This window comes from Heloderma suspectum, chromosome 13 (genome assembly GCF_057233095.1).
Source record: "Heloderma suspectum isolate Gila_16-S chromosome 13, 16-S_ref, whole genome shotgun sequence".
Taxonomy (NCBI): Eukaryota; Metazoa; Chordata; class Lepidosauria; order Squamata; family Helodermatidae; genus Heloderma; species Heloderma suspectum.
In genome coordinates this window covers 25,324,125-25,612,482 of record NC_139470.1, presented here as the reverse complement: position 1 = coordinate 25,612,482, position 288,358 = coordinate 25,324,125, and the positions used below count along the sequence as shown (strand labels likewise).

Here is a 288,358-nt window from a genome sequence, read left to right as displayed (position 1 = left end):
TCAGATTTCTGCAGCAGTTATTTCTACAACAAAAAATTGGTCCCGAAGTGGATGATGAATTCAGTGATACATCAGCCGTCTCCCAACCTGGTGCCCAACAGAGGTGTCGGACTGCAACTCCCACCATCCCCAGCCAGCATGGCCAATGGCCATGCTGGCTGGGGATGGTGGGAGTTGCAGTCCGACACCTCTGGAGGGCACCAGGTTGAGGGAAGGCTGTGATACAGCACAGTAAACTCGACAATTTGGTCAAGATGGCCAGTCTAGTTCCACGCCCTCCTCAGTTCTTTGCACTTTATGAACTCCACAGTCAGGAGGAGGATCCGTTGGGCGGATTCCTCCTGCGCTTTAGAGCGTGTGCCATAATGGGCCATGTGGGTAACAGGAAGAACAAAGCCAGCAGGCCTTGGATTGTTCCCGTACGTGGCCAGAACACAAGGGAGTAGCCGAGCAGGGGCCAGAGCCTCCATGCCCAGCTCCGGGCCATGACGAGTAACCGCCCAGTGTCCATGTTCACCTGGAGAACGTCAGCGTGAGGAACGAGGGCCGCAGGCTAGCGAGAAGGTAACATCCAACACAGCAGCGCGCCTGCTCCCCCGATTACCGCGCAAGCCTTGAGCGGCCCTGATTGCACTAACTGGATCGTGTCGAGAGGTCAAGGAAGGGATGCAGCCCTGTCCACTGGGACAGAGGCCCCGCTTTGGTGGATACAGCCGCCACCGTGGCTCCTGCTTATTCCCAAGAGGATGCTCGCCAGTCTGTCGCAAGCAGCACTTGCAAAGTGGGGGTGGGGGTGGGTGCATAGCAAAAAAAAAAAAAAGCCCCCGTGTTTCTGTACTTGCACGCTCCATGCTGCGAGTGCAACACCACCACCCCGCACCCGTGAAGAATTCCCTCTCGCAGGGGTCAACAGCATGCGCTGTCTTTCGGTCTTCCTACCCGAGATGCCAAAGGCATATTTGGTTCCTTTCCCTTTGGCTACTGGGGTGCAATGGAGACAAGAGTTAAGCTCAGCCCACATGGGGGCGGCAGCAGACACCCCCAGAATCCCAGCTGCCCGCCCCCTCAGGCTGGCGCAGCCTGGCCACAACGGCCATCAAGACCAACGCGGGGTGCAGGCCAGGGGAGGTGGCCTGGAATGTGCCGCCATCAGCTTTACAGGTAAGTGTCCTCGCTCTCCCGGGAGCTGAGGCTCTCCTTGGACTGGTGGAGGAGAGAGGGCTCCAGCAAAGCCTGCGACCCGTTTTCTTCAGGGATGGGCCCGTTGGCCAGGCTGCCCTTCCCTTGGTCCTCTTTCTTGACCCCCTTGGGCAGTTTGCTCTTGCGGCCCTTGGGCGAGAGGGTGGTGCCCGGGGGCAGAATGATGGAGGGAGAGGGCTCCAAGGCCTTGCGGGAGCACGGCTCGGCGTCGCAGATGGCCTTGGCGCCATGGAAGCGGGGAGGGGACTTGCACTGCAGCTCCCCGCGGGTCTCCTTCCATTTCTTCAGCTGCATCAGGTGTTCCCGCTCGATGTGACGCTCTGTCACCTGCAGCTCTATGATCTGGAGTCAGAGCAAAAAGAACAGATCCAGGACACACACACCAGCAAGGACCAATGCTAGCAGGGAGTCGAGAGTGACAAGGTCCCCCATCTCCCCAAGCTTAAGGGCGTCTTCTTCTCTGCCCCCTTCCCACCACTGCCCCAAATCTCCACCGGGTGCAGCTTCTTAAGCAAAGACGTGACGACACATCCTCACTCACACTGTCACTTCCATCTGAGAAACCCTGAACACGCACCGGCTCCCGAGCGCCACTCAGCTGTTACTCCGAGCCACGTGGAAACAATGCTGTCAAGTGGGCACGGGCCCACACAGAACAGCCTTGCCCCCAAGATCCCCGCCAGCTCAATTTCCAACCTGCGCATGACCAGTGCAACCTGCGCATGATCAGCGCAAAGCTCTGGAGAGAGATTCTAGGCATGTTCAGATGAAGACATTTAAAACACCTCTCCCGGCCGGATCGGGAGCCCTGCTTTCTTGGGGAGCAGTCACGAGGAAGGTAAGCACTTTTAGCTGATTGCACTTAGAACCTCCCTTCAGACTTTCGCGCATTGGGTACAGCCAATGTGCAATGGGGCCAGCATGCTCTGGGGCAGTGTTCACAGCACGAGTAGGCAAGCCCTGGCCTGCAGGGGTTCTTAACCTGCCCTGCAGAAGCCCTCCATGGGCCTTTCCCAGGACCAGCACTAGCGCCTACGGACTCAGGGGAACTGAGGCAGCCATCAGTGCGTAGAGCCACACCAGCGACAGCAGCCATTTCGTTCCCATCAGGGTTACCTATTTACAGTCAAGCAGAGAGAGGAAACTGGTGGAACAGGGGACCCCTCCACCGCCCCTCCATTTTACCTCTTGTACAAGGAAAGTCTCCTGCATGATCTTGGGGCTCAGCGCCCTCAGCCGCTCCATTGTCTCATACTGCCCTTGGCAGGACTTGAGCTTCTCGGAAGAACCCAGGGTGTGTTTCAGCAGCACCAGGCCCACTCGGAAGATAACCTTGACGCCTGGAAAAGCAGAGTCGACCGCCGATGATTCCCCAGGGGGTGGGAGGGCCGTCAGGAGGCAGGATGAAGAGTCAGCTTGGCCACTCCCCACCCCCAGAATACTTGATGTAGAACAGTCTGAGGGCGCGCAGCGCTATTATGCAGGGAAAGCCGAGTAGATCTTGGCTTGGCAGCTGCCCATCCATGCACTGGCCTCGAATTGCTCAAAGCTCCCCCCCAAAGGAAAAGCGGGACACAAGCCAATCAACCACTTCACGCACAACCCACGTGCATGCGCTCAGCAAACGGGTCTCTCCCTTCCCATCCCTGTCGAAGTGAAAGCAAAACGTGGATTGGCATTTAAGAACCAGTGTGGTGGAGTGGAAGGAGAGAGTGTTAGACTTCGGACAGAAGGGCACGAGCTTGGCTACACAGCCTATAGGGCAGGGATGGGGGAACCTTTGGCCCATGCGCAGAGGCTCTCCATCCAGCCTGGCACTTTCTTCCCCTGGCCCTGGCACAGCCCCCTATGCAACAGAGGGAAAAGCGCTTACCTCTGATCAGAGGGATCTTTTTCAGTGCTTAGTAGGGGAAAGCACGCACCTCTGATCAGCGATAAAAGCATTTCCCTGCAGAGCAGAGGGCACGCAGCCGGGGAGGAAGCTGCTGAGTGATTCAGTCCTGCTTCCTGCTGAGGCTTGTCGTACAAAGGCCCATCCCTGCTTCCTTCTGTGCGGACACTCAGAAGACTGTCCTGCTTACTTATGAGTAGACATGCCACTTATGCTTACTTCTGAATAGACATAAATTGGTAACAATGGGACTGGGGGGGGAGGATTTTAGGTCATACCCACTTTCACCTGGGCCCCTGCTTGCCACTGGAAGGCATTTGAACACTCTTCTAAAATAGAATCCAGCTCTCAGGCCCAAAAAGGTTGCCAACCCTTCTGCTATAGGGTGATCTTAGACCAGTCACTCTGTCTGGCCTGCCTCACAGAGTAGTTGTGAGGATAAAATGAAATATGTGTGCAGTCCTCTGCTAATAAGAGCAATGTACCAATTACAGATGTAATCTGGAAATTAAAGATCTTGCACTCCTGGATAAAGGGTGCTTCCAGATGAGGTTTTTATCCTACAATCGCCCTGACTCCTTCACTGACTTTTACAGGGTGGTCCAGATGTCATCTTTCATTTGTCACTCTCCTATATTTTTCTGCCTATTCTTCTGTCTTTTTGCTTATTGGGAAAAAAATTGTTCAGGAAGAAAAGACAGAATAGTAGGGCTGTGCATGGACCCCCCAATCTGACTTGGAGGCTGCTTTGGGGCTTCCGAGGCAGACCTGATTCGGCTCAGGCTGATGGGGGGAGCAACTCGCTTCGGCCTACGAAGCCAAAGCTGGATTCAGACATCCGAACCCTGCTTCGCCCCTGCCAACAGGCCGCCCAGCCCCCAGTTCCTAACCTGGGCCCTTGTTCCATGTGGAGGGGGGCCGCCACCGGGGAGCCGCTGCCGGGGGAACTGCCACCAGCTCCTAGGCCCTCTGCCTGTGTGCCAGCAGCTGCCTTGTTCCAGGGAATGGGGGGAGCCGCTATAAAAGTGGCTCCCCCCACCCCCGGAACAACAAGACAGCTGCCAGGTAAGGAGCTGGGCGGCGGCAGTGGTGGCTGGGCTTCCGGATCGTGCCGAAGCACACGAGAGCACTTTGGAGCGACCTGATTCGCTTCAGGCTGCTTCGTGCCCCCTGTGCCTCACTTCAGAGAGGCCTGAAGCGCCCCGCTTCAACTCGAAGCTCGGGCTTCGGGCTGAAGTGGTGCACAGCCCTGCAGAAGAAGTGCATAATGCCTTTTGACTGCGGGCACTAGGAGCTCTCTGTCTGGAAGCACCCAAAGGTGCAGGCATGCCAACTGCCCGCAGGTGGCAGCATTTCCACATGAATCAGCACCTCGCGCCATGAGTGGAGAAAGGGAGGCCCCGAGCATGAGCAACATTGTGCCATTCGCACCACAACTCCGAGGGACACTCATGTTTGCATGACCTGCTCGGCAGAGTGAGAGCTGTGGGCCAAGGAGAGAAGCACCCGAGACCTCAAAAACAGAAAGGCCAAAGGGAACTCATGCAGTAGCTACTCCATTTGCCTTGTCCGTGAGCCAGCAAGGGTGACTTATGGCAGCCCTCCCCAGCCTGATGCCCTCCAGGTGTTTTGGACCAACTCCCATAAACCCCTGCTAGCACGACCGATAGTCAGGAATGCTGGGAGTGGTTGTCCAAAGCATTTGGAGGGTAGCCAAGGTAGGAAAGGTTGAGCTGAAGCAACATAGAGGAATGCTCGCAGGGGATCATGGGAGCAAGCATGCACACTGCCTCCTGAGCTATGCTCAGGGTGAGAGGTGGCACCCTGGAAAGTGTCTGCCTTGTGGCATTTGTTCTAAGGGGAGGAGAGATGGGCCTGCCCAGCCAGGAGGCCAGCTGAAGCCCCTGCCTCAGGTTGCACGTTCGGAGGGAACGCGTGGCCTCTCTCATGGTGCCTGCCTCCCAGAAAAGAAAACCACAGAGCTTCTACACCCTGGATAAGAGAGTCAGGCCCTGCCTTCACACATACTTCCCACTGCACAAGGCTTCTGGGATGGAAAGCCCTCCTCAGAGACCCCTGAAGGAGGATCTCATGTCCCAAAGGAACTGTGGTGGTCCTCGCAGAATGGTTTCCTCAAGGTTTCACTCCGACAAGCTTAAAGAGCCCGGTGCAGGGACACAGGGTGACACTCGGTCACAGCACACCCCCTTTTCCTTCCCCCATATTACCCTCAACCAACCAGGCTGTAAAGGAGCTCAGAACCCCAAGAAACCCACAGCCTGAGACACCACTGCATATAAACAAAGGGACTCTGAGAGGAGAATTGTCCTGAGAGCAGCAGCCTCGGATGGAAGCATGCGAGGGAGCCAAGAACCCCCAGGGCACGGTCTGAAGGCACATGAGGCAGCCACCTTGCTGAAGCTAAGCAGGTCCAGGTCTGGTCAGTGCTTGGAGGGGGGACCTCCTGGGAACCACATGTCACCACCTTGAGTTCCACGATGGAAGAAAGTGGGACATAAACGTAATAAAATAAATAAATACTAGAACTACGGCAAGGGATACATAAAGCCATCAGCACGACGGGCGTGTTATCAAGAAGCCTGAGGCTGAAAGCCCCTTTGGCGGGATGAAACGTTTCCTTGAAGAGCCAGAGGCACAAGGACAAGCTCTCAAGAGCTTACCCCAGCCCGAGGCAGCCAGCATGCGCACGCACCCCCACCCAGGAGATGCCACTTAGCAACGGCAACTTGGGCTGGCCAGGAGGGGGCCCGGCTGGTACCTTCACAGAAAAACATGTCCCAGACCCGCAGCACAGAGCTCCAGGGCAAGGTCCTGGAGAACGCGCACATGAACCACTCCGTCATGTACAGGATGGGTTCGATCTTCTGCTTGCTCAGATGCTTGTGAGCCATGGGAGAGACCCGGCGCAGCAGAGAGAAGAGGATCTCCCCGTCGAGCTGGATGGCCTCCTGTATGGAGAGAGGGAAAGAGCACGGCCCTGGCTGGGAGCGCAGAGGAAGGGAGAGGCGGGGGATGTCTTGGTCACCTGCCCCCTTTCGGGACATTTATTCTGCTCTCTCTCTAGGCCAGGGGTGGGGAGCTCCAGGCCTGGAGGCCAAATCCAGCCCTCCTGGGGTTCCCTAGAAGGCAGTATTCTCTTCCCTGGCCCCACCCCCTCACCCCCAAACACTAATCGCTTGGTGGTTTCCTGGCCCCACCCCCTCACCCCCAAACACTAATCGCTTGGTGGTTTCCTGGCATTTCCGCATTCCGCCCCCCCCCCTTCTAAAAAGTTGAAATGCCACTCCTAAATCTTAATTACTGGCAGTATGAGCTTTAAGCAACACTACACTGGTATTTTCTGTATTTTGTCCCCGTCCCTTTTGTCTGTGCCCCCCCAACTGGAATGTGGCCCCCAAGAGCGTCCCCGAACTTGAATTTGGCCCTTGGGCTGAAAGAGGTTCCCCACCCCTGCTCTAGGCAGTTTCCTTTTCAGTCCTGTGGTCACATCACAGGGTGGCAACCGAACTTCTGTATAGCCCATCCTAAAGGGAAGGGAGAAGGCTGCAGGACAACGTTCTTGAGTTCCCGTCACTCACCAGCTTCTCGCTGTAGTAGCCAGGAAGGTACTTCTCACAGATCTGCACAAGGCACCAGAAAGCTTGCTGATGGGGGAAGGAAAAAAACAAAGAAGGTGTCACTCTACAGCACAGAGCGGATCCGTGCAGCTTTCCCCATCTATGCTGTTTGTGAGGGGAAACGCTGCCTGGGGTGGAATTCTCCCTTCCGCGCAACACTTCAGGGAACGGCTTCATAAAGGCCATGTCCTTCCACGTAGGCAGAAACACGGGGAAGGTCCCTAGTGTACACACACTGGGAAGCGGCAGCCCTTGGCACAGAGCAGCTACATGCGCCACTTCCGCTACTGCGACCACCCCGGAGCAGAAATAGGCAAGGATAAACTGCTTCGACTTTGCTTCGTACATATCCGTTTGGGCCGAAGTCGTTTAACGTGCCCCTGCTGCAACCATTCAAGAAGCTGCTTCCCCCACCCCCTCCCAGGCGCCAATCAAATTCAGTGCCCCTTTCAGCCATTTTAAATACGGCATGCGTGTTTAAAAACCCACAAAAAAGCCAAGAAATCCGCTCATGGAGCTCCCCAGTCATGTGTGGTTCAGCCCTTAGATGCCAAGGGAAAATCAGCCCCGTGGCCTTAGTGCAACTTTTCCCAAACTGGAGGATGCCACGATGGGGAAGGCTGCCCTCGTGGCTACGACTGACGTCCCTTGTGGCCTCCTTGATAAGGTCAAAGAGGGTCAACACCACCTCCAGAAACCCACTGTGAGGAAGGCTCAAGTCTCCCCTACCCTGCAAAAAAAGCCCCCCCCCCCATGTAACAGCAGGATAAGACACAGCCTACCTCGGCAGGCATGTGCATCAGCAGCACAGCAGCAATCGGAGCCTGGGCCTGGCAGTAGCCCTCCTCTGGCCGATAGAGCGTGTAGGCCTTCAGGACCCGGAACAAATCCTGCTGCCTGCAGAAAGAAGCACAGCCCACAGAATGAAGGGGAGGACTGAGGGAACACAGGGGGAGAAGGAGTCCTGCCACCCACAGGTGGAGTTCAGGCCCTAGAACTGTATGCATGGCTAGGAGAGCTGGTGCATGCAGTGGCCGCGAGAGACCATGCTGCTACTTCAGAAGTCCTGGGTTCAAATCCTACCTCTATGAACCCAGGAGGTAGGCAACTTGTGGCCCTCCAAATGTTTCGGCCTACAACTGCTGTCAGCCCTAGCCAACACAGCCGATGATGAGGGATGATGGGAGTTGTAGGCTAAGATGCCTGGAGGGCCACAAGTTGTCCACCCCTGCCTTAGGCAAACCCACCGCTTCAGCACCACCCCAAGTCCAGTATCAGGATGATGCAGGCGTGCCTCACAGGGTTGTTTTAAAGACTGCTGCCACTGAAAGCACCCTGAATACTTGACACAGCTATTGATATCTTTCACATTTTTACAGCAAGCTGCAAGGTGACCTAGCCAAATGAACCACGCATGCGAACATGGATGCACCCTACTTCCACGCCCCACGAAGGATGTGTGCAGTGCACACAGACGCACGTGAAGAAATGTAACCTGGCTCAGCAACGCCCGCTGTTATTAGGCAGTGCCAAGCTCATCTCTAGGGCTGCAGGGCTGCCATGGGAGCACAGGAAGGGTACAAAATCCAGCTTCCCGAGAAACCTCAATTGCTTTAAAAGCAAACACAAGTACTGAAGAGTTGCTGAGGGGTGTTCTGTTTGGGTGCTGCTTATTTCTTTCACTGTTGTTTATGTTATGTTTTAATTAAGATTTTGTTGCAATCTGTGCTTTGTTATGGTTAGCCGCCTTGAGTGCCATTTTGGGCGGAAAGCCGAGGTATGAATTTAATAAATTAACGAAGTATTTTAGTTTTCTTGTAAGCCGCCTTGAACTATATGAGGAATGGCAGGGCATAAGTATTTTAAATAAATGAATAAAAACAGACTGATGGTAGCAGGTGATCCCACCCATCTTTCGAAAGGGAAGAACCGCCTGTATATTTGTCCCCAAGCAGTGCTGTCTTCCCTGCTCCAGGCAATGTCTTTTCCCATCCCAAACTTGACTGTTATGTCAGACATGCCCAGAGCTGCCACCAGGCATGGCTAGGCAGCTAAGGCAACTTCAGGAGCTGGCAGGGGGCTTCCCTTTCTTCCCTGCCCCTTTGGAGGTCTGCCTTCCCTAGCCCCTGCCAGCTGGCCACGCAGACAAGGGATGTGAGCGGCACAGGGATTTCAGATGCCAATGATGCAATGCTAGGCAAGCCGTAACAAACACCTAAGGGAAAGCACTGAAGCTGGCCCGGCACTGTGGCCGCCAAACTGCAAGAGGGGGTTATTGCGCTGCCTCCGCAAACGAGGATCAGTTGACACGTGAGTTCAGGAAACACCTGGCGATTCCACAGCACTGCACAGAGAAAGAGAGAGGGTAGAGCAGCGACATCCGGCTTACCCGTGGCCCCCACGAGAAACAAACATTTCGTGGAATGGGAATTGCCTATGGAGATCCCGCTCAATCACATCCAGCCACTTGGGGTCTCCTGATGCCACGTCCAGCTCCTGTGGATCAGACAGAGTAGCCACTCCAGGGGTTGCAAGAGTCCAACAGAGAATTAAAAAAAAAAACTCAGCAGGGCAGTCTCGTGCCAAGTACCACAGCCATCCACTCTTCTTTGGAAGGGCCATTACCAACATGCACCGAAGGGGATGCCCACAAATCCTTGAGCAGAGCACATTCGACGACTACCCCACAAGAGTAAAATATGCAAAACTAAGACAGAGTCTCAAATGAGAGGGTGGTGTTGACACAGTGTGTTAAAGAAGATCCAAACTCACTCCATAACCAGAGAGGAGCAACCATGCAGCAAATTTGACACTGGAGCGGTTGCAACAGAATATCCCCAAACTGGAGGAAGATACTAGTTTTTGGAGAGAGTGTACCTCGGGGGTGGGCAACTTGTGGCCCTCCAGATGTTTCAGCCTACACCTCGCATCACCCCACACCAGTGGAGGCTGGAGGTGCCAATGTCAGTGGGCGGTGAATCCGCCCTGGGCTTCAGTCAGAAGCAGTGAGAAGGCTAAAGGAGCACTCCAAGGTCACCACCAGCCTCCACTGCCCCACACCACTGGCTATGCTTTCTAGGGCTGTTGAGAGTTGTCAGCCAAAACATCTGGAGGGCCAAGGATATGCCTGATCTTGTCTGATCTCAGAAGCTAAGCAGAGTCAGCCCGGTGAGTACTTGGATGGGCGACCGCCTGGGAATCAGGCTTCCTGCATTGAGCAGGGGTTGGACTCGATGGTCTTGTAGACCCCTTCCAACCCTATGATTTTATGTCTACGTCTAAAAGCTGCCCACTGCTGGTGTACATGATTGGCTCATAGGAAGCTGCCTTATACTGGGTCAGACTATTTGTCCATCTAACCCTGGCTTGTCTGTTCTGGCTGGCGGCAGCTCTCTGGGGTCTCGAGTAGAGACCTTCCCCTTCCCCCTCTCCCAAACCACTTTAACTGGAGATGTCAGGGATTGAACCTGGGCCCCTGTGTCTGCAAAGCATCTACCCTACGACTGAATTATGGTCCCGCACATATCAGCTATTTAGAAGAAGGACCGACAGATTCCCAAAGATGCCATGACACTCCGTAGCTACCTACTATCAGATCAGGCATGGAAGGGGTGATTCATGGACTCAGGTGCCTTGGGAACTACAGGTCTCTGACCGTACGGCTAGGGCCATATGAGCCACAAACGTCTGCTTCTACTAGGCGCTTTCTACTAGCAAAGGAGAGAAAGGAGGAGCGGGAGCAGGGCAGGAAGGAGCCCGAGAGGGAGAAGGGGAAAGTTCTGTGGCACCTGCCCAGAGATAAAGGTCTGGCTCACACGATCACAGGGGGAGCCATGCACTATGAGTTGTTCTCCCCACCCCCGGCATTTGCTTAATGTGGGTTGCTGCGTCGTCCGAACCCAGGACACGGCATGGTGGGGAAGAGTTCTAACCCATCCCACAACCCCTACTATAAGCCATGGGTTGTGGGGTGGGGTGGACGCTACCCTTGCCACGCCTTGCACAGGGTTTGCACAATACAGCAACCCATGATGCAGCACAAGTAATTAAGCAAATGCCGGGCATGCGCAGGGGCAACAACCCACACTGCATGGCTTCCCCTACAGATTGTGTAAACCTGGCCAAAGAATGGAAGGGGTAAAGGAAAAGGTGAGGGTTCAACAAATGAGTGTGGGGCTAGGGAGGGTCAAATAGCACATCAGCTGTGTGCAAGGTGCCACCAACACCAAGGAGACCCACACTTGTGTTACCCACACTAAAGCGTTACCCAGCTGGCACCAGAAACTGAAGTGCAACATCCATGGAATTAGTTATATTTTAGCACAGAGCGGGAGGCACCCTTGTGGTGGACTTTGCCCTAAAAGACCAAGAAAACTGCCTTGTAGGATCGGACCAAAGGGCAAACCAGGCTGTTAAATGTTAAAGGATGCGAACATTTAAACATGAAATGTTAAATCCATCAGCCAGAGAAAGAGAAGCAATAGCAAGGCGCTCGATTCCCGCTCCCTGCCAGAAGGAGCACTTGGACCCAGGTTGCCCTGGGACTGGAGAGCAGAAGGGAAGCACCCCCTGGCTTCTGCCGTCAGCCAGGAGACCAAGGGCCACTCGAAGGTTGCACCCCTCCAGCTGACAGCTGCCCTGGCTCTGCAGAAGCAGTCCGGCCCCAGCCATTGGCCTAAAGAAAAAGAGCCTCATTCAGGCAAGAACACCAGCAAAGGAAGATCCGCCTGGTCCAAAGCATGTTCCAACGCCTGCTTATAGCTCACCGTCTTGTTCTGACCTTGAAAAACTGATCTCCCTCCTCTTTCTTTTCCCTCCACTTCCCTTCCCTTCCATCTGCACCCCTTCCATCTTTTCATTTTAGTGTATGAGGGCCTGTCTCTCTTTTTATTGATGTGAGCCGCTTGGGGAGGCAATAATGGTCTGAAAAGCGGGATAAAAATGCAGCAAATAAATAATGAACGTTAAGTGCAGCGTCGCATTTAATGTGCACTTAAAAATAAAAATGCAAACAGCAGCTTTAGAAGACCACTTTTTGACCGCACTGCAGCTTGCCTGCCAAGAGCCCGACTACTACCACCCACCCCACACACGCACAAGGGTTGCTAACTGCATTTTAAAGTACACATTCAATGCAAAGATGCATTTAACATCACATCTGCTTTGGGCCCATGGGGCCGCTGCTCCCATCCTGCTCCCCACAGTAACCAACTAGATCCCACTGGGAAGATCACAAGCAGGCCAGGAAGGTGACAGCTTCCTCCATTCAGCCCCAGAATCTATGATGCAGAATCTGTTATAAATGCCACACACCCATTATGTTTAAGCATCATGGACCTCTCCTTCATGAATGGTTAAAGCCATCTAAGCCAGGGCGGGGTAGGGGGGAAGTAGACCAGATCTACCAGTAGACCTCTGTGCGGTTTGCAATAGATGGGCCAGGTTTTCTGACTCTGATCTTGGGCTAATCGCTCCTCTCTCTCAGCATTCCTCGTCTGAAAAAATAGGGGTATTTGACTGGCTCTTTGTGCAGCCCTGCTTGTGACTGGAATTCGTTGTGGGAGAATCCCTGATCTGCAGAACTCAAGTGTAGGTTTGCCTCTGAACGTACAGTGTATGTTCACAGGGCTGCTGTCGGCCATTTATTTTTTTATTTACATCCTGCTTTTCGACTGGTCCTCAAAGTGGCTTATGGTATTTAGAAAACACAACAGATACAAGAACCACATGCTCAAAACCAAAACTGAACAAGACAACCAGCTCCAGTTCAGCAGGAGCCAGCATGTTCCTTCCCACAGGGCCAATTTTGTCAGTTGATATCATTTGGCCCTATTGGGGGGGAGCAGGGCACAGTCCAACTGGAACAAGCCTGCCCCCCTCGCTCCTTCTTCACAATCAATGCCGCTGCTGCCTGCACCTCAGTCTCTGCTATTTTGCTCCAACTAGTGGACCTTAGGGCTGTAATAAAAAAAACACACAGTGCAGATCCCAGAAGCCTGAAGCCTGCTCAACCCTGATTTACACTATTGGCCGTCGCCACATCATGTTGTAGCAAGCTCCTTCCGTCGTGTGAAGCAGCGCGTCCTTTGATCTGTCCTGAACTTGCTGCCGATTGGCTTTTGTGAGCAGCCTCCCATTCTAGGACTGGGCAAAAAAAAGGTTCCCCCTCTGTCCCTCTCCCCACCCCAAAGTGTCTTACATCAAACTTTCCAGCATTCTGCTCCAATTTGACTTTGCCTCCAGAGAGGTACTGCCATGCTCGACCCCGAAGAGACGGTGGGATCCCCTTCTGGCATCTCAGCCGGATCTGAAAAGGCAAAGAAGCCACCACTGCAATGCAGCTTAGCTGCACACCTAGAACACATGAGGAACACGCTCAGTCAAATAAAGAAAGCAGTGTGAAGGATGCCAGCGGTTGAATAAGGGAAGCCAGACTCCTTTCCCTTACTTCTTCGTCCTCTTTCTTCCCTTAAGCTCATTCGGAAAATGTACAAATGCACAGAAAATATAATAAATGTTCATAAAATACATAAGCTACAAAACAAAGCACACTTCCTTGCAATCAACCTAATAAGAACCTGAGAATTTGTCAAAAGATGAAGCCATTAGCAGCACCACTTAGGGCGCAATCCTATGCAGGTTTAGACAGACAAAAGTCCTACAGCCAGCTGCTGGCTGGGAAATCCTGAGAGTTGTAGGACTTTTGTCTGTCTAAACCTGCATAGGATTGCACCCTTATTGAATCACAGAGAGAAATTGATATGTGATCAGTCAAGGGGTCTCCCTGGAACACAAGCAACCTGAGAGTCTGCAATAGGCCTCAGATAAGCATCTTAAACAGAACCCACATTTTATTTAGCCACTCATTTTTGCCAGTGTTAGCAGAAGCTACCCTAGCAGCTGTTTGAAGGGAGAGAATAGGAGTGCATAGATTTACAGGTGGAACAAGCTGAAATGTTTGACATAGGTTGCATTTGAAAGTCACACTAAACCCTGGTATAGTGAAATGTGAATAAGCCTAGCATGTAGGCTAGTATACCCCCCTCACTTCCTCTGGCATGGCTGTGAAGAGTTGAGAAGTTTCTGCTTCCCCTTCCAATTAACTAAAGCCTGCCATCTTGTCTGAAGCTAGCTAACCGTGGTTAATCTGTTGTCAGTTTCATACCAAGCCAATTTCGAACTGTGGTTTACCCAGCTGGTTTGTTTAAACTAACCATACTTAAGATTAGCCACAGTTTGTTGAGTTCAGACAATACAGCAAGCTGTGGTTAATCAAAAGTGGATGTGAAAGCTTCCAAATGCCTCCCAGCAGCAGAGCAGGAGCTTGCGAGTCTGGGGGTGGGTTGGGGTGAGAGGCAGGTGAAGCTAGACTTGTTCACATCCCACTAAATGAGGGGTGTATGTGACCCTAGGCTGCTCCCTGTGCGGCCCCTGAAACCAGCAGGACCCCACTCGCTGATCAGCTGGACTTCAGGAGAAAAAAACATATTCCCTGGCTTCCAAGATCACAGTTTTCCTACTGCTAGTAGCAGCAGAGAAACCACAATCTCAGTGGCGATTGCTGCGGAATGGGAGAGCCACTGACGGCTGCATCCTCCATGAATTTTGTCTAATCCCATTTAAAGCCCTCCAAGTTGGCAGCCATCATTACATCTTGCGGCAGCAAATTCCATAGTTTAACCATGAGCTATGTGTAGTACTTTCTTTTATCTGTGCTGAATCCACCACCACTCACCTTCACTGATTACCCCAGGTCATAGCATTATGAGAAAAACTTCTCTCTATCCACTTTCTCCGCACCGTGCATCATTTTATACACTTCTATCGCCTTATATGCCCTCTTACTTGCCTTTTTTCTAAGCTGAAAATCCTCAAATGGAAAAGTTTCCATGTGAGAGAAAGCCAAGCTGATTAAGACTTGTCAGAACTTGATCATTCATCTAAGTAGGATTGGAGAAGTATCTGAAATAACGAATTGCCTGGATGTGGATCATGGCTTCAGTTGTTTAACCTTTTCATGCATATAAAATTCAATGTCATTTTATTAGCTGTGTATTGTAATTATGTTATTACACTAGCATTAATATAGTTTTTTTTTTAAAAAAATAAAGAAATTATACCATCCATCTTGTATATCAGGCTTCCCTAACCTGGTGCCCTCCAGTTGTTTTCAACTTCAACTCCCATCAGCCCCATCCAGCATGGTGAATGGTCAGGAATGCTGGGAGTTGTGGTCCACAACACCTGGAGAGCACTAGGTTGGGGAAGACTGCTGTAGATAATTTGATGGAAAGGCAGGACATGACAATTATAAATAAAATAATCAGTTTTAAAACTAGTACAACCTTTTTCAGAGCTGACCTCTAGAAGGCAAGAAATGGCGGAGTAGTATTAAAAAAAGAGCCAACATGTACACACTCCCTTGCTCTTTCTCAGAGAAATTACATTCCTTGAGCTATTAGAAATAAAATCTTGATTCTACCCTTGATTTGTTGGGGATTTTCCTCAGATAGGCAGCCTCTCTAGAACCCAGAAAATCACCTTATCTGCTGTCTGCTAGAAGGAGAAACATGTCTATCTTTTGCAGGCAATTGTCTCAGTCAAGCAGACGAAGGTTATAACTGAAAAGAGGGAAAACTCCTGGACCAAGGAAGCATACTCTTAGCACCCACCTGACTGCTTAAAGCAGCCTTGTTACATACTTCTCGTAATCCTCCTATGCTATGGGACTACAGTGGGTCCAAGCAGCTGTTTGAAAAAGTTGTAAAAAATTTTTTTTAAGTAAACCTTGGGCCATTTCATACTCCACATACCCAGCAATTATGGGGTCAGTTGCCCTGTAGTGTTTCATCTCCTGCGCCCCTTTCAATGTTTTCAAAAATTATGTTTTAACTTAATAAGCTATCAGGGGTCCAATTTATCACTAGTGAAATTAATGGGAAAGCAAAACTATTTATTTGATTCGATTTGTACCCCACCTTTCTACCAAGAAGAATGACACTCAAGGCACTACCAAACACACTAGTCAGAGTCTGTTCTATCCCCATCAACTTCTCAAAATAGGGTAGGAAAGTTTCAGCTGCTTGCCGGTGTCATAAATTCCATTTATGTAGCTGTACCGCTTCTGTCTTTGTAAAAAAAATGTGTGTAAAAAGAGAAGCATGCAAGTTTGTTTTACTACATGGAGTTAATTCTCCTCCAAGCTGGCTTTATCTTGACACAGGAGTTAACACTCTCATAGTGCAAGGTTGCATCACTGATTTCTTATTGGTAATGTTCTTCTGGGGGAAAAAATCCTATTAGGCTATTGGGATACACTGGAGCCCTTTCATTATTTCCTACAAAGCCAAGGCATTTGTGGGGTTCTGCTTTGCTTTCTCTTCTGCTGTGGGGTATAATTTGCATGTTAGACCAGGGATGGACAGAAAATAGATCTCCAGATGTTTTAAACTTCAACTTCCAGCATTCCTGACCACTGGCCATGCTAGCAGGGGCTTTTAGGGGCTGAAGTCCAAAACATCTGGAAATCTACCTTCTGCCCATACCTGTGCTAGACTATGTTTTTAGACTATGATACCAGTAGAACCTATTTCTTCTTTTTTAATTGGAGTCATTCTGAAATCAAATCATAATATTTATTTCCAGCTAGGACTTTCAAAGGGGTCTGGTGTACCCCAATAGCGGACTGATTATGTAAAAAATACAATACAATAAAATAGTGGTTTAGGGCTAAGGGACGCAGGTATTTGCACTTTACTTCTAAAGCTTCCTAGAGGGTCTTTTCTTACTTTGGCCACTGCCAGATACATCCAGGTCACTTGCAGGACCAAACTAGCAGAAGGGTGCCTTCAGGTGCCTCACAGCCACAGACTAGAGCTTTCCCCCAAGCAAATGTAACGGGGTCCTTTCAGAATGCAAGGGAAGGTGCTCCAGTGGAGCAAGGCATGCTGGAGTAAGGACAGGATGGGAAACCAATCCAGCCTGAGGCTGCATTCATGGGAAGGCGCCAGAAATGGCTGGAAAAGCTAAAGAGAAATGTGACGGTCTGAAGCAGGCTGAGGAGTCAGCAGTCTAGGCAGGGCCTAGGTTCTACAGTCCACATCAAGGAGAGCCCGCAGCAGATGGCTCTCTCTACCTCCCTGCCCCTTCCTCTGGGAAAAGGCAGGTTTCACTGCTAATGCCAAAGGCGGTTTTGGAGTCAAACCCCTGCTTCCTGCCAGGCAACACTCTCCCTTCATAATCTGTATGCATGCATGCGTGTGTGTGTGTCTCTCTCTATGTGGGCACAGAGGAAGCCAGGGACGCCGCACACTCCAAGGAACGGACGGCCTCGGCCTGCAGGGAATGAGAGTCAGCCGCTGGCAGTTCTCTGGCATCGGGGCCGGGAGGGAGCACCTCAGCCCCCCAGTTTCGGCCCACCCTGGAAGGATAGATAGCCTGAAAGGCAGGCCACAGAGCTGACTGGCTCCCCACAAGGCTGGCAGGCTGATGGAACACGCACTAGCCGAGCTCACCGCCAGCGCTTTGCTCTCGAAGCGGAAGGCTTGTTTTGGGAAGCGCCTGGTGCAGCCTCAGAAACTGACATGGGAAGTGGGCAGGAGCTCAGCGGCGAGGCCTCGCAACCTTCTTGGCTCCACACCCATGCCTAGGATTTAAGCAGGATTAGGCACAATTGACTCAAGTTGCAGAGTCTGGCTGCCTGTTACTGCTGAATAGAAGTTACACAGGCAGAAAAATAGAGAGCGGGGAGAATATTTTGGAATAGGATACACAAACCCTCTTTATATAGCCTTTCTAAGTGTCCCCAACAAGTGTCCCCTAAGTGTTCCTGGTGAACATCCCTATGCAACTTGTACTCTACCTTCTCCCCTCCCAAATTTGAGACAGGAAAGGTGGGGGGTGGGAGAGATCTGTGTACATGGCAGACCTGTACTGCAAGTTAAGGAATATGGCGTCTGTTTCAAAATTCAATAGCTCAGACAAATACTAAAGCAACATGGCTTGTTTTGCTTTTAAAATGAGTTGCTAGTCCTCATGGTTTCAAGGAAAAGAATAGAAACCAAGGAAGTTTCCAGATGGGCCTTCTGCACCCTGCAGAACAGGAGTGGGAAGGCTGCGCCCTTCCAGACATTGTTGGACTATAACACCCATCAGCCCCAGCCAGCAGGGCCTATCCTCAGGGATGAAGGGAATTGGAAACCAACAACATCTGGAGGGCACCAGGTTCCCCACCCCTCCTGTAGAAGCTACTGGCTTGTACCCTACACATATGGGCGAGGCATATCAGGTGCGTGTGTGCAAGCCGACACACTTTGGCGATCTGGTTGGTTCCACTTGCCGAATATTTGTTTTCTAGCTACATACACTTTTTGGGTATGGTTTTTATCCTGTACACTGCCTTGAGAGGATTTTGCCCTTAAAGGCAGCCTAAAAATAATTTTACATAAATAAATACACTTCCCCAACTTGGATCTTCCCAGAAACAAGGGCTCTACACCCCACAGCACTTCAATCTCTTTTGGACAGTCTCAGAACTGATTAGTCTCTTACATGTAAATGTAACTCAACTTTATTGGATGTTTCTGCAGGTGGGATTCTCTGTCCCCCTCCCCATTGTTTCTCCACTGAGTGGCGCCAGGGGCTTTGCAAAAGCGGGTGCGTACATGCCAGAAAGATTATAGCTACATCTGCAATCACAAACACTACCGTGCCCTGGCTCCCAGGTGGGGCTCTCCGTACCAAGCTCTGAGCTATTACTGTGCTTAAATGGGGCTTCTGCAGCAGGGAGCTCCCAGCCAATTACACCCCGGAGCAGAAAAACAGCTGCGTAGGCCTGTGTGCCCAAAGCCCTGAGAATGCTCAAAACACTGACTGAGCAATGCTATCTGGCTTGGCGACTTCAGAGGCAGGAAGGAAACGGAGACAGGAGGAGCTCAACTGGATGCAGCTTGCCGACGGCTCTGAACCAAGCTCCAGTGGATTAGAAGGCAGATGGATTCTGGATCCAGCTCTGAAAAGTGGGGGGAGGAGGGAACAGGACCCAAATGCACAACAGAACAAGGACACTGGGGATTTCTGGGTACAGAAGCAGTGTAACCACGAAGCCTGTACGTTTAAGCGACCCTAGTATTGTGAGGCTGAGGCCAGGAATGAAGTGCGCTCTCCAAAAACAGGAAAATCTTAGTCTAGCCACAGTTATTCTTGCCATATTTGATCTTGCTTTATTATTTACTGTTTTTAGGCTGGACCATAAGAGAGACTGGAGGACCTACAAAGAATCTTATGGCCATGCTCCTTTGTCAAAGTGTCTTGAACCTTTGCAGGTCGCTGCATGTCTATGCATTTCTTGTGAGGTTGATCTGCCACTAGAGAGAGCTTTATTATTGTGTACAGCTTTACTTGATCAGGAGTAAGCAGACTGACCAAAAACCTGTGCTATGTACCAAATGTCACTGGCATGAACACAGTGGCTCAGTCCATATGCAATGCTAAACCGTGATTTGGAGTTCACATGAGCCAGCCTCAGGTTCTTGCTCTCCAATGCAGACGAAGCCTTTTCTGTTCTCTCAGGAAGTTTAGGTTTGTGTTTTCAGTATTTACGATCTACTACTTCAGTCCCTGTGAGGTGTGGTTTTAAGTCTTGTACCTGATGGTGGTTTTACTTCCTCTATTTGTATTCTATTTTATGCTGTGATGGTATGTCTATTGATTTTATGCCGCATTGGATTTTATTGTTTTAATGTTATTTTATTTTATCTTCATTATTTTATTACTTTAAACTGAACTGTACAACACCTAGGAAAATCTATTTTATGGGGCATTTTAACAAATATAATAAAATCCAAGATTGCAGACTATAGTTTGTAAGGCAAGCACAAACGATGTTTTGTTGGTTCAGACAGCAAACTATGGCTTGCATTAAACAGGAACTAACTGAATATGAGCGCATTAAGGGTGGGGGGGTGGGGGAGTTTGTTACCCTGCAGTATGCCTCCATTTGAGGAACAAGAATGTTATGTCTGAACAAACCCAGTAGGTCTTAGACAGTGTCTTCCCATCCCCCTCTTACATATGGCAATAATATGGTCCTACCTGACAGGGGTGTTTAAAGAACTGAGATAACCAAAAAGTAATATATAAATACTAAATACTATCAGTACAGATCCTGCATGGAGAGAGGTGCAAGTGACTGATCTTGACAGAGATGGCAGATTTTTGCATGCATACACAGAATTAGAGGGTGGCCCGAATCCAGAGCCTGTTATCTTGGGATAAATCAACAGTGTAAACAGGACCCATAAGAAACAAAAGGACAGCCTGGATTCCCAGCCTGGGTATACAAGAGAGGCTGATTCAGAATAATCAGTGTTGCTGAGCAGTCGGACTGGATTCCTTTCCAAGTCTCGGCCACAGACACAACAGTTTGCGGCAAGGTCTGTGGGGTGGCCAAGGGAGAGCAAAGCCAAGAGGGCGTTGTGGATGCAGGCAGTCAGGCGAATGCAACGCAAGTGCTGAACCCACATCCTGAGGAGCAACAGGAAGCCTGCTGGAGACGGGAGCAGTCAAGGTTGCCACACCCACTGAACTACTCAGGCTGCTTTAAAACAAAAAGCATAGCAGATTGTGGCAGGGCAAAATGCCCCTCTGATGCATCTTTATTACAGGCATATGCAGTGAAGAACCTTAAGCAAGAGGTCGGAAATGCATAATTATCTGCATTGCTGGTAGGACCTGACCACCCAGTAACTTGGATCGCTCAGCCCCAACCAGGAAAGCATAGTCAAATACGGTACACCGATTTTACTTCACTATTATGATTTATTCCTACTGCAATTTTTTTTTAAGCTGTGGAACATTATGGCAAGGACTGGGATGACAGAGCAAAGGGTCAGCAGGAACAGTGCCATGCAGTGGTTCTGGAGCAATCGGCCCCTGTGCAGCCATCCAGCCACTGGACAGAGTGGATTTTAAAACAAAAAACATTTGCACAGCACTTGCAAGTGTTCAAGGCTCATCACGTGCATTAGTATGAGGCTGAGAGAACGCAGTTTGCCTAAGGCCATCTCTTGAGCTCTCGGCGAGGCGAGATTCAAATTGGTGACTCCTTGACCCATAGCTCAGTCTGTTAGCCACTATGCTCCACCAGCTGTTCTTGATTTTTTTAAAAATAAAGGTGGATTTTGTTTTTAAAACCTTGCAAATGGACCTGGCTTTGCACAGGTTGGAGCAGCCCTGACTTTAATACAGCCTTCAAGCAAACTCACGCAGTTGTTAGAGTTGCACACACAATGCCTGCCTGGCTGAGTGAAGCCATGTCCGCTGGCCCCCTTAGGCAGAGCCCCTGCCATGGTGCCCCGCTACAGCCCCTAAGGGAGGGGCCTATCCACTCTATTCCCCTAAGGAGGGGCTGCCCAACAGTAGAGGGGAGGGAGAAGCCATATAACTCTCGGCCTACTAATCTCCCCGGCTTCAAACTTTATGGCCTGCAGATCTATGCACTGGTTAGGGAAGTCTGCTCCAATGAAAATGTTACTGCAGGTTTCAACCACACAGACACATTTAAATTAATCAAAATTAATTAATTCATTTCAAAAAACAAAATAACCTCAAGCTGCACACCCCTAGTACACATGCCAAGTTTCAGGTGACTACGTTTCACTTTGTGTTATGGCACTGACAGACACACATCCTCTTTTATTATAGACACATTTCAGTTATATTAAATATTGCTTTTTAAAAGTAACTTAGTTTAAAACGAAATCAGATCACTCATTAAATCCTACTCCTCTTAAAAACCTGGCATGTGATCCAACACTGAATTAGAGCTCGCTTTTTCTACATAAAAGAAAAGACAAGTAAAAATAGGAGACTTCTGAGGCAATCGTAAAATAATATAACAGATCGTGTCTTGTACCCACGTTGTGAGTATTTATGACAGTCTTTCTCAACCTGGTGCCTTCCAGATATGTTGAACTACAACTCCCATCATTCCAGCCACACAAACACTGGCCATTTTGGCTGGAGATGATGGGAGTACTAATCCAACATATCTGGAGGGCACCACGTCAGGGAAGGCTGATGTAAACATGGGCATTTGCTTTTTAGTATGTCTTGTTGGATGTAAGTGGGGTTTCTCTGGCTTTTTAAAAGCTCATGCACTAGAACAGAGGTTCTCAACCTTTCACTCTGTCAAAGAACCTGGGTCTCACCATGATAGAAACAAAAAGCCCACTTTTTTCCAAGAAGGACATTTATATGTTTACAGGCATTCTGTTATTATATTTAACATTTATTGTAAGCTTTAAGGGCACTACAAAAGAGAGCTTCGGCTATGGGGTGGTATAAAAATGAAATAAAGCAGTAGTATTGCTGGAAGTAAATTTTATTACTATGGCTTTAAAACACAAACAAAAATAATAATTCTGTTAGTAGCTGAAAATTGTAATACTGTTAAGTATAAATTTTACTGCTATGGTAACGCTAAAACACAAAGATAATAAATAAAAAATTGCAGTAGTGTGTTATTGGGAATAAATGTTATTGCTATGACTAAAGCACAAACAATCAATAATCCCATTAGTAGTTAAAAAGGTCACTACTAGCGTGACAAAGGGTCAGATAGATAATCCGTGGCTGGCAGGGTCAGCAGAAGCCTGCATGTCACACTTGCATGTGGAAATGGGGGCGGAGGGAAAGCGAGTTCTTAGTAATTGTTATGAATACCCTGTGTCCCACCTAGACAGCTTCTGTGTCCCGCCAGTTGAGAACCACTACACTGGAGCCCTTCAGCAGAAGAGGCTACGTAACCCCAACATCTCCCAGGCACTGCCTGCCCTCCAACACACCAGCCCTGGCATTCCCCTGCCCCAGGGCATCATGTAACACACAACAAAGCTGAATAATCATGCAAGAAATCTTGCACAGAAACAATGTCCATACAGACAGAGAGAAGAGTGACATCAATGCACTCTGCACCCACAAGCTTTAGGAGTGAGAAGGTGAACAGCGGAGGGCAGCAGTGGCTGCCAGACCCTTCACCGGTGGCTCACCTTTTTGTGTTTCTTCGCCATCCACTTGTCCCAGTTGTTGAGCATATCCAGCCACTTGGATTCCCTCTGCCTCAGCACCTCCAGGGGCACCTCCTCCAGCCTAGGAAGGAGAAGAGAACAGGCCAATCTAGCTGACTGAAGATAGTCATTCCCCATCTGAAACAAGCATTGTTCTAGGGATAAGCTAAACCAGCCATCTCTAGCCTGGCCCCCTCCAGATATTGCTGGACTATAGCTCTATCAGCCACAGCCAGCACAGATAACAGTAAGGATGATGGGGGTTGTACTCCAAAACATCTGGAGAACGCCCGGTTGGGGAAGGCTGGGCTATACTCTTTCCTGTTTTTCCTTAGGCTGACGCTGGCAGGCAGCAGGTTCCTGATACGCTTCCCAGGCAATCAGAATAGATTCTCTCGCCAAAGGACTGATTTAATCAGCACCTAATTTACTGATTTCAGGGGACACAGGAAGGAGATCCGGAAAGAGACCCAGATGGTATATACCTAATGCCCACCCAAATGTCACAGACTACTACCAGGGTCTCCAGCGTGGTGTCCATGGTGGCCAGTGTGGCCAAAGAACCTCTCTTGGTGTCTGCCAGGCTCCCTGCCCTTCCTGATGTTTATTTTATTTAAGTTTTTTTAATTAAGAAAAAGTGTTTTCACTGGGAGGCTGGCATGCTGCAAAGCAAAGTGCTGCCCTGCAGCACCATCGTTATGTGGGTTCAAAAGAGCGGTTTTGTGTTTCAGAGCTCAGACGCCACCTCTGCCTTGTACTTAGGCTCTTGGGCAAGTCCCTTTTCTTTTAGTGGTGCACCCCACCAGCTTGGGAAGGACTGGCAGAGGGAAGGCACAACGGAGGGATGTCGGCAGGAAGGCAGACAAGACGGTTGAGGGCTGGCTTGTGAGGTGAGAAAGTGGACTAAGAGGCAGGGAAAAGATCCAGAATAGGCGAGAGGTGAGAAGCAAAGGCCTGAGGGGAAGATGCATGTAAGAGACAGAGGACTGAAGGAAAGAGGGAACTGCAGGAAACAGTTAATTGGTTCTATTAATAGAAGCCTTTCACATTTCCTCCCCAATTTATTTATTTATTATAATACTTTTATACCGCTTGATATATTAAAACCCCTAAGTGGTTCACAGCAGAATACAAGGTAACAAGATAAAAATAAATACTTAAATATCAAACAGTTAAAAACATTACAGAACCATAACCAATAAAACAGCGCAGTAGCAGAGTCCCTTACAGGCCATGGAAAGCCTGTGTGAACAAGTGTGTTTTCAAGAGGTGTTTAAAGTAGATGCTATTTCTACCTCTCGAACTTCATGATGGGAGAGTATTTCCCCATCCCCAAAGGAGAATCATCTCACAGAGACCAAGCGAACAGCCTGATTTCTGCTTCTCCCAACTTCCTCGATAGCTCATTTAATCTCTATCCTCTCATTACTTAAGGGAACCTAGAACAGGGGAAGGCAGAAGGCATATACTATACAACCACCTTCTGGCAGACCATCTAGTGTTTGCTCATCACTGGGATCCTGGAAAAGATGGACTTTGCTCTAATCCAGCAATGTACTTATGTTCCTGAGCAAGGATGCAACCCCAGGAAACATTAACAAAGATGACATAAACAGAGTACACACTCTTGTTTTGCACAGTTAAACACCCATTTGTGGACCATGGGGTTCCTAATAAAAATGGTAGACCATACAAGACTGGAGTCAGGTGCTATCTGGCTAACAGTAGGGTACATGGATTTCCGAGCAGTCCCTCAGCCAGGTACTGATTAAACCGGACTCTTCTTAGCTTCAGAGATCTCTCTCTCTCTCTCTCTCTCTCTCTCTCTCTCTCACACACACACACACACACACACACACACACAAACCAAGTATCTTCAGACCATACTCTGCTGTCTCCACAGCTCCTATGCTGTTGTCACAGATCAACCATCCTCTGCTGGCTGATCTATGAATCACTCTCTGCCAATATGCAGATCAGGAAGTTGCATGCTGTGAGTGAAGCAGCAATGTTCTGCTAAATATTAGGGCATACCCACCCTAATGACTTAACTGTCTTAATTGTAATCCCTCTCCCCAGGGAATCCTACTCAAATTCCCCGCCTACTCAAAACCACAATTCCCAAGATACCTTGGGGAAGCCATAACTTTTAAAGTGGTATAAAGCCAACCTTAGCCATGATTCTAAGAGTGGGGTTGGAGTTCCTTAGATTTTCAGCCTGTCCCACTTTCCCTTGGTGCAAACATAGTGCTGTTATGACACCCTGCATCATACGCTGAAATACGTTTGAGCTTCAGCCATTTCCACTGATGCTACTTGGTGCAGCCTGGGTGGGGCTCCCCACACATGAGCAAGGCCATGGTTAAAAGCAAGTTCCCAGGCTCAGTAAGCACAACTAGTTTATATACGCCCTCTGCAGATCAGCTCCAAGCAAAGTTTTCGGAAGCTGGGCCAGGGGATCAGGAGACCAAAAAGAAGGAGGAAGGAAGCAGACAGAACTAACTGGCCTGCCTCAGAGCTAAGCCAGCAGAGAAAGTGGGAACAGGCGGAAGTGTACATTTATGGAATCGATAGCACTGAGAAGCCAAAGCCACAGTCCACTTCCTCTCCTCCTGGCTTCTCATAAATGCAGAATGGCAGCAGAAGGGAGAAGCCAGCACAGGCTACATTCATGGAGCATCCTCGTGCTTTGAAACAATCCACAGGATGGCCAGGGGAAGAAGCTAGCCCTCTCCTGACAGTTCACTTGTTTCCTTTAAGCCAGGGGTGCAGAACGTATGTCCCGGGGCCAAATCTGGCCTTCCTAGAGTCCCAAGCTGGAACTCCAGTGTTCCCTAGGTGGCTACACCCCCTTTCCCGGACCACTGTCTGGTGGTTTCCCGGCTTCTGCAGAGTCCCCCCCCGCCCCCCGCTATTCTCAAAGGTTCAACTGCTTCTCCTAAGGCTTAATCACCAGCAGTAAGAACTTTAAGCTATACTACACTGGGATTTCTAATATTTTGGCCCCACCCACCACTGGAATGCAGCCCCCAAGAGCTTCTCTGAAATGGAATTCAGCCCTCAGGCTGAAAGAGGTTTAACACCCTGCTTTAAGCAGGGTAAAGTAACTCTACACCCAAACTATACCTGAGTCCAGGTTGTATGAGCTCAGATTTCACATGCAGCCCATTTCTTCAAGTTTACAAGGGCTACCACATTAAAAGCAGGAGGATTGGGGTAAGGACGACGTCACACAGCTCCCTTTGGGCCTTGAGTCTCACTTTTCCCAAAAGGCATGACAAGATGCGGTGGTTGGCACAGGTCCTGCCAATGGCACATGGGTGTGGGGGAGAGATTCAACGCACAGCATGGCTGGGCAGGAGGGAGGAGATGACCTCTCACTCCTTATCACCAGTCACAGAGCCCTTCTGGGAGAAAAGCAGGTGAGGCAAAGCAATTGAGGGCAAGTGAGCGACGGAGTACAGATGTGGGAAGAATTCAGCTCCCCCTCCCTATCATTAGATTTAACTCACTCTCCACCCCCACTCGCCTGGTTTACAGGGAATCACAGCAACCTGATGTTGACACACAAGTCTCCTGTCATAACATCTAATTTGGCCCTAAATCATCTCGAAAAGTAGACTTCAAAACATCCTCTCTAGAACTGGAGATTTTTCCATGACACAGTTCAAATCCAGATGTCATCCCATGTGGCAGCAGCCAAGCCTTGCCTGCAAACACTGCAGGGGAGTTTGGCATGCAAAATGGTCGTCCCTTGCCAGAATGGCAAGAATCTATCTTGAATCTATATTAGAGCTGGCTAGAATAGTGGACATCTGCCAGCACAACCCAGTGCCCTCCAGATGTGTTGGCCTACAACTCCCACATGCCCCAGCCAGCCATTTGCCAACCAGGCGCCTCTGGGAAGCCCACAAGTACGAAGGGTGTTTGTCTATTTCCTGAAACTTTAAAATAAAGCTTCGTTCTAGCAAAAAAGGAGACCTAAGCATCTACAGCAGCCTTCCCCAACCTGGCGCCCTCCAGATGTGTGACTAAAACTCCCATTAGGCCATGCTGGCTGGGGTGACGGGAGTTGTTACCCTGGAGGGCTCCAGGTTGGGGAAGTCTTTTAGGATAACTCTCAACAAACACTCAATAGGCATACAAAGCTTCCCCCACCATCACAAAGCTGTTTGTTGGGGCCAGCATTCCCCAACCTGGTGCCCTCCAGATATGCCAATGGCCCTGCTACTTGGGGACAATGGGAGTTATAGCCCAACACATCTGGAGGCACCAGATTGGGGGAAGGCTGCTCTAAATCTTTTGAGTCACACCTGTACCCCACTTGTTATAGACAACGTGCATTTTTAGACCTGTCTCACTCCAGCAATGGGTCAAAGTAGGTAACAAAGCCATAAACCAAGGATCCCCTGGGCAGAGATTGTGCTGCTGCATAGGGAGCAGGAGGGGAGGGAGAGAACCAGCTCTATGCCTGGCTTATGCCACATGCAAGTCTGATTTGGGCACTGTTGGGGTGGTGTGTGTGTGTGTGTGTGTGTGTGTGTCTAGCTTTAATGTACTCCAGCACATGCTGAGCTAAGCATGAATTAAATGGGCAGAATTCTTTGCAGGCAGCTGCCAGGGGAAGAATCAAGCGTTCTCCATAGAGAACTACATTTCGTTGAAATTTTAGTTTCCCTCATCCTTGCCCCCACTCATGTGTCTGGGCAACTGGGGGCCAGGAGCACAATTCAGCCCTCCACATAACCCCTCAACACAAACCTCCTGATGCCATCATGTACCTCTGTGGGAAAAGGTTCCTGGGTGAGCAGACGCTAGAAAAGGGCTCTTTAATCCCCCTCTTCTTCTCCTCTGCAGAGAACAGAAGCTTTGGTTTGGCAAAGTTCCTCCACTTACGAGGGGCCCCAGCTGCAACCCCACAACCCAAGGTCAACAGCAACAGAGGGTCTCTTCTGCACCTCAGCTACTCACTCCCATTTGCCTGCATGTTGGGGTATGCACAGAAGTGAGGCACCAGGGTGCGTGCGTGGGTGGGCAGGGTGGCACGCATGCAGGCATGCTGCCAAAGTCTCTGTTGCCTTTTTCAGTGGAAAGGAGGGGGTGTAAAGAGCCCTTCGCTTAAGTCCATGCATGAGCCTGTGCAGCTGGCACTTCAGCCTTTGCCCATCATTAGAAGCCACCACTGACAAAGGCCGTGCACAATGAATTATGAAGCAGAATGCCCAAAACAAGATACCTACTCATAGTGTTCACAATTACTAGATGACTTATTCTTTGCAAAAAACCCGAAGAGCCCCAGAAGTATCAAGGGACTGAACACCCAAAGCCCAACATGACCTTCCCCAAACTGGTGCCCTCCAGATGTTTTGGATTTTAAAAAGGGAGGGTCTTTTTGATGGTGGCACCTCTTCCCCCGTCCCCGATTATGGAATGCAGACCTCTCCCCAGTGAGGTCTGGCTGGCTCCAATATTGTCATCTTTTTGGTGTTGGATTAAGACTTTCCACTACTCTCATGCATCTGATGGCACAGGATGGGGCTTTTTAATTTAGTTGTTTTATGAGGTTCTGGTATTTTATTGTTAATTGTTTTTAGCTGTTTTAAATTGGTTTAAACTTTTGTATGTTTCAATCCTTGTTGTTAAGATGCCTTGAGACCTTTTTCCGAGAAAGGTGTTAAATAAATGTAATAAACATTACTATTATTATTAACTCCCACAAGCCCCTGGCAACATGGCCAATGGGCAGGAATGCTGGGAGTTATAGTCCAAAACATCTGAAGGGCACCAGGATGGGGAAGGCTGGTTTAATGTGAGCTCTTAAAGTGCTATATCCCAAGGTTTCTAGGAAGATTCTAAAGCAGCCTTCCCTAGCCTGGTGCCCTCCAGATGCACTGGGAGTTTAGTGCAACACATCTGGAGGGTAACAGGTCCAGGACGGCAGTTTACAGATTCTCCCAGCTCCTTCTTCTGAGCAAGTAGTAGCAGGCTAGAACTAGAAGCCACTCTACACCAGTGGAAGCACTGGAACTATGGAACTGTTTCCAGGTATTTGGGGATGAGACTGGAGGACAGTCTGCAGAGGAAGAATTACAGGGGAACCTGCATGAGAGCGAGCAAGAGGCTGAAGGTCAGTCAAGCAGAGGCGATGAAACCCAGGCCTACAACAACAAGAAGAGAACAGGAGTAGTAGTGGGAGACTCCTTGCTGCATGGGATCGAGACCCAAGTATGTTGCGAAGACCCATGGACTCGCCAGGTATGCTGCCTCCCAGGAGGATGGATTAGAGACATGACTGAAGGTTTGCCTACACTCATAAAGCCCACTGACAGGTATCCCTTTCTTCTCATCCATGTGGGAACAAAAGATACCGCCAAGCAGAGCTACGAAGAAATCACGTCAGACTTTGCAGCTTTGGGAAGTAAACTCAAGAACTTTGGGGCCCAGATAGTTTTCTCATCCACCCTTCCAGTAGTTAGAAGAGGGATAGAAAGGGAAAGAAAAATACTCCAGGTGAATGACTAGTCAGGAAGGCTAAAGCTGAGAACGAGCTGAGGTTAGAGAGGGATGCTAAAAGCAACATAAAGGCTTTCTTCAGGTATGTACATAGTAAAAGACAGGGGAAAGAAATGGTGGTTCAACTATGAAATAAGGATGGCAAAATGGTAACAGATGACAAGGAAAAGGTAGAAGGGTTCCATTCCTACTTTGGCTCAGTCTTCTCCCAAAAGAGGGTTTATGGCCCCCCTGGCAAAGGCGAAGTACAGGTTGAAGGGGCAGGACTGCAGCTTGAGATCAACAGGCATATGGTCAAGGAACACCTAATTACTTTGAATGAGTTCAAATCTCCAGGGCCAGATGAACTGCATCCTAGGAACTGACAGAAGAACTCTCGGAACTACTGTCTATTATCTTTGAGCAATCATGGAGGACGGGTGAAGTGCCAGATGATTGGAGGAGGGCTAATGTTGTCCCTATCTTCAAAAAGGGCAAAAAGGAGGAAACTGGGAACTACAGAACAGTCAGTCTGACATCAACCCCTGGGAAAATTCTGGAGCAGATGATAAAGCAATCAGTCTGTAAGCACCTTGAAAACAATGCAGTGATTACTCAAAGCCAACATGGATTTGTCAAGAACAAATCCTGCCAGACTAATCTGATCTCATTTTTTGATCAGGTAACCTCCCTTGTGGACTGTGGGAATGCTGTGGACATAATATACCTCGACTTCAGCAAAGCTCTCGACAAAGTGCCCCATGATAGCCTGATGAGCAAACTAGCTCAAAGTGGGCTAGATTAAGCAACTATCAGGTGGATCCACAGTTGGCTACAGAATCGGACTCAAAGAGTGCTTATCAATGGGATCTTCTCAAACTGGGGAGAGGTAATGAGTGGGGTACCACAGGGCTCAGTCCCGGGCCCAGTGCTCTTCAATATTTTTATTAATGACTTGGAGGAGGTGGTGCAGGAAAGGTTATCAAATTTGCAGATGACACAAAATTGTGTGGGATAGCTAATACCTTGGAAGACAGAAACAAAATTCAAAGTGATCTTGATAGACTGGAGCACTGTGCAGAAAACAGAATGACATTTAATAGGGATAAATGCCAAGTTCTGCACTTAGGAAAAAGAAACCAAATGCACAGTTACAAGATGGGGGATATGTGGCTCAACACTACAAGCGAGAAGGATCTTGGAACTGCTGTAGATCACAAGCTGAATATGAGCCAACAATGTGAAGTGGCTGCAAAAAAGGCAAATGCTATTTTGGGCTGCATTCATAGAAGCATAGCTTCCAAACCCCGGGAAGTACTAGATCCCCTCTACTCAGCACTGGTTAGGCCTCATCTGGAGTACTGTGTCCTGTTCTGGGCACCACACTTTAAGAAGGATGCGGACAAGCTGGAGAGGGTTCAGAGGAGGGCAACAAAGGTGATCAGGGGACTGGAAACAAAGCCCTATGAGGAGAGACTGAAAGAACTGGACATGTTTAGCCTTGAGAAGGCTGAGGGGAGATAGGATAGCGCTCTTCAAGTCCTTGAAAGGTTGTCCCAGAGAGGAAGGCCAGGATCTCTTCTCCATCATCCCAGAATGCAGGACACGGAATCATGGGCTCAAGTGACAGGAAGCCAGATTCCAGCTGAACATCAGGAGGAACTTCCTGACTGTTAGAGCAATACGACAGTGGAACCCATGACCTAGGGAGGTGGTGGGCTCTCCCACACTGGAGGCATTCAAGATGAGGCTGGACAGCCATCTGTCAAGGATGCTCTGACTTGGGTTCCTGCATTGAGCAGGGGGTTGGACTCGATGGTCTTGTAGGCCCCTTCCAACCCTACTATTCTGTGATTCTATGAAGCTCCGGAGCCTACATCAGCTGCCTTCTCAGAGTAAACTGAACGAGTGTTTCAGTGCATTTACCTCTGAATCTCTTGGCTGAGGCTGAAGGGTCAAGCCCAGTATATATACCGGGGGGGGGGGGGGGGCTGAAATCTTTAATCCAAGACCACAGTTACATGTTCGGAATGGGATCAACTGCTTGAGGCTCCCAATTCTGCCTGAAGAGGTCTTTGTCTGCCACCATGAACAGGCTAGACAACTCATCTGGAGTTCAGGGGATGCTGGACAAGGTCCCTTTTGTTTTCATACTGGGGTTGGATGGAAAAAGGCTGTGATGCAGAACTCCACAAAGCATCCTGAAATCGGCAGGCACATCTTTCCAGTGGCTTTCTGGCTGTCACTCTTCCGATGAGATTACAGTAACCCTGACTGCTCCCAGTCTCTGGAACCCCCTGCCAAGGGTGCTAGCTCCATCTTTGCTGTCCCTCTGCCAGGAAGCAAAGCTGTTCTTGTTCAGACATGCTTGGGCTTTTAAGCTGACACTGAAGTAGGTTTGATGGGTGCCATTCATTTCTTTTCTACTGATGCGTTTTAATTGATTTGCTTCTGTTTTAATTCTAATCATGTATTTTATCTTGTATTTTACTGTTATCAGCCACCTTGAGCACTATTTGTCATGGAAGGCGGGATGTAACATTTAATAAATAAACAGCACGTGGCAAGACTGAGTCTATGCACATTTCTCAGGTTAAAGTATGCCAACCCTACCAAAAACAGCTGCCAGAACACGTCTCCTTGCCTGTAGTGGTAGACCTACAGCTAACCCAGTTAACATAGCCTTTAACCACCACTCATCTCACTAGAAGGAGAGCTAGTGCAGTGGCGATGAGACAGAGTCAAGAAGCAGCAAAGTCACCATTTCACTTCTTGCCTCTGTCAACAACTGGCTTCGGTCAAGCCATCATTCTCTCAGCCTCAATGCACACACAGTCACCACTGCAATACAGGAATAATAGCGATCTACCTTATGAAGGAGCTGCAGTAAGGATTACTGACAATGCATGAAGTACTTCAAATGCTTAAGGAAGGGGTGGGCAACTTATCACCCTGCAAACTTTGTTGGACTGAAACCCCCATCATCCCTCCCCCATTGGCTATGCTCATGCTGGCTAGAGCTGATGGGAGTTGCAGTCCAACAACATCTGGAGGGCCACCAGTTGCCCACTGACTTAAGATATTACAACAACTGGAAAAAGGACACAGTCTGACATGGGTTGCCTGTGATTGCAGTAAGAGGTATTTAATCCCCCATCTTCACCAATGGGGCGGCTAATCCCGTAATCCACCACAGTAGCATTCCCGTGGATTTGTGATAAAGGTAAATGGGATGTCAAGGGGCAAAGGGCTTTCTCCACTACTCATGTCAAGATTTGTCAGTTTTAACTTTCTTGATGGTAAGGAACCATACATTCCTCATTTTCTCTCCTCGACCCCACCTACCCTAGATAATCATACTGGATCAAAAGCTGGGGCTAACCACCATCTGTTGGGCTCACGCGTCTCTTTCACTTGCAGTACATTGTTCGTCGTATGTGGCAGGCTGAGAAATAATGCCAACTCTCTCTGAAGAGATCTGGAGCCAATAGTAGTATCTTCTCCAGAGAGTAGATTCAACCACCTCATCAACCATGGTTAAGTGGTACAACAGCATCAACCTTAACCATGGTAAACACCAGCCAGGCTTGCCCCTTAACCCTGGATTTGAAACCAACATTTAACAGTTATGTCTACGCCATTCCACAGTCACCAAAACCAACAAGCCAACTGCCTGGTCTCCAAGCAAGGTAACTCAACTGTGCTTGTCTAACCTTCCTGAGAACTTTAAGCTCACATATGTTGGTTTAATAATACACTCCTCATTAAGTTGGAGACACACAGCCTAGCAAAACTGGCCCCATTCCTGGCTTGATTACCGGTTCCGGGCCAGGGCGGCAGCCAAAAACAGATAGCCAAAAATCTGTGGATGTGGCAGAAGTTCTAGGAGCCGGAAGCCAAGCCAAGTTGCACACAGAGCAGTGTCTTCATAAGTCATCCTCTTGCAATGAGGCTGCATCTAACAGAACCTGCACAGCACAACTTGTTGCCAAAAAAGGAGACACAAGTCTGGAAACAAGCAATGCTGCCAAACCAGACCGGGATATATAAATGGGGAAGCCAGGAGAATGCATTCCACAGATTTCTAGCAGTCAGCCAGCTCTTTGTGCAAAGGGTGGGACTGGCCTCACAAGTCCAGGACACAACTTTCCATCAGTAGTTCAGAGTTTAAGGGCCAGCAATTTGGAGGAATTCCTGGAAAATCCAGCAGCTCTAACTGAAACTGAAGCTAAGCTGTAAACAAGGTAGCTTTCATCCTGCTAAACTCCTTCCCAGTTGAAAACTGTCTCGAGGTTTACAGCTCTTGAAAACCCAGGCTTCAGTTTCTGTTAAACCTGCTGGATATCCATCCATTTGCTGGCCCTTGGACTTCTGATGGAAAATTGACATGAGACCCTCCCTCCCCAGAAAAAGAACCCAGCTACATTCAAAATCAAGTCCAAATAGAGGAGCCTTACAACACACTTCCAAAAAGATGCTCAGGCTTCAGCTTTAGCAAGCCTCCAAGGAAAGTAGCAGCCATGCGGATCATTCATTTATTTAAAATATTTTACACCTCACTGCCCCATGTGCTTGAGGCTGCTTGAAACAAAAACACACATTAAAACCATTCTGGAACACCCACACACTGCAGCAGCAATTTTTTGAAAGACCAAAATCAGCACTAGTTATGTCATTCCACACAGCCTAAATTAACCAAAAGCCTGGAAAAACAAATCGGTCTCACCATGTTTGCTTAAGGCCAGGAAGGTGGTACCAATACAAGCTGTAATACCGAGGGCATGCAAGCATCTCCCAGGCACAACTGCTACCCATGTTTTTCCCATAAAGGGATATATGAAGCCAGATCTTGGCCATGGCCATGCTGGCTGGGGATGGTGAAAGTTGTAGTCCAACCCATCTGGAGGGCACCAAGTTAGGGGAGGCTGCCCCATTCAATTCAGGCATTAGCTTCACTTTACAGAGCAGGGGAGACCATTTCTAATCTGTCTTGAAGGGGTTGAAAGAGTAATGTCCAAGCAGACTCTACTGGGTGAAGGAGTTTATTTAAGTTTTTATCCCACCCTTCTTCCAAGAATCTCAAGACTCCCTCCTTTTTAATCATCCACTCTGTAAAGAAGGCTAGGCAGAGAGTGCACACACGCACACCAGCAACCTTTGTGGCTGAGTGGAGATTTGAACCCAGGTCTCTCTAGTCTAAATCTGACTGCTCTAGCCACTACAACACACAGGGTCTCTCCAAAGTGATTCTGAATCAGTGTGTGTGAATATGAACCATGTGTGCAGGCTACACATGGGTGCCATGATGGACTGAGAATGCCAAGTCAGAGCCCACCTCTCTCCACGCCCCAAGCCTTGCCTGGACCAAGTAGCCACTTCCAACCAACCAACCAACCAACCAAACCAACCAACCAACCAACGAAAGTAGTCTTAAGGAAGGTGGGGGCTCCCAAGAACCACCAAAAACCAACTTCCACCAGAATTTGTAGGCAACACCAAAATCAGACACACACACACACACACACACCTCCACACCCCTCTGGCCCAAGGCACGTTGCCGCCTGAAGTGAGTACCTGCCACCGCTGCCCCACTCCCCCCCCCCCGATCCGCTTGGCAACTAGCTAGCCCAGCTGCACCCGCCCACCCACTTTTGGGGGCACGTGCATACGCACGCCTACCTCACCACCACTCCCTACCATCAGCTGCTTCCAGCTTGTGCAGCAGCCATAGGGCTCCTAGGTCAGCTGAAGTATCACAAGAGTTCAGGGACTTATCGCAGGCACTCCGCAATTGCCACACAAGATGGAAGCAGCTGACAGCAGGAGTAGTGGCAAGGCGGGTGCATGAGCTGAAAAAAGTGGGTGGGCATGGCCAGCGGGCAGGCGGGAGGCGCACAAGTGAGTGGCCACTTCTTCCAGCCACCTGCATGGTTGGCCAGCAGGACCAAGAAGCGGCGGGCCCTTTGGAGAGGGACAGCAGTGCAATTTGCCACTCTTCCCATATTCTGCCACTTGACGTGCTTGCATCTGCCTGCTTCATGGTAGGGCCAGCCATGCACACATGCTTCAAACAGCTACAGACGCTCCCAGCAACTTGCTGTTCCTCCTACAGGAGGGAGACACTGGCAGGAGGCAGATAAAAGCTGCTTCCCCAACTATACTCAAGCCAAGTGCACAGCAATGCACAGAAATCCTACACTAGGATAGAAAACCACTTCTGCAATAGCCCAAAGTTGGCAGCACTTGCCGGAAATGGAACAGCAAGATCCTGGAGCTTCTGACAGCTGTTGCAGATGCATCAGCAGATTCATTCCTCACCTAAACCAGGAGATCCCCATTCTATTCCTCTTTGCTTGGCTGGTGACTATCATTCTCCTGGCCAAATGCCCGTTCCAGATGGTGGGAAGTGCCAAGGAGCGACGGCAATGGATTTTCCCAGTTTTCAAGACTCAGCTGAAACCATATGCGCAGCCCCAGCTTTTGCTGATGGGATGGGCCAGCTCAATTTTCACTGTGCCATCAAACACCAATGAATAAAGACAAAATCTGTCCAAGGACTTCTGTAGAGGTTATTCAGGGGTAAGAGCTTGATTTCTTCAAGTTCTCTTGAACATCTTTTGCGCACACCTATGTGGGCAGAAATCAAGGTACGGTCCACCTGGAACTAGCTAGCTAGCTAAACTCATCAGGAAAGGTATATACCCAGGCTGTGTGTACTTAAAAAACAGAATTGTACATGAAGGTAATGCAAAATCTAACAACCAAAGTTAAATTTTGCTAATTGGTCAAGCTTTACAAGATCTGCACAATTTTGTGGTGAAGCAGTGATTGGCAGAGCTGCCTTGATGCAACAGAAAGGCAATGCAGGCAGCACAGTCTCTAGCAGCCATTGGTTCAGCTTTTCTGTTCTAAGGAGGTCTGGCTGTCCTGCTCTTACCATAGTGAAGTGGGGATGCAGAAAGGGCAAGGAAAGGAGATGTAGAAGCAGTGCAGGCCAAGAAAAGCAGAAGCCTGAGAGACAGTGTAGGAAAGGAAGGCTGTGAAAAGAAATGGTCAGAATGAAGGCAAAGGGAGAAGGCTAGAGCAACGAGTAAGAGAAGGAAAAGTGTGGGGGGCGGGGGAGAGAGGAAAGTTCTACATAGTCAGCTTAAGAGGTGAGAAATCACATTTGAAGTCAGGCGAGTCTTTGGCTGAAGGCCTCTGAGTGGCCCAGGAAGGCCACTGCCTATTCTTGGACAACAGCACTACAAAGTCTAGAGCACTCTTGGCCAGTAGCCTAATAATCCAGTTCCTACTAGCCAATCACTCTCAACCACAGCCATCGCAGAAAATGTGAAAAAAACTTCAAGCTTTTTTACTTTGCAAGCTGGCCGACTGCCACATTTAAAATGGACTTTGCTTTTCACAGCTGCAGTGCTTGATTCCGTTATTTTTTAAGTGTTGCAACAAAGCCCATGCTGGCATTCCAGAGTAGGAGTCAAAGAGAAAAAATGGTCAAGTCCCAAATATTATAGGGATGCTATAATTTACCTCTTGGACTATGACTGGGAAGATCTGGTTGAAATCCGCATTCAGCCATGAAGCTCAATGGGTGACCTTGGGTCAGTCACCAACTCTCGGCCTAATCTACCTTTTACAAAGTTGTTGTAAGGATAAAATGGGGGCAGGGGGAGGACCTTGTATGCTGCCTTGAACTCCTCGGAGGAGAGGTAAAATATAAATGTTATTTAAAAAGATAAACCTATGGCAATTACAAAAGCCAAATTATCAAGAAGATCAAGGCCTCTTTGATATTGTTCTAAGAAATGAAGTCTTTCAAAGTCTAATCAACGAAACATCGAATTATAAGATACCCAGTCCTATGCAGAAGCAAACAAGACATCATAGCCTTGTTCACTCTCTCATATCCCTTTCCAGAAGAGGAAAAAAACACACATACATGCCAACAAATGGTTGGCCAACATACATAAATAACCATGAATTGAAAGAATATGAGAGGTGTTTCAGCCTCGTGAACATCTGATGTCACCTTATTCCAAATCTGAATTTTGGCTCATCCAGCTCCACATTGGCCCTGTTCAGACATAACGTTAAGCCATGATGGTTAAGTGTTTTGTGCTAACTATGGTGGCTTAGCATGCTGTGTGTAAAGCATTTTTCCTAACCATGGTGGCTACATAATCACAGTTTAACCATGCTCACTAACCACACTCTGCAGCAGGGTTAGCAGCCCTAACGGTGGCCTGGCATGATGTCTGACAGGCTCCCGTGGTTATCCGAGCACTGCCACAGAGCTCCGCGGCAAGAGCAGCCAAAAATGGCCCTGCCACTCCCGCCACCACATGAGATCTCCATGGTTGAAATCTGCCTAGCAACACACAACATGGCAGCCAAGAGCCAGCCTCCTCGCTTTCCGTCCCTGCCCACAGTACATCTCCATCCCCACCCATACTAGGCAATTGGAGAAGTGTGTGGGGAACAAAGATGCTTTTGATCCCACACCGCTGTTATCAGCACAGCAACCTTGAGTGCCTCACACTCCCAGGCACAAGCACCTGTGTCTGCTGCAATAAGGGAAAACATCCCCACCCAAGATGGCTGCCTGTGGCTGCTGCGGCACCAAGCCCCAAGATGAACACCTGTGGCTGCTTGCTCCGCTGAGGCCGCTGGGATGTGTGGCAGCCCGTCCGGAGGCCTGCAGTGTTTTGTTGGACTGAAGGTAGTTAGGGAGTGTTTAGGCTAACCACGCTGCAGGCTGTTGTTCTGGTGGTGGGAGCATGCAGCATGGTTAGTGGTAACCACCATGCACCATGGTTAGCCTAACTACCCTTCCCCGCATTATCTCTAAACAGGGCCACTGTCTACTCTTACTCAGGCGGTAGCTCAGGTAGACTGTTTTAACTGGAAACTGCACCTCGAGACCTTCCATGTGCAAAGCACGAGGTACTAGTACTACACAAGCTTTGCTTTCCCCTTAGCCTTCGCGAGGCTTAACAGGTATGGCCACCCTATCAACAGGGCTTCTCCAACATATGAACCAGAGACCGTTCGAGGCCTAAATCACTTTCCTTAACCCAAAGGTCAAGCAGTAATTAGTCTCTAGAATCGTAACCATTTACACCAGCCTTCCCCAACCTGGTGCCATTGGCCTGACGGCAGGGAATTATGGAAACTGTAATCCAACACATCTAGAGAGTACCAGATTTTTTTTGGGGGGGCACTGATAAGCTTGATAACTGGCACCTCAGAACAGGATGCTGAGATCTAAGAATACAATTACCCTAGCCTTTTTCCATAAGCCAAGGCACATCTTCCTTTGTCAGCCTTTTCAGTTGTCAGCGTCTCTTCCTAAGAGAGCAATCCTGTGGGCCCTAGACAGAGTCTGGAGGGCCATAGGATAGCTCAGATTCCTGGATCCAAGGTCAGAGTCAGCACTCTGACCTTAGACTCAGGAGTCCGAGCTCCCCTTCCCCCCAGCACAGCTGCCTCTCTCAGGTCACAAAGGCGACCTCAGAGGGAAGAGAAAGGGAGCGTGCCGGTGGGCAGGGAGGGCTTAAACCATATCCCCAGCCTCCTCCCCGCCTCGATGCCTCATCTAGATGGGCGAAAATGCCCATCTGGCAAAATTACAGAACAGGAGGGATGTGGAGGCGAAGCTCACCTCCGCTGTGCTTCCTGCTCTGCTTTGGATAGTTGTATTCCCAAGTTCAGAGGCTTACGGCCATCCCCATAGGATTGCTCCCTAAGTTAAGCTCAAACTTTGCTACAACCTCCAATTCAAGCCTTTGCCCATCGTCCTCATTCTGACAACTTACCCTTGCACTCCTCATGTCCTATTGGCCCCACCTTCTCAGGCTCCTGCTTTCCTAGGCCCATGCTTCCCTTAACTCCCCCCCCCCCCGCCATTTCTCATGGCCTAAGATTTTGCACGGGGGGTGGGGCAGGAGAAACAGATATTAATGCCTTGATGTCCCACTAATTATGTCCTGGCTTTACTACAATGCTTTATAGCTTGGTTTTACATACTGATCTTTATTCTACTTTTTGAGCTGTCAGACTAGCAGTATAAAAGAAAATTGATTTAAAAAAAAAGACCAGTTACACAGCTTACTTCATTGGATGACAGATCATGGTTGGAAATCAGAGTTGTGTTCCCAGCTTTACCACCGAGAGTGTCTGTGCTCACCTTTGCACCAATACCCTAGTTCTACCCCCAGCCCTGTTCAGCATTATTTAAAGAGCCAGATGACATTTTAATGTGGAATGAGAGAGGCCTTGTTTTGACCTAATTTTAAAGTTTGACCAGTTTTCATTTTATAAATGCCACTCACTGTGAGACAAAGACATTTTCTCTACGCTTTTTAAAAAGATAATGAAGAGCTCAAGAAAGTCCTTTAAATGGGCACTGATTGATAGAAGATACATGCTTAAGAGAGCATTGATAGCTGGTGGCTATTAGCTACTGAGCACACAATGCTTGCTTGGGTGGGGACTGGAGAAACACTGTTTGGAAGTTGGAATATAGCCAGCAAAGGTAAGAAATGCATGCAAGAGGAGTGGGGAGAAAAACTAAAGGCCAACACTGGGTACTCAACCGCTCCTCCCTGTCAAGGAAGGAGGACAGCTCAATGAAAGGAGGTTTGCTGTGTGTAGTCCACTTGGGTCTCCAAGTATTGCAAAAGTATCGCTTAATTTACGAAATATATAGCAAACAGCCTAGCAAAGAACATTGATTGTCCCCTCCCCCAAGCATACATCCGGGTTACAGATGAGTTCACTGGCATTTTTCATGGAAAAATGCCAAAGAGACATGCATTAAGAATACTTTCAATGTACCTCTCAAAAGTTCTTAATTCATTCTCCTGTTCAAACTTCCAGCTGCTGAGGTCTTCCACAACTTTCCCCAGGCACCTATCCAAGCAGGATGCATTTGGTTTCTGTCACAACTGCATCTGTTCTTCCCTAATCTTTTGTTTTTCTTGCTCTCTAGTCCCTTTGTCACTATCTTTCCTGGCAACAAGATTCTTTGGACCAAAACAATATTTGAAGTGCAGCAGAACCAGTCATCTGGAACAAGCATTGAACCCCTTCCGGCACACAGACAGGATGTTACAGATTGTGGATTCTATGCTTTTAAAATATAAATATATAGGAAGCTTTGATTCACAGTGGCCAAAACTGTGCAACAACAAGGATCTGTTGCCATTTGTGTAAGTTATGCAAATTAAGCTAATGGGCAATGTCTTGTTTGCAATTCTGCTTGCTGTGGAAGAGGCACCACTGAAAATCTTGACTATGTGCTCAATAGGTAATAGCCACCAGCCATCAATGTTCTTTTAAGCATGCGTCTTCTAGCCATCCATGGCCATATAAAAAGGAACACATTTAGCTATTAGTTTAAAAGGAAGATCTGACTTGGGGAAGCTCCTGCGACTTTTGTGATTTCACCCAGTATTTCCAGACACATTTTAAGGCATATATTTGCAGTCATAATACACAGAAACTTGGACTCATTATTAAATGGGAGGTGAGATTTTTGGGAAGCTGAGATCTAGGAAACTCTTGCACAATCATGCCACACACCACCTTGGATATGGATTTGGTTAGGAAAATAATCACACAGCCTTCAGGATTTCAATTGGAACTAAATTTCAGTTGCTGACCCTCTTTTCATTGCCAGGGCTCAAGCTTCAGAATGGAGCACTAGTCAAGTATCCCTCTGGGCACATGTGAAGTGCATGTCCTCTCAGTATTGTGTAGCCACAGGCCAGAACATGAAACAGGGATTAATTGAAGACAGTGCTACCAAGGAGCTCAGGTTTGTCAACAGCCACTTGCCTGCTCACCTGAGGCAGTAAGAGCTGGTCACCAGACAAATGAGCTTATGTGGAAGAGAGCTGGTTGCTGGGTTTTATTCTGTTTCCTTTCAGGGTAACAAGGAACTTACACCAGTACGTGTGGGTCAAAAGAGAGCTTATTAAACATTTGTAAGCCAATCACAGTTGCAAATCAGTAACATTTGTGGAATCATTCACAAGGCTGAGACAGCTCAAATCTCAGTCGCTCTTTTTACCAAGTTGGCAATTTCACTTGTAATTGTTATGCCAGTAGCCTAGGAATGTTGAGAGATGAAAGACTGCCACAGAGAGAGAAAAAACACAGTCTCTAATTAAACTCCAATAACTGCCACAGAATCATGAAAGTAAGCTGACTTCTTCTAGCCCTCGCAGCTGTGAAGAGAGACTCTGACCACCTGGGCCACATGATAAATGCTTCAAAAGCATTTCAGAAGTTACCAGAGGCCAAGGGTAAGATGGAAGGCAACATCTGCACAGCATTTTCTTTTGTGCCTTTTGAATGGAACTTTAACCCCACCCTCAGCTGCCAGAATAAGGCAGAACATAATGGCAGCTCTGAAATGCAAATTGTGATTGCATTATTTGAGGTTTAGGACTGACTTTTAGACAAATGTTAGGAGTGAAAGATCCTCAGACACACATCCTGTGACTAAAAATATATTTCCTTATTTTAATATTTCCTAGGCTTTTAATCTCCCAGGGGCACTTTCTTCTGCACTGAAATTAGAGGCACCCTTTACATGCTCAAGAGGATCCATACTGGCTTTCCTGATCACTTCCCAGAACATGGGCTGGCATCCTTCTTGCTATCTTGCCATTGCCCAGTTGACACTGCCTCCATGTCTCCTGCCTTCCTTCCTCTTTCCCCAGTCAGTCAGGGCTCAGGGATGGAGAGAGACTCTCTCAGCAATGACAATGCTTCTGGGATTCTTCTTTGCCTGTCAGCAGTAGTGCTGACTGCATCAGATAATCTGGACGCATCCTAATCCCTTCCCTCAGGGCAATGTCAGTGCTCATACATTGGCAGGGGAAGGAATCAACATTGCATGGAACCTCCCTGCTCCAAGAGACAGAGAGTGGTGGATAAATCCAACATGGTGTGCCCCAACAATATCCAGTTTGAGACTCAGTGCACTGCTTTATGGCTTAGAGCTGCAAAGACAACAAGGATGAGTTTCCCAAGTCTCCTTTCCTTGTTGCAAACTTGTTTGGGTAGTCTTTCTGCAACAACATAGCCTGTCAGCAAGGGAGACTCCTGCCCTCATTCATATGGCAAAGCAGCAAGAGGGAGCAACCCTGGAACCAACAGGCTAGACAAGTGGTTGCTTACTTTCTCCTTGGCTCGCACTTATCTCCTCTGCTACATATTCTAGATACTCGTCCTGCATGTTACAAGCTCTCTTGGTCTGAAAAGGCCTTCCACAGATAGCTATGCTCACTCTGTCTACACCCTCCACACCACCAACAGCCCTCTAAGCCTAAATCTCAACAGTTTGCTATCTGCAGGTGCCAAATATTAACTCCTAGCCTCCATGAATTCAATCAGAAATACCATCTCTCCAACTCCTCTTGTGCAAAATGGCAGCAACACTATTCTCAGACCTTTCAATGGAGCCTATTTAACAGACTCAGCATATTATTTTCTTCCTATGTACACCAGATTTATTCCCAATACTTGGAGCAACTGCATTAAGTCAACAAGGCCTCATAAACAGTCCCTTGCAAACAATGTTCCTAGGGAAACTGACCTCCAGCTCATGGAGCACATTCCAAGTTACCCCCTCAGTCCATGACAAAACCCAACAAGTCTGATGTGATCCTCGGGGTATTTATTCATTTATTTATTGCATTTATACCCCGCCTTGGCCCACCACCTGAATAGCTCCCCCACTCTTCTTCTGGATGGAACACCTAAGGAAGCCTGAGGTCAGGTAAGAATTCTCACTTTGCACATTTATTTATTATCTTGCAAATCCTATAAAGAGGGGCACTGAGGGTACCTTGCCCAAGTTACCCCAAATTTCTGGAGTCAGAACTACTCATGCTCTGCGTAAACTGAATGAACTCTTTACAATGCACCCCTGGATCCTCCAGAACACACAGTGATTCCTTAGCCAGATGCAAAGGGGTCCCCAGTGCAGAAAGGGTATGAAATATGAAACACACTGAGACACAAAACCATTTTCTTGCTCTTTTCTATGCTTTGGCAACTATGCTTTTAAAGTCCTGAATGCTGTATTTCAGAGCTAAATCTGGATGTCATGCTGACACAAATAGGTATCTTCCAACTGAAAATAAGCATCCTGATGTCTTTCATCAAGGAAGGTAGCACCAGAGTTTTTCGTTGCTAGGAAAATACAAACCTCTCTCTAGCTCACATCCACTGAGACTCTTCTGTGGAACACCAGGAGGCACAGCATGGACAGTGCAAGCACCTTTTAATATCCAATAGGCCACTAGTGAGGGCTCAGGAAAGGAGAGATGAACATCACATTTTCTCCTTTCTGACCCCACCCTTAATGTCTACATGTTCATCAGATTCTGAACCTAGTCCTGTATTTTGCAGGGTCTGTGCTCCCTCACATGAATAGCCACAATATAGAAATGCTAATCTAAACTTATTAAAACAACAAGCACTGTGTATTTAAGCAGCAAGGCTACCCGCTCTCTCCCCCAGGCAGTGCCTCACCCATTTTGTGAAGCTCTTGTTATTTTTAATCCACCCACTAGCATTCTGTTTGTCTGAAGGCTGTCCCCTCCCTCCCTCCCAGGGCTGTGAATAATTTGTTAATTTCACTTCCCCATTTGGATAGCAAAAGTGAAATGGACACAAGTAAGGTTTTTGTAGGGTTGAGGGGACTCCTTTAGAGTCAAGACCTACTTTTCATCTCAGCCTTCAACATGGGATTCACATTTAATTTCACATCTTTATTCTTCTCTTCCTCTGTTCTTCCACTAATTCCCTAGCTAGAACTTTCACACTGTCTACTGATGTGGATGAGTCCAACAGCAGTCTTTTATTAGATTCTTCATCCCACACTGGAACACAGCTATTTTCTCATCTCAAATCTGCTTCTCCCCTGAAAAGTGGCATTTTAAAAAAATGAAAAAGAAACCAGTTGCATGACCGCTGAGGGGGGATGCTTTCGTACAAAGCTTTGATGCTGCTGTTGTCCCTGTTTCATTCACAGAAGTTTAGCGGGAAGGGGGTTAGACGTCATCTTCGACTCTTAACTCTCTTGTGTTCTCACACCACTTCTGATTTTTTTTCCTTAACACAGAAAAGCCATGCCTGCTGATCAGTAGCACTAGGTGCCCTCTGTCTGGAAGCACCCCCAATCCACTTGAGGTCTATTTGCATCCATATATAACTCACAGCTCACCAGTGGTTTAGGGCAGGGCTACAGAACTGTGGCCTTCCAGATTTTGCTGGACTACAACTCCTAATACCCCTGGCCATGGGCCAAGTTGGCTGGTGGGGCTGATGAGAAATGAAATCCAACAACATCTGGAGGACCACAGGTTCCCCACCCCAGTTTAGGGCCTGTAGTTAAAATAAGCAGTTCTCCCATCCTAGGAGGAAGGGGAAGATGCACAACAACATTTCTCTCCCCTCCACAGCAAGGTCAGAACTCACAAGCATTGGATACAGAGGCTATTCACTTGGTTGTCTGTGGTAAAAATCAGCTCCACATGTTCAAACAGGGAAGTGTTTGTGAAGTGGAAGAGAGAAGTCTTCACCCACACCCAGCTTCAAGCCATCAATATGCCACAAATTGCTAATAGCCATATGCATAGACAAGTGGGCTAGTAATTTGTGGATCTAGTCACAAGGCTAGATTGTATTTTAATTGTTGAGGGGCTTGAAAGAAAGACTGCTCTGTCGGAAAGTTCTTGATCAAGACAATTTTTTCCAGGATCTCATGGGCAATGCTTGTGAACCACCCAGACAGCTTTGGTAAAGAAACATAATAAATACATGTTTCCAAAGTTATTGGCTGGGGTGGGCCAGGCACTGGACTCTAGCAACTCACCACCTCTCCAGTGATCTGCTGTCAGCTGGACAGGTAGACATACATTCATCTGATCTATGTTAGAACACAATACACATCCCGTTTGTCAGCTGAGTATTAATGATTTCCCAGGCACACTCGCCCACCCCTGAGCATCACAGGTTGATTGTCCCTCTTCCCCTACTTCCGCGTAAGAGGACATCATGTTCTTCACTACCAAAAGATACCCAGGCTAGAGAAACATTTCCTCCAGGATCCGTTGCCCCAATTCAGACTAGGAAGGGAGGAAATGGGGAACAGATTCCAAGAAATACAAAGTAAAACACAGTTGTCATGTCTGTGATGCAGCATACAAAGTGCTTTGCAATAATTGTCTGTGGGGTAGGTTAGCTTCTGAGAGATAGATACTTATCCAAGACAAACAGCCAGTGAGTTTCATACTCTAGCAGGTATTTGAATCTATCTTCTAGGCCTTGCACCAGACTTGCCAGGCCTCCTGACTGGAAAACTGCTTAAGGAAGGCCCAAAGGATGGAACAAAGTAAAAGAGCAGAGGACACGTCCCAGGGCAGGCACAGAGGTTCCCATTCAAGGAGCATATCTAGGAACTAAGAACATCCTACCAGAGGGGTAACTGCTCCAAAGCACGCAAAGCCAAGAATATCTCAAGAAAGAGGTCATTGTGATTTCAAGAGACCCCACAGCAGGCCAATAGTGTCTTGCTCTCCCTCTCCCCCACCCACTAGAGAATGGGATCAAGGTACCCCAGAGAAGGGGGGATTTGACAGTCGAGATCCACACCCCAACCTACAATTGTCCTTAAAGGCCCCCTCCTCACTATGCTTCCTTCAGTCAAAGTCCCTCTTAGCTCCAGAACAGGGACATTTCCCACACTGCCAGCTACCAAGCTACTGCAACTCTCATCTCATCCAGGATCAGAAATTGGGTTTTTTCCTGGTCACCGCAGTCCCTCTGGAGTCTGTGATAGAAATATCCCCAGACTGGGCTTGCTGCCTCCTCCTTCTACCCTTCAGATGTTTTGAAGCCCCGAGAAGGTCCTAACGCCTTTAAGAAGAAAAGTTTGCCAGCTGCAGCTCCTCACATCATGCTACTGCAGCTGAACTGGAGAAAATTTTACTTTCTACGCTCATTATTACAAAGTATTAAGGAGCTGTTTTAGGGGCCTGAAACCCAGAATCCCAAATTCACATCCTCTTTATTTCAGGGCTTAGTGCTCAGCCCCCCAAATCCCTTTCCAGAGTCAGGACTCAGTAAGGAGAGCATGCAAAGTAAGGAAATGAGAGTGCATCTGAGCATACAAAGAGTGTCTATCCCTTTACACACACCCTGTGGAAAAGGTTAAGCAACAGGGCTTCTGGCAGGCAGGCAGGCTAGAACACAACTGCAACGCCAATGCCTTCTGCCATGCTTAAACAAAATGGCCCCAAATAAAATGCAGAAGAGTGCCCCTGCCCATAGTAAGAGTGCCCTCACACCTGGGCTTGCAGAAATGTGCAGCCTTTTGCTGCTTCCCTTCCAAGACAATCCCTCACCCACCCCTTCCACCTAGGGCTGTCGCCCTCAGACACACGGAGGTCCAAGTGCCCAAAGCAAGAGCACACCCACCCATACTAAGAGTACCCACTCCCAGAGCTGGTGTTACAGAGCCTTACAGCCACACCTGCCTGGACCCACATGCCCACCATTCCCAGAAATCGGGCAGCCTCCCCCCCCCCCGCCAGAAACCAAGAGTGCCCCTGCCCGTGGCAACAGTACCTACCCACTCTCCGACACGGGGTTATAGAGGCTTACAGCCACTCCTGCCCGGGCCCACCCCCCAGCCCCGCAGAAACGAGGTGGCCCAACCCCCCCCACAGAAACCAAGCATGCCCCTGCCCATGGTAAAAGCACCCACCCACTCCCCGACACGGGGTTACAGACCTTTGCAGCCACTCCTGCCCGGGCCACAAGCCAGTCCCCCCAGAAACGAGGCGGCCCAAGCCCCCCCCAGAAACCAAGAGTGCCCCTGCCCATGGTAAAAGCACCCACCCACTCCCCGACACAGAGTTACAGACCTTACAGCCACTCCTGCCCGGGGCCACAAGCCAGCCCTCCCCCCAGAAACGAGGCGGCCCAAGCCCCCCCGAAAACAAGAGTGCCCCTGCCCATGGTAAAAGCACCCACCCACTCCCCGACACGGGGTTACAGACCTTACAGCCACTCCTGCCCGGGCCACAAGCCAGCCCTCCCCCCAGAAACGAGGCGCCCCCCCCGAAACCAAGCGTGCCCCCGCGCGCAGCAAGAGCGCCGCCCGAGCCCGTCACTCACGGCGCCCCCTGCCCGGCCGCGTCGCCGCCGTCAGCCACCAGGAAGCCGAACTTGTCGACGCGCCGCTCGCCGTCGCTGCCGAGGCTGCCGCCGCCCAGCGAGCTCCGCGAGTCCGCCTCGCCCGCCGCCGCCGCGTCGTCGTCGTCCTCGGCCAGCGGGGCGCGCGGCGCCGAGCCCATCCCGTTGGCGCGGGCGCCGCCGGAGGCCGCCGGCCCTTCCCCGCCGCCGCCGCCGCCGCCCGCGCCGCGGCGCTTGGCCATGGCCGGCCCGCTCAGCGGCGCCGGCGGCCCCGCGAGGGAAGCGGCGCCGCCGCCATCGCCGCCCGCGAAGGCTCCCCTCAGGCGCCGCTCCGGCCAGGCCGCCTCCGCCACGCCCATTGGCTGCGCCGCCGCCCCCGGGGCCCGCCCCTGCGCCGCGGCCATTGGCTCTCGTCGCCGGAGTGGCGCGCGCCGCCCTCGCCTCCGACTCCGGAGCGGCCGGGGCCCTGGAGGGAGGAAGGGAGCCGAGCGGAGCGGCCGCAACGTCGTTGGCCGCCCGGGCTGTCAATCCAGCGCCGCGCGCCCGCCCTCTCCTTAACCTGCCGGCGCGGGCCGTCAATCCAGCGCCGCGCGCCCGCCTTCTCCTTCACCTGCCGGCGCGCTCGGCCAATCACGCATTCCTATTCCTCCTCCTCCTCCTCCCGCCCCCTCCCACAAACTCCCCTTTGGGGCGCCTTCAATTCAGTTTCAATTCCTCCCCAGCTGACAAACTTTGGAGGCGGGTCGCTTATTTTGCAATAGGGGGAGGAGGAGGAGATTTTCCAGCGCTACAGCTCCAGAACACCTGCAGTTCAGATGAAGCGGCATTTATTCATTGCATTTGAACTTATCTCCTACAGCTGCCAATTTCGTGTGGATATTTATTTACTTATTTATTTATTTAGATACATAGGCTGCTTCCATTAACTTGTACATTTCAAATAAAAATGTCAGACCCTGCTTTTTCCCTCTTCTTTCAAAGGGGGATGTGATGATGATGTTGCAGGGATATGTTTTATGATATGTTCTTCCTTTTTTCTTCTTTTTTTCTTTTCTTGTGCGGCCCCCCGCCCCCTTTTCTTGTTGTTTGCTATTGTTACGTTTGCAAATTAAAAATTTGAAAATGTGTGGCGTCTTAGTAGAGCTGCCCGTGTTTGGGTGCGGGTGGGGGGGAGGATGAGATGCACGGGGGATTCAAACGGCCCTCCCGCGAACTGATATGGGAAATTCTACTGCGCAAGGCACATTACAATGAATGGGACCTCTGCATAATCTAGCCAAATGGCACTTCGTTTTCCTCCCAGCTCAAGCTAGCTAGAGACCTTCTGCTATAATAACCCTAATTTATGTATTCAAGGGTTAAGCGTAGCACAAATATAGGCTATTTTAGTTGTTTAGAGCACAATCTTATGCATGTTTAGACAGACGAAAGTCCTACAACTCCCAGCATGCTGGCTGTGGAATGCTGGGAGTTGCAGGACTTTTGTCTGTCTAAGCATGCATAAGATTGTGCTCTAAACAATTGTAGGATTGTGCCCTTAGATAGCTTAATAAATGAGCATGAGCTTTCACGGGCTACAACCCACTTCATCAGATGCTGTAAGTGGAACTGGAGGTTTTGAGTCTGAAAATGGACACAAATCAGACATCAAGCATAAGAACATCAATAAATCTATCAGTGAACACTTTAGCGTCTCTGGGTGGCGGACCTACGGGTGGCAGTTCTAAAGAAACTGAAAATCAGGCTTGCTTGGAATGTGAGATTGTAGAACAGGATCTAATAAAGAAGTTCGTGTTAATCAGGGAGTCAATAAGGTGCATGATTTCTATGCACATTATAAAGACTCTTAAGGTGCAATCCTATCCATGTTTAGGCAGAAAAAAAGCCCGACAACTCCTGACAAAAAGCATTCCCCAGCTGGCTGGGAAATGCTGGGAGTTGCAAGACTTTTTTTCCTGTCTAAACATGCATAGGGTTGCACCCTCAGTGCACCTTATAGTTTGTAACGGTTACTTTAAGATAATGGAATGCTTCCTGCAGATCTCCTTGTTTAACTGTCTTTTCAGACTCAAATCCTCCAGTTCCACTTACAACATCCGATGAAGTGGCTTATAACCCATCTATTAAACTATCTGAACAACTAAAGCAGTCTATATTTGCGCTACACTTAACCCTTGAATTTGTAAACAGAAGGCTACAATTATTATACTATAATAATCATGTATGTCGTTAGGGCTGCCAGCTTTTCTTGTTTTGCTTTTAGGCACCCCCAGTGGCATCCCTCAGGATTCCATCTTGTCCCCCTGCAAATGTGTGTGTGTGTGTGTGTGTGTGTGTGTGTGAAAGAGTGAGAGAGAAATCGTGAGGACAGATTGTCCAGAGTTTTGGCAGGGTTGGTGGCACTAGCATGCTGCCGACACCCAGCTCTACCTCTCTTTTCCAACTAAATCCAAGTAAGCTGCTCTAGTTCTAAATCAGTTTCTGATGTGTATAGTAGACTGGATGAGGGCAAACACACAGATACTTAATCCAGACAAGATAGAGGTGCTTCTGGTTAGTTAAAAGGCAGATCAGAGAACAGGGATTCGGCTTGTGCTGGGTGGGGTTATATTCCCCCTTATAACTCAGGTTTGTACCTTGGACATATTCCTGGAGTCAGCCCTGACTCTAGATGCTCAGGTTTTGGCAGTGGCCAGGAGTGCATTTGCGCAGCTGAGGCAAGTGCATCTGTTCTTAGAGATGTGTGATGTGGCCACAGTTCATGCATGCCTTCGTTGCCTCTTGTTTGGACTACTCTATGCGCTCTATGTGTGACTGCCTTTGAAAAGTGTTTGGGAACTTCAGAATGCTGCAGCCGGACTGTTGATCAGGGCTGGTTACAGGGAGCACATGACTCCCTTGTTACAACAGCTTCAATAGGTCTGCTTCTGGGCACAATTCAAAGTGCTGGTTATGACCTATAAAGTCCTATAAGGGTTGGGACCAGGCTACCTGAAAGCCCGCCTTCTCCCATACAAGCCTGCCTGGGTTTTAAGATCTTAAGGGAAGGCCCTTCTCTCAGTCCTGCTGCCATCAGAGACCCATTTGGGGGGACATAAGACAGGGCCTTCTTCATGGCCACATTCAGGCTCTGAAATTCCCTGCCAAGGGAGGCTAAGTTTTATGGTTTGGCTGATTGCTCAAAGTTGTTTTTAGATATATGTTGTTTTTGTGTATACTGTCTGTGTGTTTTTTATATTTTAAATTTTGCATATTGTACTTTTAATGTTTTAACCTTTGTAAACCACCCAGAAAGCATTTATTTATTTATTGCATTTATACCCCGCCTTTCTCCCTCCAGCAAGGAACTCAAGGCGGCTTACATTATCCTCCTCCTCACCGTTGTATCCTCACAACAACAACCCTGTGAGGTAGGTTGGGCTGAGAGTCTGTGACTGGCCCAAAGTCACCCAGTGAGCTTCCATGGCCAAGTGGGGACTAGAACCCGGATCTCCCGGCTCCCAGTCCGTCACTCTCACCACTACACTACACTGGCATCGGCTATGGGGTGGTATAGAAATGTAAATAATAATAATAATAATAATAATAATAATAATAATAATAATAATAAAGTTGGCTCCCTCTTTGCTGTTCTTTTGCCAGCAGGCAAATATGCTTTTATTCAGGCAGATCTGTGGCATGTAAACTGGTCTACTGCTGAAGGTGGTTTTAATTGGCCAGGTCCTATTTATTTCATTTATTGTTGAGTTTTAAATTTGTTTTTGTTTTATTTTAATTAAGCATTTGTTTTTCAATCTGTATTTTATTACTGTTAGCCACCTTGAGTGCCATTTTTGGTGGACATGCAGGATATCAATCAAACAAATAAATAAATGTGCCAACTGGATGATAAGCAGAAATTCTGTAGGAGAAGCTTTTCCCCTACATGCTCCTCTCCCCATCCTTCTTGGGGGAAAGAGGCCATCCAACTTTTCAAAAGACATGCTGGGAACTGCTGCCCCCTTCTGACCAGCTGGAGCTCCAGGGGCCAGAGAGCTTTGAATATATTGTTACGCGTGTCGAATTTCCCTGAGCAGTGAGAAGTTTACAGGTGTTGCAGTGCTTAACCAGGTTTGATATTCTCTGGATGAAGAGATAAATGGAGCCTCATGGCATTTCTGTAATGGGGGGGGGGGATTTTTACAAATAAACAAGTTGGGTATAGGCGGACGCTCCAACAGACATCCAAATCCATTGTCCTTGTATCAGATCTCCAGAGAGAGGTGCCTCTGCATCCCCAGGTGCTTTCAGCTTACCAAAGCTCAAAGCTCATTCTCTGCTTCTTTCTCCAAATCTGGTGTTTCCAGACACTTTTATCATGCCATCGCCCTGCCTCATTCACTGAATTTTATTTGGGGTGTGCCTGTTCCCAAACATCACTGTCTTCCATTCAGAACCCTCCCGTGTTTTCCCACTGTTTCATCTTTTTTCTTTCCATGAAAAATCTATTACGGAAGAATAGACAGAATAGCTGCCCAGTGCCTTTAATGGTTAGCACTAGGAACCCTCCTGGAAGTACCCTCTGTCTCCAAACTGCACTTTCAATTTTTTTTCTCCATCTCTCTACCTCTTTCTCTCTCACACACACACGCACGCACGCACGGGCACACACAGGTCTTGTTTACATCATCCTTAGCTGGGGGTGGCAAAGGTATTCTTTTTGCCAAAATGGATCTCATCCTGCACTTTTTTATTAGCTGGGATGCTGATATCATCTGCCAACTCCCTTCAGAATCCCCTGTTCCCTCTGAGTTTAGCTGTAATCTTCACAATGGGGCTGTTCGCACAACACGCTAACCCACACTCAGTGGTTGAATGTGGGTTGTTGAACTGTGGGTTGTTTGTTGAACCATGGGTTACTGTGTTGTCCAAACCCAGGACATTTTCCCCACCCTGAACAACTCAGCAACAAATCATGGGTTCTCAAGGTGGCTTGCTTGAGAAAAATAGGCCACACTGCATGGTTAACAAGCCACCCTGTGGAAAAAGTCCAGGGTTCAGACAACACGCTAACCCACGGTTCAAGAAACAACCCACGGTTCAGTAACAACCGACATTCAACCACTGAGTGTGGGTTAGCATGTTGCAAAAACCCAGTCAGTAGCTGGGGTCAGGCGGGTGGGGAGATGAATTTTCCCAGCAACAATATCTTGTTCCTTGTTGTAATGCAAAGTATTTTGGGGTGGCTTGGTCTCCAATGGGGAATTGACCCATTAGCTTTACAACAGACCTGCTCCTGGTGGAGATGAAAACTGCTAGAACTGTGTTGTTGATCTGGATCAATGCAGCTGCCTGTGATGTCAGACTGTCCTTGGGGTTGTGGCTATGGGGACGGTCATGATGAGTGCCTGCACTTCAAAATGTAACACTGCACGACTGCTCTCACCATCCAAGAGGTATCCCCAGCTATTTCCTAATAGATCTATATTAGAGCAATACCTAATATGGATCTATTTGCATTAGGCCTACTCAAAGGTTGCAAAGGATTTATTTATTTATTTATTTATTTATTTAATTTAAAATATTTCTTGGCTGCCTTTCAGGGCAGAAGCCCTCCCAAGGTGGCTTACAACAATAAAATACATAAAAACAATTAAAATATTAAAAGTGATAAAATATAAAAACAATTGCAAGTTTTTGAGCTCTCTAGATCTCTTTGTTGGGCAAGATGTTACAAACAGCAGGCTGGAGGAGGGGAGGGGAGAGGAAAAAAGAAAAACAAGTTCTATTAACAAAGCTGGGTATAGTGTCGTGTTCTCTGGACTCTATTCCTTATCTGGCTCAGAAGAAGACTCAAAGGGAGAGGAGACGACATCACACCATGAGCCATTGTCTGCTAATCCTTCCAGGCCAGAGGACATGGCTTTACTGGACTCCTCAGACTGGGAAGGCACTGCCCAATGCAGTTCTCACAAGCCAGGGGTGGCAGAACTGGGCAACAACCCTTTAAGAAAGAAAAACAAGTCCTTGGGGTGGGAAGGTCCAAACCAGCCAGCTTCCATCAATAGGCCTCTGCATGTTGCTGAGACAACAGTTCTCCTCAAGTACATTCCAGCCAGCCTCTGCCACAGTGATCTGACCAAGGTTTTATTGTCTTTATTTCATTTATTTCCATTTCAGAAAACCTCAGTTTTGGCAGCTTCAGGATTTCTGGGGGAAGCTTAACTTCCTCCCAGTAACCCTGACTGGGATTGCTGTTCTGGCCCTGCCAATAAAGCATCGGAACAGCAATCTTTCCCCTGCAGCCCACCTGATCAGCTGGGCTGAGGGGAACAGTGGGTGGGGCACTTGCAGGCTAGTGGGCTGCACAGGGCTGCACAGGGCCTGTGGGTCACAAGTTGTGCACCCCTGGTGTTTAGAACTGCAGCCTAAATATAATGTGTTGCTTTGCCCTGCGAAGTGCCATTCACACATGCCAATCATTGCTTGATGCTGCAGCCATCTCTCTTGATGAACATGCATGTGTGAACCAACTCTCCCTGTTGTGTGTATGCTCAGTGCCAAACTCTGTTTAATAATTTCTAGAAAAAGAGATGTCTGGGTTCAAATCTGCCTGGAAATACCAACCTCTGCCCTGCCAGGCCTTCCTCCTAATTCCCTGATGATGTGCTGGGACTCTCTGCTGTTACTCAGTAGTATTTCATCTAATTGCATGTATTTCAGGACTCAGCATGCAGAATGTCCCAGGTTCAATTCCCAGCATCTCCAGGTAGGGTTGGAAAAACTGCTGGCTGAAACCGTGGAGAGCCCTTGCTGCCAGTCAGTGTTGACAATACAGGGCTAGACGGACCCAGGGTCTGACTCAGTAGAGGGCAGCTTCCTAGGTTTTAGCCTGACACTGAAAACAGCTGCTGGGGCTCACATTAAGCCCCAGGTTTGCCTCTTCTGAAATGTGTGAGATGGGCCTTTATTCCGATACAGCTAGACAAGTCAGCCAGAGACAGTAATGGCTGGTGCTCATTGCGGCTGGTGGGGCGGAGGGCAGGGCAGATACTCAATATTCTACTGAGATAGTTGGAGGAGGGCAAGAGAAGCAATACGACAATGGAACCAATTCCCTAGGGAGGCGGTGGGCTCTCCCACACTGGAGGCATTCAAGGTGAGGCTGGACAGCCACCTGTCAGGGATGCTCTGACTTGGATTCCTGCACTGAGCAGGGGGTTGGACTCGATGGCCTAGTAGGCCCCTTCCAACCCTACTATTCCATGATTCTGTGATTCTGTGAGTGACAATTGGCAGTCATGTCGCACATTGGAGTAAATGTACCTGGTTGTGGTGGTGGTGGGGATTTCTTTGCCATAAGGGGGAGGGGAAGAGGCAGAGGGCCTCTGCTCCATTTGCCCCAAATATAGAGCTGTCTCTGGAGACCCCTACTCGTACTCCAGCTTTCCCCAACCTGGTGTCCTCCAGGTATTTTGGACTACAACACGCATCAGTCCTAACCATTAGCCATTCTGGCTGGGGCCAATTTGGTGCTGTCGTCCAAGCAATGGAAGCTGGTGGCTCTGCTTTCAGTGGGGCTGCGAACTCGTTCCATCCAAATCAGCCAGAACTCTACAGGAACTATCCAAGGTGCTGAACCCTATCTCCCAAATATGTTCAGCACCTTGGATAGCTCCTTTAGAGTTCCAGCTGGTTCTGACTGAAACCCAGGATGGATTCACAGCCCCACCGAGATTGGAGCCACCATTCTCCATTGAGTCCAACACATCTGGACAGCAGGTTAGGGAAAAACTAGAAAGGCCACAGCATCGGTGCCTATGACAGAAGGTGCGGGGCAGGCGAAGCTGGTTCCTGGCAGACGCATTGGGGGAGCATCCTGCCAATATGCCAGCCGGGAACGAAATGATGCCCCTGGTAGCATTCAGCTCATGGGAGACCTGGGGGGTGGGCATGCGGGCCACTGCCTACTTTTGATTGCCCACCTTTACAGTACTTAACCAGAGCCTGCTGGATTAGATTAAAGGGCTATCTAAACATTTTTTAAAAAACATTTATTTGTTATTTTTCCTGTAACACACACTTCCACACCAGTGGGACTCTGCTTTTAACCTCTAGTGAGTAGAGGACCAGGCACAGGCTACTCTAGTACAATCAGAAAGCTAGACACAAAAAGGGAACAGAGGCTATGGAAGGACAAGGCTCTCCAGTGGTGGTGACCTGCAAGGTGTGTGCCATGTTTGTTTTCTTGCCTGAGAACAACATGGCCTACACCTGCAACAAGTGCAACTTGATCATGCTGCTGGAAGAAAAAGTAAGAGGACTGGAGTGGCGACTGTCGACCCTCCGGGGAATAAGAGAACACGAAGAGTTCTTGGACAGAATGGGGGAACTACAGCAGCAAAGGGAAGACCAGAAGCTTGAAGAGCAACAGCAAGATGAGGCAGTGGGAAATGCTGAGGTGAAGAAAAATGGAGTAGAGGATACTCCTTGGAAAAGGGTGACAGTTAGGAGAAGAACTAGAAGCTGCTCTGCACCAGTGGAAGCTGTGGAGCTGTGGAACTGTTTCCAGGTACTTGAGGATGAGACTGGAGGACAGCCTGCAGAGGAAGAATTACAGGAGAACCTGCATGAGAGTGAGCAAAAGGCTGAAAATCAGTCGAGCAGAGGCAATGAAACGAAGGCCTACAACAACAAGAAGAGAAGAGGAGGAGGAGTGGGAGACTCCTTGTTGCGTGGGATCGAAACCTAAGTATGTCACGAAGACTTGCCAGGTATGCTGTCTCCTGGGAGGATGGATTAGAGACATGACTGAAGGGTTGCCTGCACTCATAAAGCCCACTGACAGGTACCCCTTTCTTCTCATCCATGTGGGAGCAAATGATACTGCCATGCAGAGCTATGAAGAAATCACGTCAGACTTTGCAGCTTTGGGAAAGAAACTCAAGAACTTTGGAGCCCAGATAGTTTTCTCATCCATCTTTTCAGTAAGAAGAGGGATAGAAAGGGAAAGAAAAATACTCCAGGTGAATGACTGGCTACTAAGGTGGTGCTGACAAGAGAGATTTGGATTCTGGGACCATGGGCTATGCTTTCTGGAAGATGGCCTGTTGGCAAGGGATGGGTTGCACCTCACAAAGGCTGGGAAGGCTGCTGTTTGGCCACAGCATGAAGAACTTCATCAGGAGGGCTTTAAGCTGAATCCTAGGGGAAGGGAGACATAAAGTTGGGGGTAACAATGGACGAGGCTCATGCACCACAATGGAGAGAACAGCTCTAATAGCACCCAATAATAGTCTTCAGAAACATGTAGGAAGAAAGCCAGACTATGAAGCACATGTCTATATACTAATGCCCAGAGCATGGGAAACAAACAGAATGAACTTGAACTCTTAATACAGGAGGGAAATTATGACTTGATGGATGGAACTGAGACTTGCTGGGATGACTGTCATGACTGGAATACAGCAATTGAAGGATATAACATGTTCAAAAAGGACATGAGGAACAGAAAGCGAGGTGGGGTTGCACTATATGTGAAAAATACATATCTCTGCACAGAAATACAGGAGGATGAGCTTGGTAGCCTCATTGAGAGCATCTGGGTTAAAATAAATGGAGCAAAGAATAAAAGGAACATGGTGGTCAGAGTCTACTACCAGCCACCCAGTCAAGGAGAAGATGAGGATGAAACTTTTGAAAAGCAAATTGCCAATGTTTCAAAGAAACAGGATGTAGTAGTAATGGGGGACTTCAATTTCCCCGATATTTGTTGGGAGACAAATTCTGCAAAACATGGCCCCTCCCGGAAATTCCTGACTTGTGTGGTGGATAACTTCCTCCTACAGAAAGTAGAGGAAGGAATGAGAGGATTGGCTATCCTTGACTTGATCCTAACCAACAGAGATGACTTAGTGGATAAAGTAGCAGTTACAGGAACTCAGGGGGGAAAGCGACCATGTTATACTTGAGTTCTTGGTTCTAAGGGAAGCAAAAGCTGAGTGTAGTCAAATGCGTAGCCTGGATTTTAGGAAAGCTGATTTTAATAAACTCAGAACAATGATAAGTAAGGTCCCATGGCAAGTGATTCCAATGAGAAAAGGAGTCCAAGATGGGTGGGAGTTTTATAAAAGGAAATTCTCAAGGCATAATTACAAACAATTCCAACAAGAAAAAAGGTGGAAGACAACAGAAGACGTCAATGTGGCTTCACAAAAAGCTTAGAGATGATCTGACAACAAAAAAGCACACATGTAGGAAGTGGAAGGAAGGCCAAGCAACAAAGGAAGAGTACAGGCAGGTAGCACAGAATTGCAGGGATGGCATCAGGAAGGCTAAAGCTGAGAACGAGCTGAGGGTAGCAAGGGATGCTAAAAGCAACAAAAAGGCTTTCTTTAGATACATGCGTAGTAAAAGACAGAGGAAAGAAATGGTAGTTCAACTATTAAATAAGGATGGCAAAATGATAACAGATGACAAAGAAAAGGCAGAAGTGCTCAATTCCTACTTTGGCTCAGTCTTCTCCCAAAAGAGGGTCTATGGCCCCCCTGGCAAAGGCGAAGTACAGGCTGAAGGGGCAGGATTGCAGCTTGAGATCGATAGGCATATGGTCAAGGAACACCTAATTACTTTGAAGGAGTTCAAATCTCCAGGGCCAGATGAACTGCACCCTAGAGTAATAAAGGAACTGGCAGAAGAACTCTCGGAACTACTGTCTATTATCTTTGAGAAATCATGGAGAACGGGTGAAGTGCCAGATGACTGGAGGAGGGCTAATGTGGTCCCTATCTTCAAAAAGGGTTAAAAAAAGGAACCTGGGAGCTACAGACCAGTCAGTCTGACATCAATCCCAGGGAAAATTCTGGAGCAGATTATAACGCAATCAGACTGTAAGCACCTTGAAAACAATGCAGTGATTACTCAAAGCCAACATGGATTTGTCAAGAACAAATCCTGCCAGACGAACCTGATCTCAGTTTTTGATCAGGTCACCTCCCTTGTGGACTGTGGGAATGCTGTGGACATCATATACCTCGATTTCAGCAAAGCTCTTGACAAAGTGCCCCATGATATCCTGATTAGCAAACTAGCTCAAAGTGGGCTAGATGAAACAACAATCAGGTGGATCCACAGTTGGTTACAGAATCGGACTGAAAGAGTGCTTATCAATGGGATCTTCTCAAACTGGGAAATGGTAATGAGTAGGGTACCGCAGGGCTCAGTCCCCGGCCCAGTGCTCTTCAACATTTTTATTAATGACTTGGAGGAGGAGGTCCAGGGAATGCTGATCAAATTTGCAGATGACACAAAATTGGGAGGGATAGCTAATACCTTGGAAGACAGAAACAAAATTCAAAGTGATCTTGATAGACTGGAGCACTGGGCAGAAAACAACAGAATGACATTTAACAGGGATAAATGCCAAGTTCTGCACTTAGGAAAAAGAAACCAAATGCACAGTTACAAGATGGGGGAGATGTGGCTCAACCACACTACAAGCGAGAAGGATCTTGGAATTGTTGTCGATTACAAGCTGAATCTGAGCCAACAATGTGATGTGGCTGCAAAAAAGGCAAATGCTCCTTTGGCCTGCATTCATAGAAGCATCGCTTCCAAATCTTAGGAAGTAATAGTTCCCCTCTACTCAGCACTGGTTAGGCCTCATCTGGAATACTGTGTCCAGTTCTGGGCACCACATTTTAAGAAGGATGCAGACAAGCTGGAGAGGGTTCAGAGGAGGGCAACAAAGGTGATCAGGGGACTGGAAACAAAGCCCTATGAAGAGAGACTGAAAGAACTGGGCATGTTTAGCCTTGAGAAGAGAAGACTGAGGGGAGATAGGATAGCGCTCTTCAAGTACTTGAAAGGTGGTAACAAAGAGGAAGGCCAGGATCTCTTCTCGATCATCCCAGAGTGCAGGACACAGAATCATGGGCTCAAGTGATAGGAAGCCAGATTCTGGCTGAACATCAGGAAAAACTTCCTGACTGTTAGAGCAATGTGACAATGGAACCAATTCCCTAGGGAGGTGGTGGGCTCTCCCACACTGGAGGCATTCAAGATGAGGCTGGACAGCCATCTGTCAGGGATGCTCTGACTTGGATTCCTGCACTGAGCAGGGGTTGGACTCGATGGTCTTATAGGCCCCTTCCAACCCTACTATTCTATGATTCTATGACAACTTGCATTCAGTGGCATATTGCCTCTGAACATTGCAGTTCCATTTAGCGCCAGAGGAGGGTGACAAAGATGTGACTGGTCTGGAATGGAACCGTTGAGGGAGTCAAGCACGTTTAACTGGGAGAAGAGATGTTTCAGGGGTGCTCAGATTTATTTATTCGATTGATTTTATTTGTCCCCCACTGTTCTGCCAAGAAAAATGGCGCTCAGGGCAGCTTACAATCATAAATAAAACCTGATTTTAAAAATGATAGAATGAAGGCATTAAAGCACAATTAAAAAGACAACAGTAACAGACTAAAAAGAGAATAAGTTAGCCGTCTTCATATATTGGAAGGGACGTCACCTAGAATGCGGGAGCAAATTTGTTTCCTCTTGCTCCGGAGGGTAGAACCCAAACCAAGTGGTTCAAATGACAAGAAAGGAGTTTTAAAAAGAGATGTGGACCAGTGGAGGCTGGTGCTTCTGACTTCGGTGGGGCGGTGAATTCATTCTGGGTTTCGATCAGAACCAGGCAGACCACTAAAGGAGCTATCCAAGGTGCTGAATCTAGTTTGGGGGTGGGGTTCAGCGCCTTGGATAGCTCCTCTAGAGTCCTGGCTGGTTCTGATTGAAACCCAGAACGGACTCACCACCCCACCGAAATAGGAGCCACCAGCCTCCGCTGCTCACATGCCCCGGGGGCTGGACTAGATGACCTTTGGAGGAGCCACCCAACCGCGCCATTCCATCGCACGGCTGGCACGGCCTTGCGGCGCGCGCCCTCTCCCCTCCACCTCCTCCGCGCCGTTCCCGAACCCGATTGGGCCGCAGAGTTCCGCGGACCTCGAAAGCGGGCGCCTTTCCCCCAATCAGGCGCCTGCCCGCACCCACCCGGCCCCAGCCCGCCCCCGCGCCGCCCTGCTGCTGGCGCTGCCGCGCCGGGCGCGCTCAGTTGCTCGCGCCTCCCCGGCGTGGCCAGAGGCGCTTTCCCCGCTCCGGGCGCGCGTTGCTCGCGGAGCGGAACCCGGGCGCTCGCGGGGCTCGGCCGGGGCGCCTCGTTGGCCGCCGGCCCTGTCCGGGCAGCGGCGAGGGGGCCGGATGAGCTGCGCCCGCTCAGGCAGGTCTCGTGGGCCGCCGCCGCCGCCGGCCGCGCGGCTCCTGCCCGCCCCGTCGAACTTGCCTGGGCTCCCCCGCGCCGGCCCATGGAGGGCTCTTCGCCGCCGCCGCCCGCCGACTCGGACCTCAAGCTGGCCAAGAGCGGCAGCGGCGAGCTCCCGCCCAGTGGAGCCGAGGAGGCCGCGGGAGCCGAGGAGGAGGGCCTCGCCCGCGCGCCCAAGAACTACCTGTGGCTCGCCATCCTCTCCTGCTTCTGCCCCTCGTATCCCATCAACATCGTGGCCTTCGTCTTCTCCGTGATGGTGAGCCCAGGGCCGTCAGCAGCGGGGAGGGGGGGGAGAAAGGGCACGTGCCCCAGCGGGCGAGCCCCCCAAGACTGCTGCCTTCGCCTGCCCCCTTCGTCTTCTCCGTGATGGTGAGCCCAGGGCCGTCAGCAGCGGGGGGGGGGGGAGAAAGGGCACGTGCCCCAGCGGGCGAGCCCCCCAAGACTGCTGCCTTCGCCTGCCCCAGAGGCGGCTCTATATCTGGGGCAAATGGGGCGACGACCCTCTGCCTCTCCCCCACCCACTTGAGGCAGAGGAGCCCCCCCAGAATCCAGCACGTTCGCTCCAGCGCCCAGCATGCAGCTGCCGATTGCCACACATTGATTTACGCATCTCATTTCTATGCCACCGGTCGCTGAAGCGCATGACATTCTCCTGCCTTCGGACGATCTCAGTCGAAAATTGAGTATCTGCCCTGCCCTCCGCCCCACCAGCCTCACTGAGCACCAGCCAGCCTGCAGTCGTGTCGTTAGCTCTGGGCCTTGGGGTCCATAGTCCCTTCAGCCCCCAAATGACACCCCGTGTGACGAGGGCATCTGAAGCACGCCCCCTTTCATTCCTGTCGTTGTCAGGGTGCCGTGACTGAGTGAATTTGAAATGCAAAACTGCACGTGCTCAGAGTTTGTCTGGTTTTTAAGAAAAGTAGGGTTGGCTAACAATTCCGTTGTTGTTTGATTTTCTAATGTTTTGGGAATGTAGGAGCAGTTTTAAAGCGTGGTGGGGTAGTTAGAGAGGTGGGGAGAAGGGTTAGTTGTGTGCCTCACAACGAAGTGATACACATGGCTATCTTAATGGCCCATTCAGTTTGGGATCTAAAACTATCAAGCTGCACCAATGCCCCAGAGGGCAATGTGCCCTTGTGCTCCGGGGGCAACCCCTGTTTGGAAAGGGACAAAAAGCAGGCCCCTTCCAGGGAGATGGGACCCCCCACATGCGCACACAGACTCCCTGGAACACTTCTTTATGGAAGACCAAAGCTTCTGCATTCTCTCTCCCACCAGTGGATCGTTATATCCCACGGCACTCTGCATTTGTTCAAAAGGAATCAAATGGGGTTTATGTCTGTGTAAGTGTGGGTCGTATGATGGCAGCCCAATCTTATGTTTGGTGTTACTTGGAAGCAAGAGAGTCCATCAAGGGGTTAGCTCTCTATGAAGTGTGGTTAGGATTGCAGCCATGCAGCCCCGCAATCCTGGTATTCTGGGTTTACTCCAGAGTAAGCAGCAAGGAGCACTGTGGCACCTTGAAGATGAACACATTTATTCTGGCATAAGCTTTTGTGGACACTGTCCTCTTCATCAATTGCATGAAGTACTAACCTCAAATTTGCAGATCTATATACAGGAACAAGTGGTGCCAATTGGAGATCGCTGCCTTCCCCAGCCTTGTCCCCTCCACATGAGTTGGACTACAGCTCCTATCATCCCCAGCCAGCATGGCCATTGTTGCACATATTGGGGGCACCAGGTTGGGGAAGGCTCAGTATGTAGGTATGTTTCAGAGTGCAACCTTTTGTCTGAAGTTTTGCATCCGTTGTGTGGATTCTCTAATGTGAACATACTGCTTTATTCTCGCTGCCTTGATCATCTGATTGTTTCTGTGTTTCTGGATCTATGTCCCCACAACTACTATTCCTATTAGCATAAAACATCAAAATATTTTTTGGGTTTCCCCCCCCCGCTAGAATGCTGAAGTCTACCAACCAACCAGAGCCAAGCACAAAAAGGTGGCTCAGGAATCAGTGAGCAACTATGCCCTATTAACCATACACTGTGATACATATTCAGATCTACATGTGAGTTATCATAATCAATTATTCTAACACACCACTCTAAAACTGGTCAGTAGAGGTGAGTTGGTCAAAAGCAACCAACTGGTACTCATATTTTACAGATGAGGAACACTGAGGCCGAGAGATAAGCCATTAGCACAAGGGGGGTTTCTTTAAAATCACCTTGCTTTCACTTAAGTCAGAAACCCTTGGAGATCTACTGCAAATTGCCCAGGGATCTACTGGTAGATTCAGATCTATATTCTTCCCACCTTAGCACACCATAGGTAGAATAGGAATGTTAAAATAATAGTAGCGGTACTGTGAAAAATAGCCCAAGACATTTTGGGCACCTGAAGCTGAAACTCTAAATGTTCCCCCCTCCCAGCCAATGATTAAAATATAATCATAACCCAAATAATTGCCCATGTGCACCCCAAAATCTGGCCTCTCCCACAGCTTTGCCCTGCTAAATGATAGGGCATATTGATTAATTTTAAATCAAAGCATGCCTATTTTTGTTTTTTAAAGCACACTGGTTTTGTTCTGTTTTAAACTTCTAAAGGCACAATCCTATGCAGGTTTAGACAGAAAAAAATCCTATACCTCCCAGCATTCCCCAGCCATGCTGGTAGTTGTAGGACCTTTTTCTGTCTAAACATGCATAGGATTGCACCCTAAAGGTTTTAACTTATGCTTTATCATGTTGTATTTTAGGGTTTACATTTTTGTGAACCGAACATAGAGCTTGGGCTATTGAGCAATATAGAAATATAATAAATAACTATTTGGGAGGTACAATTGTGTACTTCCCTCTTCTTTGCATATCTTTGCCCTAAGTATAAACGTCAAGGGATGTGAACTTCACCCACCCAGCCACCCCTGGCCGCTGCATGGACACACCAATTTCCACTTGTTTATGATGCTGTTAAAGTGCTGCACTCTATATGCCAACAAATTTGGAACACTCAACAGTGGCCACAAGACTGAAGGGCAACGCCAAAGAGTGTTCAAACTACCATACAATTGCGCTCATTTCACATGCCAGCAAGGTTATGCTCAAAATTCTACAAGCTAGACTTCAGCAGCATGTGAACCAAGAACTACCGGAAGTACAAGCTGGGTTTCGAAGAGGCAGAGGAACTAGAGATCAAATCGCCAACATTCGCTGCATCATGGAGAAAGCAAGAGAATTCCAGAAAAACGTCTATTTCTGCTTCATTGACTATGCTAAAGCCTTTGATTGTGTGGATCACAACAAACTGTGGCAAATTCTGAAAGAGATGGGGGTACCAGACCACCTTACCTGTCTCCTGAGAAACCTGTACGAGGGTCAAGAAGCAACAGTAAGAACCAGACATGGAACAACCGACTGGTTCAAAATTGGGAAAGGAATACGACAAGGCTGCATATTGTCGCCCTGCTCATTTAACTTATATGCATAGTACATCATGAGAAACACCGGGTTGGATGAATCACAGGTCGGAATTAAGATTGCCGGGGGAATTATCAGCAACCTCAGATACGCAGACGATACCACCCTAATGGCAAAGAGCGAAGAGGATCTAAAGCTGGTTTGAAACTCAACATTAAAAAAACGAAGATCATGGCATCTGGCCCTATCACTTCCTGGCATATAGAAGGGGAAGAAATGGAAGCAGTGACAGATTTTATTTTCTTGGGCTCCAAGATCACCGCAGACAGTGACTGTAGCCATGAAATTAAAAGATGCTTGCTCCTTGGGAGGAAAGCTATGGCAAACCTAGACAGCATAGTAAGAAGCAGAGACATCACCTTGCCGACAAAGGTCCGTCTAATCAAAGCTATGGTTTTCCCAGTAGTAATGTATGGCTGTGAGAGCTGGACTATAAGGAAGGCTGAGCGCCGAAGAACTGATGCTTTCGAACTGTGGTGCTGGAGAAGACTCTTACGAGTCCCCTGGACTGCAAGGAGGTCAAACCAGTCCATACTAAAGGAAATCAACCCTGACGGCTCATTGGAAGGACAGATACTGAAGCTGAAGCTCAAATATTTTGGCCACCTAATGCGAAGAGAAAACTCCCTGGAAAAGACCCTGATGCTGGGAAAGATTGAAGGCAAAAGGAGAAGGGGACGGCAGAGGATGAGATGGCTAGATAGCATCACCGATGCAATGAATATGAACTTGAGCACACTCTGGGAGAAAGCGGAGGACAGGAAGGCCTGGCATGCTATGGTCCGTGGGGTCACGAAGAGTCAGACACGACTTAACAACTGAACAACAACAAATGTGTGTTGCTAAACTTGTGCATACACACCCCATTTTGGGCACAGGAAGACCTCAAACCTGAAGGAGAAGCAATGTTTTATAGTATCTCTTTACTAAATAAAGCAATTTTATTTTCTTTGGAGAGGATTCTTAGAAGTGGGTGTACAGTGGCAGTCCTATGTACATTAACTTGGGAGTAAAGCTTGTTGAGTTCAGTGGGACTTACTTCAGAGTAAACATACGTAGGATTGCACTGTAAGTATGTATTGTGGGGGGGGAGTGCCTTTTACTGGCCTCCCTTCCACACCTCTTCTTTCTGCCCCTCCTAGAAACCTTTTGCCATCTGCTTGCAATACATTCAGCAGCATCATATACCAGACCTCTTTTGGGTGGGTGTTACTTTATAGATTTTTGCGAATGTAGGTAGTCTCACACACAAGTCTCAGACTCAGGCATAATCTAAGGGATAGATAAGTGAGTCAACACATAGCTGAGTGACATCACATTTTAAAAAAATTCTGGAATAACTATCTTCCTCCTCGGCCTGCATTCCTAAACTTGGATATAATTTACACTCATCATTCTATCCATAAAATGAACGCAAGGTAGGTGCGGGAATGCCATCCTTTCAACTGCTCTATTTGTTAATTGAAATCTTTAAATATGGCTTTTCTGTTTATCCCTGATGGCCCAAAAAGGGTGATTTGAAGTGACTAGTCCACAGTAAGGGATTTTGAATGCCCCATGGAGTCTGGGGTTAAACTAAATTTAATTCTTGGGGATGGTCTAGGTGTGGTAGATCAGAGGTAGGCAGAAAGTAAATCTCTAGATCTTTTGGACTTCAGCTCCCAGTATTCCTGATCATTGGCCATGCTGACAAAGGATTCTTGGAGTTGAATTCTAAAACATCTGGAGATTTACCTTCTGGCCACCCCTGTAGATCTCAGGAAGCAGTTGGATGGATTGGAGGATCTTCGAGATCACTTCAGCTGGAGCTAAAATGGCAGACAGTCGTATAGCACCTTAAAGACTAACAGAGTTATTGTGGCAGAAGCCTTTACAGGCTACAGCTGATTATTTCAGGTATGCAAAGGGTGGACCTCATTTGGCAGAGATACACAAGCATACAGAACAAATCCTACACAGTGGGTGTAGCCATAAATTCTGACGTGCAGGCACTCATCATGACAGTTTATAGCCACATCCCTGAGGAGAGTCCGAAATTTATTTATTTTATTATTTTACATTTATATCCCGCCTTTTTCCCTCTCACAAGGAACCCAAGGAGGTTCATATATTGATTTTATTTACGTATTTATTTACAATATTTATATACCGCTTCACATCAAAGATTTCAGAGCGGTGAACAACAAGTTAAAAGAATAAAACACCATATTAAAACAATTAAAACATTTTAAAAGAAACAGATTCTGAAGTTAATAAACCGCAGCTGGTCGCGCAAGGAAGGCCTCTCAAAATAACAATGTCTTCAGGAGGCGCCGAAAGCAACACAATGTTGGTGCCTACCTGACCTCCAAAAGCAGGGAGTTCCACAGGAAGGGGGCCACCACGCTGAAGGCTCTTTTCCTGGTGGATTCCAACCAGGCCATGGGTCTATGTGGAACCACCAGGGACACGTAGTCCTCCTCCCCTCCATATTCGTAACAACCCTGTGAGGTAGGTTAGGCTAAGAGTCAATGACTGGCCCAAAGTCACCCTGTGAGCTTCATGGCCAATTGGGGACTAGAACCTGGATTTCCTGAGTGCCAGTCGAAGACTCTAACCACTACACCACACTGGCTGTCAGGCAGGCAGCTGTGTTGATCCATGGCAACAAGCCAGTTCTAGCACTTTTCATCACCACCAGGCTCAGGTCTTTTGTAAAGCTAACGGATCTTCACTGCCCATTCCAGACCAAGCTACTGCAAAAAACTTGGCATTAGGACCAGGAACAATTTAGTGGTGCTGAGAAAATTCATTTCCCCCCAGTTCCTGTGAGGATTCCAGCTAAGTTCAGAGGGAAGAGGGAATTCAGAGAAGGGGGTGGCAGATGATGTCAGCATCCCGGCCAATAAAAAAGTGCCCCGCGAGCCCTAGATCTGCTACACCCCTGAGGTCCAAATGAAAGAGGCCTGTAAGATTTCTGTGCGCAACGCACAGAAATGCCAGGTGAAAATACAGCCTTTGACTGTTGCTATGAATGGCTTTCCTTGCCATTCATGGTTTTTCACATCCACTCTGACATCTGAAGGAGTCCTTGTATGAGGCAGGCATTCCAGCTTTCACTTGGATGATCTCATCCGTGCCAATTCTTCTTTGGACGATACAGCTCAGGTGCCAAGTGCCCATATGCAAGGCACTTGGCAGCATCCGCCCCTCGGCACTTCTAATAGCATCCCAAACCACCTTTTGGTACTAGCCAATGACATTCACTGCGCAGCTGGGACAAGAAGCTGTAGACATGGTCCAGTTCTGGGCACCACACTTTAAGAAGGATGCAGACAAGCTGGAGAGGGTTCAGAGGAGGGCAGCAAAGGTGATCAGGGGACTGAAAACAACGCCCTATGAGGAGAGACTGAAAGAACTGGGCATGTTTAGCCTTGAGAAGACTGAGGGGAGATAGGATAGCGGTCTTCAAGTACTTGAACGGTGGTCACAGAGAGGAAGGCCAGGATCTCTTCTCGATCATCCCAGAGTGCAGGACACGGAATCATGGACTCAAGTGACAGGAAGCCAGATTCCGGCTGGACATCAGGAAAAATATCCTGACTGTTAGAGCAATACGACGATGGAACCAATTCCCTAGGGAGGCGGTGGGCTCTCCCACACTGGAGGCATTCAAGATGAGGCTGGACAGCCACCTGTCAGCGATGCTCTGACTTGGATTCCTGCATGGAGGAGGGGGTTGGGCTCAATTGTCTTATAGGCCCGGCCCCTTCCAGCCCTACTATTCTATGATTCTGTGAATTCACAGATTTAAACATCATCCGCAAAAAGTAAGGGTCTCTCAGTTCGAGCTGCAGCTGCTGTTGGCTCCAACAAAGTTTACACATAGAATTTCTGGGGAAATTAGTCACTAACCATGCAATCCTAAGTAGGTCTACTCAGAAGTATGTCAGTGGGACTTACTCCCTGGTAAATGTGGATAGGATTGCAGCCTACACATATACAAGCTAATATGAACCTGATAAATTTAACGGGGGTTTTGAACGTAAGAAGAGCCCTGCTGGATCAGACCGAGGGTCCGTCTAGTCCAGCGTTCTGGTCACACAGTGGCCAACCAGCTGCCCACGGGAAACTCACAAGCAGGACACGAGTGCAACAGCACCCTCCCGCCCATGTTCCCCAGTGACTGGTGTGCACAGGCATACTGCCTCTGATCCTAGAGGTAGCACAGAGCCCTCAGGACTAGTGGCCACTGGTAGCCTTCTCCAGGAATTTGTTTAACCCCCTTTTAAAGCCATCCACATTGGTGGCCATCAGTACATCTTGTGGAAGCGACTTCCATAGCTGTACTCTGCGCTGTGTGAAGAAGTCCGCCCTTCGATCTGTCCTGAATCTCCCACCAATCAGCTTCATGGGATGACCCTACTGGGTTCTAAGATGATGAGAGAGGGAGAGTACAGCATGTGAAAAATGTACATTAAAGAACCACAGTGCCTCAACGTGCAATACTGGAAAACAACAGTGTGCACACAAACTCAGTTAAAATCCAGAATCAATTAGGGTGGGGAGCAACCACTTAAAAAAACAGTTGAAAACTGGGCAGGGACACACAGTGAATGGGATTCCTTGCTTTTCAGCAGCATGGCCCCTACTGAGAGTTAATGAAATGCCTACACGATATACTTTAGTTATGTCCAATTAACCATAATGCATTTTGGAGGAAGCACTGTTAGATGCAGTGTGTTTATGGCTCTTGAAGAGATGTAAATGCCTGTTTAACGGATCTTAATGCTTGTCGTACAAGGGGTCTATTTATTTTTTACACTTGTATCCCAGCCTTTCTCCAAAGAGGCTCTCCCGTTTTTATTCTCTCCACAATCATGTGCAAGTTCGGCTAGGCTGAACGAGAGTGAGCGGTGTGTGCTTTCTTGCTCAGCAAGATATTAAACCCATTTCCCTCCAGTCAAAGTCTGACACTCTGCTTTCGCCTACACCAGGGATGGGCAATTTGTGGCTCTTCAGGTGTGCCCTCCAGATGTGTTGGACTGCAAGTCCCATAATTCCCAGCCAACATGGCCAGTGGCCATGTGTGTGACTCTGTTCATTTCCTGGCTGTGTGCTGCTGCATCCTGGTCCCGTTTGTCTGACTCTAGCCTCGCTTTATGTTTTAATCCAGAAATGTCTTCCAAACACAAGCCTCTGCCCTGTGCTTGAACCTGGATCCTCCAGGATTGGGCCTAGTGAGTTACTGTCAGTGAAGGCTGTTGGCTCCAATTTCGGTGGGGCTGTGAATCCATTCTGGGTTTCAGTCAGAATCAGCCAGAACTCGAAAGGAGCTCTCCAAGGCTTGGAACCTATTTTGGGGGGATTTGGGGGAGAGAGAGTTCTGGCTAGTTCTGACTAAAACCCAGGAGGGATTCACAGCCCCACCAAAAATGGAGTCATCAGCCTCTGCTGCTCACATTCCCAAGGGGCTGGACTAGATGACCTTTGGCGGTGCCACCCAATCCTGCCATTCCATTGCACGGCTGATTACTGTGGACCAGGGCTGGTGTCAAAGTTCAGCTCAGCTGAGCACCTGTTGAAGGCCTGCGGGCTTAGAGGGTCCCAGTGCTGATTCTACTGCCCCCAGAACCAGACTCCCACCTGGTGCCGCTGGCGTTCCCTGCGCCACTAGAACTGCAGCGACTGCCATGCCGCCTCACCACCACTCAATCACCTCCTCACCCTGGATCCAGTGCCTGTGCTGCCCCGGGCACCAGCACAGCTGTGGTGGCCACTTGCTGGTTGCCGCCGTCGCCACCATGCTTATGGGTTTGAAGCTGCTGTTCAGCTCTGTGGCAAGTGGGTGGTTGCCATGTTAGATTAGTCAAGATTAGGGGTGCAGAACCTCAGGCCTGTGGGCCAAACCTGGCCCAACCCCTTTTCCCTCGAACACCAGTGGTTTGATGGATTCCCGGCTTTTGTGCAGTTTTTCCCTCCCATTCTAAGAGGTTGAAGCACTTCTCCGAAGGGTTCGTTCCTAACAGGAAGAGCTTTAAGCTCAAATATGCTGGTTTTTTTGGCCACGCCCCTTTTGCCTTCTTCTGGAATGCGGCCCCCGGGAACTCCTCGGAAGTGGAATCTGGTTCCACACCTCTGTTCCAGGTGCAGTACATGGCAGATAGCTTCACATCCATAATAAGCACCGCGGCAGGGGTAAACCCATCCAGGGAAAGTGGGTGACTGACTGGTGGCGGCTGCAGCAAGCAGATGCCCAGGGCCGGCCCTACCCTAAGGCAGAGCGAGGTGGTGAGATGCTGGGAGGTGACAGCAAGGTGCTGGAGACTGCTGCGGACCACGCAGCCTGCCCTTCGCCTCCTAAGCTAGCCTGCTGGCTTCCGGTGTCGTGGAGGATGCTGTCTCATTGCCAGTGCCGAAGAACAATCCAGCTGCCTGTCCAGCCAGCTTTTATACATGGAAGGGAAGGAGGCGCCATCCTGTCCTTCTCCTCAGGCAGCAAAATGACTTGGGCCGGCCCTGCAACTGCCCCACCACACATGAGGCCCCGACGGCAGGAGTTGGAGAGAACGGGGTGGCAGGCAGTGCCAGTGAGGGGATGCTGGCACCAGGGCGGGGGCTATCAGCAGCCCCATGCCAAGGGGACCGCTAAAGCCCGGCCCCGGCCCTGGTGTGGAGTGTGTGTGCTCATAGAATAGTAGGGTTGGAAGGGGCCTACAAGGCCATCAAGTCCAACCCCCTGCTCCATGCAGGAATCCAAGTCAGAGCATCCCTGACAGGTGGCTGTCCAGCCTCACCTTGAATGCCTCCAGTGTGGGAGAGCCCAACACCTCCCTAGGGAATTGGTTCCATTGTCACATTGCTCTAACAGTCAGGGCAGACTGCAGTGCTGACTTTAGGGGCGGAGGGTTGCCTGTGGTAGAGCCCAGCTCTGACTTCCTTCCCTCTGACTGCACCGCTCACTTGGATTGACCAGTCCTTTCGCTTGGCGCTCATGATGTGTCTCAAGGCCCGACGACCTTTTTCTCACTCTGGTCACCTTCGCCGTGCGCTCTTGCACAATGTGAACCCCCTTTCTGGCACGTGAGCAACCAGGGTTTTGAAAATTAAGAATGCCTCCACTTCTCTTTTGCAAGAAAAGCGCTATCAAGCTGCAGCATATGCGGCTGAATTACCATCTGCAGCAAATGTAATGCTGTCCCTCGGTATTGATTATATACGTAGACGGGTGGGAGAGGGTTGTGTGTGTGTGTGCGCGCGCGCAGAAATTGAGACACTGAGCGTCAGTTTCAAGAGAGTCCATTTAGCAAACCTAATGGACTCTGGTGCATTATTTAGGCTGTGGTGGAAGAGATGGATCTTTTGAAGCCCTGGGAGATTAAGAGGTTTGGGGATCTGCCAGAGAAACTTGGGGCATGTTCAGTCCGTGACTGGCAAGTTGATGGAGCAGGGACAGAAGGTATTGGCTAACAGGCTTGGCTTTCTCTCCCCATCCTTCTGGGGAGCAAAAGCTTTCAAACGATAAGGGTGGTTAAAGTGTTCGGGAAGCACTCAGAGAGCTTCCTTGATAAACGCTACAGACTGCCGAATGCGTCGCCCTCCTGATCCAGCATGGTAGATACCCTTTTCTAGCTGTGAGAATTAATGGCCCAAAGCACTCAATTACATGCCAATTTCCCTGAGCTGCTACAGAGATGGCCAACTCTTCTCTCTGCATCTTTTCTTTTAAGCTATCTTTGTACTTCCCTTTGCCATATCAACCTACTGCTGGGATGGGGAAGAAATTTGTTTTGTTTGCCCTTTAGCCAAAACAATTCTCACTTCCCAAACCAGTGTGCAAACTGGAACAGAATTACCCTTCTGTACTTCTCCAAATTTTCCAGCGCAGTTCTTCTATAAAACATGTATATTAGGGGGAAGTGAATGCAAAAAAAGGCATATAGTCGGGAGAATAGCAAACAAACATACATTATATTGGGGGGGGGGGAATTGCTTTAAAAATGCATCTATTTGGGGAAATGCACACAAAAATGTGTACAAGCTTTTGTGCAGGCTTTTAATTCCTGATCCCTGCAAACTGATGCAGAAGCAGGATGAAACAAACTTAAGACTGGAAAAATGAGAAATTGAAATGGACGGATCTATGCGTCCCTGTCTATGGCTTCGCTCAGGGAATGGCGAAGCTTCTGAACTGGTCAACACCCCTTCCCTAAGAAATCAGAAGAGCCCTGCTGGATCAGAACAAGGGTCCATCTAGTCCAGCATTCTGTTCACACAGTGGCCAACCAGATGTCAAAGGGAACCCACAAGCAGGGCATGAGCGCAACAGCACCCTCCCACCCATGTTCCCCAGCAACTGGTGTACACAGGTGCACCGCCTCTGGTACTGGAGGTAGCACATAGCCAACAAGACTAGTAGCCATTGATAGCCTTCTCCTCCAGGAATTTGTCCAACTCCCCTTTAAAGTCATCCAAATTGGTGGCCATCACTACATCCTGTGGCAGTAAGTTCCAAAGTTTAACTCTGCGCTGTGTGAAGAAGTCCTTCCTTTTATCTGTCCTGAATCTCCCACCAGTCAGCTTCATGGGATGACCCCATTGGGTTCTAGTATTCTGAGAGGGAGAAAAATGTCTCCCTATCCACATTCTCCACACCATGCATAATTTTGTACACCTCAGTCGTGTCTCCCATTACCCTCCTTTTTTCCAAGCTAAACAATCCCAGCTGTCGTAACCTTCTCTCATAGGGGAGATGCTCCGGCCCCTTGATCATTTTAGTTTCCCTTTTCTGCACTTTTTCCAGCTCTACAATATCTTTTTTTAGGTGTGGTGACCAGAACTCTGTGCTAGATGGGATGCAGGCCACCCCCAAAAGCATGTCTAGGCCTTCCTACTTGCTGGCCAGTACTTCTCCCAGCACTTAGTGAGAGAATCGTCTGGAGGTCTTTGGGGTTCCCTCTCATTTTGCATCAGCAGAGTGTCTGCCAGGTTCTTCAGTTGGCCGCAGGGTGATGGAGTAGGCCAGGCCCTGTCCAACCAAAGTACTCAGGGCACCGAGGATATAGTGCAGGGTGGGGGAACCTCTTTAATCTTGAGGTCCGAACTCAGTTTCAAAGAAGCTCTCAGGTGTGTGGGGGGACATTCCAGCAGTGGGTGGGGCCAAAAACAAAACGGGAAGGGTCAAAAATACCAGCATATTTCAACTTGAAGCTGCAACTGCCAGTAAGTAAGCCTTAGGGGAGGCATTTACACCTTTTCGTTTGGGAAAAAGCTGCACAAAACCAGGAAACCGCCAAATAATTGATTGGGGGAATGAGGGGTTGGGGGAAAGAGGGTGAGGACAGGAGAAAGAGGTGTGGCCATCTGGAGAGCCCCAGAGGGCAACTGGGGGACCCCAGGAGGCTCTCTACTCCTGATGTAGTGGTTGAGGGGGGTCGAGTCCCCAAGCAGAGGACACTCCTTGGCTGAAGAAGTTCCCTACCCTGAAGAAATTGAGTGAATTCTGGGCTGTTTAATTTCTCCAGTATGGTGCAGTGGCTGTGTATTAAAAACAACAACATCTAGCCATGATTGAACAGCACATATGTGCTTTTTCACTATGCTCACACAGATTGTGAAGCCCACCTGTGTGTCTGCTTTTTGGTCTCCATCTATCTGGTATTAACATTCAAAGCCCTAAATGGCTTGGGGCCAGGTTATCTGAAGGATCACCTCCTCCCATAAGTGCCTGCCCGGACCCTAAGATCATCTTCAGGGGTCCTTCTCCGGGAGCCCCTGCCAAAGGAAGTGAGGTGGGTGGCTACCAGGAAGAGGGTCTTTTCTGCCGTGGCACCGCGGCTGTTGAACGAGCTCCCTAGATAGGTTGGCCCAGCACCCACGTTGTACTCTTTTTGACACCTTTTTATTTTCCCAGCATTTTAACATTCTAGTATTTTAGCTCTGCTGTTTGAAATCTGTATTTTAAATCTCTGCATTGCTGCTAGGTTTTTATTCTGGTTGTACTTTTACATTGTCGTTTTAAGCTTTCATATTTTATATTCTTTTATGCTATACTTTGAGGTTCTAATTGTTGTGAACCGCCCAGACAGCGTCGGCTGTTGGGCGGCATAGAAATAAAGAAATAGCTAGCTAGCTAGCTAGCTAGACAGACAGACAGACAGACAGACAAAGTGGCACTTTCACCGCCATTCAAATGTTACAAGGATGAGAATGTCTGTTGCAGCGCTAAGGCCGCCTGCGATTTTGCACCGGCGGGAGGTGTGTGAGCGAGTTTCTGCAGCAGGAACATGGTTGCTGTTTGGCTTAATGAATGCAAGTTGGGGGATTGTTTAACACCGATGATTTTTATTTAAGTGGCTTTTAAAAATTAAAATGTATAATGTATGTGTCAGGATGGATTCTGAGCTCAGGGAGGTAGTTAGCAGCTCAGATTCAGGAGAGGAGCAGCCAGAACTGGGGGAGGCTTTTTCACAGGCCAGTTCGGATAGGGGTAGGCGTGCTTCTCAGGTTGCCAACTCCCAGATGGCCAGGCCTGAAGCTTCCTCCTTACCCCCTTCTGTGAGAAGCAGCGAGCAGGAGGAGGAGGGGCTTGAGGACTGTGACCTAAGAGACGTGAGGTGGCGGCGCAGAGCTAAGAGGGAAGCGTCAGGGGCGGAGCTCAGATGGTCGATGCGTGGGAGGCTACGCAGGGAAGCATCACGCAAGGGGCGGGACCTCCGTCCCTAAGCTAGCCTAGCCAGAGAGCCGCCCTTTCAAACTGCGGGCAACTTTCGGTGATCCCATTTGAACCCCCTGGAGGCATTCCTTTGCAGCCAGAGTCTTTGAGGATTTGCATCTGTAATGAACCTGCAAATAATGAATTAAGCCTCTCCTTTTGTGTGTGTGTGTGAGTGCTTAAGGTTAGAGGGGACCAAGATATTTGTGACAGTATGCATGTATACGTGCATACAATGCAGCCAAAGGTATTTGTATAGGTAGAGGAAATTACTGTAAGATACAGCAGGCCTCAAACACAACTGTCCTTTATGTATCACATGCAGAACTGCCGAACTTAGCAGAAGCTCCACCCATGGCTGCTGCTCCTGCTCCTACAGGAGCTGCCAAGGTTCAAAACAGTGACTAACCCACGGTACACCCCCCCAATACATAACAGTATTCCACTCTCACACAGGATAAACCACCAGTCATCAAAAAGGAAACCAAAATTCAAATATAAAGAGTTAAAAGTGTCTCAAAATAATTTCATGCATTTATATAATTTCCATACTTTTGCTTCCAATAATCTGTATCAGGTTGCCACTTTCTAGCAGTTTCCCCACCCCTCATGCTCTGCCTAGCATCTCTCAGACAAATGATTTCATTCAATTTGCCAGTTTTGAAGAATTTTCATGTTGTGTTCTGTTACAAGGTAGGAATGACTTCGGGCAGTTTTTAAAATTGAGGGATTCTTGTGGCAGAGGGAGTGGTTCCTACAAGAAATTAATAAGGCTATGATACCCCACTTGGAATATTTTAGGGGTCCATGGGGAAGAGATCTGTAGAGGGACCAACATAGATACGTAACATTTCCAGAAATTTGGAAGCCATGGGGAAAAACGGGGTTTTCCATGTTTTCTTTGGTGGGCGGTGGAACTCTTTGGAAAAATGGAAAATATGCAATACATATTTTTTTAGTGCCATTTACAGATCTAAAGTCAATTTGTTACTTTGGGAACATAAAATGTATTATGTTTAAGTTGGTTTGCTCATATTGCCATCACATTTTGTGTATCGATTGTCAATAAGAGGAAACATATAAGCAAAGGAGGTGCTGAATCTGTCTTCCTTCTCTTCACTTGCATTTAAGAGCTGTCAGTATAAAGGAATTGTAAGGACCTGAAACTATACATCAGCGTCTCTAACTTTTTTTGGTCAATGGGCACATTTGGAGTTCTGAGAGAATGTGATGGGCACTTTTACAAAATGGCTGCCCTGGTGGAGGGGGAGGCTTTCTCATTTATAAAATGGCTGCCATGGCGCACTTTGGCCATTTATAAAATGGTTGCCATGGTGGGCACGGCCACTTGCAAAACACTCAGTTCTCAGAAGGCAAAGTGCTGGGACTAAAAGAAAAGTACCTTGCCCAAGAACCTAAGTTGAATGTGAAGGCGGGGGGCGGCGGGGCCTGAGCTTGAAACACAAAACTGCTCTTTTGAACCCAAATAAAGATGGGACAGGAAGGCAGCCTTTTGCTTTGCAGCATGCCAACCTCCCAGTTAAATAATATCTTTTTTAAATCTTAAAAAATAAAACCAGGAGGGTCAGGGAGCGTGGCAGGCACCATGAGCGGTGTCTGTGGGCACATTGGCACCTATGGGCACTGTGTTGGAGACCCCAGTGTACATAATCTTACATAAAACTTCCTGTTACATAGTTTTTAGACATCATATTGGGGAAATAAAGGCTGGATAGCAGTATATGAACACCTTGTCTTAAAAATTTCATACATCCTCCATAATTCATAATATTAAATTTCTCAAGCAGATTAAAGTAACTGTCTGCACTGCATTCACTAAGTTTTCAGACTTCCACAAAATTCACTTGGGGGACTGATACCTTTGTGCCATGTCGATTTAACGCAAGCCTTGTGCAAACCATCTTTTTTGCCTCTACAAGCTTCAGAGTGGAAACTGTGCCTTGAATTTTGAGAAACTTTGCAGCCCAGGGGACTTAAAGACACACACCAGAATCAGCTTTGATTTTCAATGAAAGTTGAGATGTTCAGCTTTTGAAAGGAACTGCCACATTGCTGAGGTTGTATTGTTACAAAAATTGTGTTCTATCCCTGGTAGACTCATCCAATTTGTTTACCAAGAACGAGAGGAGGCAGAGATCTGGTCCAACACGATTTTATTCTGCAGAATAAGGCAATTTTGGGGGCTAGTGCACCAACAAAGACGGCAGTCAAGTAGCGTGATCCAGAAGCTTATATACACAAAGTCTTTGGGGGTTGTCTTATGCCTGCGCTCTATTAATCTCGTTGGCCAGCTGAGAAGGAGACAGGGAACAGGCAACACCTTTCACATACTCAGGCATGCGCAGAGAGAGGCAGCAGAGAGATAGTCATGTACTCTTGCATACTACATTCTTGAGTCTCTCATAAGGCACTGTATCTTTTCCAGCATGGCAGTTTCATACAGCGGTAGAACACACACAAAAATCTAGCTACGTAGAACAGCTTAAGCTAAACTAGACATATTAAAGCTGAAATTTCTATAACAGTATCACATACTGATGATGATGCACATTTCTAACTGCCTCTCCCCCCTCCCCAAACATGTGTCTTCCAGCATCCAGACTGTCCAGAGATAGAAAGGCCCGATTCACATGTGGTAACGGTGTAGTAGCAGTTTTCGAAGATGAAACTGCAGCTGCTGGTTCATATAAGTAGCTTTCTGTGTGGTTGTGGTGTTTTTTCACCATATCGTCAGAAACTGCATGGCAAGAAAGTTGTGATGGCACCATGCAAATTGCCAGAACCATGTTTAGAGTTGCTGCATGTGAAAGTCCAACCATACAGAGCAGACTTTACGTCAGGGTGCTGAACTCCATTTCGGAGAAGCTCTCGGGGGATGCATTCCCCAGGCAAAAGGGGCCAGAATTGCTCGCGTATTTTAAGCGTGAAGTTCTTCCTGCTGATAACTGAGCCTTAGGGGAGGCATTTCAACCTTTTAGAACAAGGGGAAAACTTCCCAAAAGCTGGGATGCTACCAAATGATTGGAGGAAGGGAGCAAGCATGGTCATCTCGGGAGCTCGGGAAAGACAGACTGGGAGGTTCAGCCCCCTGCTCTCTGTGGATCCATCTCCATTTCTTCATCAAATTTATCATTGGCCTTTGGGCTCAAAGAGCTCCTGAAGAGCCTAACTCAATAAAATCAATGGCAAACGCCACATTAAAATAACAACATTTTGTAAATGCCCACAAAATCCTAAAAACAGCAGCAAGAGAACAATAAATCCCATCCCTAGCTCTAAGTCTATAAATGGAATGGGATAACAGGCTTCCTAAGCATGTTTACTCAGAAGTAAGTCCTACTGCCTGCAATAGGGGCTACTCCCAGATAAGTCTGCATGGGATTCCAGCCAGCGTGACACAATCCAGCACATGTTTACTGAGAAGCAGGTTCTATTGTGTCTAATGGGGTTTACTCATTAGAGCCCTGCTGGATTAGACCAAAGCTCCTGTCTAGACCAGCAAGCTGTTTCCCACAGTGGCCAACCAGATGCCCCGATGGGAAGCCCACACTGGCTGGGTTCAGACAACACGATAACCCACACTCATGTGGGTTGTCGTTGAACTGTGGGCTGTTGCTGAAACATGGGTTATGTTGTCTGAATCCAGCCGCACTAACAAACCATAGTCCGTTAACCATGAACAGCCCACAGTTCACAGCCCAAGAACTAACCATGGGTTGTTCCTGGTTAATAAGCCACGTTGTGTTAGCACAGCTGAGTTCAGACAACATGATAACTCACCTTTCAACAAAAACCCATGGTTCAGTGACAATCCATACTCAGCCCATACTCAATGCTTGAGTGTGGGTTATCATGTTGTGTGAACCCAGTCAATGTGTTTAGGATTCCACCCTCAGTCTTCTTTCTGAAAGTTTAAAATAGACTTGGCTCTAGCAAAAAAGAAGGCCTTAGCATCTACAGTAGCCTTCCCCAACCTGGTGGCCTGCAGATGTGTTGGACTACAATTCCCATCATCCGTGGTGTGATGGGAGCTGTGGTCCAACATATCTGGAGGGCACCATGTTGGGGAAGCCTTATTTAACCCACTGTGTGCTTCAGGATGAGGCAAGGATCAGACGGGCTTCCACCAGACAGGCATGACATGGCTCAGTCTAGATCTGATTATTGCTGGTGCAACATCTTTGCAGCCAAGCTCCTTTGATGCCTGTTCCTCAGCCTGCAGGGCCGGCCCTACCATTAGGCAGAGTGAAGCAGTCGCCTCAGGTGGCAGATGCTGGGAGGTGGCAGCAAAGTGTTAGATGAGAGAACGGTAAGCCACACAGCCTGTTCTGTGCCCTCTTCAGGATGGTGCCCCATTGCCAGCGTTGAAGAAAGATTCAGCTGCCAGTCTAGTCAGCTTTTGTACATGGAATGGGAGGGGGTGCCATCTTGTCTGACTCAGGCAGCAAAAGGTCTTGGACCGGCCCTGTCGGCCTGGCAGTGGGCAGCTTCTCTGTGTCCAGCATTAGGCCTTCCTATTGGCTCACATTCCCAACATTCTGCTTGGGAAGGAAAGGTTCCTCTTGTGCAAGCACCGTGTCATTACTGACTTCTAGAGGGATGTCGTTTTTCCTCGGCGTTTTACTGGCAGACTGTATAGTGGGGTGGTTTGCCATTGCCTTCCCCAGTCCTAACTACCTTTCCCCCAGCAAGCTGGGTACTCATTTTACCGACCTCGGAAGGATGGAAGGCTGAGTCACCCTGAGCCGGCTACCTGAAACCAGCTTCCGCTGGGATCAAACTCAGGTCGTGGGGAGAGTTTCGGTTGCATTACTGCCGCCTACCACTCTGCGCCACACGAGGTTCTGTGTCCAGTATTAGGCCTTCGTATTGGCTCACATTCCCAACATTCTGCTTAGGATTGTCCAATCAGGTGTGTTGCCTTATATGTAGGTCACCTGCTCTAAAACTGCACTGGAAGCCATCCAAACCATCTTCTGACAACCAGGAGACCTTCTCAATTATTTCTCAAACTGCAAACATTCTTAAATAATAGCTCAGGCTCCGTGGTGTAGTGGCGCCAGGACCTTTTGAACAGCAGAGACGATGACACCTGTCACCCCCCTCAGGCCTCCATGTTCCCTCTCAGCATAGCTGCTGTCCTCATAGGGTGGAGGCGGGGGTGGAGGGATTTTCCCAGCAACAATATATCCCTCTTGTAATCCAAAGTATTTTGCGATGGCCTGGTGTTGAAAGGGCCATGAAGACCCATCGGCTTTACAAAAACAGTTGATCTTGGTGGAGAAAGAAAGAACAAGAGCTAGGGATCCATGCAGCTTCCTGCATTTCTGGACTCTCCTTGGGGGTGCGGCTATGGGGTCAGTCATGATCATAGAATCATAGAATAGTAGGGAATCTCCACTCTTCTCTGCACCTATCTATCTACAGTATGTTCAATATTTCTTATGTCTTATCTTATGCGGTAAATATAGTGGGTTGCATCCGGGATATGCTTTCCACAAGAGAAAGGGACCTTCTGCTCAATTTGGGGGGATCTTCCCTCCTGCCTCACAGCTCATGCCATTCGGCAGGGCCTCCTGGCTCCCTGTGTAGCATTTTCAAGGGTCTGGAGGGGCCGCTGTGGGAAGGAGGGGGGAAGGGAAGTCCACTTCCATCAGCACAGGTGATCCAAGGTAAATCTGGGTCCAACCTTTATTTGTTCAATTTTTATGCCACCCATCAGCCAAAGCACTCTGGCTGGTTCACAAAACCAAACTTAAGACCATAAAATACAACAACACAGTAAGACATCATATAAACAATTTAACAAAAAGAAAACCAAAGTCAGATCCAGAGTAAAAGCCAAAAGCAGTGCATTAATCTAAAAATGCTCTGACGTAATTTTTAACATTGAAGGACTAAATAATCTTAGCTGTCTCGTGAGGCTTCCATGAAACCCAGACCCGGTTCGCACAATTGCAGGGTGGTTAATAAGCTACTGTGGCTTGTTAACCACCCTGGGTGTGCCAGTCATGTTTCGGGGGATTAGCGTAATTACCCTCAGCAACGCAGCTTGTTGTGTTGTATGAACCCATCGAGGGTGGCTTGTTGCTGTGGTTAGCGAGCCCCCCAGAACCCATGGGCTGTTGTAGGATTCTGAAGTTTATTCCATAAGTGGAGTGCCACCACTGAGAAGACTCTCTCTCTTGTAGACCCCTGCCTAGCTTTCTTTGGCGGGGACACCCAGAGGAAAGCCTCTGAAGATGACCGAAGGGGTTGCATAATTACCCTTGGCAGTGCAGCTTGTCACATCGTGAGAACCCAGTGAAGGTGGCTTATTGCCATGGGTTGTTGGGTTCTGGGTGGCTTGTTACCCATGGCAACAACCCATCCTGAACCGGATTCGCATGTCACAACAAGCTGTGCTTGTTTTGAAATATTTGAATCAGAGGACTTTAATGTTGTTATATTTTCTATTTTTTGGTTTTGTTATGTTTTTGTTTGTTTGTTTTGTTGAAACTCACAATAAAAAATTGATTAGAAAACAACAACAAGCTGTGCTGCTGAGGGTAAGTATGCTAATCCCCCTAGCACGTGCAACGGGGGAAATAAGCCACCTTGGCTTATTTCCCCAGCTGCAATCATGCTAACTGGGCTCCAGTTAGAATAAATGGCAGTAGAAAAATGCCTCGTACTATCTAGTTATTCTTTTCCTTTTTTTTTTTCAAAAAATACTTCTTTATTTTTTTGCAGAAAATACTTCTGAAAATACATAAATGGAAACCTGAGGCCCCAGCCGTCTCTGTTCAGACCTCTGATTCAGTTAACATTGTCTGCGACTGCCTCCTTTGTTCATGCAATTGGGTAGACCACTGCTGCCTGGATATGTAACCCAGCCATCATCATATCTGCTCATAGCAATCTCAATTCTCTGACTGCCATTTTTTATGTAGCCAAAATGGCACCACCCACACACAAGAGGGGAGGAATCAGGAGGCTTGTAGGGAACCCATGGTTTGCAGAAGCAAAGAAATATCTTTGGTGGGAAAAAACCTTCTGGGGGAAGACCCTCCCTGGCCCGCAAAAAAAGCCATCCCAATGAGGGCTGAGCGTGGAGTGTGGACTGTGTTTTGGGGGAGAGAAACAGAAAACCAGGGGGAGAGAAAATGGAATAGAGTGGTTGGAACAAGAAACATTTCATGCTGCAACATTTACAGCCCCTTCTTGTTTTATTCGAAACTCTACAACTGCTTAAAGAATGGTCATTTTGAAAAGCTTGCAATATTCATCAACTGCGTACACTCCCATGTCTGTTTGCTGGGATCTGAACCTTGTTAAAATTTAGTTAACCATAGCTAGAGTTGTTGGTGGTGGTGGTTCCCCCCCCCACACACAGATTTCCTCCTTCCCCTTGCCTGGGCTTCTAGTCTCTAGTGCACATGCATGTAAAATGTGTACACATGAGTAGTAAGAATTTCCAGGGGTTACCATGCTAGTCTGTTGCAGCAAAAACCTGATTGACCGGTGTGTTTGGGAGCTCAAACCATGGCTTGGCTTCTAAACTACAGTTAGGACAAAAAAACATGGTTTGGTGTAATGTCTGAACCGAGCTACAGAGAGAAGGACAAATGCATATTAAGAGTGAGTCCAATGTTGCAGGTTAAAGGTGGAGTACATGGGTTAAAATGAAAAAGTTGGAGACGGGCCTTTTCTGCAGCAGCATTAAGAGGATCGAATTCCTTCACTGGGGAAATTTGGGAAGCCCCCCCTCTCTTTGTGCTCTTAATGCTCCACTGAAGAGGATTTTATTTGGGCAGGCTTTTTATGATTAGTTCTCTTTGTATCAGTCACTCACTCACTCTTTATTACGGTCCAATGACCAAAGTAGCACAATAATCAACATAAAACACTTTGACCAATAAAAGAAAATAAGGCTATATAAGTATAAAACCAAAACATTATAAAAGTTCGAGACATTTCAGAAAGGTTCTAGACATTTCAAAGAATTTTTTTTTAAAACTGAGTTAATTGAGTAAATTCTTGACGGATTTTGCTTGCTGCTGCAAAACATTTGGCAGCAGTAAGAGTAGTACATGCTTTTTAATCAGAAAGAAATAAAAAGACATACAATGCATCCAAGCATCCTGGCAGTTCAGATAAAATGGGATCAATAAAAGTTTTATGAATGTCACAAAGAAAAGACAGTACACAAGAACTTTCTCCTTGTATAATGCCGACTCATGGTTTTAGCGGTGCTGTTTTATTGTCGCTTTATCGTCAGGATTATTTTAAAACACCTTTTGTGTGCTACTTTGCATGTATGTGTTTTTCTTGAAAAGCAGGACGTTAATCTATAAAATAAAATAAATGATCTAATTCTACCATATCTTTAACCCCAAAGGACGTCACTCTTTGGGCTAGATCCAGGAACTGCCTTCTGCGATTGGAAGGGGCCTTCCACGAGGTGAACAGCTCCGTTTGTGGAAAATCCTTCTGCCAGGATTTTGGAGACCCCACACTACACCAGACCCCATTTAGCAGGGCCTCCTGACTCACTGTGTAGCATTTTCAGGGGATGGGAGGGGCTGCCATGGGAAGGAGGGGGCAGGGAAGTCTACTTCTGCCAGCACAGTTGATCCAGTTTAAGTCTGGATCCAGCCCTTTGCTTTGAAAGGAGCAGGACAGAGGACACAGATACAGCCGGTGGTGAAGAACTTTCAGACGAGTGTATGGGACAGGGCTCCCCAACCTTTTTGGCCTCGTGAGCACATCTGGGAATTTGAGAAACTTCTGTGGGCACCACCACAAAATGGCTGTCATGGAGGGTGTCTCTAGTCACATAATGGCTTCCATGGGTGCCTGGCTAGTCAAAAGTGAGCCAAGGAGGTGGGGTGGGAGAGAAATAACAAAGCTAGAGGCTGGGAGGGAGGAGGAACAACAAGGCAAAGGGGAGAGAAAGAGCAAGGCTGGAGACTAGAAAGGGAGAGAAAGAAGGCTGCCCTCACTTTTCCCAAGGTTTTTATTTAAAATATTTTTTTGGAAGGGGAAGGAAGTAGAGAGCTTCGTGGGCACTGCTGGAGGTCCTTGCGGGCGCCATGTTGAGAACCCCTGGTATGGGTGGGTGTGTTCAAACAGCTGTCCTTGCTGGGATAGAGTAGGGGTGTTTTAAAGGTAATTTCATCTGCAAGAGGGTATACTATGTAACCTCCCCACACCCCCAAGGGAACAGTGCCCTCAGCAGAAGCTGCATATCAGAAGATAACTTCGTTTGGGTGCCTTTTGAAAAATGTATCCCGACCAATAAGAAGCCAAGATAGAGCAGCCGGCCTGATGTTCCCCTTCATGCTCCTGTTCTCAGAGGCGGAACGCTGATGGATACAGGAGGGATTTAAGATCAGGACTTGGTCTTGGAGGATCCAAGACTTGAAGCTGCCATATTTGGTATCCACTCTGCTCTAATTAGACCTCCATGGGCCGAGGGTCCTTTACATGTAGAAGAGCAGCAAGGGTATATCTAAACAGGTTGTCCTATGTGCACTTAAGCATGCTGGGGGGGTGGTGGAGGAGGATTCTTAGGTGTGTAATCTGCTTTTATTGTTGCTGTTGATGTACAGCGGTATGCTTTCCGGTTTGATCCGCTGTTTAAATCTTGTTTATATTTATGCCTTAAATATTTTCTTAAAACTACAGAACAGTGACCTACAGTTATCAATAAGCAATCTCCAATGGCAGTGGGGAGATGGAAAATATACCTTAGAGGTGGAAGACATGCTTTGCATACAGAAGGTGCCGGGTTCTACCCCTGATGAGCTGTGATGAGGGCTCAGTGTTGATGGGGCCTGGGTTACAGGGTTCTGCTACGGGTTAGGTGTTTACCAAGGTCTGGGGCAAGGCAGGAATGGGAACAGAACAGCACCATGGAGAGCTCCGTGCTGGGGCTGGAAGCCAGACAAACTTGTCTGTATGTTGCTCCAACAAGGAGCAGATTGAGACTGACCCTTAAGAAAGGGTTTGGCTTCCTTTAGGCTGATTGGCCCCACCTCTATGCTGCCTGAAGCCTTTTCTCTTAAAGGGGCCTACTCTGTTTTAGCAGACTCGGGTTGCGACGATGCAGGGGTGGCTGTGGCATGCTAGACTCTTCACGTCTGGAGTCCTCCGAGTACAGGGACAGCAATGCAACCTCCTCTGGATGCAGTGGGGCAGATCCCTGGAACCTTCCTGGAGAACTGGGTCTGGGGAAGCGGAAGCCTCATGACATAATTCTGTAACTGAATCCTCCCCTTGAACCGTTACCTCAGGAGCCTCTTCTGAGGATGAGGAGTCAGAATATTCTGCACATGCGGGTTTGGGGCAGGGCCGGCCCTAGGATAAATAGCGCCCTGGGCGAGGAGTGCCTTTGGTATCTCCCCCCCCCCCAGTCAGTTTTGCAAGGCCACCAAAAGGATTTATGGGGCCTGGTGCAGGTGTGATGTCCATCAAGAATGACATTGCTTACAACCTTGGTCTCTCAGCCACTGGGCTACGGTCTGCACAAGCCAAAGTTCGGAAAGCCACATTCTGAGCAGGGGCCGTGTGCTATGCAACACAAGGGAACTATCACAGGTTTAACTCATAATGTTTTTGTTTTGTTTTGTAGCAGTTCCTATCCCTTGGTAAGCATTCTTTATTTTAGACTATCCATTATTATTATTTTAAAAAATAATAAAGAAAAGTTATAAATAAAACGGGTATTCAGCTAACCTGTTACAGCTTATGGCTTTATTTTATTATTATTTATGTAGTGCTTATAGTATTCAGTATTTTAAGTGCTAAGTGCTTGGTAACGTTGGCTCAAAGTAAAGCTGCATTCCAATGGCTTTTACCTCGTGCAAATGACATCAAAGTGAAAATTGAAAAAGAAACATACTTTAAAGTGAATTGAAGGAAGACCATTTTTGTAGTTAGTACCCAAACAACCCGTAGAACCTCGAAAAAAGGTTGTACATGCTTGCTTTTTGCCACCCTGGCTCACTGCAGCCAGAACATTCAAAAAACACAGCCACTGAGCTCAGCTTGGCGCCCCCCTCAGCTCAGCTTGGCATCCCCTCAGCACAGCTTGGCACCTCCCTCAGCATAGCTTGGCACCCCGCTCAACATGGCTTGGTGCCCCCCTCAGCTCAGCAACCCGGGTGACTGCCCAGCTCACCCACCCCTAAGGATGGACCTTGTTTGGGGTCCTGGTCCGTGACAACCCCTGGCATCTCTAGTTGAAAAAGGTTATGGGTAGTAAGGCCAAGAAAGACCTCTCGTTCTGCCTGAGACTCTGGAGAGCCACTGTCTCTCTAGAGTAGACTATACTGGGCTACATGGACTCTGTATGAGCCAGCTCCATAACTTTCAAAAAGTGGAGGGAAAAAGGGTATCTCCATCTATGGGCACGCTTATAGAAAGTTTCTTGTCAGATTTTAAATGTGAGGCAGGCCATATATCTGTGATAGAACACACCCTTTCCATGCAGGTGATCCTAGGTTCTGTAGTACCCCACCTCTCTAGTAAAAATGATCTAGGGTAGAGAGCTAAACAAACAAACAAACAAACAAATGTCTACCAAAGACCCCCCTGCGCAGATAATAGAGCTCTTGCTAACCACTCTTTCTCTAAGGAAACCAGGTCTGTCTGTACCCTTACTATCCTAAGAACTGGATCGTAATGCTCACTGGGCTGAAAGCCTGAGGTCCCTACAATGTACGAATATATTCTCTCCCCTTCTGTCAAGCCGATGGGAACATATGGAGACCTGACCTGATTCTTGCAAACTAGAAGGATGGCTAACTAAAATGTTCAGGGGTCACAGCAGGCTTGAGTGCTGCACATTTATTTCATTGCATTTCTATCCTATCCTTTTTCTAAAGAGCTTGGGTAGCACACATGGTTACTCCACACCCATTATTTTATCTTCACAACTATCCTGGGAGAGATGCTGAGGGAGGGAGGGAGGGAGGGAGGGAGGGAGGGAGGGAGACTTTCCCAAGGGCTTCGGGCCTGATATCTGGAGTGGCAGAGAAATTCATTTGCAATTCCCAATCCAATATGCAAATCAAAACACAGGTATTCTTTGGTATTTGCACTACTCCAAATGTTGTAATGCAGTTCTCCAATCAAAAAATGTACAACACTGCCTTATATTAGGGGAAATTGCTTGAAAAGTGTGTACATTAGGCAAAATTGCATACAAAAATGCATATATACAGAGAAATGCGCATGAATTTTCATGCAAACTTTAACACACATACCCCACAAAATTGCAAACTTTTGAGGTAACAGGATGAAATGAACTTAAAGGTGGGGAAAAAGAGAGAATCCCAAACTGATAGATTCCTCTGTCCCTATCATCCCTTCCATCATTCATGATCGACCCAATCCAAGGGTTGTACATCACTACAGCGCACTCTTGCCAAAGCTGTCCATGCCCTGGTAACCTCAATACCCTTTACATGGGACTGCCTTTGAAGAAAGTTTGGAAACTGTAGCTAGCTCAGAACACTGTAGCCAGACTGCTAACAACGTCTGAGTGGAGAGATCATGTCTTGTCTGTATGGAAACAACTCCATTGGCTCCCAGTAAGTTCTTTCCAAGCTCATTGCAACCTGCTGGTCTTAACCTATAAATACACACACTAGGAGTGGGGAACCTCTTTCAGCCTGAGGGCTGAATTCAGTTTCAGAGAAACTCTCGGGGGCCACATGCCAGTGGTGGGCGGGGCCAAAGGCAAAAGGGGGTGTGGTACCATAGATGGGTCAAATTTACCAGCATATTGTAACTTAAAGCTCTTCCTGCCAGGAACGAAGCCTTAGGAGAGACATTTCAACATTTAACAAAAGTAATCACAAGCACAAGGTAAAGGGTTGGAGTTTAACCTCCAACCCATAATAACTGGAGACAAGATTTAATTCTATAGTTTCAAATTACAAGATTGGGAAACCACCAAACGATTGATAGTTGAGGGAAAGGGGCCATCTAGGAAACCATGGAGGGCCGGATTGGAACCCAGGGACCCAGATATCTGTTAGACCACCTTCTCCTGCATCAGTCTGGTTGTCCACTAAAATTGTCAGCTGTCCAAGTTCTTTCTCTGGGCATTGTCTGAAGTGTGGGAGTTGGCAACCGGAAAGGGCCTTTTCAGTGGTGGCTCCTCCATTTAGCCTGCCTAGCATTCTCATTGCTAGGCATTAAGCAAAAACGGTTCTGTCTTCCCAGGCTTTTAAGAGAGCTTCAACTATTGGATGGTATAGAAATGTAATAAATAAATACATAAAAGAAATCAGTCAATTTCAATGTTTTTAACTTAGGGACGTTTCAGGTTGTGTTTTTAATTGTCTCTTTGAATGGACTGTTCCTGTTTTAGTTTTGTAGAGTGAGAGTTTGTCTGGTCTGTTTCATTATTATGGTTTTCTTTTCCAGTTGTCACTCTGCATTTGGTGGATTCTGAGCTTGCGTGGTCCTCATTGGGTTGTATTTTCAGGGTTTTGCCCCTTTCATTAAAAAAAGAAAGAATGTTTGTACTTCAGCAAGGTTTCCCCAAGTGTTCTGATATGTCTGTCTTGGCTCTCGGTGGCTCTGTTTTGGCTACAGTCCTGGCAGCACTCACCACCTGTGTTTGCTATTAGAGGGAATAATGTAAATAAATAATGTCTCTTGTTCTTCAGGGATGATCCATGACCCACTCTGGACTCTCTCCCTCCACAGAGCTCCCAAATGTCTCTGTTCACCACATTCCACTCTCTAAGCTCTTCCTTTCAAGTGGAATGTTGCAAAACTTGCATAATGCCTTACACATATTCCAACCGCATTTTGGCTTTGTTGATAACTTTGGGGGGAGGAAATAAATTGGCAGGGCCATCATTCAACTCTGTTTAAAACTGGGGTCTTCAACCTTAGGCCCATGGGCCACATCTGGGCCACCAGATAGCCATGAACCCTTCCCTTGGCCTCGCCCCCTTTCCCCTGACCACCAATGATTTGCCAGTTTCCCAGCTTTTGTGAAGTCCCCCGCAAAAAAGGTTGAAGTGCCTCCCCTAAGGCTTAGCGACTGGCAGGAAGAGCTTGAAGCTACAATAGGCTGGTATTTGGGGCATTTTGGCCCTGCCCACACTGGAATGTGGCCCCCGAGAGCGTCTCCAAAATTGGGTTCAGCCCTCAAGCTGAAAGAAGTTGAACACCCCTGGCTTAAACGGGCAGGCATGACAAAGTTGTGTCTCCAGTAGGGTTGTGCTCCCCAGGAGAACAGAGGTGGAGGTTGGTTTATTTCATGGTGGTTGTGATCGCCTTGTTTTTCTTCTGCAGGCATTAAATAGTTATACTGAAGGAGACATAGATGGATCAAAAAGACTGGGCCACATCGCCCTCATGGTTGCCATTGCGGCTATTCTGATTGGCCTTGTGATGATCGGAATCCTTTGTATAGTCCATTTCACTACGGTAAGTAAGGTTTGATCATTTCCAGTTTGTGTTTTTATGCCTTAAACTGAGTCAGGCCATTAGTGGATTTACCTCAGTATTGTCTGTGCTGACTGGTAGCAACTCTCTGGAGTTTCAGACAGTTACTGTACCTTTCCCAGCCCTACCTGGAAATGCCAGGAACTGAATCTGGGACCTTCTAAATGGAAACCAGGTGCTCTGTTCCTGAGCGATGGCTAGGGATGGGAGAGTCAGCAAATTCTCTGCATTCCACCTCAAAGGACCAGGACTTTTTGATAAGCAGGGACAATGGGGTCTTTGCTTTGGGGGGACAATGGGGGGACCATTGCTTTCAGAACTCCCTGTTCCCTCTGAGCTTAGCTCCAATCCTCACAGTGACTTGGCTCGCATGATCACAGGGTGGTTAATATGCCACGGTGGCTTGCTAACCACCCTGAATGAGCCACTGTGTGTGGGGAAGGGGATTTAATTATTATTTCTCTTATTTAGTACATCTCTAATCTGCCCAATAACTAATGTTCTCTGGGTGGATTACAACCAGTTAAAAAACTAAAATGCCATTTTAAAACACAGTTGAAAATATAACGTGCAATACAAATATTTAGAAGAATAAAATACAAGATCATGCGCAACAATAAACAGCACAGGTGTAGTGGCTAGAGTGTTGGACTAGGAGTCGGGAGATCCGGGTTCTAGTCCCCACTCAGCCATGGAAGCTCACTGGGTGACTTTGGGCCAGTCACAGCCTCTCAGCCCAACCCACCTCACAGGGTTGTTGTTGTGAGGCTAAAATGGAGAGGAGGAGGATTTTGTACGCCGCCTTGAGTTCTTTAAAGAGGAAAAAAGGCAGGATATAAATGTAATAAATAAATAAACAAACAAACAAACAAACTAGAACTAGGTCTCTGAAATGCCTGGGAGAAAAGAAAGGTCTTAGCCCGGCGCCGAAAAGATAACAATGGAAGTGCCAGGAGACACTCGTTGGGGGGCTTTATTCCATAATGGTGTCACCAGTGAGAAGGCCCTCTCTCTTGTAGCCATATGCCTAGCTTGCTTTGGTGGAGGCACTCAGAGGAGGGCCTCTGAAGATGATCTAAACGTTGGCTTAATTACCCTCAGTAATGTGGTTTGTTATGTCGTGTGAACCCAATGAGAATGGCTATAAACCAGTAAACCAGTAATGTGGTTTGTTATGTCGTGTGAACCCAATGAGAATGGCTTGTTGCTGTGGGTTGTTGGGTTCTGGGTGGCTTGTCACCCATGGCAACAACCCACCCTGCACCGGGTTTGCACATCATGACATGCCGCACTGCCGAGGGTAATTATGCTTAATCCCCCCACTGGCACCTGACCAGAATGTGTGGTGGGGGAAGTAAGCTGCTGTGGCTTATTTCCCCAGTCGCAATCATGCAAAACGGCCCAGTAGCTGGGAGGAAATGAATTTTCTCAACAACAATATATTGTTCCCTGTTGCAATGTGAAGTATTTTGTGGTGGCTTGGGCAATTAAGACCCATCAGCACAAAAGACCTGCTCCTGATGCAGATGAAAACCGCTAGAAGCGGTATGTTGGTATGAATCAGCACGGCTCCCTGAATTTTTGGACTCTCCTTTTGGACTCTGGGCAGTGGGTGGGTAGGGGTATGGGGACTGTCAGGATGAGGTCCTGCTCTTCAAAATTTACCACTACATGACTGGGTGCCACACCACCTGCCCTGCGCCCCCTAAACTAGACTGCCATCCCCCGGTGAGGTGGAAGACTCTTTCCCATTGCCAGTGTTTGAAGTAAGATTCAGCTGCCCATCCAGCCAATTCCTGTACGTGAAATATGGGGGTGCCATCTTTGCCTCACGCAGCAAAGCACTGTGGGTCTGCTCATTTGCCTGGCTGCTGTTGAGAGAAGGTGAGGGTTTGACTACGTAGACCTTTTGATGTGATCCGAGAGAATAGTTCTTCAGTCCATCCTCCAGGAAATAAAGCCAGACTGCTCACTTGAGGGAATGATATGAAAGGCAAAACTGAAGTACTTTGGACACATAATGAGAAGACAGGATACCCTGGAGAAGATGCTGATGCTAGGGAAAGTGGAAGGCAAAAGGAAGAGGGGCCGACCGAGGGCAAGGTGGATGGATGATATTCTGGAGGTGACGGGCTCGACCTTGGGGGAGCTGGGGGTGGCGACGGCCGACAGGAAGCTCTGGCGTGGGCTGGTCCATGAAGTCATGAAGATCGGAAGCGACTGAACAAATAAACAACAACAAACCTTTTATTATCCACCCCAAATGTTTCAGTTAGGGTGGGACAGAAACCCAATTACATGTATATGTGTTTATCCCACCCCTGCCTTTCTTATCCTCACGCAAACCCTGTGGATCAGGCTAGTCTAAGAACTTGTGACGGGCTCGAGGTCATCTAGTGAGCATCATAGCTGAGTGGGGGATCTGAACCTGGGCCTGTTCTGGCTGTCTGACCAACTGCAGCTCACCTCTGTCAATATTCTCTTAGGAAAGAAAACCCAAACAGTTTCTAGTGTTTTCCTTTAGGTGCATAACTTTTGGCCCTCCAGATGTTCGACTCCAACTCCTATCTGCCCCAGCCAGTATGGGCAATGGTCAGGGATGATGGGAGTTGGAGTCAAACAACATTTGGAGGGCGCTGGTTTCCCCACCCCTGGTTTAAGAGGTGGCTGGCCTCTGCTTTCCCTCCCCTCCCCTAAATTCCAGGGTCCGTTGTCCCAGGATAGGATCTGTTGTGAATGTGCCTTTGCACAACTTCATATTCAGTGTGGCAGGGCTTGCACAGGGCTTCAGTTATTCTCGGTTGAGTTCTAATCTCTGAGAATTTGTGACCAGGAGGGCACTGTTGAGATCCAAATTAAATTAATGTTGCTTTTCCATTAAGAGGGCAGGGCCCATTTGCTAATGCAAAGGCTCAATGGCTGAGTGGATTGAAGGCACTGCTAAGAGCCTGCCAAGCAAACCCCAGGATTCTGACTGTACGCTTTGACCTGGTTCGCATGACCACCGTGGCTTAAACAAGCCACAGTTCCTTGTTTAAGCTGCAGCACCTGCCAGGCGCCATTTGCCTAATAACCTGCCTGGGCATAGTTTGTTGTGTTGTCTGAACCTGGGCTTGTTGGAGGGGAAAACAACCTTCAAATAGGGATGTTGGAAGAATCCACTTGGGGGGGTGGAGCTCGACGAGCTTCGTCAGGTCGGCCCCCCAGACTCCAGTCCGTCTTCCGCCAGCTGGCCTGACTTTGTCTGGAGCGAGTCAGGCCAGCTGGCAGATTTTCCATTTTTCTTTTAAATTTGCAGAATAGACATTTACACAAATTGCAGCTGCAATCTGTATAATTTGCGCAAATGGCAGCTGCAATTTGTGGTCAAAATTTGCGCAAATGGCAGCCAAAATTTGCACGAAGTACACAAATGTCTATTTCTACAAATAAATATTTTTTAAAAGTTAAAAGTCCCCAGAATTCAGGGAAAATGCGTGCCTCAGCTCGCAAAATGCAGGCTGAGTCAGGTGTTCTGTGGAAGTCCAGCGAGCCCAAAAAGGGTTTGATTTCTCAGCGACGGACATCCCTACCCTCAGATAATCCATGAGTTGTATTCCAACACATATGGAGAGCTCTAGGTTTGGGCAAGGCTGGGCTAGAGAGGATTGAAGCAAGGAACGGCTGCCATCAAAACAGAGAGGGAAGATGGACAGAATATTTTTAGAGCATTCAGCCCAACCTGGAAAAGCTTTAGCTGTGTTCAGTCCAAAGGGGCCTTTCTTCTCCAAAGCTGGGCTCTTAAAAAAAAAAAGAAAGTTCTGCAATTTTCCCATCAGAAGCCAACTGAACACAGCATTGATTGGCTAGCACCTGGGCAGTCACCAAAAACGGTCCTTACTCTGAATACTTGAAATAGTTTTGCCTTCTATTCTTTATTTTAAAAGGGGGAGTGTTTTATTGTTAATAAGGTGGTGCATGGTCAGAGAAATGGATATACGTACAACAGTGGAGGCTGGCAGCACCGATGTCAGTGGGGTGGTTAATCCGCTCCAGGTTTCCATCAGAACCAATCAGAACTCTAAAGGAGCACCTGTCACATTCCCTTGGCCCTGACCTTCCTCATGCGCACACACGCAAGAAGAGAGGCTTCAGTCTCACGTCTTTAATTCACTATCAACGGGTTCATTACAGATGCAAATCCCTGAAGACTCTCAGACTACAAAGGAATAACAGCAGGGAATCCAAATGGGAGCTACGATGTTGCTAGCAGTTTGAACAGGGACCTGCTGGCTAGAATAACTTAGGGAGGGAAACCCCTCCCATCCAGTGATGCTCCCCTACGTCGACCCTCACGCATAGCCAACAGGGTCGACCGTCTGAGCTCTGCTTCTAACTTTTCCCGCTTTGCTCTGTGCCTCAGTCTAGCATCCCTCAGGTCATGCCCCATGCTCTCCTCCTCCTCTTCCTAGATTCTCGTGGCGGAGGGGGGGGGGGCTTCAGGCCCAGCCATCTGGGTGCTTGCATCCCGAGAAGCACGCCAAACCATATCTGAACTGGCTGGGGAAGATGCCTCCCCCGGTTCTTGCTGTTCCCCTTCTGAATCTGAACTGCTTACTATCTCCATACACTCAGAATCAATCCTGACATCACCTTGGCTAGCTCCTTTAGAGTTCTCGCTGGTTCTGACTGAAACCTGGAGCAGATCCACTGTCACTGACATTGGCGCCACCAGCCTCCACTGACATACAAGCAGCACTCAAAGCTGTCTTATACCGGATCAGACATATTTGGCCATCCTGCAGCGGCTCCCCATGTCTCAGGCAAGAGTCTTTCCCATCAGCTGTTACCTGATCCTTTTAACTGGAGATGCCCAGAATTGAACCCGGAACCTTCTGCATACAGTTCCTGTGTTGCCCCGCTGAGTTGCGGACCCTCCACTCGCCACCTGCCTTCACCCGATTTTTGCCAGAATTTCAAGGAACGTGGCTTGGTCCATACATGCTCATGCACATCACTTGATGACTGTACCATGAGATGACGGTGAGCCAACTGTATGAACTCAATCCACTGGAAAAAGCATCCTGTTCAACATATGCACGACCATTGCATTTCAGCGGACCGGCATGTATGTGCCGCCGTCATGAATGCATGGCGCTTTACAAAGAACAAGGGGAGAGGTCCCTGCCCAAAGGAGCTTACAGTCTACAACAGGGGAGCAGAACCTCAGGCTGGGGGTCCCAATCCAGCCTTCTAGGGCTCCCCAGATGGCCCCGCCCCTTTCCCGGGCTCTGCCCCTTTCCCTGGCCCCACCCCCTTTCCCCAACCACTGATGGTTTGCTGGTTTCCCAGCTTTTGTGCACTTTTTTGTGCACTTTTCCCCCACATTCTAAAAGGTTGAAATCCCTCTCCTAAGGCTTTGTTGGCGGCAGCAAGAGCTGTAAGCAACATTACGCTTAAATATTGCATTTTGGGCCTGTCCTTTTTCCCTTTGCCTCCCCCCCCCCCCCCCCGCACAGCACTTCCCCAAAATGGAATTCCCTCTTCTGGCTGAAAGAGGTTCTGCATCCTTCACCCACAACGTGATATGGGGGAAACAACAGAGGGAAATGGAGGCAGAGGTAAAGAATATATATTTCAGTTATACACACCTGAGGTTTCATTACAGTGGGATATGTAGGCTAAGGGGGTATGTTCACAGAAAAGGTGGGTTTTGAGGAGGGATCTGGAGCTGTCACACAGGGATTCTGCAAGGCAGCATATACAATATCAAACCACGTGCAGCCACAGAAAGTGACAAAAAATGTTTTAAACCCTCTCTTTATATAACCACCCTGGAATCAATGTTGATGAAGGGCAGTATAAAAATATGTCAGTAAATAAATAAATAAACCAAGAAGAGGAGTGGAGACTCAAACTGGTAATTGGAAGCAATGGATTTATTGATTTGCCCCATCCATTCCACCTCTGGATATCAGAAATAGAGGGAGCGATATGATGATGGCTAGATAAAACTTCCATGTTCGGAGGCAGTATGCTGGGGAGCAGCAGCAGAAGGATTCTGGCCTTTGTGCCCTTCTACTGAACTTCCCAGGGGCATCTGGTTGCCCACTGCAGGGCACAGGATGCAGGACTAGATAAGACCTTTGGTCTGATCCAGCATGGCTCTTTTTGGCTGTTTGGACAGTTGTCCAAGGGTTCATAAACCCTGCGATCCTGGCTTATTTTCCTGGTTTGTTACCCAGCATTAAGCCAGAGTTCTCTGGTCCAAACGTCTGCCAAGAGGTGTGTGCAGCCATGGTTTTGTAAACCATGGCTTACAAAGCCTTGAACAATCATCTCAATGCTGCTGATCTTCAATGCTGTTCATTAAATCCTGCTTTAATGTAGGATTATTGCCGGCTTTTATCTGTTTTCACAATTGGGGGGGGGGTATGCCTTTTCAGCATCTGCCTAAGACCTGTGTGCAAACAGCCTCTTGAAATTCTCTACCTTACTTGTCGGCTGAGAAATTTGGGAGACAGTTTCACGGAATTTCTCCAGGGGGAGGAGAAATTCTCCACAGTTTCTCCCAGGTAAGACTCCCCATTGGCAGGATTTATAGTACAGCTTCTTTCTTTTTTGGTAAGGATTTTGGGGATTTTCATGCTGCAACAGCATCAGCTATCTTGGCAGACCAGCTCCCAGTTGGCATCCACCTCAGTGCAGGTGGGGGCAGTGTTGTGTCTAGCTCCAGGGATGAAGTGGAGTTAGTGCTCTGCCAAAATCTGTCCTCTAATTTCCTGAATTTTTCTCCCCCCATGAAAGAGGCTTCCATTGTTTTGCCTCATTCAGGATGTTTTATAATGTGGTGTTTGTTTGTTTTTTGTGGTGTTTTTGAGCTTACCTAATCACAGCTCGCCTCCCCGGCTGCCTGCACATCCTGATCTGAAAAAGCCCTATGGGAGGAATTACCTCATGGTGCCTTAAACTGGGCTTTAATTGAAGTGTGGGCAGCTGAGGCAGCTGCATGCTACCAGAGAGATTATTGTACAATGAAAAACAGGATGCTTGTGCTCAGTCCTCGGCCACCTTCTAAGTCAGGTAAGCCCAAGAAACCCAGACCCAACCCATGAGAATTTCTCTGAAATTTCTTCACTGTTACATTTATTTTCAAAAGCAATTTCTCTTCTATGAAATTTAATGAGAATGGTCAAAAAAAATGTGGGAGAAATTTTCGGCACACCACTAATTTGCCTCTTTATTGCTGTCTCTCACAGAGAGAAGGATACAGAAATCGGAAGGAATATGGGGGGGGGGGGTTAAAGTTTATACGAGCACAATTTATCCAAGCAAGAGGAAGGCACTACAGGACATACCTACATCATATCCAGGATGACACTTGACCATCTTGACCAGTATCCAGGACAATTCCTGTGTGGTCCAATCCCATCTTTGATGTCTGGCAGCCTTAGCTGGTGCCTTGACATCAGCAACTTATCGTCCTAGCAGATTGAATTACCAGCTGTCCCAAACACACACAAGAAGCAGAGTGAGGGAACAGGACGCTTCCACAAAGCGTGCCAATACATGTTGAGATGGGCATAAACTTTTGACCTCCTTTTGCTCATCTCCCTTTCGAAGCAGGGTTTCTCTTCTTCTCCAAACTGGAGCTCCCAAGAAACAGGACAGTCTCAAATAATTAGGCCTATCAGCTTTAAGCGGTTTAATTTCCAGATTAAACTAATAAATCTTTAGTTGATTGATTGCAGGGGGGAACGTTTAATCAGGAAGGGCTGCCAATTGGTTGCAGGATCTTATTAGATACAATAGGAAATGCAGGGAGGAGATTAGATTACCTTTCCTTCTAACAATAAGGGGGCAATCCTATGCATGTTTAGACAGAAAAAAGTCTTGCAACTTCTAGCATTACTGGTTTATGCTGGGAGTTGTAGGACTTTTTTCTGCCTAATATGCATAGGAATGTGCCCTGAGTGTGTTTTTTTTAATTAAATGGGCATATTGCACATTTATGCACATTTAATAAAGGTTTTGTTTATTAAATAGGCATATTTTTCTCAAAAAGTAACCTAGACTGGTTTTTGCATCCTTCATTTGATCGCCCACTCATTGATGGTACTGGATTTTTTGAGGGATGCATGAGAATTTCATTCCACCTTCACAAGTGCACATTAACGCTAATATGCCTTAGTGCAGGTACACATTTGCACAAATCCCCACCCCCAAGTAAACAAATCGGTCCACAGAATCAGAAAAGGCCAGTCTGCTGTGGAATCCGCAGGCCAGATCTGTAGAAAGCCCAATTCGTTTGAATCCATTGCAGATTTCGCCAACATCCGTAGTGGTGGGTCACTCATGCTACCAATTTCACAAGGCTTCCCCAAGAAGGCAAAAATTGAGAGGATGGGCTGTGGTGGACCACATGCTTTGCATGCAAAAGATCCCAGGTTTGATCGCCTGGCATCTCTAGATAGGCTGGGAAAGTCTTTTGTCTGAAACCCTGGAGTGCTGGGAGCTTCTTTGATAGGAGTTAGGATTGCTCTCTTAGTGACTGTGCCAGAACAGAACAGATAAAACTGGCTTCAGCCCACACCCTAGCAGCCAGGTTTGACTGAAGGCATATCTCAGATGCTTGAAACAAAAAAGTTTCTCTCTGTGGACAATTTCCCATTAGCCTTCCATCGACCTTCCATCGACCACCAAACCATGACGTGCCAACGCCTAAAGTGAAGTCGGCTCTGCCATACCAGGATAGCACGCTTTACAGCAATATCATCTGACTGACAACAGCACCACTTTCTTAGCGCCTCCTCTGGTCCTGAAAGTGCTTTCAAGTCGGAGAAACAGATCCGTCTTCTCATCATGAGTCATAAAATATTCTGTCCTGTAGCCGGTGAAATGAGGTCATACCAGGGGAAGTGGTGGGATTGCTTCACATTCTCTGCTAACCCAGTCTCACAACTCTGTGATAGCTTTAGAGTATGACTTTTCCCAACATCAAAAGAATCAAGGTTTAACAATGAGGAAACATAATATCCTGGATACAAACCAATGCACATTTGTTTGTTTCCCTCCATAGGTCTCTCTAAAGCAGTGTTTTTTAACATTCTTATTAAGATTTTTATAATAAGATGTGTGTATGTGTCCTGTCTTTCATTGTACAGTCATCTCTCTGGCAGCCTGTAGCCTCCTTGGCTTCCCATACTTCAATTAAAGCCCAGAGGAAGACATCGTGAGGTAATTCCTTTCATAGGGCTTTTTCAGATCAGGAAATGCAGGTGGCCTGGGAGGCTGCAGAGCAGTGGAAAGATGTGTAATAGAAAGAGAAAACACACACAGCCCCCTTGGCCACCTCATGGTATTTAGAGAAGCTCAAAAATACCACCAAAAGAAATTCAAAATTCTGCCTCAGAAGAGTGGAAACCTCAGCATAATTGATGCAGATGTCACCTATAGAAGCAGTGCAATAAACCAAAAACCCTCAGGAAAAAAGAAAGAACCTGTGCTATAACCCCTGCCAAAAGTGAGCCTTATCTGTGAGAAAATGTTGGAGAGTTTCTCCTCCCCTAGGAGAAATATGGCGAAATTGTCCCCTCAATTTCTCTGCCCATAAATAAGCTGGAGAATTTTGAGAAGCCATTTGTGCACAGCTCTAGACTGAACTTCTTGCCAAAGGAGACTAGGTCGGCTGCTGTCTTTCCATTGGCAGGCAAAGATGCTTTTTATTCAAAGAGGCCTTTGGCATGTAAGCTCATCTGTCGGGTTGGGGTTTTATTCTTTTACTGTTGTGTTTTTAATTGTGTTTTTAATATCTTTGTTTTATGATTGTTTTAACTCATTTTACTTATTTCTATTATACATTTTGGTTCTTATTATTGTGAGCCGCCTTGAGCACCATTTCCTTGGTGGAAAGACGGGGAATAAATCAAATAAATCAAATTGTTAATATAAGTTCTTAGACAAACTGAAACTGGCAAGTGCGACCTTAGGCATTCTCTGCTGTGTGTGATGATCATGGATGGGGCTGGAGCAGCTCCCCTAAGAGGCAAGGTGACAACATGTGGGGCTATTCTGTTTAGAAAAAGGCAAGCAATGTCCTATTTATGGGCTTCCAAGAAACATCTGGTTGGCCATTGTAGGAAACTTCCTGCTGGTCTAAATAGGCCTTTAGTCTGATCTTGCAGGGCTCTTCTGATGTTTTGATAGGCCAGAGGTGGGCAACTTGTGCTCCAGATGTTTTAGCCTACCACTCCCATGATCCCTCAACATTGGCTATGCTGGTTAGTGCTGATGGAAATTGTCACCCTCCAGATGTTTTGGCCCACTGCCATACAGGGGATGCTGCTTTTAAAGCAATTCTTGCTGTGAAACAAAGGCATATATGTATTTAGATGTGTTTTTACCATATCAATATTTATGCAGATTGTATTGATTGGCTGATTTTATTCATTGGTCAGCTAAAATTCATGTGATAAATCAATGAAGATTTCTTTGATCAGGTAACTTACCCTGAGCCTATTATTGGAATTTAGAAAATGTTCAGGTAGGGATATACAAGTATTTCGTTTCATGATCACAAAATATGTGACCATGCCGTTTTTGCAACCCTGAACATGAGTGCAAGCAGAAGAACGGGTTCTCTGACCATGTTCGCAAATTCTTGAACACGCTGTCATATTCGAAAGTTGCGCAACAAAACTCTGAAAAAAGCAATTTGCAATTTGCACAACTTTAGAAATGCACCACTTCACACTCTAGTCTATGGGGAACTTTGCACAACTTTGGAGATTTTGCACCAATGTGGACTTTTTTTGACGCAACTTTCCTGTTTGATCGCATTTTTGTGCAATTTTTCAGTTTGCGCAAAACAAACAGCGATCGCAAACAAACACGGGAAACAAGATGAGGTGCGTGTCAGCTAAGGACTCAGAGAATCTAGGCAGTTGTGAACATCACTTGTTCGCCCATCCCTATCATCAGGTAGGAGTGGTGTAGTGGAAGTAAGAGTGGTAAATGAAGGGTAATACTTTAGGCAGTTGGGACTCAGTTCTTTGCAGGATCAGACTGTTGGCAGAGGTGCAGAGTTTCTGGTGATTTGGGTTGCCCACTGGCCAGAAAACAGTCACTGACTTGCTGTTGTGCCTTGAATGGTAGCTTGATGGGGAGAAATCTATACTAGCGCAGTGCACAGATGGCCTCTTAAAATTCTCCACCTTATAGAGAAATTTGGGAGACAAATTTCACCGAATTTCTCTGGAGAAGGAGAAATTCTCAACAGTTTCTCACAGATAGGGCTCCCCATTGGCTGGGCTTGTAGCACAGCTTCTTTCTTTTTTGGTAAGGGTTGCAGGGGGGGGATTTTGCACTGCAACAGCATCAACTGTGTTGGCAGGCTGGCCCCCATTTTGCATCCATCACAATGCTGCGGTGAGGGGTGGAGACAATGTTGTGTCAAGCTCCGCAGTGAGGTGGAGTTAATGCTTTGCCAAAATGTGCCCCCCAGTTTCCAGAAAATTTCCTTCCCCCGTGAAAGGGGCTTCCTTTGTGCAGCCTCATTCTCAGGACAGTCTATAATTTATGTTGAATCTCTTTTGTGGTGTTTTTGAGCTTACCTAATCACAGCTGGTCTCCAGGCTGCCTGTACTTCCTGATCTGAAAAAGCCCTAAGGGAGGAATTAGCTCATGATGCCTTTCACTGGGCCTTAATTGAAGTGTAGGGAGCTGAGGAGGCTACAGGCTGCCAAAGAGATGATCGTACAATGAAAGACAGGACACTTGTGCTCATTCCTCATCTATCTCCTAAGTAAGGTAAACCCAAGAAACCCAAAGCCAGCCCTTGAGAATTTCTCTGAAATTTATTCACCATTAAATTTCTTTTCAAAAGCAATTTCTCTTCTGTGAAATTTAATGAGAATGGTTGAAAAAAATGTGGGATAAATTTTTGGCACAGCACTAATCTATACAGGGAGGTTATTATAGGATGGAGATCCACTTGCTCACTTGCTAACATTGGCACATCATGCTGGCATTAACGTGTGACCACAATAGCCCATTGAAAAGTTGGCAATTCTAGATGGATGGAATGTCCATGGAACCGGGGCCAGTTCCGAGGCAGCACTCCACAGGATGCAAAAACCATAGAGACAAAAAAAGACAATAATTACATATAGCCTGAGCATCGCGTAAAAACAGAACGCTGCCATTGACAACCATTCTCTATGGGCGTCTCTCCCGGCTTTGGCATCTCTATGGCAAAACCTAACTTTGCATTAGAAGTGAGAGCGGAAAACTGATTCAGTTTGAGACCAGAAGTGCCTATGGGGACTGTGATGAACTATGACTCTAGTCAGGGCCGGACAAAGATATTCCGCTTCCTGAGGCGAAGGGCAAAGGTTCCTCTTCCCATTCCCTGTACAAAAGATGACTGAAGTAGCAGTTCAATCCAGCTGGCAATCAGGCAGCATCAGCCCACCTTTGGGGGCAAAGGGCAGGTCACATGGCACACAGACCTCTGCCCACTCAGCATGTGCCACCTGAGGCAGCTGCCTCACTCTGCCTAATGGTAGGGCCGGCCCTGACTCTAATCTGAAAATACTGAAGCAGGAAGACACGCAGGTATAAATAAATACAGGGGTATGTGTGCTGTGATTCAGACAGGCTGTGCAATGAGGTAGTGACTGCAGAGTTCAGCTTCTGGGGAGTCCTAGACGTCATCTTTTTCTCTAACGTTTAATTCGGGTGGTTGAGTGCCTGTCACTTTGGAAGTGAAACAGGACCATACAAAAATGAATGAGGTAGTGATTTCTACATGGACAGGGGACTCCATAGATACACAAAGGTGTGTGTGTATATATAATAATTTTTTTAAAGAAAAATACATAATTTTATTAAAAACAAAATGACCTGACAAGGATCTGTGAGCTTCCAAGGCCAATGGAATGTTGATAGCAGTTGAGCTTATCAATAGAATTTAAACTAGAGCAACTCAATAGAATTTAAACTAGAGCAACTCACCCTCATACCTGGAGAGGGAACTTCTTGGTTCTTAGACCGCCCTCCACTCTTTCTTTTCTCTTGGGCTTGCTACCTACTGGGAATTCACTGCAATTCTTTTTTGCAGGTTCTCACATTTTGGGGGTTTTAAAACACGCTTCTAGGTCTTATCATCCACCTTCGCCCTTATATTAATTATGGAGTTCTGTATTTGTGTGTGTAAGTCACTTTGGCACTGCTTTTTGGAGCAGGAAGTAACACACTGGTGACGACGACGACGACAACAACAACGCTATGCTTAATGCTGTGTGACCAATGCCTCGTGAATCTCAGAATCTGGGAAGCTTCAGTGTTCCACTCAAAGTCAATCCTATGCATGTTTAGACAGGAAAAAAGGCCTACAACTCCCAGCATGCTCCAACCAGCATGGCTGGCTGGGGCGTGCTGGGAATTGTAGGCCTTTTTTCTGCCTAAATATGCATAGGATTGCACCCTTAGTCCCTTATCTCACTCGGCTTTTCTTGCTTCGTGTGCCCCTGACGGACCAAAGCAATTTCATGAAAATCCAGATATAACCAGAAAGTGCTTCTCATTTGTTTCCCTGTAGATTGGGCCCCAGTATCTTATTGTAACTGTTTTAGCTGTTTAAATTGTTTTAAATTTTGTATGTTAGAGGTTTTGTATTGTGTTTGTATTACCCTGTATTGTGATGTGTATTTTTTGTGAACTGCCCAGAGAGCATCTGCTATTGGGCAGTATGGAAATCGTCATCATCTCTGGATGCAGCTTTCCTAAGCACGCTTGGGAGTGTGTTCTTTTGCAGCCAGTAGGTTTGCTTCCATTTAAAGGTGGCTTAAGATTGGGCTTTCAGGAGCAACAGGTTTAAACCACAGCCAAGAGAATGTATGTTCTAGATCAACAGATATATAGATTTCTAGGGAGGAAGTATCCGCTTCTCTAATTCACACCTCATTTCATTCATTTCATTCATTACATTTCTATACCACCCAATAGCCAAAGCTCTCTGGGCAGCTTACAAAGATTAAAACCATACAAATACAATAGTAATGTAATATAAAACCATCAATATACGAACATATAGAACACATTTTAAACACTCAACAATAAAAATTCCAGGACCCTCATCATATGCTGCCAGATGCCTGAGAGTAGAGGAAAGTCTTGACTTGGCCCCAGAAAGATGACAGTGTTGGCACCAGGCGGAGCTCAGTGGGGAGAGTACCCCACAATCGGGAGCCGCCACTGAGAAGGCCCTCTCCCTCGTTGCCATCCTCCGGGCCTCCCTCAGAGGAGGGAGGAGAGCCTCAGAGGATGATGGTAGTATACAGGCAGGTTCATACACACACTGCCTGGCATGTGGGCAATGGCTGGTACCAAGGGGCCAAAACTGAGAACACAATCCACAGGACACGAAAACCATAGAGGGGGTGCCTTAGCCCACCTTCAGGGGCATGGAGCTGAATGGGGCACTCTCAGCCCCCCCACCCCGTCTTCTGATTCACCAGGCATTGCCTACACCGCTTCTGAGGAGGGTTTGAGAGTTGTTAAGACATCCATGGCAGATGAAAATATATGGGAACTAGGCTTGCCAACTTTTCCACTATCCTCCAGGCAATCTGATGTCCTCCCAATCTTTTGTACTACAACTCCCATAAGCCCCAGCCAGCATGGTGCATAGTCGAGTTTTATGGGAGCTGCAGTGCAAAATTTCTGGAGGGTACCAGGTTGTGTATTCCTGCTGTACATCCTTGCCTTTAGCAGCAGCTTGGACTGCAGATGTCACTTGCTGACTTTTGCAGATCAAGCTGTTAAGAGCACAGGAGCAGGTCAGGGTGCTCCTTTTCTGGTCAGTTGGCAACCCCAGTGGGACACCTTTCGTTCCCCGCCACCTTCTGCATTCTCAATTACTGCTTAGGAGCAGGCATTGGGAACTCGCCCACGCTTTGGTACCACAAGGTCAAATAGTGTCTCCAGTAATGGCCCATGGCGTGCCTGGTTGCTTCTCCCGTGTTAAAGAGGGAAGATTTTATGAACATGTTAAAAAAAAGAAAAGGCGGCCATTAGCAAACAACAAGCCATTTCCTGACAATCAAGAATCCATTGATTTTTTTCAGATCGTGATGCATAATTCAGCGTTAACTGACAGGGAGATGGCAGCTTCCAAAGCAAACTTAATGCTTTTGATTCAAAAGTGCATTGAGCCGCTAATGCAGTGGGTTGTTTGTTTAATGGGAACAAGAACCATTAAATAATGTGTCCATTAGGCCTCTAGGATGAATAATTGAAATATGCAATCAAACTTTCTCTCTCTCTCTCTCTCTCTCTCTCTTTCCATGTTCCCCTCACCTCTCTTTGGTGTGTGGGGGGGGAGGAATCATTATTTTTAATGCTAATGCAGCACGCCATCTGAAATCCAAGACTTGGATGCGAAGGGTTACCATCTTCAAGCCTCTGGGAAAGGCCAGGGAAATCTCTGGTGAAGAAAAAAAAGAAAGAATGGATCCCTCAGTCCAGACGGTTTGATTTAATCCTACGAGTCTCGCTCGCAGCAAGTCGCTGATGAACAGATTGCTAGTTATTGCTGGTGCTGTGTGAGGAGACGAGCACGCCCCCCGCCCCACACACAAAAGAATATTTCTTAAGGAATGCTGTTATAGGGCAGCACTTCCTGTGCTCTTCCCTGCCCCCCCCAAGCCCCGCAAACCCATGGCTCCATTTTAATGTATGTCAGAGGTGTGCTATCTCGGCCTGCAGTACATAGCCCGCGTTGAAGGTGTTTGCACCCATTGTCGTGTGGAAGGGCTCCCAGGCCAGAGGCGTTCGCTGGCGGGCTGGACTTTCTGGATTGGTGTCGGATGCCAGAGCTGAGCCGGAACGTGCTGGACAAGATGGGGGCCTCCCAGCGACTTCTGGGTGAGCGGTGATCAATAGACCCCTTTAGCATCTCTCAGGACACGCGAGGAGGGTGCGTCCGCGGACGGAATACACACCCAGACACCTTCAGCCTGCTGCAGCTCTGCCCGCTGTCCTGCCTGTTCCTGATACGTTCACACCTTGGGTTGCTCATTCTCAAACAGAACAGGGGAGAAAAGGTGGAGTGGAGAACAGTGGTGTTGCAAAGGCCATGGCTTGCCCAAGGTCTCGGCTCCCATCAGTGAGTGAACTTGCCCTTCTCTCCTCCCTGCATTGACTTGCCTCCCGTCCAACCGTAAGGAGATGCCCTTTTCTCCCCTCACAGGCTACTCCCCACTTTCTTTTCTGCAGGAATGTTTTCCCTTCTCTTTTTACAGCATCCCTCATGCATCTGTTTGTTCGATTGTGCCTGAGCAATGTGTCTGTACTCATCTCATTATGAATTGTATGGCAGCATGTGTTACCCAGCGGACAACGACTCATCCCGAGAGCGAGGAATGAGTTAGGGTGGTGGTGCCAGTGGTGGCCAGCTGACCAGTGTGGGGACAGCTTGGCCTGCTCCTGTGCCTTTAAGGACAATGTGTTCTGCAGAAGTCAACCAGCAGAGCTTTTCACAGCTTGGAAATCAATAGTATCACCTATTAAGGCAGGGATGTAGAATCTCAGACTTGGGGGTCAAATCCAGCTCTCCTGAGGTCCCAATCCAGCCTTCCAGCTTTCCCCAGATGGCTCCACCCCCTTTCTCCCTGGCCCCATCCCCGTTTTCCCCAGCCACAAATCGTTTGGCGGTTTCCTGGCTTTTCTGCAGTTTTTCCCCCATTCAAAAAGGTTAAATGGCTTACTTACTGGCAGTAGGAGGTTTAAGCTACAGTATGCTGCTGTATTTTGATGTTTTGGCCCCACCCCATTTTGCCTTTGGTCCCACCCGCCACTGCAATGTGGCCCCTGACAGCTTCCCTGAAATGGAATTCAGGCCTTGGACTGAAAGAGTTTCAACAGCCCTGTATAAGGACTTGCACATCCATCAGGCTGCTGTTAAAGGCACAGCTTCAGTGGCTGCCTTTTACCAGCAGTGGTTGAAAACTTGGGAATTGAATGTTGAATGTTTTCAGTGATTGAAAACTTGGCAACCTTGGGGGTGGCTGAAAATTAGGAACTGAATGTTGCTTAGGGTTGACTTGACATTTTGGTGCCATGGAGGAAATACTCACACGTCTCCCCCTTCCTTCCCACACCGGATCCTGGAACGTTTGGTCCTGTATGGGATGGGAAGAAGTATCATTGGGGAGTGGGAAAGGAGGAAGTGTGTATTTACAAGTGGGGTAATATGAAAAGATTTACATCCCTTCCACCACATACCAAATTTTTTTAGGGGGTCTCATGGTCACAATAAACTTTCAAGGAGGAATGGAGGGTAATAATGATAGCTGCCTGTGTCTGATGGTGGATTAAAAAAAATTAAAGTCATGTTTGAAAAGGGGGAAAAGGAAAAAAAAAAAAAAGCTCTCTCACAATAAACTTGTATTGGTTTGTATATTTCATTGTTTGAATCATGTCTGTGTTTCTGAGGGTTTTTCTAAATGAAATGCTCTCCAATTTGCAGGACACAGAGAGCTGGAAGAACTGCAGAAAGGGGCAACCAAAATGATCAAGGGATTGGAGCGCCTTCTCTACATATGGGACTTTGAAGATTGGGGTAGGGGGAGGCAACTAAAGGCACAATCCTATGCATATTTAGACAGAAGAAAGTCCTGCAACTCCCAGCATTCCCCAGCCAGCATGGTTGGAGTTGTAGGAATGCTGGGAGTTGTAGGACTTTTTTCTGTCTAAACATACATAGGATTGCACCCTAACAGCATGAACCTATACATTGAGTTCAATGAGACTTCCATGGCTGACTGGGGGAGACTGGGAGTTGTAGTCCAAAACATTTGGAGGGCACCAAGTTGGGAAAGGCTGGTATCGACCACGGGTGGCAGCTGGTAGCTTGCTAAATCTTGCCCTACCTGGATGGCACTACATAGCATGGCTGCAAGGCCTTTGCCATGAGCTGTTTTCCCACAAGCGAACACATAGGCCAGCCTTTCCCAACCGGGCACCCTCCAGATGTGTTGGACTCCAAATCCCATCATCAGCCAGCAGGGCCAGGGCTGCAAAGGGCTCTTTGACCTCCTCGTCCGAGCAAACGGAGGCTTAGCCGGAGTTCTCCCGTTCTCGGCCTGCTTTGGGAACTGCTGGTACACAGGAGAAAAAGGCTCTGTGAAAGCCTCTGTCGCCATTCACAGTAGAGGACGGGGTTACAGAGCCCTTTGTCCAGTGACCTGGGCTGAGCCTCATTTACCCAACAAAACCGATCTAGTCCCATTTCACAGAAGAGGATCCGAGATTGAGAAAGAACGACGTGGTCGCTTTCACAAGTGGCCTGAATAGCAGGTGCAAATCTTTGGGTTAAATATCATGCTAGCCCTACTTAGAGCAGACCCATTGAAACGTGTGGGAGCTAAGTGAGTCATGACTAAATTAAGGCCCATCCCTTTCAATGGGTCTACTCTATGTAGGGCTAGCATTGATGGCAGCAGCAGCTCTCCGGCTGATTTGCATTGTGAACATAACTGCGCTGCTTGTGGGTTACATTTATATCCCACCTTCTCCTCCAAGGAGCCCAAGGTGATGTAAACGATCCTCCTCCTCCTGCCTGTTTTATCCTCACAACAACCCCGTGAGGAAGGCTAGGCTGAGAGTCAGGGACTGGCCCAAAGTCACCCAGTGAGCTTCATTGCAGAGTGGGGACTAGAACCCGGGTCTATCGAACCCTAGGCCAGCTCTCTAACCACTAGCCCACACTGGCTGTTACATTGTAATTTTGCATTTTTGTAACGTCTGGATTTCCGTTGACTCAGGCTGCAGTCCTCCACATCCTTACTGGGGAGTAAGCCCCATTGAACTCAATGGGACTTCTAAAGAGACACATCTAGAATTGTGCTGTAAGCTGTGACTAACTTTTTGCAATGATTTCAGGGGGTTAGATTAGGAGCAGGGAGGGCCACAGTCAAATCCCCACCCAACCATGACACCCACAGGGTGACCTTGGGCCCATCACTATCTCTCCACCTAACCAACCTCACAGGGTTGTTGTAAGGATAAAGCGGGGAGGGGGTGAGAACCATATACACCACTCCGAGCTTCTTGGAGGAAAGGCTAGATATAAAACGAATAAACAAACAAAATACCTATTCCTATTTTTGGTTTAAGGCATCCAAATGTGTGAATACCTATTTTCCCATGAGTGGGACAGGACTGTATTTTTGCTTCTGGCTTCAGCTGTCTTGGGACAGCTTGTCTCTCCTCCCCTATAAGAAATACCTCCTTCCTCAAACCATCCCAAGCACTCCCAGGCCATTCTCAGTGCCTCTAAGCCAAGTTCTCCTCCTCCTCCTTAAACACTTTACAGGCAGAGACAGATGGATGTTAAAATCGCTGCCCTCAGCTCCTGGATGGAGTTTAGCATCCTCCAGGTCTCGGTGACAGCTGGCTTCCACAAAACAGCCATGTGTGTGTAATCCTGATATGTAACTCGAGAGCGGGGGCTGCTAAATATATGAGACGAGGGCCCGGTGGACATTTAAGCTGCAGACTTCTCTTCCAATGGGCAAAACTGCAAATGATCATCAAGAAGACAAAGCCACAGATGAAGCCCTTACCACCCCTCCACGGTGTTGCGACCTCAGCAGTTGCTTAAGGGCCAAACTGGACATGATGTTCACATCTTTAGTCTTTGGGGCTGTTCGCACAGCACGCTAACCCACACTCAGTGTTTGAATGTGGGCTCTTGTTGAGCCATGGGATAGCATGTTGACTGAACCCAGGACATTTTCTGCAGGGTGGCTTGTTAACCACCCTGAACAACCAACAACAAACCATGGCTTCTCATGGTGGCTTGTTCGAGAAAAATAAGCCACACTAAATGGTTAACAAGCCACCCTGTGGAAAACGTCCTGGGTTCAGACAACACGCTAACTCACGGTTCAACCCACACTCAACCACTGAATGTGGGTTAGCATGTTATGCAAACCCAGTCTTTGTGTGGCTAGTTTAAAAAGCAAGCAAGCTGGTGGTGGGGTGAGTGGGTGGGAATGGATCAGGGCCATGGCAGGGCAAAGTGTTAAAAGTCCCTACCCACACCACAGTCCCGATCTGGTTCAAGGGACTCTGTGCCTGCTACTTGTGAAACGAAAACCAGTAATGCAAGCACTAAAGACATGGATAATACCAGATTTCATCTGGCACTGAGAAGTGTGATGTGCATAAATTGTACCTGTGCACTCTTGCAGGCACGTCTGCCGACAAAGCCTCTATTCTGTTCCGGACCGGCATTTGAGGTCAGCGGTGTTTGGCATCTGCTGAGGCCTATGTCCCAGTAAGGGGGCCAATGGCCAGTCCTTGGAACCTCCTGGCTGTACAGCTCCCCACCTTTGCTTTTGCTGCCTGTACACCTGCCCTTTCCAAGCGAACGAGCAGGTGGATGAGGTGCAGTAATCTCCAGGCATCTTGCCCTCTCTCCCCCTGGGAAGTGGTAGGAATGGGCCCAGAGGGCCAGGCAAGCGTGTATCTCTGAGCGCCGGATGTGGGATGACAAGCAACAGTGAAGAGCCGATGCCTTCATACTCGTGGGTTTCCCAGAAGCAGCAGAGTGGTGGTCACCGCTGGAAGCAAGGTGCTGAACCAGACGGACCAAGCAGAGTTCTTATGATGCTTAGGGATGCTGGCGAATTCTGCCGCGGACTCAAATGAGGCCAGATTTCAAAGAATCCAACCTCCAGAGTCCATGGCGGAGCGGCTGCACCATAGGGGTCCAGAGGAATTCCTATGGGGCAGCTCTCTGGTTCCCTATAAGACACGATTGGCTAATGGTGGCTGCCATTAGCTTATCGCAGGAAAGTTACAGCCGTAAATGGCTTATTGTACGCCATTTGCGGCCGTAAAGCACTGACTTTGACCTAAAAACAGCCATAAACAGCTGCAATTTTGGTCAAAGTCAGTGCTTTACAGCCACAAATGACGTACAATTCGCCATTTATGGCTGTATTTTTCCCACAATATGCTCATGGCAGCTGCCATGAGCGAATCGCATCTTATAGGGAGCCGGAGAGCTGCCCCGCCAACTCTGGCAGATGCAGCTGGGCTCCGGAGGATTCTGCAGGGCCCTGAGAGGCCCGAATTGCCCCTTCACGGACCCTTCCGGACTGGACAGTGGGGGGGGGGTCGTACATCCCTAATGATGTTATATCTCATGTTTTTATATATATATATATAACATTCCTGGGAATGATGGGAGTTGCAATCAACATATCTGGAGGGCACCACATTGGGGAAGGCTGTTAGATTCTTCTCTATTCATGCACTGTCTTTGGAAGGATGTAATGGCCAATGTATTCCCAGGCATTTTTTAGGATGCCAGACATGCACTGAATGCGTTTTCCAGCTGTCTTCGGCCTGTCCTGGTTCACCATGCGCATTGTGCACACCGTGTGTGCGTGTCTAGCAAGTGCAACACTGTGCACTGGCAAGATCAGCATCCACATGTGTCTCACCTCCCCTCATCCCTCAGCACCACCACCACCACCATGCCCTCCCCATCACATGAGAGGAACCTAGGAAGCTGCCTTAAACTGCCTCAGACCCTTGGTCCATCTAGCCCAGTATTGTCGACACTAACTGGCAGCTAGGCCTGTCGGAGAAATCTGCAGTGGAATTATATAAGTTTGGATTTCTATGAATCCAGCCCATAGATTCCACAGCTGACTGGCTTTTCCCGAGTCGCACAGATTCTATGGACTTGCAGACCGTTTGTTTGTTTGTTTGTTTACTTTCCGGAATTTTACGCAAATTTAGTTGTGGAAAAATACGTAAAATAAAAACACCAGCTGAAAATGTGCATTTCTCCCATAGGCTAAAGCATGAAAATGCACATGGGGGCAGGATTGTGCGTTGTGGTGGTGGGGATTTGCGCATTTTCGCAAGGGTGAATTTGCGCAAATTCAGAAAATTTGAAAAAGAATCTGATTACACCAATGGGCGGATGGTAGAACGAAAGCCGCCTGACAATCCGCAAAACGCACTTGGAACAGATTTTCCAAACTGCATACGTCCCTCTGGGTTTTCAGGGAGGATTCTTCCTCGGCCGAGGAGACGCCGAAGATCGAACCTGGGACTTCCTGCATGCAGAGCAGGTGCCCTACCACTGAGCTATGGCCCCTGCCCTCATCACTGTGGAAGCAGAGCTCACATGGCTTGAGTGGATCAATGTTGCTGGACTGCACCGTCTCAGACAGGAGGCACACTTTGCGGATACAACACTAGCGTGACCGTGACAAAGCTAGCTTGGGGCTCGTCTCCCTGTCTCAGCTGGTTTTCCAGGCAGAGGGAGCCTTTTACACTGGAGAGCGCTCAGCCAGGCAGGGCTTGCCTCACCCGGCAGTGTGAAGTGGTACAGTCGAGGGACGGTTTGTACCACCTCATCTGCTTATAATCTCTCATGCAACATCCAGGGGGAGGCCAGCATTCATCGTGCATTACCTGGGCGGTGTTACCTGGGCATGGCTTCCTTTGGGCCACTCCCAAAGATGGATGGCGTTTTGTAACATTTGGTTTGCTTGCCAGTGCACAAGGGAAACAGCATAAGCAGCAGATCCACTGCCCCACATAAGAATCCCATAGAGAAATACCTGCTCCCCAAGATGCCTTAGCCCAGTGGAGGCTGGTGGCTCTATAGCTCCTTTAGAGTTCTGACTGGTCCTGGCTGAAACCCGGAGCGGATTCGCCACCCCGCTGACATCAGAGCCACCAGCCTCCACTGGCTCGGCCTTTGCCAACCTGGTCTCCCCCCAGATGTGTTGAATTGCAACTGGGAATGGTGGGAGTTGCAGCCACATCTGGAGAGCACCTCTGGACAGCACCTCAACTCATAGCTTTCTCTTGCTCTGCTTTTTCACTTCTCCCAAATGAAAAACACACCACGTTGTTTCTTTCACACACACACACACACACACCTTTTCCTTCCCCGCCGAAGCATTTTTGAGGTGAGTGTCGGGGGCGGAGTGGGGCAGTCAGGATGTGACAATCATTGGCTAGGTTTTATAGGCCATATGTTACTGGCATATCATTGTATTTTGGCCTGCACCTGTGTTTATAAAGGTGTACGGAGACTTTTTGTGTGTTCATATTTCATTTTGCTCCAGTTTGCAAGTAATTATATTTATTTAATTATACTTGACTTTTTTGGGTATTTAAAATAAAATTTGATAGTTCATTGTTATAGAAGATAGAAGATTCTTTTAAAAAAAAACACGTTATGGATATAAATAAAGTCCTGTCTTTGAAGTATAGTGAAAACCATTGGTATTATTGGAATCTGCGTGTCAAGAGCTTTCCGATGAAGTGTCTTTCATGAGAATCGGCCAACGGGAAGGCAGTCAAAAAGGGATGACCAACTAACTCCTGACTTTGAATTATATAGATATGATTCTGCAACAAAGGAAGGTGAATTCTGTAACTTGAAGCCAATGCATATAGTTTTGGTTTCTCTTCTTTCGCATAATTCACTCTGCAGCCTACCCCAGTATAAGGCAGCTTCCTCTGTTCCTAGCTCATGGAAGCCACCTTTGTGGGAAGGGGGTACAGTTCAGTGGCAGAGCTACTGCTTTGCATGCAGGAGGTCCCAGGTTCAATCCCCATCTTCTCCAATTAAAGGAGGATCAGGTAGGAGGTGATGGAAAATACCCCTCATGGTAGGAGAATAGACAATATTCTCCTACCAGGAGAATAGATTATTGTCAGAATAGACAATACTGGTCTGACCTTGTGTAAGGCAGCTTCCTATGTAGCATTAATGGCACAATCTAGAAAGGACACCAGATGCATCAGATCGGGGTATCTGACACAAAATGTTGCTGGACACCAAATCACTTCTTCTGTCCACTGAAGTGTATATTATGCATTTTGATACTGGTTGCAGAATCCAGCCTGCTAAGGACGTCAGGTTGTGCTTTTAAAGAAACAAAACCAACCAAGCACGTTTGTAGTCCTTATGTTTATGAAGCAATGCATCAAGGTATGTGTGCAATGCCTGGTGGGATCTCACAAGCCAAGGGGCTGAATAAAACTCCCAGTGGTCAGAGGGCTTCTGTGCTCTGTATAGGCCATATAGGAGATCTGGGGTAATGTCATGGCTAAGACACTAAGGGTGCAATCCTTAGACAGAAAAAAAGTCCTACAACACCCAGCATGCCCCAGCCAGCCATGCTGGGAGTTGTAGGGCTTTTTTTCTGTCTAAATATGCATACGATTGTGCCCTAAGCCAGCCTCCCCCAACCGGGCGCCCTCCAGATGTGTTGGACTACAACTCCTATCATTCTCATGCTGGCTGGGGATGCTGGGGGTTGTAGTCCAACACATCTGGAGGGCGCCAGATTGGGGGGAGGCTGGTGCAAGCCTTTGCCTTTGAATAGCAGAAGCACAATCAGTTGTTCAAAACAGTAAACATTTTTGGCTGCCCTCCTGCCATAGGAATCCTGTTATAACAGCGGGGGGGGGGGGTTTGCTTGCTTCCTGATGTTCTCCTGAGCCCCTAGTTCCCCTTGCCTCCTGAAATGGCCCTCCAGCAAAATGCAAGGACTGCTTTCCCCCTCTTTTGATGTGTCCCTCCAACGGCAGCAACTTCGGAAGTCTCTAATTATATCTCACTTGTCTCAATGCCAAATGCCGTCACAGTGTAAGAGCCTCCGCCGGAAAGGCAGCCACCACCCTCCTTTCCTGCTCTGTGTAGGTGCTCCCATGCTGCTTGTGGGCAAGGCATTTCGAGGGGTGTGGAATATCATCTGGATGCTTGGGAAGTCATTAAACCGAGTCAACTGGAGAGGAGGAACGGCTCGTATTTAAAAAGCCATCAGAGAGTTCCCAGGCTTACCACCAGTGCAGCATATAACTACTTTTGTATCAGGCCATCTCCTCTTGTAACTGCTGTCCAGTTATAAAACACAACAGAGGCCTGTCCCCTGGGGAAACGGCTTCACCTGTGTCATTTCCTTCTCTTGGCCTATTGACTGTGGGTTGCCTTGTCTGCACGCCGTTATAGACCAAGCATTAAAAGCAACACGAAAAACAACCCTGTAGAGCAGGGGTGCAGAACTCCATTTTGGAGAAGCTCTCTGGGGCCACATTCCAAGGGTGTGCGAGGCTGATGGCAAAAAGGGGCAGGGCCAAAAATACCAGCACATTTTGGCTTACAGTTCTTACCGCAGGTGACTGAGTCTTAGGAGAGGCAGTTCAACCTTTTAGAGGGGGGGGGGACTGCACAAAAGCCAGAAAACCACCAAATGATTTATTTATTTATTAAATTTATTAATCGCCCATCTGACTGGTCACCCAGCCACTCTGGGCGATGTACAACCCACCATAAAACAATTTAAAACAATAAAATTTTACCATAAACATTTTTTTTAAAATACCCTAACCCACCCCAAATGCCTGCCTGAACAACCATGTTTTTAGTGCACGACGGAAGCTCATCATTAAAGATTGGTAGTTTGGGAAAGGGGTAGAGCAGGGAAAGGGGGTGTGGCCATCTGGGCCAGATTTGGCACCTCGACCTGAGGTTCCTCACCCCCAGCACACAGCATTTCACACACAGAGAAATGTGTAAATGTGCAAAGCAGCCTAAACTAGAAATATGTAATTGTGCAAAACTCAGACAGGAAGCCTCCCACTGACCCCCGTAATTAATAAAATAAAGGTCTCCCCAAACAACAGCAAAATCCCCAGTCTACCTCCTTTTTTTCTGATGGAAGTTCTACGCCTTTAGTAGATTTATGACAGACAGAAATTCAGCAGGCAAAGCTTTCGATTTTAGATTATAAGCCTCCTGGACTATCACTTTGGCAGAAATGGCACTGCATCTCCACGGAGAGGGAAGCTTCTCCCGTTGAACTTCTTCCATCTGTGCAGTACCGTAACATCCTTATACAAATCTGTGTTGTGGCCGCAGTGTGTGCACAGTTCTGGCCTCCCCATTTCAAAAAGAACATCATAGAGGTGGAAGGAAAAGGTGCAGAAAAGGACAAGCAAAATGCTGAGGGCTGAAACACCGTGTGGAGAAAGAAAATCTAAACTGTTTGGGTCTTTTTTAGTTTAGAAAATAGATGACTACAAGGGCTAAGAGGTGGCTATGATAGCAATTTATAGAATTATACAACTCCCATCATCCCCAGGCAGCACAGCCATTGGCTGTGGGAGATTAGGGCACCGTGCACAATGAGAGTTGATACAGAGGAGAAGGCTATCGATGGCTACTAGTCCTGATGGCTATGTGCTACCTCCAGTGTCAGAGGCAGTGAGCCTCTGCACACCAGTTGCAGGGGAACATGGGTGGGAGGGTACTGTTGTGCTCATGCCCGGCTTGTAGGTTCCTGGTTGACAGCTGGTTGGTTACTGTGTGAAGAGAATGCAGGACTAGATGGACCCTTGGTCGGATCCAGCACGGCTCTTCGTATGTTCTTATGTGGGCGATGCGTGTCCTCTTTTGTTTGTGTCAGGTCAGGTCTGTAGATTGACTGTAGGCAATCTTAAACAAATTCATGGAGATATGTCTATCACTGGCTACTAATCCTGATAGCTATATGCTATCTCCACTATCAGAGGAAGTATAGTTCTCAATACCAGTTGCTGGGGAATATGAGTGGGAGGGTGCCATTGCACTTGGGTCCTACTTGTGGGTTTTCCACAGATAGCTGGGTGGCCACTGTTTGAACAAAATGCTGGACTAGACGGACCCTTGGTCTGACCCAGCAGGGCTCTTCTTGGGTTCTTATAATCAATTTATGGAACGTGCTTTCCAAGATGTGTTGATGGACACCAACTTGGATGGCTTTTTAAAAGGGGATTAAATAAAGGCACGGGGGATAAAGGCTACCAGTCATGATGGTTACTTCCAGGCTCAGTGACAACATGCCGCTGTGCAGACATTTTGCTGGTCCCCTTGTTTATATATTTATTTGTTACGTTTATATCCCACCTTTTCCTCCAAGAAGCCCAATGCGGCTTACACGGTCCTCCTCCTCTCCGTTTCATCCTCATAACAACCCTTATTTATTTATTTATTGCATTTATACCCCGCCTTCTTCCCTCTTGCAAGGAACCCGAGGCGGCTGACATTCTCCTCCTCCTCTCCATTTTATCCTCACAACAACCACCCTGTGAGGCGGGTTGGGCTGAGAGTCTGTGACTGGCCCAAAGTCACCCAGTGAGCTTCCATGGGCGAGTGGGGACTAGAGCCCGGGTCTCCCCAATCCCAGTCTAACACTCTCACCACTACACCATGCCAGCTCTCAGTGCGGTGTAGCTGTTTGTTTCCTGAACAAACACGAAACGGATTGGGCTGGCAATATAATAAAGGACAGAGACCCTCTGAGCATGTACAGAGTTCCGTTCCGCCCCCCCCCCCGGGCCTTGTTTATTTATTATTTATTTATTGCATTTGTATCCCGCCTTTTTTTCCTCTCGCAAGGAACCCAAGGCGGCTTACGTTCTCCTCCTCCCCCTCCTCTCCGTTTTATCCTCACAACAACCGCCCTGCGAGGTGGGTCGGGCTGAGAGTGTGCGCCTGGCCCCAAGTCACCCAGGGAGCTTCCACGGCCGGGTGGGGCTAGAGCCCGGGTCTCCCGGCCCAGCACTCTCGCCGCTGCCCCACGCTGGGGTCATTCAGGGCGCGAGGGAGGGAGGGAGGGAGGGAGGGGCGCGGACGGGCCGCAGCTCCCCCTGCAAGAGCGGCGAGCGGCGACGAGCAGGAGCGGGCGGGCGGGAAAGGCGGCGCGGCCCCTTTAAATCCGGCCGGCGCGCGCTCTCCTCTGCCCCGCCCCTCCGTCTGTTTCTACTCCGCCGCGCGCCGCGCCTGCGCGCTAAGAACCGCGCTTCCCACCCCGCCTCCGGGGCCTGGCCGGAACCGGAAGTGTCTCCGGAAGCGGCCGGGGAGGAGGCGGAAGCGGCCGTTGCTGAGGGAGCCCTGAGGCGAGAAGAGCGGAGGCGGTGAGCCGCGCGTGGGCGGGCGCGCGGGCTTCCCTCCCTCCCGTTTCCGTGGCGGGAAGAGACCGGCCGAGCCTCGGGGCCTTCTCCGCTCTAACGCGGGGCACCCGAGCATGTGCAGAGTGTCATCCCCCCCACCTCCGCGGGCGCCGTGTGGTTATTCCTCGTTTTTATCCCGCCCTTCCTCCCGGTGGGGCCCACCCCCCCCTTTCCCCGCCTCACAACGACCCCGCGAGGTAGGCAGGTGCGGCTGAGGGAAGGGCGCGGGCCCGAGGCCCCCCGTTCCGCGCGCGGCGTTGGAGGTGAGGGGGGGCCCTTCTCGGCCCCGGGCGCCGCTGGCTGGCGGGGCTTCGCCTGTCGCCTCAGGGGCGCGGAGCCGGGGAGGGTATTTAGAGCGCGGACAGGGGCTTGCGCAGAGCGGCTCGCGGGGGGGGGGGAGCGCGCGCGCGCGCACGTGCGAGCGAGGGGAGCGGGGTCGGCCACCCCGCCCCTCGCAGCGAAGGCAGCCGCGCAGATCTCGCCAGTCGAGGGTCGGATCCAGATCGGCGCCGGATGAACTGCCCCGACGGAAGCGGACTTCCGCGCCTCCTCCTCCCCTCAGCAGCCCCCCCAGCTAAAGCTCACCCGGCGACCTTGGGCCAGTCGCCGTCTCTCGGCCTCACTTCCCTACCTCGTAGGGGTGTTGCGATAAACGCTACAGAGAGAGGAATGCTGAATGGGGGGCGAGGGGGGCAGAAACTGAGCAGAAGGACCCCCTGCAGGTGGGGGCCTTTCCACTAGTGGAAGACAGATCCTGCATCCAAACCTTATTGTGGAAAAAGCTTCCATGGGCTTCATGGATGAAGCGTTGGCCTCAATTGGCAGATATAGATACTCTCCTCCTCCTCATTTTATGTTGCTATTCCTCCAAGCTGCTCAGGGTGATCTGTGGAGTTTTCACTTTCTGCTCAGTTTTGATAGTACTGTTTTTATATTTTTATACATGCGTATGTGCAGCGCCTGTATTGTTTGCCAGCACCTATATGAACTGTTAGGAGCTCAGGCGGGTCAATCCCTCCACCCACTGGGTTCTCCATTTTCGTTTTGTTTTTTCCCCAACTGACAGCTTCTGATTTTATTAGACATTATCTGATCAGTTTTGACCTTCAGGCCACCTGTAACCTCTGCAGGAGCAGGGGACCTAATTTGATGGTCCCTGTCCCCCCCAAGACTGATGAATCTGGATGGATTTTTAGGTCTCTTGGGGATTTTCCTGCAGGCTTAGCCAGCGGTCCTGCTGAGGTCCTGGTCACCGCTCGGAATGAGATGACCCAGGCTATTGATATGTTTGCTCCCAAACATCCTCGACCTAGTCGTTGAACCACGTCAGCTCCATGGTATTCCAAGTTGCTGAGGGCTATGAAACAACTGTTTCTAGTCCCCACTCGGCCATGGAAGCTCACTGGGTGACTTTGGGCCAGTCACACACTCTCAGCCCAACCTACCTCACAGGGTTGTTGTTGTGAGGATAAAATGGAGAGGAGGAGGAGAATGTAAGCCACCTTGGGTTCCTTGCAAGAGGAAAAAAGGTGGGATATAAATGCAATAAATAAATACCACCCTGTGTCAAATTTGCCATTCTTGGGCAAGGTCCTGGAGCTGTGGTAGCCTCAGAACTCCGAGCTGTTTTGGATGAACATGATTACTTAGATCCATTCCAATCAGGTTTCAGGCCTGGTTATGGGATGGAAACAGCCTTGGTTGCCCTGGTTGATGACTTATGCCAGGGAATGGATTGGGAGAGTGCAACTTTGTTGGTTCTTCTGGACCTCTCAGCAGCTTCTGATACCATCGACCATGGTATCCTTCTGGATCGTTTATCTGAATTGGGCTTGGGAGGCACAACTTTAAAGTGGTTTCCGTCCTTTCTGAAGGAGCGGTCTCAGAAGGTGCTGCTGGTGAACTTCGATTCCACCCCATGGCCATTAGCCTGTGGGGTGCCACAAGGTTCTCTCTTGTCCCCCATGCTTTTTAACATCTACATGAAACTGCTGGGGGAAGTCATCAGGAGGTTTGGGCTGAAATGTTATCAGTATGCGGATGATACTCAGCTCTACTTCTCGTTTCCATCTGCACATCCCAGGGAGGCTGTGGAACTCTTGAACCAGAGTCTGGAGGCTGTTTTGAGATGAATGGGGGCGAACAAGCTGAAACTTAATCCAGACAAGACAGAGGTACTGTGGGTTGGGAAACCAGCTACTTTGGATGGAGGTTTACAACTGGCCTTAGATGGTATTGCACTCCCCCTGAAAGACCCAGTCCGGGAGTCCTCCTGGACTCTGAACTAACTGGGGAAGCCCAGGTGGCGCAGTGTCCAGGAGTGCTTTTTACCAGCTTAAGCTGGTATGCCAGCTGCAGCTCTATCTGGAGAGGATGGACCTTGCCTCACTTATCCACACACTAGTGATGTCCAGGCTGGACTATTATAATGTGCTATACATGGGGCTGCCTTGAAGATGGTTCAGAAACTCCAGTTTGTGCATAATGCAACTGCCTGAGTATTAGTGGGGGCAAGGCGATTTGATCACATAACGCCTATACTGTGCCAGCTGCACTGGTTACTGGTGTGTTTCTGAGCCCAATTCACAGTGCTGGTTTTGACCTGTAAAGCCTTAAAATGGTTTGGGACCAATTTCCTTGAAGGACCGACTTCACCCATATCGGCCTGCCCGCACTTTAAGATCAGAAAGAGAGGCCCTTCTCACTTGTCCACCCGTGAGGGCAGTCAGGTGGGTGACGACACATGAGGGCCTTCTCTGCAGTGTCCCCCCACACCTTTGGAACAAGTTGCCATCGGAGGTCTGCCATGCTACATCATTGCAGGCTTTTAAGAAGGCCTTGAAAACATAGTGTTTTAATGTGGCTTTCTCTTGAAAGGCTGGTATTTTTGCTGTTAATGCCGTTGTTGCTGGTTTTATTGTTGGCTTTTGTTGTTTTTATGTGTTTATTGCTTTTAATACTTTAACTGTTTTATGTATTGCTGTAAGCCATCTTGGGAGGGCTTCTGCCCTGAAAGGCTACCAAGAAATGTTTTAAATAAATACATTTCAACAGTCCATCTCCCTTGGAGGGTCACTGGGTATGTTCTGTCCTCCTTGGGGTGTTTTCTGTGTCTGTGTGCTTTCCTTAGTTTTTCTTTAAATACAAATATATACAAACATATCTGTATACCTGAGGGGTCCCTTATGTGGAAACCACTCCTTTACTTTTGGGTGAGCCTTTCCTCTACCAAACAAATAGGTGCTTGACCACCTAAATCTCTCTCTCTCTCTCTCTCTCTCACACACACACACACACACACACACACACGCGTGCGGGCAGAGGAAAAAGTGGAGCCGAAAGGCCATAAAATGCAAGAGGAACAGTCTGTAATACTTCTGTGCAAACTCAGAGGAATGCAATATAAGCACAGTGATAGGAGTCCACAAATGCAGTTGCCAGCGTTGGTGACCGAGTTTTGTCTTGACTAGGGATGCACGAAAGTCACTTACCTGGTCTCACAGCTTGCTTGGCGGTGGGGGGGAGGCGCTTCGCTGCTCCCCCCGAAGTTCAGGCTGGGGGGGGGGGGAGGCTTCCTGCCTCGCCCGGCCGAAATTCAGGCCGGGGAGAAGCGCCCCGTCTCCCCGGCCGCGAACTTCAAAAGAAAAAAAAACACAAAACAACGCCCCTGTGATAGGCTACGTAACGATTAACGTAGCCTATCACGGCTAGATCTGCAAAGTCAGCCGTGATAGGCTACGTTAATCGTCACGTAGCCTATCACAGGTGACCTTGGAAAAAAAAAGGCGCGTACGTAAATGGCGGCCCCCATAGGGAGCCGCCATTCGCGTTCCTTATTTGGTCCCTGTAGTCTACGTAAAGATTTACGTAGACTACAGGGACCAAATAAGGAACGCGAATGGCGGCTCCCTATGGGGGCCGCCATTAGCTGTACGCGCTTTTTTTTTTCTTTTCAAAGTCACCCGTGATAGGCTACGTGACGATTAACGTAGCCTATCACGGCTGACTTTGCAAATCTAGCTGTGATAGGCTATGTTAATCGTTACGTAGCCTATCACAGGGGCGTGTGTTTTTTTACTTGTAATGGCGGCGGCGGCAGCCGGTCGAAAGACCGGCTGCCGCCCCTGACGAAGACCTGCCGAACCGCCGCCGGGACTCGCCGCCGGGAGGGACATTCGTGAAAGGTAAGTCCCATCCCGGGGGTGGGGGCGGAGAATTTCTCCCCGAACAACCTTCGGAGGACCGACTGCGTTGGCACTTGGCCCCCCGAAGTTTCGGGGAGAAATTCTCCCCCATCCCTAGTCTTGACCTAATGCTGCTTGGATCCCCTTGAAAGTGATGGTTTGGAAGCTAAGTGAGTCCCATGGGGACAGCCCCCTGCTCTTCTTTTGTATCTGGAAGTTGCCTGAAGTTGTCCTATGTTCTTGGGGCATTTGGAAGCAGGGTGCTCAGCGTGACTGAAGTTCCAAACACTCCCTTCAGTCATGCTGAGTTCCCTGGTTCTTAGTGCTGCAAAAGCTGAGGATGACTTCAAGCAAATCCTTTCCTCTGTCCTGAATCAGGAGGGGAACAGCCACTAGTGACCACTGGCTGGCTACCAAGATGTGTGCCCAGTGATCATTCACAACAGTGATGATAAGTGATACCTTCCTAACGTTGTTATGCTAATTTATTACCTGCAGTGGGAGAAGTAACTCTTATTTGTAACCCTTACAACAACCCTGAAGACTGCTATCATCCCATATTGCACTTGAGGCGGAGAGATGGTGGTTTGTTTAGCCCAAAGTGGAGGGGACCTCAGGCCCAGGGTCCCAATCCAGCCCTCTGTGGTTCCCCAGATGGACATGCCCCCTGCCCCACTCCCTTTCCCACAACCACTGATTGTTTGATGGTTTCCTGGTTCTTGTACATTTTCCCCCCATTCTGAAAGGTTGAAATGCCTCTCCTAATGCTTAGTTCCTGGCAGTAAGAGCTTTAAGCTACAAGAGGATGGTGTTTTTTGTATGTTTAGTCCTGCCCCTTTTGCCTTCAGCCTCTGCACATCACTGGAATGCAGCCCCCAAGACCTTCTCCAAAATTGAAATCGGCCTTCTGGCTGAAAGAAGTTCATCATCCCTGGTCTAGGCCACCAAAGTGAGCCCATAGCTGAGGTTAGATCTGAACTCATCTCAGGTGAGTTCTGAGGTTGCACTCTCCCTGAAGGAGCAGGTGCACAGCTTGGGAGCACTCCTAGATCCATTCCTGGCACTGGAGCCCCAGGTGGACTACATGGCCCAGAGTACTTGGGGCCAGCTTTGGCTGATCCGCCAGCTATGGCCTTTCCTGAACAGGGATAACCTAGCCACAGTAGTGCATGCGCTGGTAACTTCCCAATTAGACTACTGCAATGCACTTTACGTGGGACTGCCCTTGAAGATGACTCAGAAGTTGCAGCTAATGCAAAATGCAGCAGCCAGATTGTTGACTGGAACATCATGGAAAGATCATATAATGGCAGTTCTAAAGGAATTGCACTGGCTGGCAATACGTTTCTGGTTCAAATTTCAGGTGCTGGTGATGACATTTAAAGCTCTAAGTGGCTCGGGACCTCGATATTTGAGGGAGTACCTCTCCCTATATATGCCCGCCCGAGGACTGAGATCTGTCGGAGGGGCCCCCCTCTATGTCCCACCAGTACGAGACATATACTATGGTGGGACATGGGAGAGGGCTTTCTCTGCTGTGGCACCCCGGTTGTAGAATGGTCTTCCCTTGGAGGCCTGATTGGCCCAGATGTCAGTTTCATTTCAGCACCAAGTTAAAACATGGCTTTTCAACAAAGCCTTGGAGGGCTAATTGAAGTTCCTTAAGTTGCACACTGTTTTAACTATTCATTGTTTTAGATTTTCTAATTGGTATTAGCTTGTTTAATGGTCTAATATTCTTTTAGCTGTTTAAATTATTTATTGTTTTATCCTGTTTAAATTGATTTCATCTGTATGCTGCCTTGAGATCTTAGTGATATAGGGCGGGAAACAAATGTTATAAATAAATAAATAAACTAGGGACCTCATGTTTGTTCATTCTCCTAGACATTGTGCTACAACTTATAGGCCTACAGTGATAGGCTAAAGCATTTGGAGCCTTTCCATTTAGAAAAAAACCCCACATTTTCATCCTGCCCCTTTTCAAAAGATCTCAGGGTGGTGACCATAGTTCTTCTCCCATGCATTTTGTCCTCACAACCACCCTGTGAGGTAGATTAAACTCAGCTCAAAGTTAAGTCACTGCCCTTTTCCTGCCTTTTCCCCCTGGTGATTTCCTTTCCTTTCGAATGTTCATTAGAGCAGTGGTTTGTGTATGTCGATTGTACAGCATCTGTTTGTTTTGGGATGTGACTAATTGCAGTAATTTGTGGCTGCCTTCAGAATCTGAGCAGCAATGGGAAACACAAGCAGCGAACGTGCTGGAGTGGAGCGTCAGGGGGGCCATAAGACCCCTCGAAGAGACGGCTCTGGGAAGGAAGGAGACAGGCCGAAGATCCTGATGGACAGTCCCGAAGATGCCGACTTGTTCCATTCTGAGGAAATAAAGGTAGACATGAACTGTGGTGTTGGTCCTTGTAAGCTGGCAAAGCCTTGCAAAAAGCATTTACGCTTCCATAGTGAAGGATGAGGGGCTCCAGTTTATGGTTGCAGAATCTTGTAGAAGCTCTAAGAGCCATTTTGTTTACTGATTTCAAATGGTGCCTGGAAAGTATTACATCTGAGGTTTCTTACGTGGAGATTTATTAGATTTTGTGTCCCTTAGAACAGTGGTAGGCAACCTTTTTGGGCCCATGGACACCGCCCCAAACTGGCTGCCATGGGAGGTGTGGCTAGTCACAAAGGCAGATAACCTGCCCAAAAGACTGAGTACAAGGCAGAGGTGGGGTCTGAGCCCCAACACACAAAACAACTCCTTTGAACTGAGTTTTCGGTGTCAACAGAAACCTATTTTGCAGACACTTCCTATTTCACTTATGTGTTGTGAGCTACACACATTTAGAGCTGAAAACACTAATGAATTTGATGAGCAATTTTAAGTTAAGTTCACCCTCCCCCCATTTGCCCCATATTTTAATTAATAACACTCTCTGCCACCCCAAATGTTGCTTCCTTCAGTTCAGTACTGTCAACCCTCTCTCCAGAGGATGAAGGAGAGAGAGGAAAGATGGGGTAAGGGGGAATGAAATGGCTATGTATCTAGTCCTCATGAAGTTACAGAATCAAGGCGCAGCATTAATCACTGAAAGTTCAGCAAAACAGTGCCGCCTTTACCATCTGTCTAAAGGGCAATAGTGAGAGGGCTAACTTAAACTCCCCCTGGGAGGGAGTTTCACAACGGGTGCCACTGCATAAAAGGCCCTGTCTCGAACCCCCACCAACCTCACCTCTCTAGGCCAGCGTTCTCCAACCTGGTGCTCTCCAGATGTTTCGGACTACAACTTTCATAATCCCTGACCATTGGCCATGCTGGGTGGGGCTTGGGGGAGTTGTAGTCCAAAACATGCAGAGGGCACCAGGTTGGGGTAAGCTGCTGTAGGGGTGGAGCACATAACAGGGCCTCAGAGGTCTCCAGGTGCCCTTTTATTCCCTCTGATGTTTTGTAATGATCATAATGAAGCTTCTCTGTTGAGGAAAGTCTGGTGTTCCTAGGCTCCCGTTGAGAAAGAAGAATTCCTGGCTTGGCAGCATGATGTGGAGGTGAATGATAAAGCTCCCACTCAAGCTCGGCCAACTGTCTTTCGCTGGACTGGAGGAGGCAAAGAGGTTTTTTTATCAGGGTCTTTTAACAACTGGAGCAAACTTCCACTTACACGGAGGTAAGCCTCTTTGCAACTGGCTCTGTGATATGTGCCATCTTGGCAAGTCCACTTGCAGTTGAGGGTGTACTACAGCCAGGCCTCTGTACTTGCTGCTACTTCTCACAAGAATCGGAGGAGCACAGAATATACTGTTGGCCTTTGTTTTCAAAGGAGCATGGCTCAGTCTTGAAAAACTCAACGCCCCAACTTTCTAGCTGTTATATGCTTAGAAACATGTTAGCTATTGTTATATTTTTTAAAATCCCGTCCCTCATCCAAGGACCTCAGAGGGTGCGCATGGTCTCTTCCCCTTTATTTTCATAGCAACCCTGTGAGGTAGGTTAGGATGAGAGACAGCGACTGGCCTGAGATAGCCCAGTGAGTTTCAAGGCTTAGTGGGATTTGAACACAGATCTCCCCAGTCCTAATCCACACCACACTGACTTTTTATTAGTGGCTGATAACATCGTAGAAGCCAGAGGGATTGCTGAATAAAGTCTCGAGTTGTCAAGGGCTTTGGTTTCCTGCATAGGTCCTTGTTCCTGTCAGTGACTCAGAGGAGTATAAAGGAGCGTTGGGCTTATTGTGAAAGCTCTTTCTGCTCAAAAAGAGGAGGACGTCTTGGCCCATTATGGCTGCTAGTGGCTCTAATAGGGGGGTGGTAGAGTTTCCCCATAGTAAGCATGATTAAAACTTGGGGGTGGCAGTGTCTCCTGCCCTTCTCATTTCTGTGTTGTGTTTCAAGATGGCCACTCATAGTTACTTGCCAGTTTCCATCGAATTCTATTTTTGGAACGTTAGAAGTGGATCTTTATTCTTTGCTGAAGTTCATTCTTCAACTGGGAGAGGGCCTCCCTGCCAAACAAGCCTCTGGAAGCGTATAGGGGGAATCTTTCACTGAATGTCAAAATGCACAATAGCAAAAATTGTGTGTGTGTGTGTGTGGGGGGACGACGGCAAAATGAGTTGGAGAGAGTGCAAATCGGTATAACTTAATCCATGCACAAAATTTGACTTACCTTCGTATAGTGTTCTAATTTCCTTTTGATGCAGAGCACATAGACCTCTTACTGCGAGTTCTAGGTGCGTGTATGTGAATGTGCTTTTCGCCTAGTCTTTCACCAACATGGAGACTGGAGAAGCCATTTGCATGGAGTAATTTTGCATCCCTGGGGAATTGTTCCACGCATCCTACCGTGGCCACAAATGATGCTGATGCTAGCAGTTCAGCATTGCATGATGTTTTGTGACGTAGTTATCTAATCAGAGATTAGATAACTTTTCGAGAGGAACGGAGCTGCCATGTGCCGAGGCAGAACACTGATCCTTCTGTGAGTGGCAGTGGCTCTCCAGGGTCTTGTGTAGATGATGATGATGATGTGTTTCATTTCTATACTGCCCAATAGCCAAAGTTCTCTGGGTGGTTCATAAAAATTACAAACCACAAATACAAGACAATAAAAACATACTGGCCGGGTTCAGGCAATGCAATAACCCATACTCAAGGGTTGCTTATAGGTTGAACCATGGGTGGTTGTTGAAACATGGGTTATCATGTTGTCTGAACCCAGCCACAATAACAAACCATGGTGAACAACCCGCAGTTCACAGCCCAACAACAAAACATGGGTTCCCTTCATGGGTTGTTCGTGGTTAACAAACCATGGCTTTTAGCACAGTAGGGTTCAGACAACATGATAACCCATGTTTCAACAACCCATGGTTCAGTGACAAGCCACACTCAACCTATATCCAGTCAATATAAAATCTTTAACATACAAAATTTTAAAACAATTTAAACAGCTAAAACCATTACTGTAAGATGTCCTGCTATCTAAAGTTCTTTCAGCTGAAGATGCCAGTGATTGAGCCCAGCAGGTGCTCTACCACTGAGCTGGGGCCCCTCCCAAATGTTTAATGGCACATCCTCTTGCCCTCCCCAACAGGGTGAAAACCAGAAAACATCCAGCCTGCAAGCAGTAGCGTCAAGCGCCCAGCTTAGCTAGGATGTGAAAAGTGCTGCCAGTGATACAAGTTTTCTGGGAAATTTTCTGATGCCTTAACTCAGCCTTCCCCAACCTGGTGCCTTCCAGATATGTTGGACTCCAACTCCCATCATGGGACATCAGCAGGACACCAGGTTGGAGATGTCTGCCCTAAAGCTCCTGGGATCTGATCTAGCATGTCTGATTTATATATTAGGAAACAAAACTTTTAAAACAGTACACCATTTTCAGTTTACGTGCTTATATAAATCTCGCCGACGTTTTTCCAATAGTTGAAAGTACTTGAACTGAAATCATTGAGAAAGGGAGGGGGGAATCAATAAAGAACACTTAACTGGGGTTTAAACAATATATTCAAATACATTCGAACTTTATGTGGAAATAATTTTTATTTGAATACTTGTAAATATTTTAAGACTTAAAATTTAAAGTCTTAAAACAGCTTAGCAGCATACTTTGAAGGGGGAAACTTTTATACCAGTTATAGTACACCAAAATTAATTATACATGTATGTACGCTTCTAGGGAGAGTCACCTGAAAAGAGGCAGTTACAACTTTGAAACTGTCCAGTTTGGCTCTTGGATTCACTCATTATGTTCCTAATTCATTTTATGAAACAATGCATTTTTAGAAATGGAAGACTTTTCTCTGGTGGGGGGAAAGAAGCCCATGGGGAAAAAAATAGCAGAAATTTTTTTTGTTGTAAAACTGTTCACACCCTCCATCACTGAATGCTCCTCAGTTCTTGGGAGTTGTGTGTCTTTCTGCTTGTGTCAGGCAATGTTAGCAGCTGAACCGCTCGGTGTGGTAGTAGCCAGAAGCAGGTTTTGCTTAGGCCTAGCTCACCAGCATGCGGCCCAGTTTAGACACAACAGGAAGCCATAGTTTCTTGCTGTGTGAAGGAGCCAAAATGAGCCTTGGGCTCCTCCTTTCCCTCCTGTTTTTCATGGCTGTGCAGAGATTGGAAGCTTTTGCCTCTGATTTTAAACAAGCCACAGTTTCTGTCACATCCAAGCTCCAGGAACTGTGGTTTGTTTAAACTCGAGTTCAGGCATGGGGATCATTCAGCCATTAGGCCTAATCTGGCCTGCTCCTCGGTCCAGCCCACAAGGCTCCGCTGACTGGGCACACTCCCATGCCTTTGATCTTTTATTTGTTTTGTGTCTTTGCTGCTGCCGGAACCTGTTCTGTTTTTTTCCACGCGTTCCGGCGTCGGTCATCTGCAGAGTGGCTTCAAAGAGCCAACAGTTGAGGATTAATGAGTACTGTTCCTGCTTTTCCGGAAGCCCTCTTTTGTTCTCCGCGGGGGTCTTTGCTAATCCTTCGCTGTTCACTCTTTGAAGCACTGGTTATTCCTTAGCAGCTATCGGAAGTAGCAGGGTGTGGGTGAGAAAGGAAGAATTGGGGCTTATTCTTCTCTGGAGCTGCTGCTTGGTCACGGCTAAAAGCTACCTGCTGATGCTCCCATTTGGTCTAAACCTCAGTAGGTAATTACTGCCTGCTATATTGGGGGTGACATTTAAAAATATCATTGGACTGCACATGTGTTTTAAATGTTCATTTTCCTCAAAGAATTTTTTTTTAATTCAGCCTCCCTTTTGTGTGATTTCTGTATGGAGGGGGTTATGGATATTTGAAAGTGCAACGCTGGATTTTACTTGTGGCTTGGATTTCTGGGTGGTATTCATGGTTACTTATGAGTAATTAGGACTGAAGGGTGGGTGACATCTGCTTGTGGGGGGCTGCAGATATCAGAAAATGTTACTCTTGGTTGTTATTTGTGGCTTTTAACTTGAGATGCAGTTTGAGTAGACATGCATAGGATTGCTTCATGCTTTTTTGTGTACATTCAGCTGAATTTAGTGGGACTTGCTTCTGCATAGACATGCATAGGATTGTGCTGTGCTATTCAGGTCAACTTTTTGCCCCACCCACTTCACTGTTGGCCCTGCTCACCACTGGAATGTGGCCCTGAGACCTTTCCCACATTGGAATTTGGCCCTCAGCCTGAAAAAGGTTCGCTGACCCTGCTCTCGTTGGTGAAAAAGGAAAATTTAGACATACTGTAAATCTCTTGTTTTCAGAGGTTCCAGGCTTGGGCAGCCTTTCACTTGGGGGCAGCGCCTCCTCTGGTTAACCAGGCAGGGCTGTCCACAGGAAATGACACCCGCACCACACAGAGCCCCAGGCTCACTGTGGCTTGTTCACGTGGTGGGAAGTCATGGTTTTCCATTAAGTTCTGACCCATGACTGTCTGCCCCTTGGTGGTCTGACATTTGATGACCCGCAGCTGAAAGTACGAACCACCTCTCTTGAACAGCATCCCTTTTGCATCTTTTTTGTGGAAGATCTCCCTGTGGTGACCTGCTCACATACACCAGACGTTGCAGTGATGAAATGATGGATATGCATCTGTGGACCAGCCCTTCCATCTTTCTCTGGCCGTTTCTGCCTGTGAGCCAGGTGGAAGCATTCTGGGCTTATTGTAGCAGTCCTGCTTGCTGCTAGCCATCACTTTTGTATGCTTTGCTTGTGGACTAGATGAGGCCCTTGGTCTGATCTGTCTCAGGCAGCTGTTGCCATCTCTGGCAGGTCGCCTCCTGTCTCCTCTCACCTCAAGGAAGAGATCTGCTGCTGTTCAAGTTTTTGGATTCCAAGTATCCAGCCCTCATCCTCACTCCTTCCTTGGGCCTGGAGCCGATGAGAGGTAGGGTGCCTACTTGGAATCTACTGGTTGGGCATCAAGTAGGTGAGGAGAGCAAGAGCAGCTTTAGATGCGAGAGCAGCTTTAGCCCTGGTGTCTTTGTACTCACCTTCCACCCCTGCCCCTGGGGGTAATTCCATTAGTAAGTGAACAGAGAGGAAAGCATGGGAAATCTCGAGCTCGTGAGATTGAGGAATGTAATCCTCAGTAGAGTGGTCTTGATGCTCTGGAATCACGGGGTAGGCAGGACTTTGCATTCCTGCCACAAGACAGAATCAACACTGGGAAGGAGTTCCTCCCCAGGCAGGGGCCAGTTTTCCTGCCCCCGCCTTTTTAGACTGAGGGTGGATTCATTTCTTGCTGACCACTCTCCTGTCTCTGGTTGAGAAAGAATTTGCCTGTCTGAGGTAGGTATCCAATAGCTTCAGGTGGTCTAGGTGCATTTAGAGAATTCTGCTGAATCCAGTCGAAGGGGTTCCCTGGATTGTCCTAGACATTTTGCGTTTTGTGATGTTTGCCGTCTTTGGCCAGGATCCAAAGAGCCACTCGGGCATGCCCATATGGGGTTGAGCCACGGTCCCATGACTGCATCACATCCTGGTTCTGAAACCGATGCTCATTTTTAGGAGTTGTCTGCCAGGAGCAGTGGGAACCTGCAACCAAACTTTGCTGTGTATCCTCAGCCTCTAGCAGCAGGACCCAGGTAGTGTTGTTCGGGGCTTGGTTGCAGGGTGCGCCCAAGCACACGATTGCTATATACTGAGAATGGAAAGGGATATCCGTAGAACTGGAAAGGGGAGGTTATCCTTACGGGACCAGTTGGGCCGTTCTCTAGGCTTTACTTGCAATTCTGTCATTCAGGACTGGGCAGTCTTCAGGCTTGTGGGATCTACTTTGTTTTTCTGCTAGAAACCAAGAGATCCACTAACCGGAGCCAGGTGCAAAAGACATACACTTAAAATTAAAGAATTTTGAGCCCAGGGATTTATTTTGACTATCAGAACTGAATAGAGCTCACAGTCCTTTATCCACTCCAGGTTACTCCATGCTTTCTTTATTTCAGCAGCATAATTTAAGGTAGGGGCGAGTCATTTGCTGCTCTGCTATTAACCAATTGAGAGTCAGAAATCCTTCCTGATCTACTTCAGTTCACCATGAGATCTACCAGTAGATCCCAATCTACTTTCTGGCCTCCTTTGTTGTAGTTAATCCTCTTTTTAAAATAACAGATTACGTGTGTGTGTGTGTGTGTGTGTGTGTGTCTGTCTCTCATTCGCAGCCACAAAAATTTTGTAGCAATCCTTGATCTCCCCGAAGGTGAACACCAATACAAGTTCTATGTGGATGGTCAGTGGACACACGATCCTGCAGAGGTAATAGTCTTACTCGTTAGCTGCTGCTGTGTCTGTTTAATTGTAATTTGTATGTTCACGTTTTTGTAATATTGTAAGCCACTTTGTGAGGGCAGCTTGCCCTGAAAGGGGGAAAAACCTTTCAAATAAATGAGAAATAATTTGGTAATCTTGTACAGCAATGGTAAAGGGCTGCTTCATACATATGTGCCCATGCATAATTTGATTGCTCTGCACTTGACTGGCAGCTTGAATGTGTGACCTGTCTGGTGCATTGAAAAGCGTTGGACTTGCCGTGTGAAAGTTCATCTGTGGCAGGAGTGGGGAAGCTGTAATCCTCTAGCATAGACCATGCTGGCTGGGGTAGATGGGAATTGGAGTCCAACCGCCCTGATTTAAGGTGATAAATCTGTGATGGCCCATTCACACCTGAAAGACATCACTTGATCTTGCGTCATAAAGTTGCTTGCAAGTATGTGTGGACCAGCCCTAACAATAACTGATGCTGCTAACTTCTCTTCGTGCAATGAACAAATGTGGCACTTGCTGTTGGTCACAACCCAGTGGAGTGCTCCCCTTCTCGAATTCACCTACGTCCTTGTCTTGGCCAAGCAGGCCCTGAGAATAGTGCTGCAGGCCATAGATCAAGGGTGGGTAACACATGTAGTCCCCAAGCCTGTTTTGTGTCCCCCACCACTCCCAAAGCTCTGCACATTTCCCCTTTAAAACGAGACACGCTGTGAGTGTGCACCTTGTTTTAATGGTGAATCTTGCTCTTCCGGGCATGATTTGCCTTTAAAATAAGGCATGTAGTTACCATACTTTTTTTTAAAAAAAGCAGAAATGCAGCTTTTGATTGAAATTCTGTGGTGGTCGTGTGTGTATGTCTAGCAGGGATTGGGGAGCAAAAATTGGCACCTAGCCACTTCAGAGTTGCCCAGCCCTGCTCCAGATAATAATAAACCTTAAAACTCCAGAAAGCTAAGCCATGAAACCTGTGCCAAGGATGCTACATTCTACAGTGAGTAGAGCTGTGTTGGTTCGTGTTTTATAAGCTGCCCATCTGTTCCTTCTTAGCCTGTAGTAACCAGCCAGCTGGGGACTGTCAACAATGTTATTCAGGTGAAGAAAACAGACTTTGAAGTTTTTGATGCTTTAATGGTGGACTCCCAAAAGTGCTCTGACATGTCTGGTAAGCATCTGCAATGGGCTAAAAGAGGCAGGGGGAATTTTGTTACATATTTCTGTTTATCTCCATATGTATGGATACTATGTTATCTGTGCCCCAGGATTTAGTAGTTGTCACTTCCTCAAGAAGCAGGGTTCTCGCTGAATACTGGTCATTTCCTGGCGGGGTGGTGGTCCGCACACACAGTTAAATGTTACAGGGCTTTTTTCCAGACTCGCTACATTTCCGTCGCTTGACCACAAGGCATGGGAAATTCTGCAAAATGCAGGAGAGTCGTCTTTGTGTTGCCTTCCCCAGTGCAGGAGATGCATTCTCTGAATCTAGCACAATTGAAGGCTAGGAGGCAAGCAAATGCTGCTGTGTCGGTTGCCCACTTCCTGCTCCAGTTGCTTGGAAGCCCATGAGCTTAGGAGAACCTGCAGGCGGTCTCTCTGACCCAAGGGATACAGCCATGTTCTCTAAAGACTGCTAGCATCACATTACTTCTGGCAGAAGAAGCTCGAGTGCCTTTCCTGTCCTTGCCCAGGCTATCTCAGGAGTGACAGAGTGGGGCAGGCCTGTGCATCTGTTACTTGGCTACTCACCCTAGCTAAGCAGGAAATTATAAAGCTGGTATGTGCCTACTACCAGCCTTCTTGGCTTTCAGTTCTGCCTCAGACTCTACATTTAAAAAAAAACTAAGGCAAAAGGGGGCTTTTTGGTTTAATTTCTTGACTGGCTCATAGGAGTGGGGCGTAATCCCTTTGCATGGAGCTTGCAGCTTGGGCAAAGAGGTTGGCTCCCACACGCTTCCCCAGTCCGCAGATTCCAAGTGACAGGAATGGCCTTGCTGGCAGGTACCAGAGCGGGAATTTGAAAGGTAGGTCCATTGCCCGGCACCGGGCTTGGCTGCCAGAGCCTGTTCAGCTGGTACCTTCTAAACATTCCCAACATAGTGCCCTCACCAGTGCCTCCATTGGCCCTGCAAAGCAGAAACCAATGTTGTGGCCTTGCCCAGGTGGCTGTAGGGTTTTTCTTGTGGGAGTTTTAAAACTCCCAGAATTATTGCCAGACTTTTTACCATTCTTGGGTAACACTGGAATAGGATGCATGCACAGCAGCAAGAGGCCTCACTTAAGTTCTAGTGATTCTTTGTTTTACATAGGTTCTGCCTGTCAGCTTTTGTTATGGTTATGGACTTCTGACTCAAAACTTTTCGGGAATCAAACTGCTCCTTGAAATGAGAAATAGTTTATCGTAGACTTTTTTCTCCCCCAAATAGGCCAAGGTTAACCATGTTCCCTCTCTTTCTGCCCCACCCCCTGGCAGAGCTGTCAAGTTCACCGCCTGGACCCTACCACCAGGACCCTTATATCTGTAAGCCCGAGGAACGATTCAAGTCTCCCCCTATTCTTCCTCCACATCTACTGCAGGTTATCCTAAACAAAGACACTGGGATTTCGGTGAGTAGAGAAGCATATATAGGAATAGACTGAAGGTCCAGTCAAAACTGGCCAGTTAAATTGGTGTGGTGCTCTCATGAAAAACTCCTGCCTCCTCTGCCTTCACATGGGGGAGTATCTTGTTTGAAAATTGCTACCGTATCTTCTCTCTGAGGTGACACGCTTTTATGGGGGATTCACCACCTGAAAATGGAGGTGCCACAGTCCTGTGAGAAGGCCACCCCACTGAAACCGTGAATGTTTGAATTGGCCTGGAAAGGTTCTTGGATGTAAACCCAAGTGTATCTGGTTTTCTTCAGAGCTCCTTCACTGTTTTCAGGGGGAGCTCTTGCAGAAATAAAAATATTTGTCTTTGAAAATGATTGATGCTAAGAAACCAGGATGCCTGTGTATCTGGCAGGTGCACCCGAGAGTCCTGCTGTGCACCCGATGGCTTTTTGGTCTTGAATTAAAATTCCTAAATAATAGTTGGCTTAGCTGTCTGTTCTTTGTCGTTGTCCTTTTAGTGTGATCCAGCTCTGCTTCCCGAGCCTAACCACGTAATGTTGAATCACCTCTATGCGCTCTCCATCAAGGTAAGACAGCCTCACTCATGGCCAGCTGCTTTGACTTTGATGGTTCGGTCTGCTAATCTGTATCCCCTTCTTCCCTAGGATGGAGTGATGGTGCTCAGTGCCACCCACCGTTACAAGAAGAAATATGTGACTACCTTGCTCTATAAGCCCATATGAGTCATGACGGCACCTGGACTGATGGGGCAGCAGAGGGAACCCACCCAACACGTGCCCTTTGAAACAGCAGCAGATTTGCGGTCAAATCATACTGTTTTTTTAAAAGAGCCCCAGTTTGTTAAATAGTTGCCTTGCATACTGTCTCTCTCCTCTGCTGCGGATATTCTTCAGACCACCAAGCAGGTATACTCAGTTTTGCCAATGAAACGTGAGTTTTTGAGGATTGCCTTGCAATACCCACCTGCAAAAAATTGAAGACAGTCGAACTGGAGGGTACATTTAGCCAAGCGTGGGGGTTTCATTTTCCTTTTCAAATCCTTGAATTGACTAGGTCACTTAGAATAGATAGACCACTACTGCTGGTAACAGGTGCCCTTAATTGTTAAGTTCCTTAAGTAGTGGTGCTTTTTCATAGGCCAGTAGGTATAACAGAGCTTTTTCTGCTCTAGCTATTTGGCGGGTGAACTGAGATGCTATCACTTGTTCTTTAATCACCACCACCCAGCAATAATTGCCTCTGTAATCCAGATGTATGCCAGGCTTCAAATTGCTGGCAAAGATAACCAGTGTTCATTACTTTCAGCTGAAAGGATTGTGCCTGTTAATCTTGCAGTTTACTGTAACCAGACTGACAGAATTAGGTTGGTGGGTCTCATTTGTCTAGTAAATGAATATTAAAGTGGTTCCAAGAATCAGATGTTGCTGTAGAGCTCTGGGGCATAACCCACTGGTTCCTACTAGCCCATGCCCTCCCCCTGCTAATGTCTAGAGAATAGCTTGTTCTCCCCCCACAGCTAATCTTCATAATGAAAAGAACCAAAGGTGAGCACACCGAGAGGTGTTGCTGCTCTGCTTCGGGGGCCAGGTGCTGCAGCCTCACCTTACAAGAGCTGACCAAGGGACCAGCCCAGCTATAAGTCTGCTGTCCACTTTTTCACCTCCAATGCCAATGAATGTGACAGCGCCCTAGGGGCATGCACTCCCAAGCCTGCTATGGAACCAGTGTGTGCCTTTTAGCCAAGGGAGCCAGTGTGCTTTTGCACCTGTTCCGATTTCTAAGCAATCCTCTGAAGCCTTCAGGCAGCTTTGTTGCTTCGAGTAGCTAAGTGGGGGCATCGCTACATAGCCTCCAGAGTGCTTTTGGGAACGGTATTTCACATCCACTTTAACCTGTATTTACTCTTATATTATTGGTCCTCTTCCGAAATGAGTTTGTTTTTTAAATAAATCAATATATGGAACAAAGTAGGAATGTTTCTTTTGCACCTCCCCATCCCCCAAGGTTTCCATGTTAAACCTTTTCCTCACAGCTGTCACATATACACAGGACCCTTCCCAGCTGCAGTCTCCATAAAGATCTGGAGGCCAACAAGATGCTCATAGCTTAGTGTGGGTAACTGTTCAGCCCAGACCACTCATGCAAGTCAGCCAAGCTACCAGCCAATGTAATGGTCGCAACTATCAGTTGTGTATCAGCTTTGGAGGCCCTCTCAGACGAGTTATTTCCTGATCCATGGCTTTGAGCTACCCACCTAGAAGGTTTGGCTACTTAAGTAATCTCTCCAAACTGGGTGGATGGACAGCAAAATAGTGAATGTTCGCAGCGTAAAGTGATGCATTGGGGGGGGGGGGCAATATATTTCACACAGACTGATGAGGTTGGAGCAGCTAGCTTGGCAAAAATGTAGACCTAGTGTGGCAGTTGTGGAAAAGCCTGGGTTTGTCACTGCTCTAGTGCGTCCACCGAGCCTGATAACTTTGAAGCCACTGGGGCCAAGACATGGTAAAAGCATTGTGGCACTTGTCAGGCAAAAGCCATGGGGGTAGCTGAATAGGCTTTCTAGTGGTCAGGGATGAGCCTTCAGAGGCCGTGTTCATCTGCACCCTTCCCACCACCAGCAAAAGCAGAATAATGCACAACCACAACACTCTGGGAATGTATAAATTGAGAAATGCAAAGCTGCAGACAGCTTTGCTTATTCCAACCTTCCTCCACCATTTTCACAATACATTTCTGTACTCCTAGTGTAGCGAGTTTGTTGGTGAGTAATGAAGTGGACTTCACAACAGTCCTATACACTGTTGGTAGCTGCCTAGGGACTTGTGTAGCTTAACATAGTGGTAGATTTTAGCAGGCTTTAGCTACCTAAAGTAGGCCCCTCTCAAGCTAATTGGTATCAAGCAAATATAGCTCCATATGTCAACAGACTTTATAGCTGCAAGGCCTATGCCAAGCTACCTCATCCCCTTAAGAGAGTATTGTGCCTTGATTCTCATGGAGGAACTGAGTAACTTGCCTTCCCCTGCTGGCACCCTGTTCTCAGGCAAAGGGTGATTGATTTCCCAGCCTGCCATGCTTTGAGCACCTTTGGGCAAGTGAAGCCCCTTCTGACCAGCCTGTCAGCTCCTGAACTAGGGAGAGGCACTTATAAAATCCAACCCACAGGCTTTCTATGGGGGAAAGCATGCTACAAGCCTGGAGAATGACTTCTTGTCTATCTAAGGGACCCAGATAAAGACCCAGCTGTGACATCTTCATTGGCTAATGAGAGGTGGGAGCTTTCCTTGTATATTCTCAATCTGTTTTCTATCTATTTGGACTGGGCCCTGACAGAATCAGGACCCCAAATCATTACACCTAGAGGTAACGGTAATAATAGGTAAAGTGAGAGCAGTGTACCAAGGCTGGGGAGAGGGAGAGACTAGGTTCCCAAGAATCACAGTTTGATTAAAAATCTCATCATGGACAGGACTGAAACAGTGAGTCTTAAGTAAGTATATTTTGTTGCACAGTCAAAGAAAAATAAAGGAACATTTGTAAACAAGCTTGCAGTTCATTTATACATTCAAGATTAGGCACAACAGAAGTCAAAGCAGTTTGGTTTTTAATGCAGAGCATCACTATGAGCAAGATGTAGACCAAAGGGGTGAGGGGTTGCTTACTGGTAACCTGCCCACAGCAGGCCAGGAGAAGGTTAGGTGCTCAACTTGGCAGGAGCCACAGATCAGCTCCCGCAAGCTGATAGCTTGTAACAGACACACACTATCCCTGTAGAAGAATACATCAGACCCTGTATAAACTGGCTTAATTTAAAAATAGAAGTATTTACATAGTAGTCTGAACTCGCATTCTCTCGCCTAGTGTTACTTGTTTCAAGATGGAATTAGGTTTTTAAAAATTGAAGTTTTGGGGGTGTTACAGCACCAGGTAGGAAGAGGGAAAGGTAGTTGAACTCTTCCTGTTATTCCAGGACACCGCTGCCGAGCCTATCTGCTCCTGCCTATCTGTCTGCCGAGACCGCTGACTTGTTCAACATTTAAGACAGACAAGTGGCTTGATAGCAGGTATGATGGGCTAACAGACTGCCGGGCTGATGATGACAGTTGGAAGTTTAGCAGTTAATGGTACTATGATTTCAGAAGGCCAGACAGCTTTGTCCTACATTAATGGGGGAGCTCATCCATGTGTCTTCTGGTAACAACTGCTGCAGTTGAGCCCTTACAGAGCCATATATGTTTTATTTAAAATACTCATATCCCACCTTTTTTTGCCTGGCAACAGGCCTCCAAGATGGAAGACAAGAAGTGAAAATTAGTACATAACAAATAGAAGATCCTTTTTAAAAGGCAGTGGTGACTTGGGAAGGCTGCAGGGGGCCATGCTGGAAAATACCCGCTCCCAATCTGCCTCAGATGTTGCTGCTCCTGTAGGAAGGAAAAGGTCACTGCACCATGCCAGTCAGAGTGAATTTGTTTTTATTTGGTTATTGTTCAACAACAAGTTCAATACTTTCCAGGTGGAGTGTGAATTATTCCTGTTGTTTCTTTCCCTTGTCCAAAATAATAAAAAGGCAATGAAGACAAATTCTATTCTGTCATAATGCCTAAGACCTCTTTGATGCTAACAAGCTTCTGCTTGCAAATTTAACAATGATAATTCTTCATGGGATCCTGGGGGATTAGGGCAAGTGGTAGCTGAAGACACCTTTCCGCAACCACCGTTAAAACGAAGGGCAGGTGGTTGAAAAAAAAAGCACACTTTACAATAAAAAAGTAGAAACTGATTTGATTTCCTTTTTTTTACGAATATAAAGTTTCTTGTAAATATGTACAGTCCTTTGAGCTATTCTATAGCAGGAAGCATTTCACAAACAAGACACAAGATATACACTCTCAGGACTCGACAAGCCGAGTTTTCAGGTCATGAGGGACTTTTCCATGAGATGCAAAGACCTTAAATACCTTTCAGGACACCCAGACCCAGAGGCAGAAATCTCAGCATGTTTCCTGACAAACCATCTGATATAAAATAGCCCGATATGCAACAGACCAGACCCTGTTATCCACAAAACCCTCCAGAAGGGCACTGATGAAGCAAAAGAGATTTAGGCACCTCTCCAGTAGGGCAGCACCAGCTGGCAAAAGGGACAAGCAGGAGAGAAGGGTGGATTTGCTCTTGCCAGCTTGGAGAGAGAAAAATTTGCAGCTAAAGCAAATTGAATGGCCAAAGCCTAACTTGGAAGTAATTTACCTCGGTGCTCAGCAACACCCAGGAATGAGAAGCAATAGAAGGCTTGCAGCTGGAGGCAAAAAGTGATGGAGGAGTGTTTGGGATTTGCCAAAGCTGTTTAATTGCCTGTCTCTAGTGCCAGGAGGGGTGTACAGACCACACCATGATGGTTTTATTTTATTTTTTTGGCATGGGTACGGTTTTCCTGCTCTTACTCTTTTTGTAATGGTTATTCGGACTGGCTGAGTGCTGCGTGCACCACTGTGGCAAGAAAGCGTCTCCTTAGCTTGGCCATTATGCAGCACAGTGACACGTTTGCAACAGGATCCTAACGCTGGCTGGGGATGGAAATGTCATCATGCCTCATGAAGTTCTGTTTGTTGTGGAATCAAGAACCATAGCTCGTTCTCCTTCAGTGCCAGTTTCCCCAGTAAACAATGATGGCTATTGTTGCAGCATAATCTATAAAGGCTTCAGTTTAGTTAACATGGGAGGTACAAGATACAATATCGAGCAAAGCAACTGAAAAGGAGACCGCAGCCAGGATGATGGTTGTGCAGTAAGCATGCAGGGAGCTGCCATGCAGAAAACCTGGGTGGGGCGTGGGGAGGACTTACACCTCAGTACTGCTTTAATGCAGAGGGAGAGAGGAGTGGATCATGACCACATTCTGTGTGATCAAGGGATGTTTGGGGATAGTTAAAAACAGGACATTCCCTTCCCCGTAACCCGGCTCACCACAGAGCTGCACTTAACAGCTTTTTTGTTTTGTTTTTTGGAATATTAAATTCCAGAACATTTTGGAAGCAGGTGGACTAAATTGATCAGGATTTCTCTAAAGCTCTGCAGCAGAAGCTAAGGATGCTGGGTACTGAGACACAATCACTGTGGCCTTTGCTGGTGAAAAGGCCTTTCCAGAATTCCAGCATCTTTCCCCAAATGCTGATAGCTGCACCTTTCTCAGACTTGGGTTAGATTCCCCATCCCATCCAACTTCATTGATGGGGCTGGTAAAAGGCTAAAAGCGAAGTATAAAAAGTTTATGAACTGCTTTGAAAGAGCAACGGTAGTACAAAGTGCCCAAAAAGGGGGAGCGGGGGGGGGGGGAGAGGAGAATAAACCCAACTGCAGGAAGCTGTAGGAAAATAAACTGAGATGCAAAAACAATCCTTGCAAGCAACTTGAGTCCTGGTGGATTGGATCCTGTTGCCAGAACCATTTTGGGCCCAGTGCTACTGGTCGGTTTGCTGGGCAGCTAAGTAAGAAGTGTGTGCCTCCTCAGTACATTTCCTTGGTTCTTCCTGCAGTTCAAGGTCAAGGGTAGGCTTGTGTAGCTTATACTGAAGATTGGTCCCAGACCTGTTACAGAAAGAAAAGGGATGTGAGCTTCAGGAGATGGATCTCAAACCAGAGTGTTTAGGAAACAGCATTGTTTTCAGTAGTGCTGGACTGAAATTCACGACCTGCTCTTTTGAACACACACATTCCAGTGGTAAAATGAGGAGACTATTTTCAATGTTTTGAGCTCCACGGGACATGCAGAACGCTCCCCAGCGACCTGGTACAAAAAGCTCTCTGCAAATGTTCCTCATAGAAGAGATTTTTCTGGTAGGCAGGACAGTATCACCCCTTCGGGGATTTGGTATCCGAAGGGATTTTACACACTGGCCGAGTGTGTAACACAGCAATCCTTTCTCCCCTGCAAGTGGTGCAGAATGGCTCATGTGCGCCTTCATCAGAATTCACAGCTTACCTTGTTGACTTGGGAGAGGGGAGTCCGTGCACCCCCCACTTGCATTCGTCCCCTGCTGCTCTCCTCAAACAGCCTCCCGGGCGACCTTTCCCTGCGGGTGCTCAGGACCCTGCCGGGGGATTTCTCCCTCTCTAGCGGACGCCCAGGAGACTTGTCCCTGCGGAGCTCCGTCCTTCCCTCTCGGTAGCGGTGGGGTGTGCTTGGCTCTCGAGGGTGGCTCGGACCTTCCGGAGGCCCAGGGCTTGAGGCTACCCGCTTGGTTATGTGCTCGTTATATGTCGGGGGACCTCTCTTGTTTGGGCTGCTGTCATTCAAAAACAATGGACGTGGACAGCTGAGTGACAAAAACCTTAAAGTTACATGTTTATTTACAACAATAAAACTCTCCCTGCCTTCCTTTGCTCTACAAAGTCATGCAGAATAAATGGCTGCACCCTAAAGGAAGTTACTGTTTCCATAAAGAAGTTGCTCTACTGCAGTCTTCCCCAACCTGGTGCCTGCCAGATGTGTTGACTACAACTTCCATCATCCCCAGCCAGCATAGTAAATCGAACCCCCACTGCATCAACTTTCTCTTTTTCAACTCTTCAAGTCTGGGTAACCTGACTTTGACCCTTGACACTACACTGAAACAGCCCTCACTTAAATTAAAGAACTGTTGCAGATCTAAAGTCTCTCTACTTTTGACCTGTCTGTCACTTAGAATAATAGAATCATAGAATAGTAGGTTTGGAAGGGGCCTACAAGGCCATCGAGTCCAACCCCCTGCTCAATGCAGGAATCCAAGTCAGAGCATCCCTGACAGATGGCTGTCCAGCCTCGTCTTGAACGCCTCCAGTGTGGGAGAGCCCACCACCTCCCTAGGTCATTGGTTCCATTGTCGTATTGCTCTAACAGTCAGGAAGTTTTTCCTGATGTTCAGCCAGAATCTGGCTTCCTATCACTTGAGCCCATGATTCCGTGTCCTGCACTCTGGGATGATTGAGAAGAGATCCTGGCCTTCCTCGCTGTGACAGCCTTTCAGGGACTTGAAGAGCGCTATCACATCTCCCCTCAGTCTTCTCTTCTCAAGGCTGAACATGCCCAGTTCTTTCAGTCTCTTCACAGGGCTTTGTTTCCAGTCCCCTGATCACCTTTGTTGCCCTCCTCTGAACCCTCTCCAGCTTGTCTGCATCCTTCTGAAAGTGTGGTGCCCAGAACTGGACACAGTACTCTAGATGAGGCCTAACCAGTGCTGAGTAGAGGGGAACTAGTACTTCCTGGGATTTGGAAGCGATGCTTCTATGAATGCAGGCCAAAAGAGCATTTGCCTTTTTTGCAGCCACATCACATTGTTGTCTCATATTCTGCTAGCGATCAACAACAATTCCAAGATCCTTCTCGCTTGTAGTGTTGAGCCACATATCCCCCCATCTTGTAACTGTGCATTTGGTTTCTTTTTCCTAGGTGCAGAACTTGGCATTTATCCCTATTAAATGTCATTCTGTTGTTTTCTGCCCAGCACTCCAGTCTATCCAGATCACTTTGAATTTTGTTTCTGTCTTCCCGAGTATTAGCTATCCCACCCAATTCTATGTCATCTGCAAATGTGATCAGCATTCCCTGCACCTCCTCCTCCAAGTCATTAATAAAAATGTTGGAGAGCACTGGGCCCAGGACTGAGCCCTGCAGTACCCCACTCGTTACCTCTCCCTAGTTTGAGAAGGTCCCATTGATAAGCACTCTTTGAGTCCGATTCTGTAGCCAACTGTGGATCACCCGGATCGTTGTTTCATCTAGCCCACTTTGAGCTAGTTTGCTCATCAGGAGATCATGGGGCACTTTTAATGCAGTTATCTCGATCGTACTCTTCTGCTTAACAACCTTCCACATCTTATGAGTTCTGCAACTCTTCTTAGGCAGTTCTATGTGTACTCAATGAATGCAACCTCCACCAGCATTTTCCCTGCCTTTCTGTTGGGGTTCCACAGGGCTCTATTCATGATCTCCTACTATCTTAAAATGCTGAGTTATCTTGTCAATTCTCATAACTTCTGGTATTACTTTTATAACAATGACATCCCGCTCCACCTCCCCACCCCGTAGCCTTTCTGATAGTTCTTCCTTGCTGTCTCATCACCAACTTAGTATGTTCATGTTTGAACTGATCATCTTTCCTCTTCAGCCCTTCCTCTCACCAGCAACTATTTGTTCAAGCACACACACACACACACACACTCGCCCTGCTGAGTGCTAAGGTGCCTTGGCTTCATCTTTAATTCCTTCCTCTCCTTTGCTCCCTATGTTCAATCTGTCATCAAGTCCTGTGCAATACTGCAGACATCCATTCCTTCTGCTGCATTACCTCAGCTAAAACTCAGCTCCGTGCTCTGATCATCCCTTACCTTGACTACTGCTCCCTTATTTTGAGGGCCCTCCCCTTATCACACCTCCGTCTCAGTTATCCCATAATTCTTCAAAAAACAAACCAACAAAAAAAATGCATGCATAAAAATACTATTTGCCTCTCCCATCTTTAGGAGCATATAACTCTCCACTCTGGTTTACTAACCCTTTCCAAATCCAACACAGATTCCTTGTCCATACCTTTAAAGCTTTGCTCAGCCTTGACCCATCCTATTCTCCATGAAACCTTTAGCCCACCCCAGCCAGCGTCCGCCAATCAGACTGCTACCTAACTACATGAAACTGCAACTGCGCGTGTCCTTCCCTGGTCGCTGTGCTCCTCCCATTCCTCCCTTCTGCCTGTTCTCTCTTCGCTGCCAGATTTTAGAGCCCCTTGAGACAGAGGCCTGGCTTTTTTTCCTCTCATGTTGTAAAGCACCATGGACCCTGTTGGAGCAGTAATAACAATACTTCCTACCTGCGCGTGGTAGAGGATCCTCGGTGGTGTTCATTGTTTGATTCTTTCACCAAATTCCCCTTACAGCAAATAACTCTTAGTTTGTCCTGGTAGGAAGAGGCCAGGTAAATGGCTCCCGATGAAATCGCTGGCCCCAGGTAGCGAGGGCTGGGGATGTCCAGGTGAGCTCGCGCCGGAGTGCTGGGCAGGGGGGAAACACGTCTTGAGATGGCACACCAGCCCTTACGCCAAGATGGAGGAACAATTTGGCCTCCACAGTCGTGGAAGGCAAGTGGCGAGCAGGGCTCTCACTTACCCGAGGGAGGCACGTGCTTGAATCTCAATCACTTCGAGGGAGTTGAAGTGGGTCACAAACAGATATGGCTCCCTGTAGGCTATAACCATGCCAGGAACAAAGAGGCAACATTAGCAGAAACCAGGCAGTGAACGTGCAAGAGGAGGAGGACACTTCTTGTCCAGATACAGGCCCAGAAGAAGAAGAAAAGGGAAACTCTGAACACAGTTCTTTCTGGCTTCCAATGGGCATTCTAAATCCTGGGGGGGAGCCCCTCCCCTTGAAACAGAGAGGGAAGCCCAAACTTGAGACTGACTCCTTCGAGGGGCAAGGACTCCCTGCCCTCCCAGACAGGAAGGCCAAGTGCGGCAAGGGAACCGAATAGAAAAACGTGAACCCTCAAGAGAGGGAGCAGACAGGGCAGCAGGAAATTCCTCAGGGCCCAAGTCTGTCCCCGCCGCCTTGGGTGTACCAAAGACAGGGGCCTGAAAACAAAAAAGCTCCATGCAAAAGAACTGGTGGGAAGGATACCCTCCAGAAACCACCAAGAACAGGAATTGACTGCAATAAACGTCCTTTTATCCCCTAGCTTCCAGAGGGCATTCTATGTCCATCAATGTAGATGTATACAAAAAAAAAACCCAGTGCCATCCCAAGTTGGCATGCCCCATGCTGACATCCCAGCCTTAAGGAAAGGCCCAGCTAGAGGGATGAAGGCACACCCCCCCCCCCCAAACCGCAAGAGGCCTCATCCCTAGTTAGGATGTATCAGGAGGGGAACAGAAGTAACCTTGAGGGGAAGGATGTCAACTGAAGAAACTAGAGGGGTGAGCTTGGTCTAGGCCCTGCTTTTCTGCTACCAGTTAGGCCTGGTGTACGGGGACAAGAGAGCCTCCTGCGCTTTTGAGAAATCTGTCTAGAGCAGCTTTCCCCAACTTGGTGCCCTCCAGATGGGTTGGACTACAACTCCCAGTATGCCCCAGCCAGGGGATGCTGGGAGTTGTAGTTCAACCCATCTAGAGGGCACCAGGTTGGGGAAAGCTGCTCTGGAGTTTGGCCCTGCCTACTGATTCAAGGAGAGGGGCTCTCCCAATGGGTTTAGAATGTCCTCTGGAAGCCAGAAAGGGGGATGTAGGTTTTCTGTAATTGTAACACTCACAGTATGATTGAGGGATGTTCAGCAAGGTAGAATATAGGTAGAATTCTATATAGAATCAAGTTTGGATTCTCTCTCTCTCTCTCTCTCTCTCTCTCACTCACACGCACACACGTCTGGCCATTCCCCTTTGACCAAAATGAAGGAACAAAAAGTGACAGGGCACAGTTGCAGGGCTGTCGACTCTATGCTCAAATGCCTCAAATTCTCCACTGGAAACCCAGAGTCTACGTTCAAAGATGAATGATGCAAATCCGTGACACAAACTTGCTCTGTTGCAGAAATGTTCTTGAATTTGCATTCAGATAATCCAGTGTTTGAGGGGCGTTTTCTTTTTGTGAAGAAAACACCCCTCAACATTGTTTTTTTAACCTCCTTGCACTTGTGTTTGTTTTTAATCTACTGCTGCTGCTTATGAAAGACCACAATGAAATTCATTAATTTGTGACACTCAGCCCCAATTTAAAGGGGTAGAGTCTGAGATCCTTGGTGAGCAACCAGTTTCACAGACGATTGTTCTGAGGAGGGGAGGGAGTCCGAAAAGGACCACCAGTGAGTCCCACAGCCACCACTCCTTTCACACCCCTCGCTTGTTTCTGGGGGTGTGGCTGGCCCTGGGGCTACAGGGGCTGACCCCGCTTCTAAGACGTCCCACAATTTTTGTGCTTATACTGCCAAGTATTGCAATACCGTTAACTTTTGTCTCCTGATAGGTTTCACTTAACGTTATCTGCTTCTACAAAAGAATTTCTACAACTCTCATCAAACAGGATGCATGCACAGCAATAAAAGAAGAAAGAAATCACACAGCACTTACCAAACGCTAAAGGCAGACGACTCCATTTCAGGTCATCTGAGCGACTACGTCTCCCATAAGAGTCTACGAAGACACCAAACTCTGTAGAGAAAGACAAAACCCCCTCAATCATTGAGTTGTTATTCTAAAGAGAAAGGGGAACATCAGCCTGCCAGGAGACCAGAGTTCAGTTATCCTTAATGAAGTGGCAATCTCCTCTTGAAAGGCCTAGCGCAGCAGCTGAAAAGGTAGTTTCATCTTTGAAACTAAGCAGGTCTGGGCGCTGCCAGCGCCTGATTTTTTCCTTAGAACAGGGGTAGGTACCCTTTGAGGCCTGTGGGCACATTTGGAAATCTGAGAAACTGTCCTGGGCACAACCCTAGAATGGGTGCCATGGGTGGGCCTGGCTAGTCACAAAGGACCCATCCCCTGCCCAGAGGCATTCATGGGAAGCTATGATGGCAACAGCTAGAGGCTCCCCCTTCGCCTTGAGGACATCCCAGCCTCCAGTACAGCAGTATAGAGATATTTTTTTAAATAAACATTGGGAGGAGCAGGATGTCTCGGTGGGCACCAAGGAAGATGTCTGTTGGCACCACGTTGCCTATCCCACCTTAGAAAAATGTACTGCTCTGGGCTTTGGAGAAATGGCAGCAGTTGATTAAGTCAATGCAGGACCTCAAAGGACATGGCATATTTAGAACATTTATCCCTTGCCTCTCCCATAAATAGTACTCAAGGCAATACAAACCTTATAAACATAGAAATAACCATCCGCAAAAAATCAAGAGAAAACAGCAGCCCAACAAACATTACCTCCAGCACTGCCACTTAGATATAAAGCACAAAGGGAAACGGGGTGGATATTGCCTAAAAGATGGCTCTCTTTAGGTCCCCTAAGCTACTCTAATTCTAGTAATAAAGGGAACTTTCTGAAGAGCAGGTGGACGTCTCTGCCACGCCCCCCCTCCCCCCGTGAAGGTTTGCGCCTCCTTTAAGCCGGCGGAGAGGCTCACCACTGGAAAGCAAGCAAGCAGCATGCTTCTCACCCTCCTCTGCGGCACAATGTGAACTCTCCCGAGGGTGCCAAGGGCACTGCTCAGATCATTCATTCGCTCTCCTTGCAAGAGCACGCATCTGTCTCCCCAGCGCTCTCCTCGATGCTGGGGAGCAGGAGGGATGGAGGCCAAGGAGGACCCATCATGTCCCTCTCACCTCTTGTACACTCAGAAGAGCAGGAAGGAGGGAGGGATGATGCCTTAGGAATGGCCCCCGGGAGATCTCAGGCCCCTGGTGTCTGCCCAACCCCACTGGCTGCAGGCAGGCGCCCTCAGCAATTCTCTATTTCTGGTTTTCCAAACTCATCACCATCTCGGCTGCCCTCCTCAAGAGATGAGGAAAAGTCTGAAATACTGAATTAGTCATAGAATCATAGAATAGTAGGGTTGGAAGGGGCCTACAAGACCACTGAGCCCAACCCCCTGCTCAGTGCAGGAATCAAAGTCAGAGCATCCCTGACAGATGGCTGTCCAGCCTCGTCTTGAATGCCTCCAGCTGGGGAGAGCCCACCACCTCCCTAGGGAAGTGGTTCCATCATCGTATTGCTCTAAAAGGAAGTTTTTCCTGATGTTCAGCCAGAATCTGGCTTCCTGTCACTTGAGCCCATGATTCTGTGTCCTGCATTCTGGGATGATCGAGAAGAGATCCTGGCCTCCCCTCTGGGACAACCTTTCAAGGACTTGAAGAGCGCTATCCTATCTCCCCTCAGTCTTCTCTTCTCAAGGCTAAACATGCCCAGTTCTTTCAATCTGTCCTCACAGGGCTTTGTTTCCAGTCCCCTGATCATCTCTGTTGCCCTCCTCTGAACCCTCTCCAGCTTGTCTGCATCCTTCTTAAAGTGTGGTGCCCAGAACTGGACACAGCACTCAAGATGAGGCCTAACCAGTGCTGAGTAGAGGGGAACCAGTACTTCAACTGCCTTTCACTGAAGTCCTTTCATTGCTGCTATCATCCTAATATCTGAGTTGATACAAGGAGTTAAATAGTACCCAGATCAAAAAAAAAAAAAGGGGGGGGGGAGAGCTTATTCAGACTAAACAGAAGTAATAAAGGTCCCAGCAACACTCTTTACCCTTTTTTGAATCTTCCCAACTGAGCACTAAAATGCTTTAGCACCATACAGTAAATAGCTACCTAGATTCTCCCTGTATTGGTGCCAAAACCACTCTTCCTCACTCAAGTGATCACACGTAAGAACAGAAGGAGCGTTCTGCTGGATCAGACCCAGCATCCATCTAGTCCAGCATTCTGTTCACGCAGTGGCCAACCAGCTGCCCACAGGAAACCCACAACATGAGTGGAGCAGCACCCTCCCACCCTGTTCCCCAGCAACTGGTGTACATAGGTTCACTGCCTCTGGTACTGGGGGTCGCACATAGCCATCAAGACTAGTAGCCATTGATAGTCTTCTCCTCCTGGAATTGTCCAAGCCTCTTTTAAAGCCATCCAAATGCTACATCTTGTGGAAGTGAGTTCCATAGTTTAACCCTGCGCTGTGTGAAGAAGTCCTTCCTTTTACCTCCCCTGAATCTCCCACCAATCAGCTTCGTGGGAGGACCCCCGCACAAGAAGCAAAACTGGGGAGGCCAAGAGCAACGCACTTCCCCAGATGTGCCCTTGAGATGTGTTGGGCTGCAACTCCCATCATCCCCAGCCAGCATGGCAGGTTTGGGGAAGGCTGGGCTTGACTTACCATGAAAGCAAAGTAAATACTCTTCCCTCTGCCCAGCAGGATTCACCTGGATGATATTGACTGGAAAGCTGTTGGTGGATGATGCAAACACAGCAGAAGCTAAGGAATGGTCATTCTTGTCCAGGAATTCTTAAGGAAAAAAACCAGTCAGGGGAAAGAAAATGAGATCAGCACACATTTCATTTTAGAAATGCGTTCTACAGCAGGCCACTGCCCTGGAAGGTCTCCCTTTGAAAAAATCAAGCCTCCCTTCTATAGTCCGCTCTACCTTCCTGGCCCCACACCAGCCTGCTTGGCAGATGAAAACGCAGAGATCCCTCACACCGTTGTGTGTACATGCAATGAGATGTGCATTGGGAGAATAATCTGATGCTGGAGATCTTTGACCCTCTCAGAAAACCAGCACTGGAACAAAACCGCAGATTTTCATGGGCTCCCTTCTTCCTAGCCCAAGGAGTGACGCAGCCACCTCCAGCAACCCCTCTGTCGTGGATCAACACAGCCTCCTGTCAGGACACACCCAGTCCTCCAAGCAAGCAAGCTTTGCCTCAGTGGGACCATGGGGGTACCGCCATCAGCACGCCAGTGGGTAAAACACAGTCCAATCAGCCTCAACCAAAGGCCAGCATTCTGCAAGAGCCTGCCGGAGGTGGGTGTGCTTACACAGCTCTTTTGCCAGAGCAGATGAATTTGCTCTTAGGACAGGTTCTGGAAAATTTCAGCAGGGATGGAGAGGAAGCGTCTGCCTGCTGGACCTCAGTGAAAGCTCTAGTGCAGACCTTGGATTGAGCCCCACCACCTCCAGTATGCCTCCCCACAGTCCTCCAAGACTCCACCTTGCCTCAACTGACCCAAACAGGTCAGGCATGAAGGGGATCCCCCTCTCCCCTTACAAGGAAGAGGACCTAAACCCTACCCCTTAAAAGCATGCTTCTGGCATGATTCTTACCTTCAAGGGTATACTGCTTCATCTCAATTTCATAAAACTTATTTGTTCCAATGATGATGCTATAATTGGTGAAATGAATACAGCTGCAGGGCTCTGAGGTTTCAATCTCCTGCAAGAGCAAAACCGGAAGCACAGGCATACGAGGTTCAATTAGCCGGACTTCCATTATACCGGCCTCTACTCCATTATACAATACCTTGGGAGTGGGAATGAGTTCCTAAGAACCTCTGTGGCTGCAGCCACATAATGCAACACAGAACTGGGATTTCTAGGCTTGGAAATGTGGCAACTGCCTTTGCTTACGGCTCATTTGATCTCACTTTTAGAGGCATGTGTCACGGCAGAGACAGCTGGATACCGCTACGGGGACGAGAAGGCATTTAAAGCCTTGCTCTTTAAGAATAATGAATACAGCTATCCACTGCATCCTTCCAACTCAACAACATTTCAGTATCTTCTTTGAATTATGGTGTCCAGAACAGATTCCAACAGTACGCCAACTGAGGTATTACCAACGGTGTTGCCTCATTCAACCCTTTGGAGCAGGTTCAGGCCTAGCAGGCGTCATACATCTTTCTGTTAATTTCAGGACTATATTATTATTATTATTATTTATTACACTTATATCCTACCTTCAATTATGGAACTCAAGGTGGTGACATGTGGATCCCCGGAGGTCTCCCCTCCAAGCACTGACCAGACCCGGACCTGCTTAGCTTCAGCAAGGTGGTTCCCTCATGTGCCTTCAGACTATGCCCTAGAGGTGGTCATTGCTGGCCTGGCCTGTCAGGCCTAACCAATGCCTTGCATAAAGTGAGGTCACACCCTAGAACACAGTCTCCTCTGCAGCTGGATATCCAAGGGAAGATCAGCCGTGGGTGGGTGCTGGCTGCCAGGGAAGCTTGTCTACCATTACTGTCTCCAAACCAAGGAACCTCTGATCAGCGTCTGAGGAATGCTTGCGGTTGCTGAAGCATATTTTGAGATCTACCAACTGAAAACCAGAAGAGAATATCCAAAGCTCCCACTACATAAGCTGGCTGATATAAGGCAAGGCTGGGCAGAAAGTAAATCTCCAGCTGTTCTGGACGTCCACTCCCAGCATTCCTGCCCACTGGCCATGCTGGCAGGGGCTTCTGGGAGCTGAAGTCCAAACCAACTGGAGATCTACCTTATCCCCACCCTGATACAGGGTCACTATTAAGTGTCTAACATTGCATGATGCAGATGCCTTAGGACAGGACACTCCCATACACCGAGTAGTTACAATGCAGGCACTGCGCTGGCACAACTAGGCTGGTGCAAGGGCGAAAAACGGGCAGAGAAGGGGGCGTGGCTGTGAGCTAATGGAAGAGGATCCACCCTCAGGACCAGCTCTGAACAGCTGCTCATTGGTGGGATGGAATTTTACTTACCTTCCTGATGCAGAACTTGCTGAGGCTCTCGTTATAGCGCAGAACGACCACTTTGCTGGGCATCGCCGCACAGATGCACAGCCCGTTCTCAATCTGCAGGCAAAAGAGAGCTGACCGTTAGTCCCGTTTTGCAAAGCAAGGAGGAACATTTGGTACAAGGGAGACAGCCACAAACCAACAGTGGTTGTTTTGCTGTTGTGTTAAAACAGCATTTGCTTGTACACATAAAGGAAATTTCTGCCGTTAGAACAATTTCTTTAACATGTAAGTAGTAAACATTTATGGAATCATTTATCAACTTTCGCCTCCCCATTAAGGGGATACCATGGGGCGGGGGTGCAAATAAAACCTTTCACATCAGACCCACCCAGCGTCAGCAACAGGCATTTTGCTCCCACCCACAAGCAGCAGGAGCAGCTGATGACCCCCCATGCACTGGAAGGACAAACACAGGAGGTTCCCTCTGCTGGCTATTTACTCAGTCAACTTGCTTGGTTGCTTTATTTTATTGGCTGGATGTTGTACGTCGCCCCGCCGAAGAGCGAATGCTCCTGCGATGACGGGGCTTGGCAACTCGTTTGATGATCATCCCAAACGTTCTAGGGAGCGCTCCATCAACAGGCTAAGCCAGAGCTTGGAAGTCCTACCTTGCCAGCAGCGAAAAGATGGCATCCTTTCACAGCCTCAAAGATGTTTGGCGAAACGTCCGGCTGGGCTGGCAGGTGGGACTGGGCTAGAGACTGCTTAACTTTCTTTACATCAACGAGACACAGAGCCCGCTCTGCACCTGAGGCAGAAACACCAGACGTACTTCAGTAATCTCATAAAGCAGGGCTGGACCACTTGTAGGCCAAAACATCTGGAGGGCCACAACTCCCAGCATCCCTTACCATTGGCTATGCTGGCTAGGCCTGATGGGAGTTGTAGGCCAAAACATCTGGAGGGCCACAAGTGGTCCACCCTTGTCATAAAGTCAGAGGAGCAGAAAAACGTCCCTGGCCAAGCTGAGGAGTAAAACAATCAAGAGCAAAGCGCACCCCCCACCCTCAAACTGCCCTGTATCGTTATGATTTGGTTCCAAGAAACACTTTATGTCTACACAGTACTGGAACGTGTTCTGTTGAATGAAAATGAGGAAGCCTGACTAACCGAGACAGAAAGATCAAATCTGAAGATAATACAAAGGGATAATTCAAGATGACAACCCTGTATAGGCAATTCTGTATTGTTAAATACAAAAGAATGAGGACTGGGGTGGGGGAACATTCCAACAGACTATTCAGTGATAATAAGGGCTGCATGCACACGAGAGTACAGAAAAGCCACACAGACTGAATGCAGTACTGGCCACAGAATTCAGCATCATATAATATCGGCTTCCTTTTCTTTTTTAATGGAGCAAGTTTCTAGCCTTATGGTTGCCAAGGTATGTTTGAAAGTATATGGGCAATGCCTGGTGAAATCCCAGAAGCCAGGACAGGCTGAATAAGATTTCCAGCAGGGTGGTGGGGAGAAATTCCTTAGTAAATAATCTTAAGAGGCTTCTATTAAAACACAACTTATGCTTTCCTGAACTCTACCTGCTATCATGAGCAGTTTTTCCAGGTCCTTCATAAGGTGCACTTGGAAAACGGCACCGATCCCAGGAACATGTGTTAAAGAGTTCTTCAGCACGTTCAGGGCGTAAAGACCTTCCTCGGCACCCACCAGTACGACCTACAAAAGGGATTTACAAATCTATTGATCAAAAGCAAATAGAAAAAACTGCAGGGATGCTCAAGATATAAATGCAGGAAAGAGCAACTAAATGCAGAAAAGGGCAACTAAAATGATCAAGGGGTTGGAGCAACTCCCCTATGAGGGAAGGTTACAACAGCTGGGATTGTTTAGCTTGGAAAAAAGGCAAGTAAGGGGAGACATGATAAAGGTGCACAGAATAATACATGGTGTGGAGAATGTGGATAGGGAGACATTTTTCTCCCTCTCTCAGAGTACTAGAACCCAATGGAGTCATCCCACGAAGCTGACTGGTGGGAGATTCAGGACAGATAAAAGGAAGGACTTCACTTAAACTAAGGAATTCACTTCCACAAGATGTAGTGATGAGCACCAATTTGGATGGCTGAGGTCTTCTTATGCTCTTAAATGCAGAGAACTAGCCAATGTAAGAAGAAAACATCACCACAAACCTAAATAAATCCCAGTTTAAGAAATCCAACTACTTGTTCTCAAAGTCTGGCAAAGCAACGGGTGGCAAGCCACCATTACCTGGTCACTGAAGGGCAAAGTGCAGTTGATATCCAAACGGTCTTCCCCCTCGAGCTTCAGGAGAGAATTTCCAAGTAGCTTCTGTGCATGAGAGGGCAAAAGAGAGAACGGGAGGATTAACATGGTACACAGGAATAGCGTGATATAAACTTACTTTCTTAATTCCAACTATGAGAAGCTAGATTTGCCAAAGATGTCACTTGAAGCAGGCAAAGAAGGATGACTCAGTATTAAGGAGTGGCCAAAGGCACCATGCTCCCTCTAGATCTAGTCTACTTTGCAACAATCTGGGAATGGGCCTGGAACTGCACAGCTACTAACAAATAAAAACCATCAAGGGCACCCCCCACTCCATGTCCTTCTTGGAAGGGCAAGGCGGAAGAGCCCCTGGTGTGAAATCTAGAGCACAGCTCCACCCTGTGACAGCAGTGCCCCACTCCGCAGAGGCAGAGACACCCAAACGTAGCTCTTTTTCCTTTGCTTAGCTGCTCTGGTACAGATCTGCTTTCCTCAACACCCAGCAGTAGGCTTTGCAAGGAGTGCCACTGCTAGCACCAGGAGGAAGTTCACGTAGAAATGTACTTCTGAAAGGAGCTGGTGCTGATTTTGTTTCCACAGCGGGAGCTCCGATTCCCTCTAGCTTTGCTTCTCATGTGCAGGCCCCAAATCTCAGGCCGATGTCCTCTCCATCCCTCCTCTCCTCATATGGCTCATGCTGGCTATCTGCCCTCAAGCAAGTTTAAATGTTTGTGCTCTGAGAAGGAGTGGAGATGGCTTCAGCAAATCAGTAATGTGAACAGTTCCTTCAGCTGCAAACCAAAACAGCAGGATTCCTCAGAACTCGATCAAAAGAGAAGCTACTGTGTGTGTGTCCCAAAGATGGTGGATTTGCTTCCACAGCAGTCTCTCCGCTAAAATTATATGTGTCTGGCTGCACCTGCAGAACCTAAGCCGCTCCTTTAAAAATAGGTTGCTGTTTTAGGGGTTGGAGGAAAAGATACCTACAGTGTTATCTTATGCTTGGGCCTGTAATGTTATGGGGTATGTGAGTGCATGGAGAGCACCGCAGCGTACACCGGGTGGCAGGGGGTTGTATATTGACTGGAAATAGGAAACATCTACGTTCAAACAACATGAAGTGTTCTAGATAATGAAAATACATTTAATTACATTTCAGCTAAATTAAGAAGTGCCCAAGTGTTTCTTAATCATCCCAATGACCTTGCATCCTTCCTAGCAAGGATGCAGGAAGTGGGGTGAAGATTTACTTCTTACTGGGTAAACCTGCTTGCACCTTTTCCCTTCCTTACGGAGATCTAAGAAAAGGGACTAAGGGTGCAATCCTATGCATGTTTAGACAGAAAAAGTCCTACAGCTCCCAGCATACCCCAGCCAGCCACACTGGCTGGGGCATGCTGGGAGCTGTAGGACTTTTTTTTTTTGTCTAAACATGCATAAGATTTCACCCTAAATATACTTACAGCATCAGCCTCGGCTTTCTCCCTGGAAACTCTTCCTCCAGCAACAATGGATTCCAGTGCACTGACCCAACGCTGCTTATCAGGAAACGTGGATGCTAGCAAATAGAGGGTCCGGCCAGGCCAACACGTGGTGTGAGGATGTGACTCCAGCTTTAAGATATATGGCACGTCTAGGTCGTTACCAAACAAAACACAAAACACACAAACTAGATTATGGAATGGTCTAAACTCTTTTACTGGACCATTTGCCCTTTCAGAGAGAGCGCTGTCAGAACAGGAGCCTTTCGCATTCTAAGAACAGATTTGCACACAGAATAACAGTGTAAGTGACAAAAAAGCGGCTTTCCACATGAGGAACCTCCCCCCACCCCCGCTCAGCTGACGTACTTTCAGAGCCCTGCAACAGCAAAACATCTGCAGAATTAGCACAAAGAAGGTATATGCATCAGAGAAAATATCTCCAGATCAGAAGAGCCTCATAAATAGGCACTCAGTAAACAGGAAAAGATGCTATTTTCATACCCTAGCTTAGAGATTCCTCTGATCTCAAAAAGGAACAACTTGTAGTTGCCAAAAGAGGGGGAGACACTCTCTTGAATTAATGGTTATCATTTCTGTGAGTGCTAAACAGACTGCATTTCTCATAAACTCACCTGTTCTTCATGAAGTCTTTATTTTGGCCCCTTAGTCTTCACCCCCAACTGAAATGAAAGCTATGTATGTGTAACTGCATTTCCCCTTTAATCTTTGTCCCCCCTCCCCACTTTCTTTAACACTCCCCCAACTCCACTTTAACATCTCTCCCACTGTTGAAATTTAGACTGTAAGCTCCTTTGGGCAGCAGCCCCTCTTCTTTGTCTACATGAAGCACTGTGTCCAAAACATGGCACTAAATCAGCATCACCATAACGGTAAGATTAAATTAGTCTGATCATAACATAAACAGCATTTTGACTTGCGGTAAACCAGAGTCCCTGGTTTACTGGGTGGGAAAGGAATGGTTATATATAGCGTGTACCAAAAGGGCTGGATGTGCCTGATCTTGTGTGATCTTGGAAGCTAAGCAGGAACAGCCCTGGTTAGTACCCAGATGGGTGACCGCCTGGGAATCAGGCTTCCTGCATTGAACAGGGGTTGGACTTGTTGGTCTTGTAGGACCCTTCCAACCCTATGATTCTATTCTATGAGGGCAGCATCTGGCACATATTCCTGTGGAGATTGTCTGGGTGAATTCGGACCAAGAGGTGGTCGCTGCTTTGACAATGCACACTTAGGGGGATCTTTCCCCCTTGAATATTTGTGCAACCTGCACCTACAATCCCATCAACTGTCTTTTAGAAATGGTACTCTGATGTTTGTTTATTTATTGGTTTATTATTTTATTTCTATACCACCCAATAGCTGAAGCTCTCATCCAGCCAAAGTTTGGATGCGTAAAGCCCTCTGAGAGAGAGAGAGACAGAGACAGAGAGAGAGAGAGAATGCTGATGAAATACAATTTACCTCACCTGTCTTAGCTGTATTTAAAAGCTCAGTTGCTCCCACGGCTCCATGGACAGTAACATCTCCATCCGGAAGACACAGTTCAAACTCCTCCATAGGCCTTTGTCCAGCTTTGGCAAAGATAAAAAAGAGACAAATGTGAAGGGGAAATGAAAATGTAGGTGAGAAAGAAGGCGGCGGGGGGCAGGATCAGGTGGAGGGAAAAGCCACTTCACACATTAGATGTCATCTTAATGACACTCCAAGGCCTTGGAACAAACGCAAGACTAATCGAACACAGACAGGCATTATATTTACTGTCGGGACTGGGGGAAAGACTCTGGGGATTCCTCAATGAGAAGACTGGTAATGGCAGAGAAGCTTCCCTGAAAGATGCCTGACCAGCGCTCCTCACCAGTGCTCAGCCGCGGGGATGTACTGGGTTCCTTGTCAGTCGTTACAGTGCAACAGCAACAAAAGCTCCGTATGTATGGCAAATGCACCCAGATTTCTTTGCTAATCCAAGGGGTCACATTGAAGGCACTCAGAGGTCCACATGCAACAGTAGCGCCCGCCTGAGTTCCAGCTCTGGCTTGTCAGAGAAGAGACAAACCAGAATTCCGGGTTTGGGTGCCATGCTATGAACAACTCAGGGACGGATCGTCCCTGGCTTGTTTATCTGCTCCTGCTGGCAGGAGGAGCGAAGCAGGAGCGATTCAGCCACAATGGCTCGTTCACAGGAACCAGGGTGGGGAAAACAACTGGGTTACCACTGTGTGAGAACTGGGCCAGCGGCTCCTTGGTAGTCAGGTGCAGGAAGGGGACCCTGAGCAGAAGACACCGGAAGAGCAATGTACTAGAATATTAAAGCTATTTCCTGCTTTCACAAAGTTCAAAAGTTTGTTCAGACAAAGTCAGGAATTGAGGACAGGCCATGTCAGAGCAGACAGGAAAGCTAGACAGATAGAAGAGGTTACCTTCTCTTGCTTCTGTGTCATAAACAAGCACTTTAGTTCCTTCCAGAACTATATACTTCCTGTCCCAGCCCTGCTGCCCACGCTTATTATTTCTGAAAACACAGAAAAAGGACAGCACTGCATTAGAGGTTCCCCCAAAGGTTCTGGATGAGTGTGGTCAGCCAATCCCAGGGAATTCCACCAGCAAGAAGAGGAGCGGCCTCAGCGGATCCCGCCGTAGTCTGTGGGGTGGCTCCTCCTGCAGCTGCACCAGCTCTGGGCTGGCGTTTTAGCGCAGGGACTCACGTTTGTACCTTGGCACTTTCATCCACCCTTCCAGCCGCAAACTGCTGCCTGGCTCCTTCTGCTGCAGACCCGGAGAGTTCAGTTTGTCCCGGCAGAAGGCTTCAGAGAAATGCGTGGCGTATTCGGCAGGCAAGCCACAGGTGGCTGGCAAGCAGGTGGAGCACTTTGGATGACACATCATTTGGCATTCTGGGGGAAAAGGGGAGGGAGAAGGGAGAAAAAATCCCATATAGAAACAACAATACAAGACCAAAACAACAATAATACAAAACAAACTACACTCGCAAAATATTTAAAACAGTAGAATAAAGCAGCAGGTGACAGCCTAGGACACAACAGATTGTGCAACTTGGAGAGCTGACTTGAGAAGTGTGATTATCATGGGATATGTGCATCTGTAAGAAATGGCTAATACTTACTTCATCTTTATTCTCCATAATCAACAAAGAGTCTTGTAGCACCTTAAAGACGAACAAATTTATTCTGCCATACGTTTTCATGGACACTGCCCACTTTATCAGATGCATGAAGTGGACAGCGTCCACAAAAGCTTCTGCCAGAATAAATCTGTTCGTCTTTAAGGTGTCACAGGACTCTTCGTTGTTTTTGCTGCAACTGACTCACTCAGCCGCAACAGACTTGCATGGAAATTCTCCAAGATGACGTGCTCGGAATAAAGCTCACCAAGATTTACCTATAACATCTGAAGTCTGTCCATATACCTGGCTGTATCTTTATTCTTCCGTAACGTGGGGCCCTTATGGCATTATTGGCAAGTCCTAGGACCCCAAGGCCAGAAGAGGCTGTGTTTTTAGCCTCTCTTCATATGGCTCAATTTTGTTTTTGCAGTGTAGGTGGAAAAGCACTGACTTGAACAATACAGAATGAATAATGCTATTCTCGAAGTCCAAAGCATCTTCCAGTAACTGGGGGGAGGGGGGCAGCCCCCCCCCGCGCAGGGTAGTGCTTTTTGTGGCTGTAGAAAGACGAACAAGGTAACTGAATTAACAGAGAACATGTAGATTTGCAGAAAAACAAGAGGTTCTGCCCATTCAACTCCTGCCCCTCTCTAAATCAGGTAAATCTGGCAAAGGTGAAAAAACATAGTCTGAAGTAAAGGTATGCTGCAGTCTTTGACGCATCTGTAGCTATTAAGACACTTTGACTTCAGTTGAGTGAAATGTGTCCTCACCAACTCATTTCAATTAGATCAGCTGTTGAGATGTTATGGGATGTTGATGAACACTCCAACTATCCAGGTTTGTTTTAAACCGTAAGCGCACAGATAGGGCCAAGTTAGTGAGGAGGGAATATTTATTTATTGGTATCTTTAACCCACTCGTCAGCTGAAAAGGCCCCCAGAGTGGCTTACAAATCAACAAAAAAAACAAGGGAGTCCCTGCCCTCAGGCTCACAGTTTAGAAGACATTTCATAAAAGGAAAAAGAGATGGGGAAGGAGGAGGAAAGGAGCAAACTCAGGCACTAGTTCTCAGGGTTACCGTTCCTGTAATGACCAGCTAGGATGGAAACAGTTTCAGGTAGGCTGATGGAATGGCTACTGCTAGATGAAGAGGGAGGGAGAAGAGCTAAATGCAGCTGGTCTCTCAGCACAGGTGATGGAATTGCCCTGCTCCCCTTCTCTCCCTCTGCAGCAGAGTTGAGGGGAGAGTCAAAAGCAACTGCTCTCTCAGAAGACCTGATGGAATAGCCTCCCTTCTCTCCCTCTGCTGCAGCCTGAATAGTCAAAACTATTAATGTGGTAACACACCCACGAGAGAGAGAGAGAGAACACAAACTTTAAGTATGTGCAACTTCTGCAGATGTACATGGGTCTTTGTTTGTATGAACAAAGAAATTAGTATAATTTTGTGTTTGGACCTCAAGCTATTAGCCCTCCCATCCCAAACAAGCTCTTCCCTGGATAAGGCTAAACTGCTCCCATCATGCGTGAAAGGGGGGAACGTTTCAGGACAGCACTGTTCCTAGACCACTTGGGCTGAACCTTTCCTACTGAGTGGCTGCAAATGTTGCCCAGATATTCAGGGAGCTTCAGTTCTGTAGCAGGACATACAACTGTTTGTTTGAAGCACAGAGAAGGACACACTCATATTGAGCGAAGCTGGCCAGGAGTGCCAGAGACAGATGGGTCTGGGCAAAATGTGCTCATTCCCCTCACTTATTTCTTTTCTTTCCCACCTTTATGCCAAAATATGGTGCTCAAGGCAGCTAAGGATACAATCCAGGTTGAAAACAAAATCTTAATTAAAACTGAACATAAAAACAGATACGTTAAAAAACACTCGCTAGATTAACTTACGGACACAGCATTAGACGTTATTATTCAGCCAGTTCGACTATTTCACTCTTCTATTCTCGCACAACATTCTTACCAAGACATTTAGAGGCCTGACGTCCAAAGTGCACAGTATCCAAGCAAACTGCACATTTTGTTGCTCTCATATTCAGCCCCACATTGAACCGGTGAGGAATATTGTGATGCATCCGTTCTTTCAGACGCCGATTAAACTCTGGGGGAAAGGAGTGAGTGGCAAAGCATTATTTTAGAAACGACATGGGACACTTTCAGCACTTCATTCTCCCTAGGTTGGTTTAGCTGGTACCTAGCCAAAAGTCCTTCGGCATGGCTGAACATGAAGAGGTAACTTTTCAATGCTCCTTAACCATGTGCACACCAACCGGAGTACATCGCCAGTGGTGCCACGAGGGCAAGACTTTGGGGCAGAGGTCCAGGGTCCCACACAGCAAAATGAGAAGGGCCCCCAAACACAGCCAGGGTCCCACAAGACCATATTTTCCAGAGTCTAAAACTACCAAACTGCACCACTGTACACTGCTGATGGCAGCAGCAGCACACACACTTGTAACCCAACTGCAAAGATACAGAATAAGGAACGTTAAGGACCCCAGGGGGCTGTCTTAGGTCAGACTCTTTGTCCACCTAGGCTAGTATCGTCCATTCAGACGGGGACTGGAGCACTAAGGACCCCAGGAGGCTGTCTTAGGTCAGACTCTTTGTCCACCTAGGCAAGTATCGTCCATTCTGACGGGGATTGGAGCATTAAGGACCCCAGGAAGCTGTCTTAGGTTGGACTCTTTGTCCATCTAGGCTAGTATTGTCCATTCTGAAAGTCTTTACCATCAACCTGCTCTCTGACTGTTTGAAATGGAGATGCCCAAGCTTGAACCTGGGACCTTCCTCAGGCAAAACAGGTGTTCTACCACTGTGGTATGGTCCCTCCCCATTTCATTCTCACTTCTGCATACACAGATAAGGGGTACTGCAGCAGCATGCACAGGGGAGCTGTGACATCTAAAACCAGCCCCTTAACTTTAAGCGAAACAGCCCGTGCCCACCCTCATGTACAGATAACTGAATTTTGATACAATGAATCATTTTAATACCGTTATTGAATTATTCATTCAAAACCATTTCTAACATAGTTTGGAAGAGAGATCAAGAGAGATCAATCCTACAAAAGAAAAACATTGTAGAAATAATTGTTATATGAACGGATTTCGAATAGTAAAAGTCAATGTGGAGTAAAAAAAAAAAGGGGTGGTGGTGGTGAATTAACAGCAGGACTTAAACAGCACTGCTGTTTAGCACTCAGTTTATACAAGATTTGGCAGGAGAGTTAATATGCAGAAAGTGTTTAGTGTTGGGGTGCACTGGAGTTATCATCACAGGCTACTGGGTTAGTAATTCAAAGTTTGCAGATGAAATAATAATGATAATTAGCATTTATATAGAGCTTTGAAGGTTCACATAATTATCTCAGCAATCTTTATAATCCTTGTAAAGTAAGTCAGCATTAGCCTCATGTTGCAGATGGTGGGGTTGAGGCGAAGAGACAGAGCCTTTTCAAAAGTCATAAAATAAGCCAATTGCCGAAGACAGATTGACAACTGGGGACTTCCCAGATCTTAGCTCATAATCTTGGGCACAACAGTACAACAGCTCTAGACCACATGACTGAATCACATGGACGAATACAAGGACAGACCTACACTAGCAGCAGACAAGCCATACTTCAGACATTCATATAATGAGGACCACCACCACAGAGGAAACACTGAGGAATAGAGAACGTTGGAGAGCAGATACTTGCAAACGTCTGGGACATCGCAGGGGTTAGCATCAATGGCTTCAGGAAAGCTTGACAGATCTTGGACATGTGGGGGTGGGCAACCTGCAGCTCTCCAGGTGTTTTGGCCAGCAACTCCCAACTGCCCAGCCAGCATAGCCAATAGTGAAGGCTGATGGGAGTTGTAGGCCAAAGCATCTGGAAGGCCACAAGTTGCCCACCCCTGCCTTAGACAGCATGCCTCTGAATACCATTGCTGGGGAACAACAGTGGGACAGAACTGTTGCCCTTGTGTCATGGTTGTGGGTGTCCCATTGGGGCAAATGGTTGGCCATCATGGGGGACAGGATGCTGGGCGAGACAGGTCTTGGGTTTGATCCAGCAGGGATCTTCTCCTGGAAAGCCAAAGCGGACAGTCAAGGGAAACCATGCAAGACATCCGCTAGGTGCCTGAAGAGGAGGATTCCTGAAAGCCACTTCACACATTTGAGAAAAGACAGCTGAAGGAGGGAACTGTCTACTCTAGACAACAAGAGAAGATTCCCATCAGTTTGAGGTTTAAATTAGAATAAACCAAGAGAATGGTCTTTGACCCTTTGGGAAGAAAGGGGCAAGGATGGCCCATGAAAGAGAGAAAAGCTGTTGAACAAATTCTGGCCAAGAAAATGAGACGACCACAGCTAAGCAAGACTGGAAATTCTCTTATCCAAACATATCACCAACTGGAGAAAAAAAATACTGATGGAAGTAACAAGAAGTGTATCCAAATGTTTGGAAGGAAGGTAGGCCAGGGAAAGGAGGGAAGCCAAGAGCAGAGGGTGGAAAGAGATGTACAAGATCTGCAGGAAAGGTGAGTGAACACAGAAAGGCGAGTGCTCATTTCACTCCGATTTATGAAGTTTTACAAAGAGCCAGGGTTAGAATGTTGGACTGGGACTCAGGAGACCTGGGTTCTACTGGACCCTGAAGCTCACTGGGTAACTTTGGGCCAGTTACTGACTCTCAGCCTAACCAACCTCACAGGGTTATTGTGAGGATAAAATGGAGAGAAGGAGAACCATGTGAGCTGCCTTGGGTTCCTTGCAAGAGGAAAAAAGGTGGGGTATAAATGTAATAACAATAAAAATAAATCCTCTAAACTGTGCCAGCAATTTCCATTAACGATTTGAAAGCAAAACTCTCCCCTCTTCCCCATGCTACCTCTCTTCTAAAATTACAGCTAAGGTTTGTGGAAAGCTATATTATCCTATATATTCTGGAGGAGCTGGCATGCCAAATACATGAGACATGCTTTAAGAAGCCACATGCCCCAGATCAGTATTCCTCCATATATTATTTGCATATAAACCCATTCCTTTATCTAACTCTTGACTCTTTTCTATCCTCATGCTTATATTTGCCTCATTTGTTCCAAAGGGGGAAATATGCAAGTTCCCATTTTGATCAAGACATCAGAATGCAGAAAGGAGCATCCTCCATCACCATTAAGGTCCTTTCAATTCTGCACATGCACAAATCCAGTTTCAACAATCAGAAAAGATATGGTATTCAGCAGAGTGTACTGATCACAGAATTTCAAAGAGGCAGTAAAAATGAAAATTCTTCCTTAGAGTATACCAGGCTGAGGAAAACCTAGCCACATGCTTCTCCTCAGGCTCAATACCTGTCATAAAGGATATTCCTAACTCTTCAGTTTATGCCTCAACATTCCCATAATCCTCAGTGCACAAAGCTTAAAAGGTACCTGATGAAAATCCTTTCAAGCAAGCCAGGTATCATGAAAAAGATTTCCCCATCACATAGTTTGCCTTTTCCAAGGAGAAACTGCTATGGATTTCCTTCTAGCAGTAGCATCCATAGGCAACTGAATCAAACGGTGATCAGTTAAAATCCATGTTAATTCAAGCCTAGATCTTCCACTACAAAAGAAACTTGAATATGTTGTGGGGGAGGGGGGTTGCAGCCGTTAGGTGCATTAACCTAACAGTAGATGTTCTAAATTCCCAGTCTGATGGGAAAATACTAAAGATGCCTCCTGTCTAGCTAGGAGTGGTCACTTATACCTTTCTTCCTAATTGTAAAAAAATGTTTAAAAACCCTTTCATCTAGGTCTTGCACTACATAATTTTATTTAAACATAATTAGTTGTCTGGCTTTCAAATAATTTCTAGACTATCTGCTAAAAAAAATCACCCCTAACTAGGCCCAAGTTCAACCCAATGCTTCGTCCTGGCGTTTGTGAATACCCTTTGAGAAGGGACGTTTTTTGTCTCCCTCAGTGTTCCCAGCCATCTGACTCTACAATTATGGACTCATTTGACTAGCATGTACCACACTCCTTCATTCCGTTGTCATTTCTGTGCAAACCAAATCTTCTGATTATTATTTATACTGGTCCATCACTATGTGTTGCACTTTAGAGAGTAAAATAAGCCCTCTGCTCCTCCCCCAATACAGGGCCCTGCCCCAATGAGTTTACAATCTATACAGTTGATAGATTGCATAGGAAAGAGAAGGGAAGGGAAGAGAAAAGATGCTAATGGACAGTAAAAGATTCTAGCACAATCTATGCATATTTACTAAGAATTAAGTCCCACTGTGTTCAACAGGGCTAACGTTACTTTCTAACGTGTTTAGAATTCTCTCATATACAACACTGCACTGGTGCTTTTAAGCAACGTAGTACAGAACTCCCCCACCCCACCTACCCTACAGTGAAAATCTGTGCTTGCAAATACACAATGTGTCAGTTTCTTTCTTATGTACTTTATACTGAGTCAGACCATAGGTCCATACAGCCACTTTGACTGGCACAGTGGCTCTCCAGGGCATTCCTCAACCCTGCTACGAAGTATCGCTTTTTAACTGGAGATTTATTTATTTCATTTCTATACCGCCCAATAGCCAAAGCTCTCTTTCTAATGAGATCCCAACATTAAGGCCTGGGCCCTTGTGCATGCAACGCACATACTCCACAACAGTGCTGTAGTCTTTCTTCCTTACCCTCTTGTTTGGGAGCAGGAGGGAAAAACTCTTTTCATTGTCTTCGGAACTTGTTGTTTAAAGGATACAGAGTTATCCTTTAAAACTATTTTTTTCCTTCCTCCATCCTTTTTTAAAAACAATGTCAACCTGATACTGGGATCCAATGGAGCCCTTTAAAGGCCTAGCTGCAAATAAAGCTATGATTTGAGTTCAAAAGGTCTCCAGTTTAGGGCAGCAGGGGGAGGAGGATATCACATTTCAGAAACGTGAGTCTAACACAAAAAATATTGGGATAAATTGGACCCCAGAATGTTAATAGAAGAGAAAGCAAAACAGAAACTCCAAAATGCCTTGGGCTCATAGTAAGTAATGGAAGAGGTCCGATGTACCCCAATAGTCTAATACCCCCCCGCCCCCCCGGAAGAACATTACAGAGAAGGAATCTGTCTTGCAAGTGCGCACTGCGAGAGTGTTAACCCCGGTATCCAGATAAAGCCAACTTGGAGCAGAATTAACACCCCTAGGGTAAAATTTACCTCTGGGTTCCAGGAGCCCCCTGCAACCCTTTGTGATTTTTTTTAACAGATAGGAATGTACTATTTCTTTTTTTTTCTTTTACAACAGAAAAAAATCTATTCCAATACCCCTGAAGTGATATAACCACAGAAAAATGGAGTTATAATATAGACAAAAACCCAAAGCTTTCCCGGCCCTAATTTGATAAGTTGGTTAAAAATAGACCCCAGTTACCTTAGGTATTTGGTAGTTTCACTTTCCCATTCAGTAAGGGTACATTGGAGTGCTGTGATAGCTTTGTAAGTTAAAATGCCATTTTAATTTTTTTTTTTTTAAGGGATGGGGTGGGGAGATGAAACTCTCTACAGGTCAAATGACCCCCATAATTGTTAGGCGTAAATCGAGTATGAAGTGGTCCAGGTTTGCTAAAATAAAGTTTTACAGATATTTCGAACAGCCGCCGGGGCCCGCAGCAACCCCATTAGCATCGGAGGGCTAAGAAGACTTAACGGACGTGTTCCATTGTTTCCAGCTGACTGACATTTTAGAGGAAGTTATTTTTTAAGCTCGGTTGAATCAGGATTTTAGGGTGAAGAAAAACAGATGGAAGTGTGAGCTTAATCAAGGCTTTGGTCATGGCAGAAGAGGACATGATGGGGGAGAACACTCCTATTTTCACAGTCCTGCCCTTTCTCAAACAAGTCCCCAAGCCTACCTACTACTTTTAGGCTCGCCACACATATGGACATGCCTGGTTCTAGTGCGCCAATAGGAAAGCAGGGCATAGGCAATTCAGGGACGTGGGTCCTGCTCTCTTCACAAACCCAGCTCACCCCTCGAAGCCTTACCCTCTGGTGTGGAGGACTCCTTTCTGCGGCTTGAGGGAGGAGCAAGCAGACTGATGGGCGTGGGCTGGTGCTCAGGTGACCGGACTATGGCAGACATGATGATCTGCTGCCTGGCCGTGGCAGGAGTGGATGGGTGAGGGTGGTCTGTAATTTTCCTATGGGCAGCTACAGATACACACAAACAGTTAGTCAACTCCTCCCAGCCCGAGGAGCGGCCGTGGTTCTACGTAACCTTAAGAGTCACAGCCTGCAGCAAGGGCGTTGCTATATTGGATCCTCAACAGCAAACAACAAGGGGGGAAAGAGAAAAAAAAAACATTTCACTGCTACACAGAAGACACAAAATAGGAGACGCATGTTTGGACTAAAAAAATGACCCTCCTCTTCAGATGCAACTTTTCAGTGGCCCCCTACCTTCCTCTCGAGCAGATCTGAGCTCAATGCGGGTTTTCTGAAGGGCTTCCTCCAGCTCAGCCGAACGGGCCTTCTCCTTCTCCAGTGCCACCTTCAGCTCATTGTATTGCAGAGGAACCTGTGTGGGTAAAGAAGGGTCCTCTTTCCGTCGACTAAACAGGCCCTAGCAACAGAAACACACAGACAGCTCCTAACTCCTAGTAAGTGATGGTTTAAACTAGGGGAAGGGAAGCCTAACTAACTGCAGACCAGAGGGTCTGATGGGATTCCTGATCTCAGTAAAGGAAAGAGTTTGGGGGGTGAGGGGGGGAGAAACATGAAGGTTTCTCTCCCCCCACCCCTAGTTTCAAGAATCTCATCCGGGCAGTTATTTACATTTCTCATCCATCTTGACAGGTGATTCTGCACCTCTGCTGCTGCCTTATCTCAGTAACAAAGCTGTCTTTGGGCCTTAAGCAGAAGGGCCCAGCAATCTTGAACTACTTCTGTGCTTACTTACAAAAGCATCTCTCCATGGCTTGTTCACACATTTCCACATAAAAGCCAGCACTTTCCCCAATTGTTCCAAACTGGTCAGCTCAGAGAAGGAATGCTACGAGGTCATATGTGCAATTGAATATCTTATGCTGTCTTTATAATGTTCCCTTACGTCAGGGCATGTCTGTCATCCAGCATGGCTTAGAGCGCAATCCTACACATGTTCAGCCACCCCCCCCCCACCCCTCCCTACAACTCAGCGTGGCTGGCTGGGGAATGCTCAGAGTTGTAGGATTTCTTTCTCCCTAAACATGCATAGGATTGCACCCTTAATGTCACATACCACATCTAATCATTTAGGCCAGGATCCAAAGAGTTACTTTATTTGGGATTTGGGAGCACATGGGACTAACATGGAGGTATTCATTGGATCCCAGACATCGATTTTTACACCATGGGTTAACTACCTAATGTCTGCTAGTTAATCTTTATTTATTTAGCTCACCTTTTTCTTTTTGGCTGGCTGGTCCATCTTTGCTTGCAGAAAGTCAATAAGCTTGGTTTGCTGTGAAATTGTGCCCTCCATTTTCACCTTTTCATGGGAATAGAGAACCTTTGAAGGATGAGAAGAAATACCAGGTAGTGCGACAGATGCTCATTCAAACACCAAAACAATACCCGTGGAACTAGTATGGATTCCAGAGCAGAACTCCGGAACACCTCAGGGTGCCACTGCTTTCCGCTCACCTGGATATTTTCCAGCTGGTACTCCAGGTCACTTCGCTCAGTCTTCAAAAGATCTGCCCTGTCCAATGCCTCCTGCAGGCCTTGAGTCAGGCGAAATATATGATTTTTCTGCAAATCCATCTGCTGCTGCAGCTTTGCTTGCTGTTGATAAGAAGACAAACTCCAGAGATGCTTTAAGTCGTTCAAAGCCATTTTAAACTATCCAACCATCTTCCCTTACACTGTCAAATGTTCTGTCACCACTGCCATGTCCTCTGAATGTTGTAGGCTGGCATTCGGCTCTTTGGAAACAGGGGTTATTGTTCCCACTGGAATCACAGAATCATAGAACAGTAGGGTTGGAAGGAGCCTACAAGGCCATTGAGTCCAACCCCCTGCTCAATGCAGGAATCCAAGTCAGAGCATCCCCGACAGATGGCTGTCCAAGACAATCCATGTCTTGAATGCCTCCAGTGTGGGAGAGCCCACTACCTCCCTAGATAATTGGTTCCATTGTCGTATTGCTCTAACAGCCAGGAAGTTTTTCCTGATGTTCAGCCGGAATCTGGCTTCCTGTAACTTGAGCCCATTATTCCGTGTCCTGCACTCTGGGATGATCAAGAAGAGATCCTGGCCTCCTTCTCTGTGACCTTTCAAGTACTTGAAGAGTGCTATCCTATCTCCCCTCAGTCTTCTCTTCTCAAGGCTAAACATGCCCAGTTGTTTCAGTCTCTCTTCACAGGGCTTTGTTTCCAGTCCTCTGATATCTTTGTTGATCTGGACTGGATCTCAGAGCTGTTCTAGGCATTATGAAGAATGAGGTGGTAGAAATGTGGACTGTACCACTTCAGACAGCAGGAAAGGGATTCATGTTTCTGAACATTCCTCCCAAAATAAATAGCTCTTAAATAAATAGCAAAATAAATAGCACACTTCAGGTACAGGGCTACACTAAACCCCTCTTCATAGAATCATAGAATAGTAGGGTTGGAAGGGGCCTATACAACCATCAAGTCAAACCCCCTGCTCAATGCAAGAATCCAAGTCAGAGCATCCCTGACAGATGACTGTCCAGCCTCATCTTGAACGCCTCCAGTGTGGGAGAGCCCACCACCTCCCTAAGTAATGGGTTCCATTGTTGTATTGCCCTAACAGTCAGGAAGTTTTTCCTGATGTTCAGCCGGAATCTGGCTTCCTGTCACTTGAGCCCATGATTCCATGTCCTGCACGCTGGGATGATTGAGAGGAGATCCTGGCCTTCCTCTCTTTGACAACCTTTCAAGGACTTGAAGAACGCTATCCTATCTTCTCAGTCTTCTCTTCTCAAGGCTAAACATGCCCAGTTCTTTCAGTCTCTCTTCATAGGGCTTTGTTTCCAGTCCTCTGATCATCTTCGTTGCCCTCCTCTGAACCCTCTCCAGCTTGTCTGCATCCTTCTTAAAGTGTGGCACCCAGAACTGGACACAGCACTCCAGATGAGGCCTAACCAGTGCTGAGTAGAGGGGAACTAGTACTTCCCAGGATTTGGAAGCTATGCTTCCTCTGATATGTTATAGTTCACTACAAGCAGAGGTTTTTTGTTTTTTTAAAACCTGCACATATAGCGTAGCACAAGAACATAACACAAGAAAAGCCCTCCTGGATCAGACCAAAGGTCTATTAGTCCAGCATCTTAATTTCCTACAGAGGCCAACCAGATGTCTCCGAGAAGCCCACAGTCAGGACACAAGGGCAACATCCTCCCCTGCTGTTGTTCGCCAGCAACTGCTGCTCAGAGGGACATTGCTTCTGACCCCGGAGGGCGCATATAGCCGTCACAACCGGCGGCCACTGGCTGCCCTGCCATGAATCTGTCTAACCCCCCGCCCTCTAGGGTGATGGCCATCAACGCACCTTGGGGCAGCGAATGCCACATTTTGACTACGTACTGTGCGAAGGGCCTCCTTTTGTCTGTCCTGAATATTCTACCATTCAGTTTGATTGAGGAACAAACAACATGTGACACTTAATACAGAGACTGCAGCTATATCTCTGCTTTTTCTTTCATTAGAGGTGCGGTGGTGGGGTCGCAATCCTTCCCAAGGTTGCAGCACACAGATAGGGGAGGTTTATCCCTTCCCTTCCCCAGATGCAACCCCTCCAAAACTGCACCCCCCACACACAGCAAGGAACTTGGGGAAAAAGACCCTCCCACTGGCACCAGTGGAATGTTTCATCCTAACATTCCAAGTTGTGCAGGGTAGTAGTTTCTTCACAATGTAAAACAGTGAAATACAGTGCTTCTTCACACTGCGTTCTAGTGTTTTGAATGAGGGAGAAAAAATTTCTCTATCCACTTTCTCCACACCATGCATAGTTTTATAAACGTCTGTCACATCCCCCCTTATTCATCTACTTTTCTAAACCACAAGCTCCAGATACTATAATCTTTCCTGATAGAGGAATTGCTATACCACCCCAAATCATTTACACATGGAAGGATCATTCAAACATTTGACTCTTTCTACCACAAGGGAGGTTTCCAAATCAAGAGCCCTGTAGGTTACCTCTTGATCTGGATACCTCCCTTGTGCTCAAAAACAGTAGAATATACAACTGGACACATTATTCTCTCGTCTCATGTACACCATTTTTTAAAAGCCTACAACAGCATGGGATGCAGGCTTATGCACAAGCCCCCCGCCCCAGAAAAAGAGAGACAGACATGCAACAGTGGTCTCTTTATTCTTTCTCCTAAACTTTAATCCCTAGGAGAATATTTCTAGCACTCATCACTGCAAAGAGACATTTTAAAAGTGGGTTGGCAATTAAAACTTTAGGACTAGAGGTGCCCTAAGTCAGGCATTCTGTTGGTTATGGTGGGACTACTTACACAGGTTGCTATGCTGCCCTGTTCCTAACCACCACTGGAACAATGTACACTCCTGTGCACTCTTATTCATTTCCCAATACTCCAAGACATTAAATCTCCCGTATCTCCTCCACAGGGATGGAAAAATGTCCCAAAATTTAAATTTTACCAAGAATTCATTCAAAATTGTGCATACCAAGTATATTTATGCAGAGTTTAGCTACTGTCGATGACATGTTCCTATTAAGACAATATGGTAGCATTCCAAACTCCTTTGACCTTAACCATGTCCCTGCAGCTTGTGTTTTATACAGAATCCCGTTTGACAAAATCATTTAACCCAGAATGACACAGAGAAAGGTTGAACTGGTTGCGCCTTGGGCAGGAGAATACTATTAACTGGATAAATTCACAGCAGTATTATTTTGGGTATCTTTCCAACAACAGCCTTCTATAATTAAGAGAACAGTGCTTTGTGGTTAAAATCAGATTCAAATTGAGCTTGCAGCGCAACATAAGGCAGATTTACACTACACATCTACATCGGTTTTGAATCACTTTAACTGTGATGGCATCCCCCACGGAATCCTAGGAACTGAAGTTTGGCGAGGATGCAGAGAATTTTCTGTTAAGAGATCCCGACACCCCACCCCATCCCCAAATCACAGAATTACAATGCCCAGAGTGCCCTGGGAAGATGGAATGACTATTAAATCAGTACACCTGAAGTGTAAACATGTCCTGTGTAATGTTTATCCACTTCATCATCTCTCTCAATAAGGAAGCATTATAGGCCAGGCGTTACCTCTTCCAGAAGCCTCTGCTTGAGTTCGCGTTCTGTCTCAAGCTTCTGTTGCAAACTACGAGCGTTCATCTCCAGCATAGCATGCTTCTTCTCCAAATCATTGAGCTAGATAGAGCAGATACACAGACACGTTAAAAAAGCAGAGGCAGGCCATTAAGTAACATTTCCAATTCTAACCCTTCCTTCCTCACCTAGCAAAAACTCTTTGGGTTCCTTTTTATTCCCTTCATTTTTCCTAAACCTTTAAAAAAGATTGTTGCCAGGCATGCTGGTTGCCGTGGTTGCCCAGTGTGCCTGGCAACAAACTCTATAAAACGCTTTGGAAAAAGAAAGAAACGAACAGGTTCCCTTCCCAGAGGTCAGTTTCCTCCCCAGTGCAGCAGCGGAAGACAGATCCTGTTTCTTGTTCCTTTTTAACTTTTGACTTTTCTGCAGTGAAGTCAAGCGCACTGCAGAGTGGTGCTCCAGGCAGCCATGCCATCTTCCCATGTCAAATGAAAATAGCGGGTGTGACTGTCTGATGCTTCACTCCACAGCTCAACTAACTTCACTGTGAAAAGGAGTGTGTGTTTTTTAAAGGAAAGGTGTGCTATGTTTTAGGGGGGGCTGAGCGCAGGGCCCCAGACCTGTGCCCCCCAGTCTGGCCCTAATGGCACCACTGGCTCTTATCTTCCAATAGGTACTTGCCTGTGACCTACTCTCTTAAAAGACTGCACCCTTTCTCCTTTGCTGACTGTCAAGGTTCCCCTTATGACCTGGGTCACCTGAGCAACATCTTAAGCATCTCTTGCCTCCTTAAGCATCCCACCTTCCTTCTTTTAAACTTCCCTTTCCCAGTAATGTGGGGTTTAGGCTGTAGATGTGGGGTGACTGACACTCTAGGCACAGTGTTTAACCACAACAGTTTACTGGTATATTAAAGCAAGCAAATTACAACTAAAGGTATTTACACAATAGAGCTGAGGGATCCAAAAGGCATTAAAAGAAAGAAAAATGCAAAATGCAAATCCCTTTACCCTAGCTGTCCGTAGTCTTTTCTAGGCTGCCTTTTCCTGCGCACTCTTCAGGCTCTGCTCTTCCTGACTCTCTCTTGCTCTGGCTATAGCCTAGTCTTTCTCTCTTACTGGCTCTCTCCCTCTCTTTATAAACCCTCCTCCCTCAACCCCAGAAGTACTGCTTCAAACCTGAAGAAACGTAAAGAAATGAAACTGACACATAACCAGAAACTATTCCTCTCAGGGTTATCCCCTCCCAACAGAAAACTTCAGGCCTCTAAACCTGACCTTTTTTCCCTTTGCCTCTGTAGCCTCAAACCTTCACACTGACCCATATGCCTGGGACTCCCTCAGAGAACTATGTAGTTCCATTTCTCTCTGTCTTCAAAATCTCTCTTCAACTCCTAGCTTTTCTAGGAAGCCCTCAGCTTAACTTTTTAATTCTCCTCTCCAGCTGAAGCAAAGTCTAAGCACATGAACTCCATATGCACATATCCATCCCGTTATGCCTCTCCCTTCCTCCCCACAGACTATCAACATTTAGATATTGAGCTGCATGTGGGCAGCGACCTGTCTCTAATTATGCTACTCTACAGAACACCATGTAGATTGATCGTGCCTTATACAACAATGACAGCTGTCTGGTGCAAAAACTGTTTCCATTCATTGCAGCTCAGCTAAACAACTGTGCATTTATTTATTTCATTTCTATACCGCCCAATAGCCGAAGCGCTCTGGGCAGTTCACAGAAATTAAAACCACAAGGTGCAGCATAAAACAATATAAAATATGAAGGCCTGAAACTGCAATATAATAGTACAACATCCAGAATAAAGTATAGCAGCAATGCAGAGATTTAAAATACAGATTTAAAACACCAGAGCTAAAAGACCAGGAAGCAAAAATCCTGGGAAAATAAAAAGGTCTTCACCTGGCGCCGAAAGGAGGACAACGTAGGCACCAGGCAAACCTCTCTAGGGAGCTCATTCCACAGCTGGGGTGCCACAGCAGAAAAGGCCCTCTTCATGGTAGCCACCCGCCTCACTTCCTTTGGCATACAATTCCTTCTGTATGCATGAAAAATGTGTTTTTTGTTTTTCCTTTAGTTACCAACCTTGTCAGAAAGACTCTCAGCTTTCAGTTTTTGGTCCTTTAATGCTTGCTGGAGAGCCAGGATCTCTGCTTTATGTTCTTTAACAGCAAGCTCTACCACCTGGCGGGATTCAGTGATACGCTGATCTGCTCGCACCCTGTATTAAAAATAATGAGTGCACTTGCTTGTATTTTTTCCTGGGATCCCTCTTTCAAGGTTGCCAAGGTATCAGATGGATCAGTAGGAAGGAACCGCCTCAGACTTCCAAAGTTCTGCTTTTAAAAATGACATCATTCTACCATGCTCGCCATATCACTCACATCTCATCCACACCTGCTGTACTGACCGAGATCCAAGTTGCCACAGTGAGAATCTGGAATCAGAGCCTAGTACTTTATGGTGGTACAGAATAAGAGAGTTGGCAAATCATCATAAGTTCTATTATCCAACTTCATGCCTGTGCATATGAATAAACAGGATCTATAGTACCACCTAAATTATAACTAGGGATGGACTGAAATCCTCCCCCACTCCAGCTTTCATAGCCCCACTTGTGGGCTGTGGAAGTAACGGTAGCATATGTTATCAACACTCCTGTGGCCTCGGTGCTGTCAGCAGCCAACATCCCCCCACCCCCCAGGCAGAAGGATGCTACATTGCCGTGTCATATCATTCTGAGAGGCACTTGGGAGAAAAAATGGTGGCCCAGCGGCAACAGGAAGGCTGCGGACCGCCAGTGTGTGTTGATCCCTCCCACATCCACTGAAAGGTGAGACAGGGAAATACTCCCCCTCCCCGCAAACCCACTCCAAACGTTTGACATTTCGAAGCCCTCATTACAATACACAAAAATGTTTTGCTGGTGGTGAAACCTCTGGACCTATTCACCGAGCTGACACCACGTCTTGTGACACTCACTTATTTAAAAAGACACTTTAAAATTTTTATCCCGTTTTTCTACATTAATAATCAAAGCGGTTAACCCAGCAATTAAAAAAAAAAAAAAAAGATAAAGGAGGATATACAACAAGATAAAATAAAATCTAAATACAACGGCAATGAAGAACAGCAAAAGCTTCATCCTCTTCCCTCCCCAAAAGCTCACCTAAATAAAACTGATCTGGCTTGATGCCAAAAAGATGAGTGCGCATAATGTGCACCTCTCTGGGGAAGACATTCGGAGGTCTGGGCGGTGCTGAGAGGGCCCTCTGTCCAGCCTCCACCTACCTAATCTCTGAAGCCGACAGACACCCACAGTAAGGCCTCAATCGACCATTATGCTAGAGGTGTCGAACCACTTTTAGCTCAAAGACCAAAATCTATTTTGGAAAAGCTCTCAGGGGATGCATTCCAGTGGTGGGTGGGGTCAAAGGCAAAAGGGGCAGGACCAAAATATCAAAAATACTAATGTATTTTGGCTTAAGGGAGTGACCCTATGCCTCCCCAAACAGTGTCTGGGGAGGCATAGGGTAGTTCCGTGTCCTGGCTCCCTGGCTGGAGCCAGGGCTCCAACCTTGGAGCCAGGATACTGTACTCCCCTCTCGCCCCCCACCAGCGTGGACAGAATTGCTCTCCGCACTTGGAAAACGGAGTGTGGAGATGGGGAAAAGGGGGTGTTCCCAAGGGTGGGGAGGGGAGGGGAGGAGACTGAGGCAGCTGCAGTACAATGTATCCTATGGCTGCCCCAGCCTCCTTCCCTCCCCCTCCGAGGCACTGCCACTAGACAGACGAAATTGCCCGTCTCACAGAAATGCAGGACGGCTGGAGCGTGGAGGCAAAGATAATTTCTGTTGTCCTCCTGCCCTGAATTGAATACTCAGCAGCCTTCAAGTTTGGAGGCTACCGGCAATCCACATAGGATTGCGCCCTAAAGCTCTTATTGCCTTAGGAGACCTTTTAGAATGGGGAAAAAACTGCACAAAAGCCAGTGGGTGGGGGAAAGGGGTGGGGCCGGGGAAGGGCACGGCCACCTGGGGAACCTCGCAGGGCCAGATTTGGCCCCTGGGCCTGAGGTGTGACACCCCTGCATTATATCATCAGGGCAGGATCTACAAATATCCAGGTCCCAGACTGCTTAGGGCATTGTAGGTCAACACCAGCAATTTGAATTGCAGCCAAAACAAACTGGAAGCCAGTGTGGATCTTTACGCACTGGCATCATGTGCTCAGAATGGCAAGTCCCCGTCAGCAGCCAGGCTGCCAAATAATGGACCAGGTGTAGTTTTAAGATTTTTTTCCCCAAAAAGCAACCCCACATAGAGCACATTACTCTATGAACTCTAAACTTGCTAAGGCATGGGTGATGGTGGCCAGAGGATACTTTTCCAAAGAGAGATGGAACTGGTGCACCAACCACATTGCTGAAAGGCACTGTGGGTTGCAGATGGCACCTCAGCATCCACATCCAGAGCCAGGTCCAGTAGCACTACCCAATCCCCACTTGAGACCATGGAAAGTTTCTGTCTCAACTGGTAGGGACAGAACTCAGTAGTTACGGCCATTTAACAAAGAGGAAGGCAAGCACTGAAACAGTAGTCCCAGTTCCTGAAATCAGAGTTCTTCAGATGTGCCCATTTGTTCTGGGGCAGAACTTTCTCTCCCATCTCATATTGCTTTATATTACACAATGTATGCAGAAATAAAATCCATACCTGCTTTGTTTCTCTGTATCTAACATTCTCTGTAGCTCTCGAACCCGACATTCAAACTGTGTCTTTTCATCTCCCAAAACATTTCTCCATGCCTCCCATTGGCGCTCCTTCTCCAGGAGTTCATCATTCAAAGCCTCCAGATCCATCACTTGCTCTTCCAGCATTGTGCAGGTTGTCTTTAAGGCCTCCATTGTCTAAAAACAAATCCTTTAATCATTTTTCCAATTTCCACCTCAAAACCATTGTACTGTGCTAAAATAAAACTCCTTCATTTCTGAGCCTCTCCGAGTATAATACAAGAACACAGACAGACAGTGTGGCTGTGGTACTCACTCTTGTCCTGGGCCCATAGGCAGCTAAAACAAAGGAAAAGGAAGGATCAGGGCGATTTGGGCCTGTGGAGTCCTTTAAGGTCAACAAAAAAGGGATGCCATGGAAGCAAGCAAAACACTTCAAAAACTAGCCCAGGGATGGACAACATGTGGACCTCTAGATGTGTTGCTCTACAATTCCCATGACTCCTCATTGTTGGTTACGCTGTCTAGGGCCAATGGGAGCTGTAGGCCAAAACCTCTGGAAGACCACATTCCTGAACTAGGTGGTCAACACTGGAGCAATTGATGTAACTGTACCAGTGGCTCAGAAGAACTCCATCCGAACCCAACTGTGACTTGTGCAAAAACAGAGAAGGCTGTGCCCTGTCTGGCAAATGTCTTTGCCTCTTTGCTTGGATAATTTCTACGGCTCACATACGTTTGGAGTAGGCACTGATGGGCAAGTCAAAAATTACATTTGTGAACTTCACATAACCTTACCCACCTCAAGCTGGTCTCCACTAGTTCTGTGGTTCATATGGAGATGCCAAGCATGGCCCAGTGGTGTGTTATGGGATGATTTCAATCATTGTGACATGAGGACATGGACAAGGTGTTTGGAGGAACACGGCTCACCAAGGGTTTTTTTGATCCCTGCTCCCTTGGCTTATTACATCCAGCAAAATGGGGTTGATCAAGTGGATCCTCTTTATGAGAAGCAGCAGTCCCAACTGCCTTGAAGGAGGCAACTGTGAAGCCACTCCTAAAAAAAATCCTATTTGAAACCCAAGGAATGTAATAAATATCAGCTGGTCACAAATATCCCATTCCAGTTGCTATGGTTGCGATGCAGCTCCAAGGAGTCTTAAATAAATCCAATTACATGGATCCATTTCAATCTAGTTTCAGTTCTAGTTTCAGCACAGGAACTGCCTTGGTCACCCTGAGGACAGGAGGAGTGCGATCCTCCAATTGTCCTGGATCTCTCAGCAGCCATCAACCATGGTATCCTTCTGGATACGCTCTCTGGATTAGGAGTTGAGAATGCAGTGGTTTGGTGGTTCTGCTGAGGGCCAGTTCCAGAAGGTGAAGGGGACGGGACGACACACCACTGCTTGGCCCTGCCGCATTTCTGCTATGGTACCTGCAGGGTTCCATCTTGTCCCCTATGCTTTTTAACATCTCCATGAAACTGTGTGATGTTATCCAGAGCCTTGTAATTGGATGTAATCAATATGCAGTTCACAAGCAGCTCATGCTCTCCTGTACATCAGATTCCAGTAAGGCAGTGGAAGTGTTGTCATTGCTTATAATCAGTAACACACTGATCACAATCAGTGGATAAGGGCCAACAAACTGAAGCTCAATCCCATGAAGACAGAAGTACTAATAGTAAGTGTCTGTCCAGACAGGGAGGTGGTGTCTAACCTGTTTTGGATGGGGCTGTATTCACCTGATAGGATCAGGTTTGCAGGTTGGGGGTGCTCAATGATCCAAATTTGTAACTAGAGGCCCAAGTGGCCTTTGTGACATGGAGTACCTTTCACCAGGTGCAGCTAGTGCACCAGCCGCAACTCTTTCTGGAGTGATAGCTTGGCAATGGTTAGCCATGCTCTGGTAGCCTCCAAGTTAGGCTGCTGCAATACATTGTACATGGGGTTCCCTTTGAAGATTGCCTAGCAACTGCAGTTTGTTCAAAACAGAGCCAACAGGAACAAAGGCTTAAAGAGCTTCACTGGCTTCCTGTCTGTTTCTGAGCACAGTTCAAAACACAGGTGCTTACCTTTAAAATCTTACATGGATTAGGACCAGGATACCTTATGCCTTCTCCCATATTAATCTGTATGTTCTAGTGTGAAGCGAAGATCATTATCTCTTGTACTGACACCAACTTTAACTCCCACATGCTTGTCTTTAAGCAGCTGTGTCATCTTATTCACAGCAGATGAATAAGATCAGTGTACGGGCAGCTCAGGTAGCTTGGATCTTCCTCTTGCTCGTAGCCTGGACTATGGCTTTCACCACTGAGGAGGCCATAATGCCCCTCACCTCTCAGCCCTGTCCTCTGATGTTGCCCACGGACATGGTGGATGAAAGGATGCGGAACCCAATGGCCCGGCACGCAGTTGTTTGAGGATCATTCACTCCTATGGGGTACTTAGTGTGCCATGGGAACCTGTATATACGCTACGACCTTCTTTGGAGACCCTCCTCTGGATGCCCATGCTACCTGGACACCCAAGGCTCTCCTCTGGATGCCCATGCAACCGGGGAAGACGGCCTTCTCCATTAAGGTGCCCACTTGTGGAATTTTATCCCCAGGGAAGTTCATCTGGGCACCAGGCCAAGCCATTTTTCTTTTTCCAGGTTTTCAATCGCTGATGAGTTTTTTATTTCTGAAGGATTGCTTTAATGCCGTCTTCAGCTGTTTACGGGCTGCTGTTTGGTTTGACAGATATTTATGATATTGTTTACAAACCACCCTGATTTTGTTTTAATTGAAGGGTGGCATAGAAATCTATTAAAAAGAATAGAGTATTTTCTACTTGAAAGCACAGCTATGTCAGAGCAATAAATCTATGTGGCATAATGCGATGCTTTTTCAAACTTTGATCTGCAGAACCCAGGTGTTTCTCTGAAGCTTATCAGGGGCTCCTCAACATGAAACCCATTAGTGGCACATACATTTCCTGCTACCAGAGTCTTCCTCGGCCTTGTGCAGTTGCAGAAAAAGTGCTGGGTGTGTTCTATGTCAGACTCTCTGTTCACGTAGGACAAAAGCGAAGCCAAAGAGACTTGCCACTGCTCTACATGCACGATGAACTAGCATAAATGGAAAGGACTTGGTTTGTAGTTTGCGCGTGCTCTTTGGAGCCAGCATTATCAAGGGCTCCTTGGAGGTCTCTCTCAGTCTAATCCAGTAGCCAAGTCCAGACACAGACAAAGGGATTATTTTCAAAGCTTTATTCCTCTTTTACAACTTAACAACTCTACTGTTAGCAACTAGATATGAGCAGCAGAGTACCTATGCCCTACGTTGGAACAGTTGGTCCCCGTTTGAAAGGGAATCACTGGCAGACCCCTGAACTTAAGGGCTAGGGAGAGTCCCTCCCCTTTTCCCTTGGATCCTCTGGGCGCAGCTGTTGTTTGCGTGCCAATCGGGCACTACGCCTCCTTTCCGCGCCCTCCATTTGGCGCCGCTCTCTGCGTCGGCGTCGCACGTCCATCAAGTCTGCTTCTCGCGCTCTGTCACTCCCAGGACTGCTATCTAAGCTAGGAATGCCGGTGGGAGGAATCTCCATCAGCTGTTGGCCCTGGGAAAGAGGAGCGTGCTCCTCTCCCAGGAGCGACTCCTCTTCCTCAGAATCAGAACTACTCTGGGATTCTATGGGTTCAGTGTCCACCCTGACAAGCATTGTCACTCGAGGCAGAGGTGGGCTCGGTAGCACAGAGCACCTTTTATCAACTTAGGCTGATATACCAACTGCGTCCTTATCTGGACAGAGATAGCTACAGTTATCCATGCTCTGGCAAGCTCTTGTCTGGATTACTGCAGTGCATTATACGTGGGGCTGCCTTTGAAAACGGTCCAGAAATTTCAGCTGGTCCAAAATAGGAGAAGACTCTCTCTCCCCTAGATCAAAGTCGTCGCCCCCCCCCCCCCCCCGCAACTGCTTGTTTGTGAGAGCTCGTGTGGGATTATTAACAGGGGACTGGCCAACTTGATCATATTATGCCAGTACCTTTCCATCTGCACTGGCTGCCAGTCCATGTCTGAGTACAATTCAAAGCGCTGGTATTAACATTCAAAGCCCTAAATGGCTTTCAGGTTACCTGGAAGATAAGTCTCATCCCATATATACCTGCCCAGGCTGTAAGATCATCCTCAAAGACTCTTCTGTGGGTGATTCCACTAAACAAGGTGAAGTGGCTGGCTACTAAGAACACATTAGATCCATAACTGGACTCCTGAAACCAGCACACACTCACACACACAAGCAGTTGCGGGGGGGGGGGGCAACTTTGATCTAGGGGACAGAGAGTCTTCTTCTCAAGTTCCCCCAATCTAAAACATCCCCCTTCCTGAAGCTGCTATTACCCGTAGTGGAAAAGAGACGGGCACAATACAAGGACCGGGGCGGGGAGGGTCTGATGGAGGTCTAATAGCAGCTTTTGAGAGGGTAAGGGAAATTTAGATTGGTAAAATAGCATTGGGAGGGGGATTAAACACCTGATTCCCCCAGCATTGCTGTACCAATTTTCAAAAAATCAGAGCCCTCATGGCTGCCTTGAAGTAAAAAAAAAAAAAAATCTGTAAAATGCGATCACAGAACTTCCGTATCACTGTTGTTTCACATCTAACTTGCTGAAAAACATACAGAAAGGGGGCAATTAAAATAATCAAGGGGTTGGAAGACCTCCCTTACACGGAGGGAGGAAAGGCTAATTTGCTTTGGTCTTTTTAGTTTAGACCAAAAAAAAAGACAAAATGGGGGGACTGAGGAGAACGTGATGGAGATTTATAAAATTATAAAAGGTGTGGTGGAAGTAGGCAGAGAAATTGGTCTCACTCATTCTCTCTCAGACTCGGGGTCACCCAATGAAGCAGACTGACAGCAGATTCAGGGCTGGTGGAAGAAAGAACTTTCACACACAACCCATAATTAAAATTAGGGAATATGCTAAAACTTGTGGCAATCATTACGAGGACTTACAAGAAGAGGACTGATGATATGCAACTACTGCCAACTATTTGTCATGATGGATGAAAGCTCCTTCAGGGGGCACGTGCCCTGAACACCAAGTGCTGGGGAAAAACCTCAAGGAATGCCTTCCACTTTCATGTCCTGCTTGTGAATGCCCAGAAGCACCTGGCTGACTGCCCAGCCGACGCCATTGCTGAAAACAGAATGCTGGACTATACAGAACTTGGTCTGTAGGCCTAAACAGCATGTATGCAGCCCATTGCCTTGGCTGGCCAAGGCAGGTCAGGAAACAAAAGGTAGTGAAGGGGGCCATAGAAGCAGGCTTGACTAAGCTGTTTGCTAATTGGCTTGCTTCAGCAGCCTCATTCTAGCCCTAAAACTGAGGAAGCAGGAACCGGAGGTGGCCAGCTGGATCAATGGGGATGATGTCCAGTGACTTTTGATCGAAACAAAGGCCTGGTTCACACAACACAAGGATGGTTAACAAGCCATGGTGGTTTGTTAACAACCCCCACTTTTGCCATCTAATTTATTTAATTACCCTCACCAGGCACTGCTTGTCATGACGTCCAAACCTGGTGTGGCTGGGTGGCTGAGGTGGTTAACAAACCACTCAGAAACCCTAGAACAGGCCTTGGGTTCTGGGTGATTTGTTAACGACCCCAGCCACCCACCCTTGCCAGTTTCAGACATCATGACAAGCCAAGCCCAGCAAAGGGATTAGGTAAATTGGGTGGCCTACAAGAGGGTGGTTAACAAGTCACCATGGCTTATTAACCACCCTCATGTTGTGCGAACCGAGTCAACATGTTTTATTTCCATTTGCTTAACAACTTTGCTTAACAGCTTAACAACAACAATTCAGAAGAACAGTATAGTGAAGGCATGAGCTATTCTGCGTGTAAACCCATTCTCACTAAAAATGGGAAGAGACCATCAGAAAAAAGGAGGTCAAGCAGGATTAGATGGCTATGAAGGTGCTTGCCACTGCATTACAAGGAAGACCCAAGATGCTGCACCCATCGAAGTAGCCATTCTAGAAAACCTCTAAGCCCTGACTCAGGATTGACCACTCCAAGACAGGCCATCCATGACTGTGGGGCCCTTGATTACTGTTCCTTGTGTGGTAAGAAACTGTACTAATAAAACTGGGCTGTATCCTCCACTGTACCCCAAGCAGATCCTGTCAGTGCCAATGTCAAGGGAGTAAACCTTCAAGCCCTTTCTTTCTTTCTTTCTTTCTTTCTTTCTTCAGTGGAGGAGTATTTCTAAGCACTCAGTCTTCCTCATGTTTGGATAAAAGCCTTGAAAAGCCGGCTTTTAAAAAGGCATTTCTGAAGACTTACTTGTTTCTGACTGGTGAGCTGCATCTCTCGCTCCGTGATCTCACGACGAAGATGGTCAACTTCGCTTCGCAACTGGAGCACCTCATCGCCAGCTCCTGAAGCCTCATCTAATTGCTTGGACAGAAAGAAATTCTGGTTGTTCAGCTCAGCGTTGTCCTCACTCAACTGGTTCAACTGTTCTTCCAAGTCTGTAATCACCTAAATAAAAAGAATAATATGCCAGAGAACCTAAGATAAATGGTGACCAGCCATGACTTCTGAAAGTCAAACCCAGAAACCTAACAAATGGGACACTGTAAAATTCATCATGCGGTCTTATTAACTGGGCACATGCCTAACTCATACAGGAGAAGCTAATTCAGTGCCTAGCTTGAATATCTGGCTTCTTCAGAACAGCTGAACTTAATTTAATCTTCAAGTAGAAAATGTACTGCAATGTAACATTTTACTTTGCATGCTATGACATGGGTTTGAGAGCACACCATTGTGGCAAGAGCAATGAACTGGGAGCCAGCAGTTTAATGGTCCTGTCTTCAGATCCACCGCATGGTGAAAAATGGCATAAGCAAATTGATTTCTCTCTCCAAACCTTACGTTACCCTATCCGAGGAAAGGGGACACTAGCTTTCAAGAGAGGGATTTTCATCATGTCTATCAGAGAGCTCTTTGAAGAGAGGTGCATGATCTGGAACACCACTCTTTTATATATATTTTTTAAATCAAGAAAAAAACGTAAGTTGTCAGAAAACACACACACACATCCTGATTTGGGAAAGACTGGATTCTATTATTAGCAGTTACGGACAGCAATGTGAAATGTCTGGCAGCAAAACAGATTATAGGGGGAAAGCCAATATAAGCATTAAATGACTGAAAAGAACTAGGCAGTGATGCTTCGATGAAAACAGGTGTTGTCCATTATTTAAAGCAATGTTGTAGCTACAATGAACCTTCTCACCCTGCAGCAATACTTTGCATTCCACGGCACTTGTTGGTAGAAATCTTGGCATAAGACCGGGGGTGGGTGGGTGCCAAACAAAAGCACACCACTTCGCTTAGAATAGAAAACTACTGTAACTTCAGAATAAGAAAAGCACAGCTTAATTTTAATGCCTAGTCACACAATCCCGCCACACACATGATGCAACACTAGCTGTAAGTGCAGGAATACATTTTAAAACCTGCTCTAACACACTGGTCTTGTACTGGTGGTTATAATAATATTGGTGCCGCTTTCTTCGTGTTGGTTTAAGAATGTGAAGGGACAGAGGTGAGAAAAGAAAGAAGTGTGGGTGGGAACCAACTTAAATACTAAAAAAAACCAAACAGATAAAAGTGGATCCCATGTTACCACTTAAAGGTGAGCCCCTGTTCTAAAAGGTACAGGTACTGTTCTAATATATAACTTAAAACATGCCACTGTAGTGATGTAGTTGTGCAATGAAGAAGCTGTATAGTCCGGGGGGGCGGGGGGAGATTGTTCTCATTCCGCATAAAATATTTAAAGCTCAATTGCACCTTCCAATGGGCGGTTAGAGGAAGACATTGAGAGAAAATGGGGGCAGCACTAAAAAGAAGCAAGCCTCAAGCTGATGCTTGAAAGCAGTTATTTATTACATGAGATCTGCCCAATTCATTTTGACCAAAAAGTCTTCCTCAGGGATAAAGGGTCTATGTATCTTAATTCTGAGATGCTTGACTGAGGCGTCTCAAGTGGGGTATCACAATAAGGCACTTTGCCCCTGAGGACAACCTTTGATCTACCAGGGATGGCCTACACCCACCATGATCCCTCACCACTGGCTATGCTGGCTAGGGCTGATGGGAGTTGTAGGCTAAAAATCTGGAGGTCTGGAAGTAGCCCAACCCTGAAAATGGATTGGGCATTCTTCACATAATAGATTGCTACTTTCAAGGACCCTTGGGGCTTGCCTCTTCTTCCTCTCTTCAAGAGGAAGATGTCAACATTTATTTTATTTCATTTGCTACAGGGCACAAGGCTTTATCGTCTGTTCTTCCTAGATGCCAATTGCTTGTGGCTTTCAAAGGTTAGCAGAAGAGTCGATTGGAAATGGGTCCCTCCTGGATGTTGGGGATTTCTGTTAGCATTGACTCATTTGGAGATTTGCATAATAATTCCGAAATTGCAAGATAGATAGATAGATAGATAGATAGATAGATAGATAGATAGATATGCATGACTGACAGTAGAAAGGTCTGATTGCTCTCTTATCAAAGCAAAAACTTGCTTGCCTGGTTCCTTTTGTGCTTACTCTTTTACACCTGAACTCAGATTTTATTCAATTTCTAAATAGCTTGGGCTAAGCACTGTGAATAGGTGCTTGGTACAGAAAGCTCTCTCATGTAGATATAAGCTAAAAGGGATTTTTTTAAAAATAAACAGAGTATGTTTTTTTTTTAAATCTCAACGTATTAGAATTCATTTTTTCTAGCAAAGTAGGCAGTAGAGCAAAGGGCATACAACAAGTATTTTCTCACACAAATGCATAATTAGTTATGGAACTCATTGCCAAGGGATATTGTCATGGTGACTAGCATATGCAGATAACCATTGATAGAGCTATTTAATCATGATAAATAAAATGGACCAGCTTTTATGCAAAGGCAGTATACCTGATTAGCAGGTGCTAGGGTCAAAATCAGCAATGGATCATCACTCTTCTGACTTGCTTATGAGCTCCTCTGAGCCATCTGGCCGGTCGCTACTGGGGACAAGTGCTAGACGAAACCGTCTTTTGCCCTGATCTAGCAAGGCAGGTCTTTGGTAACAAATCGCTACGCACCAACATGCCCTCCCACCCTTCATAGGCGAGATAGTTAATGACAGATTATCAAATGCAAGTTTCCATGTACATATTAACTCCCAGCAGGAAGCTATCCGTAGTCAAACAATCGTAATGCAAGGTAAGACATGCAAATAGATGCCTGGAGCGAAGCCTGGGTTATGGTGAGCAAAACAATGTGGAAAAACAGTCAGTAGTTACAAGAATTAATCCGCCTCAATGAAAGAGAGCAAGTTCTAGGTTATAGGACAGAGGGAACATGTAGCTTCCAACCTCATCTTAATACTTTCAAGGTTACCAACAAAACAAAACAAGATAGGGGAAGAAGGTCTGAGTTATGTTTATCCTCATAATTCAATCCATGTTAAGGAGAAGAACCAAAACAGCAGGACACTATATAGAGCCCGCAAATCTCACTGTAAACAATACCATCGTACATAGTTAATATTAAGGAATTCCTGCCCCAGGGAGGCCACCAGAATTCCTTCCTCTATAAGCATTAACCTTTTTAATTGTGATTTTAACAAAACAAAACAAAAACAAATTGTGCAGAAAAAAAAGTTTCATCTAAACTTGCTAGTTCACTCCAGACTTTGACTCCTTAACACTTTTATTAGCTATGATGCTTCCTTTCCTACTGTTGTGCTGTTTCATTAGGTGACTGTTTTTATGGATTTTAGATTTAAGCTTTTTAGCCTGTTACTGCTTTTATCTATACATCCCCTTGAGAACACTTGCTGAAAGAGTTTCTAAAGTTTTAAAATAAGTAAAATATATGACAGTTACAGAGGAAGTACAGGAAACATGGGAAGACAGTTTTTGGAACTATATCTACATTACTATATTATTTATTCACAAAAAAAATAGAAACAACCCTAAGAAACAATACATCGTCACTTCTTTCCAAAGTAATACTGAAGAGAAACCAACTGCACATTAACTATTGCTTTAAATACAGAAGTCCAGGAACAGCTATTTCTGCACGTCCAAGGGAGCTTTGGATGTATTCATCTTAAACGGCAATCCCCCCAAACCAATGAAGCACGGCAAACCAATTTTGGAATTGGGGAGAGCAAGTGGATCAGTTCATAAAGCAGTTTGTGAATGGTATGACAGCCCGCTACTCAACAGTCAGAACGTCATCTCCTTGGGCATGCCTCCAATAGTTCTCTGGCTCTTGGTCAATGACTCCTTATATCTCTAGGAGAAAATCACAGCTCCCACTTTATGGGAAATAACCACTTCAGCAGAGTCCTATCTCAAAATGCAACCACGTTCAGAGCAATTCTGAAGGACGATTTCTTCAGATGTATGTACAGCAAACCAAAGATGCTGTTGTATTTTGAGATTTTGTCTAAACATTACTTTTTCTATCGGGGTGGGTGGGGAAGAAGAAGACTGAATAATGAAAATAAATCATTTAAATGTTACAGATTAAGATGGCAGACTTGAAGAGGATAGCATTCATACAGCTCTACTAAATGGCAGGACATATACTCCATCGGCATCCACAACCCAATCTATTAGAGGAGAGCATATTTCGGAGATTCATAAATCACAGGCTTGCTAATAACCACTCACCTGTAGCAAGTAAAAATCACCTACAGGAAACTACGCAAGACAAACTCACAGAACCTTGTTGTTCTTTTCTTAAGGCAGAAACGATGGTAAATGTGGGAAGTGAACCAGTACGTTTTGTGGGCATGTGAAAAGCTACATAAATGTGAAAGTACGCCTTCTGATCACCAGCAGAACATACACGGATCTTCCACAGAAATTGCAAAATAAAGCACTATTCTCATTGGGTGCATCTTTAACTCTACATTGCAACAACTCTACCAGCCATTCAAAGCATTCGAACCATAAACTTACGGTTGAAGGACACAGCTAAGTTGTTTACAGTTCCCCACCTGAGATCTTATTTATGCCTTTCTCCCATCTCGAGCAGGAAGGTGTGAAAGGTTTAAGAGGCTGTTGTATGTCTCAAACACACTAGACTGAAGAGTGGAAACAGAAAGGCAATAGCTTTGCCTTGAATATCCACCCTGTCACCAACAAGACAAACCATGCGAAGCGGAAGTAGACAAAGAGACCAGTCTCTGGGCCCCTGAACACAATGTGGAAAGGGTCTTTTCTTTGTAGCTGAGGAAGGACATATCTTCATCTCCTCCAGTTGCTAGGGGATCAGCATCACACAACAGACACATTGCTTGAGGATGGGATATAAGCATAGTTTACGAGTCCTAATGCATTATGGTCACTCTGTATACACAGTACAATATGGTTGCATGACTCATACATCCTTACCCAGTACCAAGCACTCTTGGATTTTTATCAGAATTTTTCAGCTAGGACAGTAACTGCATGGTGCTACCTGCTCTGTCAAGAAACATCACAGCAGGGGCTGAAAACAAGTCTCCAGTTTCAATGCACCAAAGGTTTACGCACAGCAAATAAAATCTAATGGGAAAGCCATGTTTAAACTTCCTAGGGAAACACCACACATATGCGCTTTTCTTTTAACTGCATGAACCAGGCAAGCAATTGCTTGTATAGTTGAAATTAGCATGTACAAAAAGCAAAGACAGACTTGAGAAAACAGGAGTTCAAGTCTGGCTGATGAGAAGCCATGACACGTTGCTTAGCTTTCCATATTTGCTTTCTCAAGCGTTACACATACACCTCCATCCTATGGCTGAACTTGGCAGGTCATTCATGGACAAAATATTAAGCTGCTTAGCAGGATTACATACTTGGCTCTGGGTTCAACAAAATTTAAAAAAAACACACCTGCACACTGTGGATGTACAAAAACCAGCCTGGTTCAAGATGTCCCTTCGACACACAAAACATCACAAATCCTGTCTGTGTGCCTTCTAGCCCTATTTGTGACCTCTCCCCCTGTGCAAGACTATCGCCTGGAAGAGGGGCCCCACCCCGCACCCACCACTTCCGCATTGCATCCGCTTTCATAAACAACCCAGGGATGCCTTGTTTGTTCGGGGACAGACAACCTAGGGTTTTAACCAAACAACAAACAATAGGTTCAAATTCTGGGTTGTTTGTCCCTCAACAGCCCAGAGTTCTTGGTTCACATGTCGCATCAAACGACCTAGGAACAGGGCCTTCCTGGGTGATTTATGAATGTGGATGCAAAGCAGAAGTGGCGAGCAGGCAAGAGGCAGTGCCAAGCATACTGCTGGGCAGCCCCAAGTAACTATTGGTGATTTAACCCACAGTCATGGCGTTGCCTGCAAACCAGGCCTATGACTTCTCCCTCAGGAGCCAAGGCGGCACTAGCAGCAATGTTGGGCCACGTGCTTCATCTTCCCTATTCTTTGCTGAGCATCTGTGGATTCTCCCCACAGGCACAGGAAAAGCGTATGCAACTATCCACCCCCTCTCCAAAACAGTCACAGCACCGAGGACAACAAGGAAAAGTTTCCAGTCACCCTTTAGCTCTTCTGTCAAACTCTTCAGCATTACACAGAGCTGCACTGTGAGAGGCTTCCTTCTTTGTTAAAAAATAAAATAAAGCTAATCAATGGGCTGGTTCATAAACGCATGCAGATTACTTGATTTCGCTATACCTGAAATGTACACCGCACAACAGGCAGCTGAATGTGTGAACTGAAAAGCATTGCATTTGAGGTGACCAATATGACTGTTTCATCTGTGATGGCTCCCTTCCATATATGAAAATCACGTTCAATGTTGTCATCAAGTCATACATGTGTGAATCAGCATTTGCTAAGTTCTTGTGAACTTCGAGAATGGTTAATGATCTACGCGCAAGCCAGAAGAGAGATTTTTGAAGCCAAAAGCTTGGTGACACAGTTCTTTCTGCCATACTAAATGATATCTCAAAGGAGATCCCTCAGCCTTTGGCAGGTTGTCATCTCTGGGAAGAAGCCCAGAACATGAAGCAGCAAGACAGGAGAGGAGGAAAAGCTTCTGTAATCAATTCCTCTTCTAAAAGCTGTTTGGTGCTATCTCATCTTGGGACTACAGAGGGACTTTAAAGTGGTATTTTTACTTTGGGGGTACATTAACATCTCTGTTACAAAGGACACTCAGCCCTAAGCTATTTTTCTGTACATAAATGCTTTCTATCCTCAAAATCCAGAACAGTAATTTGGACTTGGACAAAGTATTTATTTTGTGTAATAATAGGGTTCTTTCATTGGGCAGTTCACTTATTCTGCGTGTGTTTTTGTGATTACGCATGCATGTGCAAGGTACAATCTTGAGCAACGTTGAGAGGAACGTAAGAGACTCACTAAAATGCTGATGGCAGGGAAAGGAAATTGGAAACAAGAGTTTGCATGCATGATCTCTTGGGAAACTTTAGGACTGATTCACACATTACATTTTTCATTTCAAAGTGGACCTCTGTAAAGGAAAACAGTGTACACTCATGGATGCAGCAGTTTCCCAAACTGTATATTTGCAGCAAATGCACAATCATGTTGCACGTCAAATGCAACAGTGCATATGCTTTTTCCTACATAAAGATGAAAGATTGACACTACTGTAGCCTACAAACCTTTTGACGGCAAGTCTACATATTGGGGACATTTGAATCTGGTCCTCCATCGCCTTTCCACCCTACAAAGCTAAGATATTGCCCTCCACCTGGAAGGAGGAAAACGTTGTATACACATTATTTGTTGCAGCGGCTACACCATTCTTATTAGCTGCATGCAATGAGATTTTCAGATTGCCTTCTTCAAAAACTTGAGGAGCACTGCCAATTTTAAAATCAGGTTAAAACCTCTAAACTGAGATTTACCTGAGATCTAAAGAAGCAATCCAAGCAGTCTTGGTCCTGCTAACTCCTTGAAGGCAACAGCCTGTGTCACGGACCGTTGTCTTCAAGGAGCAAAACTAAAAAAATTGTTTCCTTCCTCATCCTTAATTTCAAAATAATTCAATGATCTGTATTTAATACTCACTGTGCAGCTATTACGAAGGGCTTCAAATTTACGCTGGATTTCATCTCTATGTGCCTAAAGGAGGTAAGAAGTTGATCATCAATTTTTTCATACATTAGATTTAGAATCCAACAGCTGTTTCTAAATGAACTGCAGAACAATCTACCAGCAAGCAAAGTTTAGAAGGCAGATGCTGCAGGCTATGAGCACTATCAGGACAAAGAACCAGATGTTGCGTTGACTTTAAGGCATCCTCATGCTTCAAAGTTCTCAGCTACTGGAACTAAATGTACAATTGTATGCACTGCTTTGTGGCAAATGCCATACATAGGCAAAATATGTCCTTTTAAGTGACCTCCAGAAGATAGTTGCTGTTTATATTATTTCCTTTTAATGGCTTTTTACATTGTTTGCTTTACATATTTATTTCCACATCTGAACTAATACGTCATGTGACCTTAAAAAAAAAAAATCCTGCACATGTATTAAGCCTTCCACACACAAAAAAAGGTTAGAGAGAAAAGCCTACAATGAAGCATCAGGCAAGCTTCCCAAAACACTTCTGTCACAAGCCTCCCTAGCAGTCTGACCCTTTTCCCAAGGAGCAAGAATAAACCCAGCTAATGATTTCTTTGGATAAGGGAAGTCTAACACATTCGCAGATACAAAGCATTTCATTTTAAGGCAGCTGCGATAAAAGGCATGCACCGTTTCACTTGTTTTACAAGCAAAGTGTGACGAAGACAAAGCTCATCTTCCAGCCACTAGGACCTCTCTCACCAGCCTCGGGCTGCAGCAGAAAGACTCGTGGGTCATTCATTGCTCATTGGACATTTTGTCTTTAGTTAACCCAAGCAGTTTAGTCAACTGCTTAGTACCCAAGACACTCCAAAAAGGTAAAGCCAAAGTTGGAAGTGGTGGACTAGAAAATGAACTTTTTCTTCCACCAATCAAATGAAAGAGATTCAAACAAGAACTCTCCCTCCCAAATACCCAAAATCTTAAGAGCAGTTGAAGTATTAAACTGAAACAGCAGGTCTTCCAAGGGAGTACAGATCTTACACATACATCATTTCAGTGCCAAGTAAAATAATCTCATAAAGCATGCCCCTGTACAGATAGCCTAGAAACCAGGCGTTCCAAAGTCTCCACGTATCTGAAAGACTGTTTTCATTATGAGCAAGAAGAAATTGATCTGTACTCAAAAGGACCAGACAGAGAGGGAGTGGCCAACCTTTTGGGCAAGTGTGTCAGAAGTCCAATGTATGAGACAGCCCCACTTTAGTGCACATAGGTAGCTCCCACCCACCCCCGCTGCAGGGCAGTTTTGACTCTTGTCTACTGAGCCAGAGAGCAGGCACATCATAAGAGATGCTGGCAGGCATGCAGACCTAACTCTATGGGCATTTTCTGACAACACCTATGATTCTCTCTCCTGGGATTTTTGTATTTCATACAAAACTGCATTATTTGTCCAACAAACCCAATATTGCCTGTTCTGACTGGCAGGGGCTCTCTTGACTCTTATGCACAGTGAATGTGGGAAAAGACAATGCAATTACTCATTCTAGCTAATGCTGGGATTTTTTACAGTCACATTACAGAATGCAGTAACGCAACTGCCCATATGAAAATCACCCTATGCTCTAAAGACCCATGAACCCTCATGCTTCAGTGCAGAAATGCCACAAACTCCTGCCACACAGGTCACTTATGGCACCCATGCCTTAGGTTGACCACCTACAGGATACACCATGACAGCCATTATTTGTACATTGTTTCATTGCACAGTGGAGTAGCGCTCAGCACGTGCACCATCTTAGAACACTGAAGAGAATGGACTTCCCTTCCACAGGATACCAATACAACAAGCAATACATGCACAAGTCTTCTGCTGAATCCCTCAAGCCCCAAGAAACAGCTGCAAATGCAGAAAGGGAGTCCCTAATGAAAGGTAAACACCGTTCCTTTCATTAGCTTCCACTGAGACACATACCCACTTCCAACCTAGCTGGATACAACCACCACTGAAAACGGCCATTACAGCGAGGGACAGCTGGCAGCCAAAGCAGGAGTAAATCATCTCTACCACCCACAAATTTGGCAAATCTTGAAGTGAAGATCCAAGTTCTTAAAGCACAGTTTTGCAAGAACAAGATTTTAATATATATAAATATATATACACACGTATATATCAGTAGCATATAGTATACATTTAGGTTCAGTTCAGAGGGGCAAAAGGAACCAATACCTTAATGAAGGATTCACTCACCACACACAGCAAGATATAAAACTGATACCTTTGTTAGGGAACAAGTTTAAAGGCAACATTTTACTAACTAGGTTTTGTTAAAAAAAAAATTAGGCAGCACAATAGCATAAAAGTATGGCATTAAAGAGAACCCTCCCCGCCCATACAGATCATAGTATTTCTGTGAAACAGGAACACACATCTGGGAATTATGATTTTGAAAAACTAAAGTTAGTTACCTGTAGCCAACCTCTTTCATAGACAAATCTGACCATCGGTCATATGGACAGAATGTTGGTGAACTTTTACAAAAATAAAAACCATTACACCTCCATAGTGTGCTATGTTTGGGGAGTCCTATGTTGGTTTCTTTCAAGGGAAATCCACATAGAGCTGGCCAGAGCTACTGATCTTTCAGAGAATGAATAGGTTTATATGGTGGCCAGAGACTTGATGGATCCTATCCTCACACCTCCGCTTTTAAGCAGGATATTTTAACGCCAGAGATAAACTTGTAAGTATAATCCCAAAGAAGTCACAAAAGGCACTAGGACATATGGTGTTTCAGAATCTAAGTTAAGTTGGGGTGAAAACAGACAACACCTTGAATTCAATACCAGCTTATATTCTGAAATCAAAACATGACTCAGGATACAGGCAGGAATCCCACTGAACTTACAGCAACAGGCAGCTCTTCCTGTTAGGAGTCTGAACACTCAAGTCTCCTGACTTTTTCTTTTAGGGCTGATCTACTTAATCTCTCTTCCAGTACCTGAAGTAACAAAAGGACTTTTGATTCTCTTCGTGCACCCTTTAGAACAGGGGTGGGCAACTTTGGGAGGTCTGGGGGCCATTTTCCCCCCCTGGACCCCCCTGTGAGCCCCCCCATATAACAATAAATACATTTTAAAAATAAATAAATAAATGGTGTCTGAAGGGGCTAGTAAGTATGGAGTACTCAAAGGGCAAAAAAAGTTTCAAGATGGCTCCCCTGGATGCCATTTTTTTAAATACTTCTTTTTACAATTTCAGGGGGCAGCGGCAGTGACGGGGGCCACATGCAGACCGTGGGCCGCACATTGCCCACTCCTGCTTTAGAATAAAGCATTTTGTCATGCTGAATAGCCTCTTTCAAAAGATCATTCACCAATAGATCATTTTCTGTCCTCTAAAGAAGGTCTGGCTCTGAAAGCCTTTTGGACTGGATATTTTTCCCTAAAAGGCAGCTGATACATCTCTGCTCAAGATGGACTTAGTCTTGCACCCATTCCAGAGAAACAGGTAAGAAGGAGAACTGGTGACCAAAACAAGCACTTTGAAGACACTACACGAGGGAACTTTTGTGGAATCCACACGACCACCTACACTTTGCTAGCTACAGTCAGGGGTTCTTTTTTGTATGTGAAAATGTGATTTGAAGGAAATCTAGCAAGTGGATCTCCTTCCAGGTGCCAGATGTCAAGTAGGGGTATAACAGTGGCTACTTTCTAGTTCTAAAGTCCCCCTACCACCTGCTCAGGCATATTTCTATTGCTTTGAAAAGAGAAACGCAGACGAAGAAACATTATCACACCCGCCGGGCCCTACTACCCATATCACAAAAGTTTAAGTCTCTTAGAAGCACATCTTCAACAAACATCAACATCAGATGCAAGACCAAGCGAAGCAGGAACAGCCAGGCTAAGCCATCTACAGATCATCATCATCGAACCAAGATACATTTCAATATGACAATGTCAAAACTGATTGCACACTTCACGGGGGCAGCTCCTTACACAAGCACAGAATTCTAGAGCTTACCGTCAGTGCTTGAATCTCTTCTTCTGCCTCAGCCGTGGTCTCCTCTAGCTCAGTTTTAGCCTCCCGGAGCTGACTTTCCAGGGCCGCACGGGCAGCCTGCAACCCTGAAATCTGAGATTCCCTCTCCTGGAGAGTGAGCTGCAATTCTGTGAGCTGCCGCTTCAGTTCCAATTTTTGTTCTTCATGTTCAAGGCTAACCTGAAGAGTTTAAATAAAGTATTGATATGTATGAACTACAAACTGAAAGCTTGCTTAAGACCTTTCAGCAATGCTCTTCCGCTATCTGCCCAGGATACAGCTTCCAGTCTGTGCGCAACGTAATAAATGTAGGAGGAGTAAGAGAATATTTAAATCTCCCTGGATACCCTGCTGCAGACCTAAAAGTTGCCATTCTCCCACAGAGAATTGTCAGACAGAGACGCCAGTGTGAAACAGCTGAAACAGAATAATGTAGTTTGATTCTGTTTGTTTTGGTCTGAACATAGATGATGGTTTCCCATTGCAGGTCTTAATTCACTTAGCAATGCTAAAACGATTGTGTTATTACTAGGGTTGTCCATCGCGGGAAAATCCGGCTCTTTGGGGTCCAATGGATCCCCATGGTGCCCCCAACTCTGCTTGCATTTGCAACCCGAGCTGCAAGTTAGTTCCCCAAACCCAAGAACTTTAAGGGGGGGGGGGGTATTTGCGCAAATCACAATTTGCGCAAAATTGCAGCCATAATAGGACAATTTGCACAAAATTGCAGGCATAGATGGTCTAATTTGCACACAGTAGACCACTTATGCCCACAATTTTGCGTGAAATGCGCTATGTATGGCTGCGATTTGCACAACACCCCCCCTATCTGCAAGCTGGCCCAACTCATTGCCCACTGCACACTGAGTTGGGTCAGCTCGCAGATGAGTGAACTGGAGTCCAGGGGGCTGGGCTGTCCAAAACCTGCTGAGCTCCACCCTATAAATGGTTTCCTCCAACATCCCTAGTTATCACAAATTAACACCATCGTGAATGGTCACTGTGCCTGTTTTGCATACATTCAAGCTCTAATTCAGTTGTCACAGGCTCTACTTCTTGCATTTCATTGCTCTGTTCAGACATCATAATAAATCATGGTTTATTGTGATGGAATGACCCTGGCCTCCCCTCAGGCTCATACACTCCCCCTGCTCCTGTGGTGTGACTACAAGGAGATCAGAAGCTTTCACTTCCATTTTTTATTAACTGCAGTTTAGCGTATCACCTGAACCCTAAACGGTGGTTAAACTTAACTATGGTTTGTTGAAACAAGCCAGCTTCATGCATCATGGTTTGAAGTTGGCTTGTTCCAAACAAACCATTGTTAAGATTAACAACAGCATGTCAGGTTTGGATGATTCAGACACAACAAGCTGTAGTTAATCAAATATAGAAGCAAAAGCTTCCGAACTCTTCCTCATGGCCATGCTAGAGGAGAAGCAGGAAGCCCAGCGGGAGGCTAGGCTTGTTGCTGTCACAATAAACCAGGGGTTATCATGACATCTGTATGCAACCACTGTGATTTAACCCCACTTTTAACAGCTTTTTGTCCGGTATACCCATGGTTCCCCAGATTCTAATTACAGGCTATTCACTCCTCTGAACTGATGCAAAGTTGCAGCCAAAAGCACAGCAGCAAAGGAGTGAAAGCCACTCCAGGAGTTCTAACTGAATCGCTTCAATCAGCCCACCCACTCTAGTTTTCTCCTGGGACAGGGGTAGCCTTATGCTAAAGTTGTCAATATCCTATTGAAAAAGTTTCAGGTACTTCATGCTCTTAGGAGACACGGTAATGAATGTTAGAGAATCTCTGAGCTGCCACACTGCTGGTGCTAAGTAACTATCAAGTACTAACTGGAACAGCAACATTATCAAGAGCAAGTATTAAAGCACGTTTTTTTTTTTTTTACCTCTCGCAACCTCGTCTCCAGCTCCAACAGGCGAGTCTTGTCAGTGTGGTCCTGATGACTGATTTTGTCCAACTGTTCCTCCAGCTTATTGTTGTGGGCTTCCAGCTTCCCAGCTTGTGTTTCCAGATAAAACTTCTGCTGTCTGAGCTCAGATATCATTTCTTCTTGGGCTTTCCTGAAATGAGGGAGAAGATGTGTGCTAGTCCAAAGGCCTGTTCTTTCATAGGGAAACAAATTGAAACTGCCCCTCCCTATGCCAGGAGCCACTGATGCACCAGCTGAATGTATCCCATCCCAGTATTCATTTGAAAGCTTGTATAAAAATTAAGAAACGGCACATTAGTCACTGGGTTGCTGGCAGAGAGCAGTAATGTTGACCAGCTGAGTCTTCTCGACTCACAGAAAAATTGGATAATTCATGCGGGGAAAATTGGCTAATTCTGAAACTGGGCATTAGGATAAGGAGCTAGCTGGTGCTACCATATTGCACCTTCTCTTGCCCTGTACTAAAGGAACAGAGCTCACCCTCTCCTGATTATGCTTCAGGATGAAGATATTCCTTCTTGCCAATCCTCAGCAAGACTCCAAAATAAGTTTTCAGAAGGTTTGATAGCTGGGATAACTAGATGCTCAGAGTGCATATATAATGTAGCAGTTAAGACCAGAGTGAGGAACCTCAGGCCTGGGGGCCAAATCTGGCCCTCTGCAGTTCTCCGGATAGCCACACCTCTTTCCCAGGCCCCACCCCTTCCACCAAACCACCAATAGTTTCTCAGCCATTTTTGTGCAGCTTTCCCCCCATTCTAGAAGTTGGAAACGCCTCTCCTAAGGCTCAGTTATTGGCAGTTATTGTTATTATCATTCTTATTAATTTCATTTCTATACTGCCCCATAGTTGAAGCTCTCTGGGCGGTTTACAACAAGAGCTTTAAGCTACAATTTGCTGACATCTTTTGTATTTTCAGCCCCTCCCCTTTTGCCTTTGGCTCCGTTCCTTTTGCCATTGAACCCACCCACCAGTGGAAGAGCTTCTCCAAAACTGAATCTGGCCTCTGGATTAAGAGATCTAGAACAGCTGCGGGGTCATGTGCTATCTCTTCCCTTCACCATGGTTAAGGCGTAATGGGCAGTATCATCAATCAGAGTTTGCTCATCAGCTGGTTAGCAAACCCTAGTTAAGAGGGAACTCTGGTTATTGTTAAACGTGGATAACCCAAGCTCAACATAAACCTTAACCTCACTAAAAGCTGACCAGAAACATTCACATGAGGCCGTGGGAATGCACCCATAACCACAGCTAAATGATCAGAAACCATTACATTTGCACAGGTCCCAAGTGACTTAAGTCTGCTGCACACCAATACATTCAGTGGCTAACAATAAGACTGGCAACAGTACCATAGAGCTTGCCTTCTTCTCTCCTCCCTTATAACTAAAAGTCTCAGGACCATCTCAAAGACTGTAGCATCGAGAAATGGCGATTGTTTCCCTACTCGAAGCTAGAAAGTGCACATTTCTTGTTTATGCATACATCCCCATTTCCCTCCCTCAGAAAGTGCCTCAGAACCTGAGCTAAAAATAAAAATTAAAAACAAGAATTAATCAGGTTGCATGCAACAAAAACAGGAGAAGATCAAGAATTTCATAGCTTGATAAAGCATCCCAGGTGCGAAAGGAACAATTCAGGCTAGCAAGCGTTAATAGCCATTATAGCCAACTGGCAGAAGACAGCAACTGTGATCGGTCGAATGAGTTTCCTTTCACCTAAAAAAAAAAGCTCTCGAGTCAAGGGCTCTTTGTGAAAAGCACAAAAAAAGGAGTTGCTTTACTATGAGTAACAGGCACTCTAAACTTCTCCAGGGCGCTGTGAGCCAAAAGACAGCTTAATAGCAGTTCTTACACTTACATGTTCCTCTGAGTAAATAGGCTGCTGTTTGCTGCAAGCTTATTAGCTTCAGACAATTCCACTATTCTCTGTTCCAGAGATCTAATCTTTGAATCCATAGCATTGAGCATCTGAAAGAAAGAGATCTATTAATATGGCGTAACAGGGACTTTCAGACTGTGTCCTGGGGAGCTCTGGGCTTCCTAGAATGCTTAGCAAAGGTTCCTCCAAGAGAATGTTAGCAGTGGCTGACAAACTTCCTCAAAAGACTACTTGCCTACTGCAACTGATCTCCCCTTGCAATGCACAACTGAAAGGAAAGGATACTGCGTATTCTAGAACACTTTTTAAGTTCATGGGAAGATGATGGGGAAGGCCTGGGGATCACCCAGAACTCACTCTGAATGGTGGGCGCACCCTGCAACACACTCCAGAATACTCTGTAGAACCCAGAAGTTCCATGGCAAACCTGCACGGGGTCTCTGTCAGACAAGACCATGTGAAACCAGGGCTAGATAATACGAGGGATTGCAATTATCTTTGGATATAAAGATATAGCCCTCAAGTTACCATGCACATCAAAGCATGGCCAATTGTTGAAATGTTGTTGTTGTTCAGTCGTTAAGTCGTGTCCGACTCTTCGTGACCCCATGGACCATAGCACGTCAGGCTTTGCTGTCCTCCGCTCTCTCCCGGAGTGTGCTCAAGTTCATATTCATTGCATCGGTGATGCTATCTAGCCATCTCATCCTCTGCCATCCCCTTCTCCTTTTGCCTTCAGTCTTTCCCAGCATCAGGGTCTTTTCCAGGGAGTTTTCTCTTCGCATTAGGTGGCCAAAATATTGGAGCTTCAGCTTCAGTATCTGTCCTTCCAATGAGCACTCAGGGTTGATTTCCTTTAGGATGGACTGATTTGACCTCCTTGAAGTCCAGGGGACTCGTAAGAGTCTTCTCCAGCACCACAGTTTGAAGGCATCAATTCTTCGGCGCTCAGTCTTCCTTATAGTCCAGCTCTCACAGCCATACGTTGCTATGGGGAAAACTATAGCTTTGATTAGACGGACCTTTGTCGGCAAGGTGATGTCTCTGCTTCTTACTATGCTGTCTAGGTTTGCCATAGCTTTCCTCCCAAGGAGCAAGTGTCTTTTAATTTCATGGCTGCAGTCACCGTCTGCGGTGATCTTGGAGCCCAAGAAAATAAAATCTGTCACTGCTTCCATTTCTTCCCCTTCTATATGCCAGGAAGTGATGGAGCCAGATGCCATGATCTTCGTTTTTTTAATGTTGAGTTTCAAACCAGCTTTTGCACTCTCCTCTTTCACCCTCAACAAGAGGCTCTTTAGATCTTCTTCGCTTTCTGCCACTAGGGTGGTATTGTCTGCATATCCGAGGTTGTTGATAATTCTCCCGGCAATCTTAATTCCGACCTGTAATTCATCCAACCCGGCATTTCTCATGATGTACTCTGCATATAAGTTAAATGAGCAGGGTGACAATATGCAGCCTTGTCGTACTCCTTTCCCAATTTTGAACCAATCGGTTGTTCCGTGTCTGGTTCGTACTGTTGCTTCTTGGCCCTCATACAGGTTTCTCAGGAGACAGGTAAGGTGGTCTGGTACTCCCATCTCTTTAAGAATTTGCCACAGTTTGTTGTGATCCACACAATCAAAGGCTTTAGCATAGTCAATGAAGCAGAAATAGACGTTTTTCTGGAATTCTCTTGCTTTCTCCATGATCCAGTGAATGTTGGCGATTTGGTGATGTCTAGTTCCTCTGCCTCTTCGAAACCCAGCTTGTACTTCCGGTAGTTCTTGGTTCACATGCTGCTGAAGCCTAGCTTGCAGGATTTTGAGCATATGAAATGTATCAGATGACAATTCTGCGGCGAATGTGGTCACACCCCACCATACTATATTATAGGGGGGGACATAGGGCTTGGCAAAGCCAAGTGGCCATCCCATCAGAGGCATCATCAAGTATATACTGTCATCTTTAAATTTCTACAAATATTCCAATAAAAATTTCCACATAAAATAACATTTAAATCACATTAAATGAGCTTTACTTTCCCCCCTCAAACATTTTAGGTCAAATACTTGTGGTGTATGGGTACAAAAAATTAACATGGGGTAAGCTTTGTTATTGTATTTTATAGTTTTAAGCTTTGTCTTGTAAACCTCCCAGAAAGCTTTGGCTAATGGGTGGGATAGAAATGTAAATAATTAATTAAACTTATTTACAAAATACTGCAAACTTATGAGCTGCACTGCCACAGGATGTGGGGATAACTGCTAATTTAAATGCTTCTGTAAAAGAGAGACTACACACAATCACAATGCCATGGCTACTGGACAAGACAGCTAAATTGAATGTACAAGTACAGAGGCAATAGACCTCCGAATATCAGATGCCAGGGACAAACAAGAAGGCTTGTGGCTTCGCGCCCTGCTTCTAGGCTTCTCGGAAGCCCCTGTCTGGTTAGTGTTAGAAAAGGCTGCTTCACTAGATGAAAACTGGATCTGATCCAGGAGGACTCTTATGATGCTTGTTGGGGTCAGCTCACCGATGCAGCAACTTCAGAATGTTTCAGCTGCCACAGAACTAGCGCTATGGCCAGGGCAACCCTATACTCCTAATACACATATCAAACTTTTGTAATTGGATTGTGAGGCACAAACTGCTTAGGAGGGCATACTAGCCAAGCAGGTGCAAACCAATTCCGGGCATCATCACATCTATACATATGAGTAGGATCTGCATGTTAGCTTGGTCATCCCAACCAACCAAACATTATGATGTCTGAATGAGACTTCACATACTGCTTTCTGTTCTGCAAGAATGTTGCATTTTTCCCGGGCTTCTTCCTCATGTTTCCTCAACAGGCTCTCGAGCGCATCTTTGTCTGCAAGATCTTTTTTCATTTGATTGTCCAGCACCTAAAGGAAAAGGAACAGACTTGCTTACTTCATTCCTATTTCCATTCATCATCAATGGGATTATTCCTGAGCAAGGGTGGCCCAAAAGATTTTGTTACAGGAGCTCAAGTAGCAGGGCTGGTAAAGGCAACAGCTTCAACCCTTAAAAGCTACTGCCTGTCAAGGAAGACAGTACTTGATCAGAAACGTAAAATTTCCGGAAATTTTGAGGCCATGGGAAAAAAACATTTCCTTCTGGAAAAATTGGAAATCTTGGAAAAAATGGAAAATAAGCAATACTTATTTCTTTAGCACTCTTTACAGATCTAAAGTCACTTTGTTGCTTTAAGACAGCTTCCCCAACCTGGTGCCCTCCAGATACTTTGGACTTCAGCTCCCATCAACCTCAGGCAGCATGGTTAATAGTCAGGAACAGTGGCTACAGTAGTCCAAAACATCTGTTCCTAAGGTTATTTTGGACTTAGTTTGCTCATAAAATTATCATTACATTTTAAAACTATTAAAAGTAAACTCAGTAAATTTGTAATTATTGTCTGAATAGATTAGAACTACATGGAGGGAGCAACCCTATGGCTGCTAGACAACGGCTAGACGGCCATAGGATATGCTGTTTTCCAGGAGAACTGACCTCCACCCACTTCCATCCTCCACGCTCAGAAGAGGAGCGCAGAGTAGCTGAAAAGGGGCATGGCTGGGGACATTCCACAGCGGGGAGGGTGGAAATGCCTGTACAACACATCCTATGTGTCGTTCAGCAGCCTCCTCCCCCACGCAGCCCTGCCTAGCAGAAAATGTAGGGCAGGAAAAGCACGGAGGGAACGATCCCCTCCATGCTTCTCCTGCCCTGCTTTGGATAGGCGGTTGCCTCCAAGTTTGGAGGCAGCCGCCTATCTGGATAGGATTGCACCCTAAATGACTGCTACAGCATCAGAAACACAGGACTCTATAGAACAAAACCAAAGCTGTCAAGAATGCACAGTAAGAATTTACTGTCAAGAATACACAATGGTGACTCTGCTCACATGTTGGGAAACTAAGCATACATGTCTATCAATAAAATATACTTTAGATCAACAATTTTAATAAAGTATGAAAGAACTAATTATGCTGGGAATCTTACAGAGAGGATTAAAAAATATTTTTCCCCATGGCTTCATTATTTCCAGACATTTTACATCTCTAGTCTTTCTATAAAAGTGTTCTTATTACATAGATTTTAGAAATCATTTTTTTTGGGGGGGGGAGTAAAGGCTGGGTAACAATATATACTCTGTCTTAAATTATTACTGAGACCTGGGTGGGGGAACTGGGAGGGGTCACTCTCTCCCAGCTGTGCCCTCCTGGGTACTCGGTGCAGCACCAACACCGACTTGATGGTCGTGGAGGGAGGGTTGCCGTGGTCTATAGGAATTAAATCTCCCTCTCCAGGCTTCCTGCTCATTCGAGTGCAGATCTTGCGTGTTTGTACCTTGTGTTGGGTACCCAGGACAGATTGGGGATTCTGTTGGTGTACCACCCACCCCGCTGCCCATCAGTCTCCCTGCCTGAGCTGACGGAGGTGGTCTCGGACTTGGTGTTGAGGACCCCTAGGATGATGGTCCTGGGGATCTCAACTTCCATGCCGAGGCCGCTGTATCCAGGGTGGCTCAGGACTTCATGGCCGCCATGACAACCATGGGGCTGTCCCAACATGTCATCGGCCCAACACATATAAAAGGACACACGCTTGATCTGGTTTTCTTGACAGGGCAGGAGGATGGTGATCTGAAAGTGGAGGAATTAACATCTGTCCCTTTGTCATGGACAGATCACTTCCTGCTGAGGTTTAGAATCCTGGCGGCCTTCCCCCTCTGCAAGGGTGGGGGACCTATTAAAATGGTCTACCCCCAGAGATTAATGGATTCTGATGGATTCCAGAGGGCTCTGGGGGATTTTCCTGCTGGTATGGCTGGTGCTCCTGTCGAAGCCCAGGTTGCTCTGTGGAATGCAGAGATGACTCGGGCAGTTGACACGATCGTGCCCAAGCGCCCTCTCCCTCTGAGCAGAGCCCGACCAGCTCCTTGGTATACACTTGAGCTGAGGGCAATGAAGCAAGAGGAGAGACTGCTAGAACTCAGGTGGAGGAAAACTCATGCTGAGTCTGACCGAACACAGGTAAGAGCCCACTATCAAGCCTACTCTGTGGCGACAGAGACAGTTCTTTTCCACCAGCATTGCACCTTCTCAGTGTCGTCCAGCAGAGCTTTTCTGAGTGGTTCGTGGCCTGTTACAGTCTGGGCCAGGGAGAGAGACGATGGAACCTTGGCGGCACACTGTGATAAGTTTGCAAGGCACTTTGAAGATAAAGTCGCTCAGATTCGTCATGAATTGGACACCACCATTAATGCAGTTCCATTGGTAGAGGCATTCAGAGCACCGTCTGGTCCAGTTTTATTGGATGAGTTTCAGTTACTGAGGCCTGAGGATGCGGACAAGGTGCTTGGCCAAGTCCGACTGACCACTTGTGTGCTTGACCCTTGCTCTTCATGGCTTATTAAATCAAACAAGGAGGGGATGTCCGGCTGGGTCCAGGAGGTTATAAATTCCTCCTTGAGAGAGGGAGTGGTGCCTGCTGCTTTAAAAGAGGCGGTAATTAGAGCACTCCTGAAAAAGCCTAAACTGGACCCAGAGGATGTTAACAATTATAGGCCAGTGGCCAACATCCCCTTCCTGGGCAAGGTGCTGGAGCAAGTGGTTGTAGGACAGCTCCAGGCACTGTTGAATGAAACGGATTATCTAGATCCATTTCAATCAGGCTTCAGGCCTGGTTTTGGAACGGAAACTGCCTTGGTCGCCCTGTGGGATGACCTCTGCCGGGAGAGGGACAGGGGGAATGCGACCCTGTTGATTCTTCTGGACCTCTCAGCGGCTTTCGATACCATCGACCATAGTATCCTTCTGGAGAGGTTGTCTGGGTTGGGAGTTGGAGGCACTGCACTACGGTGGTTCCGCTCCTACTTGGATGGCCGATTCCAGAAGGTGGTGCCGGGGGATTATTGCTCTGTGCCATGGCAATTGTGCCATGGGGTTCCGCAGGGCTCTATTTTATCCCACACGCTGTTTAACATCTACATGAAACTGCTGGGGGAGGTTATCCGGAGGTGTGGGCTGAGGTGCCATCAATATGCAGATGACACCCAGCTCTACCTCTCTTTCTCATCAAATCCAGGTGAGGCAGTGGCTGTTCTGAATCAGGGCCTGGGCATGGTAATGGACTGGATGAGGGCCATTAACTGAAACTCAATCCAGACAAGACGGAGGTACTGTTAGTGGGTGGTTCGTCTGCCCGGCTAGGTGATATTCAACCTGTTCTGGAGGGGGTTGCATTCTCCCTAAAGGATCAGGTTCATAGTTTGGGGGTGCTCTTGGATCCAGAACTGTCACTTGAGGCACAGGTGAACTCAGTGGCACGGAGCTCTTTTTATCAGCTTAGTCTGGTATACCAACTACGCCCTTATCTGGACAGAGATAGCCTAGCTACAGTGATCCATGCTCTGATAACCCCTCGTCTGGATTACTGCAATGCGTTATACGTGGGGCTGCCTTTGAAAACGGTCCGGAAACTTCAGCTGGTCCAAAACAGGGCAGCAAGATTGTTAACAGGGACTGGCCTGCGAGCTCATATTATGCCAGTACTTTTCCAGCTGCACTGGCTGCCAGTCCATTTCTGGGCCCGATTCAAAGTGCTGGTATTAACATTTAAAGCCCTTAATAACGGCTTGGGGCCAGGTTATCTGAAGGATCGCCTCCTCCCATATGTGCCTGCCCAGACCTTAAGATCATCGTCAGCGGCCCTCCTCCATGAGCCCCTGCCAAAGGAAGTGAGGTGGGTGGCTACTAGGAGGAGGGCTTTTTCTGCTGTGGCACCCCGGCTCTGGAATGAGCTTCCTAGCGAGGTTCGCCTGGCACCTACATTGTATTCCTTTCGGCACCAGGTGAAGACCTTTTTATTCTCCCAGGCATTTTAGCATTTTAGCTTTCTGAACTTTTAGCTTTGCTGTTTTAAATCTGTATTTTAAACTCCTGCACTGCTGCTAGGTTTTATTGTGGTTGCATTGTTATATTGTGGCTTTAATGTTCTATATATTTTAAATTGTTTTATTGTGTGCTGTTTGGTTTTAATTTTTGTGAACTGCCCAGAGAGCTTCAGCTATTGGGCGGTATAGAAATAAATAAATAAATAAATTCTAAAAGAAACTATTTCATAATCCAAAGCTGTTCAGTTTTGCAAAGAACAACAACAACAACAACAACACCCCAAAATGGTCCTCAGAAAAAAACATTTTTTCCCCAATTTTTTCCAGGCTTTCACATCTCTATACCAATGATCTCATGCAGTATAAGGCACCTTCTTATGTTCATAAACAAGTAGCATGCTCTTCTCTAGTTGCTTTGGGACACTACTGGGAACTATTAAATGTGGCAGAGCAGAAGACAGATTTGTCTATTGGAGCACAAGTTTTCTTGTACAAGTATCACTTGAATGAACAGGAGCTGATCAAGAGCATCACCAGCAAATTGCATCCCATGAGTCAGAACTGTCTCAGCCAACTTCAGTACTGCACAAAGCAACCACCCCAGCTTGCCTAATGGTAGGGCCATCTCTATGAAAGAGTCCACAAGCTAAGGCTAGTAAAAAGTACAATATGATTAGACCTGGTAAATAGACTTCCATTACAATGTATTTTTCCTTTGCTAATATATCCAGAGGCCTTTGATCACTGGCAGCAAAGCAACACAATGCATCCAATATCGAGTAATGAGATTATTAATGGGTTGCACAGTAAAGAATACAAACATTTCCTTTTATCACATCACCTCAGATTACATAGTGAATTACTTTATACTGGCATGTATGCATGCATTAGCAACATTTGTGTCTGTCACATTGAGTTTTGGTTCTTTTACCACCGAAAAAAAGATAATATTTGGCAATCTACCCCACTGTCATATAGAACATGTGGATATTTCACAATATTAAAAGAACTGTATTTTTAAAAAAAATTGAAGGGAAATCCAATGCCCTCTAATGAAAGATTATGCAGGTTGCAGTCTAATTGTTCAATCTTCCACTGCTCCTAAAATCAGTTACCACAGATCTCTATGAAACCCTACTCCTTATTTTCAAGCCTGTGTCAACTTGACATCCACACATCTATTAAATCTTTCCAAGGCATTTTCCTTTCTGTAAAGCCCACCTTTAAAATTCTTCAGTCGTGTTTTAGTAAAAGAGTTTTCAGCAGTTCAAGAGTTTCTTCACCTATCAAATTATTAGCCCTATATGCACAGCACAACAGCCCCATTTAATTTTTTTTTTTTTTAATCTGGCTATTGTAAACCCAGCATCGTGGTGGTGCACACTGACTAATCCCTCTGGCTGCAAGTGAGAATAACTAAACAACCCAGGGAACGCTCCATTCCAGAGTTGTTTGCCATGACACCCAAACCAGAAACTCTGCTTGTCTCCCCACAATATGCCAGAGTTGGAATGCGTGAGTTCCTGGTCTACACATCACAGTAAACAACCCAGGATGGAGTGTGCACCAGCATGCTGCCATGTTCACAATAACCCCGAATTGTAAAAAATCGCTACAATTTCACAGCAGCAGCACCCAAATCATAACGAAGAGGTATTGGGGGCAGGGGTGGAATCAAGAACCAAGAATTGCCTAATTCGGGTTTCCTTAATTTTAGACGATATCTATAATTTCACTGAGATGCGTCACATAATTTCACCAAGGTGATTCCGATGTGCCCTTTAATTCACTGCCACTTGCCCCTACTCTGACACTTAACTAGTTATGTGCTCCGAGCCAGCAACTCTTCCCTCCATTCCCCCTTCCTTTTCCACACCGGTTTTGCAGACTTACTGACTTTGCAGACTTTAGACTGACAAGCTGTGGGGCAGAGCCTGTCTCGGTTTTTTAGCCATGTTGTGCAGTGCCGAGATCAGATGGCATTTTATAAATACTCCAAGATTTTATTAAACAACATTACAAAACTACTTCTGGCACCTGGGATATTAAAAGTAAGCATCAATTACACCCATCCTAGATCATGAAAAAGGATGCAGAGTCTCGGGTTTTCACTAAGGAACAGATGTAGTTACAATATGATGGTTTGAGTCAAGAACTGGCTTCTTACAGTTCTGACCTGCAAAGCAACAGTCTCTTATCACATGATGGCAGATGGCAGGGAGGCATGTAATCTGCTCCAAACACTCAAGGAAAGAGAACATCTCAGTAATGGAGAAGCGAGGAGAAGAAAGTAGGGTATTAAAAAAAGAAAAAGAAAGAAAAGCATAAATATTGTGGGGGGGGGGTATTCAGAGGCCTATGCATCTTTTAAGTGTGTCTGAAGATAAAAGGTATCTTTACTTTGATCCGTTCTTCATACATCTGCTCTTTCTGTTTCAGATGCAACTCCAGGTGCTGTGCTGCCAGCTGTGCTTCCCGATGCTTCTCTTCTAGTTCCTAGAAGCAAAAATTAAATGTATCAAAGCACAAGAAAGGGGTGGGGAGAGTACAGGAAAAAAAAAACACACACAAGCTATTATACTCACTTCCTCTTACCATAGGGAGCAACTCCTGCCAAGGTTACAATGTTTGGGGCTTTTTAGTTTATGTCATGGCAGAAGTCTATAAAATTCTGTATGATGTGGATCATTTCTCCCACCCTCCCCCATAATACTAGAAGCTGGAGCTATCCAGTGAAGCTCAACAGTGGGAGATCCCCCATACACTACAGCAGATGTGCAGAACCTCAAGTCTGGGGGCCAGATCAGGCCTTCTAGAGTTCCCCAGATGACCATGCTGTGTGGTATTTTCCTGGCTCTTATGCAGTCCTCCCCCACCCCAATTCTAGGTTGAGCTGCCTCTAAGGCTCAGCTACTGGCAATAAGAGCTTTAAGCTAAAATTTGCTGGCATTTTTCGTATTTTGGGCCCCACCCGCATTCCCTTTGGCTCCAGCCACCACTGGAGTGAGGCCCCTGAGAGCTTCTCTGAAATGGAATTCAGCTCTTGGGCTGAAGGGGGTTCAATACTCCTACAGAGGGAACCGTGCTGTTGAAACAGCAAGAGGGTACAGGCCTGCTCATGTTCTCGCTGCACCACAGTTATACCACACCTTCAACAAGAGAAGCCATCAATGGGCAGAAAATGCTCAGAGACTTATAGAATCCAGTTACCACTACGGGAGGCCAAGAATGCGTCTTATCTAAGTGAGAACCTTCAATTTAAAGCCTAAAACGTAATGTCCTCATTACAGTAATTACATATTCCACCCCTTCAGTCACCAGGGCACCTACTTTGAGGCCACAGTAAAAGGCTGCTGTAACAGTAAACTAGTTGCTTCAGATTCCTGCCTGAGACCAATATTGGGCTAAGATGCCTGCCTTGAGCGCCATTTTTTTTTAACCAACAATATTACCGTGTGTGTGTGTGTGTGTGTGAGAGAGAGGGGGGGGGGAGAGAGAGAGAGAGAGGAATGACTCTAGCATCACTTTCGCAAGGCAATGGTTTCAGATGATCCCAAGACACCACAATAGGTTTCTGCAGAAATCCAGGTGTTACTGGTTTTGGCAATAACTGTAGTGCCTAGAATGCAATGTCACTTGAAATTATTATTAAAATGCATTATTTATCCACTAAAACATTTATAACCCAATTTCCCAAGAGGTATGTCCAAAGTAGGAGCAGATACCAAGGAACCTTCCACAGAGTCCAGGAGCATAAGTTTAACTCAGTAGACTCAGGGGCAGAGATAAATCACTGGAAAGCTTCTTCTTCAGCAGCTCCTGCTTGGCTGCCCCTGCCTCTGTTACCATAGCCACTGACAGCATCCACCTACACTTCCCAAAAGCCCAGACAAAATCTATGCTTGGTGATTGTCTTAGCTCTTGTCTAGCTCTAATATTTTCCAAAAAGGCAGACCCCAGTTCAAACAGAACCTATGTTTCTTTCAGAGAAATGGTATTGGTTATTTTTCCACTAACAGAGGAAGCCAGGGGCTTGCCATATACCGTATCGGACTATTTATCTAGGCCAGTGGAGGCTGGCAGCTCTAATTTCACTGGGGCTGTAAATCCATTCTAGGTTTTAGTCAGAACCAACCAGAACTCTAAAGGAGCTATCCAAGGTGCTGAACCCATTTGGGAATAGGATTCAGAACCTTGGATAGCTCCTTTAGAGTTCTGGCTGAGGCCCAGAGCGGATTCACAGCCCCACTGACATAGCAGCCACTAGCCTCCACTGCAAGTTAGGGAATTCTACAAGCTGGGTGACACAACCAAAAAGGCCCTGTCTTATATTGGGGGCAGGGTTCAGCATCAGCCAGAACTCCAAAGGAGCTATCCAAGGTGCTGAACCTATTTGGAGGATAGAGTTCAGCACCTTGGAATGCTCCTTTAGAGTTCTGGCTGGTTCTGACTAAAACTCAGAATGGATACACAACCATACCAAAATCAGTGCCACCAGCCTCCACTCATCTAGGCTGGTGTTGTCTATTCTGATTGACAGAGGCTCTCTACAGTCTCAGGCAGAGGTCTTTTAAAGATCCTTTTAAACTGTGGATGCCAGGAATTGACCCCAGGACCTTCTGCAAGGAAGGCACATGCTTTACTGCTGAGCTACAGCCCTTTCCCTTCTTTCCTCACCAAAACCTCTCACCTTCAATTAATCTCTCCCCAAATCTATTGTGTCAAAAAACCCATGCACTGTGGGGAAAAATAACAAAGGCAGAACACTATACAAAGGAGAGCACAGGATTAAGCAGAACATTTCTAGCTGGGAGATCATTTTTGAATTTTGATCATTTTCTTAAATATCTAGGGGTCTAGAAACATGCCTGGTTGCAATCACATTTGGCTATCATTTTTTAAGAGGACCAATTTATAGGCTGCATAGATGAGAGGCCAGGGGGAATTTGATGGGAACAGCTCCCAGTTCATCTGGACACATCCAGTGTTCCTAAGTCCCTGGTGCAGGAACCAATGGGGGAAGGGCTATGGATCAGTGGTACAGCACAGGCTTTGCATGCAGAAGGTCTCAAGTCCAATCCCCAGCATCTCCAATTAGAGCTGGAAAAATTCCTGCCTGAAACCCTGGAGAGCAATCAGTCAGTGCCAACAATACTGGGCTAAGATGGCCACCCCAAGTGCCATTTTTTGGAAGAAATGTGGGGTACGAATAAAGAAATAAGATGGGCCAATGGTCTGACTCAGCATAAAGCAGCTCCCTACATTAACTTATCACTACTCGTTTCCCTCCTCTACAATGCAACTGTCTCAGAACAGCAGACTTATCTCTACTCAATATATCAGTCATGCCTTCAGGTATTATACCCTAATCAATGCCAATTGTACAGGAAAGACACAGGACAATAGACTTCACACACATCAGTTCTCTCAGCTAAGAAGCTACAGAACACAAGCAACCTTTGCTTTTATTCTATTAACAAAATGCCCATAACTGCAATAGGTACTATTCACATTCTCACCCAGGCACTTCTCAATGGAAACCTGGCCATCCTAAAGGGATCGGGGGGGGGGGGGGTTACCCCAAACACACCAACTTCCAATTGCGATGTCTTACTTTTCCCTTATCTTATATAAGAACATGGTAGTGTAAGGCTTAGTACTAGAGATCAGACCAAGTTTGCTCATTTTTGTTTTACACTGAAGCTTGAGCAGTATAGACATGCAGAACATTTTGAAACTTCAAAAAGTTCAAAGCTTGAGTTTGGGGCAGCTTGGGAAGGGAGAGGGATGAGGCAAAGAGGAGGTTAATGCATATGCCCCACACTGTGCATGTAATGTACCATGTGACACACTGTGTATATGCATGTGTAGTAATGCTTACTCCTGTCACTCATTCATTCATTATATTTCTATACTGCCCCACAGCCAAAGCTATCTGGGTAGTTCACAAAAATTATCCTGTGAGCTCTTAAGAGTGCTGGGCCAATGAAAGGGCAGGCATAGAATATTGGGAAAGGGGCTGAAGAAAATTCAGTTGGTAACAGAGTAGGAGGAAGAGAAGCCAAGGAGAAAGAGCTGAAAGGACACCAGAGGGAGATGAGAGAAATCTTACACCATGTGTTTTCAACCTCAGTCTTCAAGAAATGGTAAATTATCTTTTAAAAGAGAACATCTTTTTTTGTTTTCATATTTGCCGGTTTATTTGTAGTACATTTATTTTAAAGTGTAAAGTTGTTCTAGTTATATGGGAAACAGGCAAACATATTTTTATTTAATCATTCTAAGACTACTAGCCTCCGTGGCGACACGGGATTTGCACTAGTAAGAGTGAATAGCAGCCATTCAGTTAGGCAGAAGAATTAAAAAAGATGTCTTGACCCCAGTCTTAATGGAAGACATGGAGAATCAAGCTTACTGTCCTGTCCAAGTAAATCCTTTTAATATATGGGAATCATATTGGCCAAATCAGGGATAGAATCTGGGTCTTTTGACACCCTGTTCCCAGGTGAGGTCAGTCAAACGGTGATATCCTGGTCTGATCCACCTCATCTAGACCAGGCTTTCCCAACCTGGAACTCTCCAGATGATGTAGACTTCAAGTCTCATCAGCCCCAGCCAGCATGGCCAATTGTCAAGAATCCTGGGAGCTGTAGTTTAAAACATCTGGAGGACACCAGATTGGAGAAGGCTGCGAAACGTGGGACACAACCAAACTTTGTGAAAGGATTTCCCCCTTTCTGTTTGCATTCTTTTAAAGCTGTTAGCTTTACAGAATTTGGATCATTTCTTTTGCCAATTTGGATAGCTCCCCAAACCCACAGCTTGTTCCAGAAACATAGCAGCTTTGTAATGGAATTTAGCTTCCTTGACTGTTGTCATCAGCAACTGCTATGGCCCATCTCCTCCACCAGGCTGTGAGAACATTGTCAGCACCAACTAAATAGACTGAGGATAATTCCCCCTGCTATGAGGCAGTGCTGAGGCTGATTCATCTGGCTGATTCAGAGCCTCATTAAGCAAGATGGGCCTTTCATTTGTCTCTTGTACCCTTTCCTAACATCTCCAATGTCTCATCCTTTGAGGGCCACTTCAAATGTTACAGATTTCCTACATGAAAAACACCTCTTTGTAGGCAAAAGCATGGAAATCATGCATTTATTATTGTGTCTATTTTGCAACACGTATCAGCTGTGAATGCTCTATGTATTAGATCACAATAGACAATTCAGTCCAGTATGAATAAACAAAATCCAGAAAGCTGATTGCCTGACTTCCCCAGGGTGTCTCATCCCCTTAAACCTCTTTTTTTCATTTTCTTTCAGTTTATAAAACTGTGAGGCAGGAGATGTGGCTTTTATCTTCAAACTGGTCCAACGGAACTGAATTCTGTTCTGAGCTGTCCAACCTGGAATGTCACCAAATCACATAGGTTGAGAAGGAGCCTCTAACCCCATCCTATAAGCGGTAAATATCAACTCCTCTAGAAAAGCTTAGAGTAGCACCAGTTCAGCCATTTGTTGGAACTACAAGAATTTGTATATATGTTGGGGTGTTTTTTTGCTTTGTTATTATTTGGATTGCCTACTTAATAGCAGCTACCTCTTTCAGAAACAGATATTCTGGATATTTAGACTTTACACATGCGTGTATGCATGTGAGTATATACACACACTTTTGGGACAACAGGATTGATGTAAAACAAAGGAACTCTAAACCACTCAAATGTACTTGGCTTGGTCATGCAGCAAGAAATAGATGAAAGTGCTCCTGCCCGACTCCAGGGGGAACGAACAAATAATAACTTTTAGAAGTCACGAGCCCAGCAAGTCTTATAGAAGAGAAGGTGCATTCCATGGAGGGGACTGGATCTTTAACAATTCTCTTCGGAGAAGAAAGAGTTACAATGACTAATTTTCCCCAACACAGAAGATGCAGCAGACATCTTGGAACATAGGCGAGATTGCCAAGACTTCTGAAGCTGGGCTCTGCAGATTTTATTGTCACACAACTCAAACACATAATGGGTAAGGAGTTTACAAACATGCTTCATTTAATGCGTAAAGCTTCTGTTAGAGCAACTGGAATTTTAATCTCTCTTACACGGCAAAAAGTAGCTTTTACCCTCTCTTACATGGCAAGTGAAGTGGCAGAAGCACTTCAATGATGTTGCAGAAAGGATTCCCACCAAATCCCGTTTAAAGTGAAATTTGGAAGTGCCAGCTGGTAGACTGATAGGCAGAAGACCAGAGATTTTACTAGAAACTGCATTATTTCTGATCGGTCCAACTAGTCGTCATCCCCATCTCCCCCCTCTCCACATTGCCACATCAAAGGCTGGCACAGCTAGTCTGAGATATGCCACATGTGCAATTCCCTTGGTTGTGCTTCAGCTCTCCCGCAAACTATTCACATGGTTGCATTGCTGCATGGGTACTATAGTCCAAGGATGGACAGACGGAAGTTCGGGATTTACAGGCAGATTTGCGAGTAAGGGGAAACATGCTAGAGGTTTATAAAATTATGCAAGGTGTGGAAAGAGTGGATAGGGAGACATTTTTCTCCTTGTATAATACTAGAACCCAGGGTCATCCACTGACAGTGAATGGTGGGAGATTCGCACAGACAAAAGGTAGAATGTTTTCACACAGCACATAGTTACACTATGGAATGTGCTACCACAAGATGTGGTGATGGCCACTAACTTAGATGGCTCCAAAAGGGGATTAGGCAGATTCATAGAGGCTGCTCTAATATTCTTATGCTCACAAGCAAGGGAATAGAGCAAAAGCCCTTCCCACTGTGGTTCCCCAGCAACTGGAACTTAATTATTATTAATTATTTACTGCACTTTTTATCCTGCTTTTCAAGCAATTATTGTCTCCCAAAGCAGCTCAGATCAATCAAAAAGCGAGACAGTCCCTGCCATCAGACTTACGAACTAAAAAGAAAAGACACACAAAGGAAGGGGAGTGGTGGGAAAAGAAAGAGGAGGGAGATCAGTTTTCGAGGCTAGAACAAGGTGGTGTGCTATAAGCAGGCATTTAAATGCACTTTGGGCCAGGCTGATCTTCCCTGGCTACTGTTCCTGCTTCAATAGCAATTGGTGGCTTTGTTCCTTTGTCCAATGGATGGGGCCAGAGTGCTCTTTCCCCTTCCTTCTTGTGTCCCAGGGCAACAGATAGTTGGAGTCGAGTGTTCTTTCTGGCAGGGCGGAAGATGCATGCTCCCTGCAACTGCCCCTTTTCTGATCAATGGATGGGCTAGGTTGCTCTCCCCCTTGGCTTGATGTTATTCCAGGCAAGTATGGGGTGCAGCCTACCAGGGGCCCTAGGTCCCCTGGCCGTGGCAAAAGCTAGAGTGTGCTTCCCTTCTGCTTTCCAGTCCCAGGGCAACGAAATGTTCCGGAATGTTAATAATCTGGAACACACATTATGCGCTCTCATCCTGTTCCACTTGCATGACTTAAGGCATGCAGGCTCTGAACCTGGAGCAATCATGACTAGTATCCATTGATAGTCTTATCCTATGTACATTTATCAGCCTTGGTTTAAAAGGGAATTAAACATTAAAAAACTAGATGTCAAGGAGGAAGGCCCTACATAAAAAAAAAATACAAATAACTGACATACTAGTTTTCCATGTGTAGGGAGTTATTTGCATTTATTTTATTTGTTATATGTATACCCCGCCTTTCCTCCAAGGAGCTAAAGGTAGTGTACGTGATTGCCCTCCTCTCCATGTTATTCTCACAACATCCCTGTGAGACAGGTTAAACTGAGAGTCAGTAACTGTCCCAAAGTCACCCAGTGAGTTTCATGGCAGAATGGGGACTTAAATCCTGGTCTCCCCACTCTCAGTCCAACACTCTAACCACTACACCACGCTGGCTCCTTTGGACGGAGGAGCATTCCACCCCCTGAGTCTAAAAAGTGGTACACCCCAGATATAGGTATACCACCTCAGTGACAACTAGGCTCCAGTGAATCATGCATATTTAAGGGAATCTGGGGCCTACCTATTTCTCCAGAAGGGCTGGCTCAAGACATCCCGCCACCTGAGGTAGGGGAACATGCCACTGCCACGGGGGAGCACAAGCCACTGCTACATGCCACTGCCAGGGGTGGCAGTATGAACCACCCTGCCAGCCACCCCCAGCCTTCCCCTACAAGACCTTGCTCTGAGGGTTTCTTTTCTGAGCAAGGCATTGGCAAGGAAGTGGCCCTGGAGACTGCTGCCATGGCAGCGCAGGCATTCTCCAGGGTCACCTCCCTGGCAATGCCTCACTCTGAAGACCCCTCAGAGTAAGGCACTTTGGTTGGGTGGGCTCTGTGGAGAGCCACACCGGGCTCTCTTGCTGTGGCCTTTGCCACAAGGGAGTGGGTGGCGCGGCTCTACCGAGTGGCTGCCTGCCTATGCCTTACTCAGAGTTGCCAGCGAGGCTGTCCAGAACACCGGCTGTATGCCTCACTTTGAGAGGCATAGGGTGGTGGCAGGAGCAGCAGGGCCCCCAGAAGCAGGAGCATGGAGTCCGCCACCCTTCCTGATCTGCTGCTTGAAGCGGGGGATTCACCTTGCCTTATGGGAGGGCCTGCCTGCCCTGCAATATTATGCATCGCCCCTGAGGGGAGGGCAGCCTCTGGTCCCTCTTTGGCAGGAGAGGCAGCTCCAAGTTCATCATGCAAGAATACCAAGGCCTGAATTCTACTACTACGACTTCTACAGCCATTCATGCATATGCGATTTGCTGTCACGTACCACTGAAAAGGAGGAAGGATAGACTCTTCTCTCTTCCATGGCAACAGCTGAGTCATGCTACATCTGCACATAAAGATTTTGGCACTGAATGTTCAAGCCCCCAAATCCAAACACCCGATTATCTGCATTAAATTGCTCCAGCAGGTTTCACCTGCCTCCAACTGCAGATATTTATCTTCTGAAATAACTTCAAAACAAACTCCTTTTTTCATATTTTAACACTTCCCACTGCCGTTTAGGTAGGTGCCTGCTCTTGCCATCCCACTCCAATCTCAAAGTCTACCATTTTTTATCGCTACCCACCAGAATTTTATCTGCCATCTGCTGGATCTGTTGAGACTTAGTCTGGATATCTTCTTTCAGTCGATTCTCTCTGCGTTCCACAGTTTCGAGCCTCTTCACTTGGTTCTCCAGAGAGTGGCGTCTTTCCTGCCCAACATTCAGGAAAGTAAAATTGAGGCTAAAAGAAGTCTGGATGTTCTCACAGCAAGTAGCAGCAGTCATAGTAAAACCATTTCAGCACCTTTTCCCAAAATGATATACCCCAGTTAAACTCTACAAGCCAATAAAATTATCTTTAAGGGGGAAAATTGAAAACAAAAATAATTAGCAAGTGATGTTGCTGTCTTAAAAGCAATTCTTTCATTTGACACAATTAAGCCCACTTCAGACACAACAATGAACCATAGTTTATTGTTACAAGCACAAGCCACCATAAACCTCAGGGCTGTATGCTCCCCTTTTCCCTTCGCATGCAAGAGGAGGAGATTTAAAGCTTTCATTCCTGGTGTAGTTTAAACCTCTGTCTCCCATTTTATCCAAAATCAAGCAACTGTGGTTTAGACAAACAGTTAACAATATCACACCAGGAACCTGGTTTGTTATATCTGAACGCTGCCTTAACAGTGGTTTTAGAAGTTATCATTTTGCTAACCTCTGCTTCAAGCAATTTCTTTTTCATGCCTTCATTTGAGTCTTCCCGGTTTTGCAATTTCTCCAACTCCTTCTCTGCTCTCTCTTTTGCTTGGCGTATGTTCTGAAGGAGCTCAGTGGCCTCCGAGCTGGCTTTCATAGCCTTAAAGAACAGGTAGGGTAATGCTTAATATCAAAGTTTGCCATTTTATACACATGTAAGAATGTTAGCATTTGACTAACAGTTCTATGGGCAGCTTTTAAATGAACACATAAAACTTACAATAATTCATATTAATGTCCGGAATTTGAATTCAGTTAAATACTCTAGAACTGAGGTCTCCAGCATGGTGCCCACAGACACATCTATTGGCACCCACCAGACTATCTGCCCCTCCTGATTTTTACTTTGTTTCTAAGGGTTTATAAAATATTTATTTGTTTATTTTTGCTGGGAGGCTGGCAAAGTAAAGTGTTTCTATCTTTATCTGGATCGATAAGGGTGATTTTGTGTTTTGGAGCTCAGACCCCCACCTCTGCCTTGTACTTAGGTTCTTGGGCAAGTGACTTTTCTTTTAGTTCACCTTTTGGGAACTGAGTGTTTTGCAACTGGCCATGCTCACCCTGGCAGCCATTTTATGAATGGGCAAGCCCCCAAGGTAGCCATTTTGTGAGAGTGCCCATGGCATTTCCCCAAAATTCTAAATGTGCCCACCAGCCCAAAAAGGTTGGGGACCCCTGCTCTAGAAGTGCACACATTTAGGTGAAACCCCTTACGAAAACCTAAATGGGAGTATCAGCTTAATAGCAGGGCAGATGAGAATCTCTGACTCGCTGCACCATTACTGCTTGATGGTCATGCTTGCTGCAATTTGTAGCGCTTGCCTGTTATGTTTGTTGTAGTTCAAGATGAGGCTGGACAGCCACCTGTCAGGGATGCTCTGACTTGGATTCTTGCATTGAGCAGGGGGTTGGACTCGATGGCCTTGTAGGCCCCTTCCAACCCTACTGTTCTATGATTCTATGTTCTTAGAGCAATACAAGAATGGAACCAATTACCTAGGGAGGTGGTGGGCTCTCCCACACTGGAGGCATTCAAGATGAGGCTGGACAGCCACCTGGCAGGGATGCTCTGACTTGGATTCCTGCACTGAGCAGGGGTTGGACTTGATGGTCTTATAGGCCCCCTTCCAGCCCTACTGTTCTATGATTCCAGTTTGTGGCAACTGCCAGTGCTCCAGTCTGCCTGGGACAGAGGCACCAGCAGCCACCATGAGCCATGGGAATGAATGGTAGTGAAAAGAAGAAGCAATTGATTGGTAGGCTCTGACGGCTGCCATGGTGAGCATGAACCCTGGTGAAACAGATTATATTTTGAGCTAAGCATGACTCTACCGCCTAGCTTTATTGAAAGGCAACAATGGAAAATGCTTCCACACCCAACGTGGGAACAACTCATACCAACTTTTCTACAGGTAGGAGGAAATGCCTATCATAGAGCGAGATTACAAAAACTTTCTGGATCGATACGAAGCAGCCAGCCATCTAACACCCCTGCAGAAGTGTGAATGAGCTCATGTATTTCAATCCTACCACAAACCCTTACTCATATATTGCTCAACATACCCACAGCAAACAAAGGAATAACTGGGAAGTAATTAAATCTGAAGTAATATGACTAAGAGCATCACTTTGCTGAACTGGAAAAAGATTATCTGTGAAAGAGCATACAGATCCAAGATAGTTATCGTCATTGTTTTTGACAGTCTGATACTGTATCTTTTCATCTCTGCGCAACTGGGAAAACAAAATACCTCCATCCCCACCCCTACCCAAAATCAAACAAACTCAAAGTTACTCAGGGGTGCCAAGATCTAAGTTCTAGGCTGAGGTTTTAGTACCAAGTTAGCAAGGTGCAACTGCATGTTTCCAAAGGAGAAGATAATTTGAGGAGTGCACGGTTCCTTTAGAATCCTAGTTACCTTGTTTACTATAAACAAGTTTCCAGACCTTTGGAAAAACAGATGATTTCACTTGTCAGCTCCCCTTCCTATGGAGCTTTGAGAAGCATATATGGGATTCACCCATGTCACCCCTAAAAGTCCTATGAAGCAGCTCAGGCAGAGACGGTGGCTGGCTTCAGACCACCCAGTCAGATTAATGACTAAGCAGAAATGGCCAGGTCTTCTTGGCCCAAGTCCCAGACACATGGCTGTCTACAAGGCAAATGAAGTTCAAAGCAAGTATCTCTTTATTGCTAAGCATACCTCAAGATTTTTCAGGGACTGATCTAAGCGGTTCCACACTTGGGATATACAATTGTAGAATAAATGCAACATTGTCCACAAGGTATGATTTGGCACCCATTCCATTATTGAAAATTAGATCCAAATTAAGCATTCGTAATCTGTCACTAACTCAGGGTTCATTATATTTTTGCAACGTGGCCCTCAAGTGCTGAAAAAGCTCACACCTGGTGCAGCATGCCTGAATTGGCCTTCTAAAGTTAAATTTCTACTGAATATTCCAATTCTGGCTGCACTTCATTTTTAAAAATAAACATGGGATGACATGTTGTGAAGAGGAGAAAGCACTGAGATCATCACGATTTCAGATTCTAATCCCCCCTCACCCCACCATCCTTCTCCCTTTCCTATCCACAGTACAATGACTAATTCTGTTTTGGAACACGCGACGCTGTTCCTCCTTCCTCTGCATTAAAACTTGTAGGGAAGTCTAAAGAGCAGACGAATAAACTGCGTAGGAAAAAATATTCTCCCCAACTTTTAACTAAAAAACCCAAAGCAATTGATTCTCTAGCATACCCACTATCAAACCCTACCTTTGTCAGCTTCTCCTGGAGCTCCTGGATTTTGACCTGTTGTTCTGCATTGATCTACAAGAGGAATTAAGAGAAGGAAAAGAACTATACATGCACACACCTTGGAAGCTGAAGGAAACCGTAGTGCCATGTTTAACTTCATTGCCCAGTATTGGTTCCTTTTTATTTCCACTTCAGTCCAAAGACTATGCATCCCTCCACTCTCTCACACCTACCATCCTGACATCAGGGCTACCTAAGCAAGGGACTCTGAAGGCAACATTCCCCAACCTGGTGCGCGCCAGATGTTTTGGCTAACTCCAGTCATCACAGGCTATTTGCTATGCTGGCTGGGTCTGATGGGACCTCGTGTCCTCTGGATATTTTTGACTACACTGCTCTAGCTAAGACTGCTCTAAGGGAACAAGGCTAAAACTAGGGGAACCCAATCTTATTCTGGCTGGGCCCACAAAATATTGCTGGGGATATACTAGGTTTCTATTTTCAAGGTAAAAAGGACTGTGGACGTCTGGCTCTCTTAAAGGAGGCTTGGTGAAAAACATTTGAGAACAGAGAGCATTCATCACTATTCTGCCAAGAAGCCATCTTTGGACAGAACCATCCTATTACTGTAAGGACTAGGGGCCTAGAAAAGGGAGTTTCATTTATTATCTAAATCTAGTATGTGTATATGTACGTTCCTCACCTCTGCAACCCCTAGCCATGCTCACTTCTCTCCTCTGCCTATTCTCAACCCTAGTTTACCATCTCATGCCCCTTCCTCTGGTCTTCCCCTCCTTTCCCCTCTGGAACGAAAGCCCAGCCAATGGCAGACAGAGACTGCTGTGCCCCTTCAGCCCCATTAGGACATTAGGGCAATGCAGCTTCGTCACAGCCCTGCAGTTCAAGGTGTATAAGAATATCAATATGACCCCCCCACACATACGTTCAATGCATGGGCGAGCCACAGCCATGCCCTCCCAGGCCAACACACCTGCTGGTTATGCAGCAGTGGATTTTGGCATCAGTGAGAAAACAGGATGTACATGCTTAGCAGCCCTCCATCCAACTGGGAAGCCAATCAGGGTTTCTGAATAGGTAGAGGTGATGTGTATGCATGTCTTCAATTAACATGCAGATGCCAGGAATGTGGGTGCATGGCCAGCAGACATATTCCTGCAACCCCTTCCTGCATTCATTAAACACATGGAGGGGTGGTGGTATGAACACCCCTACAGACAGAGCTGTTCCTGCCAAAGTGCACTGTAGCCCTCTTTCTCTGCAGGATCCACAGAAACAGAAAAAGGTACAAGGCACACCTAGAAATGCAAACTCATTTCTCATTCTCTTACACATTTTAGAAACATTGGAAGCTGCCTTATACTGAGGCAGACCATTGGTCCATTTAGCCCACTACTGTCAACACTGGCTGGATTCATACAACATGGCAAGCCAGAGTACAAGTTGAGCGTGGGTTGCTGTTCAACTGTGGGTTGTGTAAACCCATTCTGCTAACCCAATCTGTTGTGTGAACCTATTCTGTTAGCCACGAACAATCAACGAAGAGAACCCTTGGTTTGTTGTTGGGTTGTGAACTCTGGGTTGTTTGTGGTCAACGAACCATGGTTTGTTAGCACTGCTGGGTTCACACAACACAACAACCAACAATTCAACAACAACCCGCAGTTCAATGAGAACCCACAGTACCCTGGCTTGTCATGTTGCGTGAACTGGCAGCAGCTTTCTAGGGTTTCAGGCAGGGGTTTTTCCAGCCCCACCTGGAGATGCTGTCTATTGAACTTGGGAACTTCTGCCTGCAAAGCCCTTCTGTTCCTGTTCACTTGCTACTAGAGATGCCTCCATTTTCCCTCCTGGCAGGACTCCCATGCCTTTAAAAGCTGCATGACTGGAAATGTAATGGGTGTAGATTTTCCTGTCATCATACTGGGAAAGGCTGCAGCTGTAACATTTCTGCCCTCAGCTTTTAAGAAGGCATTTTTCTTGTCCGGCCAGAAAAAAAGGTGGCAACCCTACATGTCTAACATTTCAAATTCGAAGCAGTATCAGACCTAGGCTCTCTCTTCCCCTGTGTTTTTGATGGGGAAGTGACCAGTGAATGCTCAAAGGCATTTTAGGCATTGCTGCTCTTAAATTCCCTGCATAGAATTGAGCCTACTCCTTTGAAGGCATGCAAAGAACTGAGCTGCAGCTTGTATGCTTCCTGGGGAATGGCGTAATTGGTATGAATTGCATCAGGCCCCACCCACTTTGGCCTTAGCCCCACCCACTTTGGCCTTAGCCCCACCCACTGCTGGAATATGGCCCCCAAGACCCTTCCCAAATTGAAACCCAACCCCCAGGCCAAAAATGGTAACCCCCTCCAGTGGAGGCTGGTGGCTCCAATGTCAGTGGGGTGGTGGGTTTGCTCTGGGTTTCAGTCAGCACTCTAAGGGAGCTATCCAAGGTGCGGGAAAACCTTGGATAGCTCCGTTAAGAGTTCTGACTGAAACCCAGAGCGGACCCATCAACCCCACTGACATTGGAGCCACCAGAATCCACTCCCCGCCCCCGGTCTTAAAGGAAGCTTAACACCCTGCCCCTCAGCTTCCATTTCAATTTCACATGCTTCTCCTGAGGGGACAATGGCTGGAACCAACCACCCCAGGGTTTGGGAGGTCCCAAGAGGGCCTCAGCACTTGGTAAGTGTATTGAAGGAAAGGTTTTCAGGTCTGTTTCCACACCACCCCTCCCTCAAGTATACTGCTGCAATGATGGGACAAGACACACTTGGCAGAATGTTCCTTTCCATGGAACTCTGAACGCAGCAGGAGACTGTCCAGGTGTGAGCCTAGCAACCCTGTGCCTCCCCAGCCCACAACACTCCTGCTTCTGCCAGCCCCTTCAGTCAGGCATTCAACTCAAAGCCCCTCCTTGGCCACCCGCTTCTTTGTCTCCATGGCTCTGACACTCAGTTTCCTCAGGCCTCTGCTTTTACTGTCCCTCCCTCTTTAGCCATCCCAGCTCTCAGCCAACCTCTGTGGCTACTCCAGGAGTCAGCGCTCCCACCTAGCTGCCTTCCTGTCAATACCAATCCTACGGGTTTTTCCCTATAGCCGCTCCCTTTCATTAGCAGCTTCTTTTCTCATCTCCTCACCTCCATTGCCCTCCTTTTCCTCAGACGTCTACTTCATATACCTACCCTTCTCCAAGGTTCATGTTACTCAGTACGTTTCTCCCCCTCACTTGTTTCAGCCACCGTGCCTTTGGGCCCCCTACCACCTAAGGGCCCCCCTACCTTTGGGGATTTCCTCCAGCTGAGCTTTCTGGTCTTCCTCCCTGCCTTGCACACACCATTCCTCCTATCCCTAAGTGAGTTTCCCTCCGCTGCTGAACATACACTTCAACTCACAACACCTGAAATGTCATGAACAGTCTAAGACTGGCAACTATTCTCAAGAAGACAGAATGTTCATGAAGATTCTAAAACATCCCATCAGTTCAGCCAATGGGGCGGGGGGGGGAGACGGGGGGACCAGAGGCTTCACTGCCACTACCTATCAGAAAATCCCTGTTTATTACAGTATATATTTTATTTTGACACCTTCCTCTCACGAGTTCTAAGTCCAACGAGGGCCACCTGACAAAGCCCTATTTTAAAATCAAATTACAGAACCACCAAATAAGGTCCATTGTACTTATGTTGGGGTTTTATAAGGAGCAAATCCTCATAGAAACCTTACCTTCTCCAATTTGGAATACAGCTCTCCTACTTCTGTTTTCCCTTGATCTTTAACCTTTAATGTAAAGTTTAAACAAATTATACAACTCAACAACAGGAGAAGTTACTGAAATCTAAGTAGTTCCTCAGTTTCAAAGCAATCTGTATTGGTGTGGGGTGGGTTTTCAACTAGCATTAAAAAGTACAGCTTTCAACAGGTCATGAAATCTTTTTAAATTACTGATATTCACAGTAAATTAAGAGGATCAAAATAAAATGGCTACAAATCCAAACCACCAATGAATCTTTTGTTAGCAGATCCATTATTTGGTTGCACTTATTAAAAGGGAAGATATGAAATTGACAAGAGCAATTAAAATGGACCTCCCTCCAGAGAGGACAAGGCTATTTGGCATAGAAGCATCTGTTCTGATTAATTTGAAAACTATTAGGAAAAAAAATAAGTTTGTCTTTTTCCCCATGGACCTTAATATGCAGGCAAAGAAACCCATCTGGTGCAAAAGGAAATGTAAAATATTATTTTCTAGAACAGAATCTAGTAGCAATCAGATTTCTGAGTTCAGCTTTTTTTTTTTTTTTAAGCAATGCCACTGCACAAAGTATTTTCCACTTCATTTCCAATCTAACAAAGCTATGGTGTGTGGAGGGTTTTTGCAATCAGGGCTCATGGAAAGAACATAAATCACATTTGACTATTTTCTATACATCGGTTGCAAGGTGCGTGCAGGCATTGGTTGCCAAAATGGATTCCGAAACAGAGAATTCTAGAACCCTGACCTTAACTACCTTCTGGAGCCTGTTGTGACATTCTGTGGCTTTACGTTTGAACTCTTCAGCAGACAGCCGGGACTCTCGCAACTCAGATTCATAAAGATCACTCCGCCTGCGAGCTGAAATCAGATCCTCTTCTAACTGATTCATCATCAACCTCATCTCTTCTACCTGGGCTTGATACTCCTGTGGGAAGAAATGGGGTGTCACATACTTCAGAAAGCACAAAGGAAAAAATGGCAACCCAGATATATGCAAGGAAAAACACCCAGGAGGAAAAACACATGTACACGCACACCATGAAACACATCATTTCCCCCCCACCCCAAACACAGAGATTATGTCCCCTTTTCATTTAGAAAAAAGGTGGAACATACACCCCTGAGAGAAAGCTTTTATACTCAACCAGCAACCTGGATCTATTCCTAGTGCGAGGACTGAAAAGCACAAGCTAAGCTGATCGATCATCACCCATTTTATTCCTTAGAACAGTTACCTGTTCTTTGATTTCCTGCAACTTCCGGCTCTGTTCTCTGATATCATGAAGGAGCTGAAGTGCCTTGTCATCCTCCTGAGACACTTCCATCCGAGCCTGCTCCAGACTTCGCTTTAAGCTCTGTAAAAGTGCAAGGTTTAATACATGTGCCGCTTTGCATGAAGCTGTACCAAGGAAATCATCAGTTAAGGACAAAACCAAAGAAGTTAGCAAACTGGAGCTTTGCATCTCAGCTTCTGTTCGACTTCAGTCTTCTGTTTTAGCAGCAACAATATCCTCTACTTCCCCTTCAATTAAATATGCTATGATTAAAAAATAAATTGTGAAATGCAATTTAAAGAGCTACTTGACTGAGAACACCTGCAACAGCACTATCCCTACTGAACTACTGAATGAGGCCGGACCATAGCTCAACAGCAGAGCACATGACATACGAATGCAAGGTCCCAGGTTCAATCCCTGCCACCTCCAGTTAGATCAAGGAAAGACCCAAGTCCCTGGAAAGTCACAGGCAAAGTGAAGGTTAAACAGTCCTGAGCTACATGAACCAACTGTCGAAGCATAAAGCACGTCCACATTTGTTAATGCTATCTAGGAACAGAATCAGTATAAGAAGATCTTGTACACAGATTCAGCATCACTACCACTGCCAAAGAGCTTCCTGCAAATAATGACTTCCTTGCTTCTGATTAAGTCAAGAAGAACCCAAAAAGCTTTACCATGACAAGAATACCCACTGTAGTTTTCTGCCTGCAAGAGTCGAGCCGAATTTCCTTTTGCCTGCTCTGTCATGCCATCAACTCTTCAAGCTATTGATCAGTTAAAACCATGTAACAGACTTACAGTGCCTTGCATATTAACAGCCCCTATTTAATTAGACAGCTATCCTTCTTACACTCCCTCTGCCATATGCCCTACTGATACAACCACAGAACAGACCAATGGAAACGGGTGACTTCAGGGGAACAGGTAGAGGCTCACACTGCATTCTGTGATGTAGGTAGCCAGGTCCTGTTCAAGGAGGGATCGCTGGGTCTCGGAGGCTTTCAGTTCCACCTCCTTTTGGCTAAGTACAGCCTCCACCTCCGATACTCTGCGGTGCAAGCGCGTCATTTCCTGCTCCATCTGCAACAAACATTGAAAGGTTTAAAAGTGCTTTCCACGGTACAATGAGCAGACAGGGTCAATGCACAACTTGGGAAGAAGCCTGTCTCTAGAAAAGAGACAAGGCTAGAATTTAATTTAAATTCAAATACCATGGTTTCTGCTCCTGGGAATTCACAGTTCCTTCTCAAGGAAAGGCAGTAATTCTAAGTCACCCCATTCATTCAAGCCGTTTGTTCACATGCAGTCACTCTTCGAACCCCAGTTAGCAAAGAAGCCACAATCATTTTTTCACCTGATTTTTTTTTTCCAGAGATGGGTCACTTTAGCTTTATCCCAAATCCATCTTGGACCAGAGGAGGGCTCCCCCCCATGTCCTTCTGAGGGAGCAGTGGTCAAGTCCAGCACAGAACAGAAAGAGAAATAACTGCACACCTTTTAAGTCCCTCAAAATCAAGAGAGGAGTTTAAATGTATTCCAGTGAGTTGGCTTTCAGCAACAGTTAGAACGTGTTCACTGTAAATCAATGAAGTGGCGACAGTTACATAAGCAGAAACTGAAGGACCAGGAAAAGAGAGAGAGAGAGAGAGAGAGACTGTGTGGTGCTCAAAATAGAACCAGAGCAGCTGAGCAGCTAATGAAGAAATGCCACCTGCTGGAAACCACCACCAGCGCCAGGCCAAGGAAAGGTCTAGGTAGAATCCAGAGCTTCCTCTTGTTAAAATTAACAGATCTTGAGTAAGACAAGGCCTACACTCATTTCTCTCTAACTGATGAGGAAACCGCTCCGTCGAAACTGTGAACCCATCAGCAGCATCTGGCAGGTCCTCTGACATATACTGATTGCAGATCCCTGGAGCAAGGAGGAAGGCCGGCCACGTAAATAAATACCTTGTGGCACTTATCCTGGGTGTCTTGTAGCTCTTTACTTTTAAGGAGGAGTTTCTTTTCCATGGAGTTCAGCTTGGCTGGAGAATCCAACCCCAAAGCAGACCTTAAAAAAGAAAAGAGCCCAAAATTATTTATGTATCTGAGGTTGGGGAACATAAGGGTCTCCCTAAACACCTTTCAAACCTAGCCAGAACAAGATGAATCTAAGAGTCGCAGTGACAGCAGCCAAACCACTTTGTGTTGCCACTAAGCCTCATAAAAAGATCACTTTTTGAGACAAGTTGCTATATTCTCATTTGTACAGTGACCATCACAATACATGACAGTTCCTATAATGACTGCAGTCTAGAAGCCTGACAAAGGAAGAAATGAGGAGGACATGAAAAAGGGTTCATGAGAAGCGCCTCACATGGAGTTTTCAAGCAATAAGTACAGCCCCCCACTCAAGAGCAATCTAACCTAGAGGCCTTTCTACAGGCTGGTACACCACTGGAAGAGCAAAGTGTTAAAGCGCTACATAGGGAAAGAGAATCATCCACAGATTTACTTAATGGCTTGGGAAAGACACTGGCCCAATTCAGACATCATGATCTTAGTATAAGCCATGGTTTATCAGACAAGGAGCAAGCCACTGCCCACATGCTCCCACCTCACCCCTCCCTTTGTGCACCCAGCTTCAGCCAAAGATAGCCTGGTTCCTTAAACCAGGGATGAGCAACTTCAGGCTTCTGAGACCTTTTTTTTTTTTTTTTACTAGAAGCGTGAGATCCAGCAACCAGATCCTGGTGCAAACGTTATGCACTAAAAGAATTCTGAGCCCAGCAATGTGTTCTGAATACTAGAATTGAATGGAGCTCACAACTCTATCACAGATAAATCCATTCCAATAATTTAGGGTGGAAAGGGAGTTTTTTTTGTTGCTACTGTTCAACAGGGAATCAGAAATCCTTGCTGGTCTACTGCAAATCATCCAGACAGCTACTTGTAAATCCAAATCTACCTTCTGCCCACCCCATCTTAAGCTATAGTTTCCTGTGTCAGGTGCCATTTAAAAAACAGGATCTCTTTGCCAGAGGTGGGTATGCAACTAGAGGAGGGGACAGGCGAAGGAGCGCATGAGCAGACGGTTCTTTCCCAGTCCAATGAGCCACTGTTTATATGGACCAAGATAGTGACTCTTTCAACCTCAGTTACCAATTTTATAAAAGGGAAACTACACTCCTACAGGGATGTCCTAGAGATTATAGATTTATATGCTGCCCTATTCTGAACGCTAAGGTGCATGTCGCAAGCATGACAAACTTTGGTAAGACTTATTTTATATAATTTTAGAATAGCAAAAGCACACTTTCTTTTTAGAATGATGAATAAACCTTCATACAAAGCATTCTGATATTGCTAGCCAGCCTTTATTCCTCCAAAGTGATTTCTATGTAATAGGAAGACTTTTATGTGAAACTGGAGATGTAAAATTTCTGGAAATTCTGAAGCCATAGAGAAAAGTGTTTGTTTAATCCTTTCTCTACGATTCCCAGAATAGTCATTTCTTCCATGCCTTGTCAAAATTATGATCTAATACATCTTTTACTGATAGACATTTATCATGTCTTAGGTATGCACCAAGCCATGCTCAGTTACCTCACATGTGACTAGAGTCACCATATCAAGTATGTGAAGAAAGTTTGCATTCCTGACAGTTTGGGTTTTGTTCTATAGGGTCCTGTTTCTGGGCTTGTTCTGATTAGATTCTGTAGCTGTCAATGAATGTAGTTATAAAACCCAGATGCGAGAGGAACACTGTCGGTTATCCTGCCTCTGCCACCATCTGTGATGGAACAGTATGTTGGCTATCCCAACCATGTTTTTTTCTTTCTTTTAAAAAACTTTTAGGCTTGTGTCTGTGGAACTCACTGCCAGTTTTTAATAAAGTTCCAATTAGACATCACTGTTGGGGAATGCTGCCTCAGTGCTAAAACCTTTAAGTGCTACCACCAAAATAACTGCTCTATAGTTATTTTGCAGTAGCCTGTTTCCTATGGCATGGGTATAGGATCAATACCACCACTAGAGACATTTCAAAGTGAATAAAAATTAAGACGTTTATTAAGGGAAATTATTTGCAAAAAGGAATAAAATGTCACTCTTCAAGTAATAGGTCAAGATTGCTTAAAGGTCCTTAAATTAAATACGCCTGATTACCAATTCCTAATAGGTAAGAGAGTCTTCCCCAGCTAAGTATGGAATCAATGGCTTTTTTTTTAGATCAGATTTCCCTAAACTCCAACACAACCAATTCCTCAGAAACAGATGCTATACACCAATCCTCCTCTGCCTCCAGCTCTTCCTGCTTCTTCTGGCTTCTAGGATGATTCACGATGTTTCAGGGCTGCTTGCTGAAGTATTATGCATAATATGGTTTGCTCATAAAATTATTATGTTTGGCATATTAAAATTTAAAAGCATAGTTTATTCAGACAATTTACTGAGCTTACTGAGTTCAGACATATTTAGTGAGTTTATATTTAAATTATTTTAATTTTAATGATAATTTTATGGGCAAACCAAATTATATGTAATACGTTGTATGTTCCTAAAGTGACTTTACATCTGTGAAGAACAATTAAAACATAGTATTGCATATTTTTCAACTGTTCCCTCAAATTTCCCTTTCCCCCCCCACCCCTGAAAAAAACTTGGGGGGAAATGGGTTGTTGCTGTTTTACCATGACTTCAAAATTTCCTGACACTTTACTTTTCAAGCTGATGAGGATTTGAACCTGGCCCTTCTCCGTCGTAGTCTGACACACTAACTGCTACACACCACATTGCCCGAATAGATCCTACAGCCTACAAATACGAACACTTGCTCAGCCCACTCCAGTGCTCACATGTAAGCATTTCAATCTTTTTCTTCTTCAGAACTGGAGGTATCAACTGCAAGAAATCACGCACAGAAAGAGCAAGATTAATAAAGCATGTTTGTACTTTTACCTATCCTTAAATGCATACTATAAGAAACACACACACACACACACACACACAGAGAGAGAGAGAGAGAGAGAGAGAGAATGAGAAGCTATTCTCAGAAGCACAAACCTGTTTAACTAGGCACTTCATAAACTGGTTGGAGATCCCTGGAGCAAGGAGAGAAGCTAGCCATGTAAATAAATACCTTGGGTGGTTTTAATAGTAAATATTTACTACTACCGGAGACTGTAGACACACAAAATACAAACGGTATTTTCCCAGATGCAGGGGCACACTCAACAACTCACCACTGGGGGAACATGTTTCAATCTGACAAGAGCCTGCAAATAGGGTGGGTTTTCCGCGACCTCAACGTTTATCTGACTTTGGAGACTCTAGAAGACTCAGTGCAACATCAGAGAGAGCACTCTTCTGCAGGCTCCAGAGAGACTTGAAAGGTGGCAAGACTTGTCATTTTCTGATTTCTCCAGAACTCAAAGCGACAGGGACCAGCCCCGGTCTCCCTCCTTCCCAGCTAAGAGCTGGGGAGGAAGGCAGGGGCTTGCCCAGTGAGTTAAGCTGGGCCTTGGAGGTGACTCAAGCTCCTCCAAAGCTCCTCTATGGTATTAGAAACGTGACCCTGTCCTCCCTCTTGGGGAAAGGGCACAGTCAGTGACGGACACAGTTCGGTTAGTTGCCAAGACCAGACAGGATTTGTGGTCCCCTGCCCATAAGTCACATACTTCTCTCAGCCACCACATTAGTATTTGGTAAGCTGCCCCCAATACACCACGTTCTAACCAACACACCACGTTGGCAAATCAAAAATGAAACCATTTTAAAAAGCAAACAACAAGCCACAGAACAACAAGGCTCAGGTGAGCCAAATGCTACCTGAGAAAGACAGGTTTGCAACCTAAAACCTTAACCTTTTCCTAATACCTATTTTTTCTCCATATAATTCAAATATAGGTCCTACGTCGCAACCTAGCTTCCCCACTTGAAATAAAATCCAAGCTGAGGCTTGCTGCCCAAGATTTTGTTATTTCCAATGAATAACACAACACCCTCCGCATGGCAACTCCTGGCTAAGAACTTAAGAAGCTGCCTTATTCCGAATCAGACCACTGGTGCATCTAACCCTGTACTGTCAACACTGACTGGTAGCAGCTCTCCGGGGTTTCAGGCAGGACTCTTTCCTACCCATATCTGGAGAGGCCAGGATTGAATCTGGGACCTTCTGTATGCAAGAAGCCATGCATTTAGCCATGGCTTCTCTCCTATGCACTTTTCCTCCTTAAAGCTCCAAGTTTTCCTTCTCCACTCGGACTCATTTCTGGCATTCTCCTAAATCTTCTGGAAAATTCCTTCTGCCACATCCCAATCCCTCCTTTCCTATGACCCCCATCTTCCCATGGCCTGTTACCTCATCCTTCTTCTGAGACATTAGGCCAGGAGTGGGAAACCTGTGGCCCTCCAGTTGCTGTTGGACTACAACTCCCACCAGCCCCAGCCACTTTCTCTACATAGTTCTCTGCATAGTTTTATAGAGCTATAAAACATCCCCCACTATTCACCCTTTTTTCCCCAAAGCGAAAAAGCCCCAAATCTTGTATCGTTTCCTCATAGGGGATTTGCTCCACTCCCCTGATCATTTGCCCTTTTTTGCACCTTTTCCAGGTGCAGTGACCAGAACTGTACACGGTATTCCAAGTGTGGTCTCACCATAACATAAAGACATTATGATATTGGCCACTGTATTTTCAATTTCCTTCCCAATTGTCCCCAACATGGAATTTGCCTTTTTCACAGCAGCCGGTTGACATTTTCCTTGAGCTATCCACTACAACACCAAGATCCCTTTCCTGGCCAGTTACTGCCAACTCAGCTCCCATCAGCGTTAATATGAATTTAAGATTTTGTGCCCCAGTGTGCATCTCTTTACACTTGCTTATTTTGAACCACATTTGCCATTTTAATGTCCATTTTCCCCAGTTCAGAGAGATCCTTTGTGAGTTCATAAAAATATCAGAAGAGCCATGCTGGCTCAGACCAAGGGTCCATCTAGTCCAGCATTCTGCTCGAACAGTGGCCAACCAGCTGTCAACCAGGAAACCCACAAGCAGGACACAAGTGCAACAGCACCCTCCCACCATGTTCCCCAGCAACTGGTGTATATAGGCATACCGCCTCTGGTTCTGAAGGCAGCACAACAGCCCTCAAGTCTAGTGGCCATTGAGAGCCTTCTCCTCCATGAATTTGTCTAACCCCCTTTTTAAAGCCATCCAAATTGGTGTCCACCACTACATCCTGTGGTAGCAAATTCCATAGTCTTACTATGCACTGTGTGAAGAAATACTTCCTTTTATCCATCCTGAATCTCCCACCAATCAGCTTCATGGTACGACATCGGATTCTAGTATTATGTGAGAGGGAGAAAAAAGTCGCCCTATCCACATTCTCCATTCCATACATAATTTTGTACACCTCTATCGTATCTCCCCTTACCCTCCTTTTTTCCAAGCTAAACAATCCCAGCTGTTGCAACTTTCCCTCATAGGGGGGATGCTCCAGCCCCTTGATCATTTTAGATGCCCTTTTCTGTACTATCCCTTTTGCTTTAACCACCCTAGATAATTTGGTGCAACCTCACTGCTCATGCCTACCTCTCTATCAGTTATGAACAAGTTAAAAATCACTGGTCCCAATACAGATTCTTGGGGGCAACCCATTGCTTACATCCCTCAGTTGAGAGAATTGTACAATGATTCCTTTGCTCTAATTCTTTAACCAGTTATCAATCCATCGATCCTCTCCTCTTATCCCATGACAGCTAGGGGCTTTGTCAAAGTAAACAATCCAAGTAATCAACGTCTGTTGGTTCACCGCTATCCACATGCTTGTGGACACTCTCAAAGAATTCTAAAAGGTTAGTAAGACATAACTTACCTTAGCAGAAGCCATGTTGATTCTCCTTCAGCAAGACTTGTCTGCCTATATTTTTGATAATTTGATCTTTAATAATTCTTCTTCACCAAGGTATGTGGAACAGATGTTAAGCTAAATGGCCTGTATTTGCCACTTTCCAGTTCTCTGCCACAGAGGCTGATCTTAGGGATATTTTACATAATGATGTTAGAAGATCAGCAATTTCACATTTAAGTTAAGAACTCTATAATGGATATCAACTGAACCGAGTGATTTATTTGCTTTCGGTTTGTCAGTAAAGTCTAGAACTGTACCTCTTGTCACCAATATCTACCTCAGCTCTTCAGACCTTCCTGAAAATATTAGTTCAGACATGGGTATCTCTCCTACATCTTCTGCTGTAAAGACACATGCGAAGAATTCATTCAGCTTTTCCGCAATCTCCTTATCCTCCTTTACCTCCCTTGCCATTCAACGGTTCAATTGTCTCCCTAGCCAGGTTCCTACTCATGATATATTAAAGTTTTTTAAAATTGTTGGTCTTCATGTTATTAGCAATATTTATTTATTTATTTGCTGTACTTTTAAACCGCTCAATAACCAAAGTTCTCTTTGCTTATTGGGAGATTTAAAAGTACAACTAATAAATAAATGTTGCTAATAACATGAAGACCAACAATAAAAAATGATATGCTACTCAAAATCCATTTTTCCAATCCCTTATTATCTACTTGTATTTCTTCTGTGCACGTTTGTATTCCCTTTTTTTTCTCCTCATTTGGGCAACATTCCCATTTTCTGAAGGAAGCCGCCTTTTCGCTAATAGCTTCCTTGACACTGCTTGTTAACCATGCTCATGACAACTTGGACTTAATGTTACTTTTCCTGACCTGCAGTATACATTCTAACTGAGCTTCGATTACTGTGGTTTTGATTAATCCCAAACATTCTGATGAGAGTTGACCATCTTGATCTTGACTCTCAGCGTCTTTTTATCAATCCTCTCGTTTTAGAGACGTTTCCTCTTGTTAAGTGAAATGTGACCATGTTGAACTTGGTTGCAAATGTTCCACTTGCATATACATTACATTTGACAGCACTATGGTCAGTTTCCAGTCAGCTCACCAAATACCCACATTTTGCCCTAGTCTTGGGCGCCATTTAGGATGTATTCTTTGAATGCCTCCCTGATTTCATTCTCCATCCCAAGGTCACCCTGAATATTCTGGTCAGGGGGATGATAGCATGTCCATTAAAATTACTTTGGGGGCCTGGTACCCACAGTGATTCTTTAAAGGAGTCTGCTTCTTTGTTTGACATTATGCCCTCTTTGACCATTACACCCTTCCAAGACCTTCCTACACAGTTTGTATCAGACGTTACTGTATCCTACTTGCTCTCTCCATCCTGCCAGTTTTCCATTATGCCCTCTATATGTTCTCCTTTAAAACCAAGCACTCCAACTTGCCTATCAAAGCTCAGAGGTTTCTAGCATCAACATAGGAACACCAATACATGGTGTCCCTCTCCAAATGTCTCTGATATGTGCATTTTGCCCTGTGGCCCTTTGACCTCTTTGACTGGCTATACAAACCTAAGAGCCCCGAGATCAGCATCAGAGGCCCTGCCCTCTGGCCCATCATGCAACAAGGACGGGGCCTTTTCAGTGCTGGCGCCACATCTGTGGAATGCCCTCTCCAAGAAAGTCTGACAAACCACCTCTCTCACCATTGCTAGACATGCTGTAAAAACCTATCTGTTCCACAGGGATAAGCTTTATTTTGTCTCTATGCTGGCTCTTGGATTCTGTTTTAAAACTTTTTAGGCTGCTATACTTTATTATGCTCCTGTTCACTGTTTTTGTTGCTTAAGGTATAAGCTGCCTTGGAAACATTTTGTTCTGAAAGGCAGGGTACAGGTGAATTAAACAAATAAAATAAGATTTATAATTATCTTATTTATACAAATAAAATAAGATAATTACACCCCATTTTTAAAAGTGCATGCCACCCATCAACACTTTCCAATTCAAAGTCAGCTGTTCGTTTGCTAAGGAATTACATTATGTCCACCTACTGAAGAGTTTAGTCATGACTATTTCAATAACTGCACCATGGAAATATATGAACATGCGTACCTGTTCAATAGTTTAAGAATATCTTAAAAACCAACTAATTTAACCAAAACTCTAAGAAAAGCCTTGCCTTAATAAAGCATGAAATAGATTTAGGTCCGTACACTATACCCCAACACACACTTGTTTCAGTCTACTGAATTCTTGCAACAATCCAAATAGTATATAATACGTAACATCATTTCACAGGACTTCTCATTATAGCAAGAGTTAGAATTAAGACACTTTGCTCTGTGACATGATCAAACTGTTCCTGGGATAGACAACTTCAGACTGCTGACAAAAGTTGTATCTTTTGGGTAAAAAATTGTGAATGCTTCTTCTCTCTCTCTCTCTCTCTCACACACACACACTCCCCCTACACAAAGAAAGCTAGCACATCAGGGAGAAAGCTAAGCTAGAATTATTCTTCCTGAGATCTTGCTTTCTACATGCAATGGATTTTAATATGGAAAAACATTTTGTCATGCAATACCATGTTGACAGTGGAGCAAAGTCCATGAACAGTTTTACCACCATACTGGCTGTCCGTGTGAAGGATTAGGCCCGAGTTGGGGGCTAATCCCTAAATTATGCTTTTAAGGTTCCCCACCCCCATCTCCTGGCTTCTTCCCCTTCAATGCTTTTCCCATGTTTATTGTAGACAAAGATAAATAAAAACAAATTCCTTTCAAAAATGTAAATATATTTTAATTTGAACCCACTTTAAAAATTACATTATCATTTTATTTTTAAAATCTGGTTTAAAATGAAATCTTAATAACATAAAATCATAGAATCATAGAAGAGTAGGAATGGAAGGGGCCTATAAGACCATGGAGTCCAACCACCATATTAAAGCCTACACATATAATCTTGAGAGAATGGATCAGGACCACCTGTCAAACAGTCCAAGTTAAAGCCTGATTTTCTGTGCAAAGAAATGGAGGAAGATACCCAGCTTAAGAACATCAGAAGAGCCATGCTGGTTCAGACCAAGGATTCTTCCAGTCCAGCATTCTGTTCACACAGCGGCCAACCAGCTGTCAACAGGAAACTCACGAGCATGACATGAGTGCAACAGCACCCTCCCACCCATGTTCCCCAGCAACTGGTGTACACAGGCATACTGCCTCTGATACTGGAGGTAGCATATAGCCATCAGGACTTGTAGCCATTGATAGCCTTCTCCTCCACGAATTTATCCAATCTCCTTTTAAAGCCTTCCAAATTGGTGGCCATCACTATATCTTGTGGTAGTGAATTCCATAGTTTAACTATGCACTGTGTGAAGTACTACTTCCTTTTATTGGTCCTGAAGCTCCCACAAATGAGCTTCATGGGATGACCCCACTGGGTTCTAGAATTATGAGTGAGGGAGAAAAAGGTCTCCCTGTCCACTATCTCCACACCATGTATAATTTTGTACACCTCTATCATGTCTCCCCTTACTTGCCTCTTCTCTAAGCTAAACAGTCTCAGATGCTGAAACCTTTCCTTGTAGGGGAGTTGCTCCAGCCCACTGATCATTTTAGTTGTCCTTTTCTGCACTTTTCCCAACTCTACAACAACTTTTTTAGGTTGCGGTGACCACAATGGTACACGGTATTTTAAGTGTGGCCACACCATAATTTGTATAAGGGGAGTATGATCGTGGCAATTTTATTTTCAGTTCCTTTCCTAATAATACCTAAGATGCAATTTGCCTTTTGAACTTAAATGACAAAATAAGTCATGCATTGCATTTAATATGAAGGCAAATGATATTAAGACCCAGAGACCAGCAAGCCGGCCCAACACGACCTCAAGGCATGTTCAGCCAGATGCCCAAGTAGCCCTTTAAAAAATACTTTGGCACTCCGGCCATCTTTGATTTGCCCCCAGTGTCCCAGGAGCTGAGATTTGGGGAGGGATGGGAAACAGACGGCCATTCCCAAAAACACATGGAGGACACCACATTTTTGTGGCAGTGGCCATCTTCCCAATATAGCAGTGGGAATCCATTCACTGTGACAGCACTAATTTAAAAAGATAATTATTTTAAACAAATGTTAAAAAGGGTCCCCAGGGCAGGTGTCAGGGGTAGAAGAGGTGCCATAGAATGGCACATTGCTACGAGCCCCCTCAACTCTGGAGCCGGCCCTACTGGCAAGTTATCACAGGCACTAGGATTTAGGAGCTGGCATCCTATACATGACCACCATCACCCACAAAGCCTCTATGGAGGATGTTATACTCCTAATTTATGCCCTTCCCCCAATGACCTAAGCTCTCCAATATATTCCATTTTCAAATAATGCACATTATGACAACTTAACAGCATGGATGTTTACTTCCATCTCATTGGGAAACCCTTTGCCCAGTAACTACTAGCCTTTGCTTACAAAATGTGCTGGACATTTTCAGCCTGATCCTACATTTTCTGAGAGACGCTTTGCAAGTCAACAGGACTTATTTCCAAATTATCATGCGTCTGATTGTAACATTAGCCTTTTTGTAAGTGGTCTAGTTTAGTATCTTTGCATGTCTGAGAGCCAAACAGCAGTCTCTCCTCTAGCCAGATATATTTCTGCTGAACATGTGGGCTACATGACCAAAGGCTTATGCTTGTATGCTGTGTAAAGAGTCTATTTAGTTACAAGACAATATGGTTCAAGCATGATAGCAACCAGTTAGTCTGCAAGCCTGTTCAGGAAATGTGTGTACTGAAAAATGGGAAAGCAGCAGTCTTAAATCCATCTGTTTTCCTTTTGATTTAAATGATTATTTCGGTCACCTTGGTCAAACCACCCTGCTGTAGAGCCCTTGCTGAACTATCCACACCACACCTCGGACTTGGCCTTCTTTTCCTATACCCAATCAGCTGAGAGCCTCTTAAGAAAAATAAAGACCCCGTCAACTCTTTAGATGTAGAACTAACAAACATTTTATGGAAAAGCAACTGATTGAGGACACCACTAGAGGCAGTACTAGCTTAAGTACAGGCCCATCTTCCATAGAATCCTCTTCACATTTAATAGTTCTTCTGTACAATGTAATCCAAATGCCTAAAGCCAGCTGAAGAAGGACGATTCTCAAATCAGCCGAAATATTTATTTAAATGTCTTCCATGTAACAGCGTATCACCATTTGTTTTGTTATAGATTTCAGAACTGATTAGGCTTTTACTGCAGTACACTTGAAGCAAGGCTACAACGTGCAGCCGGCTTCGCTCCTGTTCCTTGTTTCCCATGCAGGGGAACTCTTGCACAGCCGCTGCTCCCCAGGGGGAATCCCTTTGTTATCTCCAATCACAAATCAGAGATAACAAGGGAATTCCTTTCCCTGCCACCCTCCACCCACCCAAAAACCCATAGCCTCCAGGCTAGGGAGCAGGGCTTACGGAGGGGCCCCAAATCTTCATGGGCCAGATGGGCAACCTCCATCTCAGCTCAGACCCACGGACAGAAGGTTGCCCACCCATGAACTACAACTCCAATCATCCCCAGTCATTTGGGGATGTTGGGGTCTGTAATCCAACACATCTGGAGAGCACCACGTTTGGGAAGGCTGATCTAATGAATCTTAGGTCTAATTCTCAGCAATGCTGGCCCATGACTTTTTGCTGCCTGAAGCAAAGCCCAAATAGGGTGTGTGTGTGTGTGTGTGTGTGTGTGTATTATATATGTGCACCTACACACACGCACGCACCTACCTGTTTGGTCCAAGCTTTTTAAAGTCTTGATGCACCAGATATCACTTCCTGACTTCTTCTATTCCCCCCACCATCCCAACTCACGATGCTGCCTGAAGAAGGTAGCTGCTTCACCCTGCTGCACTGCAGGCCTGAGCCCGTTTCTCAGAGAGTTAGTAACCTGGGTCTGAGCTGTACCACCTTGAACTGTAGGTGGGAGTTCACATGATAGAATGCTCCTCCCTACCAACATAAATTCCCAGGACATAGAAAAGAAACTAATCACAGAGAGCCTTTCCCTCAACATGCGTATTTTCTAAGTTCAGGGAATTTATTTATTTTGGAGGGGGAAATATTCCATCATGTGAGAACCCCCATCATGGGTCCAAAGCAGTACAGCCAAACACCACCTCAACGAGAACTCGGCCTGAGATTACAGGAAGTCTAAAAGGAGTTTTTAGTGTCAGGAGTCCACTTCAGAGCTCCCTGTTCTTTTCCCTCCCTTTCCTGTACTTTATGCCAACAGCATCCTGTGAGCACCATCCGTTTCTCTAGTACTGCACTAATTTGCTATTAGGATAGTGCATGGGTGACACTGCCTTGTATCAGTTCTTGCCGCAACAGTTGATGCTGGAATCCATGCCCAGTGTTTTCATCAAATAGATCAAGGCATGTGCATGGTTCTGAAATTTGCGAAGTGTTATTATACATACACAATTAGCTTGTATACCATGGCTTTTCCAGATGCTGAATTTTGGTTTCAGAGTTGAATTGAACCAGCATTCCTAGTTATTAGGCATCTGAGGGTGCAACTTGATGCAATGCTAAATGTGTTAGGACCTAGACAAATTTTTTTTCTTAGTTTAGCAATAGGCATGGGGGTCCCTATTGTATGGGATGTGTAGAGAGGTGAGGTATAACCTTTCCCTCCCCAGCTGCGATCCCAATGAAAATCCCCCCCCCACTCCACACAGACATGAGACTGGGGGGTGGGGGTATCTCATTGGTGCCAATGGGAGTCTCATACTTGTGAAGGGGGGAGGAGGACAATTTTCATTGGAATCACAACTGGGGAGGGAATGGTTAGGTCTCCAGTCCCCACATTCTGCAGTCCTTATAAAAATGGAGGCGGGGTGGGTGGGGAGGGGCTTACGAAAAAAACTGAGGTCATTAGACCCCTCCTTGGTATGTTTCCACACACAGGTAAAAACTCTTTTGTTCCGGCAGGCGTTTGGGGAAAGATAGTCTGGGCCTGTGAGAATATGATGGATTGATGCTATTGTTTATATTGTTGCTGTCTCTTAAAATTTTGATATTTTATATAATTTTAATATTGATTATTTAATTATTTTTAACTTTTTTATATTTCTGTGTTTTAACTGTACAGGTTTTTAATGCTGTAAAGCCTCCTCGAGTCCCAGTATTGGGGAAAATGCGGGATATAAATAAATATAATCATAATCATAATAATTAGACCCCGAGTCTCAAAATAATCCAAATCCAAGCAACTCAAATGGATCAGTATCTGTATCTATAGATTCCCCAACGTGGTGCCCTCCAGAAGTGCTGAATTTCAACTCCCATCCATCACACAAAGTTATAGCAACATCTCTGAAGAGCCCCAGTTGATAAAAATGGTGTTAGTCATGCTTATTAATAAGCAGAAATACATTATTATTTATAATTCCAGGTGACCTAAGCACCCATAGATGTGAACACCTACGAACATTTGTGGAGTTCAGTTTCTAATTTTCCACACAGACTATACAGTCATCATTATAATGATACAAAAACAATGGTAGCATATTCAAGAGTGATAAATGAGAATGGCAATTAACACAATTTCCTCCATTATGGCCATCTCTTTATTTTGAGGGGAGAGCTTATAAACCATGTCTATGCACAATGTCGGGGCTCGCATTTCATCTCAGTAGTCGTAAGACTCAGATGATTGAGAAGTATCTGACATACCCCCCAGCATATCAAAAATTGTTTCCTGAATAAGGCACAGGGCGTATCAACACTACAGATGTAGCGCAGCATACCCTATAGTCATTTCCTCTCCCAGGGGAACTCTGGGAACTGTAGTTCCATGAGGAGACCCAGAGATCTCTAACAAAGGATTGCCAGCAGTCTCACTAAACTACAATTCCCATGATTCTTTGGAGGAAGCCATTTCACTTAAACTAGTGTAAAACCAATATATTTGGTTTTAGTAGTATAGATATATTCACTTAATTAGTTACATGGCATGCACAGTGACGGTAAATGGAATCTTGAGAGGTCCCCAAAATGATCCTAACTGACTGATCTTTATGTGACTTTTAATTACTTTTTAATGGCATCACCTGGAGATGCCAAGCCCCAATTAGAGACAGGCAGCTAATTAGTTGCAACAATAAATGTTCCCCAACATAGTACCTCCATTACTGGAATATGAATAGGAATATAAACAATGATATTTTTACTTTTCCCCTTTGACATTATTTACTCTTGGAAGACCATTATTACTAAACCTAAGTGCCAACTGAATAGTTTCCAAGGCATCCTAAAAATTATGAGGTGTCCATCAGAAACTGCCTAGCAATCATGCAAAAGCAAGTTAACTTCAACTCACCCCTTCCCCCCCCCCCCACACACATATGGTATTTTTGCAATACATCCAGGAACAGTCTTCAAGTTGTACATCCATGTCAGAGATGAAGAATACAATTTCAGACAAAAACTATCCCATGGATCATTCATCAGCTTTGCCATGGACTCCTGGTATGATCACTACCACCATATGAATTCTGTTATGGTGGCATTGTACTATTGGACTTCCAAGTGACTAAAATGGCCCCAAACTAGCAAAGACGGACGGTAGATCCGTCTTTTGAGATCTACAATCTCAAATATGAGATAACCATCCTAATTTTCTGGACAAGAAAATACTGGTGGGGGGGGGAGATCACCTATTCAGCTCTGAACCAGTACTATACATTATTTATTGCTAAAAAATAGCATTTACAGTCTTTTTAAGTGTTCAAAGCACTTCCCATACATTATATTATTACAATACATACAACAACCCTGCAGTGTAGGCCCATGTTATTAAATGCGTATTGCAGATGGGGGCCTCAGGCTGGGGGTGGGGGCTTGCCTAAAGCCAACTGGTGATTTCATGACAGAGGCAATATTCAAACCAAAGCCACTACCCTCAGACATTCTATAGTTCTGCTAAAACTGGGATAGAGATTTTAGAACCCACACAAATTAAAGTCTCCTGGCGGGAAAAGACAGTTAGCACATTTCTCCCTCTCATATCAATGGCTAGCTATTAGTTAATGTGATCCCTATTCTCCAGTTTTCAGTGTTACATTTTTCTATCTTTACCTCCCTTGAATAAATGTTTTTTAAAGAAATAGTAAAACCTGGGAAGAGCCCTGCTGGATCAGGCCAAACCTCCAGAAACCTCAGGGAAACTTACGAGCTTGGCAGGAAGGCAACAGCTTTTCCCTCTTCTTTGCCTCGAGCATCTGGCATTCACAGAGGTATACTGCGTCTGAACATGGAGGTTTCAGCAAGCCATCGACAGACTCATGCTCCATGAATTAATCCACTTCCCAACCCATTTCCCCATCACATAGGTAGAATCTCACTGCAAAACTGACAAACTGTTTCAAGATGCTCATTAAAAAAAGGGAAGACTTCCAATTTTGCACCCATTCTTCTAGCTCACATTGGAACACCACTCTGAGTTTTGTAATGCTTTTTTGGGAGTGCCAACGCCAAAACGGAAGACAGAATTCATCAAGAAAGGCTGATCTTCTTGGTGCAGAGACAACACTACCACCTTCCAATTCCTGCTCCGTAGTCCCTTGTCTTCCACCCCCGCCAGAGAAGCGACACCTGCGAGTAGGAGGACACCACAGGCAGTCAAGAAGCTCCCTTCTAATTGCTGGCCTATTTAAGGTTCCTCTCTGACTCATATCACTGGGAACATCATTGGTGCCAGGAGAGAAACCAAATTTGGTTTCCACGCTTCTCTTTTAAGCAAACCGTCATCCACGTATACCGCTACAGCGCACAGCAGAAATACAGGAACCTGATTTGGTTAGACTTTCAAGCTCATAACACTGCTTGCTATGTACTGAGAGATCGAAAAAAGGAAAAGGAAAAAAATAGCACCTTAAGTACATGGAATCCCAAGACAAGTAAAGCCCCAGCATTCTTAAGGGTCTCTACTGGTACTTCAGTGATCCGTCTCCAATTGGACGTGCTATCTCATGCTTTGCTTCTGAGTAGTAGCAGCAAAGGGGCCCACAAAACCAGGAGAGGCATCATTATACAAGTGATAACTCTTCACTATACCATCTCAATACTGTTGTATAGGGCCTTCTCTCTTCCCCTAAGACAGGCAATCGCTATGCACCTCTGCATTGTCCATTCTGCAGTTCCTATGCCTCTTTTGACCATGAGTTCTGCCAATAAACTGTTCGCTATCTCAGTGGTTAACCTAAACCTCACTCCCAGATGAACGAACTCCACACTTCTGAGGCTCACTGGTCCAACCTTGCAGACCTAGAGCAATGCCCCAGCCTTGGCCATTTCACACCAACAGAACACACCCCCATTCTCAACCTCTGAAGCTCCCAAATTTTGTCCTAAATTCCTGCAAAGCCAGAGACATACATGCACAAATTCAAAACCAATCACTTTCCTGCAGGATGCAGCAGAGATTTGAGCCAAAACTGATTCTAGTAACATCAGTCTCAGAATGAACATTTCCCGTCGTGTACTAATATTAGGGGAGGGGGGGATCCAATAACATGAATCACAGTTAAAGAGAAGCCTGAATCATCTACCTATAGCAGATGGAAGACCAGTCAAAAGCTGGCTCCCCCCCCTCCCAAGTATACTAAGCACGTATTTTCTCTTGTTCATCCCCTACAGACAGCAATTCCTACTTACTCTGATCGGAGGCTCCCCAATGCCTTGATGAAGGAGAACCCCACAAATGGCAAATCTTCTCCTGAGAAGCCTGCAGGGCTCAGCTGGCACACAGAGGATACAATTCGTGGATTCTTCTCTGGTTCATCGAAATTTGAGGTGTCATCATCAGACTTGAGAGTAGGCACAAAGGGGGGAGGAGCTGGTTATTTAAAAAAAAAGCATAAAGTAGAAGAAGGAATTTTAAAAAATTAGCTGCAGTCGGCTGTCAAAGTCCCTCTCGTTCAGCATTTTCAATGGCACTGCAGCTCCTGCTTTTAATCTTGCTAACACCAGCAGGCTGAGCCACGGCTCTCCAACCTATTACAGCAACAAGAGATTAACCCTTCAGCTACCAACATGGCTACCATTCTGCAGGCAGAATATCTCTTGCCACTTCCCAACCAGCCTTGATCCTTCAAAAACAACATCCCACCACCACCAAAAAGAAGTGTCCAGTTTCAGCGTTGTCTATTTGACAAGACACTTATTCCTGATCTTTCTGAAACAGGAAAGATCCATCTAAATTGATGAAGTAAGCCAACTGCTCTGTAGCCCCCAAAGGGGTTTTGCTGAACAGCAGCAGCAGCAGCATTCCTAATCCGGATGACAGACCCTTGTCTCCCATTCCCAAATTAATCTTCCCTGGGTAAATGCTGCAGCTGCACAATCTCAGCAGCCCTTTTGAGAATTAATAGCCCCACACAATTGGCCCCGGCTTGCTAAACACTCCTAATAGGACACCACTGCAGTCTAGCTTCAATGCTACCAACTCCTATCAAATAGGAAACAAAAAGGAATAATTTCCCCTCCAGCTCTCAACTGGCACCCTTGGGTCTCCCGTTGTCCAGCGGCTTCATTTTAGCCTCCCTTTAACAATTCCTGCAATTGAATAAAGCAACAGCAAGAACAAAAACCTGCAGAGATAAGTTTTCCTTAACCATGCTCAGCAGCAGAGCCGCTTGCTGGTCTGCATGTATATGAGAGTCCCCCTCGTTAGATTTATGCACCTTCGTGGGTTTTAAATATGCATTTAACCACTGGAAGTCATTGCACAGTGCAAGATCAACCGGGTTCTCCTTTTTTTTTTTTTGCTCAGCGGAACAAGCATCTCTTCAGCCTGCTTGCTTACCATCACAAGCTGATGGATATATGGTGTGCTAGTGCGGTTACCATGGAGTCCGTATAGATCTGTAACTGAAGGGCTGATGAGGAGTGAAGCCCTAGGAACTAGCATTACAGCCCCTGCAATGCAGGCTCCCTGCTCCTCACTCTGTGCATGCTCCAGAGTTCACCCCTGCTTCCCTGTATTCCTGACAGATGCTGATACTTATCTGACTGACACAAGCAGAATGAGTCACTGCTAGAGCTTGCTAGCTCCCTCTAGGCTTCCAGAGCCTTTTGCAGCCCAGATTTGTAACCCGTTCATTTCTGCTCAGCCGCTTTTAGAACCCTCGCAAGTGACTAGAATTAATACGCCAAAAAAAAAAAAACACCACCAGCCCACTTTCTTAATTCAAATACTTTGGCAGCTTTTCACATAAAAAAATGCTGACTCTCCTTTCAGGAAAAAGTGATGGAGGAGCTAGCTGCTGCTCCCAGAGGTTAATAGGAACTAAGAGTAAGTGGCAGGATGGATAGACATCAGTGAGTATTTTATATTATGCACTACTTTGATCGAAAACGAACGAACCCATATCAGGATAGATTTTTAAAAAATTATTTTGAAAAGTTAAAACTGGACTTTTAATTTTTTTTCTTAATAAGGATGTATGTGTGTATTGTTATTAAAACACATTTTATACCTTCCTTCATCATATATTTCAAGGCAGTGTACAGCATAAAACGAATACAAAATAACCCCTTAAAACAATGTATTATATATCAATATAAAGCACAGTCAATATTTAAATATTATTTATATATTATATATATATCTCAATATAAAGCACAGTTTCTAGGCTATATTGAAAACACATTAAGGAAAGCAAGGTTTTGTAAACATATTTCAATTTCTACCGAGGGACTCAAAGCAGAATGAAAACTCATTGCCCTTTGGTCATGGGAAGCACATAGGAAGCTGCCTTCTACTGAGTCAGACCCTGGGTCCATCTAGCCCAGTATTGCCAACACTGACTGGCAGCAGCTCTCCAGGGTTTCAGGCAGGATTCCTTCCTAGCCCTACCTGGAGATGCCAGGGATCGAACCTGGGACCTTCTGCATACAAAGCAGATGTGCTTTACCACTGAGCTATGGCCCCCTTTTTTCTGGTCTTCCAGTTACTTCTAAGTCTCCATTAGCAGCGGTGGTGGTTTGCATAACTCTTCCTTTTCGATTAGTTGCTGAAGCAAAGATAAAATGACGAACGTAGCTTTGGGTTGTCTTGAAATTCAAAAAGCCCGTTGAAGATTGTTTCCTGCTTGTCTTCTTAACCTGTGGGTTGATGCGCTCCTCACTTTTCAGCACTAACAAGGTTAACACAAACCATGGTTACCTTTAACCAGGGCGTGAAAACCAACTTTGAACCCTGACTTAAAAGCAACCCATGAGCGTCATTAGGGTTGATACAGATGTAACACCACACCATGGTTAACACTAAGAAGGGAAGGGAGGGCTAAATTCATGCAAGAAGGAGGAGGATGACCACAAGCCCACAGGGTGCTCTAATCTCCTAACCATCATTAAAAGACAGGGAAACACACCAGGTCTAGGGTGTAATTAAGATGCAATGTTAATCTGTACCCATAGGGCTAGTCTGTGTCCTAGAGTACTGGACTGTGGGCCAAGTTAAACACTCTGCTAATCAAGAAGAGCAGAGGTATGTGGGATTGGCTTACTTACTTATGTGTAACAGAACACAGCCCAGATTCAGATCAGGACCATGGTGATTCAAGAGGGAAGATTTAAGCTTCCCCCCTCCTATTCTTGTCCGGAAATTCCACCTCCCCACAGGTTAAGAAAAAAAAACTTCTGCATTGATTCCAATGGGGAGATCTTTCTTTCTTTACAACACTTTTTCCCCAACCCCCGGCAGGGCAGTAGAATTTCAGAACAAAAATAGGAGAGGGGCCAGTTTAAATCCAACCTCCTGAGTAGCAATGATTCCAATCCAAATTGGGGCCATGCATGCTTGTACTCAAGTAAGCAGAACACTTAGTTTAGCCCTGATGTTCTACAAAGCCTAGATGAGAGAAACAAGGAATCAAAATGTCTTCTTGGTGCCTGGACACAATTGTCCCCCAAGTGATGGTTCAAGAACTTCCTTTCTATACAGGATTCACAGCCTTGGAAGGCTTTTCCCACTTGCATCCTGGAAAACTAATGGATCTCAGCAACCCTCTTACATTTGCCAGTAGAATCAGCATTGGTTCCCTTCTGCTCCCTCAAGGCCACAATCATGCTTATTTCCTTGCTAGCCTTCCCTGTCTCAGATGCCATAGAAGTTGAACAAAAATCCCTGTAATTCAGGCCCTGGTTGCCCGGTTATAGGATCGAACTACAGGCAATTCCAGGGTAGAGATTCACATCACAGCCCATCATCAGTGCCAGAAGTGGGGAACTTCAGGCAAAGGGTCCCTAATCCAGCCCTCTGGGATTCCCCAGATGGCCACACCCCCTTCCCCCAGCCACCAATCGTTTGGTGGTTTCTCAGCTTTTATGCTGTTTTTCCCCTGTTCGGAAAGGTTGAACTGCCTCTCCTAAGGCTTAGTTACTGGCAGTCAGAACTTCAAGTTACAATAGGCTGGGATTTTTGGCCCTGCCTGTTTTGCCTTTGGCTCCGCATACCACTGGAATGTGGCCTCCAAAAGCTTCTCCAAAATGTGATGCGGCCCTTGGGCTGAAAGAGGTCCTGATCAATGCGCTTTGGGCAATCAGAGGACGATCTGGTGCCACTGACTGGTGGAATGACCCTCAAGACCTGCCGATGTCTCTCAGTCTGGTCCATTTGTCACTGTGGGAGGCCACTCTGTTCTCCTTCCATGCTGCCAGAGTACAGGCCTCCAGCCAGCCTTTCTGCCTCTAAGGCAGCATCTATTCTCAAGCATGAACACCTGACATGCTGCTGCTTTATCTGCCAAAAATGCAAGTCTGCCCTCATATTTTCAGTTCCAAGGAGAACCTAAAGGGACAAATCCAACATTAAGGGCATAATGTCAGATTAAGCCAGACATACTGCTTGTCCCACAACAGTGGAAGTGGCAAGTCCAACCTGTGATGCTATCAGCCATACTTGACTGCTGCCATAGACTTGCAAAGCCATTCCTCCTTTCTTAAATCCAGCCCAACATAAACCACTTCAGCAGTTAAGCAAAGCGTAGTGCTTGTTCTTGTGGCATCAACCCAGCTTTTCATCTGACACTCAGGATACAGATCCTCTTCGTCTGGCAGGACTTAAGTCCCTTTGTGTCAGGTGCAGCTACGCTTGGAAGCAAGAAAACCTTCTGCTCAACCAGGAATGTGAACAGGCTATGAGAGCCTGGCACAGAAACGATACACAAAGATCTATGTTGCTGTAATGATGGATGAATGCTAGAATTAAGATACTTGGTCTTTGCCAGAAGGAGTCTGATGAATCAAAGAACCCCTGTGACTTCCTCTTGAGGGTACTGTGCATGGGTATCATTTCAGATGCTTCCAACTTAGGTTGCAGCTTAGAAGGGTTCTCCTGTGAGAAAGCTGGACATAAGCCTGACAGAAGGATAGGAACAACTGCAAGTTCAATGAAAAGGCAATTTCCACTTCTTAGATGGATCAGATTCTCTCGTGAGCTCCTTAGGAGATAAACAAATATTGCCTGTGCCCTCAGCAAATGGATTCTACTGAAACAGGAGGACTGAGGATATACGACAGGCAGGGACTCAGAAAATTCTGGTCTGTTTGTTTTAAAGATTTTTACCTTTCCTTGAAAATTTATAGATTTTAATCAGTCAAACTCCGTAAAAATTACAATTAACATTACAAAAACTAAAAAAGATCACCAAGGAAGCCTCAGAACCACAGTAACAGGGGGAGAGGGAAGGAAGACAAACCCAAAGACAAAAGAACATCAAAGCACAGGGGATGAGACAAACTGTGATCACATCATGCGCATGTTCACTTGAAAGTAATAGAATGGTGTGTTGGGAACTGAAATGCTAAAGAGAAAAGTTTTCTGAAGATACAGAACCATTTACGGCCACTTCTCACAATGCAATTTTTATTCACAAAACAGAAATTATGGCATCCAAAAGATTCACAGCCATTCACAGCCAAAACCTTCTCACATTACAGTTTTGCATGGGAACAGGCTGTGGAATAAGTCCCATTACAGAACAGTGAATATATGAAGCATCTATTCATATTGAGGAAATCCAACATGCAACATCTAGGCAATTAGTCAGGGGTGGGGTGGCCTATGCCAAAGAAGGTCAACTTTTTATTATTCGTTATCTTTACACTGAAAAGAAATCCCTAAGCAACCCATGCTCAGCACAGATCAATCTGAATCAGTTAATCAGGTCAAGGGGAAGCAAAAACGATCCTTCACAAAAGGTCCATCCTGCTTACCACAAGCTGTCTGTGGCACTGACCATGCTGCCTCCACTTAGAACACCAAAGCCTCCCTGAGATATCCATCCGCTAGCGACACAGGGAGGAAAATTTTCCATGAAAAGTTTGCCGTAATGGAGAGTTCTCAGTCCTATACTTTTCCCACGGAAATTTTTCCATTTCTAACAATGCACCATGAAATTACAATCAGATTAAAATTAAAATATGTATTAAAATAAAATCCATAAAACTAATTAGTATAAATGAATGAATGGATACAATACCATATTGGACAGTTTCAAAGTCAAAATTATCTTTTTTTCAGGTGACTTTCCCTAGGAAGCATGTATGCAAATTTAAATGCACAGCTCTTTGGGCACACTAAAATTAGCATCTGAACAGTTTTTAGTGTCTTCAGTTTTTTAAAATTTAAAGTGCACACTACTGAGTTATGTCTTCAAACACTTAGAAGTATTCAAATAAAAATAATCTCCAAGTAAAGCTTTGAATTTAAGCTTTTAAAAACATTTAAAACCACATTAATGTGTAATCCTATGCGTGTTCAGACAGGAAAAAAACACCCTACAACTCCCAGCATTCCTCAGTCAGCCACCCTGGCCTGGAAATACTGGGAGTTGTATGACTTTTTTTCTGTCTAAACATGCATAGGATTGCACCCTAAAGCACAATCCTGTGTTCCCTGGAAAGCATCCTAGGGGCCATAGGATACAGTAGACCTCCCCCTTTGTGGCCAGAGAGGGAGCTCTACTACACACATTCTCCCAACAAGCAGAAAGCTCTCCTGTCATAGCTACTTTGACTACAGGGACATGGGGAGGATGAAGCAAGCTGGGGAACTGCAACCAATTTCACAGGACCCAGCAGACACACAGAGGCCCTGGGACAAAGGTGTGGCTTGTTTGAAGACTGGGAGAGGCTGAAAAGAATACCTGTAGCTCAGCTGCAACGTTTGGAACCAAGCACAGGAAAGAAGCCTGTAACTTTGGGCGATATTATACACCCTTCCCTCTATTACAGTGGTCCAAGTGAAGGAAGAAGGGAAAGCTGCTCTACCAGAGCCTAGGCAGCCCGGCAGCCCTGACATAAGCAAAACAGACCACCCTCATTCCAATAATTATCTAAATAATTATAATCTAATGATATGCATTAAGAAAATTCATGACCAGCATCATCTGGCTTATCTAGAACATCAATATACCCAAAATTCTTTTTGGAATAAGCTCTCTTTCTTAGAAGTATGAACAGATATTACTTTTGGAAGGGACAAAGCAATATAAAACTGAATCCCTCACCTGCAGCTAATACACTTCTGTTGCAGGCTTCTAACCCTCATTTCCCTCAAAAAACTTTTTTAAAAAAGTTAAGACTTCTGCATATTTCTTCAGTCTTTCAAGGGAGAGTTCTGAAAACATCTGGATTGATGAATTATTCTTGATTCAGTTTCTTCTCCAGTGGCCTCAGAACATATCTCTTTAGCCTATTACCATATCACTGAAACAGCGATACTTCTCAGCTTCAAAAATAGGATCTAGAACCATATAAAGCTACCTTTAAACTGAGACAGACTACCTAAGCCTAGTTCTGTCTACTCCACCTGCAAAACATGTACACCACCAAAAACTATGGGCCCTCCTAGCATCTCGTCAACCCCAAGATAATCCTAGTTCTAGCTGGTCAGCTAATTCAAACTGAAGGGGGTCACAACTATTTGTGGACCCAGAAATTGGCCAGTGGAGGCTGGTGAATCCGATGTCATAGGGCGGTGAATCTGCTCTGGGTTTCAGTCAGAACTTTAAAGGAGCTATCTGAGGTGCTGAGCCCTAGCCTCAAAATAGGTTCAGCACCTTGGATAGCTACCTTAGTGTTCTGATTGAAACCCAGAGCGGATTCACTGCCCCCCTGACATCGGAGCCACCAGCCCCCACTGAATTTGGAGCTGGCTCCTTCATGCCATCCACAAGAGTCAACGGTTGACAAATTATTCTGAATGGCCCTAACTTAAGCCCCTTACTTCATTCCCGATTGCTGAGAAAAGCAGCTCTCGTGGCACCCTTGCTCGCTGCTGAGCTCATAGCAGTCAATGCACTTGGTTCTGAACAGCATTCTCTCCCCTTCCTTTGCAGCTCGCTATTTGATCAGATCAGACTTTTTAGCCAAGCCAACTCCAAGGAGGCAAGGGGAGTGCCTCAAGCTCACTCTGTCCATGTTACACATGAGCTTGGGCTCAGTGTAAAGAGAAGAATTAGAGTACTATTATTACTGTTGCTACATAATAGATTTCTAGCACATTTTACACAGTAAAAAAAAACCCTGACAAAGCAGATGACAACATATTTTAATGTACAAGGTAAATAATCAAACTATAAAAATATCCAGCATGTGAATTATTATAACAAGTAAGATAGGAATACCTGATAAAACCTCAGTTAAAGCACAGTACACTAAAATTAACCAAATGCCATTTGAAATGAATGCGTCTTTGAAATCCCACTAAATGCCAGAGCGAAGAGGGGGCCACATGCAATTCCCAGGGGAGGGAATTTCAAATATGTGGGGCCACCATAAATAAGGCTCTGTACCTGGTACTCACCAATCTCACAGCTCTTACAGGTGGATCAGAGGTCCTCAGATGCTGACCTTAAAGACTGAGCAGGCTTCTACAGGTGGCAGGTGGTTGTCAGGATCCTGTCTGATCCAAACCCTGGGGAAACCTCTTCAGAGGAAGAGGCTTGGGACTCCATGGAGAACCTTCCTCTCCAACTGAAGACCAAAAGGAATCAACAAAGCCCAGAGATAGCCAAAGAGCCCTGTCTCAGGGATGCCTTGCCTGGGGCCCCCAGTAACACCTCCAAGGCCATCCCAAGTCCTGCCTTGACCCCCAACTCTCCTCCTTCACCCCCTCCCCCAGCCTTCAAAAGCAAAAGCAGCAAAAGACCTAGTGGGGAAACCAGAGTCACTTGGCTGCCAGAAGGCTCTCTCACCATGGTTCTACTCAGAGGGAAGGGTCTACTCAGGAGGAGGGAGAAGATCCAGCTGAAAGCAATGACCCTTTGCACAGTGTCCTCCGGACTTTTGCTGGGTTAACAGCTTTCTTTAGCCATTACCTCCTTGCTGATGGGCAGTGACTCCAAACTATTCATGGCTTCGCAGCCATCTCCCTTCACATAACCGCAAACTCTGCTCCATTGCTAGGGCTTTTGTTGGCTAGAGAAAATCATCACAGGGGCTCAATGCCTGAATGGCACCAGTCGACCTCCCTAGCCTACATGATCACACGAAATAAATTACCATCTTCATTCTGGCTTGTGAGCAGCTATTCATTCAGCCACCTATGGTGACTAATGATCTTCCTCCAGATGAACAGGCAAACATTAACATGTTTGTTTTTAAATTGTTCTGTCCCACTTTTCTTATGAAAATAACTCAAAGTGGCTTTACAATAAAATCACAAATATACAGTAAAAGAATATAAAAATAACATTAAATACCTAAACCCATCAAACACAAAGCAACAGCAAAAATAAAGCATAGAGCAGAACTTTTAAATGGGAGATCAACCCTGATCAAAGCAGACAGAAGAGAACTCCAACAGCCTCCCTGAAAGTGTCACATTTTGACAAGGTGACAAAAGGAACACAAGGATATATCCAGGCAGGCTTTGTTGCAGAAAGCATTCCATAATACTAGTGCCACAACTAAAAAGGCCCTGCCCCTTGTACTCCCCCACTTAACCTCAAGTTGGTGGGGGAACCCAAAGCTGGACTTCAGATCTTGATCCAAGCGCATGGGAATGGGGCACGAGTGGGCAGATGGCTTAGTAGAAGTATTTGTGGACTAGTAACTTTACCAAACTAATTTGTTAGCTACGTTGCAACAAAGAAAGGGTATCTTTCTTTATTTTGCCTTATCTACATTTAGGGAGGGTCCAAATCCTTTTCTCAACTTACCGTTTGACAAAGTTTGAGACCCACCCACATCACTCCTGTCAAATATATGCAGCATGTTTCCAAGCAAAACGGAGAACTCCTTGACTCTGTGCCCCATTTTGCTTTCATAGCACTGCGTAACCACGTTTGTGTGGACTGGTTCAGTTCAAACATCAACAAAATCCCCTGCCTTCTTGTTTGTATTTATTCCATTCTTATCTTGCCTTTCTGCCATGATGGAACCCAAGGCAGCACACATGGGGGTGCCCAGGAGGTCTCCCACTGAGGCTATGACCAGACCAAGGTCTGCTCAGCTTCAGCACAGTGACTGCTACAAGTGCCTTCAGATCAAGGGTAAGGAACCTTGAGCCCAGGGAGCAAATATAGCCCTCCAGGGTCCCCAAACCAGCCCTCTGAGGTTCTCCAGATGGCCATGCCCTCTTCCCCTCCCCCTTTCTCCCAACCACTAAACATTTGTGCAGTTTTCCCTCCATTCTAAATGCTGAAATGCCTCTCCTAAGGCTTAGTTACTGGCAGGAAGAGCTCAAGCTAAGATATGCTTACATTTTTCGAATTTAGTTCTATTTCTGGCCCCACCTCTTTTGCCCTGCCCATTTGCTTTGGCCACACTCACCACTGGAATGCAACTCTCCCAAAAGTTTCTCCAAAACTGAATTTTGCTGTTGGACTGAAAGAGGCTCCCCCCCCGCTTTAAACAATGCATTTGGAACACAATTACCAATCAAGAGCCTAAATTTCATCAGCAAACATGTTACTCACAGTTCCAGATGCGATTCCAGTCAACCGTAGAAAAGAATGGATGACAGCAGAGGCCTTCATAATCTAGTCTCTCTTTCTGCCCACAGAGTAAACTCTGCACCAGATCAAGGAATTCATTGCTGACTTTCACATCCTCGGGGAACTTCAGGAACCTCTGCAGTTGAAACAAAAATACATCTCTCTCAGCAGTAAAGAAAGCAAAAGCTAAAGGCCAAGATCCAAAGGGCTACTTTAGCCAAGCCAAATTGCTCACATACCCCTGATGGGCCATTTGAATTTGTACTTCTTTGAAGAGCATCCTCGGATACTGTATTGCAAACTGCTTTTGAAAACTGCAATAGTTTCAAAAGCAAGACAGAGGATGCTGTTTGAGAAACACAATTCTAAAGTTGCTTCAGGTGCACATAATGAGTTGCACAATTCTTTGGATCCTGGCCATAGGGTCTGAGTATCCTTCAAAGCATCCAAAAAAGTAGGTAAAGACAGCTGTGCACATGCCACAGTTCCACAAAAGTGCAGGAAAGCCACAGAATATTTGCTGCAGAATACAGCTTCTTAAGCATCTCAGATTTTGTTTTTAGAAAATGTTTCTAGTCCTTATGCAAAGGAATGCTTGAAAGCAAGTGAGCGGTTCCTAATGAGATCTCGGATGCCAGAGAACTTGCCAAGAAAGATTTCTAGTCATTGGGGATGGGGCATTAGTGCCCCAATCAAAGACTAGCAGAAGCAGACTAAATTTGCAAAGTAAGATAAATCATGAAAATGTACATAATTAATCCAGATCATAAAATCTGTTTTTCTGCTGCAAAATTTGGGTATTATGGCATAGAATGTATTTATTTTTAATAATGCAAAGTACACACAGTTCTGGGTAAAGTTCCAAGATATGACTGAATGAGGTTTGGCTATTGGCTAATCTGTACTAATTTCACAAAGGTCCAAGATTCCTGCTGCTAATAATACATCAGTCAATAATGCTTGAGGAACTGGTGGTACAGAAAATAACTAGGGAAAGCTAAGCAACACATATACATGCAAGATGTAGGACCTTATTGTAAAACTCTTGAACATAAGACAAGTTGAGATGGATCAAACCAAAGACCCATCTGATTCAGCATTCTGTTCTCATAACGGCCAACCAGCCACCTGTGAAAAGCCCACAAGCAGGACAAGAGTGCAGTAGCACCCACCCACTCATGTTCCTCAGCAACTGATATTCAGAGGCATAATACCTTTGATACTAGAGATAATATATACTCATCATGTCTAGTAGCCATTGATAGTCTTGTCCTCCATGAATTTGTCCAATCCCCTTTTAAAGCTATCCAGGTTCGTGGCCATCACTACACTTTGTGTTCCGAATTCAATCACTTAATAATGCACTTTGTGAAGAAGCACTTATTCTTTGATTTGATTTCTATCCCACCTTTACGCCAAAAGCGACACTCAAGGCTATCTCCTTTTATCTGTCCTGAATCTCTCACCATTCAGCTTCGTTGGATGACCTTGGGCTCTTAGTATTATGAGAGGAGGAAAAACAGGCATAAATTTTATACACCTCTATCGTGTTCCTCCTTACTTGCCTTTTTTCTAAGCTAAAAAGCTTCAGAGATCGTAACCTTTCCTCATAGGGGAATTGCTCCCCTATGCTCCCACCACCTAATCCTTTTCTGCAGCTTTTCCAGCTCTACGATACCCTCTTCAAGGTGTAGTGACCAGAAATGTACACAGCATTCAAAGTCTGGTTGCACCATAGATTTGTATAAGGGCAGGATGATGTTGTCAGTTTCACTGTCAATTCCTTTCCTAATTATGCCTGACACAGAATTTGCTTTTTTCACAGCAGCTACGCACTTGGAATGTGCCCAAACTAAAAGGGCTCTGACTTCAACTGTACTAAGAGAAGCCCTGCTTGTACCTGAAAATTCATGATGTTATTGAAGGTTTTGGTTGAGGTCCCTTCAATAAATGGAGATTTTCTATAGATCATTTCATAAGCAACCACTCCTAGAGACCACCAGTCACATTCTGATCCATATGAACCCTTGCCATCGCCGTTCAAAACTGTGAGCACCTCTGGAGCCATATAATCTGGGGTGCCAACTGGAAGCTTAGCATTCACCTGGAAAGTAGAAACACAACTCGTGGAATTACAGTGTAATTATTACAGGTTATCCCAGTGGTAATATACTCCAGGAATCAACCATTTCTCATGTTACTTATGGAAGCAGAATCTGAAAGGTTTTCTGCTAACGATTGAAGATGACATTTGTGTGTATGTTAGGGACAACCCTAGCAAAGAAAATAATGGATTGTGTGCTTAACATAACATTAACTAAATGAACGGTGGAGTCTGAAGCATTGCACGTCTCTTCAGTTATAAGAAGGCCCAATTTCTTAACCGTTATTAATGGATCATGAGCACAGACTGTGGGATTCCACCTTCCTTCCTCCCAGCTACTTCCTTCTACAGAACAATTCCCCCATTATGAATTAGCCATAGTTAAAGGTTACATCAGCTTTAGTCATGGTTAATGTTAACCAGGGTTTTATTTCCTCTCTGACAACTACACATAGTATCCAATTCATCAGGACACATCTGTAAGAGGAAGCAAGTATTTTATTCACTAGAGAATGTGTATTTAACCCAATCTTTACCAACAGCAGAAGCAATTCTAACCCACTTCCTGGTCTGAATGTAGCTGCATCTCTCTCTCTTAACATGAATGCGGCAATGGTCCTGCTAGCATTTCCCCACTAATTGCAAGCTTGCCTGATTGAGTACCTACCCCACCAAAAATAAGCTCCTACATACTTGGGAGTACACAGGACATACGTTTGTGAATGAAAAGAAAACAACTTCAAAAAAAAAAATCCCAAATTCCCTGGGAGGAACCTGAGAGCTTACAGAGTACTGATGGCAGCTGAACCTATGGAGCAGGAGTGGGGAACCGCTTTCAGCCGAAAGGCCAAATTTCATTTCAGAGAAGTTCTTGGGGACCAGGGCAAAGAGGTGGGGCCAAAAATAGAACTAAATATGAAAAATGCAAGCATATCTTAGCTTAAAACTTCTACTGCCAGTGACTAAGCTCTGGGAGAGACATTCCAACCTTTAAGAATGGGAAAAAACTGCCCAAAAGCCTGGAAACTACCAGCTGGTGGTTAGAGGAAAGGGAGCAGGGCCAAGGAAAGGAGCAGGGCTCTCTGGGGAACCCCTGAGGGCCAGGTTTGGCTCCTGGGCCCCATGCTATGGAGGAAAGAGAGAAAAGCAGGATCAAGGGGGTTTAAAGAAGCCAGGCACTCTGTATGCCTATCAATTCAGTCTAAAACTGAGATCAACTGAGACATGGCATGTTCATGCACACAGTTGGGCGAAAGGAAAATGGAAGGCAGAGGAAGGAAAGGAATGGACCTGCTCAAGCCTCAGACAGTTTACAGTAAGTAACGTGGGGGGGGGAGAGAAGAGTTGTCTCCCAAGTTGTCTCCCCCATCTCCAGAACTGTGTCCCCTTCCCCCTGCTACATTGCTATAAAATACTCTGGTTTGGCACTAGCAGTCTTCTACTACTAGATAGCGTAGTAAAGAGGCCAGGGTGGCGGTGGTGGTGGTGTCCTTTATCCCACTCCTGCAGCGTAACCACCCCACCCCCAAGAGCCTGAGCAAGGCCCCCAGTCCAAGCTAATTGGAGCCATGAACAGAAACACTCTTCTTACAGAGGTGGGAATATAATGGAATGTTTTGTTGCAGGGACTATTTGCATATTCTATTGAGATAGTTTCCAAACTATCCACCATCAGAGAACCCTTTCCACACAGTTAAATATACATGTAGATATAGATATGTTGACTCATTTGCCGAGGAACCCAGGCACATCTCTGTCCTGTGTGTTGCAAAGGATTCTGGGACATGTAACAACTTTTAGTTAAACGAGACATTTATGGCTGCCTTTGCACAAATGGCTAAGCCAGAACTGAACACGGCCTGATTGCTCCCACTTGGCTCTTCCTGCAAGCAGGCATGGCTGAAGTAACCAGAAACGTACCAGGGCAGAAAAACTTAGGCTTTTCTCATGGCTTCTCTCTTTTCTAACAAGCAAAAGTTTGAAGCCAGAGTTTGAAGTTGGCTTATGGATCCAAGCTTGTTAGAGGAGAGACAAGCCATGGTCTGAGTTCCGATATAACACTAAGCTTTTCCAACATGGTACATTTCTGGTGATTTTAGCCACTCCCGCTTGCAGGGAGAGCCAAGTGGGAGAAATCAATAAAACAGAATTCTCAGCAATTCTTGTACTAATGTGGCCAATATCACTCATTCACAGAGACTGGTTTCATCAACAGCCAGCTTGAACTGCAACTATGACCTAGAAAACACTCAATGCTCTGAGGGGCAGGGAAAATCAGCAGTGGGCATGTTTCCCTTCATAGAAGCTTGTTACTGAGAAGGGAGCCTGTGATAACCTTCCAAAAGAACCCCAGGGTTCCTGGAACGCAGTTTGAAAACCACCGTTCTCTTAAATAAATACCCATTAGTAAGTCTTGCTAGTTTATTCAGAAAAAAAATATCCAACTGGCTTAAAAATAAAAATCTAGCAAAGGAAAGTAATAATTTTAATTATAATTCTACATTGTTAAAAAATACCTAAGGCCAGAACATGCAAATCAAACCAAAAGAGTAATTAACCAATACTTATTTCTATATCAAATCAATTACATTAGTTTAATCAAGAAGCACTTGTTACCATCACAAGAGACAAACAGTTCTAACTGTAATCAAGAACACCATTATTCACCAACCATCTCAGCTATCTAATTATCCATTTCAGTCTCTTCCCAATTTAGCAGGCACGCTATTAAACTCAAGGACCAGGGCAGGCAGCAGCTCTCTATCAATACTATCTGCTACTTCTGTTTCTTTCTACTGAAAGGACATATGCCTCTCTTTAGGAATAAGTATAAGAACATGAAAAACAAACACCAACTTCAGTAGAAATTCCTACATATCTACATACATACATATGTATATATATAAATTCAAAGTTGGGAGTTAGTTGGTCATTCCTTTTTGACCACCTTCCCGTTGACCGATTCTCATGAAAGCCCATTGGAACACTCTTGACACGCAGATTCCAAGAACAACAATGATTTTCACTATAATTCAAAGTTGGACGTTTATTTATGTCCATAAAGCTTTTTGTAAGAATGCGGCTATCTTGTATAAAAATGTACCATAAAGTTTTATTTTTAATATAAAAATGTCAAGTATAATTAAACAAAATTAATTGCAAACTGGAGCAAAATGAAATATGAACACAAAGTCTCTGTACACCTTTATAAACACAGGTGCAGGCCAAAGTACAATGATATGCCAGTAACATACAGCCTGTAAACAAATCATGAAAGGATTAAGAGACACCTACAGTTAAAAGTAACCCAGTCAAAGTTTAGTTATTGCTCAGAAAGGAAGCCTCTAGCTGTTAAATTTATCAAAATAACGTTTAAAAGTCTCTGCACACCTTTAGTTAACTTAAACCTTTTGTTAGATTTGATTTTTCTCCATGAACTATGTTTGTGGGGAACCAATTTGTTAATATGTAAGTAACTCATGGGTAAGGAATTTCAAAAGCCTGCACTTTTTTCAATTTAAAACAGAGATTATCTGTACTGGAGAGTTATTAAATTTGTTGTCTGCCAAACAGCTCTCTATAGTTTTAAAAATCCATGATCATACAGGCTGCATTTAAACATCACACTAAGAAAATCACACAGGAAAGCAGAACCTCTTTCAGTGCAAGGTCACAATTCAATTTCACAGAAGCTCTTGGGGGCACTTTCCAGTGGCAGGGCTAAAGGCAAAAGGGGGTATGGCCACAAAACCCAAAATATCAACATATTGTAGCTGAAAGCTCTTACTGCCAGTAACTGAGCCTTAGGAGAGGCATTTCAGCTTTTTAGAATAGGGAAAACTGCACAAAAGCCAGGAAACCACCATTGATGGTTGGGGGAAAGGGGCTGGGCCTTCTGGGCAACCCCAGAGGGCTGGAGGGCAACCCCAGGAGGGCTGGATTTGACTCCCAGGTCTGAGGTTCTGCACCCCTGGTTTAGCATGAATGAACTGCAGAAAGTGTTTGGCTCGCCCCTCCCCACTCCAATGCAGCTACGAGGAAGAGTTTGGAAGCATTCACTTTTCAGCTGACAAACTGTGGTTAACGTTAACTATGATTAGTTTAAGAACAAGCCAACTTCAAAGCCTTGGTTTTAAACTAACCATAGTTAATGTTAACCACAGTTCCCCATCCGGACGATATGGCAAGCTGCAGTTAACCAAAACCAGAAGCAAAAGCTTCTGAACGCTCCTCAGGGCTGGGGGCACGGGGGAAGGGGGGAAAGAGGAAGGCGCACAGGATAAGGCTCACTGCAGCTCCTTCATATTGTGCTAAATGATAGTTTAGTACAGCGGTTCCCAGCCTTGTGTCCCCAGGTGCTGTGAGCAGGCAGATTTAATTTGGTCTAGTTATCATTCAGGCCTAGTAAAGCAACAATCTATTGCTCAATAAAGGGGAGAAGTTGCTTCCCTCTTGCATTTCCTAATGCACATTTTGCATTAGGGTTATTTCTTCCTGCTTTTGTTGTGTACCTTTTACACATCCTCAGTTCTGATAACCAAGCGCCCTGTCGCAATGTTCCAGTCAGTCAGCCATGCCCTTCTCCAGGATACTCCATTCCATTCCACCTCCCACCCAGTTTCTGTCCCCGTCCCCGCCACAAGTCAGGCAGTATTCCATGGGCACACTCTGTCTCCTCTTATCTGTTTGGGGCTTCCCCTCCCCCTTACAGTTTTGCACCACTACAAACCTTAGGGTTCCCCCAAGCGTGTCAATAACTCCCTCCTGCGCATGGGTGGTGTCGTTTTGGCTACATAAGAATCCACACTCATCTTTGAACTTTGGAAATAGAGAGAATGAAGACACACACTTCACCCTTTATGCCTCAACACATTTTACTTTCATACGGGTAAGAGTAAGGATCTACCTGTCTCACAGCTCATCCCCTGCATGAGTCATTGTTCTGGGTATGCCTTCTAGTTTTGGAAGAAGGCAAGCCCAGAGCACTACGCCATGCAACCTTTTCTGAAGGCAGGTGCTCCTGCTATGTCTCTGCATGGGGGGCAATTGTATGATTCAATCATTCCCGATGCAGAAAGGCAGAAGAATTGCCTACCTCCGGTAGAGGCTGACTGGAAAGTGGCAAGGACAGAGCGGGCAGCCTCCACTGTGCTGGGCACTTTGGGGTCACAGGAGCCTTTATTTTAAGTTCATTCTAGGAGCACATTGGCAGGTTCTCTCACCATGGAATTCCCTCCACCCAATTGCATCTCTGAACAACCCCACACAGATCAATTTGTGGGATGATGCAGTGTTTTCATTTTCTAGTTGAAATAACACAACCACACCAACAACAACAGTAATTTCAAGCCAATCATGTTTTTCATTCCAGGAAACATTACCAATTAGGAACTCATCTCTGGCTACTTCCAAACACAACAACTACAGTTCAGCATTCTCTCTCATCTCTGAATAGAAAATAGCTCGCCCTCCTCCCTGATCATGCAAATAGACTAACAAGTAGATCAACTGAAGAGCCAAAGCAAAACAAATGAAAATGAATACCCAGCATTTGATAAGTTCATTAACAGGGGTCTACCTTGCACCCTCCTGAACATTTAACAACCCCACCCCATTTCAATTCTTGGAGGAAACACTGCCTCTTTGAATCCCATTTTACATCCCAATTTAAGGTCCTTTGATATAAGCTCTACTTTTAACCATGAAAATACGAGGAATGAGGAGGACTTCTCATAGTCTTGTGTCTGTGTGGCTGTTATATGGATCCTTTCCAGAGAGAATAACACTGCACCAAGCTAAGTATTGGCAAGCCTCTTTCTGGCCTACATTTATCCCATATAAGCACAGAAATTTGATTGTAGCCTTCTATAGAAAAGTAGAATGACAACCCAAATTCATATTACTACCATTTTCCACCAATGCCTTTTTCCTAATTATTTATATAACAACGGGCACAATTACAACGGGCTCCAATAGCCAAAATTTCTTGGAAATGTTTACTTTTTCCACTCCATCTGGGCAACCCAAAGATCTTTATTACCATTTTATCCACTGTCATTTTGGCAGCTGACCCAAAGTCCACCAACTTGATGTGTCCCGTTCGGTCAATGAGGATATTTTCTGGCTTAATATCTCTGTAAGTAAACAGGAATTAATCAATAAAACCCTCTTTATCAGACCACAAGAACTTCCCCTACCATATAACATATTACAACTATCATTAGAATGATAAAGAACCAAAGGGAGGTAGCCAAACCACCAGAACTATTCAGACTCCAGCTCTCCACAGGAACACATACTAGAGTATCTCAGAGAGAGAGATTGCAGGTGCTCTGATTGCAGGAGCAAATACCTTTAGGTAATTCAAGCAAGTCACCTGAGGCTACCTTCCACCTCCAAAGATTTCCCTTCCTAATACCCCTCCCTCAACACACACAAAATGAGGGCATCTGCATTGCTCACAGTTCTTGCTTTAACTTCGTTCACCCTCTGGATTTCAGGCATTAAAGCTACTGAGATTTACTTGCCAAAGGAAGATGATAAATGTGAGTTGCTGGCAGCACATAATGGAACGAACAACAAGGAAACAGACTGATGTCACATTATATATCTGGACAATACAACGTGCAGCTATTAAGTTGCAATGAAGCATTACATTAATCTCGCAATGAGAGCAATTAAAGCAAACTTATTTTTGAGTATTCTGAGCCTTCATGCGCTAATGCTTTGGATCTGTGCATTGGAAAGCCAAACACTATTCGAAAGAAAGCAGCTGAAACCACTGAATCATAAAATTGTTACATATTCCCAAGTTTCAGTATGTCAGAAGGAACTAAGCCGTTCAGGGAACCCTCCTGCCAGCCTCTCTCAAGGCTGCTACCACCCAGCACAGATTGTAACTATGGTTCTCTGTTTACCAGGAATTGAAATCAGAGCGCAAACGTGAATGCAAAACCCTGGTTAGCATTAACTATGGTTAGAGTTTATGCTGATGTAAGCCTTAACCATGGTTCAAGGCAGAAAGGTAGGGATGGGGAAATACAAAATGCCATGGCCCAATCTCAATCCTTTAACCATGATTAAGGAATCAGAAGCTTTTATATCTGTACCAGCCCCTTTTCCACATGAGGAAGCATCATGTGGGAGTGGCCTACAACATAAACTTCTACACATCATATGAGCAAGAGCAGGAGTGGGGAACCTCTTTCAGCTTGAGGGCCAAATTCAATTTCGGAGAAGCTCTTGGAGCCCACATTCCAGTGGGCAGGGCCAAAGGCAAAAGGGGTGGGGCCAAATACAAAAAATAGTAGCATATTTTATCTTCAAGTTCTTGATGCCAGTCACTAAGCCTTAGGAAAAGCCATTTCAACCTTTTAGAATGGGAATAAAAATGTGCAAAAGCTGGAAAAAAAGTAAGAATCAGCGGTCAAGGGAAAGGGGCCTGTTCCAGAAAAGGGAGCATGGCCATCTGTGGAACCTCAGATGGCCAGATTTGGCCCACGGGCCTCAGGTTTCCCACCCCGAGAGAGTTCTTCCTTGAATAGAGGAATTACTAAAGTACCAGGGGGGTTTCAAAAGTGATGATGATGATGATATAGCAATAGGATTTGCTGTGAAGTTCAAAAGCAGGCATGCTCAAACCCTTGGGAATGCCTAAGGCAGATTTTTGGAAGCAGTCTAAGTTCTACAGCAATCCTAGAATTACATTAAGGCTATTGCTTCCAAATATAGCTACATCAAAATATCAGTAGTTTCCAAAAATATTCATTATTCTTAATGTTTAGTTAAGTATATGGGTGTGAAATGGAGGAACTCACTTACCGGTGTACATAGCCCATTTGATGGACACTGTGAATAGCCAGAACTAGCTCTGCTAGATAAAACTGAACCATGCTTTCATCAAGCTGATCCTCACATCTGTTTAGGAATGACAGTAGATCGCCTCCAGGCACATATTCCATAACCTTTGCACAATTTCAAAGTAATTAGATCACACAAACAAAAAGACAATTAAGTTTTGTAATATTCTTATACTGCAAAAGACAAATAGTATCAGCAAACACGTGAGTATTTAAAGAATAGCTTGTGTGTTCACAATATATCCACCTTTGTACACAACCGAAGAATAAAATTATCTACATCTTTCTTGAACAGGAAATCTTGTAACCTAATAAAACGAAGTCATACATTTTTTCTCTTATAAGTGACTTAGAAAAGTGGCAAGAAAGCATGGAAAGAGAGCCTTTCTTGACACTACACACAACATTAAAACCAGGATTCCAGAAAAGCTAGCTACAAAATTTGGAAGCTGCACTCTTTGCACAACCTAATTAATTAAAGCTAGAGTTTGGAACCCTAGATACAAAGATTATAAAGTTGTGGTTTTTTTTTTAATATAACTTGACTACTACTGCTAGGCACTACTTGCCTACAGATAAAAGAAGGACAGAAGAGAAACTCCATCCATTTAAAGTATTGCTCAGTTATTTTACTCTTCACTGTGTGACAGATGTCATAGAAGAGTTTCCACTGTAACAGTTCAGAATTAAAGGGACAGGGAGACAGTGTTTTTATAACTGAAAACCTCTCAATACCACCCCCACCCCAATCTCTATATGTGAACAGTCCTCCACCCCCACGAAGCCACAGCACTGAAACTGTCCTTGTCCTATCTCACCATTTCCAGAAAGCCTTTGGAACATCTCCCTAGACCCAATCCCTGGGGTTGAGTTACCAAGGGCTTGGCGTCCCAGGGGGTGGAATTACAATGCAACAGCTAGGCTGCTAACTGGGACTATATTACTGGGACTATATTACACCTGTCCTGAAAGACCAACACTAGTTGCCAATTGCTTTCCAGGCACAATTCAAGATGTTGTTTTTAATGTTTCAGGCCCTAAAAATCTTAGAAACGGGCTCTCTAAGGAACCACCTGTCTCATAGAATCATAGAATAGTAGTGTTGGAAAGGGCCTATAAGACCATTGAGCCCAACCCCCTGCTCAGTGCAGGAATCCAAGTCAGAGCATCCCTGACAGATGGCTGTCCAGCCTCATCTTGAATCCCTCCAGTGTGGGAGAGCCCACCACCTCCCTAGGTCATGGGTTCCACTGTCGTATTGCTCTAACAGTAAGGACGTTTTTCCTGATGTTCAGCTGGAATCTGGCTTCCTGTCACTTGAGCCCATTATTCCGTATCCTGCACTCTGGGATGATCGAGAAGAGATCCTAGCCTTCCTCTCTGGGACAACCTTTCAAGTATTTGAAGAGCGCTATCCCATCTCCCCTCAGTCTTCTCTTCTCAAGGCTAAACATGCCCAGTTCTTTCAGTCTCTCTTCATAGGGCTTTGTTTCCAGTCCCCTGATCATCTTTGTTGCCTTCCTCTGAACCCTCTCCAGCTTGTCTGCATCCTTCTTAAAGTGTGGTGCCCAGAACTGGACACAGTATTCCAGATGAGGCCTAACCAGTGCTGAGTAGAGGGGAACTAGTACTTCCTGGGATTTGGAAGCGATGCTTCTATTCATGCAGCCCAAAATAATATTGGCCTGTTTTGCAGCCACATTGTTGGCTCATATTCAGCTTGTGATCAACAACCATTCCAAGATCCTTCTCGCTTGTAGTGTTGTTGATCCACATATCCCCCATCTTGTAAACTGTGCATTTGGTTTCTTTTTCCTAGGTGCAGAACTTGGCATTTAATCCTATTAAATGTCATTCTGTTGTTTTCTGCCCAGCACTCCAGTCTATCCAGATCACTTTGAATTTTGTTTCTGTCTTCCAAAGTCTTAGCTATCCCACCCAATTTTGCATCTTCTGCAAATTTGATCAGCATTCCCTGCACCTCCTCCTCCAAGTCATTAAGAAAAATGTTGAAGAAGAGCACTGGGCCCAGAACTGAGCCCTGCAGTACCCCACCTGTTACCTCTCCCCAGTTTGAGAAGGTCCCATTGATAAGCACTCTTTGAGTACAACTCTGTAGCCAACTGTGGATCCACCGGATCGTTGTTTCATCTAGCCTACTTTGAGCTAGTTTGCTCATCAGGATATCATGGGGCACTTTGTCGAAAGCTTTGCTGAAGTCGAGGTATATTATGTCCACAGCTTTCCCACAGTCCACACGGTGACCTGATTAAAAAATGAGATCAGATTCGTCTGGCAGGATTTGTTCTTGACAAATCCATGTTGGCTTTGAGTAATCACTGCATTGTTTCCAAGCTGCTTCCAGACGGATTGATTTATCACCTGCTCCAGAATTTTCCCAGGGATTGATGTCAGACTGACTGGTCTGTAGTTCCCAGGTTCCTCCTTTTTACCCTTTTTGAAGATAGCGACAACATTAGCCCTCCTCCAATCATCTGGCACTTCCCCCGTCCTCCATGATTTCTCAAAGATAATAGACAGTGGTTCTAAGAGCTCTTCTGCCAGTTCCTTTATTACTGTAGGGTGCAGTTCAACTGGCCCTGGAGATTTGAACTCATTCAAAGTAATTAGGTGTTCCTTGACTGTATGCCTATCAATCTCAAGCTGCAATCCTGCCCCTTCAGCCAGTACTATTACAGCAAAAAGCCCTCCTGATAAAGTTCTTCATGCTGTGGCCAAACACATTCTTCCCAGCCTTTGTGACGTGCAACCCATCCCTTGCTAACAGTCCATCTTCCAGGAAGTATAGTCCATGGTCCCAGAATCCAAATCTCTCTCGTCAGCACCACCTTCATAGCCAGTCATTCACCTGGAGTATTTTTCTTTCCCTTTCTAGCCCTCTTCTAACTACTGGAAGGATGGATGAGAAAAGTATCTGGGCCCCAAAGTTCCTGAGTTTCCTTCCCAAAGCTTCAAAGTCTGATGTGATTTCTTCATAGCTCCGCTTGGCGGTATCATTTGTTTCCACATGGATGAAAAGAAAGGGATACCTGTCAGTGGGCTCTACGAGTGCAGGCAACCCTTCAGTCATGTCTCTAATCCGTCCTCCTGGGAGAAAGCATACCTGGCGAGTCCACAGGTCTTTGCAACATACTTGGGTTTCGATCCCACGCAGCAAGGAGTCTCCCACTACTACTCCTCTTCTTGTTGTTGTAGGCCTGGGTTTCATCGCCTCTGCTTGACTGACCTTCAGCCTCTTGCTCGCTCTCATGCAGGTTGCCCTGTGATTCTTCCTCTGCAGGCTGCCCTCCAGTCTCATCCTCAAGTACCTGGAAACAGTTCCATAGCTCCACTGCTTCCACTGGTGCAGAGCGGCTTCGAGTTCTTCTGCTCCTGTCACCCTTTTCCAAGGACTATCCTCCACTGCATTTTTCCTCACCTCAGCATATTCCTCTTCTCGCTATGAACCTGTCCAGCTATTAAGATCTTCAGGAGATGCCCTTTTTAGGACACCGTTACCCATTGAGGCCCATTTGTGGGGCACACATGACAGGGCTTTCTCCTGTATTGCTCTTAAACTATGATATGCCCCCTCAAGAATGATTGGCCCCCACTCTCTTGGTTGTTAGAAAGGGTGTAAAGATGCATCTTTTCAATTTAGACTTTTAAAACATGTAGTTTAATGTTCCGTTTTTACCCATTTTAGTGTTCTTGTTTTTATTGGCTTACGGTTTTATTATTTTAAATTCTTGTACACTGCCTTGATAGCTTTTCAGCAGATAAAATGGTATATAAATACTAATAAATCCCTCTTCTAACTCAGTCAAAGTATGTATAACTGAAACGGTAAGAAATGCTTCCCAATTTACCCCTGCCACCATTTCCCCACTCTTCCTCCACTGCTTCCCTGTGTCTATTTTAGATTGTAAATCCCTTGGGGCAGTGACCTGTCAGACCTGCTCTTTGTAAAGCCTCACATACATACAGGAGATGGTGCTATTATTAACAGTTCAGTCTCTCTCCCGCCCCTCTTACCCACTGAACATGCAGTGAGGTCAGGAACAGAGTTCACTGCATCAGGAATAGTGCACACCTCTCCTCCCCCCATCTCTCCCTGCGACCATGCATACCAGGTAATGCTCAAGCTAGAACACCCTACAGGTATTTCAATTTTGCATCTCCCAGTTCAAGCTTCTACACACAGCGAGGGGGCTCAGAGAAGAACAAAAGACCAGAACTCAGTCTCCATCTCATGGTGCACAGCAGAAGAGAGGCAAGAAGTATTATCTGCACAATTCCATTTCAAACCATGCTTTACAGAATGAAAATAAAAAACTAACATTTTAAAACATTGAAATATGGGCTTATAATTGAAAAATGTAAATTAACTGCCAAGTGCTCGTCATTCTTGGATTCAAGTGTTCACTATTCCGCAGAAGGTGCTCACCTTTCTTAACAGGAAGCTTTAACATTTAATCTAATTTCCCTCTGTAATTGCTTTGAAGTGAGTGCAGCATAATCAAACTCTATCCAAAAGTCCCCAGCAGTCAGCAACTTGCCCAGATTGTAAAGGTGAAAGCTATCAACCCACTTGAAGTAAGCCTCCAAACAAAAAAAACTCACCAAATAAAGGTTCTTTTTGTCCTGAAACGCATAATGCAGTCGTGGAACCCAAGGGCTAGTGTTCTGGGATAATATATTCCTCTCTTCCTCAAAGAACGATACCTACAAGTAAGGTATTAATAATCATCAAATCCTTGGGGGGGAAAGAAGTGGGTGGGGATTGCCATGGTGCAGTTTTAGCAGGAACAGCGACTTGCATCTAATGTCAGTGCCTCCTAGTATTCAGTTTCTGGAAATGTCAGCCTTCAGAATTTTTAAAACCGAGTTTCCGGCTCTCATGGAGATGTCTGCAAAACATGCAGATAGTTGCATGTTTAGAGTTCCAGTGTTCCTGGTCTCCAGTCATGCTCCCTGACCATATATCCCATTGCTCCTCACTTCCTCATACAGTGTTTCCCCTCCTACTACTATATGCACTCCTGACAAAAAATACACACATCTAAAATAGAGTGTCTTCAAATAGCACTCACAAGAATAACTGCATAAAACTGAATCGAACCATGAATACAATATAGGCCAATGTTTTATCTGCATAACATGAATGCAGAATAAGCTTTCTGGAAATTACATTGCCTTAGTGCAGAGCTTGAAAAATGCAACTGTCATGAATAGTTGAATATTCAGCATGGAGAGAAATGCCTTTAAAGATCCAGTGTACTTTCCCCGTTAAATAGCGACCCGTTATATTTCAAGCACCCTCCATGCACACACCGGAATCTTCTCCCCACCCCCCACCTACAGGAATATGCTAGAAATCTCTACCAATTTTCACTTTTTACTTCCACCTCCCTGGGATGTAGAAAAGCACCAGTTGCTCTGCTCTCCCTGTGTATGTGCTGCACACGCCACGTCCCAACTCTGCCCCTAGAAGTGAGCCACAGCCTGCGTGACCGTTTCTGACGGGAGGATCCACCTCCCCCAACAGCCCCATATCTCGATGCCTCAGGGTTAAAAAATGGGGATCATTTGCCATTTACTCAACATCACGGGTGATCCTTGCTCCTCGCAAGTCAGTCTGAGAATCCTCTTCATGACTGCCTAGCTTAGGTTACTTAGGCTGCAATCCTATACACACTTACCTGAGAATAAGTCCCACTGAACTCAAGGGGACTTACTTCTGAATAGATATGCATAGGAGTGCACTGCTATTAGAAACTACCTTTAAGCTACCGACCTTTTCCACCTGGTCCTTTATATCTCCAGCTATTATCTCAATGAAGCCCAGTTTGGAACCTGAGGCTTGACTGTATACATTTCACAAACTAAGGATCATCCCGTGCATGGCAGACCATACTTCCAGACCATGTGCTTTGACCAAGGAAGGTGAACAGAAAACAGGCTGAACTCCCTTAGTGATGACTGGGGACCTAGCTAGTAGCTGCCCCCTCCCAGGATGAAATTGATCCTGCAGCTCTTGGAGTTCCTCTGGCTCAGGAGTTCGGGTGAATAGGGTGGGAGGTGGTGGCAGACATAAGGTGGGGTGCTGCAGGACGGCTGTGGTCTAGCTGCAGCTGCGCAGCCTTCAAGCAGCACACAATGAGGGCTTTAGGAGCCTTAGAGCAGGGGTGCAGAACCTCCAGCCCAGGGGCCAAATCTGGCCCTCCTAGGGCCCCAAACTGGGCCTCTGGGGTACCCAGATGGCCCCACCCTTCCCCTCGCCCACCCCCTTTCCCCCAACCACCAGTTGCTTGGTGGTTTCCCAGATTTTGTGCAGTTTTTTCCCCATTCCAAAAGGTTGAAATGCCTCTCCTAAACCTTCCTTACTGGAAGTAAGGGCCTTGAGCTAAAATCTGCTGGTATTTTTGGTATTTTGGCCTTGCCCCTTTTGCCTTTGGCCCTGCCCACCACTGGAATGCAGCCCCCAATTTTCTAAAATGGAATTTGGCCCTCAGGCTGAAAGAGGTTCAATTCCCCTGCTTTAGATCTTAGTACTTAGCATACATCAGCCTTCCCCAACCCAGTGCCTCCCAACGTTTTGGACTTCATCTCCCATAAGCCAATGGCCAATGGTCTGGAATGCTGGGGGTTGTAGTCCAAAACATATGGGGGGGCACCTGGTTGGAGAAGGCTTGTATGATATGAGAATACCTTATCTTCTGCCACTCCCCTGACCACAAGTGCATCCAAATACTGGATGTATTCTTCTGCTTGGAGGGCCATGTCTACCTGGTACTTGCCAATTCCTTCACATTAAACATGGATAAAACCATGACGTTCACAGGCTCCTGCAGCTGCTACCTTCCTTGAGTTGGGCAGGAGGAGGGAGCACTCCACTGTTTGACCGCCATTCCTACATTTAAGTATGAAGGGAGTAGGGCAGAAAAGGCTGGGGGAAGGATTTATTTATTTCATTTATATACCACCTTTCTTCCATTATGGAATTCAAGGTGGCGACATGTGGTTCCCAAGTGGTCTCCCCCCGAAAGCTCTAAGCACTAACCAGACCTAGACCTGCTTAGCTTCAGCAAGGTGGCTGCCTCCTGTGCCTTCAGACAGTGTCTAGGGACCCCTACATCCAGATTTAGGAATCCCTAAATCCAGATAGCAGAAGATGCTAGTATTAAGTAAAAGAAAACAAATGGCCTCTTTGGTGAAGAAAAAGGAAAGGATTTCTTAAAAGATTTAGAATGCCTGATATAGTGTAGTGGCCAAGAGAATCATAGAATAGTAGAGTTGGAAGGGGCCTAGAAGACCACAGAGTCCAACCCCGTGCTCACCGCAGGAATCCAAGTCAGAGCATCCCTGACAGATGGCTGTCCAGCCTCATCTTGAATGCCTCCAGTGGGGAGAGCCCATCACCTCCCTAGGTCATGGGTTCCATTGTCGTATTGCTCTAACAGTCAGGACGTTTTTCCTGATGTTCAGCCGGAATCTGGCTTCCTGTAACTTGAGCCCATTATTCCATGTCCTGCACTCTGGGATGATCGAGAAGAGATCCTGGTCTGTAGTTAAAATCTCACCTCAGCCACAGACTCACTAGGTGGTCTGAAGCAACCCCAGCTCCCCATCACCAATATAGGGGTAAATAATACTAGCTTCCCTTACAGGGTTGTTTTGACGATAACTTAGCATGTACAGTGTGAACTGCTCAGAAGACGTGATCACATTTTAATCCTGCCCTTCCTCCAAGGTCAGGGTGGCGTACAAGATTTTTCCCCTCCCAATTTATCCTCATTTACCTAACCCTGTGAGATATGTCAGGCTGATGGTGACTGGCTCAAGGTCACCCCATGAGCTTCACAGCTGAGTTGGCAATTGAATCTGGGTCCAGCTTTCTAACCACTGCATTACAACAGCTCTCACTTGAAATGGTGCCAAATAAACCGTACGAGTTAATATAATTCATTCCCTCCCCTAAGTGGCCAGTGTTGAGCAGCAGCAGTCTGTGGGATTGCATGTCCCTGTGCAAGGAGTGAGTACATGACCCTTTATTCAACTATTAGTGAGCCTACCTAGCATTTCTGATGGACAACACATACCAGTTCCTGATAACCCACAAGGACAGAGTGAGGGCAAGATACACGACTTCCCTGTGATTTCAGGCCCTGACCAAGATTTCTCGCGGCTATTAAAAGCTTACAAGCAATTTGGAAGGTATAAAACTGGAAGAGGAACGTACATGCTCCTGTGCCAAAGTTGCTTTGCTCATCACCTTCATGGCGTAGACATCGCCCGTTGCCTTCTCTCTCACGACCCGCACTTCTGCAAAGTGCCCACGTCCCACCAGGCTCCTGGCTTCAAAGTCCTTTACACTAGGCTGCAGCTCCTGGAACTCTGCGATTGAGCTTGAGTCTGTGCAAGAGTAGGCAGGCATCTTACGTTAGGAAAAACGACGTCTCCACCGCTGGGTGCAACACAGAGTTTTACATAAATAACCTTGTTCATCTCATCAATAACACTGTTCCCATCTCCTCTATTCTGTTCAGATCTCTGAAACCAAAATCTCTCATGGTTCAGGGCATGTGATGCCCTTCCTCATAACCCAACACAGAGCTCCCCTCCCCTTCTGCACCCAGCGCAAAGCCCTTGTATGTGCATGTAAAGCCTTCCATGGCCTTGCCTTCCTTCCATGTCTGCCCTCAAAATCTGACACAACCCTGCCATTGATCCCGACCCCTCTGACCCTGCCCTGAACTACCTGAAGGCCTCCTGCTGCCATAAATGACTCCTCCCATTCTCCCTGGCTGCCTCGTCTAGAATTCTCTCCCAGATATGTCCATGGAATCGCCTCATTTGTTTCCTTGAAACCCCAACTCTCATCTCACTTCTCCTACAAATCATTTGGCTTAAACCTTTCAGAGAGCAATCCTAAGGCCGCTAGACAGCATCTGGCTGGGGGGGGGGGGGTAGATCCCTGAATCTGAGGTTGGAGACAGTGCTTTGACCTCAGACCCAGGAGTCCAAGCTCCCCACCCCTTCACCCTCACAGCCAGTGCAGAGAGAACTGCACCAGTTCTCTTTCCAAGGTCGGAAAAGTGACCTTGGAGGGAAGGTAAAGGGGGTGTTCCCGTGGGCTTTCTTGTAGGGAGGGGATGCCGCCCTACAAGAAATCCTCCAGCCTCCTTCCCTCCCACTCCCTGATGCCTCAGCTTGACAGAAGGAAAAGTCCGTCTAGCTGAAATGCAGAGTGGGAGGAGCGCGGAGGCAAAGATCACCTCCGCCGCTCTTCCCGCTCTGCACTGGATGGCTGTAAGCCTCCAAGTTCAGAGGATTATGGCCATCCCATAATCCTCTGCAGGCCTTTGCCTCCATCCATCCAGAGCACAGTGGGTGATTATCGAGTACACTTAGGGGCAGTACTATGCTTTACACAAAACAAAACAAAAACACAAAGCCTACAACTCCCAGCATGCCCCAGCCAGCATGTGCCCTTAAAGACTGTTCACACATGAAGAAGCCACCAAGCTTAACTTTAGATCCCCATCACGAAAAACGTATGCGTATCTCAAATATAAGTGAATGAATGAAGGCTGCAATCCTGTGCACACCTGCTTAGAGTGAGCCCCATTGAACACAATGAGACTTCCTTCTGAGTAAACATGCACAGTATCAGGCTGCCAGGCTCTTATCCTGACCGTCCTGGTAGTAAATATATATACATATTACAGACTTCAGCACATGAAAAGCATTCTGAAAGCAGCTGTTACTTAAATATCTGTACTTTGAAAGATCCATTGTTCTTTTTTCAGTCAACATAGTAACAGCAAGGGCAATTCCCATGCATGCATCCTCCCTCCATCACACTTATAGCCCATGGGGGGAGAGGGAGGAGAGAAAGAGTGTATATACACACACATGCAGAAATAAAATTCACACCCACATCTGCCACATTCTTTTGCTGTGTAGGATCCCCCAATCCTCCTCTCCTACACTCTTCTATTTGACATTATCTTCTACATAGGGCAGGTGTGGGCAACATGAGCCCCCCCATGACCTTTTTTGTGGCCCCCACTGCCCCTGCACAATGTGTTACAGAAGCAACAGTAAAAAAGCAGCAATTTTGCTTGAAGGGAGCATGCACCTTGTTTGGAAGCAAAATTGCACTCATGGAAGCCTCCTCGGGACGCAATGCCTTGTTTTCAAGCAAAATGGCTGCCTTTTGGTTGCTGCTGTGGCAGCAATTTCAGTAGTAAATACAGTGGTAACAGAGGGAGGGATACAGCCCCCAGTAGGTTCTGCGGGGGGGGGGGCAACCCCAGAGGTTGTTCACCACTGACATTGGATTGGATGCGTATGACCCTAAGACCCATCTCATGCAATTACTACACTGATTTTCTCTACTGCAAAGTAAAGCCTGAACAAGACCCTTATAGAATAAATCTGCTCTTGCATTTTTAAGATCAAAAAGAAAGCCAATGACACATACACTTTTTCATAAAGCTGCCCACTTGCTTGATTTTCATTAAAGCAGGGTTGCTGCATTCTTCAAAAAGCACCATTAGGGAGTCCAAAATGCCTTCCCTGGAAAGCGGAGACATCTGCTGTTGCGCCACAGAGGGTAGCTTCCCCTGGTAACAAAGGCAAGGACCAGCGAGACAAGAACTGAACAAAAACATTGCTATATAATTCATAGACACCTATCTTAGAAGCATGCTTTACAACAGGGGTGGGTAGAAAACAGATTCCCAGATGTTTTGGATTTCAGCTCCCAGCCTTCCTGACCATTGGCCATGCTGGCAGGAGATTCTGGGAGTTGAAGTCCAAAACGCCTAGAGATCTACCTTCTGCCTACCCCTGCTTTACAACAGGTCACTGTACATACATAAGACTGTTCAGTTTCTTTTTCTTGTTTCAGAGAAGGGAGAACCTGTGGCTCTGCAGATGTTGTACTGTAACTCCCATCATCCTTGATTACTGGTCATGCTGGCTGGAAGCCCAACAACATCTGAAGGGCTAAAGGTTGAATGAATCCTTGAAGGGCCTGAAATACTTCCACTACCATCCTGAACTGCTGCCGCTCTATCAGCTGGGAGTGGGGCCTTCACAGCAATCATTTAAAATCAGTCGAATAATTTTGGAAAAGAGCAGCGAGGGCCAAAGTCCCATGTCCACACTCAGTAAAATGACTTGCTGCCAAACTCCATTGCCACAGAAATTGCCCATCTATACCCCACTTTTGCCTCTGAAGTTGGCAGCAGGGGGTGGACCAGTGGCTGATGACACCAGTCAATGGGCTCAATTGTCCAAGAGGCCACTAGTCGCCAACCCCTACCTCGTTGCAAGAGAGGTACACATAGCCACAAATATTTGGCCAAAACAAATGTTACTCCTTCAACAGGAAGCGTCATATTTGTCAGCAGATGCTGATGCAAAACTAGTAGCTTATACAATCTGAAATCTTTAAAAATCTACCTGAAAAAGGAGGTTGAGTCGAGAGGCACGGCTGGCAAGGGGCTCCATCGTGCCTACCTCTGCAGGATTCCGCACTCCATACTTGAACTTCAGCATCTTCAAAACTCACCAGCAAAAGGCACCTCCTAGGATGGAAGCTGCAGCTTGTTTTAAAGCACTGTTAGAATGATTAATACCAAGAGCGGGTTATGAGATCTTTGGTCTTGCTTTTGAGTCCTACAATTCTATGAAATTCAATTATACCTTTAAAACAAGCACACCAGCATACACCAAAAATTATATTTCATAAACAATATGGTTTGACTAATATGGAAAGAGGCGCCGAGGAAGTTGCTATGAAGTTAATTTTTTACCAGTTCGTTCCTTCCGGCAAGGGGAACTGGAAGGGACTCCCCTCCAGAAGGGACATAAAAATTGTTTGGCCCTTTCATGTTTAGAGCAGTTCCTACAGGAGCCTAGGAAGCTGCCTTATACACAGTCAGACCATTGGTCCATCTAGTCCAATACTGTCGACACTGACTGGCAGCGGCTCTCCAGCAGGGATGTACAGACTGTGAAAAATCCGCTCTGTCTGTGTTTCGCGGATTGTCAGGCACCTTTTCTTCCGTCGTCTGCTCACAGACGGATGTGGATTTTTTTCATCATGTGGAAACATATGCAAATAATTACTAAGAGGTTTCCTAACAATTTACATAATTTACCTTAGCATGTAACATTTAGCATATTGTCCCCCATTCCATTCAACTTTTCCTCAGCAGAAACTTGCGTATGTTCCCACAAATAAATATGCGTAAATTTCAGGAAAGTTAAAAACATACAAAAGTCCACTCAGCCCAAGGGGGTCTCTGTGCAACAGATTCCAGCAGGTCAGATACCTAGAAATCGGAGCTCATTTTAGTCCATCTCAAATCTCTCCAGCATCCCTACTCTCCAGGGTTTCAGGAAGCAGTTTTCCCAGTCCTACCTGGACATGCTTGGGATCGAACCTGGCACCTTATGCATGCAAAACCCGTGTTTTAACTCTGAGCTACCTCCCCTCCCTCAGTTAAACCAATGAGTCCCAAAATGCATGCCAGAGCTCACTTCATACATGGTGAGGGAGGAATGAAATGTGTATTGAAAAATTAAGCCACCGTGTTCAACCTACCCAGTATCCCACACACCCCTGGAAAGGGGAAACCCCATCAGTTAACTGATCTTCCTCCTCTCTGCCAATACACACTCAGTGAAATAATCCAGAGCGAGGAAATAATAAATGCACTACAGGTTTATAAGTTTTGGCTGGCCTTATCCCCCTGGAACCTCCCAGACTGTACACTGAGCCCTGGAAAGCAGCAAGATGTCTCACCACCTCCCAAGCATTTCCCAAGTCACCACATGATCAAGGAGATTCCCCCCCCCCCCACTCCCATTCATGCTTCCCACTTGGTGAGGGATGTCACTAGAATGTTTTTAAATACACTTGCCCGAGGTAAACAGATTAGGGGAATCCCAGTCAAGGTTCCAGCAATGCAGCCCACACTACAGCTGACAAATGCAGAATTCCTGGAGCATCAGTACGGCCCAGAAAGCCTGGTGGCATCTCAGAACCATGACTGTACAAAAAGCTAAGATGCCAGGACATATTAATGTGCAATTGCAGGGGAGACACTCTGCACATGCTCAGACAGCCTTCTCCAATTATGCTCACCACTGCTGTTCCATTGCTCTCTGGCAAGGGTGGCAAGAGAATCCCCACCTTCCTCTCCAGCTTATAACATAAGAAAATGCCTTATACTGAGTCAGATCCTTGGCCCATCTAGTCCAGTATTGCCGACAGCAGCTCTCTGGGGTTTCAGGCTGGATTCTTTCCTAGTCCTACCTGGAGGTGCTGGGGATTGAACTTGGATCCTTCTGCATGTAAAGCAGGTGCTCTACCACTGAGCTACAACCCCTCTCCACTGGAGCTGTGGGATGTTTCTACCCCCTTCTTGTTGTAACAGGCTTTAGAGGAGCATCTGGAGGGGAAAGCTGAGGTTGTCCAAGCAGAGGCATCCAGAGCAACTCAGCTACCACACGCCTTCACCCTCCCCAGCTTTAAGTTTGCAGCTGGGAAACCCAGTTCATCTTCACAATTGCACTGGGCTTTCAGAGACCCTCTCAAACGGCAGACACTTCTCCAGCCCACATTAGGACTGAACATGCGGATCAGAGGTGCAGTGTAAACTGAAGAACCAACAGCCCATTTCAATGTATATCTACTCAAAGCAAGCCCCACTCAGTTCAATGGGATTTGCCCTCAGGTAATCACCCTATGAAGCTGATTGGTGGGAGAGTCAGGACAGATAAAAGGAAATACTTCTTCACACAGCGCATAAGTAAACTATGGAACTGGCTACCACAAGGTGTAGTGATTGGCCACGAATCTGGATGGCTTTAAAAGGGGGTTCGACAAATTCCTGGAGGAGAAGGCTATCAGTGGATACTGGTCTTGATGGCTATGTGCCACCTCCAGTACCAGAGGCAGTGAGCCTATTGCTGGGGAACGTAGGTGGGAGGGTGCTGTCGCAATCATGTTTTGCTTGTGGGTTTCTCTGGGCAGCTGGTTGGCCGCTGTGTGAACAGGATGTTGCACTACATGGACCCTGGCTCTGATCCAGCTTCGTATGTCCTTAACTATCCATCCTATGTTCACTTACCTGAAAGTAAGCCTCACGGAACACAGCGGGAATGCTCCCAAACAGACACGCATAGGACATGCGTAGAATTGCACTGGAAGTAGACGCCGCCACCCTGGCCACCACAAATTTTGGCTTGGCTACCAAGGCCAGCCCAGCTTTGCAGACCTTTGCAGGCTGCCTCTTTCGCGGCACGGTTTTCATGTCCCTAGCATCATCATCCCCCCCCCAACAGCTGCACCGGGGGGGGGGTCTGCCTCATTAAGATGGCAGCAATGCTGGGGCTCCCCAAAGGCAGTTCACCCTGAGCGCCCCAAAAGCTGGATGAGGCCCTGCTCCTGCATTCGCTCCAGCTGTCCCTGTTTACCAGGGACGACCCAGGTTGGGGGAGAGTCGACGCACCTGTCTTGCAGGCAAGCTTGAGCACGAACTCGCTCCCCTCCGTGCTGCCCGCTAATGCGCCGGAAGGGGGAGACCCATACGCGCCCCTGACCCGCGCGCCATACCCGCCGGCTCCACCGCAGGTCAGCGCCTGCTCCGCCTTTCCCGCCATCCACATTCGAATGGGCCCCGCCAGGCGGCGCCGCGCCGACTTGCCCCCGCCCAAGCCGCGTCACCCGACGCCTCCGCCAATCCCCGCGCCGCATGACGGCACAGACGGGCAAGCTGCCAATCTCCGCGGCTTGCGAGGGGCGGGCGCGTCGGGCCGACTCCGCCTTCCCGCGCCAATGGGAAGTGGCAGGGGGCGTGGCCGAGCCAGCCCAACGGCCCTAACGGATTTTCTCTCGGGGTGCGGCCTAGTAAAGGCCTAACGCGTGCAAATGGCGAAGTACCTCAGCTTTCCCCAGCCTGGTGCCCTCCAGGTGGGCTGGACAGCAGCTCCCATCTTTCCCAGCCATCATCGCCAACGGGTGATGGGAGCTGTAGTCCAACATCTCGAGGGCGCCAGGTTGGAGGAGGCTGATGTAGCTTGGGCAGCCTCCCACCTGGTGCCCTCCAGGTGGGCTGGACTGCAGCTCCCATCTTTCCCAGCCATCACAGCCAACGGGTGATGGGAGCTGTAGTCCAACATCTCGAGGGCGCCAGGTTGGAGGAGGCTGATGTAGCTTGGGCAGCCTCCAACCTGGTGCCCTCCAGGTGGGCTGGACTGCAGCTCCCATCTTTCCCAGCCATCACAGCCAACGGGTGATGGGAGCTGTAGTCCAACATCTCGAGGGCGCCAGGTTGGAGGAGGCTGATGTAGCTTGGGCAGCCTCCAACCTGGTGCCCTCCAGGTGGGCTGGACTGCAGCTCCCATCTTTCCCAGCCATCACAGCCAACGGGTGATGGGAGCTGTAGTCCAACATCTCGAGGGCGCCAGGTTGGAGGAGGCTGATGTAGCTTGGGCAGCCTCCCACCTGGTGCCCTCCAGGTGGGCTGGACTGCCGCTCCCATCTTTCCCCGCCATCGTAGCCAACGGGTGATGGGAGCTGTAGTCCAACATCTCGAGGGCGCCAGGTTGCAGGAGGCTGATGTAGCTTGGGCAGCCTCCAACCTGGTGCCCTCCAGGTGGGCTGGACTGCAGCTCCCATCTTTCCCAGCCATCACAGCCAACGGGTGATGGGAGCTGTAGTCCAACATCTCGAGGGCGCCAGGTTGGAGGAGGCTGATGTAGCTTGGGCAGCCTCCCACCTGGTGCCCTCCAGGTGGGCTGGACTGCCGCTCCCATCTTTCCCCGCCATCGTAGCCAACGGGTGATGGGAGCTGTAGTCCAACATCTCGAGGGCGCCAGGTTGCAGGAGGCTGATGTAGCTTGGGCAGCCTCCAACCTGGTGCCCTCCAGGTGGGCTGGACTGCCGCTCCCATCTTTCCCCGCCATCGTAGCCAACGGGTGATGGGAGCTGTAGTCCAACATCTCGAGGGCGCCAGGTTGGAGGAGGCTGATGTAGCTTGGGCAGCCTCCCACCTGGTGCCCTCCAGGTGGGCTGGACTGCCGCTCCCATCTTTCCCAGCCATCGTAGCCAACGGGTGATGGGAGCTGTAGTCCAACATCTCGAGGGCGCCAGGTTGGAGGAGGCTGATGTAGCTTGGGCAGCCTCCAACCTGGTGCCCTCCAGGAGGGCTGGACTGCAGCTCCCATCTTTCCCAGCCATCGTAGGCAGCTGGGATGATGGGAGTTGTAGTCCAACACAGCTGGAGGGTGCCAGATTGGGGCAGGTTGAGGTTGGGGATATGTCCTTTGGAGGGACACACTTCGCTCTGCTTCCTATATTCTCCATATATATGTATATCATTTATCATTAAATTTCTATGCTGCGTTTTTTCCTGCTGCAAGAAACCTAAGGCAGCTCACACGGCCCTCTCCCTCCTCCTCTCCATTTTATCCTCACAACAACCCTGGGGTCTAGTCCCCACCATGAAGCTCACTGGCCATGAAGCTCACTGGGTGACTTTGGGCCAGTCGGTGCCTCTCAGCCTAACCTACCACACGGGGTCGTTGTGAGGATAAAATGGGGAGGAGATGGACTATGAAAACCGCCTCGGATTCCTTGCAAGAGGAAAAAGGGTGGGATCTAAATGTAATGATAGTAGTAATAAGTGTGATAATAAATAAATCCTCAAAAGGCAAAAAATAGAGATGGGGATTTACTGGGAAATCAGGATTGTGCCTGGTAAACAGGGACAGCTGGAGCAAATACATAAGCAGGGCCTGAGCCAGGTTTTGGGGTGCTCAGGGAAACTGCCCAGGGCCTAGCATTGCTGCCATCTTAATGAGACTGACCTGTTGGTGCGTATGTGGGGGGTGATGCTGGTGACAGGAAGATGACAGGGATGCTCTCCAGACCACGCCCTCATTGCAGGCAGGTAGGTGGCCGGATCAGCAGCTGCACTGTCCAGCTTACTGGCCTACTCACCTGGATTTGACTGCGCTCTTCACTCTGCCAGACCTGCCCCCAGTGTGTGCACGAGCAGTGGGCACATACGTTTAAGCCTGTGGAGATTTATTTATTTATTTATTGCATTTATACCCCGCCTTTCTCCCTCTCGCAAGGAACTCAAGGCGGCTTACATTATCCTCCTCCTCACCGTTGTATCCTCACAACAACCACCCTGTGAGGTGGGTTGGGCTGAGAGTCTGTGACTGGCCCAAAGTCTCCCAGTGAGCTTCCATGGCCGAGTGGGGACTAGAACCCGGATCTCCCAGCTCCCAGTCCGTCACTCTCACCACTACACTACACTATGGGGGATGGGGGAGATGGGGCCATCATGGTGCCAGAGAGTGATGGTTCACAATTTAAGAACATAAGAGCCATTCTGGATCAGACCAAGGGTCCATCTTGTCCAGCGTTCTGTTCACATAGTGGCCAAACAGCTGCCCATGGGAAACCCGCAACAGCACCCTCCTGCCCATGTTCCCCAGCAACTGGTGTATATAAGTATACTGCTTCTGATGCTAGAGATAACTTAGAGCCATCAAGACTAGTAGCCATCAATAGCCTTCTCCACCAGGAATTTCTCTAATCCCCTTTTAAAGCCATCCAGATTGGTGGCCATCACTACGTCTTGTGAGAGCGAATTCCATAGTTCAACTATGCATTGTGAGAAAAACTCCTTCCTTTTATCGTCCTGAGTCTCCCACCAATCAGCTTCATGGGATGACCCCAGGTTCTAGTGTTATGAGAGAGGGAGAAAATGTCTCCCTGTCCACATTTTCCATACCATAAATTTATTTTTTTAAGATAAGAAACTAAAAGTCAAATTCAGCATGAGTTGAAGAAAGGAGCTTTAGGGCTGGGGCATGCTGGGAACTGTAGGGCTTTTTTTCTGCTTAAACATGCATCGGATTGTGCCCTTAGTCTTTATTACAGGTCTAAGCCCAGACCTGTAGGGCTTTTTTTCTGCTTAAACATGCATCGGATTGTGCCCTTAGTCTTTATTACAGGTCTAAGCCCAGACCTGTAGGGCTTTTTTTCTGCTTAAACATGCATCGGATTGTGCCCTTAGTCTTTATTACAGGTCTAAGCCCAGACCTGCAGGGCTTTCTTTCTGCTTAAACATGCATCGGATTGTGCCCTTAGTCTTTATTACAGGTCTAAGCCCAGACCTGCAGGGCTTTTTTTCTGCTTAAACATGCATCGGATTGTGCCCTTAGTCTTTATTACAGGTCTAAGCCCAGACCTGCTCTTTTTAAAGCACTGCTGACATATCACTGTGTGTGGGTGATGCCGATGCTTTGTGATGTCACTGCTACCGGAGAAACCAAGGGTCCACATTGGTAAAGGTACCCTCTGTCAGCAGAAGAGCATGGAAAGTTGAAGGAGGAGGCCATATATCTTGAGTCTCACAGGGTCATGACAACTGTTCAACGAACAGAACGTTCCGAATCTGATTCTACAATTCCAACGACAATGATGAATCCAGACGTCGACTGGTTGCGCTGTCAGGCAAGTCTGTGTAAAGTCAACCTCTTCAGCAGCGACAAACTGAAAAGCGACAAGGAGCGGAAACTGGTCTGCTTTGTGGACATCTCCAGCCTTAATGTTAGAGACAGAAATCAGAATTTCAAGTCATCCATGTGCGAGTCCAATGATATTGAGCCTCTTGATGGATTTGATCTGGAGGAGAAGGAGGTCGTTGTGATAAAGGACGACGAAAAGAATCCAGCCAACACCGAAGGGGCTGTCTGCTTTTTCAAACAAGGACGCTGTGAAAAAGGCAACGTGGTGAATTGGCTCAGTAATGACCTTCAGAAATACGCTGTTGGGTTCCATCACGCACTCACCCCTTCGAATAACCCTCAAAAATCAGTCCCTTTTGATCCAACAGCAGACACCTCATCGCAAAACAGCGCTGCAACTTTCAACTGTCCTGGTGCCTAAAGAGAAGACCTAGATGATTATTCCCATTCTGTCAATAAGCTGTGTTCTTTGGTCTTTCAAAAGGCATGCAAACAAATCAAGGAAGATCATCAATAAAAAAAATTTAAGCGAGTAGGAGAGAGTGGCTCTTTTATTATTCACATCAGCAGAGTTTGCAAACAACCAGGCACTAGTTAGTAAGCTCAGTACAGCTGAGGTATTTGCAAGGTAGTTGCCAAGAAAATCCAGATTCCTCTGTCCACTTCATTTATTCATTTAAAATCGTCTTCCCCAACCTGATGGTCTCCAGATGCTGTGGATGTCAACTTCCATCAGCTCCAGCCAAGATGGGCATTGACAGGAATCCAGGAATGTGTAGACCAAAATATCTTGAGGACATCAGGTTGGAAATCAGCTGATCCAACATTTTTATTAATGATCTGGAGGAAGAGGTAGGAGGAATGCTGATCACATTTGCAGATGACACAAAATTGGGTGCGATAGCTAATACCTTAGGAGACAGAAACAAAATTCAAAATGTTATTGAAAGAAAATAACAAAATAAAATGTAACAGAGATGAGTGCAAAGTTCTTCATTTAGGGGGAAAAAATCAAATGTACATATAAAAGATGGGGGATACTTGACTTGGCAATAGCACATCTGAAAAGGACCTTGGAGCTGTAGCTGATCACAAGCTGAATATGAGTCGGCAGTGTGATGTGGCTGCAAAAAAGCAAGTAGAATTTTAGGTTGCGTCAATAGAACTATAGTTTCAAGTGATAGTTCCACTCTGCTCACCTTGAATACTGTGTCCAGTTCTGGACATCACACTTCAAGAAGGATTCAGATAAATTGGAACGTGTTCAGAGAAGGGCAACAAAGATGATCAGGGGACTAGAGACTAAGTCCTACGAGAAATGATTGAAGCAACTGGGTATGTTTTGCCTTAAGAAGAGAAGACTGAGGGGTGATATGACAGCACTTTTCAAGAACTGAAAGGCTTGTCACACAGAAGAGGGACACAATCTGTTCTCTATCATCCAAGACTGTAGGACACGAAATAATGGCTTAAGTTACAGGAAGGCAGATTTTGGCTGGACATCAGGAAAAACTTCCTAACGGTCAGAGCAGTCATACAAATAGAACCAATTGCCTAGGGAAGTGCTGGGCTCTCCATTGCTGGAGCTATTAAAGCAGACATTGGACAGCTATCTGTCAGGGATGCTTTAAAATGGATTCCTGCACCATGCAGGGGGTTGAACTTGGTGGCCTAAATGGTCCCTTCCAAATCTATGATTTTATGATTCTAAAGCATCTTTACCCCACACTTTAGCCAAAAAGGCTCCAAGAGTACAATCCTATACCCACTTATCTGAGAGCGAGCCCAATTTATCTCCATGGTACTTTCTTCTGAGGAGATATTTACATGGGATTGCCCTGTAAGTGTTTGAGGGTGCAATCTGATACATGTTTAGATAGAAAAACGTCCTACAATTCCCAGCATTCCCCTGCCAGGAGTGGTAGGAGTTGTACGACAGTTTCCCTGTCTAAACGTGCTTAGGATTACGCTCTAAAAGTCTGTAGTCCCCGTGGTGTTGGCGATAGGGCTCCAGTTATATAGGTAATGTCTATAAGTGGTCCAATATTTCAGTGTGACCTGTGTTAACCCAATGTTATAAAACAACTGGAAATTCTACACAAATTCTTATAGAACTACTGGAAATTCTACACATGTGTGGACACACCTAAAAGAATGATGGAAATGGAGGCAGGGATAAATAGTGGAAGAATATGAATTCGATTCAGTCACATGTACAATAGAATTAGATACAGGATGGTATCAGGTGATTTGATAGAAGCAAGATGCTGGCCTCACATAAGTCTTCTGGGAGGTAGGCATAAGAGGCAGCAAGGGCGAAAGGGTGGAGTCATTTCAGGGATCAGGAAACTTTCAGACAACTGATGGTTGGAATCTGGAGGAGCAAAACACAGGATATTCTGTATCCGAATATCAGAGCAGAGAGATAACAGAGGAGTCAAGACCACACAATGATGCACTTAGGGTAGGACATCAGGGCAGATGCCAGGGCCTTATTAAGAAGAATGAGCAGGAAAGCCCCTAAACACTGCAGAGCCTGTGTACCACATTTTGAAGAAAGTGAAGTCATACACGTTATCATCTAAAGCAGCCGGGAGGCTCATAAGACCATTAAGTCCAGAGGGGCGGCTCCCATAAGGGGGGATGTCCTCCATGACATCCAGGTTCTAAAATGATTGAATTGCATCACTGAGGGTATGGAAGGCTTTGATGATAAGGATGAGCTTGTACTGGATCTGAGCTCAATATGGCATGAGGATTTACTATTCAACAAAGAAAAGGTCTTCTTAAAAATCCACTTATCATACTCTGACCCCTTGGGCACAGCTGAAGAAGACTTTTGGTTCCCAGCCAGAATGCAGAGCAAAAGCAGAGGATGGTATTGCATTGCAAGGGGAGACCCTTTAATTATATCCATGCTGAGTAGGATGTTTTAGGATTTCAGCCAAGATTGCTCATCCTTTTATTTTTTGCAAAAACGTCTAAGTCATTGAAAGCTATGGGTTTTCACAGAATGGATTGGAGTCTATTTTTCTTTCTTGTTAGCTTTTGCTTAATACAGAGAGAGAGGGAGAGAAAAAGAAAGAGAGAGAGAGAGAGAGAGAGAGGCTGTTGGAGTATGGAAAAATACCCGAGAGGGGAAAATACTAAGAAGGCCTTATGTGATAGGTAACAGCAACTAAGGTCTAAGTCAAGATGACAATCCCTGGCAGTATTTAGGAATAACAACGGTCCAGACCAAGAAGTGCTAAGGTCAACAGCATTATCGCCGAGTCAGCAGGAGAAAATTGCAGTTGTTTTGTCTAAGATAAAGTCTAAGATAAGGATTAACAGGAAGTGTCCAAATGTTTACCAAAATGCTTGCCTTGTTTTTGCTGTTGTTGTGCAGTCTTAATCTCTGAGCTTGCACAGATGCACTTATGCTATGTAAAGAAAAGTATATAACCTCATGGAATGTGGCAATGGAGATGTTCTCTTGCTGTCAGGGTGGAAACTGAGCCGATAGAACCCCAGAGCAGTTCTGATTCTGAGGAGGATCAGCGATCAGAGAGGAGCCAGCTCATCCCTCACAGGCACAGCAGCTGGCAGAGATTCCTCCTGCCGGCATTCCTGAGATAGATAGTGACCCAGGCAGTGAGAGAGTGTGGGAGGGGGGCTTGCTAGACGCTCGACGCAGACGCAGGGAGCGACGAGTGATGGAGGGTGCGGAAAGGAGGCGTAGCGCCCGTTTGGTGCGCAAGCAACTGCCATGTCCCGTGGACCCAAGGGAAAGAGGGAGGATCTCTCCCTAGCCCATAAGTTCAGGGTCTTCAAGTGATTCTCCTTCCAACGGGGACCAACTGCCTACCCGGAGCATAGGCTACTCTGCTGTTCATTGCTTAATTGCTGGTGATTAGCATCTGAAAGAGTCATTAAGTTGTAAAAGGATTAAAGCCTTGAAAAGAATCCTTTCGTCTCTGTCTTGAGTTGGCTATTGGAGCGTACTGAAAGAGGCCGCTAGAGCGCTCCTGACACTTGCCCAGGCTTGAGACCACCACACAACTGTGTTGTTTTGGGAATAAACCAGACCTTGAGAGAGAATCAGGGTGTCATGTTTTAAATTCCTCCACAAGAGGAGAAGTTTACAGCCCAGTCCTACCCTGGTTTTGGTGTCCCTAACCCCATTGATTCGAATAGGCTTAGGAGCATCAAACTACACAAGCTCAGGTCGTGAATTGCCCTCTAAAATACAATTCTAAAATTCATCTTCTGCAACATCTCAAATAGTTGGATCAGCACATTGTCTGGCTTGCATGGATTTTCCCCGTATGTTTTAGTATAGTCATTGGGGCTTACAATATTATTTCTCTACTATTCCTGTATCAAGCATTGTATATACTAACAATCATTCGAGTGACAATCTTGTGTTTGTGGTCCTTGTTACAAGTACAGCTTGCCCCACTGGGGTGCAATTTCAAACCCAGATTAATAGCCCAGAGCAGCGAATTATATAGAGATGCAATGGGCAGCATCTTCTAAAGGTGAGTGGCTTCCTATGTCTCCCCATCAGGAGTTGTTGAACCAGCCTAGTGGAATCTGATTGTCAGGAGGCAAAGCCAGAGCAGTGACTCATACAGAGAGACAATGGGCAACCTTTTCTACAGATAGGTATCAGAGTTTTCAGTTACTTAGGGTGCAATCTTATGCATGTCTGAACATTATTCTTATTGTTATTTATAAAATTTCTATAATGCCCCATAGCCAAAGCACTCTGGGCGGTTTACTAAGATTAAAAACCATTAAAGATACCATATACAAAGTTTAAAAAATATTTACACAAAAACTTACAAATAGACAGTACACACAGAGACAACATATACATAGATAGATAAACAACTTTAGGGAGCAATCCTACATCCCCTAGACAGCGTCTGGGGGATGTAGGATATTTCAGTTTCTGGGATCCGAGGTTGGAACCAGGGCTCCAACCTCAGAGCCCAGAAACTGCGCTCCCCCCCTTGCCCACTTGTAGCCAGCCCAGTTCTCTCCATGCCAGCTACATCTCTGCGCTCTGAAACGAAATGCAGAGATGGCAAAAAGGGGATGGTCCTAGAAGCAGGAAGGGGAGAAGACCGTGGAAGCTGCTTTATGCAGCTTCCTGTGCATGTCCTGGCCTCCTCCCCCCCGCTCCCCGAAGCTGCACCTACATGGGCAAAATTGACCATCTAGGGAAAATGTAGGGTGGCCGGAACCTCTCCTCCATGTTTCAGCCACCCTGCATTGAATACTTAGAAGCCTCCACCTTTAGAAAATGCTGACTGTTAAGATAGTATTGTGCCCTTAAGCAATCAACCATAAGACAAATCCAGGTCCTGATTAAAACTCATCATATGCTGACAAATGCCTGAGAAAAGAGAAAGGTCTTAACCTGGCACCAAAAAGATAATCATGTTGAGGCCAGGAGGGCCTCATCAGGGAGATCATTCTAGAATTGGGGGGCCACCACCAAGAAGGCCTTCTCCCTTGTTGCCGCCTTCCGAGCCTCCCATGCATAGGATTGTGCCCTTAATTATTTTTATTTCTCACAGCATACAAGCTGTTCTCCAGTGGTACATTGCTGTGAGGCAGGTAAGGCCAAGAAAGAATCCCTGGCCCAATGGATGAATGAGGATGCCAGCCCAGCTCCAGGATTGAGGAGGCCCTGGGCGAAGTGCCCTATGCTGGGCTGTCTTCTCTGTGGGTGGACCTTCATGGGCTTACATGGCAGTGTTGGCAGGCATAGGTAGCACTCTAAGCCAGCCAGCCTCAACTTGGTTCCTTCCAGATGTTTTGGAAATCAATTCCCAGCATTCCTAACCGTTGGGCATGCTGGCGGGGGCCGATAGCAATTGAAGTTCAAAATATCTGGAAGGCACCAGGTTGCAGAAAGCCATTCTAAGCAGGCAGCTGCCACTTTAATTTCCCAGAATTCACTATGGTGATGCTACATTGGCGGCATTGTGACCATTAAAATGGCAGCTAGACCCAGCCACTTGGGGCACAAGAGTAGACATTTTTAAAAGCCCCCCCCCCCCCGCAAGCATCACTGATGAACCCTCCTAGGGCATTGGGACACGCAACGCAACAACTGCTCATGGGTCCCACATCCTGGTGTCAGCACCAGAGTATCCAAACTACTCCAGCTCTTGACTAACCCACCAACTAAAGATTGCAGCCCTAAAATTTGTTCTGAAGATTCAATTTGACAAATTTTATTTTTTCAGAGAACAAAGCCCCAAAGATTACTTGATTTATTTAAGCTATGTAAAAAGCAAAGAAGAAGAAAAAATACGTTACTGTTACTTAATTGAGTAA

At 46.4% G+C, this 288,358-nt stretch overlaps 4 protein-coding genes and 1 pseudogene across 16 annotated transcripts in view; 3 read left to right on the top strand and 2 right to left on the bottom strand.

Moving 5' to 3' along the window:
• TBC1D10A (TBC1 domain family member 10A) overlaps positions 1-47,894 on the bottom strand; it is a 48,675-nt gene extending 781 nt beyond the window's left edge. Inside the window, exons 1-10 of the mRNA XM_084819227.1 lie at positions 47,487-47,894; positions 22,779-22,878; positions 12,929-13,036; positions 9,119-9,225; positions 7,512-7,626; positions 6,691-6,756; positions 5,871-6,060; positions 2,386-2,540; positions 202-1,542; positions 1-111 (exon numbers count right to left, since the gene is read on the bottom strand). The exon at positions 1-111 is cut by the window's left edge and continues 781 nt beyond it. Coding sequence (XP_084675353.1) covers positions 1,156-1,542; positions 2,386-2,540; positions 5,871-6,060; positions 6,691-6,756; positions 7,512-7,626; positions 9,119-9,225; positions 12,929-13,036; positions 22,779-22,878; positions 47,487-47,863 — 1,605 coding nt within the window. The 5' untranslated portion in view covers positions 47,864-47,894 and the 3' untranslated portion in view covers positions 1-111; positions 202-1,155. The remainder of the gene's footprint in view (positions 112-201; positions 1,543-2,385; positions 2,541-5,870; positions 6,061-6,690; positions 6,757-7,511; positions 7,627-9,118; positions 9,226-12,928; positions 13,037-22,778; positions 22,879-47,486) is intronic.
• A 12,654-nt stretch (positions 47,895-60,548) lies between these two features.
• TMEM233 (transmembrane protein 233) lies at positions 60,549-106,903 on the top strand. The gene is made up of 3 exons (XM_084819252.1): positions 60,549-61,063; positions 89,306-89,440; positions 104,850-106,903. The coding sequence occupies exons 1-3, from the start codon at positions 60,848-60,850 to the stop codon at positions 104,859-104,861; spliced, it is 363 nt and encodes a 120-aa protein (XP_084675378.1). The 5' UTR covers positions 60,549-60,847; the 3' UTR covers positions 104,862-106,903.
• Positions 106,904-117,388: 10,485 nt separating this feature from the next.
• On the top strand, positions 117,389-138,791 carry PRKAB1 (protein kinase AMP-activated non-catalytic subunit beta 1). Of its 9 annotated transcripts, none has more exons than XM_084820546.1 (10): positions 117,389-117,442; positions 119,562-119,652; positions 123,886-124,051; positions 125,155-125,321; positions 129,903-130,017; positions 131,294-131,387; positions 132,444-132,558; positions 133,864-133,997; positions 134,504-134,572; positions 134,651-135,975. In XM_084820546.1, exons 4-10 carry the CDS (start codon positions 125,207-125,209, stop codon positions 134,726-134,728), a joined length of 720 nt encoding a protein of 239 aa, XP_084676672.1. In that variant the 5' UTR covers positions 117,389-117,442; positions 119,562-119,652; positions 123,886-124,051; positions 125,155-125,206; the 3' UTR covers positions 134,729-135,975. The 9 variants fall into 9 exon arrangements, with proteins under 9 accessions (XP_084676672.1, XP_084676671.1, XP_084676668.1 ...); XM_084820545.1 differs by having other exon boundaries at positions 117,389-117,675; XM_084820542.1 differs by lacking the exon at positions 129,903-130,017 and having other exon boundaries at positions 117,389-117,675; positions 134,651-138,791.
• CIT (citron rho-interacting serine/threonine kinase) lies at positions 137,491-278,157 on the bottom strand. 5 transcript variants are annotated; one of them, XM_084820537.1, is made up of 48 exons: positions 277,990-278,157; positions 274,931-275,087; positions 273,945-274,086; positions 271,698-271,870; positions 268,079-268,180; positions 263,418-263,560; positions 261,637-261,730; positions 255,393-255,596; positions 253,475-253,628; positions 243,201-243,381; positions 226,567-226,669; positions 225,553-225,696; positions 224,572-224,691; positions 224,082-224,261; positions 223,306-223,359; positions 219,587-219,640; positions 216,767-216,907; positions 216,136-216,261; positions 207,478-207,573; positions 200,945-201,061; positions 198,147-198,256; positions 196,241-196,415; positions 194,313-194,510; positions 190,283-190,336; positions 182,524-182,721; positions 176,158-176,351; positions 173,528-173,663; positions 171,419-171,523; positions 167,784-167,924; positions 167,542-167,649; positions 166,560-166,677; positions 166,146-166,310; positions 160,081-160,218; positions 157,698-157,878; positions 157,405-157,496; positions 156,454-156,558; positions 154,946-155,115; positions 153,465-153,545; positions 152,777-152,912; positions 151,844-151,983; positions 151,197-151,289; positions 149,782-149,890; positions 148,833-148,961; positions 146,102-146,182; positions 144,150-144,228; positions 143,855-144,034; positions 140,992-141,325; positions 137,491-140,597 (listed from the first exon to the last, which is right to left on the bottom strand). In XM_084820537.1, the coding sequence occupies exons 2-48, from the start codon at positions 275,024-275,026 to the stop codon at positions 140,574-140,576; spliced, it is 6,198 nt and encodes a 2,065-aa protein (XP_084676663.1). In that variant the 5' UTR covers positions 275,027-275,087; positions 277,990-278,157; the 3' UTR covers positions 137,491-140,573. The 5 variants fall into 5 exon arrangements, with proteins under 5 accessions (XP_084676663.1, XP_084676661.1, XP_084676664.1 ...); XM_084820535.1 differs by having other exon boundaries at positions 137,492-140,597; positions 140,992-141,295; positions 166,560-166,722; positions 224,091-224,261; XM_084820538.1 differs by having other exon boundaries at positions 137,492-140,597; positions 140,992-141,295; positions 224,091-224,261.
• Positions 278,158-281,978: 3,821 nt separating this feature from the next.
• Positions 281,979-282,542, top strand: LOC146336206 (A-kinase anchor protein 4-like; annotated as a pseudogene).
• The last annotated feature ends 5,816 nt before the right edge of the window (positions 282,543-288,358 follow it).

What these genes read in the sequence shown, in the direction of transcription:
- CIT (XM_084820534.1), bottom strand. Translation starts at nt 275,026, where the DNA reads ATGCTGAAGTTCAAGTATGGAGTGCGGAATCCTGCAGAGGTAGGCACG. An exon ending in AGCAGAGGCTTCTGGAAGAG is followed by an intron (nt 167,925 to 171,418) that starts GTAACGCCTGGC and finishes TCTTATCAACAG; the next exon opens with CAAGCAAAGCTGCAGCAGCA. An exon ending in TGACACAGAAGCAAGAGAAG is followed by an intron (nt 156,559 to 157,404) that starts GTAACCTCTTCT and finishes TCTTTGCCAAAG; the next exon opens with CTGGACAAAGGCCTATGGAG.
- PRKAB1 (XM_084820542.1), top strand. Translation starts at nt 123,899, where the DNA reads ATGGGAAACACAAGCAGCGAACGTGCTGGAGTGGAGCGTCAGGGGGGC. An exon ending in GGACACACGATCCTGCAGAG is followed by an intron (nt 131,388 to 132,443) that starts GTAATAGTCTTA and finishes GTTCCTTCTTAG; the next exon opens with CCTGTAGTAACCAGCCAGCT. An exon ending in AAAGTGCTCTGACATGTCTG is followed by an intron (nt 132,559 to 133,863) that starts GTAAGCATCTGC and finishes ACCCCCTGGCAG; the next exon opens with AGCTGTCAAGTTCACCGCCT.
- TMEM233 (XM_084819252.1), top strand. Translation starts at nt 60,848, where the DNA reads ATGGAGGGCTCTTCGCCGCCGCCGCCCGCCGACTCGGACCTCAAGCTG. An exon ending in CCTTCGTCTTCTCCGTGATG is followed by an intron (nt 61,064 to 89,305) that starts GTGAGCCCAGGG and finishes TTTCTTCTGCAG; the next exon opens with GCATTAAATAGTTATACTGA.